At 41.2% G+C, this 243,793-nt stretch overlaps 2 protein-coding genes and 2 long non-coding RNA genes across 5 annotated transcripts; 3 read left to right on the top strand and 1 right to left on the bottom strand.

Annotated features, from left to right (window-relative positions):
- The first annotated feature begins 4,973 nt into the window (after nt 1-4,973).
- On the top strand, nt 4,974-30,715 carry QPCT (glutaminyl-peptide cyclotransferase). Its single transcript, XM_037526796.2, has 7 exons — nt 4,974-5,182; nt 13,408-13,554; nt 19,348-19,626; nt 23,794-23,970; nt 25,854-25,953; nt 28,391-28,507; nt 30,134-30,715. The coding sequence occupies exons 1-7, from the start codon at nt 5,075-5,077 to the stop codon at nt 30,277-30,279; spliced, it is 1,074 nt and encodes a 357-aa protein (XP_037382693.1). The 5' UTR covers nt 4,974-5,074; the 3' UTR covers nt 30,280-30,715.
- A 10,474-nt stretch (nt 30,716-41,189) lies between these two features.
- Nucleotides 41,190-130,539, top strand: LOC129146841 (uncharacterized). The gene is made up of 3 exons (XR_008554110.1): nt 41,190-41,536; nt 113,927-114,008; nt 130,430-130,539. It is a non-coding gene; the product is annotated as an uncharacterized LOC129146841 (long non-coding RNA).
- A 13,238-nt stretch (nt 130,540-143,777) lies between these two features.
- LOC129146840 (uncharacterized) lies at nt 143,778-199,228 on the top strand. The gene is made up of 4 exons (XR_008554109.1): nt 143,778-143,866; nt 147,562-147,644; nt 196,592-196,705; nt 198,747-199,228. It is a non-coding gene; the product is annotated as an uncharacterized LOC129146840 (long non-coding RNA).
- Nucleotides 199,229-200,319: 1,091 nt separating this feature from the next.
- Nucleotides 200,320-224,296, bottom strand: CDC42EP3 (CDC42 effector protein 3). Of its 2 annotated transcripts, none has more exons than XM_037528215.2 (2): nt 224,090-224,296; nt 200,320-206,033 (listed from the first exon to the last, which is right to left on the bottom strand). In XM_037528215.2, exon 2 carries the CDS (start codon nt 205,795-205,797, stop codon nt 205,033-205,035), a length of 765 nt encoding a protein of 254 aa, XP_037384112.1. In that variant the 5' UTR covers nt 205,798-206,033; nt 224,090-224,296; the 3' UTR covers nt 200,320-205,032. The 2 variants fall into 2 exon arrangements, with proteins under 2 accessions (XP_037384112.1, XP_037384113.1); XM_037528216.2 differs by lacking the exon at nt 224,090-224,296 and adding an exon at nt 222,784-222,960.
- Nucleotides 224,297-243,793: the final 19,497 nt, after the last annotated feature.

The following is a 243,793-nucleotide window of genomic DNA, read 5'->3' as shown; positions in this document are numbered from 1 at the left end:
GACCCCAAAGCCGCCTCCTTTTTTTTTTTTTTTTTTTTAACTAATTCTATAAGGACTGGAAAAGGCTCATTCTATTTGGGGAAATATGTTAAAAATTTGTTGATTCTGATGGAAAGATCTCAGGAAGAAAATTGAGGGTCAAAGGCAAATTGCACTGATTTGAGGAAATAAATGGAAGATAAGAAGAGGACACAGAAAGTATACTGACAGTTGTCAGATTTTCCTATTTCAAGGACCAGTACATTTACTAAAACGTGGATATTATTAGCTGAGTTTCCAATTTCTTATTTTACCAAGTAACAATGTTGAAACAAAGCAAGACTGCAAAAATAGCTAATAATTAATGATATAGAAACTATAATGAGATACTAGCCTTACACCCATCAGGATGGCACTATTAAAAAAAAAGATCAGAAAATGGCAGATATTGGCAAGGATATGGGGAAATTGAAACCTAATGCACTGTTGCTGAGAAGTAAAATGGCATATAGCTGCTATGGAAAACACTATGGAAATTCAAAAAGGTCTTAAGGAATCTCCAGGGAGCCATGCATCACACTTTGAACCTTCTGGCCATTACTGCTTTAGTCCAAAGATGTCACTTTATTTATTTATTTATTTTAAAAGATTTATTTATTTATTTTATACAAGAACTGGGGTACAGCTCAGAAGCGTGGGAGGGTGAGAGAATTCACCATAGCAGGGAGCAGAACAGGCAGACGGAGCAAAGACACTGTTGAGGGGAGCAGCAGGCGAGGCAGGGGAGGTCTTCTGCGCCATGTGGGGTTCTTCCTGGCCGGTGGGGAATCGAACTGGCGCTGCAGAGGCTGCAGACAGCTTCGCTGAGGCTCAACTGCTGCACCACCCGGGAGGCCCCCCCCCAGTGATGTCACTTTAAGGTGGAACTGGATGTATGAAACTCCCGGCATGGTCTTGATGTGGTAGATCTTTTTATTTTTTAGCAGGTAGTTAATGTAGATGATAACCACCCACTTGTGAACAGTGCTGTTCACTGCATAAACATCTAGTTCTCTTTTGATGATGAAAAACAGGGCCTAATGTTGTTTAATTCAATGGAATAGTCATGGGTTATCTTCCATGGGAAAAGTTTGAAGAGAGGAAAATTTGTGGTCAGTGAAAAAATAGCAGACATAAGCTATTTCCAAAAGTTTCCAGAATTAAGGACCAGGAAAAAGGATGGGACAAAAGAAAAATGAGTGAAAGAAAAGGGAAGAAGGATATTTACTATATAAGGCACCAAAAAAAAAAAAAAAAAAGATACACATAATGAAGGTAGCGATACATAGAGAATTATGTTGGATTTGTAGATCTATGGACAGTTGTCAGAAAAGTCCACCTATATAAAAAGCAACTTATTATAATCAGCTTCACTTCCTATGTAAAATGTTTTAGATTTATGTGAGCTACACCGTCCAGAGGCATCTGTGATGGATACTGCTCAGGCCTCTCTTCAGGGAAGAACTGCTCCAGCTGTTGTGCTGGTGCCAGACAGCCTCTAGCTGTCAGCTCCTTCAAGCTGCAGAAAGCTGCTTGCAGAAAGTCACTTCATCAAGGTGGGAGTAAAAAGCCCCAGCAATTTTGTTCCATTGTGAGACATTTCAGCTACAGGTCTCTACTGGAGATTGGGTGAGGCTGGGAGGGGGGAATCACATTTCACTGCTAACTTTTCTCTCTACCCAGTCCTTTCCTTTCTTCCCCTCCCTCAAGACTTGTCCCAAAGAAACTCCCTAATTCACATCCTGTAAGTGAAACTCTGTCCAAAAGTCTGCTTCCTGTAAATGCTAAACTGCAACAGCATCTTATAGACTTAAATGAACCAAAATTGGAGAACCCTAGAGAATCGAAAATAAACATCAAACTAAATGTTAACATTTGAACTCAAGCATTTCCTTATTTCTCATTTTGAATTGCTTATTTATAATTGCCATTATATTTCACATTTTTTAAACATATAGGCCTACTATCTTTACCTTCCCTTTCTTATAGGAATCATGTTGTGGATAGATAATAAGGTATTTGGGTAGGAAAAACAAATAGGATATTTCTTACCCACTCAGGAAATTCACAATTTCAAAATTGGCTAAGCAGCAAGAGAGGAAATATATTGGAGATATAATTTACTTTGAATGTTTTACCAATAAAAAGTTCTGAAGTTGTCTGACTTTTGGAAGAATTGTCCATGAAGCTATCTGATTTTGTTTAAGCTTGAAGATTTAATCCATTATTCCAAACTTTTTGACATGCCTAGAACTAGTAATTTTGAACATCAGGAAAGTAGGGCCTTCCATCCTGTCTTCCTCTGTAGCTCCATGGGAAGGCAGAATGTGTATTTTTAGGCTAGTCCTCTCTCTTTTAAAGCTCTTAAAGTCTAGCCTATGAAGATGGAACTGATGAAACTCTGGCTGACTCCATTACCTTCATGCCTCTGCTCTCTCTGGTCTGTTTTAGTGTCTATTCTGATTTTTCTGGGATCCTCAAAGTTACCAGGAGTTCTCCCAGGGCAATTTGCTTCCTGATATTGTTAGAGACATCTCCATAAAATGGGGAGGCATCACCATAAAATGAGGGTGGAACAGAGTGGCTAGGAGAAACGATATAACACAGGAAGCCTGTGGGCTCGGGGAGACATGGGAGGCATTTAGGGAAGAATTGCTCACTTGCTTGTCAGCTTTGGATTTGCACCAGGGACTTTGGGGACTTGGAGGAGACATGGAGGAGAGACACATGTAGAGATGATAGGATTCAAATGAGTGGGGTTCCTTCTAAGTTATTCCTTCTAGTTCCTTCTGTTAGGGGGAAAAGGATGTCCTAAGTTAATTTTATACAGGCTTTGTGGACCAAAAAGTGAAAGGGGGGAATTGTTAGGGGGAAAGGATGTCCTAAAGCTAATTCCATACAGGCTTTGTGGACTCCACCCCCACCCCAGGCCAAAGCCAAAGACACTGGGAACTCCAAATCCCATCACCACCGAAGGGAAGGTGGCTGGGACCTGAGGGTGGGGTTAAGCAGCCAGGTTGGTATAAATCCAGACACGTGGGCTTTGGAGGGGTCCCCCATTTTGGCTCTCCGCCAGCTCGCAGCGTCAGGACAGCGCTGAGAGTGCCTTTGGGTTTCCAGGTCAGCGGATCGGGTAGGACTCATTAAAGACTTTATTTCCCTATTTTCTCCCTGAGTTGTACATTTTCCTTATTTCCTCTTCCCTTGTAAATAAACCTTTTATTAACCTTTTGTGTGTGCCTGTAGTGGAGTATTCTTAAGTCCCTTTTAAGCGCTCGGGTGAGGACCCACAGCCAGGCAACCCATTCAATATTGGGGCTGCCCTATAACACTTCTAAGAAAGATTTCGGCAGTTCCCCATTCATTGGCACACAGAGTTTATTAAGGAAAAGGTATTTGCATAGACGCAAGCAACCAAAGGCTGCATTTAAATAAGGGCAGGTTTACTAGGAAAAAATAGGAAAAAAATAAAAGAGGTGATTACATAGACACAGGCCTGTAAAGAGCTGCATTTTGCCAGAGCAAAGGGTGCTCTTATCTGGTGTTCTTGGGGGAGGGTTGAGGTGGGGGGGATTCATTCCTTTGTGGAATTTTATTGCTTTGGGGTCTGTTTGTGTTGGTTTTCTGTAACTGATTAAACTTTCTACCTCTATCCCAGATTCCTGGAAACTTCCATAGCTGTTTTAATGACTAGTTATTCTTTCCTATCCCCACCTTGTCTTCTCTTGTGAGGTTCTTGTCTTTTGAGACTTTCCATCTAAATTTTTCTACTCTCAGCTTCCATTAGAGGCACTAGGAAGAGACTTACCGGTTGCTGACAATGGAGGTCATTATTTTGATTCATGCTTTGATTTTGCTCCTTTTGTCCCAGACTTGCCTGGCCCTTTCATCCCCTTTTCTATGGTTCCCCACCAGAAGGTGCCTTCCACGAGGTGTGGAAAGCTGTCAGGCCTCAGCAGCCCAACTTCTGGCTGACCCTTTTTGACTGAGCATTTACCCATCAGGGGATAGGTAACTTTGGGTGTTTTATAGGGAAACTATTATCCTTTCCTCACTTCTCTCTTATACATTAATTCTATTAAAGTTCTTTCACACTAAGAATCTGCTTTGTCTCTACACACAGATGACCAGACCCCATTAGAGAGTGCACATTTGGTGGTCCTGGAGTAACCTCTTGGTCGCCTGCTAATCTCACTTTGGAAGAAAAAGAGTATGGTGAAGTAATTGTCCTGACCACTTAGATCAGAACTTTATGGACAAAAATGAGATACTGTTTTTATTTTTTTTTCTAGGATTATATTGACAGTATGCATTGGAGAAACAACTTCCTGAAGAGTCACTGTGAACACTGGAGATCATTTATCTCAGATAATTAATGAAAGCATATGGTCCAGTTTGGGATTGTGAGAGTCTCTCTCTTATAAGACAAGGCTAGAGGAGAGAGGGGAGAGGAGGAGAGAGGAGGGCAGGGCCTGGGAAGTGGTGCAGGGAATGAGAGAGGTGGAGAGGGACAATTTGAGGATTCTAGTTCAGGCTTTGTGGGGTGTGTGTGTCTCAGTCTCCCCATCAACAGAATGGGATTAACATCTACCTTACGTAGTTATGAAAATTAAACAAGAAAACTTAGGGAAAGCATGTAGGGCAGTGGCTGTCACAGAAGTATTCAGAAAATGTCAATTTCCTGTGCATCCCTGCTGGGAAACACTCCATAGCTCCACAGGGTCTGATGACCCCTCCCTCCTCAGCCCATTCCTATCCCAGTTATGGCATTTGAGATCATAAAAATTCTCTCCCTTCTCCTCTCCAAGACAGGCTGTCTCAGTTGCCCAGATTTCGGAAACTTCCCTCCCAGGGCAGCGCAGGCCCCTGTTGCTAAGGTCAGGGGAGGAGGGCTCTGCGGCCTCGGCCTGCGCTGCGCAGCGGGGAGGTGACCGGGCAGCTGGCGGGGCGGGCGCAGTAAATCCAAGGGTGGAGAAAAGAGAAGACGAAGGACGCGCGTTCCCGGGCTCGTGACCGCTGGCTGCGCCGGGAATCCGCGCCCGGCAGCCTTGGAGAGATGGCCAGCGGCGGGGACCGGCGCGCGGTGGGCACCCTCCACCTGCTGCTGCTATTGGCCACCTTGTCCCCTGCGATCCTGGGCGCCGTAGCCTGGACCGAGGAGAAGGTGAGGGGCTGTTACTGCGTGATCGTACCTGGGCAGCTGCTGCAGGGTGCGGGGACCCCGGGCGGGGCGAGCCCCACCTAGGCGAGCCTGACGCGGGACAGCGCCGCGGCCCCTGGCCCTGGCAACTGTGCCTTTACCGGGCGTCCCAGGACTCGCGGCTCTGCGTCCTCGCCTGGGTGACTCGATGGCCGCGGGGCTGCTTTTGGAGACGCCACGGGGCTGGGTGATGTCACCGGCCTCCCCCCGCTTCGGCTCGGGTCTGATGCGGGTCCTGATGCGCGCAGAAGTGTGTTTCGCCCGCGGCTACCGAGCCGGGAGGTGAGGTCGCCTCTTCCAGTCTCTGCCCACTCGGGACCCCCAAGGCCAGCGGTCTGGGCGCTCCCCCGCCGCGATGGAGCCAGGCGAGCCTGGGGGTGTGCCAGCCGCTCCCCACCGCTGCATCCCAGGAAGCCCCAGGGACGTTGAAGTTTCCATGCAGCCGCTGGACAGACATATGCTAGTGATTGTCTGTTTTAGATTTTTAAGCAGAGAAGCTCTGAACGAAGGAGTTTTAACTAGAGACCCGCTTGATTTTAGAATATTTTTTTCCTAAAAGAGTAAAATGCAATGGTCAGTGAAAACGCACTTAGTTGTAGGTGGTGATTTGGTGCAAGGAACAGAGGATACAAGTGATTTGCAACGTCCCTTTGTGTGAAATAAATAGGTTCACAATTATTTTCCTTTCTTCTGTATCCTCGTGAAGAGGTGACATTGCTAGGGACTTATGCAAATGTTAAGATAGTGAAGTAAAATGGCATGCTTTTAAAGATGATAAGAAAAGCAGTAAAGGAATGGATGTGACTTTGAAAGTGCTAATCAACAGATCTCTTCAGGGCTTACAGCATGCCTGTATTCACTCACATATTTGAAATGCAGGGCACAGTGGTGAAGGCAAGAGTCTGGGGTGGCCCAAGCACCCTCTCTCACACAGCCACAAATGTATGTGCACCAATAATTGCCCACTTCAGCTCTCTGGGTTGCGATTAATAGCCTCACCTTTCAGGGCCCACAACATGCTCCCTCTTACACATGGAGACCACCAGCCACAGGGAACCTGGTTGAGATGAGGAAAGTCCACTCAAGAATGACTTCATTGTTTTTTAACTTTTCTTTTTTTAAATATTTATTTATTTATTTATACAAGCACTGGGCACAGTCAGAGGAAGGGTGAGAGAATTCACCAGAGCCAGAGCGGGGAGCAGAGCAGGCAGAAGGACCGAAGTACACTGCTGAGGGGAGCAGCGGGTGGCAGGAGAGGTCTGCGCGCCATGTGGGACCCTCCTCTGGTGGCCTGGGAGCAGCCGGGGATCGAACTGGCGCTGCAGAGGGTGCTGGCAGCTTCGCAACCCAGCGCTCAACTGCTGGGCCACCGGGGAGGCCCGAGAATGACTTCATTGTTAAATAAAAATGCTACTGCCCATAGGGCTTCAGTAGGAATAACATCCATTGAGGAACTCTGTTACTCTTTAGTTACATTGTCTCTGTCTTCACATCATGGTAGGTACCTTCTTGATCAGAAAATGGGAAGGAAACCTTAAGTACCTAAATATGCAGGCACAACAAATGTATCTTTATTCTACATCTAAATGGATGGGGCTGTTTGAAATGTCTTTTAAAGTAAAAGTCTCCTTTACATGTATTCTCAGAAGCTTCTAATCACTTCTCTTGGTAAAGCTAGATGCTTTCGAATGGTTTTTGTGAAGGAAGCAAAAGGCAAAATCAGCTATGACAATTCCTGATTTCTGGACACCTCCCCGCTTATTTTTCAGGTTTTCATATAAAGTCTCCTGGGTGGCCAGTACAGTTTGCAGCCTGGGAAATGAATTTGTTCACACTGAGAGACATGCCTCCCTGCTTTACATAGCATTTAACTATTTTAATCAGGTGAGGTGTGCCCTTGGTACACTGGTCTGCCCACAGGTGAGGTGTGGTAAAGAAAGCATTGATTTTGAAATCCGCTTTCTTTGCTTTGAAGTAAAGGTGTGTCTCTCCCAGAGGCATCTGATAGGCAAAAACAGTTCAACCCTCATTTATGTTTGAGCTGGAAAATTGCTTACTTGAAACCTCTAAACAATTTTCCCATAGAAGCAAAATTGCAAATTGTTGGACTCAAAGCTGGGCCCACAGGTGTATCTGCAAGGGCGTCTACCTAACAGGTATTTTATATGGAACCATGTCCCTTGATCTCACAGTGGCCTCTGGAGAAGGAAAGTTGGCCGCAGTTATACCAAGGAATTGAAGAGTCCTTTCCTTTCCACCTCCCCATCTTTTGAGGTGGATGAGTCCCACCTGACAGTTCAGGGCACAGTGCTTAGGAAGTGAACACTGTGGGGTGTGTGGGGAGAATTGGGGGCCAGAGATAGAGCTTACTTGCCCCTTTTTGGGTCGGGGTGGACCCTAAATGGAATTCCAAAATAAGTAGATAGCTTTTGGAAACTATTTTCCTTCCCCCACTCTTCCTTTCCCTGGCCTTCCTTATAACATAAAGGTCATTCTGGATTGATTCATGTTCCAAAGTTACTTCTCCTGACTCCTGCTCCCTCTCCTTGATCCCCAATTCCGTTCCTTTCGTAGAGACACATCTCTTCAGTACAACCTGGTCAGCTAACTGTTTCAAGGTATATTGCTAAATCAGTCCTTCTTCAGATATGAAAGACTGCTGCCCGTTAAAAGGGCTTCCTAGGGGGCCTCTCCGGTGGCGCAGCAGTTGAGCGCCAGGTTGCGAAGCTGCCCGCAGCCTCTGCAGCTCCGGTTCGATCCCCGCCTGCTCCCCGGCCACGGGAGGAGGGTCCCACATGGCGCGCAGACCTCTCCTGCCGCCCACTGCTCCCCTCAGCAGTGTACTTCGGTCCAGCCTGCTTTGCTCCCTGCTCTGGCTCTGGTGAATCCTCTCACCCTCCCGCGCTTCTGACTGTACCCAGTGCTTGTATAAATAAATAAATAAATCTTTTAAAAAAAAAAAGGGCTTCCTAGGTATTTTAAAAGGAGCACTACAGTTGAGCTCTAGTGCATGTGGGATCCTCCGCCGGTGGCCGGAAGAGCCGGGGACAGATTTTATTGAAGTCTCCCAATTATGCAGTTAACATGTGCTCATTTTAGAAAACCAGAAAAATACAGAGAAGTGTCCTCAAAAGACAAGTTTTTTCATTTATAATCCCACATTCAGAGATTATTGCTGTTAACCATTTTCATGTTTTTATTTCTAGTCTTGTTCTCTCTCTCTCTCTTTCCATATATACTACATATACATATAGACACATACATCCATCTTTTTTTTTTTGCAGAGATGATATTTATACCTGTGTCATGGGTTTTTATGTGAATTGCGTGAACTGTACATGTAAAGCACTTAGTGCAGTGGTTGGCATATAGTAAATGCCCAATAAAGTTAATTGTTTTTAAAATAAACAAGCACAAATATTTCATATAAATATTTCATATATGTGCTGCATACATATCTTGCTATGTCTCTTAATACTTTAGAATTAGTATTTCTCTGAGCCAATAAAACTTACTTAAAAATATCAGTTGATGATTATAAATCATCATCATCCCATAATTTAACTATTCTTTAATTTTCAGATATTTAGGTTATTTCTAATCTTTCTCTATCATAAAGCTGGAACCTAATATATTTTCATTGGTAGAGTTTTCCTTTATTATCACAAAGGTGAAAGAGAAAAATTCAAGTCATAGTGGAGGTGAAAGGGCAGATGCTTTGAACAGAGGAACCCCAAACCAGAGAGTTGGCCTTACCTAGGAGTCCTCCAAGGTCAGCTCTGGCAAACTGTTTTACCTCTTTCCAACATGTCACATTCTTCTGGTTCTGGAGTCACATGTATTCTAAAAGTCCTTAGTGTTTCCCTTCTCCATGGTTCTAAAAGTCCTTAGCTCTTCTTTTGGAAGCAGCAATGGAGATGCCACAAGGCAGGGCCAGGAAGGTCAGTGGAAGGTAGGCCAAATTTTGATAGGGAAAGAAAGACAAAATGTGCCATTTTGGAACTTCTACTATCTGGCAAGTAAATACTAGACCAATCATTTTTCAGACAAGGAAGCATTTCCATGTTACGGCTAAAAAGTAAGGGAGCAGGAATTGGGGCTTAACTTTTTGTGCTGAAGCACTGCACTATTTTGCTTTTTGGTAGAGGGCTGCTAGCATAGATAAAGTTAAAAAAACTTTATCTCATTAATTCCCAACCTTTCCACAATTGCAATAGTGCTATCAGTGGCATCCGACACACACAAGTTCCATCAATGCTGGCAACATTGAATTTGCAGGTAGACAGGTGTTAATTGAGCACTGTCTGGGAGGCACTCACATGGGGTGGGAACTGGAATGGAACTGGCTGTGCTTCTGTAATGATCTCCTTTTAAATCAATGGTCTGGGACCTCAAGTCTCCTGCAAGCTGGGCCGGCTCTACAAATTATGTAATTAAAACCCTCTTTGGCCTGGCACCCTGTGATTAGCCTAGAGGAGATGCTTCAGGATATCGGTTCACACTTTATAAAAAGAAAGATTCTTGTCACCCAAAGCAGACTTATTGTCCTTTCTGCCTGGTTGAAAAAGACAAGGCAGGGGCTGTAAAAGAGACTTGTTCTTCTGAGAATGTCTGTACCGATAGAAATTCATCTAAGTGCCTGTTAACTATTTTAAACCTAGAAAAATTGGGGGTTTGCGTTTAACAGTGGGCTCACTACAGTTTTGCCTCATTTACCATCCACACGCCCAGGTCATGCTTTCTTTCCAGGTGTCTCTTACTCCTTCCTCTCATCTCCACAGAGTTTTATATTTATTGAGTTCTGAGAGTAAGGCTCTATAAAAATCGAATGGATGCCATTTAGGTTGGAGAGGTCAAATGCTTTTCCATCCAGTGCTTTAATGAATAGAAAGGTATAAGTAATTAATTGAGTGTGGTTGTTTTTCTTTCTCTATCCTTTACTGACTAGAAAGCTTTTATCTCTGTGATTTCACTGGGGTTCTGTACCCCCAGGGAAACAGAGAGTTCATGGCTCCAGGAGCTTGAGAAACAACACATCTGAGTCTCTAGTCGGGACCATCAACTGGCCTAACTGCTGGACTTACCCTTCATTCATCCATCAAGCAATTTTTGGAGTTATTTGTCAGCTATATTTTTTCCACAATATTTGTTATAGCTGCAGATACTAGAGGCTTATTTATTTTGTTCCTGCTTTCTTTTTAATTTCTCAAGAATTCTTTCAAGCTTCCACAAGTCATCTGTTTAAACACAAGCTTAATTTCTTTTCAGAGTGGACGTGAAGTGAAATGTCCTTGGTGACTAAGTAGGCTCTGGGAAAGAATAATTAGCATTAAATGGAACAGTAAATAGAGCCACTGGTGAAATGCCTTTGGCACAACAGTTGATTATGGCAGTGACTATCCCAGTTAATCCACTTGTAAATCACATACAGGACAAAGCCCACGATGTGGAATCACTGAATTTCCTGGTTCTTTGTCCTGGTTCTTTGTGACGGTAGCTCCCTATCTCCCCCATCTTTATAATTGCTAGTGCCATCAACTGACTTGGTCTTTATGATGGCCAAAATGCCCACTTTACTTTATTGTTATGGAAACATAGTCTTAGTGCACGTAGCTGTAGAAAGATAGTACATCTGTCGATTCCTTACTAGATGAATTCACCCAGAGTTTATTGAGAGCTTAACATGAGTTGGGCACTGCGTGGCTCTGGGTAGAGTGGAAAATAAAAGAGAGAGAGGGCTTGTCCTCCTGGAGCTGACATGCTGTATGCAGGAATGAGAGCTTCCACATGCTAGCCAAGGAAGTGGCCTCAAATGCAAGGCAAAGAGTTGAAGACAAAGAGCCTGAAATGTGCAGGAGTTTGCCAGGGAAAGCTGAAGGGAAAAGCCTTCAGGTGGAAGGCACTGCAATGCTAAGGCCCCAAGTGGGTGGAGCCTCACTCTGCTTTAGGGCCCTGGAAGGGTGGGTGCGGGCAAAACTGAATCATGGGGAGCTGGGCTGGTGGCTCTTCATGGGGTTTGTTAGGCAGCAGGAGAGGCCAGGCAGGCTCCTGTTGACCAGGTTAGGTAACATTAACCCTGTAAGCCTTCTGACTTCTTGCCTCCATTTTCTGCTTTTCCCATCTCACACTTTTGTTCTGTCATTTAGTTTCTACATTCTTCTCAAAGTGCTGTTTGGGAGTTAACATAAGGACTTAGGTCCTGAAATTTAAAGTCTACAGTAATAAATTTGTTAAGGATATGTATTTTAAAATTTATCACGAGGGCCTCCCTGGTGGCGCAAGGGGTTGGGACACAGCCTATGAAGCTGTCCGCAGCCACTGCTGCATGAGTTCGATCCCCAGCCAGGGAGCTAACCCACATGGTGCAGCAGACCTCTCCTGACACGCCCGCTGCTTCCCTCAGCAGTGTATTTCAGTCGATCTGCCTGTTCTGTTCCCCACTGTGTCTCTGGTGGATCCTCTTACCCCCCGCAACTCTGGCCTGTACCCCAGTTCTTGTATGTATGGGTAAATGAATATTTAAAAAATAAAAAATAAATAAAATGTATCACCAGTAAACAAGTAAATCTTAAGATGTACAGGTACTGCATCAACATCCGGGAGCCCACTGCAAGCACATTGGTGACGCAGAAAGGAGTAGAACTAGCTAGCATCTGGAAATCCATGGAACTGGGATCTTTTTATGGGTTTATTGTAACTCTCCTATGACAGTGGGAAAATCAGCTCATTTCTGTGAACCTCAGTTTCCACTGACATAAAGCAAGGAGGTTGGACTAGGTAATTTCTTCTAGCGCTAAATTCTATCCCTCTTTAGAGTTTGACTGAAGGTAAGAGAACTAAAAATTATTGAGTGTTTACTATGACATTTTGCATATATTGCTCACCTTATTATAGTTACCTTAGGAATTAGGTGTTATCACCTTCATCTTACAGATGACGAAACTGACCTTTAATGAAGTTGAGTAACCTTGCCAGAGTTACGGTAAGTGGTAGGAAACTGAGTTGAGAGATTGCTGAGATCTGCCTGAATCTGTGGCCCATGCTCTTTGAGAGTGACACAGCGTATCAAAGTGCAGATAAGTAATTAGGCATAGAGCATCCCCTAATTCCACAGTTTCCTAGTAGCCACATGGAGTGTTTCACCGGAGTGAAAATAACTGTGATTTACTCAGACATACTCAACTAACACTGATCCTGAAAAGGGCTGTAAACAAAACAAACCTCCTCCAATTTCTGTTTTGCTTACCAAAGAAATTAATATCCTTATGTTACAGTCATCATTTCCCTTAGGGCGGAATCAGTGGGTGAACCACTCACTTCCCTATAGGGAGGAGTAACCTTTACTCTTCATTGCCTGATAAACATGTAAGAGTGAATAATCCATCATTACTTGTGTCATAAGAAAACACAGCATGGAGGAAGTAATATTCAAAATACAAATTTGAATGTTATGTTTATTAGCTGGTTAAATTACATAAGTGTACCTAAGAATGTGAACATTAGTAGAAAAAACAATTATGCTAAAAATAAAAACACATTGTTTTGTTGGCTATAGTTTTGGATTTTCTTAAGAACAGGAGATCAACAATTGATAATTTTAAATCTTAACTTTATAGAATTGTACCAGAAATCACTAAAAGTTACATAAGTAATAATGTTAAAGATTAATTCTCAGGGCCTCCCTTGGTGGCACAGCGGTTGTGGGCTGGGAAGCTGCCCACAGCCTCTGCAGTGCCGGTTCGATCCCCGGCCGCCAGTGAGGGTCCCACATGGGATGACAGACCTCTCCTGCCGTGCCCGCTGCTCCCCTCAGCAGTGTATTTCTTTGTCAGTCTGCCTGTTCTGTTCCCTGCTCTGGCTCTGGTGAATTCTCTCACCCTCCCGCGCCTCTGACTGTACCAGGTGCTTATATAAAATAAATCATTAAAAAAAAAGATTAATTCTCAAATTCAAAGCATTATGATAATTTTGTTTTTAAAATAAGCTGCTAAAACAATTAATTTAATTTTTTAGATGTTAAGGGGCCAATTCTAAAGTTTGAGTAGTTTTATTTGCTTTGCATGACACAAGAGCTGGCCCTTTATTTTGAGGTTCAATGCAAATATTTTCAATTGCAAATGTCTCAGGAAATGTTGTAACTGTATTATGAAATGATAGCCAGTTCAGTAATTTTATTTAATCCTCAGAATTATCACCAACCAGCCATTTTGAATTCGTCATCTCTTCGGCGAGTCGCAGAAGGCACCAGCATTTCTGAAATGTGGCAAAATGACTTAAGGCCCCTGCTGATAGAACGGTATCCTGGATCCCCTGGAAGCTTTGCTGCTCGCCAGGTGAGAGCACAGCACACAGACCTAAAGGTTATCAGATGTCTCTGTCTTCACACGGAGATAATGGTATGCCTGAAGTTCTGAGTTGTCTAAAAGTGAGATCTGTCATCTCATCTTCTTATTCACTCAAATAGGCAACTAAAAAAGTTATACAATTGTGAGTAAATGTCTATACTGGATTAAGAAATACACGTTAATCCAAATAAATGTAATCTCTGGCATTCACTATCAGACTGGACACTAAGTTCCCAACTCTTTTTTTTTTTAAAGATTTATTTATTTATACAAGAACTGGGGTATAGGCCAGAGGTGTGGAGGGTGAGAGGATTCACCAGAGACAGAGTGGGGAGCAGAACAGGCAACATGAATGAAATATCCTGCTGAGGGGAGTGATGGACCAGACAGGAGAGGTCTGTTACACCATGTGGGTTGCTCCCTGGCCTGCCAGGGATTGAATTCCTGCTGCAGTGCCTGCAGATAGCTTCGTAGTGCTGTACTTAATCCCTTGTGCCACCAGGGAGGCCCTCTAAAGAGATTTATTTATTTTTTAAATAAATAATTTTTTTTTTTATAGAGGCATGTTTTATTTATTTGTTTGTTTGTTTGTTTTGTTTATACAAGCACTGGGTACAGTCAGAAGCGCGGGAGGGTGAGAGAATCCACCAGAGCCAGAGCGGGGAGCAGAGCAGGCAGAAGGACCGAAGTACACTGCTGAGGGGAGCAGCGGCCGGCAGGGGAGGTCTGCGCGCCATGTGGGACCCTCCTCCGGTGGCCGGGGAGCAGCCGGGGATCGAACCGGCGCTGCAGAGGCCGCGGGCAGCTTCGCAACCCAGCGCTCAACCGCTGCACCACCGGGGAGGCCCAATAAATAAATTTTTTAAAAGATTTATTTATTTATACAAGAACCGGGGTACGGGCCAGATGTGTGGGAGGGCGAAAGGATCCACCAGAGACAGAGCGGGGAACAGAACAGGCAGAAGGACCGAAATACACTGCTGAGGGGAGCAGCGGCTGAGACAGGAGAGGTCTGCTGTGCCATGTGGGACCCTCGCCGGCCGGCCGGGATAGAACCCACACTGCAAAGGCTGTGGACAGCTTCACAGCGTGACGCTCAACCGCCTGAGCCACGAGGGGAGGCCCTACATAACTTTATAAAGTTATACACATAGTAGTGATGAGTCCAGAATGGAGACCAAGTCTGCAAGTCTGCAGACCAAGAATGCAAGTCTGGAGACCAAGAATGCAAGTTTGCCTTCTCCATCCTATCACTGGAGAGCAGTGGCTGCCTGGAACCTGTTCTGTATATTTGTTCTCAATGAGTCTCTAGGCTCATCTCCCAAGCGCATGCTTAAAAGAAACTCAGGGTACTTACTGGGGCTTTCCAAAATCCTCAGATTCTCATCACAAAACACCTAGGTCTATAATGCTCACTCAACTCAACTCAACCTTTTTCAGTTCCTCCTACCTTTTGCTCAGAAAGTCATATAGATCCAGAAAGATATATGTATACTTCAGACATGAGGTTCCTTGCCTGCAGGCTCTAGAAGTCCATAAACACATCAAATGTTACGATTGTGATCTTTATTTAGCTTCAACAGAATATATAACATAAATAATATGCATAGTATTGTGATTTTAAAAATATGTATTTATTTAAAAATGTTACTCATCCACAATAGCTTGCTCCATGTATGTATATGGGTTGGAGGCAATAGGAAATTTATTGATGGTATTGTGGAATGAGTCAGGGACGGCTGCTGGGCTACCTGGATGTGGTCTTGATGACATAGCAGGAATCCTGGTTCAGAATGGTTGTGTCAGAAATCTCACTTCAGAGATTAAATTTTATGATTTTTTTGAGATGAGAATCACCAATCATTTTTAGAGAGCTGTCACCTAAATGGTAGAAGGCAAAGGGGTTTAGCTTTTAAAGATGAGGTAGATGGCACTGAGTGATCATGAGGGGACTGCACTGATGGTCTTCATTTGACTGGGGCAAGTACTTTACACGCAGAACTAAATTCAAACAAGAATGGTGGGCAGGTTTTTTTTTTTTTTCTACCAAGGCCCCTTTGAGCACTTGATGTTTCATAGTTTACAAGTAATAAATTTTAAATATAGGGCCTCCCTGGTGGTGCAAGTGGTTGAGTACTGCACTATGAAGCGGTCTGTAGCCTCTGCAGCCAGGTTTGATCCCCAGCCAGCCAGAGAGCAACCCACATGGTGAGGCAGACCTCTCCTGTCTAGCCCGCTGCTGCTCCCCTCAGCAGTGTACTTTGGTCAATCTGCCTGTTCTGTTCCCTGCTCTGTCTCTGGTGAATCCTCTCAGCCCCTGCATCTCTGCCCTGTACCCCAGCTCTGTATGCATAAATAAATAAATCTTTTTAAAAAATTATAAATATAGATTATAGGTTATGAACTTTAAAGTTAGAAAAGACCCTCAAATTCCAAAATAATGAGGACTTGATATCAAATTGGTTAGTGAATTAACTTGCAGTTAACAATAAAGATGTGCATTTCTAGGACTCCCGTTCAAGGACTGATATTGGGAACAATATCTCATCACCTGCATTTTTGTTGTCTTTAATCCATGAGCTTAACATTGCCTGTTAGATTTTTACAATATTTTAATTTAAGGAGATATTTTAATTTCAGGAGAGATTTTATTTTTATTGTTTTTTTAAATATTTTATTTCATATAATTTTTACATCATTTTTCATTTTTGCTCAATGTATGCATTTTCATTTTGGTTATATTCCCCATACAATTGCACCCCCCCTTATTTTGACCCTAATCCTTTCAGGAGAGATTTTAATGTAAAATTTGGAGTTTGAAATTTTGGGGTATGACTATGATTTCTAGCTGAGGCAGAATGAAAATGAATTTAAAAATTAGGATGATAAGGTCTTACTAAGAAGCAATTAATGGGCCTCCCTGGTGGTGAAGGGGGTTGAGTACTGCACTATGAGGCAGTCTGCAGCCTCTGTAGCATGAGTTCAATCCCTGGCAGGCCAGGGAGCTACCCACGTGGTGTAGCAGACCTCTCCTGACTCTCCCGCTGCTCCCTTCAGCAGTATACTTTGGTCAATCTGCCTGTTCTGTTCCCCACTCTGCGTCTGGTGAAGCCTCTCACCCCCACATTTCTGGCCTGTGCCCCAGCTCTTGTATGCATGGATGAATAAATCTTTAAACAAACAAACAAAAAGCAATTATTCTCCATTTCTTTTGGTTTTTCTCCCTTTCCCATTTAAAAAAATGTATAGGGCCCCCCTGGTGGTGCAGGGAGTTTAGTGCTGTGCTGTGAATCTGTCCTCAGCCTCTTCGGCATGGGTTCGATCCCAGCCGACTGGCGAGAATCCCACATGGCTAGGCAGACCTCTCCTGTCTCACCCGCTGCTTCCCTCAGCAGTGTATTTCATCAGTCTGCCTGTTCTGTTCCCCGCTCTGTCTCTGGTGAATCCTCTCACCCTCCTGTGCATCTGGCCTATACCCCGGTTTTTGTATAAATAAATAAATCTTTTAAAAAAATGTATAGTAATCCAAAACACAGTGTGTTCTGGATTGCATTTTAGCATACCACCTGGGCCTCAGCCTTTTTTGCTACCCAGTGTTAGGGCAGCGCAGCTGCTTTAGATACCCCTCCAGAGTTAGCACTCCCTGCTTAAAGGCATTCTAGTGAGAAGAGCAGCGGTTTTTGGCACTTAGTCTAGAGCATTATACAGGGAAGTTGCAGACTGAGTCTTTAAGCCAAAAGCACAACAGCAACGAATATTGGTGACCTAATTAGATTGTGCAGCCAATTTGATTGTTTATAAAGAAATTAGTTGCTAAGATAAATAAAAATATTTATTCTGAAAAAAATCATTACCTCAAGGAGAACTTTCTTGGAGCATTTGTTGATGATTTTGTGGATTTTAGCATCAACAGAGATATCAGAAATTATGGCCAAGACCTGTTTAGTATTTAAGACACAAGTTTGTGTGTGAGACATCAACTGAGCCAAACTAACATATATAAATATATATATATTTAAACTCAATTCATGGGGTAAGCATTCAAGCTGTTATTGGTGTTGAAGACTTATGGAGTAGTTCATCATCTGGATACCAGATGTTCTGGAATATATGTGGTTTTTTTTTCAGATGACCCCTTTTATGAAGAAAATAAATTTCCCCAAAGTTTGGGGATAGCTTTTCTTCATATTCTGAGGAAAGCTTATTTTGGAAACATGGTGATATTGTCCCTTTGAAATTACAAATATTCTGTGTCATATATTAATATATTAATATTATGATAATGTCAAAAAAGTTAGAAACACTTCCTTTTATTATAGGAAAAGACAACTGGTAGATGTACTAAAAGGCAAGTTACTGGTATACTCGCTATTGTTTATTTGGGGACTGTTTATTTATTTGGCATTGCATTTGCAGGATTAACTGTAGAATGCTGTCCTTCTTGGATTTAGTTCTGTTCTTCCAAAGGCCTTTCCTAAGGTTTTTCTAAGGCCTTTGCCTACGTGCTGTGTCACATCAGCCAAAGCAGACCACACAAGTCTTGGCTGGGCTAGAATATTGTGTATTTCCTTGGGGGAAAAGATCTCCCAATCATTTCCAGTTATTATAAGTTATTTTTCACCTCAAGGTCCATTCCACTGGATATTAATTGTGGAGCAAATCACCAATTATATTGATGGTTAGTTTATTGTATGAATTAAAAAAAAACATTTTCAAGGTAACTTACAAAGATGTACATAATATTTCAAAACCAAGTAAGTGGAATATGGTCAGAAAAATGAGATAATGGAAGACTAAAAATAGGAGAGGGCATATGGGACAGAATGAACTCACCCATAACTTCTCACACCACAAATTCTAAATTTGAAAAGAAGATACCTCTAACCCTGGAAAGAGGTGTTTCTTTTCCATCTGCTGCATTTTTCCTATCAGATACTATGTTGCTCTTAAGTCCCACAATGATCAGGAGAGGTGGGAAAATAGATTCTTTCTTATTCTTACCAGCACTTGCATTGGGTCTGGGCCTAGCTTGAATGTAGAGTGAAAACTACTTGATTGTCATATAGTTCAAAGTTGCTTATTGACTTTTAGAATAGGCAGGACACCCAACTATCCTCCAACCACCTCCTTGTTAGGGATTTCTCCCTATGTTATCCTTAACAGACCAGCATGAGTATATTTTGTTAGACTTCATGATGTTAACAAAGTATTTGCTGGACTTGGGGCACATGCTAAATCCCGGGGACAAAAAGACCTACCATTTGCAGTTCTAGCCCCCCAAAATCTTAGAGTGCTAGTTGAGACATGTAGGATCCTAACATGCCTCAAACATGCCTCCTAGAAATATTAAAAATGAACTTTAGCACCTACTGAACTGGATCTCTATTGTCTGACATGTAGAATGTCAAATACATATTATTGAGTGAGACAAGCAAGGGGTAGAATAATCTGAAAAGTAGGATTCTAGTCCTATAAAAATATACACTGCTCTGCCAAACATATGTGTTCATGTGTAAGTGCATTGAGAAGTACAGGGAGAAGGGGAAATAATGTGTATTAGACTATTAATGTTGTTAATATTAACACTTGGTCAGGATTGATTGGCAAGGGGAAGCTTATAGGGGAGGCAGAGGATTCATATTTTCTTAAACATCCTTGCTATTAATATAATAACCATATGTTACATTTTTAACTTTAAAAACTATTGCATAAAAATTTTAAAAATTGTTAATAAATGAAAACTGTGTCTAGACCTGATGTGTTATATTTTGTTTTGATCAGCACATCATGCAGAGAATTCAGAGACTTCAAGCTGACTGGGTCTTGGAAGTAGACACCTTCTTGAGCTGGACACCCTATGGGTACCGGTCTTTCTCCAATATCATCAGTACCCTCAATCCCACTGCTAAGCGCCACCTGGTCCTCGCCTGTCATTATGACTCCAAGTATTTTCCCCATTGGGAAAACAGGGTGTTTGTGGGAGCCATAGACTCAGCTGTGCCATGTGCAATGATGTTGGAACTTGCCCGGGCCTTAGACAAGAAACTTCTCTCTTTGAAGGTATCTGTTTCCCTCTAATAGCTTCTTGAGATAAAACATGTTAGCAATAACTCAGAGGAACTCTAGAATCCTTGGGTGGTGGACAGTGAGGAGGTCATTTAGAAATGTAGGTTTTGGGTACATTTTGTTCTTTGTTGCAAAATAAGATGAGGTTGGATAAATATTAGTTGGAAGACTACATTCCTTAAAATATTAACTTTGAGAAATTAATGTGATAGTGAATTCATAGTTGGCACCTGGTTTCTCAATTGCAAATTCACATTAAATTACAGGCAGCATTTCTTCATGGAGAAATGAAAGGCGGAAGGATGGTACAGGCATACGTAGGAGAACTGTGTCTATTGCTTCCTGTTTATAGAGCCACAAAATAACACAACCTTCTAATCTGAGAGATGGTGGCTCCTGTGGTGGGGGAAGGGAGTTGCTGCAAAGTTGCTCTGAAGCAGAGAGTGGGTAATTCAAACACATCAAGATGAAAAGCATGAAGCAGAAATGCATTATTGTCATTATCTGTGAATCTCGGCTCAATTTTATGAAGCATAGCCATCTTTTGTTATGTTTTCAGCTCAAAATACTCTGGGACTCTCAGATGTTATTTCAGCCTCTGTGTTCTTAAGGGTATATTGGAAAAAAGTGCTAAGCTAGATGAAGACATTTTGTTCAGATATCACTCATAACCAAGTAAACACAATAAAGCCAAAACAAAAAACTTTGTTTGCAGGCAGCAAATGCCTTTTTTCTTCCCTCAAAGCTTTATGTAGGGGCCAGCCTTTGATACAATGGGGGTAAAGAAGTAAAAGTTTTATCTTGTAATGAAAGTAATAGAGATATTTGGTTCTATTTTTGTTGGATATGCTGAACTTGAAGAAAGCAAGAATTGTTTACAACCTCTCAGTATCCTTTCCACTGTTTTTTCATTATGTTTTGCTTTATGAACCTTCTATAAAGTCTTTGTCCCATGTTCTATCCTGCATTTTTTTTAAAGATTTATTTATCCATGCATACAGTAACTGAGGTACAGGCCAGAGGTGAGGGAAGTGAGAGGATTCACTAGAGACAGAGCAGGGAACAGAACAGGCAGACTGACTGAAATGCACTGCTGAGGGGAGCATCGGGCGAGTCAGGAGAGGTCTGCTGCATCCCGTGGGTTGCTCCTTGGCTGGCCAGGGATCGAACTTGTGCTGCAGTGGCTGTGGATAGCTTCATAGATTGTGTCTCAACCCTTTGCACCACCAGGGAGGCCCTGTTGTTTCCTGCTTTTAACTAGCATCCTTACCTACAAGTTCAGTCAGAGAGTTCAGAAGCTGATATAAAAGTTAAATTTTTCATATTTTCATTTCTTTTATAAGGACATGAAATGATATATGGCTTAAAGACATAGTCTGTGTGGAGGGTATGTTTTCTCTTGGTGAGATTCTTTATCTTTCTCCATGTAGCTCATACTTGCTTTGGGGGGAAGCAGAAATAGAAAGGGATGAAAAGGTTGTTAGGTGGAGATCCTCATTAAAAAAATAAAATAAGTACACATATGTCTTAAGTAGCTCTTCTAAGACAATTAGGGAAAAATACTGGTTCTGAATAAAACTTTTGAGAGAATAAGACGTATTCTTCCGTTAGATCTTTAAATTTGCATGAAGGATTTATTTTAAGTTCTTTGACTGTCATGGATTAGGAGAGTAGTGGTGGAAAAGACTAGATAGTAGAAGATGTAATTGTCCCAGCTCCTTGCATCCCTCCTAGCTCCAGCAGTAAGATTACATACACATTCACATCTTTTGTCTCTAGCTTTGTTGTGTTCTCTCACTGGAACAGGTTGTACTTCCTCATTCCTTGACTTTGGTCTTGGGTATTTGACTTATTTTGGCCAATGGGATGCTTCTAGATGTGACACAAGCAGAGGCTGGAAATGTGCTTGTGCAAGTGGGCTTGATCTCTCACCTTTGTCATTGCTAAAGGCAAGGCGATGGGACTTCTTCCTGGGACCAGGAAGAGGATAAAAGACAGGTCCCTAATCGGTATTTTTGTACCTTATTGTTTAATATGGATGAACCCAAAGGGTGACCAGATATTTGAGTCTCAAGCATGAAAGCAAGCAATCAAAACAAATGGAAAATGAATTCAGAAAAACTAGAGTACAAGGAAGTACTCAGAGTACTTAAAGTACAAGAAGGTGACTTAGAGTACACTATTAAATCTCTTCAGGGGGCCTCCCTCGGGGCACAGGCAGTTGAGTGCTGCACTGTGAAGCTGTCCACAGTCTCTGCAGTGTAGGTTTGATCGTGGGGAGAAACCCATATGGAGCAGCAGACCTCTCCTGTCTCACCTGCTGCTTCCCTCAGCAGTGTATTTCATCATTCTTCCTGTTCTGTTCCCCACTCTGTCTCTGGTGAATTCTCTCACTCTCCCGCACATCTGGCCTGTACCCCGGTTCTTGTATAAATAAATAAATATATCTTTAAAAAAAATCTCTTTAGAGGGCCCCCCTAGTGGCTCAAGGGATTAAGCAGAGCACTATGAATCTATCTGCAGCCACTGCAGCAGGAGTTCAATCCCCGGCCGGCCAGGGAGCAACCTACATAGTGCAGCACCCTCTCCTGTCTCACCTGCTCCTCCCCTGAGCAGGGTATTTCATTCAATTTGCCTGTTCTGCTCCCCACTCTGTCTCTGGTGAATCCTCTCACCCTCCGCACCTCTGGCCTGTACCCCAGTTCTTGTATGCATAAAAATAAATAAATCTTTAAAAAAAATCTCTTCAGAGAGAGGAGGACAGGTTACATCCATACATCCATAATAAAGAATGGAAGCATCTGATTAAGTTGGGCCCAATGGGAGCACATGCTCTGGGGACCCGAGAGAGGCTGAGAGAGTGAAGGATTGTGTGTTTTTCTGCAGTAGCTTCAGTGGCTTGAATTCAGGCACAAGACAGGCAGAGTTGGACTTCTGTTTCTGCCATGTCAGTTTGACCAAGGTAAAGGCAGGTGTGGAGTTGAGCATGCATGCAAGAGAGTGATGAGAATGACTGATCTGTCATTTAAGCTGAATATGGAGTGAAGTGAAGACCTGATGGGTTTGAAGGACTGTGAAAAAGTGAATGATTCAATAGACTAGGGATTCCTTCTGGGGTTAGAGTACCAGAAGGACTAATCTGAAATGTGAGAGTTGTAAGATGGTGGAAGGTATAAAGTGGATCACAATCCTACTTACCCTTCCAAGTGCTGCACTAATACTGTCACTTCCAAAACATCTTCCTCGCCACCCAAGCATTCTGTCTCTATTCTATCCAGTTTCTAAAGGAGTTTTACATTGCCTTTGTGATCCTTGGCACATTTTGTTGTGCTCATGTATTTATATTTCCCTAACCCAACTAAAATATAGGTTCTTTCAAGGGAATGGCTGTAATTATTATTCTTTTTGTCCCGGCTGCATTCCTAAGGCAGAATCTTGAACTTAGACCCAATAAAAATCTGCTGACTTAAATGAGTGGACATGCAAAAAAGACTTGCTTTTCTTTCAGGTTGGATTTCCTGGGAGACACACTCTGACTGGAGTTTAGCAACTAAGTCATTCCTTAGGGTGTGACTTTGGCTCAACACCTGTGCCAGGGAGGGGAGACATGGATTAATCAGAGGAAGAGCTGAACTGCACTACAGATTCAACATCAACCTCAGTGCACTCCTGGGGGGCTCTGGAGGTGGAATGGCCCTGTAGAGAGAGCCCTCAGGAGCTGCTTAGACCGATCTTTGGATATAGGACCTTACTCCCACTCATTGGCTGAGACAAATCCTAAAGGGACTAACAGCTGAAGGCTTTCAGCTGACAGGTTTCTCTCCTGAAGCCAAAACAGTACGTCCTCTGAGAACACACTGGGAGGTGTCTGCCAGAGCAGGCTAATCATTTCAGGGTTCTCTCTGGAGTTGGAAAAAAAAAATAAGACTTCTGTTTTCAGAAGCAGTGCAAGAAGATGAGGTTTATATGTGTGAACTATGGGAGGGGTGACAGTTTTTGGAGGAAGTGGTGCAAAATAAATGTTGGCATATTTTCCCTTGCTCTAGTAGCTTTCTGTTCTTAATGGTATCTCTACCTTTTTTCCCAGTGAGTAGGAAAGCCTGTTGTTTTTTTTTAATCCTTGCAGAATTTTAACTTTCTCTTTACTGTGTTTGTTACCAGAATATTTCAGACTCCAAGCCAGATCTCTCACTCCAGCTCATTTTCTTTGATGGGGAAGAGGCATTTCTTCACTGGTCTTATAGTGACTCTCTGTATGGGTCTAAGCACCTAGCTTCGAAGATGGCATCGACCCCACACCCACCTGGAGCGAGAGATACCACCCAGCTGCATGGCATGGTGAGTTCGTGTAATCTCTCTGGTGCTTTAACTTACAGGCTCTGCTGCTTCACCGGAAGCCACAGTTACACCAGTCACTGACCAAAAAATGCTATAGTATCCTTGGAGCAGAGTGTTTATAATAGAACATTCCTTGGCAGGCATTGGATTTTTGAGGAATCCCAGAGCTAAAAAGAATGATTCTGGGTTAGAAGTTATATTTGAGCTTAATTAAAATGATGTAAAAAAATGACATTAAGGAAACATCAGATTCGGTTCAGTCCAATAGGAGTATATTGCCTCAATACTGTCTAGAGGTCGAGAGAAAAATATCCCTTGTTTGAAGTCTCCATAAAATACAAGGATGCTGGGGTCTTGGAAGGTGTAGAAAGTGTGGGACATAGTGTAGGGAGGGTAGTGAAGAATTTCCTTGGGGGACTCTTAATTGTGTCTGTGATATTTTAATGTATCAGTTTTCAGGTGGTGTTTTTGACATGGGTTTGGAGATGCTTTGATGCTGCTTAAAACCCTGCTCTTCTTACCAATGAGTGCTACACAAGGTCTCATTTTCAGCCTTATTCCTGGCCCACAGCCCATGCCTAGTCTTTCACCCCACTCTTGAATTCCCTCCCTACTTTGACTCTCTTCTCATACTTGGCTTCTACTCAGCCCTCAAGTCCTTACTAGCCCCAGCTGGGAACCTCATACTACCTCTGTATCTCCACCCAGCCTGCATCTCACTCTCTGAATAGATAGCCTATTCCTAACCTCCTTCCCCCATCTCTGTCCTTTGCCCTATCAACGACCTTCACCTTATGAGTCCAATTTGCTGTATTAAATATCCTCTATGACTCTAACACATCTGATATGGACATTTTCTCCATCTTATTGTCCACTTGTAGCTCTTAATGGGGTCAGAGGAATATGGTTAGCACCTCAGTCAGCCTTTTTTTGTGTCCAAGTGGCTGTGAAACTTTTGAAGAGGAGAGACCTGTGGATCAGTAGGAGGGACACATTTATTAAACAGTCCAAATATATGAATCCATAGTGATAATTAAGGCTCTTAGTAGCTTATCCAACCTTTGAATATAATCCTATTTTAAACAAGCCTTTTTCTTCCAATGAATGTATTTAATCATTATTAATGAGTTAGTAGATACTATATACCTAAAATCTGCAAATATTTATTATGTGTCAAGGTCTATGCTAGATATTTACCCACACATTATCTCACTTGTATAAATGAGGAGTTTTTAATCTGGGGGATAGTCTTCAAGGAGTCCTCAGGCCTCCTGGTTATTTTACAGCTCAAACAATTAAGAAACACTGGTTTAATCATAGAGGCTTATAACCAGAAGAGACTTTTAGTGATTAGAAAGTTTGAATTCCTCATTTGATAGAAAATGAAGTGGAAATCCAGAGATATACGATTATGTATCTCCTAGTGAAAACATTTTTTCTTATTAACTGCTTTGAGGAATAAATAGTTACTATCCAAGTACTCACCTATATGCAGTTGAATCACTATTGACTAAGGAAAATGGTTAATTAGAATGGAATAAAAGATCAGATAGGCTTGGATTCCTGTCTGGAAAATATAGCAAATTTACGCTTTAAAAAAAACAACTATGAAATATTTGTCAAACTAGCTTCTTCCTATGTTATCCTTAATGATATCCATTTGGACCTATCATTTGTTATTTATCCACACTGTGTAAGCAAGTTTTAAAAAGTTCTCTAAAAATAGTTATCTTATCATGTTATTAAACTTGTTCATTTATACAACTGCTCATATTATTCTCAATTATTAAAATGCAGTTAATTTTGACTGATTTTTTTTTTCGTAGGTGAGTATGAAAGGTGTTTTGGTAACAGTGGTTAAAACGATATTCTTTCTCCTTTAGGATTTATTGGTTTTATTAGATTTAATTGGAGCTTCAAATCCAACATTTCCCAATTTTTTCCCAAACTCTGCCAGATGGTTTCAAAGACTTCAAGCAATTGGTAAGCACCACTATTAATAAACAGTCAAACCTGGCTTCTTCTTACTGACAAACACTGCATTGAAAACTTTAAATTTACTATTTCAGTGTATAATTTAATTATATGATATACTTTTATGGCTTTTTTCTTACTTTGTTGGTTAGTTTATATTCCTATTCATCTCTTTTACTAGGCTTACATTGTTTTTCTACATGAAATCACATTTTGAAATGGAAACATAAAATATTGCTTTTCATATTTGCATATCCTTAGAAATTATTTGAAAATATTTTCTCAGAGCCTTGTTTGAAGCATTTGGAATGCATCTCTGGGAAAAATTTGCTCAGTAAAACATACTAGCTGATGATGAATGTTATGTCCTTAAAATGATAACAAAAATATTCTTTAATTTTTCCTTTTCCAGCTCTGTTTTTGTCATCTATTTTCTGACTTATCCAGACATTATTTTTCTTTAAATCTAGTCCAATCTCTGTTTATCTTTAAGTGAGTAAGAGATTGGATATAAAATCTTCCAAGAGTCATTTAAGAGATGGTTTAGAGTCAAATAAGTGAGGGTAGACTAGGCCAGGCCGAGTCAGATTAGGCAAAGAAACAGGTATCTTTGACTTAAGAGAGAGACTTGGGCTTAGAGAAGGAAATGTGAATATTTTCTACTCTTTATGGTTCGATTCCCCTACACCTACACCTCCAGCACATACATGCACATACATACACACACACCCAGAAAAACCAGTGAACATCAGGGAGAGATAGATCTTTATTATAGAATCCAGGCTGGAAGAACTGTTTTTGAGGTAAGAACTTTAGACTAGGAATTCCTTATCGGCCACATAAATTTCTTGTACCAGGACAGAATTGTATTCTTTCTAAGTAGTAGGAAAAGTATTGCCCTCTCAACTCATGCTTTTGCCATGCATTCAGAATTTGCTAACATCCAGATCTAGAATATTATGAGAGATATTTTTACCTGGACCTCACATGCTTATTTTTGGCAAACTTCAATTCCTAGTTTGAAAGATTGCTATCATGACATTATTACCGTAAGGTTCTTGGGCTGCTTTCCTCTAGTATGTTTTCTTTCCTTTAATGGTGGTCTCAGGAAGTTGGGTTTGGCCTTCTTTCAAGGATTTTGTGCACTTTTCTTATTTCCTCCATCAGAATGAATTTATATTGGTAACTTGCACCTTAATGCAATTTTAGCCCTTTGTATGCACCTCCCGGTGGTATTTAGACTTCAAACTACATCTCTAATTGTACAAGGAAAAGTTATATCCTAAGGTAAATGTTCCTAATATCTTATTACTTGTGCATGCTTACCACTTTACATTTCCCCTTTAAATTTAGCAAAAAAACCCAAAAATCCTAAAACAAAAACAACTTTCCTGGGAAGCTTCAAATTTCTTACATTCTTCTTGTGTTCTCTTGTAACATCTTGTGTTTGCTCTCTTTCTCTTTTTTAAAGATTTATTTATTTATGCATACAAGTACTGGGGTGTAAGTCAGAGGTGTGTGTAGGAGATTCACCAGAGAGAAAGTGGGGAGCAGAACAGGCAGATGTACTGAAATACACTGCTGAGAGAAGCAGCAGGTGAGGCTGGAGAGGTCTGCTAAGCCATGTGGGTTGCTCCCTGCCCAGGGATTGAACTGGTACTGCAATGGCTAGCTATAGCTTGATAGCACTGTCTTTAACCCCTGCACCACCAGGGAGGCCCTCTTGTGTTCTCTTGAACATCCTGTATCTTGGAACCATGTAATATAGGACATCATATTTTATGGACCATGTAACTCTTGTGTTCTATGTTACAAGATGACAAAAATATGGACTATAGATCAAAGGTTCTTAAACTGGAGCACCATCAGAATCACATTAAGGAGTTGTTACAACACAGATTCCACCCCCAGAGTTTCTGCTTCAGTAGTCTGAGGAGGGGCCAGATATTTTGCATTTCTAACAAGTTGCACGTGATGCTGATGTTACTCCTTAGAGACCTCACCTTGGCAATAATGATATCCCTTTCCAGAGAATGACTGCTCAGGGTACTTTATTCTGTTGGAGTATTCGCCTTTCAAATTCTCATGTCTCTCCACGCATTCTTCATGCAGGATCCTAGGTGTATAAGCACACCTGTGCTTGTCCTCCATTTTCCTCTGACTTTCTCATTCTCCATCTCTTCATTAATGTATTCAGTTTTACCCCTAAGGAGGGTCTCACCTGTAAAGTAAGAGTCATGCATAATTCTATTCTCCTTAGAACTACTCCAAAATGTACACACCCAAGTTCAACTCAGGTATTTATTGTCATGGGTGTGACTGTGCTTCCTATTACATAATGCTTTAGAAATGATGGCCACATACATGTGCTAAGATTTCACTCTGGGTGTATTCTGAACATTGATCAGATAAAAATAAATATTCATCTGCTGTCTGTCACCTGCAGAATATGAACTCCATGAATTAGGTTTGCTCAAAAATCACTCTTGGGAGTCACAGTATTTCCAGAATCATGGTAATGGAGGTGTGATTCAGGATGACCATATTCCATTTTTACGAAAAGGTAATGTATGTGTGTGTGTGTGTGTGTGTGCATGAGCGCATGAGCTCATGGATATATGTATGCATGCCCATATACATTTTTTGCCTATTGTATTTATGTGCTGCATGTAGATTTGCAATAATCTAAAGCATGAAGAAATGTTATATTTAATTAATTGATTAATTAAATAGCCAACAATAATATCATGCCTTCTATTTTTTTGTGAAAGCCATTCCAAATTCTTGACAATGACTTTATTTTTTTTCTTACACTTTATATCCATAAAAAAGCTTATATTACCACTGACATTCCACTTTTCCTTTAATAAAGTTAGACTATCTCCCATCTAAGTACTAACCAGACCCAACCCTGCTTAGCTTCTGATATCAGGTGTGTTCAGGATGGTATGACCATAGATATATAGAATTAGATTGTGTTCTTATACTTTATGTATTATAGTGTTTTCTGGTTAATGAAGATGCAAGATATTTGATATTGAGATGGTGGAAATCTAAATCATCCCAAAGACTTTTGCAGTAGCCTCCTAATTGCTTTTAGGTTTTGCTTTTGCTTCTCTATTCCTTACCAGCCGTAAGAGTCCATTTTGAAAATGTAACTTAAATTATGTTTCTTCTCTGACTTAAAGCTCTGGTAGCTTGCCATCATGTAGAATAAGTTTTTATCTGATTTACAAAGGCCTCCATTTTTCCAGTCATTTTCTGACTCTGTTCCCCCTCTCCAAGATCACTCCCTACCCCTCATTCAGATTATTATTATTTTTTAAAGATTTATTTATTTATTTACACAAGCACTGGGTATAGTCAGAAGCGCGGGAGAGTGAGAGAATTCACCAGAGCCAGAGCGGGGAACAGAACAGGCAGTCCTACAAAATACACTGCTGAGGGGAGCAGCGGGTAGCAGGGGAGGTCTGCGTGCCATGTGGGACCCTTGCCAGCGGCCGGGGATGGAACAGATACTGCAGAGGCTGTGGGCAGCTTCGTAGCCCAGCGCTCAACCACTGTGCCACCAGGGGAGGCCCTCATTCAGATTATTGCTCTGATCCAGTCACATAGTCCTCATTCCTGTTACTCAATCAGGAACAGCACACTGTTGCTCATTTGCTAAATTGCTCATTTGCACTTGCTTATACTCCTGCCCAGAATGCTTATCTTCTGATTTCTGCACCATTTGCTTTTCCCTTTGTTGCATGTCTCTATATTTAATTGTTAGTTTCCAAATAGGCCATGCTGTCTTCCCTTCCATCTCTAGTCCCTTACCTTGTGTATTATTCTCTATAAACCTTATCATTTTCTGAACTTATTTTTTATATATTTGTTTTCTTGCCTCTTTCTCTACTGGAATGTAAGCTCCATGTCGACAGGGCTTTGATTTATTCTGATGAAATTTGCAGTCCTAGAATAGGGACTGGCACATGGTGGGCCCTTTGTAATTACTTAGTAAATTAATATTTGTTTAATGAATCAATGATTTTGGAGTACAAGGGAAGACACAAAGTAACATAATACACAAAGATGAATTATTGACTGGCTTTATATGGTACAGAACTCTCGCTCAGACTTTTGCTTGAAAAATGACAATTTTTCATGGGAAATATTCATTTTATTGCAAATTGGTTCTTTCTTATAGGTGTTCCAGTTTTACATCTGATATCATATCCTTTTCCTGAAGTCTGGCATACCATGGATGACAATGAAGAAAATTTGGATGAAGCAACCATTGACAACCTAAACAAAATCATACAAGTCTTTGTGTTAGAGTATCTTCATTTATAATATTCTGGTTTTGCTTACGGTACCTGCATCTAGTATTGCTTTCAGAAACCAAAGTGCCATTTCAAATAATCTGACTGCAGAAAAATGCTGTGTGGAAACATCTATCCTATAGAATCAATCTGCAGGTTCTAAACTGATCATTAATTTTTATCTAGAGATTAAAGAAAGGTAAATATTTAGGAAAACAGAAAATAAATATCTTTTCAAAAATTCTCTGGATAAGAAATTATGAAACCAAATCAGATTCAGATATTTAGTATTATGGTCTAAACAGTACTTAAATATGATGGTGATGTGCAATGTGTAGTTTTAGCTTTAATTTTTTTTGTACTTGGGAATCTATTGCATGTAACAAAGAAATGTAAGATGAAAACTCTTAAATTTCTTTGAGAAATAATTGTAGTGTTTATTTCATGGAAAATAAATCAGAATTGAATGCCAAAACATGAATTACTTTTTTATATGTAAATGAAGAATTGTACAGTTCATAGTTTAATTTTTGTAGCTTTATCAATGTAGCATTTTCATTGTAAAATAATAACAAAAATGGGAAATTGATTAAAAATGATAATCCCATTATATTAACAAAATCTTTCATAAAACTCCTTTTATTCTTTAGATTTTCCTCATATATTTTCAATGCAGATTAAAAAAAAAGTCGTTATAATCAAACTGTACCTATATATTTTCTGCCTTTTCGTGGCTAAATTATATAATTACCAGTCATTTATTTACTTTTTTGGTCTTGAGTTAAGATAAGGACAGTAAAAGATTGTTGAATGTGACTCCACAGTGTTAGAGTAACACAGCGGTAGCACAGTAGATATTTTTGCATAGGTAAGTGATCTCATGTTCAAGTTTGGTTGCTTTCTTATAGCATATTTATTTCAGGAGATTCATGGAAACAAAACTGTTTAGCTTGGGAACATAGGAACTCATGGAGTTTTCTTTAGCAAGAAAACTATGTACATATACAATCTTGATCAATTAATTAAGAAACCAGTCTTTTTTAAAAAAATCTTCTTTAAGATTTATTTATTTATGCATACAAGAATGGGGGTACAGGCCAGAGGTGCGGGGGGTGAGAGGATTCACGAGAGACAGAGTGGGGAATGGAACAGGCAGACTGAAAAACACTGCTGAGGGGAGCAGGGTGTAAGCCAGGAGAGGTCTGCTGCGCCATGTGGGTAGCTCCCTGGCTGGGGATCAAACTCATGTTGCAAAGTCTGTGGTTAGCTTCATCGGTTGTGTCTTAACCCCTTCTGCCACCAGGGAGGCCCAAGAAACCAGTCTTGCCATATAATTAATGGGTGCCACTGTTCTTCGTGTGCCCATGTCTGAGCAGACATTCAGTAAATGCACCCTGAATTAATGGGGAACCAGAAAGGGAGTGAGACAGATAAACCAAGTGGGGAAGTAATGGAAGTTTTAAGTTCAATGACAGTGGAAGTCATAGGGAAAGAAGTTTGCTTACTAAAAAGTGCTTTCCAAAAAAGAATTTTATCTATAGGGCAATATATATATATAATTATTTAAAAAAATAACTATAATTATATATAATCATACACACAAACTTACACATACACATATATATATATCATTATGGGCTATAATTCTATGTTGGTAAATTTTACCAAATGACATTTTTTCTAGGATTTCTTTTTATTTTACAAATCTGCTTCTAGAATTAGGTAAATGGATTTGCTTTTGAGAGTTAATATTAAGAGTTAATGCTTATTGAGGACTAACTGTGTCAGAAAATGTTATAAGTACTTTGTATGTTTTTTCCAACCATAGCCTCACAATAGTTCTAAGGGGTAGGTGTTAGTAACTCCATTTGATGAGACTTTGTGGTTTAAGTATCTTCTTTAAGATAAAGCAGTTATTAAGTGGCAAGGGTGGGATTTGAACCCAAAAAGTCTGGCTTTAAATGTCATGCTCTGAATCACTGTTGTATATTGTCTCTTTAAATGTGAAGAACTATACAGAACATTCCTAATACCAAACACAAAGCACCAATTTTTATAGGTCACTTGCTGCACCTGGGGCATGATTCTTAAACCACTGTTGTTGTAATTCACCCAACAAAGTTGGGCTTTAAAAGCACATCATTTGCCTGCAGAATTACTTCTCTGCCTGGTAAAGGCTATTTTTATATCCACATGGGTATAACAGAAATCAATGCAAGTGATTCCTGGGCTACACAATCTAAGCCACAAAGCAGGATTAAAGGAGACAATTTTCTGGATTAACTTTTAAATGAGAGAAAGCATTTGAAAAACATTTTTAAACAACTGAACAGAATTTAATTGATGATATTAAAGCAGATTGAAAAGAAGTTTTAATAAGGAACCTAAACATTAGTTGACATTCATACGTATATAGCTATAAGCCGAAACAATAAATTCCTTTTGAAGCAAAATGAAACTAACAGGAAATCTACTATAATCTGTTGAGTTGGCATTAGTTGAATTATTTTTAGAGGAGGAAGTTGGAGGGTATGTTGAAAAGAGATAAAAGAAATAAAAACATAAGCAGTTTAATGCTGCGAAGGTTTCCTTCCTTCCCAATGGCACATCCTAAAATCCAACTTACTGAGAGTTTGCACTAATATGGGGAAAGCAAACCTGAAGCTATGAAGGGAGCCATTTTAAGGTATTAATCTTGATATTTGTCTCTGAAATATGTTCTGTGTAATACATGCCAGTCAGAAATATTACTTTCTAAAAATTATAGCTGCAAAGGCAGAGCTCCATAGACATTATGTTGTATTTGGAATTTTTCTCCATGCATTTTGGAGCATTTTACTGCCCCTCAGAGAACAATTTTTATATTTTGTCTATTACTGTCAACCCTGCAATACATAGGGTTATTTTCTCCTTCAAGAGGATTGAGTTCAAAGGAAAATAATCATAAAAGAATATTCATAACCTTGGCATTTAAAAAACTCTTGAGTCTGTTATTGTAGCTGGAGGGTTGTGACTGGAAGAGAAAAGACAGATCCTTCAAAATGGAGACATGTTTTTGATGGTGAAGCATTTGTCATAAGAACAAAGCAGCCCATGTTCCCAACTTCAGCTCCAAATCCTTCAACTGTTTATTCCATGGACATTCTTTCTTCCATCAAAGAACTGCAGTCATTATGATGCTGTGGCAAAATCATGTGAAAACTGAACATTCGTGCAACCAGCGTGGACCAGCTGCAGGCAATTAATTCTTTTAAAGGAGGCACATGAGACAGGAGACATTTCCATCTCTCTAATGTACAGAGAGCCCCATATGGGGCTGAGGCATGATATAGTCTCCTGAAAATGGCCTCTTAATTTCTTTGCAAGACTTAAATCTGAGGAATGAAGGTATGGGGATAAAGGAAATAGAAGATGAAGGAGACTATTTACAGTAGCCACAGTAATTTAAAGCAAAGTTCATGTGGGACATTTGAGGAAATTACTTAAATTTGCTGTTCATGAAGGTGCTTTGCCAGCCAGCCTTCCCACCAACTTCTGACCTCAAAGATGAATGTACGAAAGACTGAGGTTTCTCTCTGAGTTTCAGGACCACTTTCTACTCAGTCTGAAATTCAAAAAGTAGTTTTGAAGTGGTTTAACTGCCTCCCCTTCTTTATCCCTTCTGTCTCACTTTTCTGACTTCTACGGTCCTCCTTTTTCAGCCTTCAAATAGCAAACTGCTTTGTTGCAAGCAGCAACACCACTGTGAGGAGTCCCCGCCATGTTTCACAGAAGGGTTGAGATGGGAGAAGAGGTTGTCAGCTAGTTGAACCAGCAGGATGGTATTGGATACATCCTTCAAATCTCCCGAAACATAAAAATTGGCCCCAGGATCCTGGCATTATACCCAGCAGCAACAATTTATGGCAGTTTTGAAGCGAGAGGAGATGAAAGGACTGTCTGTGTTGTGGCTGAAGTCCTCAGCCTGAATTTGGTCGGCGTGCTCACGCAATGTGAAGTCATATTATTGTGCTCATATTTCAAAGGCAACACATGGACTGTAGCCCACTCTCCTGATATATCCAAATTTGCCAGTGGAGAATTTGTTTGAGAATTAATATTAAGAGCACAAAATTGCCAAGAAGGGGAAAAAAACAAATATGGCTTAAAGCAAAACAAAAATCACAAAGATTATAAAGGTAACATAAACACTAGATTTTAAATCTGATAACCTTTCAACAACATGGAAAACTTTATCCTCTTACATCTATGGAGCACTGTGGGGTACAAGAGGTCATTGGCATTCAGAGATTTAACATTTGTGGTTTTGGCTAATGAAGAATGACATGTAGTAAATTATCTGAGCTAAGAGATTGGCACGGCTAAGTGAATGAGCTTAAAGGACTGACAGTCATCATTTTCACTGTTGTTTATTAGTCAAACTTGCAGTAATACTTGTGAAGTAATAAAACCCATTTGTCTATAAAGAAGTGATAGGTATCCCTGCCCCCTCCAGTCTGTCACTTTTGTGGCGATATAATTAAAAGGTCCAGAAAAATAATGGTGACACAGAATAGCTTTCTAAGTGACTTCAATCTTCTACTGAGAGAGGAAGTAAAGGTATGAAAAGATCACCTTAAAACTTCAGTTTTTTAAAATAGTATCTTGTTAGAGGGCAAATTATAAGCTATAGAGTAATTCAAAAGTGGGATATTTTCCTTGGGAAAATTATTTCATGAGAAATTTATTGCAATACCTCTTTGATAAGTTTACCCATGTAGCTATAGATTAGGGACTGTATTTTAAAAAATAAGTGAACACAGACACTAAGTTATTCTCAGTTGGTGTTAAAACTGGACTCCAGAGAATTTGATTTCTGCTGGGTGACATGAGTAATTTTTGCTTGGTGGGAGAGGCCTTACAGATTTTCTAGCTTACTTTTTCTCAAAGGGGGATAGTACATGCCTCTTAGGGGCCATTTGGAAAGTGTGGGTGTGTCTAATGAGACAGGTGAATGATTTTGGTTGTCATAATCAGGGATGTTTCTGTTATTTTGTGTGCAGAGGCAAAAACAAATGTTCAGTCAGCATAATCAAGAAGTGTCCTATCAAATGTCATTGATGCCTCAGCTGAGAAACGCTGAGCAGTTTTCTATTCCAGCAAGATCCAATGAGAATGTATCATTTAAGATTCTTTTGGTTATAAGTGACAGAAAACCCAATTCAAACCTACTTAAGCCAAAAAAAAGTTTATTTCATGTCTCCTGTTTCAGGCACAGCTAGATCCAGAACGCTCCTTTTCCTTTGTTCTGCTCTCCTGTGAGTGGGCTCCAAAACTTAGCTAAGCTTTTCACCTGTGGGCAAGATGGCTGCCAGTAGCTCCCAGGTTCATACTCCCAACTCCATTTTAGTGAAAGGAAAGTTTCCATTTCCTGTCCACCAAGTCTTAGGCATGGTTTTCATTAGCTAAAATGGGGTTCTGGGTCCATTCCTGACCAATCTCTGCACTTGGAGATGAAGCTGAAACACACAGATTAACTTTGGCCTGTGACTCATGCCCACCCTTATTACTGGGGAGAGGGTTAGCCCCACCAAACCTCAGGGCTGAAGGTGGGGCACATTTCCCCAAGAAAGGTCTAGAGAGAGGATGCTGTACAATCCAGAGAGACAAGCGTCCGCCACAGCAGGCAAATGCGTAGTTGACCTAGGGGCAGTCCTCAGGCCCAGCACACACCGCTTTTCTCTCTTTTGAGAGGGAGCTGGAGTGGAGGGGAGGGTTGTAGTCATTTCATTTTATTACTCTCCCCAGCTAAACCTCCTTAGCCTAGTTAGGAACTTCCTGCCCTTTTGCCTTTAAGCTCCACAATAATCCGACCATTTTTGGGTCAAGCTTTTCCTTTGTTTTATTCTCATAGGACATTTACATGTTCCAAATCACATCTTTCTTTTTCTTTTTTGATTGAGGACCAATCCTGTTTTAATTTTTCCCCTACCCACTTTTTTATTTGCTATTTGCTTGTGAAGCAAATCTTGGCTATCTTTTCTACTCACTCATAGGTGTTTCAGTAAGTTTCTGAGTCAGAAGTTGGCAAATTTTTGCCAGTGGATCAACCTCTTATTTTATAAAGGCTGTTTATTGCTCACAGCCACACCCTTTCACTTATTGGTTGTCTATTGGCTGCTTTCCCAGAGGGAGAACCTATGGTCCACAAAGTCTAAAATATTTGCTACTTGGCCCTGGAGGAAAAGTTGACTGACCCTTGCTCTTAAAAGACTTTCACAAGTGTAACTGCAATACCATTATCACGCTCCAAAATTAACACTACTTTACCACACAGTAGTTTAAAATTATGTAAGACTTCACACCTTTTAAAACTCTTCTTTTTTTTTGTTTGTTTTTACTCTTTAAAATTTTCTTATGTCTTGTACTTTTGTATTTCAAATAAGAAAGTCATTATCTTCTATAATTACTTCTTGCTAATCACAGAGAAACCTTCTTCTTAACTTTCTAAAACATTTAATCAGGTGTAAATTATACTTCAGTCCACCACATTCCTTACAAGGTAGATGCTAAGAGAGGAAACTTAATGGTTATTTTCTTTTTCTTCCCCCCAACACAGCACCTTCTCTTCTATGCCTTGACCCTTTCACTTTCCCCCCTCAGTCTTAACCTCAAAAATCTCACTTCCTTTATGAATGTCTACTAGTTTTTTATTTTTTTGCTTTATCCACATGATTCCTTGTTTTACTCATATATATGAACACACCAAATGTTTGTCTTTATCTTCCTGACTCACTTTACTACACATAAGTCCCTCAAAATCCTTCCATTTTATTGTAAATGATAACTTTATTTCTTATACCTCAATAGTATTCTATTGTACAAATATACTACATCTTCTTTATCCAATCTTTCAGAGAGCCTCTAGGTTGCTTCCAAGTCCTAGATATTAAACATAATGCTGCAATAAATATTGTGGAACATGTAATTTTTTTGAATTGATGGTTTTATATTCTTTAGACAGATGCCCCATGGTGGGATTGCATTGCTGGATGTAGGGTAAATGGAAGTTACCTGATTTTTTTCTGCTCTCCTGACATTAGCATCTATGGCTGGCACTATGGTCTTGCATATGTGCCTGACTGTGGACACCTGGAGCATGGTGTGGCATGGGTAGGTGTGCACACCACACTTCCTGGAGGCTGGGGATATAATGGTGGTGTCACACGAAAGAGTTATGGGGCCTCCCTGGTGGCGTCGGCAGTTGAGTGCCGCACTGTGAAGCTGTCGGCAGCCTCTGCAGCGCGAGTTCGATCCTGGCCGGCTGGCGAGGGTCCCACATGGCGCAGCAGACCTCTCCTGTCTCGCCGCGGCTCCCCTCAGCAGTGTATTTCACCAGTCTGCCTGTTCTACTCCGTACTCTGTCTCTGGTGAATCCTCTCACCCGCCCATCTGGTCTGTACCCCGGTTCTTGTATAAAAATAAATAAATCTTTAAAAAAAACAAGAGTTATAGTGGAACGGCTATGAGAGGACGAGTGACTACAGTGAGACAGGACCATGAGATGATGCCAGAGAGAGCTCACAGGGAAAGAGTAAAGATTTGGTGGGGGCTGGGAGGCTGCCAGCCTCTTGGCCTCCTTACCCACCCCATCCTCCCTTCCCCGCCTCCCCTTGCATGCCTCGCACCTGGTTGCCTCACTACACTGGGTCATACATGTGGAACCAAGCATAAGTATTCTTAGCCATTGCTTTGTCATTTTGTGTGTAACTGCCATCTTAGAATTTTAGGTTTTGCTGTCCCAGGAAAGACTGCATTCCACAGAAGGTTTTGACTCCCACCCCACTCTGGTCTTATCTCGGACGGCCAGCCACAGCGGAGCCGAGTAATGGGTCTAATTAGCCAAAAAATAGAGCCGAGCAATTCGGGCCACTAATGGGGTCAAACTAGCCGTAAAGTAGAGCTGCATCTCAATATGACCAATCAGCTCAAAAACTGAAACTGTGTACCCACCGTTGTTAAGAAGTGCACCTGTGTAACCAATGAATGATTGCCAACATGATTTAATTTTTAGAAATCTAATTGTAACCCTATATAAGATCCCCGTTCCCTTTGTTCAGGGCTCCCAACCTCCGCCGTTACATCGGTGCCTGTGCCTGTCGTGAGCCTGGACTCGAGCCTGTAATAAACTCCTTTTTGTTCTTGCATCAGCTGTCTGTGTGTCCTTGGGGGCTGCACTGATCAACAACATTACACTGTTTCCATTTTTAGTTTTTAGAGGTAGATCCTGATTGCTTTCCAAAATGACTGCACCAATTTATATTCCCACCAACAATGTAGTAAGGATCCTTTTTTTCCATACCCTGTCCAGCACAAAAAAGATTGCTGGCGATATTTATAATGTATGCCAATCTCACGGGTGTGAAATATTTCACCATGCTTTTTGATTTGCTTCTCTTGTCTTACATAGGAGATGGCATTATAATGTTCTCTTAGGATAAAGATATATTTGATCAAAGTTCTTAAAATATAGGAAGAATATCTTGGAAGAGGAGTAGAAGAATTACAAGAGCAGATTAAGGCTCAAATGTTCAAAATATGGATTTAAAATTTTGTAAATCCAACTCATGCTTCATTTCCTTAGATCCTGGTGTTGGAAATGAAAGCTTGTTGAAGGAAGCAAAGTTGCTTCCCCTAAACTCAGTTTTCTCCAAGATCATTATATTTCTCTAACAGACCTGCATGGCAAATTGATAGAATTTAGAAACTTAGAGCCACAGAAAGGGCATCCTTAGTTACCTAAACTTGTTAATGTTTCTGCTTAGCAGAAGACAGAGAAATTGCAGTATCTAGGAAACCAAGAAAATTTGAAGTTACTTAAAAACTGAGCTGGAAAGGCAGGCTGCTCTGCTGCTGTAGGCTGGCAGTCATGGGTGAGAACTTGCTCAGAAACTGTCTGAGGCCAGACACACTGCACTGCCAAGGAGTGCATTGCCAAGGTGTGTCAGGAAGAGCAGGAAGGCTTGGTTGATTCACTGAACAGTTCAGGACAGCAATTTTCTTTAAAATCGGAGTCTGAGGCAGTATTTTGACCCAATAAATATTTCTTATAACCCTCCTCAAAGGCTCATAAATATTATCAAATCCATGTATGAGGACAAACTAGGCCATATGTCTCCATCAACGTCATTTTCAGCCCATTGGGTGGAGTCTGAACTGAGATGATTGTTCAGCTGGGACTAAAAGAATAGAATCCAGGGGTTCAGAGTTGAAAGTCTCAGAAATCATCTACTCTGTGGTTTTTAACCTCTGCTTTGAATTTTTCGCTGGAGGGGTGCTTGAGGAGAGACCCTCTGCATTCCCAGTGGTAGAAAGTGCTACAGAAGTTTTCAGTTTTGTGTTGTAAGTAGAGGAATCCTTTCTTCAGAGGAAATTTCACATGGAACGCTAAACTGGAAGAGAAGAGCTGAAGCAGGAGGATGGTCTGGAAGCTTGTTGACTAAGTCTTACTTAACCTGGAGGCCCGAGTCCCACCTTAATCTGCCCCTCCCCAACCCTGCAGGCAGTACAGGAAATTCAGGGCTCTGCCAAATGTAGTTTGGGACTTGGATTTAATTCTCAGTCTCCTTTACTCAGTTTTCAGAGACTGAAGCAGTTAACTGTTATGCAATGGATTCCAGGTCCCTCTTTGTTTTGCTTCTCTCCTCTCTCCTTTGCTGCACCTCTTCTTCTCGATTCCTAAAAACTGGAATATTCTGGAGATTAGTTTTGAATCTCTTCTGCAGCTGTATTCTCTCCTCCTCCCCCTCATCTTATCCAGATGCATACAATACTTCTAATTCATATGCAGATGACTTTCAGATCTGTTTTTCCAGTCCCAATGGGCTCGTTAACCTCCAGGCATCTCCACTGCAATTTCCCATTTGGCACCTCAAATGAAGATACACAAGAATGAACTCAAGGTTCCACGCAATCCATTGAATCTTCTACTTCCTATCTCAGTTAATGGAAGATTTTTGGACCCAGCTGTGGACCCTATATCTTGGTTCAGGACATTGGTGAATCCTGTTCTTTTCCTTCATGTGTCCTGAATCTGTCCACCTTTGAGCATCTCTCTCACTTGGGTTTAAGTCACCATTATCTCTCACCTCTCTCCCCTATAGGGAAATAGTGTTTCCCTATAGGGGCCCGACCTATCCTTTAAAATTATAATTAGGTCATATCCTGCTCTGCTCAAACCCTCCAGTGCTGGCTTATTTCCTTTTTTTCAATTTTACTGAGGTATAATTGCCCAAAAAATGGTAAGAAATTTAAAGTGTGCATTGTGGTGATTTGATATTTGTTTATTTTATGAAAGGAATCCCACCATCTAAATAATTAACAAACCCGGGCCTTCCTGGTGGCACAGCAGATTGAGCACGGTGAAGCTATCTGCATCCTCTGCAGTGTGGGTTCAATTTCTGGCCTGCCAGGAAGAAACCCACATGGCGCAGCAGACCTTTCCTGTCTCGCCCTCTGCTCCCTCAGCAATGTCTTCCGTCTGTCTCCCTGTTCTACTTCCTGCTCTGTCTCTGGTGAATTCTCTCACCCTCTTGCGCCTCTGACTGTACCCCAGTTCTTGTATAAATAAATCTTTAAAAAAAAATAATTAACAAACCCATCACCTCACATATATACATTTTCTTGCGAGAACTTTTAAGTTGTATTCTTTTAGCACATTTCTATTATGTAATACAGCGTTTTCAACTGTAGTTGCCATGTTGTACAACTGATCCTTATGTAGCGGGGCTGATACCAAAGACTGTTACAGATGGCACCCCCTGGAGGGGGGATGCTGGTGAGGATTGATAGCCCCAGGCAAAATACGAACTAAGTAGGTGTGGGTGGAGCCGCTGATAAGAAATTTAAGGGACAGAAACAGCAGCCCCCAGAATTTTCAATGTTCAGGATTCAGATTTCGGGATTTTGGTGTTTCCGGACCTTTTGGTGTTTCTGGGGTCAGCAATTTCTGCCCCTACCATGCAGATGTTCCAGAAGGCTGCTGTGGGCCTCTGATGGTTGCAGAGAAGCTTTCAGCAGCCAACCTCAGAGAAGAAAAGTTCAGAGACTTTGCAGGTAGCTAAGCAACTGAAACTGTGCCCAACTTTGCTGCTGTTACAGCCTGGAAGGGAGGGCGAAGACCTGGAGCTGGCTGCCTCCTGAGCTGTGTGAGCGTGAGCTTGGGCCGCTTGTCGGGTCATTCTGCTGCTGCAGCTGCTGTTCTGAGTCCCGCTTGTCTGGTGCTGTGCTGGCACATCTCGGCAGCTCAGGTGAGCAGCTCCTGTTTTGTCTTCTGTCTTCATGAGTTGGATCCTGGCCTATAGTCTGGCTGCTACTGCTCTAGGTCCGTAGTGATGGGAAGATGCCATTTTTTGAGTGTTAGTGTTTAGGACTTAAACACTGGATATGGCTTCGGGTGAGGTAAATGGACATTTGTGGCCTCAGTAACTCTTTGTTTTCCCTGTTTTGTTAAATAAATCCCATTATTGTTGTTCTCAAACCTGAGGGGTCTTACAATTGTGTGCATGGGTGAAGAACTCAGACAGTGACCTGTGGAGTATTTGGGCACTGTCTTTGGTCAGTTTGAGTGCCACTTGCTGCCCTGTATCGGTTAAACTGTATTAATTTTTATAAAGATTTTTTAAAAAATTTATTTTTATACAAGAGTTGGGGTACAGGTCAGAGGCATGGGAGGGTGAGAGGATTCACCAGAGACAGGGCGGGGAGCAGAACAGGCAGACTGACTGAAGTACACTGCTGAGAGCAGCGTGCGAGACAGGAGAGGTCTGCTGCACCATGTGGGTTTCTCCCTGGCTGGCCGGGGATTGAACTCATGCTGCAAGGCTGCAGACAGCTTCATAGCGCTGTGCTTAACCCCTTGTGCCACTCTAAATTGTATTTAATTTTATAGCTGAAGGTTTATACCCTTTTATTAAGCTCTCCCTGTTTTTCCCACAAGCCAGCAGCTACTTGTCTACTCTGTTTCTATGAGTTTGGCTTATTTTTTTAGAATCCATATAGAAGTGATGCCATATAGTATTTGTTTTCCTCTGTCATATTTTACTTATCATGTTGTCAAGGTCTATACATGTTGTCACAAATGACAGAATTTCCTTCTTTCTTATGGTTGAATAATACTCCACTGTATATGTCTATCTATCTATCTATCTATCTATCTATCATTGATCATCATTTCCTTTTTTTTAATCCATTAGTGGACAGTTAAGTTGTTTCCACATCTTGGCCACTGAGAATAATGCTGCAACGAACTTGAGAGAGCAGATATTCAATATATTTTTCATTTCTTTGGCTATGTATCCAGAAATGGAATTGTTGGATTGAACGCAAGTCTACTTTGAAATTTTTGAGGAAATTCCATACTGTTTTCCAGTGGCTACATCAGTTTACATTCCCAGTAAATTGGGCACATAAGTACATGAGCATTCCCTTTCCTACCCCTCCTCACCGACACTTGCTCTCTCTTGTTGCTTTGATGATGCAGAAGCTTCTCCTTTCATTTGAAATAGATTCTAGTTCTTTCACCATTACTGGCCAGGTACCACATAAGCTGCTTCCTGTACGTTTTTTAAAAGATTTACTTATTTATGCATACAAGAGCTGGGGTACAGGCCAGAGGTGTGGAGGTGAGAGGATTCACCAGAGACAGAGTGGGGAACAGAACAGGCAGACTGACTGAAATACACTGCTGAGGGGAGCAGCGGGTGAGTCAGGAGAGGTCTGCTGCACCATGTGGGTAGCTCCCTGGCCCCCTGACCAGCCGAAGATCGAGCTCATGCTGCAGTGGCTATGGATAGCTTCATAGGTTGCAACTTAACCCCTTGCACCACCAGGGAGGGCCCTGTATATTTTCTGATCTCACCTCCTACCACTTTCTTCTTCACTTACTTCACCCTAGTCACATTGACCTCCTTGCTTTTCCCAAACAAGCTGCACATTGTTTTGAATCACCAGGGAAACAGATGCAGCAACAGATCAAGGTGCATGAATTAGGAACCTGTTGCCCTGTGAGCTGTCAGTGCCCAGTCTCCTTCCCCAGAGCAACCAAGGTGAGGCTCCGGGTTCCAAGCAGGGGATATGACCATTGGTTTCCAGCATGTTCAGAGAGTGCTGCCCTCAAAGAAGAGGTTACTTAGAACAGCAACCATTTTCAGTGGATCCAGAGAATGCCCTTGGGCCACCTCTTCCCTCCTCTCATCCATCTTCTTCAAAAGAGGGAGAATTTAAGAAAGCCCAGGGAAGAGAGATGAGAAATATGGGGTATCAAATAAAATGAAATAAGAATCACAGAATTCTGTATCTTTCAGCATTGGTTCAAGTTTTGGGGTGAGAAACAGACTTGCATAGGGAGCAGCAGGCAGAAGGAGTTGACTGACAAGGTAGGAGATGAAGGGGGAGTTGAGCCTTTTTCTGTCTTTGAGTGAGAAAACTGCCCTCAGACCCTCAGAGGCTCAGAAGAGTCACACTTGGCCTCCTTGAGGCTTTTGTGAATCAGCAAGGCCTTTGGGTTTAGGCTATTTCCTCTGTGGTAGCAAAGAAGGCCTAAGAAAATTTGCATGAGCAGCTCTAAAGCACCACCAAAAAGTTTCTGACTCACACTGGTGCCTCCCTCCTACATCTTTCAACAGGGGAAACTCCAGGTGGTGAGGTTCTGTTTCCTGCCTTCCTGTTCTGGACCATCTTCCTCCCTTGAAGTGGGGGACGGGGGTGGCCATGGTGGAGGGAGGGTCTTCATCCTCCCAATCTTATGCCTTCTTCCTTCTTCCTGTTCTTCTTTACCAGACTCTTTCTATTTTGACTTGAGAGTGGTGGATAGCAGGGTTTATTAAAAACATTTTTTTTAATGAAGACATTACACTGTGATAATGGTGGCATCTCAAACACAAGCCAGCATATAAGTCAGACTGCAGAGCTGATGCTTTGAGGATGTTTCCTTGTTCTCAAAATCTCAGAACTGAATTCCTAGATGTTGTTTCCTCCTTAGAGCAGCTTCAGTACATTGACCACAAGGCCAGAGGGCAGCGCTGCCAGTGTCAAGTATGAGGGTGCCCTGGGCCTCTGAGTTTATCGGTCTTCTTTCCAGGATTCGGTGTGTCATCTTCTACAAGCTGTGCTCCCATAGACTGTGTGACACCCCAAGAGTTTACCCCAGGCAGCTTGCTGGAGTGCTCTCTCCTTCTGTGTTTTGCTAGCATTGGGTAGGGCACCATCTGTAGGTTCTGTTTGAATTGGCACATTGCCCTCTGGACACAGGGAATATTGAAGCAGCAGACAAGCTGCCTGTCTGAGCTATTTTCCTGATATCAGAGATGCTGCTCTGACTGCTGCCAGCCGTACCCAGGTACGATAGGGAAAGGACTTGAAATAAGTGCCTTAAGTGCAAAGGGAAAACACCCAGGAGTGTGGTCACAGGGAGGCCAAGAACAAAGTCACTGGAGAGTAGAATATTCCTCACGCATGTTCTCATTGAAATTACAGCCTGTCTTACTGCTTGACCCTAACACCCTTCACCTCATTTGTACACTTTTGCAGGTTCTTTTATTGATACCCCTTTGTCTCCAGACTGGTTAATGTTAAAGGGTCTTAGGGTTCAGTCCTTGGTCATTTTCTTTTCCCCTGTCTCACTTAGTCCATTGTTGACCTAGTCCAATGTCAAGGATGTACGTACTTGGATCCCTGAGTGTTGATCCCCAGAATTCGCCACTGTCCTTCAATCTCTTATGTCCTACTACCAAATCAGCAGCTCCACTTGGAGGTCAGACTCAATATGTCCCACTGAGCTGATCTTTCCACACACATCGGCTCTGCCCATGCTCTTCTCCATCTCAGTGGAGGGTAGCTCCGTTATTCTTTGGCTCAGTCAAAAATCACTGGAGTCATTCTTCCATGTTCCACATTCAGTGAGTCAAGAAATAAGTCAAGTCTATCTCCGAGTACATGCAGAATCCAATTTTTTCAAACCACCTCTATTGCTGCCACACTCGTCCAAGCCCTCTGTATCCTTGCATCAATTATTCTAAGAGTCTTTCATCAAGTCTTCCTTCTTCTACCTATCAGCCTATTCTGAATGCAGGAGCAAGGGTGATCCTTTAAGAAAGTGGGTTAGATTGTGTCACTCTTCTCAAAACCCTATAATCTCCTTATTTCACTCTGAACAAATACCAATGACCCCCTATAAACTGTCCCCTAAAACACTCTGACCTCATTTATGACTATTCTTTCCCACTGCTCACTCTGCTGCAGCAACATTGGCCTCCCCGCTCTCAGACTTCATCCTACCTCAGGACGTTTACACAGGCTGTTCCGTCTGCTTAGAGTACTTTCCCTTCAAATACCTTCATGACTACTTTCTTTATCCTTTTCTTATCCTTGCCAAATCTTTTAAGTGGTATTTTCTTCGATCTTCTCTTTTAAAATTTTAATCTTGATCTCTTCCTATTTTCTATTTTTTCTTTTATTGCTCTCCATATGGGCCTCCCCGGTGGCGCAGCGGTTGAGCGCTGGGTTGCGAAGCTGCCCGCAGCCTCTGCAGCACCGATTCGATCCCCGGCTGCTCCCCGGCCACCGGAGGAGGGTCCCACATGGCGCGCAGACCTCTCCTGCCGCCCGCTGCTCCCCTCAGCAGTGTACTTCGGTCCTTCTGCCTGCTCTGCTCCCTGCTCTGGCTCTGGTGAATTCTCTCACCCTCCTGTGCTTCTGACTGTACCCAATGCTTGTATAAATAAATAATAAACAAACAAACAAACAAATAAATAAATAAAAGATTTATTGTTCTCCACATACTGTACAATTTACTTATTCAAATTTTTTTATTCCTCATTTGAAATAGAAGTTCCTAAAAGTGGAGATCTATTTTGTTTATTTGTATAGTGACTGACATGAAATATTTATTAAATAAGTGAATGTGAATGAGTGACTAGTTAATAGAATCAAAGATAGTCTTGGAAGGCAGTCACAGGACAGGTGGGTGTAGAGGCCACTGACATTTCAGGTTGTAATTGGAGCCAAAACTGTGGGCAGATGGGTCAATTCTAAAGCCCTCTGTAGTCTATTGCATGGTTATTGATAATAAGCAAATATGATTAAAAGAAAAATCAGTTATCCTGCTAGTTTGACCCCATATACAAGTGTGACTTCTAGATTAGTTTCTTTTTCCCCACCTTGGCTGTTGGAAGGCTACATCATACTTCATGATACAAAAGAATCTAGTATAGCTCATGATTAGGATATAGAAAAGGATACTTGATTATGGTTTTCCTCTTTCACACAGACATAAAATAGAAGTGAAAGTGAAAGTTTCAGGGGGAAATGCTACTTCATAGAATGGGATGTAGAGTGAGCTAAATGGGGAGATGTTTGTGTGGTGACTTCTATGCAGATTACACTCTTGGTGTGGAAGCTGATTTTACATTGTGATCTTTTCATATACTTGAGTCTTGTCTATCACTCCCTGTGGGCTAAGGCACAGCACCAAAGAAGTGACACTTATGTATGGATAAAGGGTGAATCATTGGACAGTCTCAGGACCACAGCCCAGGGGAATGCCCAAACTCAGCTTTGTCTTTCTGCCTCTGATCTCAGATCCTGTGACTTTGGTTCTGGCACATCTGCCCCTTGCTAGCTTCTTCTTCAACATGGTTCTTCTGACAATGACTTTGTCCTCTGGATACTGTGACTGTGATTATTAGTAATGTCCCCCTTTCACTATCAAGGGTCCTAGATAAGATGATATAATTTGGGCTGCATCTGACATCTAGGCCTCAGCTTGGCAGGTGATCTTATCCCCCTCTCACTGGTGGCTTCTCCGCCCCTGTTACTATGCTCCATCCCTTTGGCTTTGGCTGTGCTGAAAACTTGATCATGTGGAAGTTCATGTTCCCCTGAAGTTCAAAGTTTCACTCAGTTAAGAATATGTGTAATTTGATCACTGAGTAGCAGAGTAGATCCAAAAGTGTCTGTTCCCAGCAAAAGAGACATGGAGCTAACAGAACTGAAACCTCTGCCCACATCCTAGGCTCAAACCAGCAGGAGCCGTATGGGCCAGCAGACTCTGCAGAGGCTCTTTGTGTCTTGTGAGGTGAGTGTCTTGAGTTTGTGGCATTTGAGTTGGTTGTATGGGCAAGTCATATCCCATTGCTGTGCCTTGGCGTCCTCATTTACAAGCTATAAGGATTTAATCTAGTAACTCCTTGGGTCCCTGGGAGTGCTTAGATTCTATTCAATGGTAAAGCATAGCGTTTAAGAGCCTGACTTTTAAAGACAGAGCTGAGTTCAAATCCTGGCTCTGTAATGTAAAAGATGTTTGATTTAAAGTAGGTTATAAACTTAGTTTTTTCATGGGTGAAATAGGGTTTATATGCACACAGAGGCGTTTTATGAAGATTAAATGCAATAATGTGTAAGAAAGCTCTTTGTCAAGTGTCTGGTCTACATTCATGCAATCAAAGATGTTGACTGCTATGAACTTGAATGTATTTTGCTTTCAAACAACATTATCTGGGGCCTCCCTGGTGGCACAGGGGTTAAAGTCTCAGTGCTATCAAGCTATCGCTAGCTGCTGTGGCATGAGTTTGATCCCCAGCCAGGGAGCTGACCCACATGGTGCAGCAGATCTTTCCTGCCTCACCCACTGCTCCCCTCCACAGTGTATTTCAGTAGATCTGCCTGTTCTGCTTCCTTACTCTGTCTCTGGTGAATCATCTTATCCCCCACACCTATGGCTTACACCCCTGTTCTTGTATGCATAAATAAAAATAAAATCTTTTAAAAAAAAGACATCTCACACAAAGCTCGCAATTGTGGAGGGCAGTTGGGGGACTATTGTCATCTTCAACCAATGAGGAGAGTGAAGTTCAGAGAAGTCAGGAGATTGCAGAGCTCATGTGTAATGGATCCAGGGTCTTGCTGAACATGGGGGAGAAAGCCAGAGGCCATCCCAGCCATTTACCCAGGAGATGCAGCCTGCTCACCTACCCAGCAGAGCAGACCTTTTGTCAATCGTTGATGTAAGAAAATTCTCCATGATGCTGCAAATGGCAAAATCTCATCTATTCCTTTTTTTTTGATTTTGAACCTTTAAAGAGAAAAAACTTATATACTGATACAACACAGAGCTCAAGAACACTGTGTCTGGTGGGTCACTGGGTCAAGGGCAGGAGACACAACTTGATGGAACAAGTAAACACGATATTATAGTTGAGGGAAATGTTGGAAAGATATAGTGATCAACAGTAGGAATATCTGATGAAAACTTTTGCCTGTAAACCTTTGTGCACATAGCCTATTTACTGGCTATCAGCGGTTGCCATGGAAACGCGCTGCAGGATGAAGAGGCAGGATCCTTCTTCAGAAGCAGTTGAGCAGCAGCAACTCCTTTTGCAGGGAACTCCTGCCGCCAGTAGGTGTCAGCGCTGCTTCATGGTTTCTTAGTGCTTTTCCTCAGGATTGTTTCTGGAGGCCAGGAAAAGAAGACATTTGTGAGTCAATGAAGTTCCACTTTAGATATTCAAGTCTCCAAGAAGGGACACAAATCAATAGTACCTGAGGACTACAAGGCCTGGTTATTTTGCTTACTCTGTTGGGTTGATTTTGTCTGACTAAGTAGCATGTTTGAAATGATTCTGAGAAAAAGCCTTCAATCTGGATTGGTGGCCAAACACCATCTTTTCAGACTTTCTAGGAAAAACACACATAAACTGAAAAAATAAAACAAAACAAAACCCAAAAACCCTACTACTTAGTGAGCACATTCTCAAAGTACAGTGTCGTTAAAATTTCACAGCTTTAAAGAGCTAGGTATTGTTATTAACTCTCTTTTCTAGATAAGGAAAGGAAGATCAGATGGGCTTATTTGGCCAAAGGATCACAGTTAGCCTTCAGACCAGATATATTTGTCTCTGAAGCCTATAATTTTATTAGTTTCCCTAGAACACAGATTCTTAGACCCAACCCAGGCCTGTTTCAGCCAAATTAACTGGATACAGGACCCTAGAATTTTATTCAACAGACTTCTTGGGAGATTCATGTGTGCACAAAAGGGAAACACCCATTGTATCTGTTCTGTGACCAGCTGAACTGGCTAGAGGTCATGACTAGAGAGGCTGGGTTGGACTTGGGTGGTCTAAGTCTTGAGTCACTTGTTCAGTCCCAGTTTTATGTTAGGAGCAAAGGTCTTGAAATCCTCTAGGCTTGGCTTGGCAGAGAACGTATGGTTTGTTTTGAAATTGAGAGCTCTGTTGCCTGGGCAACCAGTCTCCTTACTTTTGCTGAAAAAAGCTTCTCTGAAACTCCTTTCATCCCCCAGCATCACAGAAGAGTGCTTTAAGGATGTGCTTCCAAGTCAGATTGAATTCTAGCTCTGGATTTGGATTCTAGCTCTGGATTTGGATTCTAGCTCTGCTGCTTCCAGTCTGTTGGATGCTGACCACATTTCTTTCTTTTTTATGGATGTAGTAGACACATATCTGAAAAGTAAAGCCCAATTGGATAGAATTATGATGATTTTTTTTCATCCAAACTTTAGCAATTATTCAGCTCTACTAAAAAAAAAAAATCATCCAGACAGACATCATTATTTCTGACTTACTGCAGTGGTTGCTAAATGATCTACCTGCTTTTACTCTTGCTCCTTACAATCTACTCCACAATCAGTTCCTGGAATGACTCCATTGACATGTAAATCATAGCAAGTCATGCCTCCAATCAAAGTATTCCATTGAATTCCTACATTGCTTTATATATTTCCCCACCACCACCTCTTATATTCCCTTGTCCTTTTCCCTCTCTCCTTCCTCCTAGCCTCAGAGTCCTTCCTTCTTCTAACTTTGGACATAACTTAGTCTCTTTCTAGTTTTTGAAGTATAAGTTAGATTTTTAATTTGAGTTATTTCTTTTTTTTCTTAATGTAGGAATTTATAAAGAAATTATCCTTTAGAGTGTCTTTAGCTGGATCCCAGATGTGGGATATAAAATGTAATATTGCTCAGTCATAAGAAGGATATCCTACCATTTATGACAACATGGATGGACCTTGAGGACATTATGCTGAGTGAAATAAACTAGACAGAGACAGATTCTCACTTATAGGCAACATTTGAAAGTGCTGAATTCATAGAAATAGAGTAGAATGGTGGTTTCCAGGGGCTGAGGAGTAGGGGAAATAAGAGATGTTGGTTAAAGGTGAGTATTCTTTAGTTATAAAGTGAATAAATTCTAAGGGGTTTAATTTATAGCATGATGAGTTTTTTAAAATAGATTTGATTTATTTATTATTGCATACAAGAGCTGGGGTACAGGCCAGAAATATGGGGGGGGTGAGAGGATTCACCAGAGACAGAGTAGGGAACAGAACAGGTAGATTGACTGAAATACACTGCTGAGGGGAGAAGTGGGTGAGGCAGGAGAGGTCTGCTGCACCATGTGGGTTGCTCCCTGGCTGGCCAGGGATCGAACTTGTGCTGCAGAGGCTGCGGATTGCTTCATAGTGTGGTGCTTAAACCCTTGCACCACCAGAGAGGCCCATGATAACTTATTGTATTATATACTTGAAAGTTGCCATGAGGGTACATTTTAAACATTCTTATCATATCAATAAGAACAAAACAGTTACTATGTATGATGAAGAATGTGTTAATTAATCATATTGTAAAATTTTTGTGGTATATGCACATGTGAAATCATCACATTATACTTTAACTTACATGATGTGTCAACTATATCTCATTAAAGATGGAAACAACAAAAATTATGATGACCAAAAATAAAAAAGAAAACACTAAAAAATAATGAAATATCGGGCCTCCCCGGGGTGGCGCAGCGGTTGAGCGCTGGGTTGTGAAGCTGCCCACGGCCTCTGCGGCGCCGGTTCGATCCCCGGCTGCTCTCCGGCCACCGGAGGAGGGTCCCACATGGCGCGCAGACCTCTCCTGCCGCCCGCTGCTCCCCTCAGCAGTGTACTTGGGTCCTTCTGCCTGCTCTGCTCCCTGCTATGGCTCTGGTGAATTCTCTCACCCTCCCGTGCTTCTGACTGTACCCAGTGCATGTATAAACAAAACAAACAAACAAATAAAATAAATAAATAAAACATGTCTCTATAAAAAAAAAAAAATAATGAAATATCTTGGTGTGTTATTCAGACCTCCCTAGAAGTCTGAATGACTCCAGTTTCTTCCTTAGATTCGAAGGATGTTTTCAGAGTTATTCTGGGGGATAACCACTAGGAGGCGCCCAAGATTCAAGGAAGTCAGAGCAGGCCTGGTGATTTTGTTCCTCTTTGTGCTTTGCAAGCTTCTTTTGTTCTAACTCCGTTGAGAATTGAAGATAAAAAGTCCGTCTCTCAGATCCCATGAGCTCCCCAAAGTGAAGACAGGATCGTTTGCCCTTCCTTTCAACTAGTGAAATAGACTGAGGAAAGTGGTAAAGTGGATCCCCTGTAGTGAGGGTAAAAACATGTGTAGCACTTGATTATTTTTAGGGAGAGAAAACACTTTCCATTATCCTCTCTTTCACAGAAGATGGCAAGATGACAATGCAAATGGTTAACATTTATTGTGTTCATACTTTGTACCATGCTGAGGGCTTGATTCTCTGTATCACCTTTAATTCCCTTGTACATTGTTTCAGTTCATTGACACAATACTGTCATGCTATTTTGTAGAAGAAACTAAAGCATAAAAGAGGTCAAAGAGTTTATCCAAAGATATCCAGGAGATTAAAAAATAAAACTGTTTGGTCCCAGAAGTGCACGCTTAACCCCCACAACTAGAAAGGGATTAAACCATAAACTATGCTTGTTATCCCAACTTGACAGATTGGAAACCAGCTAACAGAGGTCAGACTAGTTAACGGACTTTCCTGGGGTCCAGCTGGCTGGAGAATGAAGCTTAGACTAGGTGTTCCTTCCCTAGTCCGGAGCATCTCCCTTTAATCAGCATCTGCCCAAGATCTTGAGAAAGAAAGAGGAAGATGTGGGGCTCACTGGTGGAGACAGTGGAGGGATCTCAACACAGAAGAGGTAGTAGAAAGCTGCTAGGTGGCAGGTCCTCCTTCCACCAGGTCCTTGTGGTCTGTGACTACCTTAACTCTGGCTTGGGTCATTGGGCTGCTGGAGATTGCCTGTGTCTTGGGCTCTAGGTAGAACATGCTGGGGTAGATGAGACAGTTTAAAGATGAACACTATGCAACCCTCTTTGAGTCATCCTGGCTTTAGAACTACTTGATCGGTTTTCTCTAGCAGTGGCGGGGTGGGAGGCAGCAATCTCTTCCTGGAAGAGACAGGTACTTTTGGTATGTTACCCTTGCCTAGTTTTGCCCATGCAGTGTCAGAATACAAAGAGAAATGAGCTTACAATTTTATTTCTGTGCTTCTATGGATTCATTTTTCCTCTGTCCAGTTTTATCTTGGACACTTGTCTTCAAGGGAGTCTCATAGCTGTCACTCTGGCAACCTTTACATTTATTCACATCCCTGTCCACCCTTAGCAGCAGCAGCTGCCTTTGGATGGAAACTTTACCCTGACTGTGATCCAGGACTTCAAAGCTTGGCAGTGGGCAGTGGAGGCTTCTGCCTGCTGTGGGTTATGTCTCTGTCTGCGGGGTCTCTTTCTGTGGCACACAATGCTCAACCGCAGGGAGAGAGCACATTTATTTCTCCAGAAGAGGGTGAGCAGCCAGGCCTGCTGGTTGAAATACTCAGTTTGTGGATGAATGGATGTTCTCTGATAGAGAGGAGTGGATTCTGGCGGTATGAGGCAGAGGTCCCAGTATTTCTATCTAAAAGACATGCTATAAATAATGAATGAGAAAACCAGGTTCTAAGTCTTCCTTCCTTCCTTGCCTCTGTCCCTCTCTCCCTTCCGTTTTCTAATGGCCTTAGAGACACACAGTATGAATTTCAGTCACAGTCAACAGTTTTGGTGACCCCTAGACTTAAAAAAATTGGACTCTTTGTTGGTAACAATGCCAGAATTAGAAGAGAATTGTTCAATGGTATATGACCCAACTGGTCATAAGTTTCCTTTTCTGAAAATTGAAGATGTGGACAAGAAGAACTTTTGGAAATTTTGACTCATTAATTTTAACCCTTTATTTTGAGGGAAAAATGGGGATTTAAAACTAATGTTTTAAGACAATAATATAAATGTTTAAAAACATAATGTGGAGAAGGGTCAAAGAAGGGTCCTTAATCTCCTGTTTTGTCATAGATGTAAAGAAGGAGATGTTTATCAAGGCCACCTATGTGCTGTGAACCACCATCGAGGTTCTAAAGTGATTTTATGTAGAATTCTCTTCAGACTTGTGTGGTAATTGCACAAAGCTGACCATTTATAACCTGCTGGGGGCTGCTTCTGTGCCTTAAACACTCTTAAGACAAATAAATTGTCCCAGTGGTCTATATTTGGTGCCCCCCCACCTTTTTCCATCCCTGTGTACAGAGCTGAACTGACCTGGCTGCTGGCTCCTGATGCAAATATAATGGTGCAATTGTCCCCTCATGTCAGGAGGTGGGCCATGGAGCATGCCCAGAGACCCATGGGAGCCCATAGAAGGAAGGTGGCTATTTGGACATTTAGTCTGTAGTGGAGACAAGTTAATGATCCTGCCTGGGGCATTCCAGAGTTTATTTAATGATAAAATTGACCCAAATTCTCCACTGGGGCTTGTAAGTTCTGTGCAGTGCACGATGGGGTGAGAATGCAGTTAAGCACACATCCTAAAGGCATTTTAGCTTGTGAGGAAATGGCAAATCCCCTCTGAGATTTGAAAATACCATTTAAAAATTCTGCCAGAAGATTTTTTTTCTAATCCTCTTCTATATCGAGCAGAAAACCAAAATGGTAGCTTAATCTATGACTATACCTGTCAAAACAACTGATGAAAGAGTGAAAAATTCATCACTGGTGTCATGTGGATAAAGAAAATTCTGAAAATCTGATTGAATTATATACACATATATTGTACTGACTTCAGTCAAGCTGATTCATATTGATGGAGCCTAAATGTGCCATTGGTCTGAAATTCAGCCAGTAAATTGGATGTGAAAGTCTTTAATAAAGCACAATGCATTCCCCAAATATCAGCTTTCCAGCATTATGACTCTGGCAGGTATTGAGTTTCCAGTTTTGTTGGAGTTAGTAACAAACACCAGTCAAGGTGTTGCCAAGGGGCTGGGGCTGTTGCTAGGAGGATATATGCCAGTCTGAGGACAGACTCCTGGGATGTTGACAGGCATGAATGACAGGGACATTGAGAAGAGTGGGAATTTCACCTTCTGATGACAGCCCCCACTGACACCTTATATTGAAGGGCGTTTTGCAGATGTTTCCTCATTAACTGATTAGTTAAGATTATCAAGGAGGCTCTGGGAGGCAAGGAAGGGGGAGGGAGTCAGAACATCCTGGTTTTCATTTTCTGTTCTTTCTGGTCTGGTGAGGACAGGAGTGAGGGTGAGTAATTGGTCAGGGAGAGGACATCTTAGGGCAGGATGAGAAAAGCAGGCTTCTTTCCTCTGTTAGACTTGTTTATTATGCATATTGTATATTATATTATATACTATGTATTATTAGACTAGGTTGGAAGCAAGTGTCAGATGGCTGGCTCCAACATGGGGACAGAGGTCTCTTTTGGCAAGTGATGGAGTAGGGCAGGACCTTCAGATAAAAGGGGTACTAGGCCAAGAAGTAGGGAAACCCTTGGGTGGAATGAACATAAAGAGGTGAGGGCACCAAAAGGGAACCCTATTGTAAACTATGGCCTTTTGTTAATAATAGTGTATCAATATTAGCTTATTAGTTGTAGCAAATATAGCCCCACGAATGCAGAAACCTGCTAATAGGGGAAACTGGGAAATAGGTATATGGGAACTCTCTGTACTTCCCTCAGTTTTTTGTGCATCTAAAATTCCTCAAGATAAAATCAGGGAGAGATAAAAACAGAGATAAGAGAATGTTGTGGGAAAACTGAGCAAAGTATTAGAAATAACTAGTTAAACCTGGCTGTGTTGTAAGGCTGCTAGCTTAGGAGGGTAGGCAAACTTCTACTTCTTTCCAACTGTTAGCATTGAATCTGGGGAAACACATTCAGGAGCCCAAATAACACATCTGTACACTTTAGTATTATGGAATTAGAGAAAAGAAAGTTGAATTTATGAAGGGCTTGTCCTTCAGGGTATATCACCTTGTCCAAGTCTGTATTTGTGCACTGGAGATACATTCTCACTAACTGGCTATTAGAACCAGAGCTTCCTTTCTCTTAGACAGGACTGCTGAGAAATTACTTTACTTTATGCAGGCAGCTCCAGTTGCTACCAGATATAATGTTGGACAAATTGCAAGAACCAGTTTTAAGTGAAGTTTAGATTTCTTGGTGAAATTTGACAGCTAACTTTTTTTTTTTTTTTTTAATCGAGAATCACAGAAGACTCTAGATTCATCAGCTCATTTGCTAACTGTCTCTCACAGTAATGGGCAGGACTCATGATGGATGGGCAGGATTCATAGGTGAATGTCCAAATAGTATCAAAGTTAGTAGAGGAGACAAAAGTGATGTAAAAGCTCAGTGAAAGGGAAGATAACTAGAATGATTTGCAGGGTTCAGAAAAGACATGAGTTTTAAGTGGGACCTCATGAGTAGAGTTATTTTTCCACTGAAATTCAGCCAAAGATCTTGCTTAAACATCATTTCTTAGTGATCAACTCATTTTGAAAAACACATATTAGCAAGAAAATAAATAAGTAATTTTTGTTTGAACTCATTAGCTTATCCAGTTTGAAGAATCTTTAAGTAGAACATATTGGGATCACATTTCTAACAGAAGCCCTAAAAGTGTAAGCCATGAATTTCATTCTGACTTTCACTGTCTGAGAGTTTTAAAAAAGGGAAGAACTTCGCTTGATTTAGTGTTTTATATATTATAGTTCAGGACTAAAAAATGGGTTTTGAAATTTTTACTGATCTCTTTAGAATTCCTAGGGCAGAAGGACTTCATGAGGAATTTATTTCCCCAAATTTATAAATCTATTATATAACAAATGTATTTTGTGAAAGGGTCCTGAACCCAGTAAAACCATCAGCTGATAAGGCTGTGACAGTGACATTGTAGTCAAATATATCAACATGGTAGCAACACAAAGTAAATTTTGTCCTCTGTGGAGCTCATAGCTGATTTGTTTTGAATTTATTGAGGTTTCAAACATTCTGTTTAAATTGCCCTTAGTCACTTTTCTAAAAGTACACGTTTGAGTGTTTATCTTTGTGATTGTTATCAGCTGATCACTCAGTTCTGTTTTCAAGGCAAGCATCATAGCGAACTCACATTTGTGACATGTGAAATCCTTCAAAGCAAGAAAGAGATGGCATTATCAAAGAACTTAACTGGTAGTTCAATTAATTTATGAGTAAATGGATGAGTCAGTACATAGTCTTTAAACAGTAATTCTGTTTCATACTGTGAGTTCTGTGTTAATCTATTAAACAAATGAGTTACCATCTCTGTCAGCATTATAATAGGAATCTCAGCACTAATCAAAAACTCCAGAGTTCAAAAACCAGAAAATACATTGGTGATTATATAACCAGCTGACTTTTGTTATATTGGGGATAAAGGTTAAAGAGCCATGCACAAGGTTATTTGCAGAGAAATATTTCTAGATAGTTGTTAAAAATATTCTCTTAGTATGCCTTTAAAAAAAGCAAAAAAAAAAGTTCTTTAATGTTTTTAAATGTAAAATATAAGAATTAAAAATTATTTATTTTAAATATTGGTAATATTGCCAATATTACCTTCATCCATTGTGTTTCCTTCCCTCTTTATTCTTATCCCTCCCCCACCCCCTTCCCTCTGGATGCTACAGTTCATAGACAGCTTTCAAGGGTTAAAGCTTGTCTTCATCTGATTCTCACTTTTGGTTCTCTGTATTTCACATGTTAGTGACACCATCCAGTATTTATCTTTCTCCTTCTGACTTAATTTCACTCAGCATCATCCCTTCCAGCTCCATCCATGTTGCCACAAATGAGTATCTTTTTTGATCACTGAGTAATATTCCGTTGTGTATATATACCAAATCTTCTGGATCCACTCATCTGTAAGAATTCTAAATATTGAATTTTGGTGTTTTTAGTGCCAGAGCTCATAGTTAAATTTAGTCTAGAATTTAATAGGTATTGGGACAATAATTCAAATATGATGTAAGTCATTTTAAAGTGATTTGTTGAGAAATCATATTTTATGCTATATACTTAAATTAAGATTCTATGTTACTTGTTAAATGGTAAGAAGATGGATGTTTTTCTTGATTTATTATGAATAGTTTGGCAATAAAATCTATTTATACAAATTTGTTGAGTACTATTCTAAACAAAATGTGTGCAATAAGGAATTTGGTTGACTTTTGTCCCTGGTTCCTGGTAGATAATTTTTTAAACCCTTGGAATTTGCTTTTTTATTTATTATAGAATCCTTAAAAAGACCTCTGTTATTTTATGTTAATGCAATGACTCAGAATGGGGGCTGTTCACCCAGAAAGATGACCTGTGTGATTAGAAGGTTAGGACTTGGAGCCACCTAATACCAGTCTAAGCTTCAAAATTGGTTAAACCTCTGGGGAGAGGCGAGGGCTGGAGGTTGAGTTATAAGGCCAATGATTCAATTAACAATGTATGTAATGAGACCCCCAATAAAATCTCAACACTGAAGCTCCTGTGAGCTTCCTTGGTTGGTAACAGTCTTTGAGTGTTGTCACACTTCAATGCCAGGAGGGTAACACATCCCTGAGAATGACAAAAACTCCATGTCCAGAATCCTTCCACAGTAAACTGTATGCATCTCTTCCATTGTCTGGTTTTTATTTCTGTCCTTTTGCTGTAAAAAAAAAAACCCTGTAAGTACAGTGCTTTTCTGAGTCCTGTGATTCATTCTAATGAATTACCAAACCTGAGGGAATTCATGGGCTCTTCAAAATTTATAGCCAACTGGTTTGAAACAAGAGTGTCTTTTGGATCCCCAAACTTGTGACTGGTATCTTCGGTGAGGGCAGTCTTGTAGGGACCTGTGCCCTTGGGAAACTTTAGTTTGGGAAACTCATTGCAAATACTTGAATTTAAAATCTTTGTATAAAATCTCAAACATAAAATTATGTGACGGTTCCTAAGAGGTGTCTCCAAAATAATATCCCATTAGTAGATGACTAGGATGGCATGAATCTGAAGGCAAAACTGTATACAGAGAGCAAGTATAACCAACATCAGGGAAGAGCATTTTCTCAGTTCCGTAATCAAAATGTGCTGCTACTTCCCCTTGAATGACTTGGATTTTTTTTGGTAAATATTCATGTTATTTTATGACTGTGGTGTCTATGTGCTTGTTTGGCTTATTTCCTCCTGTTTGAAATAGAACCCTATTTCTGTTCAGGATTCACTTCTCTCGAATTTCCTAGTACCCATCTCTGTTTCTGGGAGAGATGACTCCCAACCAACTTCAAATCTAGAAGTGCCCCATTTTTGACTTAAACCAAATAAGCAAATTCCTTCCCTCTGATTACAATAATTGGCTCATGTAGTCCATTTTGGTCCAATGAACCATGGCGAGATATTTTCTAGGGGTCCACGGGAAAGACAATTTGTTCTTGAAATTTCAGAGTGTATCTGACAAGACACCCTCTTCCTGCTGGATATTAACAGGAATGTAAGTAGATCTAGAAGCCCTTAGGCTCCATCTTCTAACTACAGGATGAAACCTTAGTTTGAAGAAGACATTGAAAAGGGCAGTCTTTGGTATCAATGTTGGACTGCTAGATCAAGTTGCATCTGAATTTCATATACCTCCAAATTGTTGTTATGTGGGTTTATGTATTCCCTTTATTTTTCTAGTCAATTTGGATCAGCACTTTCTTTTTTTTTTAAATCTTTTTTATTTCTTTTTATTTATTTATTTATTTATTCATTCATTCATTTATTTATTTATTTATTTATTTATTTATTTATTTATTTATTTATTTATTTATACAAGCACTGGGTACAGTCAGAAGCGCGGGAGGGTGAGAGAATTCACCAGAGCCAGAGCGGGGAGCAGAGCAGGCAGAAGGACCGAAGTACACTGCTGAGGGGGGACTCTCCTCCAGTGGCCGGGGAGCATCCGGGGATCGAACCGGCGCTGCTTCACAACCCAGCGCTCACTTGCTGCGCCACCGGGGAGGCCCTGGATCAGCACTTTCTGATATTTATATACACACCTTTCTGAAACAATTGCTTTAATATGGAAGATGATGATTATTTTGATAGGAAGTAAAAGCCATATATAAAATAATATTCTTACAATAGAAAAAGGTATGGTATATTGGATTTAGGTATTGGCGTAGGCACACTCGGCCACCTCTGTCCTTATCCTAAAACTCTTGAAATGAAAGAAAAAAATACTCTTTTTAAACTATGAAGAAAAAACAATGAAGAAAAACAAGAAGGGGCAACACCAACATACACAAAATTACAAAGAATTTGCTGGAGGTGGAAAGTAATGGGATTGACTTGATAAGGGACAAGAGACAGCATCACACTAAACACAGAAAATAGCTAGGGAGATAAGAGCAGATCCTGGAAAATTTCAAAAGAACAAAAGATACTTGAGGGGCCATGAGGTGGATCATTATTATTATTATTTTTTTAACTTGTTCTTCTCTTTTTTTTTTTTTTTTTAAAGATTTATTTATTTATTTATGCAAGCACTGGGTACAGTCAGAAGCGCGGGAGGGTGAGAGAATTCACCAGAGCCAGAGCGGGGAGCAGAACAGGCAGAGTGAGGAAATACACTGCTGAGGGGAGCAGCGGGTGCGACAGGAGAGGTCTGCGCGCCATGTGGGACCCTCACAGGTGGCCGGGGATCGAACCGGCGCTGCAGAGGCTGCTGGCAGCTTCACAGCCCAGCGCTCAACCACTGCGCCACCAGGGGAGGCCCGAGGTGGATCATTGTTCTTGAGCAGGGCCAGTTGTGTCCATAATCCCTCTGACAAAGGGCTGCAGATTACAGGGGTGGAGATGGGTACATAGACTTCACTCCAGAGTAAAACACTGGAACCTTCACATAAGGGCAGATCCCCTTTGCTTGGGCAGGGCTCCTTCTTAGGATGGGAACCTTCCAGACAGCACAGAAGTCAACCCTCCCATTCAAGCAGTTTGGGAGAGGGGAGGGTGAGGAAAAATCTCTGCATCTGCAAAGCTACTGAAATAAAGCTTCCCAAGCTTTTATTTGTAGAGATGGATGGGAAATCCAGGAATATCCGATATACAGCAAGAAGAAGGATTAGGATGAATAAACATATTAGCGAAAACTAGGAGAGATAAAATTCAGAGACAAAAAACCATTCCATTCCTAAAAGGTATTATGTGGCTCTAAACCCCAACCCTCTAACCAGGCAGTTCATCTTTCTAGGTGAACAGCTTCATGCCTATATTCTATCTTCAGGAAAAAAAAACCCAACAAAAAAACAATCTAAGGGGAGGTTGTATTCCTAAACAGAAACAAGTGCTCTAAGAAGATAATTGTCAGAGAACGACAGGGTTTTTGAAAACTCATTGCCAAAAAAAAATAAAAAAAAAAAATCAACAGATGGAATAAATAATAGAATGACCTCAACTCAGGACTGAAATAGTGATCCAGAGATAAGGATAGGATTAACCAGGCAGGAAGGATTTTTCGTTTTCTTTTTTTGTATTTCTGTCTTAATTGAATTTTTAAAAAAAGTATTTGTTGAATAAAATAAAAAAGAAAAAAACCTTAAAAATGGAATCCTGACCTAATAATTCTACTTTTGTAATTACTTTCAAAAATTAAATTTAAAGTTAGATACAAATGCACAACAAGGTACTTCCTAGAACTTGTATTTATAATTGCAAAACACTGAAAATGACCTAGATATTGAACAATAGCAAAGTGGCTTAATAAATTGTTAGATATCCACATGGTGATATGTTATGCTGTCATTAAATATCATGCTTTTATAGATTATATCTAAATGTAGACAAAACATACAAGATATAGTGATACAAATTGAATAAAAACTATACTTGGTGTGTTTGAAATAGAAACTACAACAGATCTTCACTGTAAGTGTCTCTGAGTAATATTGGCTTTTCTGCATTCTTGAAACTTTCTATTTTTAAAATCTATAAGTAATATCCTTAGTAAATACTCCTAGAAAATAATAGGAAAAGATGTGGTACAAGGAGAATATGGATGGAATGCACACGGTCCTCTCTCTCTCTCTCTCTCTCTCTCTCTCTGAGATCCATGTTTCATTGTATTTATGGGTTGAGCTAGAGGGAAACCCTAAATGGAAGAAGATTCTCTTTCTCTCTGACATAAAATGTATGTTTGCTGTTTTGTAGCTTTTTTGTTTTGTTTCATTTTCATTTTAGGGCAGCATTGATAAACATTCATATAAATCATTTATCTCAACCAACTCATGTAGTAAGGACAAAATCTTTGCACAAGCATGTATGGGCCAACCCCCCCCCCCACCAAGTCTATTCCATTCAGCAGGTGTTGGGAAGTGTGAAGCTTTACTCCATTTTTATTAGTCTTAGTAATTTGAAAAGTACGTAGTGTTAGAGCATTTTGCAAAAATAAGATAATCTTTCTTAGACATAAATTATAAGATTTTAATGAATTGGTGCTTTCTTATATTCTAGTCATTTTTAGAAATTAAAGGAGACCATTCATTGATTTAAAAGTATTTTATTTTCTTTCTTTATGAGTTGCTATTTGATGTTTGTAATGTCCTTGCAGCACATAGGCATTGCACTCATTCTTACTGCAAAGTTACTTGATTAAATAATATTATTATTCCTTATACAAGCTTTCTGTATAATTGACAAGGAGGTCACAAAAATTTTGAGAAATATGTTGAAACAGAACATTGATTTATTTGGAACTGGATTTTCGTATGAGGAGTCAGGGCCACTCATCACATGTAGGGAGCTTTATTTTCTTTGCAAATCCTCTTGATAAATCACCACTTTGTGTTTAAATGTAAGAACTTTCATCTGCTCTATCTTCCCTGAGATCAGTTTAGTGTTGTACAAAAAACACACACTTGGGTCAGACTGACTTCAGTTGGAATTCTGGCTCCACTATGTCCAAACTGTATGATTCCAGGAGTTACTTTCCTGAGCCTTAATGAATTCATCTGTAAAAAGAAGGTAATATTAAAGACTAAGAGAATGACATTTCTCAATGAAAAACAAAAATAAGATCTAGTATAGAGTTTGGATTTGGGTTGATTAGCTGTCTCTTATTCTGTATATCATGCTATAACATGTCATTTTTTAGTATTAGGGACTTGATATTCCATTTCATGGAATTAGACATTGGGAGGCTTAGCAGCCAGTCTGTTTTACCACTAACCTGGCTGGAGCAACCCATGAGCCTTTTCTTTATCTGTGATCTGGGGAGTTTCCAGGAAATTACTGAGGTTTCTCTTAGTAATTCTGAGTAAATTAATAATTCTTTTCGTAATTCTGAGTAAAATGCATTTCACTTTGCATAGTCATCCACACAACGGGCATTATGACCATGTGAGAAGTAAGGCCATTCAGGTTGGCTGTGGAATTAACAAGACTACTCTCAAATGAACCTCTTTGTGTTTGGGGTTCATTAGTCTTAGAATCAACTTCAGACGTTGGGGACACTTATTAACAGTTCAACTGTCAAGAAAAATTAAGGGGATGAGTTTAATTACATTTTCTTGATTGCTTGGAGCCCATGAGTCTTGGGAATACATACCAGCTCTGCCCATTTTTGGAGCTTTGCTATGTATTGAAGTAGTTGAGGTACTATGGAGTCTAAAGGGAGCTCTAGTGAAGACAGACACAAAACCCTGCTTGCAAAAACTTACTTTGGGAGGGGTGTCCCTGGTGGCCAAGGGGTTAAGTCTCAGTGCTACCACTGTGAAGGCCCTCCCATGGCAAAGCAGCCTGAGTTTGACCCCCAGCCAGGGAGTTAACCCACATATGGTGCAGCAGGTCTCTCCCATATTGCTGCTGCTCCCCTAAACAGTGTATTTCAGTGGATCTGCCTGTTCTGACCCCCACTTTGTCTCAGGTGAATCCTCTCACCTCCTGCACCTTTGGCCTACACCCTGGTTTTTCTGTGCCAAAATAAATAAAATAAAAATCTTACAATAAAGGAATAATTCTTAAAAAAAACCCTACTTTTTGAGCGAAAGAGTTTGGCAGGTTGAGCTAAATTGAGCAACGAGGTCAAAATATGATAGTTCTGAGGTAATGTGGGGTTGTGCTTATCAGCCTAGCTAAGATATTTACTTCTCAAATGCACCCACGTCATCCCCAAGCGTCTCCCCAATCTGGTAGTATCTGTCTACCCTAAAGAGAATGAAACTGAGGTACAGAAGAGGAGCAGAGGGGCTCCACAGCCCTGTGGGGGATGCCTTTGGTAGGAGTTCTTTTGGGAAATGCATGTTTACCAACTGTCTGGAACAGGAGAAGAGCAGCCCACCTTGGTGGTTTAGAGAATACTGGTCAGCCTTGAGGGGTAGTGCCCTGTGGGTGACTGGCTGACCATGGTTAACAGGCCAGGCCAAAAAAGGACAGGTGAAGACCATTGTTACATCTGTGATACCCCACCTCTTTCTTTGTTATTCCTAGGGAATCAATCCAAGAACCTACTAATTGGTGGATATTTGGGTTACAACCCTGGACATTCTCTGGTCTGGTTGGGGAAAAGAGTACCAAAAAAGATAGAACTTCCAGTTACTGAATAGTGTGTGTGTGTGATGTGGTGTAGTGGTGGGACTTTGTATTGAGATCTCAATCTTATTTGTAACCTTGTACTTATTGGTTGGTTTAGATGGGGTATACTGTCTCTCCCCAATATTTGGAATGATGACTCCCTGCTGTCATCTCCCAGTCTGACTCGTCTACAGCAAATGCTTGCTGACCACTGTGTACAAGAGCTGTGGGGACGTTGTCCTCCCTTTGGATTCTCATTGTTGCTCTGTTGGGTCTCGTGATCCCTCTTCCCCATGACAGAAAGTGCTCCCTTCATCCTTGGCTCCTTCTTCACAGATAACAAGAGTGATAGATTAGAACATTTCTAAAATATCATTTTTTTAAGAAAAAGATTTATTTATTTATACAAGAACTGGGGTACAGGCCAGAGGTGCAGGAGGGTGAGAGAATTCACCAGGGACAGAATGTGGGAACGTAACAGGCAGATCTACTGAAATATACTGGTGAGGGGAGCAGCTGCTGAGACAGGAGAGGTCGGCCGCGTCATGTGGGTATCTCTCTGGCCGGCTGGGATTCGAACCCGAGCTACAGAGGCTGTGGACAGCTTCACGGCGCTGCACTCAGCCCACTGTGCCACTGGGGAGTCCCTCTTAAATATCACTTTAATATTAAAAGTATCATTTATTCAAGAAAAATTAGAATAAAGAGAAAAAAAAATTCCTCCACTAAGACCTGTCCAGTTGACTACTGTCAAAAACTCTTATAGTCTCCTTTTCATGGATATTCTTTTACCAAATGTTGAGTCTTTGGCATTTACAAAAATGAATTGCCGTGTGTGTGTATCATTTTTTAATTTGCTCTTTCATTCAACAATACATTGTGAACAATTTTCCATGGAGAAAGTTAGCATTGTTCCTCAGCTGGATCTTGCCGCTCACTGCCTGGGACTCTTTCTTGGGATGGTCTCTGTAATTAAATCTGAAGTTCCATGTAAGGCCACGTTGCTTCCGTCTCTGAATTTGCTTATTCCAAGAAGCCCATTTGTTAAAAATTATGAACAGAAGGATTGAAAGAAGAGAAGTCTTTTTTTTCCATTTAGGAACCGCATAAAAATGCACTGAATGTATATTTGACATTATCATCTGCTTCACAGATTTCTTTGGCTGGTATCCATTTTAATTGTTTTGCTCTCTGCCACGTGGACTGTACAAAACCATCAGCTTGCCTTCACTGGGGAGAGGTGTCAGAAGAAAGCTACGAGGTGGTGGAAGGTGGGAAAGGGTGCAAGGAGAAGAGCAGAGGGTGACACTTGTTCCTGATGCAGGGGATTGAGTCCATGTGAATGTCGGCATTACTCTGGCAAGGAACCATGTATTGAAAAGATTGACTTTGGAGGCAAATTTGCCTTTTTCTTCAAACCAAACTGAATCTAAACAGCCACATGCAGACTTCCCTCCTGGGGACCGGAGCAATACTTCTGCAGAATATTAATAGGTGTCTGCAACCAAGTACTTGCCTAAAATACAGGCAAGTACTGTTGCAGGGTAAGGAAAAATGTCAGGCTTTTCTGCCTTCCCGCCATCAGGACAGATGATGGATCCTTACGGTCCTGAATGCATGCTTGATGGCGGGCACCTGGATTAGGGTGTGGGCATAGGTAGATGGGATTTACCTGGGCTGAGACTGGGCTTTTAAGGGCGGCGTCATGGGGACACCAGCAGAAGCCTAGAGAAGAAGAGAAGCAGAGAGAAGGCCGGAGAGCCCAGATAGAGTGAGGATTTGCTGGGGGCTGGGAGGCCTGACAGCCTCCCGGCCCCCCAGCACCCTTGCCTGCTGTGTACCGGGTATATCCCAATAAAAGGCCTGCAAAACCACTGAGGACTCTGACTCCTCCTTTACCTGGTCTGCTGGATCATACCTGCTCTGTGGCCTGTCCTGCCCCTACAACTGTATTTTAGATAAACATTTCTTCAGTGCAGGACTTCTCAGAGCATTTAGCAGGCCAACATGCAGTGTGACTCATCTAATTTTCTTAAGTTCACATGCCCTCTCTCTCTTTTGATTTTAGGTGTACACATATCAACAGCTTTGGAAAATGCTTGTCTTAAAGGTACAGTTCTCTGATATTGAAGGCAGGAAAAAAACAAAAGCGGCTTCATTGTCCAACTTCGGATTAAGATGTTATCATGTAATTTGTCTTTCTAGTGGGTACTTCTGTCCAAAGCTACTTACTAATTGGGAGGTGGGTGTGACAGAAGTCGCTCTAGGGGATTTTAAGTGAGAAACTCAAAGCGAGGTGCTTTCCTGAGGAATCTTATGAGTGAAGTTGGTTCTTTCTTCATCCTACTTGACTGTCAATGTTTGCAAAATAACAGGTGCCAACTGAGAGATGAAATGTGTGCTCCTTGGTCTTGCTTTCTTCTCTCTTCTATTTCTCTAACTCTTCTCCTTTATGGGAGCTGTCATCCTGGAATGAGACCCAGGCAGCCTTCCTTCCAGAAACCCGCTTAAGGGCTGGCTCTGCAGCCGCTCTGCCCAACCCACTCTTCCTGGAGCTGGTGATTTATTGCTGAGGCTGAGTTGGGGAAAGTCCTTAATGAGCTTTAGGGCCTTGGGCTGTGCTTGGAGCTGCCTTTAACCACAACTATTCTTATCAAAAAAATTTACCAGAAAACTAAGACCCTAGAAGACTCTTCTGATGGAGGAGTGGTGGGTGTTTAAAATTGGGGTCCAAGCAGCATTCTTGGTCATCCATAAATTAAAACAAACAAAGGAAAATCACATCCAACTGTAGTCAATTGCTCCTGTAAGAGAAGGAGTGTAATTCAAAGAGGTTTATGTATTTTGGCGGAGGATGGGGTGTGTGTGGGAGTTTAAAAGCATAGAATAACATGACCAGGAACCAGCTCCAGCCGCTGGCCTGCTCCCACTTCCTCGCTCGTCCAGAGAATGTGCCTTGAGCCAATTTTTTTTTCTTCCTTCTTTATCCCTATTTGATCTCTCCCATGTCTGAGACACCAGGGGGTGTTGAAAGAATGGATGCAAGTGTTGATGATAACATCTTATATTTCATAGTTAGGAACTATTTCAAAGCACAGTCGTATACTGTATTCTGTCTTCTTACACCAAGCCTGTGAATGAGCATGGGATTTAATCCCCATTTTGTGGCTGAAGCATAGAGACGAGACTGAACCCCTAAAGCGGTTCATGACATAGCCAAGAGGGGCCTCTGGCTTCTAGTCAGGAGTCCAGGCCTGTCTAATTGAGGATCTCTCTGGGTTGCCTCACTGGCCACTGGACGTTGGCATCTCAAGTGAAAGGGATTAACTTTGGTCATAACAGCCCCCTAGAGCAGACTGAATCAAAATCACAAAGGGTGTTTATTAGAAAACTTTTGAATCACCACTTAGCACCAGGGATTGAGTTGGGATTGTTGAAATAAACAAAGACTACCCAAATGAAAACAGGCAAAGACCATTTATTTAGAGCCTGCACTCACAAAGGAGTCCGCTGCTACCATTTGCATTAAGCAGAGACTCAGAGGCAGGCAGAGTGGGAAAGCCTTCCAGTGGGAAAAGGGAATGTGTGAGTATGCTCTGATTGGAGGTTGTTGGTTGAGGAAGTTATAGGTGGGCTAACCAGAAGGGGGCACGCTATGTGATACATTAGGGGCCCATATGTGACTTTCTCTGGTTGGCCCTAAGTTGGAACGGGGGTAGCACACCAGAGAAACTGTCACTTAATAGTTAAGTCTTGGTCATTTGGGCAGGTGACTGACTACAGGGTTGATGTTTTGGTTTCTGGGCCTGCTTACTGCAGACATAGTTTGACTTCTTGGGTGTGTTCCTGTGGGTTGTGAGGCTCGGTTCTGTTTTTGTAGAGAGTCTGTTTGTATTTTTCAGCTTCTCAGGGTTGAGTGGCATCAGGGGGATCTGGAAAGTGTGTGGAAGTGAGGGCTGTGGCACCACCTGGGAAGTTTTAAAGCTCTGCCCTTGTCTTTTTTTTTTTTTTCAGGTAAATTCTTTAATGGAATAAAGATAATGGAAATTGTTCCAACTTTTTTTTTTTTAATTAATAAATTTTATTTTTATATTCCTCATACATTTGCAATCCCCCCATTCTGACCCCAATCCCTCCTCTCCCGCCCCCCCCACCTCCCAAAAAGTGTCTCTGGTTCATAGTTTTTGTTGATTTTGATTTTCACTTTCTTATAGTTATTCATTTTCCTGGTCCCTTATTTAAGTATTCTAGATTCCTGCTATGAGTGAGACCATCTGCCCTTGTCTTTTGGGCCAGGCACACTTCAGTGTTATTAGGAAACAGAAAGAAGCTGATACTTAATTTGTGATAAATTAATATCCCTTTGCTGGCCCAATTTTCTTACATTTGATATTTTAAATTTATGCTTTTTAGAATGACATTCATTCAGTGGAGTACTGCTGATTATTTCCAAGTTTGTGGACTTGAAGTTCTCCTGAATTGGGACACTTTGGTATTTTTTGATTCTGGTCCCATGGAAAGATATTACTTTGACTGGAGGGAATGGGAATGATTTTTTTAAAGGCGGCAACTTAAGAAACTTTGACAAGTGGACAGAGTTTAGGGCAAATTAAAGATGTACTTGCAAGTGGAAAGAGCAGGGTAACAGAGACAATGTGGGCGAATGCATAGTCTAGAACCAGATTGTGTCCACAGAATGGCAAATAGCCTGCTCTGGGGGAAAGATTGGAGGAGCTTCAAATGTTGTTCTTAGGAGCTTGGATTTTTTTTTTTTTGTTTGTTTAACATTTTGAAAGGACATATTTATTAGGAAAAGGAGAACTAGAGAGGCACCTGTATAGTGACCGGTGGGCAGGAGCTTAGGTGTGGGAAACTCTCATGTCTCTGAACAGAATCTGAAATGAGCAGTGTTGCATACTTAGCAGATTACTCTTCAGAAGGGTATATGTTGACTTTGAAAAATAAGGCCATGTTAAAAGTGGGGAAACTAGTCTTTTAATGTTTTCAACAAAGAAAGAAGCTTGAACAAAAGTCAATATGTTTCCTTGGAAGGCAGGTGTCAATATACTCCAAATACTTCAAGACATACAACTTGAATTGGTACACGAATCCTGAACCTGTCTCCGACCTCATTTGGAGGTTTTGAAGCTACTCCTCAGGATCAGCTGTAAGCCTGGGTAGAGCCATTAGTAGTCAATCCTAAAATGCAGCTGGTAACCACAGGTCAGGTTAAGAGGAGGTGTTGTACTGGAAGAAGGTAAGAAGAACCAATTTAGGGAGCAAAGAAAGAGAGTTTGCTCTGTTTTGCGAAGGGCAGCAGACAGAGTGGTTTGGCATACCAGCAACATGAGGAGTGAAACTGAAAATGATTGTATCAAATGATGTCCTTGAAAACCTTGGATAATTATTTGTTAAATATTTAAAATAATACAAAGATTTTGTTACATTTATTTGGCGATGAATGCCTAATATTAGGTTCTTTACTTGCAAAATGTTCCAAAGCCTTAAAATAAATGCATAATCTCTAATCCTCTCCATGAATTAATTTTACTGAAGCAATCTGATGAGTTTTCAAGGATGTGTGTAAGAGGATGTTTTTCACAACATCGTTTGTAATCATGAAAAACAGATACAACAGGAAAATTATTAAATACACTCTGATGCATTTAAGCTATGACATTATGCAGCCTTAAAGATAATGATGTTATATACTGACTTGGAAAGATATCCATGGTATGGTGTGGGTGTGAAGTTTTAAAGTAAGGAAATATCCAAACTGCGTACAGTGCATTCCCATTTTAGTAAGACTATATATGTTCAAACTACCCACCTAACTAATTATATACTAGATATTATGCATACTTAAGAACTATGTATATATCTATATCTATATATGTTTGTCTATCTCTGTCTATGTATCTGTGTATCTATCTATCTGGAAGTAGTCTGTATAGCAAAATCTAACTGGTTTTATCTAGACTATTTGATATGTCTTTTTTATTTTCTTCTTTAAATATTTCTGTATTTTCTCAAAAAATTTTTTTGCCACCGGAAAGAAAAACATTTAAAAAGTTTACTTCTGGGCCTCCCCCGTGGCGCAGCGGTTGAGCGCTGGGTTGTGAAGCTGCCCGCAGCTTCTGCAGCACCGGTTCGATCCCCGGCTGCTCCCCGGCCACCGGAGGAGGGTCCCACAAGGCACGCAGACCTCTCCTGCCTCCTGCTGCTCCCCTCAGCAGTGTACCTTGGTCCTTCTGCCTGTTCTGCTCCCCGCTCTGGCTCTGGAGAATTCTCTCACCCTCCCTCGCTTCTGACTGTACCCAGTGCTTGTATAAATAAATAAATCTTTAAAAAAACCTCAAAAACAGATCTATTTTATATATATATATATATATATATATATATATATATAAAGTTTACTTCTGTAAAAAGAATGGCTGTTTTGACCCATCTGGAATTACTTTGGCATAAAAATAAATGGTGTTTTTCCTTTTTTAAAATACACATATATACATCTTTATAAATATACAAATGTTCATAAATGACACAAACACACAAACACATATAGTGTGTTTTTGGGTTCAAATGCTAAACAAACCCATCTAATTATATAGAGGTTTTATATGCATGACTTAGAAAGTATACTTTCTGATGTAGCTAAATTCATTTTTGTAAGAAGAGTGGCTCTGCATAATGGTATGTTTTTTCTTAGAAATTAAAGTCCCTTCCAGGTGGGAAAAATCACCACCTTAGCCTTGGATCTTTCAATCTAAGCTTTGGAGGCTGGTTGCATAGCAACTGCTGGTGGTGTAAATGACTACTCTTAGTTCTGGGTGTGCGTGTGTGATATTGATTTATACAATAAAATGGTGCATTCAGATCCTTAGCTGATTATAAGAAGATAAAAGAGCTGCATGAACTGAGACCTTTCAGAAGCGCCTTGAAAAAAGACTCTCTAGGATGTCGGGCAGTTCATGTTTTTTCTGTTGGAGATGGTAGATTGAATACAGGGCAGCTGTAAACACTGAAATTCAAGCATGCAAATTCCTCAAGAAATGAATCATTTCCCTTCTTTCTATCAACTTTTACTGAGTTCTATTAGCTACCAGGCATTAGGGTAAAAGTACTGATAAGATATGGTCTCCACCATCTGTGGGTTACGTCCAGTGGAGGAGAAAAACTCAAAAATTAATAACGTCGATAACCAATGCTAAATGATGGAAGTACACACGGAGGTGTTTGTTGGGACACAAGAAAAGGGGGTCTAACACCATCTGGGGATTGCTCCATAATCTTTCTTTGAGCAGTAATTGTACCTTGGTGCTGGGGAAACAGATGGATGAGAAGTGGCTCCTGGCCTTAAGGATTTTGGCTGACAGGAGAAACAAAAAAACAACCTAATACAATGTGGTAAGTGCTTGAGGATTAAAGTCTGAGCACAGAGGAGGAGATTAATGAGTGGTTAATGCCAATTTCATACCCCACTGTTTGCAGAGCCCTTAAAACATACATTACCTCATTTGATTGTAATGAACAAGTAGGATTTACTTCTCTTTTATTGATGAGGAAACTGAGACCTGGAGACGTCGTGACTTGTCTAAAGTGGGTATGTTAGTAACAAAATACCATAGAGTGGGTAGCTTAAACAACAGACATTTGTTTCTTGCAGTTCTGGAAGTTAGAAGTCCTAGACTAAGGTCTGGCAGGGTTGGTTTCCAGCACGCAGACAGCTACCTTCTCCCAGTGTCTTCACAGGATAGAGAGAGCAAGGGTGTCTCATCTTCTAAGATGCCATTCACATTGGACCCACCCTATGACCTCATTTAACATTAATTACTTCTTTAGAGGGCCCTCCAAATATAGCCACACTGAGAGCTTCAACATATGTATTTTTAGGGAACACATTTCATCTATAACAGCTGGGCTGTGAACTTAGGACTTTAGCCTCCAAATCATTTGTGTGTGTGTGTGTGTGTGTGTGTGTGTGTCTATTTCTATTTCCTATACCACACGAGGTCTAAGAAGCATTTTCCCCAATGTGATGAATCAATGACACTTTCGTAACACAGAGGACATAGCATTTCGAATCTCTGGTTATGTTCCCCCCTCCAGCTTGCCTTTATGAGTTAATGAGCTATGGTCCTTTCTATAGCAACCTGGGCTTAGACACAGTCCATCAGTACTTATTCGGGGCTTGTTGTTTGGGTGTCCAGATTTAAGGAGGAGATAGGGATAGAGAGGAGGCAGTCTAGTGTTTGTGAGGCCTGATGCTGGGGTGGTTGGGTAGAAGTCAGGACCTGGTGCTCGTTCTCTCTTAAAAATCTGCCTGGGGCAGGTTCCCAGGCCCAGTTGAAAATGAGACTGTAGCATGCCCTGAACATGTGGAGGTAGGCCAAGGGCAGCAGGAGGACTGTAGGCCTGGGAAGGGGCTCTTTGGCTGCAACAATAGCTGCTACTCAATGTTGCATTTCCCATCCTCTAGCCTCCTTTTTTATGAGTGCCAGATGCTTCTCCCAGGTTGTAGAGTCTGATGTCCCCATTTCTTGGCCTTCTCCAGCCTCAAGATCTTCAATCTACATGTAACTAAATATTACCAGGGGGACATTTAGATAATATCCTATCCATGCTCTGTCCTCAGAGATTCTGACTTAACTGGGGTGAGACCTAGGGTTTCTATTTCTGAAAGCTTCTTAAATGATTTTAATATATGGCCGAGGATGACAATTGAATACTTCCTCTCTGTCCCATTTCTGATGGTATAGGGCATACACTGTGGCTCCAGAGCTTTTGACAGCTACATCCAGTTGATCCTCCCAAGATCCATGAGGCAGTCATGGGTCATGATCTAACCAATGAACACCTGCCTTTGATCTGTGAATTGGGAAGTTTTAGCTGGTAGGCAGGAGGCACAGATAGAAAAGCCAATGTTAAGTAGTAGGAAATCAAGGAGTAATTTTAAGCTCCTTTGCTGGGTGGAACAGACATGGTTTCATTCATGGATTCACTGAGTGGACATTACTAATCATCCTTTATGCACTATGTACTGTACCAGGTTCTGGGCTAAAAGCTAGCCCTTCCCATGTGGTAGAGACTGGTGGTGGTGGCCCAGGGAGCAGGACACCTACTCTGTGGTGCAGCCTTGGGTGGTGGCTCTTTGGAAGAATGTGCATTGTCAGAGCATTGTAGGACTAGAAAAGGTACTGCCAGGCACAGTTTTCTCTGCCCCCATGACTCACATGCTGGAAGAATGAAAATTAATTTGTTTTTCCATTTAAAATTAAGCCTAGTCAGAATCTATGTTCCTGTTGGGATGAAGGCTTACAAACTGTAGAAAAGGGTAATTATGACAGATTTAAACTGTGGCTTGGTGACCAGGAAGAGAAATACATAGCTTTAGACTCACGTCTTCCACACTGGCAAAACTGACCGCTCCAACACCCACAGATGTCCCCCCATCTCTGCGCAGGGACAGTCCACTAAACAGAGCCAGCTGATAGCTCACATTCTGAAGATTTTTTGAATATAATTACTAAGGCATTTTCCATTGTTTTGTTTTATTTTAAGTGGGTTTTTATTTAAGACACAGAGGTCATATGTTTTATATCTTCAGGCTTGATTTAAAACCTAGCCACGATGGGTAGTAAACAGTGGTCTCATTTTCTTGTAACAATAGTTCATGACACTGTGGTCAGAAACTAAACTTGGCAGCTAAACATAACAGAAAGTGTAGTTGTTGGAGTTGAACAGACTCAAATATGATGTCTGATTCTGTCATATACTCTGTTGGGATCTAGGACAAGTTACTCAACCATATCATACTCAACCATTTGAACCTCTGCTTCCTCATCTTTAAAATGAGGACAACAATGTGACAAAGTATGTCTGGAACAGTGCCTGGTATGTTGCTGACTCTTAATGAGTGTTTCTTTCTCTTTTTCTTTTCTTTAAAGATTTATTTATTTATGCATACAAGAGCTGGGGTACAGGCCAGAGATGCGGCAGGTGAGAGGATTCACCAGAGACAGAGTGGGGAACAGAACAGGCAGATGGACTGAAATACACTGCTGAGGGGAGCAGCGGGCGAGACAGGAGAGGTATGCTGTGCCATGGGGTAGCTCCTTGGCTGGCCAGGAATTGAACTCGTGCTGCAGAGGCTGCGGATTGCTTCATTAAACCCTTGCGCCACCAGGGAGACCCTTTCTTTCTCTTTTTTGTCATGACATGATTTATCCACCACAACCCCAGAGTTCAGGTTCGGGGAGATATGGAACACAGAAGATTTGGGTTGAAACTTTATCTTGGAAAAGGAGACCACACTCTTCCTACCACGAATTATAAACATCTGAGGACGACTCTCTTCCCATGTGTACATGTTTATTAGGAGTGTAAAGTATGTTTGATTTGGTGTTTTTGTGACTAGTTAAATGGCTGCCAGACAGCATGGTTTTATGAAGTAATAAGAAAAAACCAATAAAATCTGCCAATAGAGCCTTATCTGAGTGCCAGTTACTGTAAATATGTTATTTTATCCTGATGACTCTCAAAGAGAGGTGTTGTCTCTACTTGTAAATAAGGAAACTAAAGGACTGAATGAGTTAACTGTCCCAAAGTCACATAGCCATGGCAGAGTTGAATTCTAGAATAGGGATTGTCAGCTAATCACTGAAGATGAACAGAATTATATCAATTATATCTGTTATATCAAGAACATTATTTCTTGGGCCTCCCTGGTGGCACAGGGGTTAAAGATACAGTGTTATCGGGTCTCCCCAGTGGCGCAGTGGTTGAGCGCTGGGTTGCGAGGCTGCCCGTGGCCTCTGCAGTGCCGGTTCGATCCCCGGCTGCTCCCCGGCCACCGGAGGAGGGTCCCACATGGCGCGTGGACCTCTCCTGCCGCCGCTGCTCCCCTCACCAGTGTACTTCGGTCCTTCTGCCTGCTCTGCTCCCCGCTCTGGCTCTGGTGAATTCTCTCACCCTCCCGCGCTTCTGACTGTACCCAGTGCTTGTATAAATAAATAAATAAATCTTTAAAAAAAAAAAAAAGATACAGTGTGTTATCAAGCCACTACAGCATGAGTTAGATCCCTGGCTAGGGAGCAACCCACATGGCACAACAGACCTCTCCTGTCTTGCCTGCTGCTCCCCTCAGCAGTGTATGTCAATAGATCGTTCTGCTCCCCATGGTGGTGAATCCTCTCATCTCCTGCACCTCTGGCCTACACCCCAGTTCTTGTATGCATAAATAAATAAAGCTTTTTTAAAAAAGAATATTATTTCTTGGCTAACCTCAGCCATGAGTTTAGCATTCCAATACCAATATGCAGGAACTTGTTGAATAAATGAATATGTAGAATCACTGCCTGCTGGTAAGGAGTGCTAAGCTGTCTGGAAGGATTATTTTCTGAATGAGTGCCTAAATTGAGTGAATGGAGTAATGTCCCCTAGACAACCCAGAAACAATGACCTCTACAATACAGTAATTACACACTAATAACTGTAATGTTTGCCCGAAGTTTCACTGAATGATGGGCAATTATTTCCTTAATTGTTTTGTCTGTACTGTGTAGTTTGGTTGAGTTATTTTTTCCATATCATTGGTGGACTTTTTGGAATACTTTCTTGAATACTTATTTTGATTTTTTAACAGTCTTTGCAAGTGTATCTTTCGGGTGATACCTGCAGTGTTTTGACATTTCTGTTCCAATGACTCACAAAATCTTTAAGAATTAGAGGAAGGTTAGAATTCATCCAGCAAATGAATACGTTGAGCATTCACAGGTTATAGCCTTTGTAATGACAAAATTCTCAACAATTTTTCTGTAGTTAACCTCATGATTTCAACAACTGATCTTTAATAAATGTAAGTTTAATTCCCATTAAGAGCAGAAAAGTCTGGATTTCTTTCAGGTTTCCCTTCTTACTTATCTTCAAGAATTTAATCTTTTTCTGAGTATAGTTGGTTATGTTTTCCCCATTTATATGCATTTATCCAGGTCAAAATGTGGTTAGAGTGATGACATACAAAGGAAATTCAGGACTCTTGACCCAGAGCCAGAGGCCTGAATAAACATTCCCATGTCTGAGATTTCGGGGTTGGAGTAAGTCTCTGGACATGTCCCCTCGAAATGTCAGGGGCTTATTGCTTTAAAAAAAAGGGATGGTGCCTAATAAATGTAACCTTTTATGATGAAAATACATTTGTGACCATTACTTGGACATTTGAAACATATGGCTCTTTAAAAATTAGGCAGATGATGGTAAAAGTTGTTGGCAGTGTTGATGAAGGAGAATGGTTGGTGAGTAGGAGCTTAATCACTATCCTTTCTTCAGGCAATCACATAAAACCCAAAAAATAATGGATGGGCAAATACTTTTCAATGTACAACATGAAACTTATAGAGTTCTACAAGAATACAACCAGAACAAACTCCAGCCCTCCTGATATATATAATCCCAGAAAATACCCAATAAAGGAATTAATTGTCTGCTTAAGGTGCCCATGGCCAAAAGGAACTGACATGGTCAAATCTCTAGAATTTCTCATATTTTTGGTTTCCCATTAGATTTATCTCCTTTCTCAAGCTGTGGGATCTGGCAAGAAGGATACAGGAGACTCTGCAATTCAACTCTTAGAAGAGCTGGGGGAGTAAGGCTATGTCTCTGTTAATGACGCTCTGGGTTTAGACCATGCTGTGAGAATAGGAGGTGTGAGGGCAACAGGAGTCTGCATTTGGGATCTTGGCCTGGGATCAGTGGTAGGGAGCCATGTATAAAGGCATTTAATTTTGGAAGATAATATTAGCTCCCTTATTTCCTATGGAAACTGAAAAATAAATGCCCTCTTTAAAATAAACACATGCAGATACTTAATTTCTATTTGCACCCTTCTCTCGACTAGTGAATGTGAAAGGTGTGTGTGTGTGTGTGTGTGTGTGTTGTGTGTGTGTTTGTGTGTTTTGGGTTTGCTTCAACTGATTCATTCTCCTTGCCAAGTAGACAGGGATGGATGAGCGTAAAGGCAGTTTGCTTATTACTTGCCATGGTGGAACTTCTACCAGCAAGTCATCCTCTTTGAAGTTCACCTTGTCTATCAACATGATTGATGTGTTTTGAGGCAAAATTGTTTTTCAAAGTCCTGGTCTAATGCCATGTCTTACCTAACAATGAATATCATGAATCTTCACTGAGAAACAGACATGCATTTCTAAAGTGCTCCGTGACTTAGAGCAGTTGTGTTTGCCCATATACTTTCGGTAAAATTCTTTTTCCAGTAGCCTTAGAGTGATACCAGGGCACAGAAAAGGAGGAATGTGTTGTGCTGTGGGTTTAGCAGTTTATCTGTCACTGCTCTTGAACAAGAGCCAGGCTGTCTCACTGGTGATTAATTCAATGCCTCTATTCCAGGGCAACAGGCAGTCACTCAATGCATGTGTTCAGTCAGCTCTGAAGTTAAAGAAGAAAGTGTGCCTATTTCTACATGGGGCCAGTGACTCCCCTTCCTTTATCCTTCCCCAAGGAGATTATTTCTGGGCTTATTAAAAAGAATGGTAGTATTATACCTCCTCCTATCAATTTTGAGAGTGAATCAAGTGTGGCATTGCTGTGGGTGTTGCTCCAGTTATTTGCAAAGTGCATCAAATTACACCAGTTTCTGAGAAGGGCTATGATGGGTGGCTCTAGGGTGGGGGCATCTCTCAAAGTGTTGTAATCAGGTAGAGCCTAGAGCTGGTCTGGTGGGGCATCTTTCTCCCTTTCCACGAAGACCAGGGCCCCTCCTCCCAGTGTTCTCTCCACTTGGAATCATTTGGACTTCCTTACATCATGGTGGCCTTAAGGAGCTGGCCTGCTCACAAGGTCGCTAGGGTTCTAATGCTAGTGGTCCAGTAAACCAGGGGAAGTGACTCACTGTCTATTTAGCTGTGTGGGTTATGCAGTCTCACTTCTGCTGCATTTGTGTTGGTTCCAAGCAAGTCACCAAGGTACTCAGAAATAAGGGCAGGGCACACAGATCCTTCTTTTGATGGGAGAGTAGCCGAGGCATATAAAGGATCGCGATGAGGACAATTGAGTTGGAAACTTGTCTTTCAGAAAGTTCTGTGACTCCCAAATTCTGTATAACAGCTTGAATGGTAAAACACACATCGGTCATTCTGTGACATCTGATTCATTCTTTTACATTCAAAATAAGTTTTTTTGAACTATAATTTACATTCAATAAAATGCACACATTTTAAGTATATAGTTTGATACATTCTATATGACTATGTGAAACCACTTTGAGTAAGATACAGACTATTTCTCACCCTCTCCCCTAAAATTCCCTTGTGTTCTTGCATTAAATCTCCTCTAATTTTGTTCCAGGCAACTACTAAACCTGCTTTTCTGATTAGTTTGCCCTGTTCTAGATTTTCATGGAGTCTTATAGTCTGTATTCCTTTGCTTAAATACTATTTATAAGATTCATTTTGTTGTGTGTTTGAACATTATTGCTAGTTGCATTCCATTATAGGGATATACTACAGTTTATCCATTTTCCATTTGGGCTGTTCAACAGCTATTATGAATAAAGCTGCTATGGACATTCACACATGTGTTTTTGTGGGGACATATACTTTCACTTCTCTTGGGTAAGTATCTTTTTTTTTTATAGAGGCATGTTTTATTTATTTATTTGTTTGTTTGTTTGTTTTGTTTATACAAGCACTGGGTACAGTCAGAAGTGCGGGAGGGTGAGAGAATTCACCAGAGCCAGAGCGGGGAGCAGAGCAGGCAGAAGGACCGAAGTACACTGCTGAGGGGAGCAGCGGGCGGCAGGAGAGGTCTGCGCGCCATGTGGGACCCTCCTCCGGTGGCCGGGGAGCAGCCGGGGATCGAACCGGCGCCGCAGAGGCTGCGGGCAGCTTTGCAACCCAGCGCTCAACCGCTGTGCCACCGGGGAGGCCCTTGGGTAAGTATCTAGAAGTAGAATTATTGAGTCAGTGGTTTTCTTATCTTTGTTCTATATTAAAAGTGTCATTTCCCTCTCTGATTATTTTTACTATTTTCTATCTTTCTAATTTTCAACAATTTTAAGATGATAATGCATTTTTCAGTTTCAGAAGTTCTATATTTTTTCTCTATTTCTTTTGTTTATATTTTTACTATAATTTTTTTAAAGATTTATTTATTTATGCATACAAGAACTGGGGTACAGGCCAGAGGTGCAGGAGGTGAGAGGATTCACCAGAGACAGAGTGGGGAACAGAACAGGCAGATTGACTGAAATACATGGCTGAGGGGAGCAGCAGCCGAGACAGTAGAGGTTTGCTGCACCATGTGGGTCAGCTCCCCAGCCCACGATCAAACTCATGCTGCAGTGGCTGGTGATAACTTGATAGTAGTAAGACTTACCCCTTGCACCACCAGGGAGGCCCTATCTTTACTATAATTTTTGAACGAAGGTATATCCCATTTAAAATTGTGAATTCTTTCACTGTAATTTCTGTGTATGTTTATATTGATTGATTTTTCTTTTTGACTACAAAACTCAATTTCTTCTTAGCTGGCCAATTATTTTTGATAGGATACTGGACATTTGAATGTCACATTATTCAGTGGATCTTGGTATCCTCTTTTAAAGATTGTTGAATTTTATTTTGGCAGGTAGCTAAGTGTCTTGCACTTAGGTCTTGAGGTCTGTTTTTGGCAGTAGCCTCACTCTGCAGTAGCCTCAGTAGCAGTAGCCTCACTCCAGTAGAGTTAAGCACTTCTACTTCTGGAGTATCTTCTAAATACCCTGCTTGTTCATTGAGACTTCCCCACCACACTGTTTAGAACTTGGAAAACTCCCAGCCCTGCATGGGTTCTGGGAATTGTTCAGCTTATAGCTCCTTGTTAGTTGTTCTTTCACTCAGTTATTCTTTGCCTGGTTTTGTGGTGTCTTACCACACATATGTAGACCTAGATATTCTGCCAAAGACTCAGGGGCCACCTATGCAGACTTCTCAAGCTCTTTCTCTGTGTAGCTCTCTCCAATCTGGTACTTTGTCCTGCAAATTCAAGTTGCCTTAGCATCAGCAAATTCCAGTAGTCTCTCTACCATTCAGTGAGATCTTGTGAGCATCTTTGATTCCAATTTCATGCACTTGGGTAGAAAGCTAAAGCGGTGTTAGCGTTTATCCCATTGTTCCCTTTGTCTCAGTGGTCAAGTTCTGTGCGGTCTAAACTCCATATTTGAAAGAGCTTCGTATATTTTATCCTGAAAAAGAAGTAGTTTACAGTGGGAAGACAACTCTTTTTTCTAGTTACTGTGTCATATATTAGGAGTTAGGAAATTGAATTTTAAGGCAAATTGAAATAACATTTTCCTTTACTTCTTGTGGTCATATATAGTTTCATCTGATGACTGGTTAACTGAAAAAAATCCTCTTAGCTTAATTTTGAGAAATTAAGAATTTCCGATAGAAGAACTATGTTCTTAGAATTGGATTAATTGGATGTGTCCTTTGCCCACTGGACAGAACTCCAAAATGACTTAGGAGGAAGCTTAGCTTCAATCTCTTAATGGATATCAAAATAGCCTTCATTTTCTTGCTAACTCTGTTCTTGTCCACAGAAAATGAATTCAAAACAGCCAGAGGAGAGACACATCAGATCAGAAAGGACTGTGCAGCCCTAGACTGCCAGTTATAGTGTGCCAACATATGCCCTGTGCTTTATCCCAGAGCCACTAGTGTGGTGTAGAAAGAAAAGTCTCTTATTGCTGTCGTGGCTAGCACTGTGGGTACATGTTCCTGGCGTTCGGAAGCTATGACTTAGGAGAGCCATGGCACCTGGCTGACAGACTTTGACATAAATCTGCTAACCATACACTGGCAGGTGGCCTGGTCTAATAGCTGTCTACTACTGGCCTCTGAGAAATGATAAACACAAAGGCCTCACAGACAGATCACCACTACCTCCAGTCTCTGAAAATTCTGGAGTCAGTATCTGGAGCAAGCTCATTGCTCTGTATTTTCATTGGAAGTGGACCAAAGAAACTGCCAAAGGCTCTTTCTATATCTAACACCCATCACACAATGCAATGTTGTTTGTCAAGCTATTGGGTTCCTTTACTTGGGTGAGCCTAGGGAGGTAAATATACATCTATACATCTATCTGTCTATCTATCTATCTATCTATCTATCTATCTATCTATCTATCTATCTATCTATCTATCAATCATCTGTCATCCATCTGTCTAAAATATGTATGCTTTATAGTGTATATAATATTTTAACATGTAGATGAAGCTAGTGGAAGTTAGTTTCTCAGTTCCTCGTCTGTAATATATGATAACCTCGCTACTGTAAAGTATAAAAAGATGCAATGAATCAATACATGCAAGTTACTTAGTACATCATGTTCATATGGTTAATAACTAGTACATAGTGCCTTAAGTAAATATTTTGTTAATATCTACTACATGGTTATTAATGTTATTAATGTCATTACTATTATATATTATATTGTTATATATTATGGATCAAACTCGTGCTTCTTGATTAACTCAAAACTCATTCTATAGAATATTCTGGGAACTTGACTCTTCTTTTCCTTTGCTTTAATTTTTTTGTGGCATTTATCTGTGTACTCTGTTTAGCATATACTTTGGGAAACACATTTTGATGGTTGAGGTAAAAGATCTACCTGAGTATAATAATGACTACAAATACTATGGCAGCCTGTACTGGAGGAATGACTCAAAGAGATTGACAAGCTCGGGATTTTAAATTCTCAGCCTAAGCCTCAAAGAACCAGAGAATTTCTATCATTGCCTTATAAACGACCATTATATTTCTTATAGTTTTTGAACAAATATTATTGAAATCCAAATCACAAATTTAATTGTGTGTGTTGCAGAATTGCAATGTAAATTGAAATTACAGACTCACAAACTTTCTTACATGAAAGTTTGGGACTTGATTGGGAAGGAGTGGGATCCTGAGATTTGGAATGAACCATGCTGGGTGGACTCAGAAAAAACAGACATTTTTGAACCCCTCCCAAATGTCCCTGAACCTTCCTTGCTAGCAGAAGGAGCACTTTCTCTGAGTCTGCTTAATCTCACCTGTGCCTGTTGTCTTGTGAGAGCACTAATTCTCCCATTTCCCATCAAGACCCACTTTTCATTGCCTCTAGGCTTACAGTTAGTGTTCCATCCAATCATGTACAGAAGTACAATGTAAATCTGACTTTATGCTTATGCTCCAAGAGATTTCTGTAATCTAGTTAATTTATATCATCTGAAACCTGGGCAGTATGGCATGTGTGTGTGTGTGTGTGTGTGTGTGTAGGAATACATTCTATTGGACTAAGAAGAATATGGTATAAGGCCATCTATTGATGAGGTTACATTTCCCAGAGATTCTGGACTTAATGTGCTATCTTAATTAATTGGAAGTGGCTCTGACAGTGTCTTGATAGGTCAGCTGAAACTTGGTCTAAACAGTGACTTACATTCCACGAGACTGATGTGTCAGAGCTTCAATGACATAAGGTAGAATGGTGATCAAAAAGTTATGCTTCATGGGTCCAATCTGTGAGCTTACACTGGTTTTACATTTTAAAAAGCTATAAAAAGAAGAGGAAGAGAAGGTGAGGGGGAGACCATATGTAGCTTGCAAAATCTAAAATATATGCTATCTGGACTTATGTAGGAAAGTGGAGACTCTCAGAGAACAGGTAGCATAGGATTAAGGTGGTAGGAAAGTGACATAGTTCTATCATTTACTGCTTCTCTGCATCTTTCAGTGTGTCCACAGTTATGGAATAGGCTGAGGTGGAGCAGAACTGGGGACCAGATGATTTGCCTCACTCTTCAAGGTTTACACTGAAGGGAGAATAATGATATGCAATGACTCCTCCTTATTTGCACCCCTATTCTCTGGTTCCCCTTGCGAGATGGGGAACATGGGACATTAAAAACCTGTGGGCCTTTGGGTTAGGTTGTTTGTTGGGTCTTTATTTATTTTAAAGATTTTTTACTTATGCATATAAGAACTGGGATACAAACCAGAGGAGTGTGTGTGGGGTGAGAAGATTCACCAGAGACAGAATGGGGAACAGAACTGAAGTACACTGAAATACACTGCTGAGGGGAGCAGCAGGCAAGGCAGGAGAGGTCTGCTGCATCATGTGTGTAGCTCCCTACCAGGGGATCTAACTCGTGCTGCGGTAGCTGCAGATAGCTTCATAGGTTGCGTCTTATCCCATTGAGCCACCCGGGAGGCCCTGGGTCTTTTATTTTTATTCCTCTAGAAGGCATGGCTTCCTGGAAAGCTAAGTGAAAAGAAGACTTAGTCATTACTCTGACTCAAGCCTCAAAATACCTTGTTGAGCCTGAAGTAAAGTTTCCCAAGATAAGCACAGTTCCTCACACTTCCTTAATCAATACTGGGGCTGATAGAGTGATGGCTGATTGGGTGATTGGTTTCCATGGTTACTCTACATTCTTTTAGGGAAAAATTCTGTCCCTTTTCCAGCTTACCTTTTTCAACTCACACACTTAAAAAAAAAAACAAAACAATATTTGCAGTTCCTGCCACTCCAGTGTCAATGAGAGAATTTATTTTATATTGTGTATGCACTGGCAGCTTCTCAGAAAAAAAAAAGTATTGTCAGAATGAAGTCATCTGTTTGGAGAGTAAGCCTTGAGTATCATTCAAGGGGCGGGAACCCTGTGCCCTCTGCGTGTTCAGCACTTTGGCACACAGAGCCATCGTCAAAAGCTGTTTCCAGAGAAACTGAATTCTCCTCTGAATTACTTGGCAGCTCCTCTCCCTATGGGTCTGGAGTAACTCCTTTCAAGGGCCTTATTTTAAGGTCGCTGATGGAAATCAAGACCATTGCTAGCTCAAGAATTTAGCAATATGCTAAAGTGGGCTCACCTAATAAATTTTTATAGTCTACAGGCCAAGGTGTGTGTTTGGGGTTTGGATTCTATCTGATGTCCCTATCATCTCAGAACATGTAGACGGTCAAAGCAACATCTGGCCTTTGGGGTTGTTTTCAGGATGATGCAGAATCTAGATACATAATACTGAGAAGACAGCGTTTGAGAGTGTTGTCACAAATGTTGTCTCACCTTTACCCAAACTGAGAACAGAGTATTAAGGACTCTCTTTTCTGAGTGTGGCATAGTGGGGTCTGGAGAAAGAGAAGAGTAGGACCTCTTTTGAGTTTTTAAGTCTTAACTTAAAATAAAACTTAAAAAAACAATGAGTTTAATTTAAAAAACGGATGTTCAAGGATGAATTGCTGAGTCAAAACTAACAAAAGTGGAATTTAATACAAGTGTAAAAATCCTGTGATTAGGTTAAAAAAATTCAGTTTCCTAAATACTACCAGGTGGGGAAGCTCTTTACAGTCACAGTCTCTTGTTATTAGGGGAAACCAACTCTTACCAAGTTTTCTACCAACCCTCCAGAAAAGACTCTCTTGGGCCATGTGCAAACAGAATAATTTAAATCTCATTAAAAAGAAGAGATCAAATAGAATCCTTCCTTGTTAAATGGTATCCATTCATTAAAAGCAAAAGAGTCAGAGCATTTTAACTATACAGCTGAACTAACAACATTTGATATTGAGACCATAAAGCCTAAAATCGAGGTAAATCATTGAAAATAAAATTGGACACATACAGAAAGTAAAAACATAATGGAGAAAATGCAAGTGGCTACACAGAGCAAAGGAGATGGCATTGGGATCCCTGGCCATCTTCTATGAGTTTAGTATGTTGACTGACTAGCTCTCCTAATTAAGCCCAGGTAGGGGATGCAGGAGGGACATGGGCTGTGAGAGCTCAAGCCAAAGACAAGACCTCTTAGGGCTGTGCGTGGCTAGGCTAGGACAGGCCTTTCATGTACCATGGAGTCATAGAGTCTTAAAGCACTTTTGCTTTCCTCTCTCTCACACCTCCTGTCTAACAGAGACAGTCACTGAAGGACTGAGAAGAAATAGCTTCAAGTTCCCAGAGCCAGTTGCCTGCAGGGATAGGGCTGGTTTCTTTGGCCCCTGTATTTTTTTTATTTTGTATTTTTATATTAATGTACTTTTTATATATTTAGTATTTCTCTCTCCTAGAAGAGTTTACTTATCTGGGAAATAGTTCCCTCATTTCGCCCTTGAATTAAAATTGAGGAGTAGAAACTGGGGCTAAGTGCCTCCCTAGCTGGCTCCTTCCCTGGGAGTCTGCAGCCTGCACTAATTCTTATTTCTTTCAGCGGGATCTCTGGATAGATTGAGAGTTGGCAGCATCAGCTGGTGATTTGAGGTTGTTGAGGTTTTGAGTCAACAGAACCTGGGATATTCTTTCCAGGAAGGAGTGGCATCCACAGAAACGGTCCCTCTTGTGTTCAGGTACAAATGCCTAGTCTTTTTCAGAGAACAGAAATTCTGGGGGGCACCGAATTGGAGCAACCGCTGCCTTTTTAATTCCTCCATATTCTTTCCCCTCACATTTCCAACCTCCACCTCCTTCCTTGTCATTGCTCATATTTATGGTGAATTTGGCATATTCCCTCATCTTCACATACCTAGCAGCACTGGCTCATTAATGAATGCTTACACCCTGGCTTTTCAGATGGGTTTGGGGTTCTCAGCTTCATAACCTCACGTTGGTCTTGCTATGGATTCCCATGATGTCATCTTTGGCCCCTGTGGGGGCAAATCTCAACCTGTCAAACCAGTCTTACTGGTAGCAGGCTCATTTACCTAATTACTCTCTTTGCTCCCAACTCTCCCCATATGTGTCATCCCATATCTCTGTGCTTCAGAAACTAATTGCAAGATTGAAATTGCTTGGGTTTAGTTTATTCAATCATTACAATACTAAAAAGTATTTGTTAAATGCTTAATTGTGTATGGCCATGTATTTATAAAAAGGATTGACTTAATCATGTGAATATAATAATTCCTTACATTATAATAGTTAATGCTATCATATCCATTATGTCCATTAATGCATCAACTCCAGTCATTTATCTCCTATACATTTTTGTCTCAGGAGATTGGGGGGTACTCAAAAGATGGGGAGTTTTCTTTTGAGAAGGGTGACTTGTTTTTCTCCTGTAAAAGCATGCCTTCAATTTAGGGAGAAAATCAGAAGATTCTAGGGTCAGTCATGGTAGAGTTTGGGTCTTGGGCCAATGGATTGAAACCTTGATTTCTTTGTTACACGTGTGGCAGGTACTCAGTAGAAATTACATTGCTGACCCTTAACCTTTCTTTTAGGAATTCTTTTTTTTTTTTTAAAGATTTATTTATTTATACAAGCACTGGGTATAGTCAGAAGCACGGGAGGGTGAGAGAATTCACCAGAGCCAGAGGGGAGAGCAGAGCAGGCAGACTGACGAAGTACACTGCTGAGGGGAGCAGCGGGCGTCAGGAGAGGTCTGCGCGCCATGTGGGACCCTCGCCTGGCAGCCGGGGATCGAACCGGCGCTGCAGAGGCCGCGGGCAGCTTTGCAGCCCAGCGCTCAACCGCTGCGCCACCAGGGGAGGCCCTCTTTTAGGAATTCTTTCCCAGATTTTGTGTGGTTTTCCCTGAAGGAGGTTTGGGGTCAGGTTGCTGTCAACCTATGGGAGGACAAGCACCCATAACTGCTATTTTTGAAACTCTTGACCATATGAAAATACCTAAAATGTTTTTTACCTTGTCAAAATATAAGACATGGTCTTGGTGAGATTTTAATTATAAATTGATTTTGCTTGGAAAGGCCCCAATATTTGGTCTGTTTTTTAGGATGAACTTTGAGGTTCAGTTACAGGACTTTTGCACATGTGCTATAGAAAATAATTTGATGTATTTGAATGGTGCTCCTAAATTTCTGAAAAAGCACTAAAGGATGTTATTTTTTGGTGTGGCTGGGAATAAAAATACTCTGTTAAACTTTTGAACCATACACTCCTGTGACTAGTGAGCTGGGCAGATAGAGGGAATGTCTTCTCTCTCTTTTTAAGAAGCGGGTAGTACCAAGAGAAATTTTCTCCCAACAGTTTTGCTTTATTTGAAGAAGTTTATTAGACAAGACCAGTCTTTAGGCAATAATAGAGATTCTTCGGGGACCAAATATTTACTCTTTGAACTAGCTGTAGAAATATTTATTGATTTCTGGGGTTTCAACTCAGACCCTCTTACTCATTATATTTAAGTCATGCTTTTGCTCTTGGGAATGAAGTTTGAGGTAATATATGAAATGTATAAATAATGTTATGGGAGATATTTTTAAACTGTGGAAATTTTTCTGTTGAGAAAGGTTTAGGGAATGATTTCAAAGAAATTTGAGGCTGGTTTTAAACTTGAAAATAAATTTTTGAAGTAAGTAGGACAGTTTTTCTTTTTTTTAAGAAATACACTTGGAGTGAAATATCTCTGTGACTTTATACAAAGGGGGCTGACATGTGTCATAGCTAGGTCTATTTCGATTATCTTCGATTTGAATTCATTGCTTTTAATTTGCCTTTTTTTTTCTATCATTTGCACACAGGCAAATGATGGGTATTCTGGCCGTCAGTGTTTTGACATTTTTACTAGATAAATTTGAAATTCACTATTCATGCCAAGTCCATATCCTCTGGAGCTTCAAATGAAAGACTCTGCAGCATCTTAGTCATGTAGCAGCTCAAGAGAAACTTGCATTTATCCTTAAAAATGAACTTTATTTTGGTATACGATTGGCTGACATATAGCAATTCTAAAAACATGCAGACAAACATTTTGAAAAGATTATTCTACCAATTTCAAAGTGATTGTGTAACATTTATGAACTCAGTGCATGTTTCAAGAAAAATGCTATTGGCTTTGTCCTCATGTTCAAGCCATACATTAAACAATGAGACTAGCTGTTGCTATTGATTCTTCAACTGTCCTGTCCCTTTTTCATGTTTCAGAGTAGTAATTATCTTCCTTGCTAGTTCCTCCTATTTTTTCTGACTTCTTGCTGTTAGAGACCACAGGAGCTGGTCCAGCACACATTGTTCTTTCTGAGGTTATCATTTAGTCTCTTAACTTTAAATAGCATCTACATGCTAATGACTTTCAAATTTGTATCTCCAGCCCAGATGTCTCCATTAAAGTCAAGCCTCCAGCTCTCCACTCAATCTCATTACCTGGATGTCTAGTAGGCATTTCACACTTGCTGTGACCCTTCTCTAGAAGGTTTGCTCAGCCTGAAGGCTTTTTTAATCTCAGTTAGTGACACTCCATCTTTTTAGTTGCTCAGACTAACCCCCAGGCCAAGTTTTTGTGGTGATGTGGCTTGTGCTTATTCAGTTCTGCCCTAGAGGGGAAGGCTGGTTTGCCTCTGCAACACTGACTAGGGAGCCATGGGTGCAATTTTTTAAACATTTTGAAAAATATAAGAAATTGAAATTGTATTGAGTGCTTTTGGAAACTTTTTTTAACATTTTATTTTATATAATTCTTACATGATTTTTCATTTTTGCACAATGTATGCATTTTCATTTTGGTTATAGTCCCTGTACAATTGCACCCCCCTTATTTTGACCCTATTCCTTTCTCTCCCTGCACCCCCTTCCTGTAGTGTCTCTGGTTTATAGTTGCTTGTTGATTTTGATTTTTACTTTGTATTAGTCTTTTTTCCTGGTCCCTTATTTAGGTTTTCTAAATTCCTGCTATGAGTGAGACCACCTAGTATTTTTCTTTTTCTTTCTGACTTATTTCTCTGAGCATGATCTCTTCTAGCTCCATCCATGTTGCTGCAGACTGCATGTGTTTCTCTTTTTTGATTACTGAGTAATATTCTGTTGTGTCTATGTACCGTATCTTTTTTCTTTTTAATATATTCATACAAGCACTGGGTATAGACAGAAGTTTGGGAGGGTGAGAGAATTTACCAGAGCCAGAGCGGACAGCAGAACAGGCAGACTGATGAAACACACTGCTGAGGGGAGCAGCTGGCGCGGCAGGAGTGGTCTGCGCACCATGTGGGACCCTTGCCGGCCAGCTGGGGATCGAACTGGCACTGCAGAAGCTGTGGGCAGCTTCGCAGCCCAGTGCTCAACCACTGTGCTACTGGGGAGGCCCTGTACCACATCTTCTTGATCCAGTCATCTATTTTTGGGCATTTGGGTTGTTCTATAGCTTAGCTATGGTAAATAGTGCTGCTATAAACATAGGGGTGCAGGTGCCCTTTGGAATTAATGTTTCTTTGTCATTTGAGTAAATACGTAGGAGTGGAATTGCTGGATCATATTAAGCTCTATCTTTAGCAGGCTGAGGAATCTCCACACTCTTCTCCATAGTGGTTGGACCAGTTTGCACTCCCACCAGCAGTGCAGAAGAGTTCCTTTTTCTCCACAACCTCGCCAACAGACACACGGACCAATGGAACCAAATAGAAAATCCAGAAATAAACCCACAGATTTATGGTCAACTAATCTTTGACAAAGGAGCAAAGAATATGCACAGGAGCAAAGAAAGTTTGTTCAATAAATGGTGCTGGGAAAACTGGGTCGCTACATGCAAAAGAATGAAGCTTGACTACTACCTCATACCATGCACAAAAGCCAACTCAAAATGGACTAAAGAACTAGACATAAGACCTGAAACCATAAAATACATAGAAGGAAATATAGGTGAAACACTCCATGACATGCACCTCAAAGACATCTTTACAGACACATCACCCAAAGCAGTGATAGTGAAGGCAAAGATAAACAGCTGGAACTACATCAAATTAAAGAGCTTCTGCACAGCAAAAGACACAATAATCAAAACAAAGAGAAACCCCACCGACTGGGAGAACATTTTTGCACACAACACTAATGATAAAGGACTGATCACAAAAATCTACAAAGAGCTGATGAGACTCAACAAAAACAAAGAAAATAATCCAGTCAAAAAATGGGCAGAAGAGTTAAAAAGAAACTTCTCCAAAGAGGAAATGCAAATGGCCAACAGGCATATGAAAAAATGTTCAACATCACTTGTAATCAGGGAAATGCAAATCAAAACTACCATGAGATACCATCTTACACCAGTGAGAATGGCACATATTAAAAAAACTAGCAACAACAAATGTTGGCGAGGTTGTGGAGAAAAATGGAAACTCTTTAGAAATTAGTTTTCATGACTTTTTTCTTTCTGCCTAATGGAGCTAGAGGGGACCAGAAAAGAAATTTTTTTTTTTTTTTTTATAGAGGCATGTTTTATTTATTTATTTTATTTGTTTGTTTGTTTTGTTTATACATGCACTGGGTACAGTCAGAAGCGCGGGAGGGTGAGAGAATTCACCAGAGCCAGAGTGGGGAGCAGAGCAGGCAGAAGGACCGAAGTACACTGCTGAGGGGAGCAGCGGGCGGCAGGAGAGGTCTGCGCGCCATGTGGGATCCTCCTCCGGTGGCCGGGAAGCAGCCGGGGATCGAACAGGCGCCGCAGAGGCCGCGGGCAGCCTCGCAACCCAGCGCTCAACCGCTGCGCCACCGGGGAGGCCCAAAAGAAAAAAATTTTTAATAAACTAGTTTTACCATTAGACTATCATGCAATTGCTATGGTGGCTAGAGTTAAGGATAAAGTTTTGGGATTAATTTTTGATGTAAATATATTCTTTTTTATATTTTTATATTTTATTTTATATAATTCTTATATCATTTTTCATTTTTGCACAATGTATGCATTTTCATTTTGGTTATATTCCCCATACAATTCCCACCCCCCTTATTTTGACCTTAACTCCTCCTCTCCTCCCCAACCCCGTAGCGTGTCTCTGGTTTATAGTTGCTTTTTGCTTTTGTTTTTTTCTTTATTATAATTAGTCTTTTTCCTGGTCCCCTGTTAGGTTTTCTAAATTCCTGCTATAAGTGAGACCATCCAGTATTTTTCTTTTTCCTTCTGGCTTATTTTGCTGAGCATGATCCCTTCCAGCTCCATCCATGTTGCTGCAAATTGCATGAGTTTATCTTTTTTGATTTTTGAGTAATATTCCATGGTGTATATGTACCACATCTTCTTGATCCAGTCATCTATTTTTGGGCATTTGGGTTGTTTCCAAAGCTTAGCTATTGTAAATAGTGCTGCTATAAACATAGGAGTGCAGGTGCCCTTTTGAATGAATGTTTCTGTGTCCTCTGGGTAAATACCTAGGAGAGGAATTGCTGGATCATAAATATATTCTTATGAGCTCAGTTCTCTGTCTCTGGGATAGTAGAGCTGTGGCTGAGTGTATTATTTAAAGGGGCAGATTGACTTGTATTCAGTTTGAAATTTATTTTATTTATTTATTTATTTTGTAAAGATTTATTTTATTTTTATACAAGAGCTGGGGTACAGGCCAGAGGTGCGGGAGGATGAGAGGACTCACCAGAGACAGAGCAGGGAGCAGAACAGGCAGACTGACTGCAATACACTGCTGAGGGGAGCAGTGGGCACGACAGGAGAGGTCTGCCACAACATGTAGGATTCTCGCCGGCCGGCCGGGATCAAACATGCACTGCAGAGGCTGTGGACAGCTTCACAGCGCGGCTCCCAACCCGCTGCGCCACTGGGGAGGCCCCAGTTTGAATTTTAAAGGCAACTTCTTACTATCACTTCAGCTTAGGGACAAATACAGTGTTGGGTGACAGTCAGTTGATAAATGAAGTATTAGTTGATACTGAAATATGATTTTCAAATTTATTCAAAAGGAACCTAGGAAAAGCCCACAATTTGACAGGGGAGTGCATGTCACACATTCTAGTGGAGCTCCATAGAATCCTCATAAAAATGACATAGGGTACTAAATGTCCTTCCAGAATTTGAGATGGTCTTGTCATAAACTGCAGAGTGCTAAGAGCATTGCCTGATGATAGGGGTAGGAATGAATAAATGCACTCTTAGTAAAAGAGACTGCTCCTGCTGGAGAGGCAATAGAATCCTTTTCTACACTAAGCTAATTCTAGATAATAACACTAAGCTAATTCTAGATAATAACATAATAAGCAAGGCAGAGACAAGCAGGCCCCTGTCCCCCAAGTTCTCTCTCCCTCCTTCCAACTCTTTTGGTGAAAGCCACTAACATTAGCTTTCCCCCATTTCCTTCCATGATTATATACCAAATACTCTCTGGCATTTAATAGGGAAACGGAAAAGTTCAGAAGTCCTAGGTAGGGTTTTGGTGGAAAAGACTAACTCAAGCTTTAATCTCAGACACTGGGAGGTGTCTGGCCTCTGTAATTAGAAGCAGATTTGATATCATTTCTTTAATTAAAACCATCTGATACCTAAAACCCCTGAATAACTTATTTTCAACTCCTTCTCCAGTTTGTCTTCCAAAAAAGCATGTTATCATTTGTTCAGAAGACCGATAACCCAAGAATAGTGAATAATGGAAAAATGACAAGACTTGCTATACATAATCAGTTGGCAAAGGAAGGAAAAATAACAGCTGCTTGACTCTTGTAGTATGTATTTTTATACCGAGCTTACAAGTCAGTATGAATGCCAAGTCACAGATTTTCTTCAACAATCTCAAGATGGCTGCAGGCCATGCAGATAGGAGTTTGTTGGTGGCTTTCTTCTACTCCTGAGTCTTTCACTCTGGAAGGATATCAGACAAGGGAGAGAGTATTTTAGAGCACAGTTGCTCAGGGTCCCAGACCCTCTAAAGCAAATGCCAACTGGAACCAGACAGTGACGTTATTACAGACACATTTTTTTAAAACAGATTTTAAAAAAAATGTATTATTTTTATTGAGGTAATGGTTTACAACACTGTAAGTGATTTAGAAGTATAGGTCTATCCCTCTTCAGATGTCTGTTACCACACCACACTCATCACCAAGGTACCCACAATCTTCCACCCTCGTTCATTGGACGCCTTTCCTCTTTTGCTCCTGCCCCTAACCTCCCTCTCTGGTAGCCTTAATTCTATAGTCAGATTTCTAGAGTTTGTTTTGATTTAGTTTTGTGTATAGACACATTTTGTGTCTGTTGTACAGCTTCAACCTCCATGAATGCAGATTTATGCGGGGGAAAAAAATCAACGTTATTTATGGGCAAAAAACCGAAGTTTGGTCACCTGTTGGATTCTGGTAAATCAAAATAAATATTCATTGCAATAATGGAACTTGATATTTAGAGGACTCCTAGGACAATCATTTTGCTAGATGAAGAATTTTTGCAGATCCCCTCAGCAGTGTACTTTGACAGTCTGGCTGTTCTGTTCCCCGCTCTGGCTCTGGTGAATTCTCTCACCCTCCTGCGCTTCTGACTGTACCCAGTGCTTGTATAAATAAATAAATAAATCTTTAAAAAAAAAAGAATTTTTGGCAGAACATGTTAGTTAAGGTGACATAAGGTGCAGTCCTGCTCCTTCCAGGGTCTGTGATAGCTGGTAAAGGATTTAACCTTGAGGCACCTGTCTCTGCATCTATAAATTAACACCATCCAATCTTCTTCTTTTGAGACAACATTGGTTTAAAATGCTGTATATGATTCAGAGGTATAGGATCCTTCCCTTCAAGTCCACGCCATCACACCACACGCACCACTTTTATCCCTGTGCTTATAAAAATTCTTTCTCCCTGTTTCTTCTTTCAGTTCTAATATTCACTTTTAGGTTTCTAATCTATGAAGCAAGCTTTGACTTAGTTGTGCATTTTTCTTTTCTTTGTCTTTGGACAACCCTTCTTGCAGCAACACACACTGTAGCTTATCCTTCAGCGTTGACTTGTAATAACCCCTCATCTGTGTTTGTTTTCCCCCGAGTTTTCTATTTCCTTCGTCTATTTTCTTTCTTTGGACAAATACCATATTTCCTAAGGTTAATATAATTTTATTTGCTTTAATACAACACATCTTCTTAGTCTTCAAATAGTTATGACTATTCTTAGAACTTTTTTTCTCTATATGACTTTCATCAACTTGTAAAATTCTGCAAAACACTCTGGGGCAATCTGACAGGAATTACACTAAAATGTATAGATCAATATGGGGAGAAATAATACCTTAATGATATTGAGACCCCCACCCATTGGTATTACATATTTCTCTATCAATTTAGTTATGAAATGTCATTCAATAATGTGAAAATTTTCTACAAAAAGCTTGAACATTTTATGTTACATATAACCCCTGTTGCTTAATTTTTTTGTTGCTTCTGTGAATTTTCTCCTGGCTTGTTGTTTGCAAATAAGATTGTTAATAATTTTTATGTATTCATTTTTTAATGTAGCAACTTTGCTGAACTCACTTAAATTCCAATTGTTTGTGTATTTTCTTATATTTCTCTGTATAATAAAATGGTTGGAAAATAACCACAATTTAATTTTTCCTATCTAATCCTTAATTTCTTATTTATTTTCCTTATCTTATACTGACCAGAACCATCAATATTATGATTACCAGAAAGGGTGATAAAAGATGTCCTCATCGTCATGTGTCTTACTCGATCTGTCCACATCAAATGGCCCTTATAATCCCTTCCTTTTGAACTTGAAAACATGAAAAAATAAACTGGTTTTGATAACTGTCTAAAAAAAAAGTCCTCATCTTGCTTCTAATCTAAATTGATTCTAATAGCTCACCAATAAGTATGTTGTTCACAATAATAAAGCATGCTTATTAGGTTAAAGTTCCCCTTCTGTTCCTAGTTTGATAAAAGTATGACTTTTTTTTTTTTAAAGATTTATTTATTTATGCATACAAGAGCTGGGGTACAGGCCAGAGATGCTGCAGGTGAGAGGATTCACCAGAGAGAGTGGGGAACAGATCAGGCAGAGTGACCGAAGTACACTGCTGAGGGGAGCAGCTTGTGAGACAGGAGAGGTCTGCTGAGCCGTGTGGGCTGCTCCCTGGCCAGCGGGGGATCCAAGTCATGCTGCAGAGGCTGCGGGTTGCTTCACAGTGCGGTGCTTAACCCCTTGCACCACTCAGGAGACCCAAAAGTATGACTTTTTAAATCATGAATCAGTGTCACAAAATACTCAATATCTTTTTTTTTTTTTAGCATTATTGGAATGATTTTATAGTTTTTCATCTTCAATCTATTAGCAAGGATGTTACATTAATATATTAGCAGTAACTGAATCGCCATTGAACATCAAGTAGGTATAAACTCCATTAGCTCATAATTTAGACACATTTCATTGGATTTAGTTTGTTAGTATTAGTTGGTGGGGGGGATTTCTATATCTATATAATTAGTGACATTAGTCAGTGATTTTTTTTTTCCTTCACACAGTGCCTTGCAATACAGTACTAGGTTTAGTAGTAAGGTTATACTAGCTTCCTAAGCTAAATAGTGGAGCTTTCTCTCTTTTTCTAAATTTTATATTATTTGTATAAAATATGAATTATCTCCTATTTGAAGATTTGGTAAAGGTTGTTTGTAAAGCATTTGAAGATTTTTCGAAGGCTAAATTATTTTTGATCACTTTTAAATTTTATGTGGCATTATACTGGTTTTCCATTTATTCCTTTATCAATTTTGGTAATTTATATTTTTCTAGAACTTTCATTTAAGTTTTACTTTTATTGGTAGAAAGTTTAGTACAAAATATTTTTTTATGCTTAAATAATGCCATTTTATCTATAGCTATCTCCTTTGTTTCTAATTTTATTACTAAAATTTTTTCTTGATCATCTTCCAGAGATTTGTATTTCTTTTATGTAATCCCCAAAGAATCTATTTTTTTGTGTCTTTTTTTAACTGATCAATTTTAATACTTCTTTGTCTTCTCATCTATTAAGTCTATTTTTATGCTTAATCTTTCCTTTAGGCTTACTTTGTGTATTCTCCTTTCTTGAGTTGCTAGGCTTGAAACTGTTCTGTCTTTTTTCTTCCCTAACATATGCCTCTAAAGTTATATATTTCCTTGGAAATAATACTTTGGCTACTTTTTTTTACAGATTTTAAATTATGTTTTCATTGTTGTTCTGTTCCATGTATTAAAAATTTCCAGTACAATGTCTTCATTGATTATGAATAACTTTAAAGCATGCTTTTAAATTTCCAAATGCCTTTTTCACCTACCTAAATTTTAGTTTTTGGTTTCCAAGCATTCAATGCTGTTATTTTATGTCTCTTTCAGATTGTTCTCTCTGCTATGATCTTATCTAAGTTTCCCACTTGATCCCATTTGTGGGTTTTTCCTCATTACAAATAATTTTTGTTTTGGTTGTATTTTTCATCGTGATCTCATTTTCAGTGGGATATTTCTCACAGGCTTTTTGTGCCCTTGGTCATTTTCTTACAGGGTATTTCATATTTGTTTCTATTGTAAACTTCAGGGTTTCAGTGGCCCAGGACCTGTTTTTACGCTCATTTCCCAACTTGTGATTTCTATTTTTTCTTTATTGAATAACATTGATTTATAACACTGTCCATGATCCTCAGATATATGTCACTTCACACCCCCACCATCAAAGCACCCCTAGTCCTTTACCCCAGGCCATTGGGCCCCCTCCCCTCTCTACCTCCACCCTTCCCTTTGCTCCCTCTTGAGCAGACTCAATTCTAGTGTCATATCAGTTCTTTTGCTTTGTCCTCCATATCCCACAAGAAAGAAATCCAGTATTTGTCTTTTTCCTTCTGACTTATTTCATTTAGCATAATCCCCTCCAGTTGCATTTATGTTGTTGCAAATGGCAAAAGGCTAATATCTAAGAGCTACATATTAACTCTTAGTGATGCCTAAACAAAAAGAAAACAACGAACCCAGTTACAAAATGGGCAGAAGAGCTAAAGAGACATTTCTCCAAAGAAGCCATGCAGATGACAAATAGGCACAGGAAAACAATGTTCAACATCACTTATCAAGGAAAATGCAAATCAAAACCACATGAGATACCACCTCATACCAGTGAGAATGGCTATATTAAAAAAAATTCTAAAAAACTAGAAACAACAAATGTTGGTGAGGAAGGGATGGGAATGTGGACTGGTCTGGTCCCTGTGGAAATGCCTTATGTTTTTTTCAGGAGACATCGAAACTCCAGTCCCCGCCACAATACCCACTGAGTTACTGAGGCCCTCAGCTTACATGCTTACTTGTTCTAGCATTGAACAACTACATTTTTATAATTCCCTTCTGAGATATATTGCCATATTTGAAGATAATTTTTGTTATATTTTAAAATTTATAATTTTTAAAAAGATTTATTTTATTTATACGTACAAGAGCTGGGGTGTAGGCCAGAGGTGTAGAGGAGTGAAAGGATTCACCAAAGACAGATTGGGGAGCAGAACAGGCAGATTGACTGAAATACACTGCTGAGAGGAACAGTGGGCAAGACAGGAGAGGTCTGCCGTGCCGTGTGTGGTTAGCTCCCTGACTGGGGATCGAACTCCTGCTGCCGTGGCTATGGCTAGCCTTCATAGTTCTGAGACTTAACCCTCTTGCACCACCAGGGAGGCCCCCAAATTTGTAATTTTTTAAGAGTAGGAGGAATGTGTTGTCAGATTAGTTAAGCTTGTTATAGTCTCTGTAGAAGTTTATAAATGAAAAGATAGAGAAACTTCTTACCTTGTATTGAAAACTATCACTCAAATTTTTTTTTTTTTGCAAATAATTGTTTTTTATGTATTAGCTTTCTTAAAACAGGGTACACTTCATTATTTTAAATTAAGTCAGAAAGGGGAAATCTAAGTATGAATTGCAGTTCTGTTCTAAGGTTTTCATAGAGTCTTGGAAAAAAGAATGAGTCCTGGCTGCAGGGAGAAAACATAATTCCATTTACTGTTGATTTATAGGAATATTTACATTTATATCATTGTTACTTCTCTGGACAAAGATCAATCGGACCTTGCTGGGCTGCGTAAAGCCAAGAAGCTCAAAGTGATGTGTGCAGCTTTGCGTGTCTAAAATGATGGATTTTGGCATTTTGATAGATTGACAAGCTTTGCACACGTCTGCTTTTTCACTGAATTCTAAACATAGAAATGGGTTTCTTTCCCCACATGGAGAATAATAAGAATTTATTTCGCAAAGAACATTTTTCCTATTCTAAACTTGATTCCCTCTGACAGGATGAAGTTTTGGTCAGCAGTAGAGATTCCTGCTGGTTGTTCAGAGTGTCTCTACTAAAGCCCTGAAAAATTCACTGATTTGTTCAAATTAATATGGATTCCCTTCTTCTTTTTAAAATTTCCTTTTTTTTTAACATAATCCCCTCCGGTTCCATTTATGTTGTTGTAAATGGCAAAATTCTATTTCATGTCACTACAGGAACTCATTTTAAAAAACAGTCAACTCAGATAATTTTACTTGATAATGGTCTATTGTAAAAATGTCAATAAATGGACAGTTTAGGAAAAAGCAGTAACTTGATTCCATGAGCAGATACTTGAAGGTGTTACCTGAGTTTAGGAACCTGGCATCTATGAACACGTTTGAAAATTCATATATTTTAGTGCATTTAGAAGATAGAGCTCCTTTAAATACACATCATTTAAGTAATTGATAAAAAAACCTAGGTAGGATTCTACCTAAAACTATGTAATTATTTTTCCCAACTTTTGACATTGGCAAAGATTTAATTATTAAAATAGAGTGACCATTTGCCTTACTTTCTTTTTTTCTTTTTTTGGCTTAGAGGGAGACAGAATGGTTATTTTATTTATTTATATTTTCTTACATTGCTGTTTGTTTTTGTACAGCAGTTGATTTCTCCACTCATATGTAGTTGCCTTACCTTCTGTTACAACTTTTTTTGTCTGATTGAATCAAAGGACTGTAGAGAGGGAGAAGGTGAGGGAAGGCTAGCTTCCTCTCACAACAAGCTGTGTTTCCTTAAGTGGACCATATAAGACCAGCCCCCAAAAATCATCAGATCATTAAAAAATAAACTTTGGGGAATGTGAACAATTATTTCATTCAGGAGATGAACAGTTTTAACAACTGGTCTTACTGAGTCTTTTTGACACTTGTAGAGAGTAATACTCGCTGACTCTCTACTGCATGAACAGTGAGTAATTTTTGATACTCTACTTGCCAGTTAATGCAGGCAATTTCTATTCTTGCAGCTAGAAAGTACTACTTTCACTAGTGTGATATAGAAGCTGTATTTGTCTCAAATATACTAATCACAGTCGTTAAGAAAAGAATAAAACTGCCTGAGTTCAAATCGCAGCTCTGCTGCTACTATCTATTGATAAGTGGTTAATCTTGACGAAGTTGCTTTAAGTTTCGTTTTGTAAAGTGCAGATCATTACATAACAGTAGCATCCTCACTTCATACTTGAGTGGGTTAGAATAGACATAGAGACTGTACCTCCCAGAGGGAGTAAGATTCATCGTCAGCCATTGTAATTAAATATGTATATATTCTGCATGGAAACTACTCCAAGTACCTCAAAATACCTGAGGCATAGCTCTTACCCACACATTAATGGTTGAAATAGTATCTACCATTGTTTTGGAAAATAAAATTGTTTTTTCCTCCTGGGTAAGCAAGCAGTAGGTCTGGGTTAATAATTCTATGGGAAAAAAAATGCCTGTCTTTTTGGATACACCCTCCTTAGGGGTGAAATCTAGACAACTCAATTCAAACATTAGCTCTTGCTATGCTTTGTTGATAACTCATCTTTCTTACCCACAGTTATATGAGAGAAATCTGATTTTCACATCTGGGCAAGGGAAACTTAAATGTCAATTGTTCTCACTTCACACTGCCTGGTCCAATTCCTTTAATGGTCTTTGCGATGTCATTTTATTGCTGCTCTCTCTTTCTTTCGCTCTTTGGAATGGAGGCTTTTCCCATTGGAACTACCTACCCTGACTTTTGAAACGCTAGCTTTCCAGCTGGAAATGGAGTGTCTAAAGTGCAGAAAACCTGAGCTTATGCATTTCTGCTTTGCATTAGATCATCATGGCTTATTGTTTTGAAGGCACTTACAGGTTCAGAGCCTTGTACCACGCAGCCTCTCCAGGATGTCATTTTATAGAAATGGCTGTTCACTTGATTTCTTATGTTTAGAAATCACTTGGGTAAATCTTTAGATACAGTTCATCACTACTATGTATCAAAAGAGGATAATCTGAATCCCTTTAAGGCATGCATAAAATATGTAATTGCCCTTGAAAAGAAGCACAAATAATTTACTGGTAAATATTTATTTTATCAGACCACATCCCACTTCCCCAGGCTGCAGTCTGTACTCTGCAGATGCTGGTAAATTCCACATTTTTAAAAATTGACTTGCTGTGGTTCTAAATCAGTGGCTACTTCTAAAGCTTTTTGGTTTTTTTTTGAGTCAAAAGGTAATAAAAGACAGAGTACAGGACTTTTGATTGATTCCACCTTTGTCTACCTGACAGCAGTTTCCATTACTCTGTGGACTGATTTGTTGTTGCCCATTAGACCTTATTTAAACCCTTGGAAATCTAGACCCTCCACATGTGAATGTTTTATTCTTACTTCTCTGATCCTCCTAGCAATGTTTTTTTTTTTTTCTCCTTCCTTTGCAGTCAGTTATGTAAGGACCAGCCTGGTGTCGGATATCCTCATTTTTGACTTTCTGATTTATCTTTTTGTGGCCATGCTCTCTCTCTGCCCCTCCTGCCAATCCCGTACTCTCATCTCTAGTTTTTTTCTGATCACTTGGTCTAAAGTTTTCTTAGAGTTGGCTGGTCACCCTCCTTGCCCCAGCAATTGTCATATTCAGTTCCACTGCCCTGTACATTCTAGAGTTTAGAAATCAATCTGTATATACAATGAGGACTATTCTCATATGTTGCTTTGGCATTCTAGCATTCCCAGGTAATCACCGGTACCTCCCCCACCCGGTTCCAGCCCAGTTGGATTGTAAGAACAAAGATAGGTTTTTTAATTCTCTGGCATCTCATGTTGAACAAGGACCCACCATCCATGTCTGTACATGTATTTTTTCATCTGAGTCTGATGTGTCTTGTTTTCAAATGCTATTGTACACACTAAGTATTTTATTCTTGAAGGCAATGTCCAAAACAACTTTTCAGAAATACTTTTTCATATATAGTCTAAAAACAATATATTGTCTAGGCTTATTATCTTGCTCTTCCGTGATCCAAAATTCTACAGGAAAATCTGGGCAAAAGCAGCAGAAGAAAATGGAGTAACTGGAAAAGGTTTTCCTGAGAAGGTCAAGGTTAGACTGTGGAAATAAGTGGAAGACACCAAAAGGGCTAAAAAAGTGTTCCCAACCTATATAATGTTCATATTTGTTTGTCCATTTGTTTAGTTTTCTTTTTGTGGAGCTGGGTCCAGTGTACTTGACTAATGGTATTTGACAAGGTGGGGCTGTTTATACCCTTCACCTTCTCTGGGATTCTGGGGTGGAAACTGTGATGAAATCAGGAGGTTCTCAGTGGATAAGTTGGGGGAGGACTCCCCAGAAGCTCCTACTCCCTGGAGGTCACGATGACTATCAGGTCCACCACTCTGTTGTGGTAGCCAAATTCCTTGTCCTACCAGGAAATTAGCTTGACAAAGTGGTCATTGAGGGCAGTGCCAGCCAGCATCTAAGGTGGAGGAGAGGGTGTCACTGTTAAGATCACATGAGAAAACCTGACCCTCAGTGTAGCACAGGATACCCTTGAAGAGTCCCTTTGACACCTGCTTTACCACATTCTTGATGTCATCATATTTGGCAGCTTTCTGTAGGAGGCAGGTCAGATCCACAGCTGACGCTAAGGGAGTAAGGGCATGGAAGGCCAAGCTAGTCAACTTCCCTTTCAGCTTAGGGATGACCTTGCCCATACCTTGGCAGCACCAGAAGAAGTCGGGATGATGTTCTGGGAAGGCCCTCAGCATCACCCCATTTAGTGTTGGCAGGATCTCCTGGAAGATAGAGATGGACTTTCCATTGATGGCAAGCTTCCTGTTCCCAGACTTGATGGTGCCATTAAACTTGCTGTGGGTGGAATCATACTCAGCCATGTGCACCATGTAGCTCAGGTTAACGAAGCCCCTCAGTGCACCACACCAAAGCTTCTCGGAAGGGTTGTCCATGGTCTTCTGGGTGGTAGTGATGATATAGAATGTGGTCATGCAGCTCTCCATGGTGCCAAAGCACTTGGTGGCACAGCAGGCGTTGCTGACAATCTTGAGGGAGTTGGACTTGTCATGGTTCATGCCCATAGCAACATGGGGGCCTCAGCAGAAGGGGTAGAGATGGTGACTTCTTCAGTCCTACCCTTCAAAGACCCCAGCCTACTCCAAGGTGGTGAAGACACCAGTGGGTCCTTAACATGTTCAGCACCAGCATCACCCCATTTAGTGTTGGCAGGATCTCCTGGAAGATAGAGATGGACTTTCCATTGATGGCAAGCTTCCTGTTCCCAGCCTTGATGGTGCCATTAAACTTGCCGTGGGTGGAATCATACTGGACTATGCACATCCTGTACCTCAGGTTAATGATGTCAGTGTCATTGGTGGTGACACTGTCCACTTTGCCAGGCTCCCAATCTGACCAAATCCATTCACTCCAACCTGGACGATGGTATCTCAGGGATGGTATCTGTCAAACCCAGAGGAGCAGAGAGCCTGTTCATTTCTTTTTCATACTGTCTATACCTCACCAAACTCAATCATCACAAGAAAAAAAAGTTGGTATTTTGTTTAAAAAGATACCTTATTAAATGCTTTCATTTCTATTTATGGATATACTAATTCTGTTTTCCTGGATCTTAACCTATATGATCAGAGTTCTGAACAAGGCTAATGAATCAATTTGACTGTCATATGCCTGCTTAGTCTGCTAATATATAGTGATTTTTGAATATTGCAATTATTCATAGCTGTTTAAGAATGGAGAATATTCCAAGCATGCTTAACAAATCCATTATTGATGCAAAACTATATGTATTTGAATTATTCTTGGGATATTAGCATTCTTCATTCCACATGTTTGAAGATGTTTTCTTGAGAGCTTCAGTTACCAAATCTCTGCCTTGCAGACCCCAGCAATGTCTGCTCACTCTGGGAAGAAGTGTCTTTGTGCCTAAAGTGACCCTCCCAAAAATCCTTTACAATTCTTGATATTAGGGAAAAAATGAAAGCGAAAGCTAGACCATATTTACTTGTCAGGATGGGCACAATACTTTTTATTAAACTTCTAGAAAAAGATTTTACATGATGTGCCTGGTAGGATGTTGTGATTAAAGTTAGGAGCAAGTAAAACCATCTGCTAATACCTGTGGCTGTTTTAAACTTTAAAAGTAAATAAATGTGCTATGATTGCAAATCTCAATATCCATTTATAAAATTCCTTCATCAATTGATTCAATAAAAATGTATTAGTTCCTATGATATGTAGGCACTGGGCTTGATGCTAGGGGCAGGTGATGACGAAAACAGTCTAACTTCAAGGGAGTTGAAATTTCAGTAGGAGTACAGATGGTAGCAAAACCCACTTACACACATACACACACACACACACACACACACGTTAACCACTGGTTGCAGCAACTGCTAAGAAGGAAAGATACAGAATGTTCTAAGAGTGTCCATATAAGATTGAATAGGAGAAGTCTTCCTTACAGCATGAGGTTTGAGCTGAGATATGAGGGAGGTGACACTACTAAGTTTGATGGAGGTGTGAGGAGGGGGACAGTAAGAGAAAGTGTGATGGTTACATTTATGTGGCAACTTGGTTTGGCAATATTGGCCAGTTATTTGATTAAATACAGGTTTAGTTGATACCACGGAGGTGTTTTTTAAATGTGATTAACTTAAAATTTTTTCAATTGATTCAAAAAAGTGGTGAACTGCACATTCACTTTTAAATCAGTAGGCCTTGATTCGAGCAGATGACCCTCCATAACATAGGTGGGCCTCATCCAATATCTTGAAAACATTAAAAGCAAAGACAGAAGTTTCTTGAAAGGGAAGATATTAGAATTCTACTTCTAGACTATAACACAGAAATTCTGCCCAAGTGTTCAGTCTTTGGATTCAAGATGGATGGATGGATGGATGGAAGGATGGATGAATGGATGGATAGGTAGAGATATATATCTCCTTTTGTTCTGTTTCTCTGGAGAACCCTCACTAATAAAGGATACAGAGGTGCAAACCTTCTGAAGTGGGAGGAATTTGATGTTTGAGGGAATTAAAAAAGGGGCAGTATTGCTGAAGCATAAGGAGGTAGTGCTGGAGGGCATGAAGAGAGGTAGTGCTGGAGGGGTAGCCATATCAGAATTTTGTGTGGTGAAGAGCCAGTCTTTTAGAAGAAGCAGCAAATATTAATTCCTTGAATTTGTGTAGTATTCAATTCTTTAAAATCACTCAATCTTTAACATTTTAAGTTATAAAGAATTTAAATATTATATATTCTTATTTTTCCTTACCATCGTGTAAGATTTCCATGTATCACTTACATATACTCAAATTTTCATTCTTTTCCCTCTTTGTGTTTTTCCCTTTTCTATTTTATATAGTGTGTGACCTCCTAGACATTTCTTTTGACTTGTGCCCTTGAGTATTTCTGTTCTCTGAGTCTTTAGGTCCAACTTCATAATTTGGTTCCACAGTTTAACCACTTTCAATCAGTTTTGCTCCTGAAATACTTCTCTGTAATATTTAGTCCTGGGACCCTGACTTTCTTTTGAGAAATGATCCCTCTCTTATTTGCAACTTTCTTGAGGCTCTACCAGTAAAGGTGCCCTGTCTCCCCTAAGCTGATGTGGGCACTTGAATCTGGACTGGCAAAGGCAGTGGCTGGAGTGGATTCACCCTCATGCTTTCTCCCTAAAGAAACACTCCAGCTGTCCCTGCTGTGCTGGTCCTCAGTCTGTCTTGGTTTCAATCTTTTCTGAAACTTGATTTCCCCATTTTGCCTTTGATGCTGTAAGTCATCTCATATACCCCTAGTAAATCTTCTTTCTCTTCAAATTAGCCAGATACAGCTTCTGCGCTTTGCACTAAGCCTACTGCATCAGTGTGGAAGGACAGGCTGAAGGGTTTGGTGGTTGGAGAGAACTGTACATGTGGGTGTAGAAGGAGATAAGGTGATTTGGGGCTAGGCTTTAAATGGTTACAGGTAGACTTCAAAGAACCTGGAAATAAAACTGCTCTCTGAGAAGGCATAGATGAAATGTACTTGGTGATGGAGAGAGTGAAACAAGAGCCAGTTGGGCTCATCAGTAGAGTTTCAGAGTTTCTCCCCAAATCCCAAGTAACATGCAATCTGAATTCTGTATACCATTAATCCTGTTTTGTGCCCACAAAAAATGACTGGTCAGCCTGGATTTTTGAAAATAAAGGTTTAGGGCCTCCTCGGTGGCACAGCGGTTGAGCGCTGGGTTACAAAGCTGCCCGCAGCATCTGCAGCGCTGGTTCGATCCCACATGATGTGCAGACCTCTCCTGCCGCCCGCTGCTCCCCTTAGCAGTGTACTTCGTCAGTCTGCCTGTTCTGCTTCCTGCTCTGGCTCTGGTGAAGTCTCTCACCCTTCCGTGCTTCTGACTGTACCCAGTGCTTGTATAAATAAATAAATAAATCTTAAAAAAAAAGAAAATAAAGGTTTAGTAGTGTCATGGAAGAGAGTTTTCTGTGCCTGCAGTGAGATTCACCAGCCTGGTGGTCTTCTAGTATCCTCCTAAGATCCCCATGGCCAAATGACTCACTCTCCCAATGAACCCCATGGTCATAAAGAACCTTGTTAAAAAATAACTATTCATATAACTCTGCTTCTGGAGGAGGAGTATGCAGCTCTGGCCAAAATGAGGATTAGGCCTTGTCTAGAAGATATGCTTCAATGAAAATTAATGTGCTGACAATTTCAGTTCTTATAGGAATCTTGCAAGATTAGTTAATGCTGGTCCACTGCTGAGATACTAGTCAAATTTCTTAGCTTATGAATCTGAGGAAAAGCTTGAATTCACTGTGGTGAATTCATTCATTCAAGTATGATGAAGTCAGAACTTTTGCACTTTTATAAAACCACAATTTTTCCCTATTCTATCTTACAGGCACAGGGTAACTACACAAGAATGTTTTTTAGGAAGAAAGTGACATCCTCAGATTAGAAATAATCCTGTTGCATAGCAGAGAGATGTTGGCCCAAGGGAGACCAGGTTGGAGGTTACTGTGAGAACCAGGGGGAAAGCCGAAGAGACCAGGATTAATGCAACAGCAGTGGGGAGAGGGTGGGAAAGCCAGCTGCTGGGCTGCACCCGAGTCTTTAGGTCTCAATGACCTTCTGAGTAGAAAGGGTGCAAGATGGGCTGTGATCAAGGAGAGCTAAAAAATGCTTTATTTGTCATTTTCCTTTTATGAAATAACCTTATCTGAATTTCCACAAACAATGCTGTCGTAATTGTGACAGTATGAAAAACAGAATCTGAATTAAATTAGTGCAATGTCAGCTCATCGCACTAAACCACGAATTCCCTAAGAGGTTTAGCAACATATTGAATAAAGTGAAATTAATCCTTTCGAGCCACAAGTTGACATATGCATGTGCTCTGAATCCATAAACTAACTGTGAGCATTAGTAAAGGAAGCTGAAAAATGCACGCAAACACATCTGTATTCTGTCCTGCAAAAGAGTCTACTTTACAATGTCATTTTCTTTTGTAGTGTTGAACCTGGAGGAGGCTCTGAATGTTGACATTGCTGACCCTTACAAGCCAATGTGTTGTTGATTGCACCCCTGCACAAACCTGATGAAACTTTGTAATCAGGTCACTGTTTAATATGATTCACTCTCCTAAATTTAGAAAAGTCTGTGATTCTAACAGCCAGTGACAAAAACCAGAGAATTTCAAGTTCATGTTGGCTGCTCTGGCTTACATTCCCCTCCAGGCAAAGTCGGAGCTGCCAGTTGAATTAATGAAAATGAGAGCCTGTGAGGAGCAGAGCAACCAGGAGGGGCACAGATAAGAAGTTGCAGACGATTAACTCTCCTCAACTTTGGCTTGAGAGTTCAAATATTTCTTTTGTTTTAAAAATCTTTAAAAGATGGACCTGCAAGTTAATACTGTGACTTTTTGCTAGCTTGCATGAAAGAAAGGGCTGTGTGGTATGAGATATATTTGGGATCTTTACCACAACCAGTCTTGATGGAGGAGACTTGCTGCTTTACTTGGTGTGAAATGGCTGCAGATTTGCCATTAAGTTATAGACAACAGTAGGGCTTATGGGGCTTATGGAGCCCTAGCTCCAGATATTGAAAATCAGACCTCACTGGTGCATAAAAGAACCAGAAACCTATCTCATCTGACTCCTTTGGGTTTATCAGCACTTCACTTTCTGGGGCACAAAGAAGGCTTTGTGCTGCTGAGCTGATGGGCTCCACTGGAGGCAATGTGCATGGCAGGGGACATGCCAACAAAGTTAAGGAGAAAAGAAAATAGAAAGGCAGTGCAGACACTGTCAAAATGAAGTGCCATGTTTTTATTCACTCTATGGGGCCACATCTTTATGTGAGTAGATCCAGGGACATCAAAATGCTAGCTTGGCTTCTTAAGTAAACACCCCCTCCCTCTGTATTCTCTCTGACTAGCAATCCTGGGTTCAATACATTTCAAATGAAAAAATTGCTTACTTTTATTAGGATATAACACTGGCACCTCAATTGGGGATATTAAAAATTATATCTGTTCTACTATTTAAACATATATGGGCATAGATAGAGCTTATGAGGGCCCTGATTTCCTGGGTTCTAATTCCCAGATAGGATCTCTTAGGGTTTTTGCATTCAGTGCGGGTTTTCAAATATTGGAAATTTTGATGGCAAATCTCCAAGCATTAAATTAGACAGTAAAAACATCAATCTAACTACTCCTATTGTAAAACCATGTCTAAAACCATGTCTCTAAAACCATCTATAGTTATTGCAATAGTCACCATCACCCTTCAGCATGGTGTAGCTGTTTCAGTAGATTTACTGTGCTGCCCCACCCAAATTCTCTTATAACTCATGAGGATAGTTTATCATATTTCTAGTAAACACACTATCTTTCTTTGAGTACTTTTCTTGTTAACACTTGTTCTAAACTTGTATTCCCTGCTTTGTACCCAACTCTGCAAACCCATGAATCTTAACATTCCATCTGGTACACATTGCTGGAATAGTGAATTTTACTCTGTTGTAGCAAAAATAAATTTCATACAGAGATGAAAACTTGGCAGCTTACCTACATGGCTCTTGGGTATGCCCTGGCATACAATGCCTTCCCATAATATTGGTAACTTGGGTACTCTCAAACAAGTTATAGAAATTTTGTGCCTCAATTTCTCATTCTGCAAAATATGAGTGAATTTGGTTTCTATGGAAATGCCCATGAGACTATTGCGTGAACTCTCTAAAGGCAGTGGGCTATGCAAATTTGCTGGAGATTGAATTCCCTAGGAACTGACTCTAAGATAGAACAGAACACAGGGGCCTCCCTGGTGGTGCAAGGGGTTAAGACGTAACCTACGAAGCTATCTGCAGCCACTGCGGCACGAGTTCGTTCCCCGCACATGGAGCTACCCACATGGCACAGCAGACCTCTCCTGACTCATCCGCTGCTCCCCTCAGCAGTATATTTCATTAGATCTACCTGTTCTGTTCCCCACTCTATATCTGGTGAATCCTCTCACTCCCCCACACCTCTGGCCTGTACCCCAGTTCTTATATGCATAAATAAATAAATCTTTAAAAAAAAAGAAAGAAACCAGAACACAGGTAGAGTTCTAGGGGTTATTCTTGAGATCAAGAGGTGTGGAGGGAATAGGACAAGAAGGACTGCAGCGGGAGCGAGTGGATAGTGTTCCATCTATTAAGAGTTCAGCCATCCCTGTGGGGATCCTTGAGGCTGGCATGGTCCTTTAGAGTTGTGCCAAGTTGGAGTGAAGGGTCAAACTCTTCATCTAGGTTGACCTGTCACTGAACACAGGTTGCCCTAGGAAAGGGCAGTGACATTGGGTGAGGTGGCTGTCTTCTCTTGAGTCAATTACAAGGGAGGGGTCTCCATGGAGAACTGTCATCTGACAATGTTTGTGCATTTCATTGTATATAAGTTCATTATCAAAGGAAAAAATGATTAAAAAAAGATTGAATTCTACTTAATGATTTTCATACAACTTAAGGGTAACTGTGTTGGTTCATTTTACTTAGAAATATGTCAAAATTAAGATAAATTGGTGGGTAAAGAGAGCATATGGCTAAATGTAAAGACATGTGGTAAAATAAGTATAATAAAGACACTAGTGGCACCATCTGGGTGTGGGTGTATGACTGCACTACAAAATTCTTTCTACTGTATTCTTAGAAAATTGTCAAAATGAAATATAGGTGTAAAGACACTTGGGGGGCAATTAGGAAAAATTCAGTAAGGACAGAATGCTAGGTGACATTAAGGAGTTATTTTTGCTACTTTTCTTTGGTGTTTTAGGGGTATTGTGGTTATGGATGAGAAGTGTGCTAAAATATTTAGCAGTGAAGTGTCAAGATGTCTGCCACTCACTTGAAAAGGGTTCAACAAAGATTTAAATAGGGCAAATAGAGTCACATGTTAACAATTATAGAATCGGACCGTGATTATTTGGATATTTATTGTTCTTTTCTTTCATTATAAAATATTAAAAAAATTAAGCAGTAGAAATCATGATATAGTATGCCAAAGGGCTGAGAATACCAAGAATGCAAACTCTACCTGAGAGAGTTATAATTTCTAGTATTTCTTGCTAAATATCAACCTTAGGTTGGTAGCTGTAAGAGCCAGTTGTTGAACCTAGTTCAGAAGGCCAAGGTTCCAGTACTCTCTTCTGGCCTGCTGTGTTATTTTACTTCTTTGGAGCTTTCTTATTTCAGAGTTTGAATGAGAACATCTGTGCTTATGACCTTTGCTTTATGGTCCTGGTTCTGGCCTACATTATTAAGAAGCTGAAGCTATATATAGCTTTCTCAACATAGATTAAGATCTGGGTTAATCTGAGCTTGCTTCAGTAGACATCAATTAGATACTTAACAACACATTCACTAATAAAAGGAAATGCAAGTGGAAGAGGAGAGTAACACGGCAAGGTATCTGTCAACCTGCAGGGTTTGCTTCTGTTCTCTGACAGTACTGAGAAATGACACAGAAACCCAGACAGCGCACGATAGGGATCCAGATGTTCTCACAAATCCAAATAATCATGGCCACACTGCTGTGAATGTATCGGGAAGCAGCATTTGGCTATCTTCTTGGCTCATTTCATGTTTGTGTCTGTGTCTGGGTACACTTATGGCTGTGTGGGTTTGCTCCAGGAGCTGGAAGGCTTTCTTTGGAAAAATTATGCTTTGCTTCATTTCATTGAAAATTCCTAGGCTAACAAACTTTCCTATTATGGAAACTAGTTCTCGAAGGATTGTGTGGTTGAAAATTTCTTGATAAAAATGTAAATACAGTGAAGCGCAGAGGACCTCAGGCTCCCTTCATTTATATTTTCCATGGGACTTCTGGTGAAAACTTGGGTGCTCTCTATATTGCACATTCTAGATTAGTGGGCCCCCAACTTAACTGTCCCCAAGGATTTCATCAGGAGTTATTTTAAAATGTAGATTTCTGGGTTTACCCCAAAATCAGAATCTCTGGGGGATAGGCTCTTGGAATATTTTTTTTTTTTTTAGCTACTGAAGTTATTCAGATGGTAAGCAAGTTTCTAGAACTGTAGACCTGTGTGCCTGACACCTTCGTGTGCATAAGAATTACCAAGATATCTTAAAATGAAAATTCTTATTCAAGTAGTTTTAGGGGGTGCTCAAGATTTTTGTATTTTTAACAGAGCTTTTTGGCCCTGCTGTTGGTATGCAGGCCTCGCTATGAGTAGAGAGAAATTAGATCATGTCCTGAAATTTTTTTCTTAAAATTAGGGTCATATTTTCCTTTCCAGAGACCCTATTTGGCCAGCATTCAGCATGTGACAAACTTTCTTCTCACCTATTTGCTTGCTATCTTGTTGCTTTGAAATATTGCTTGAAATATACAGATTCAATGCTATTCCAATCAAAATTTCAATGTCATTCTTCAAAGAAATAGAACAATTATTGATGAAATTCATATGGAATCACAAAAAACCCCGAATAGCCAAAGCTCTCCTGAAAAAAAGAGAAGGGAATGGAGGCATCACACTCCCAGACTTCAAACTATACTACAAAGCCATAATCATCAAAACTGCATGGTATTGGAACAAGAACAGACATACAGACCAATGGAATCGAATAGAAAATCCAGAAATAAACCCACAGATCTATGGTCAACTAATCTTTGACAAAGGAGCAAAGACTATGCATTGGAGCAAAGAAAGTTTGTTCAATAAATGGTGCTGGGAAAACTGGGTCGCTACATGCAAAAGAATGAAGCTTGACCACTACCTCACACCATACACAAAAATCAACTCAAAATGGATTAAAGAACTAGACATAAGACCTGAAACCATAAAATATATAGAAGGAAATATAGGCGAAACACTACGGGATTTGCACATCTTTACAGACACATCACCCAAAGCAGTGATAGTGAAGGCGAAGATAAACAGCTGGGACTACATCAAATTAAAGAGCTTCTGCACAGCAAAAGAGACAATAACAAAAACAAAGAGAAACCCCACCAACTGGGAGAACATTTTTGCACCCAACACTAATGATAAAGGACTGATCACAAAAATCTGCAAAGAGCTGATGAGACTCAACAACAACAAAGAAAATAATACAGTTAAAAAATGGGCAGAAGAGCTAAAAAGAAACTTCTCTGAAGAGGAAATGCAAATGGCCAACAGGCATATGAAAAAATGTTCAACATCACTTGTAATCAGGGAAATGCAAATCAAAACTACCATGAGATACCATCTTACACCAATGAGAATGGCACATATTAAAAAAACTAGCAACAAAAAATGTTGGCGAGGGTGTGGAGAAAAAGGAACTCTTGTGCACTGTTGGTGGGAGTGCAAACTGGTCCAACCACTATGGAGAGCTGTGTGGAGATTTCTGGACCTACTAAACATAGAGCTTCCATATGATCCAGCAATTCCACTCCTAGGTATCTACCCAAAGGACACAGAAACATCCATTCCAAAGAACACCTGCACCCCTATGTTTATAGCAGCACTGTTTACAATAGCTAAGCTTTGGAAACAACCCAAATGCCCAAAAATAGATGACTGGATCAAGAAGATGTGGTACATATACACCTTGGAATATTACTCAGCATTCAAAAAAGATAAGCACATGCAATTTGCAGCAACATGGATGGCGCTGGAAGGGATCATGCTCAGCGAAATAAGCCAAAAAGAAAAAGAAAAATACCGGATGGTCTCACTCATAGCAGGAATCTAGAAAACTTAAATAAGGGACCAGGAAAATGAATAACTATAAGAAAGTGAAAATCAGAATCAACAAAAAACTATGAAACAGAGACACTTTTGGGGGGGTGGGGGGCGGGAGGGGAGGGATTGGGATCAGAAAGGGGGGGTTGCAACTGTATGGGGAATATAAAAATAAAATTTATTATTAAAAAAAAAGAAATATTGCTTGAACAATCTGAGTTAATAACTCAGATTAAGGTGACCATCTACCTCAATTTGCCCAGCAGAGTCCTACTTCACACCTCTTGTCCTGACATAATTATTAATAATCCCTCCACCACATTCACAATTAGAAGTGTCTCCATTTGGAAAATAAATTCAAAGGGACTCTTTCTAAGCCCACAAACATTGAAAAGTAACATGGTACGTTGTCCAGAACATAGGTTGTTCAGCCAAAATCCTGTGTGGGTTGAAATCTTGGCTTTATTATTCCATACTACCTCTATAAACGTGAGCAAGTCAAAACCCAATTATCTCATGTATAAAGCAGAAGCGATTTGTGATGAAGACTAATAGAAATGATAAAAGAATCTTCTAGCAGAGTGACTGCTAGTAAAATCCATTTATTGAGGATCCTGTCTTTTTCTTTTAGTGTTTTTGTAAAAGAACTGGGGTGTAGGTCAGAAGTGTAGGGGGGTGAGAAGATTCACCAGAGACAACATGGGGAACAGAACAGGTGGATTTACTGAGGTACACTGCTAGGGGGAACAGCAGGTAAGACAGGAAAGTTCTGCTGTGCTATGGGGTTAGCTCCCTGGCTGGGGATTAACTCCAGCTGTAATAGTGATAATGCTGAGACTTAACCCCTACGCCACCAGGGAGGCCCACGGACCCTGTCTTTTTATGGTCAGTGAAGTGGCCACACTTTGGAAAGATAAAGATAGAGTGCTGCTATCAAGTTATGGAAGAACTTGTACTGCAGAGGTGCATCTGCTGCCTGTATTTCAGTGCAACCCTTATAACACTCTTATAGTCTGTCTCAGAACCCAGTAGTTCATGTGATCTCCACAGGAACTCTAGTGCAATGTTGATAAACCTAAATCCTGAACTGGGGAGACAAAGGTATTCACATTGATTGAGTTCCAACTATGTACCAGATCACAAATACCTTCTTAGGACAAAGTGTAAAGAAGTTTAATTCATCCATAACCAGAAAGAATTTACGGATTTCCTGGATCAAGCTCTATATCCAGTATTTTCCATCTAAAATCTCAGAAAGCGACTTTGATATGACCATAGATATAAGCAAGGATAGAGAAAACCTAGTGTCTTGATTACCTCTTACTGCAATAAACCCCCCATGAAAACATACCAACCTGATAAACCACTTTGAACAAGATATAACTGATGATTGGTTTTAAGAATGTCCATCAACTAGCTATGCAGACTCAGCTGGATAATCTCATGTTACTCTATAGTATCATGGCAGTGAATTTTAAGAATTAGAAAATTTGAGATGCCATTTGAGAATTATGTTAGGTTTTAATTATTAAGAACCTGTCTGGAAAAAAAAAAAAAAAAAAAAAAAAAAAGAACCTGTCTGAGCCAGACAGGTGCTGTATAAGCATTGCCTCACTGAATATCCAAAATAACTTTATGGGGTGAATAGTGTTGTTTTCTGTTTTTACAGGCAAGGAAACGGAAATAAAAGAAATTTAGTTTCATCTGAGGCCATATCCCAAGTCTAAAATAGAACTGAGATTCAAACTCGGGTAAGTCTAACTCTGAGGTCCTTATTCTTAATCACCACGTATGTTTTCTGCATGTTAAATAATGCTTCCATTTTTCACACATTCAAAAGCTACATTTTGTTGCTCTCCAATCTAGTGTGCTCAAACTTGGAAGCTGACCTTAGAAGTACAGACTCTATAAAATATTTATCTAAATCTGGAGCAAAAATAGGCAACCAGTGTATTGACTTGGAGTTGGAACAATTAGGCAAAAGTACACATATTTCAAGTGTATATATTTTATCAGTCTTGACAATTGTGTATATCCATGAAACCATCACCACAATCAAGTTAACAATTATTTCTCTCTCTAAATTTTCCTTCAGCTCCTTTCTAATCTATCGCTCCTTTGCCAAGATCTACAGGCAACCACTGGTCTGCTTTCTGTCACTATAGGTTAGTTTACATTTTTTAGAACTTCATATAAACAGAATCATACAGTGCATACTTCTTTTCAGCATGCTTCTTTCACTTAGCATAATGATTTTGCGAATCATCTTGAAATCTCAATTTGTTCAACATGCCAAATATATTTTTTTTATTACTGAGTTGTTTTACAGTATATGGACATACCACAAGTTGTTTACCCACTTTCCTACTTATTTGCATTTGAGCGGTTTCTAGTTTTTGGTCACCTGCTCCTGGGAAGTAGCTGAACTCGCTGGGAACTGAGAAACAACAATCAAGAGGGCCTTGGCAGACAAACAGGACTGGCCCCTGCTAGGCCCCACCTGCCTGCTAGCAAGCTAGCTGCACAGTGAGATTTCACCCTCCACCAGTTACTTCTTCATATCTACTTACAAAGATCTTATAAAAATTAAATGAACAATATATGTGAAAGCTTTGACATATAGCAGGAATGAATAAGTATTAATTCCCTTATTTTTCATAGATCAGTATTTAAAATTGAAACTGCATTTTCTATTTTTTGATAATTACTACAAAAACCCAGACTTCTTAGACAGTTTTCCTTCAATTTGCGTACTTATGTAGGCAGTGCTTTTTTCTCTCTCTCTCTCTTTAGATGTAAGCTCCATGCAGCCAATCATGTCTACCTGGCCCACAGTTTTATTTTCATATACTAGCATAGAATTTGCTAGAGAGCTAGTGATAATATTTTTTTCCTAAATAAGTGAGTAAATGCTATCTGTAAGTCATTGCTATACAACTGTTGGTCTCTGGAAGCTTTATTTATTTATTTATTTATTTATTTATTTATTCATACAAGCACTGGGTACAGTCAGAAGCGCAGGAGGGTGAGAGAATTCACCAGAGCCAGAGCGGGGAGCAGAGCCCACAGAAGGACCGAAGTACACTGCTGAGGGGAGCAGCAGGCGGCAGGAGAGGTCTGCTCGCCATGTGGGACCCTCCTCTGGTGGCAGGGGAGCAGCCGGGGATCGAACCAGCTCTGCAAGGGCTGGGGGTAGCTTTGCAACCCAGCGCTCAACCGCTGTGCCACCAGGGAGGCCCTCTGGAAGCTTTTCAATTATGTTTTTCCCCAAGAGAGGACAAGTCAGAATTCATTCTAATCAGAAGGCTATAGATTAGGAAAATAACATGCACAGATGACCAAAGGCAGTTCAACTCGTTCTTCTTCATTCAAAAGATAATGACCAAACTAGAGTACCTTTTTGATAGGGATATTTTGTCTTGTGGGGCAGCTAACAATTAAGCCAAAAGTCTTGATTATTAATGCTGTGACTTTCAGATTTTATAAGTTTATTCTGAATGGACAGAGCATTTCTTTTTCTGTTGTAAATTTTGTCAGGTTTAGTGCCTGTTTAACTGTGTATAAGTACTTGATGGAGAATACAACCAAAGTTAAAGCCCTCTCTGTGAAGTTGAGGGCTTTTGAGAGTCTGCCTATTTTAAACATCCAAAAGAGAGTTTGAATGACCACATGCAAATCAGCTTCCTACAGGAGTATCATAGGTGTGACTGTTTACAGTGATTGAAATCCAAGAGAGTCTCTTCGAGAAGCACATAGGGATGGTGACAGCACATGGTGAACACAGCAACTTGGTTTCTTGGCGGTCCTGTAAAGCCAACTAATGATAAGGCACACCTTGCCATTGAAGTTTTTTCCTCCAAGAAAATGAATATTTAAGAAAGAAAAAGAGGAAGAAAAGGAAAAATAGTTTTTTTTTTTCCTGAGATTTGCTCTTAAGTTTCATAAGTGATTCTATTTCCAGTAGTATTTGAATCAGGTTTGAGTTAATATTAAGGTTCAATGACAACTCTGCAGCAGAAAGGCTAAAAACTCAAGCCCTCACTCCTCTCTGCAAGTGAAGTTTTTCTTTAAGCTTGTCAAATAAATATGTCTTGGGAAGATGGTGATTAAGTGTGAACAGATGGTCATTTTTAGCTGAGATATTAAGTCTAGATATTTTACAGAATCATTTGCCTGTTGGAATCAGTGGGTGTGATGTGGTGTACTACTTGGCAAGACACCAAGTTTGTCAAAGCTAATTGGCAACTATGAGAAAGATTCAAATTCCTTATATGGTGTTAGGATTGAGGAATTGTTACGATTGGGAGGAAGATAAATACGTGGTGCTACCCGATGCCAAAACCTTTTGCTGTGTCTCTGTAGGCTCAAGAATGCCCAAACAGAAATATACTATTTCCAACAAACAACACTGAGGAGGAGTGAAAAGCGACCAGATACTTGGTTCTGGTTATAGCTTTACCTTTTGCTGACTTTGTGACCTGGGGCAAGTTCCTGAACCCCCTCCACATCCCAGAGTCTTTATTTTTCAAATGGAGAAGAGTTGGAATTACAATGTAATTCAGTTCTTTTCCAAAGCATTGTCCAGCTAAGACTTTCTCATTAGATCAGAGGACATTTCAAAGCCTTTGTGTGGGGCTGGTGTACTGTGGACACTTTCCTGTCTTCTCCCAGAAGTGCAGATACTGCTTGAAAGTTCCAAGCCCCAGGATATCAGTCTGCATCCTTCTTTGTGTTCTTTATAGCTCAAGGATTTGAAGGTCTGGGGGTGTGTGAACCACAAATTTCAGAAAAATCTAGGAGCTGAGTTCATAGCTCAGAATATGTCAGGACTAGTCCAGCAACTCTGAGGGTTGTTAGTAAGTCCATTCAGGCAGTCTGGAGGCAGCAATCCAAACATTCTCCAATCCTCCAGCCCATGTGAGCAAGATGAAGGAAAGAGGGGAGATGGACATCTGGGTGGATCAGGGATTTTTCAGCTTTCATACACCATTTACTCAGGCTATATTTATATATTTAAATACATGGTTTCTCTGAAAAACTTGTAACCAAGTGTGATGAAAAGATTTGTAGTTAGACCAAGGGTTGAGAGCTGTTGTGAGAGGTACTTCATAGCAACAACAATATTTAATGAAACTGATAACTTGAGGGAACTCATAGAAGGAAGGGCATGACCCAGGTGCAATACAACTTAATGGCACTCAGAAAAGATATAGAAATAATTGCACTAAAGGAAAATGAGGGCCTCCCTGGTGGCACAAGGGGTTAAGTACTGCACTATGAAGCAATCTGCAGCCTCTGCAGCATGAGTTCGATCCCCGGGCGGCCAGGGAGCAACCCACATGGCGCAGCAGACCTCTCCTGACTCGCCTACTGCTCCCCTCAGCAGTGTGTTTCGGTCATTCTGCCTGTTCTGTTCCCCACACTGTGTCTGGTGAATCCTCTCACCCCCCATATCTCTGGCCTGTACCCCAGCTCTTGTATGCATAAATAAATAAATCTTTAAAAAAAATAAAGAAAAATGAAAGTCCTGTCTTCACAAGCCCATGTTTGCCAAGTCCATAATAAACCACCCAAGAAGATGCATAGGATCGTTATCATCCCCAGCATCCTAGACTTATGGTGAAGTACAGATGCCTGTGATCACTGCCAGGAGCTATGTCTGTTATTTGACTAATGGACTTGACTAGTGGATACTCATGGACTTAGAGGCAGATGACACCTCCCTTGAGGAGGTCAAGGGACTTGGGAGAGAGAATAATACTCCTGATAGACACAATCTCCCCTCTACCCCAATCCCCTCCTTTGGTAGAGGACAATCAGGGCACTAGGGGGCGGTTCCTACCCATCATGGCTGAATCGGGTTAGGCTCTCTAACCCAGAATTCTTGGATGCTCCTGTGTGAGCCTGAACAATGGGCCAAGTGGGTCATAGCACTGTATGGGGTGGGGGTGGAGGGAGGGAGATATCTCATATACCACCTGAATTGAATTAGACCTGAGTTTATCAATGCATGGAAGTGCCTAGAATCAGGTGAGGATGAGAGAGGTCTTTCCAGCAAGCATTTTCTACCCTCATAATCAACGTCAAAACCCTTCTTTCTCTGTATACAATCTAACTGACATAGGAGTAATTCTAAAACTGAGACGTTCCTCTCAATTTGCTTTCTAACAAGATTTCTTTGCTGTAGAATCTCTTAGCTTTTCCATGGAGCTAATGGAAACAGATTATGGAATGGATTGCAGAGTAAGAATGTAACAGGGTGGTCCCCAGGAAAGGGGGAGGTTCCCTGCCCCTCCCAAGGGAGGGTGGAGCTGAGCAGGAAGAGGAGAAGCTGCAGAAGAGACTGAGGAAGGAAGCAGCATGGAGCCAGGAGACCTGGAGGAGGCGCATGGAGCCTAGAGACACGTGAAGAAACTGCGCTTGTCTTTTGGTCGTGGACTAGGTGACACAGATGTGGGTGAGACCCGTGGGGAGGTGACAATGGCAGCTTTTATCTTGATGTTGATTTTGCTCTTTTCCTTCCGGGCTTGTCCAGTTGTTTGTGACCCTTTTCTGTGGGTCCCCACTGGAAGATGCTTTAGACTTGTAGCAGGCTTTGGGGCCTTGTTCTGGGCCAATCCCATATGGATGGACTTTTACCCACGAGGGGACGGGTAACTTTGGGTGCTTCATTTAGAAACTAGACTCTTTGCCTTACCTGTATTGTTTCCTAGTTTTATTAAAGTTCCTTCCCATTAAAGTCTCCTATGTTTTGTGTTGATGCGGCGGATGGCAGAACCCATTTAGAATAGGCAGGTTTGCGGGGCTTGGGCTGACCCTCTCCCTGTCCTATAACAAGAAGACCTTAGTAATTGCTGTTTGGGAAGCTGAACTTATTGGAAAAACAAATGGACATATCAGGCTTTCAGAACTTAGTTTCTGCCAAGCAGTCATCTATATAAATTCTTCACTGTGATGATGTGTCCAGTGTATCAAAAACATCCAGGTATGACTGTAAACAGGATTGAGAATCTTATCAATCAACATACATATATGTGCATATAAACATATACACACACATCACGTGCATAGATATGTGCTTTATTAATGAACCTGGCTGAAATAATCCCATATTAAACATTTTAAAAATTAAACATGAATTAAAACTTTGTTTGAAGCATGCAAGTGACATTTTAAGTTGGTTGCTGATTTCTAAACTCCCACATTTGTTACATCTGCTACTTTCTTCTCCTTTTGGGTTCATATCTTCCCTGACTACCTTATCTTTTAAAAACATCTAACCCCTCCCCTACCACCTTCTTGTGCCCAGGGTACCATATTAAAAGAATAGAACTCTCCAAGTTTTAGCTGGGCATCTGATTGCCTACATAGCTACTTCCTTTCCCAGATGTCCTTATAATTTGCTGTGACCACGTGACTAACTGGTTCAAAGGGAATTGAGAGGAATGAAAATATATCACTTGTGGGTCATCTCCCAATGACAAGCCATTGGCTCTGGGCATTCTTTGCTTCTTCTCCACAAGCTGACACAGATAAGGTATTGGTGAACTGCTCTAACCCTGTGTTAAAACATGTACTGCCATTGTTTTTGACCATTTTTTTTCTTATTTCTCTATTATTGAAATTCAGTTGTGTCCTTACAATATACCCTCTACCCCATTGCTCTGTTTCATTTTCTTCATTTTCTTTGTCTGTCAGTTGTTTTCTTTGTCTGTCAGTTGTCTGTCTCCCTTCTCTGGAATGGAATTCTCAAGAAAGCAGAAATCTTGTTTTAACTTCTGCAATCCCTCGTGGTCAGAAGAACATCTGGGAAATGGTAGATGATCAATAAGAATTTGTGAATAGTTGAATGAATGAATGCATGCATGTATGCATGCATTGTAGGTTGGTAAGTAGTAATCAGTGAGTCATGAGTGCATTTTAATGGGTTGTTAGAAGGCTCCCCCAAGGAATGGAAAACTGAATCTCTGGATGTATGTGGCTCTGTCTTGCCATTATCATTTTTTACAAAAGTCAAATTGTTCTACCTTGTGCCACATCTCAGCTTTACTGACAGAGGCCAAGGTGTAGGCCTAGTTTTAAAGCAGCAATTATTTAGTGCCTTACTTATTTGAAATGGGGTTGCTTGGTGGAATAGGACAATATTAGAAGAAAGCAGGGAAAGGGTGAGTGAAAAGTATTCTTATTCTATCTCAACCTTGAGGGTCGTGATAGGATGACTATAACTCAGTGGCCAGACTGCGCACTCTGTGAGCCCTGTGGGTAATTATACTGGACAACAAATGCTAACAGGGACTGTTTCAGGCAAAACTGAGTCACTGTCTAGTTAAGTATCAATTCACATAGAAAATTTACCTGCTTTGTTTTAAGATAAACACCCCACATTTGGGAAATGGCACTCTCAAGAATTTAATGAGTGGCACCAGAAAACACAGCAAAGGGCCTGACTTTTCTCCTGTGACTGGATGCTGTACTGAAACATGAGTAAGTCACTCAACGTATCAGCTCCCAGAATGTTTAATCTCCAGATTAATGCCATTTTAAGCCATTTAAGAACCAAAGCAAAGCTTGACCAGCAGGGCACGATACAAAAAAAATAATTAGAATTTCAAAAGCATTAGGGAAGCAGCGTTGTTTAAAAAGTTCACTTTCCGCCACACCCTGGAGACAAAATAACACAATTTAGGACATATATGAGGCTGAAAGAAAGGAGAAGCTGCAAATTCTCAGGAGAAATAAGCATTCTGAACAGAGGGTTATGGAAATGGGCAAGATGTGAGCACAATAAAAGGGTTGTGGGAGAAAGCAATACAAGGGAACAAATGTAAAAGGAAAGATATTTACAGGATGAGAAATACAGTAATGCATTTCAAGTGGGAATGTTAGAATGATTTCTGATATATTTGGAGAGACAATTGCACACTTTATTGAGGGCTCTTACCTGTCTGGTGATGAACTCATGGTGTGAAGGGATTATCTCTTTATCCTAGTGTCAGAATCAACGCCAATACATTAAATATACACTAAGAGTGGTCACATATTTTCACGCTTGGTAGAGCACTACAGAATCATACAAAAGAGGAACTTAGCCAAAAATGATGTTTACAACTAAAACTGTAATGAGGGGAAGCCACAGAAGATCACGATGCCATGGTAACACTTATTTACACATCACGCCTGTTCTGGGAGTTTTTTATATTATAAGGAGAGATGTATTCTCTCTCACAATGAATCAGGGATGCAGTGGTGAGATATTTCATATCTGGACTTTACTAACTTGTGAAAGTCAGCAGAATCCTTTGTCCTGAGTTTTACTGTTGTTCCTGGGGGAGCAATAAAGCAGAAGAGAGTTTACCTTGAATAAAGACCTATTATTGGGAAAAATTAGGACTGGTAGACTGAGATTTCTGGTTGAATAAAATCATGCTTGGTTTTAGGGGAAATGATTATTTTTTAATTTCTTTTTTATTTTAATTTTTTTATTGAGGTGATGTTGGTTTATAATAGTATACATTTTAGGGTTTTGGGTATAGGTTCTTTTTTTTAAAGATTTATTTTTTATTTATACAATAGCTGGGGTATAGGCCAGAGGCACAGGAGGGTGAGAGGATTCACCAGAGACAGAGTGGGAGACAGAACAGGCAGATTGACCGAAGTACACTGCTGAGGGGAGCAGCAGGTGAGCCAGGAGAGGTCTGCTGTGCCATGTGGGAATCTTCCTGGCCGGTTGGGAATAGAGCTTGCGCTGTAGAGGCTGTGGACAGCTTCACAGCACTGTGCTCAACCCGCTACGCCACCAGGGAGGCCCTTGGGTTTTGATTCTTTAATGCATGTTGCCACACCACCACAAAAATACTAACAGCTCTGCATCAGAGTCCAGTCAACCCACTCCACCCTCACTCCCATCCCCCTCGCCCTCCAGTAGCCTTGGTTTTGAAGTCAGAGTCTGCAGTCAAATGTTTTCCCACCCAGATTGCAAACTGGTCCAACCACTATGGAAAGCTGTGTGGAGATTCCTCAACCTGCTAAAGATGGTGCTTCCATTTGATCCAGCAATTCCACTCCTAGGTATTTACCCAAAGAAACATTAATTCCAAAGGGCACCTGCACCCCTATGTTTATAGCAGCACTATTCACAATAGCTGAGCTATGGAAACAACCCAAATGCCCAAAAACAGATGACTGGATCAAGAAGATGTGGTACATATACACCATGGAATATTACTCAGCAATCAAAAAAGATAAACTCATGCAATTTGCAGCAACATAGATGGAGCTGGAAGGGATCATACTCAGTGAAATAAGTCAGAAAGAAAAAGAAAAATACCAAATGGTCTCACTCATAGCAGGAATTTGGAAAACCTAAATAAGGAACCAGGAAAAAGTACTAATTATAATAAAGTGAAAATCAAGATCAACAAACAACTATAAACCAGAGACACACTATGGCGGGGAGGGGAGGAGGGAGTAGAATTAAAAGAAATGGAGTGGGAATTGTATGGGGACTATAGCCAAGATGAAAATGTATACATTGTGCAAAAATGAAAAATATGTAAAAAATATATAAAATAAAAAAATGCTCAAAAAAATAAAAGTAAGAGTTAAAAAAAAAACCAAACTATTAGCCTTCTTAAAAAAAATGTTCTCCCACCCAGTTCTACCTCCGCAGCAGTCATTTTCTATGTTTGGTTTGGTTTTATCCATTCCTTTGCTTTGTGACTTGATATTCCACACTTGCATGAAATCATCTAGTATTTGTCTTTTCCCTTCAACTTACTTCACTTAGGATAATCCCCTCCAGGACCATCCATGATGTCACAGATACTAAATCTCATTTTTCTTTCTTTTTTTTAAAGTAATTTTGTGAATTTTTAAAAAAGATTTATTTATTTATGCATACAAGAACTGGGGTACTGGCCAGAGGTATGGGGGGTAGTGAAAGGATTCACCAGAGACAGAGTGGGAAACAGAACAGGCAGACTGACTGAAATACACTGCTGAGGGGAGCAGCGGGTGAGACAGGAGAGGTCTGCTGCACCATGTGTGTAGCTCCCTGGCTGGCTGGGAATCGAACTCATGCTGCAGTGGCTGCGCCACTAGGGAGGCCCTCATTTTTCTTTCTTAATAGCTGAGTAGAAATCACTCATAGTGTACAGTGTATGTACTATACATCTTCTGAATCTATGCATCTGTTTTGGGGCACTTAGATTGTTTTTATTGCTTGGCTATTGATGGTACTGCAAATGATCATAGCGTGCTTGTGTCCTTTCAAATTAGTGTTTTGTCTTCACAGATAGATACCTAAGGATGGGTTGCTGGATCATGATGTAGACCTATTTTTAATATTTTGAGAAACAACCATGCTGTCCCATCAAGCCAGAACCAGTTTACAGTGCCACGGGCAGCAGATGAGGCCTCCTTTTTCTCCAAGCTCTTTCCAACACTTGTTGTTTCTGTTTTTTTTTGATGTGGGCCATTTTCACAAGTGTGAGGTGGTTTCTCATTGTGGTTTGATTTGCATTTTCCTGATGATAAGTGATGATGGCCTTTTTTTTTTGTTGTTGTTAGCCATCTGTGTGTCTTTGGAGAATTGTCTAGCACTTCTGTCCATTTTTGATTAGATTATTTGTTTTCTCTAATTGAGTTCTTTTTAGGTCTTGGATATAAGCCCCTTGTCAGATACAGATATACAAATATTTTCTTCTATTCAGTAGGATGTATTTTTGTTTTAATGATAGTTTCTTTTGCTGTGGAGAAGCTTTTTAGTTTGATATAGTTCCATTTGTTTATTTTTGCTTTTGTTACCCATGCTATTGTTGTCAAATCCCCAAAGACATCATTGAAGCCAATGTTGCGGGTTGCTTTACCTATGTTTTCTCCTATGTATTTTATGGTTTCAGGGAAATGATTCATTTTAGAGTAGGCTCCAGATTACACTGGTTTTCAAACTTTATCATGCATTAAAATATGCTTAAAATGCAGATATCTGGCCCAGTTCCCAGAGTTCAGATTCAATGAGTCCAGGGCTAGGCATATGCAACTGTATTTTAAATAAGCTTCCAGGTAATTTTGAGCAAGTCATTCTTGGACCACATCTTGAGAATCACTATCCTAGAAAAACTACCCCAATTACCTGGAAGCCCCTGATGGAGGCTAAGAGATTCTGCAGAGACCTGAGGCAGGTTTTTGGAATCAACCTGGCACAAGCTTCCAGAAGACAAGCTGCAGCTTCAGTTTTCCACCTCTAATTAATAGAATCTGGAGCCTACAGTAGCTGGCATACGATTTAGAACTATTTTAAACAAGACAAAACAAATGATGTGCAGCTGGAAACCGCTACCTTGAAATATAAATTCAGCTGCAATTTGGACTCAATTTCTTACAGATGTGGCACAGCAATCTGATAGCACTTTCGAAAGCCTGTAACGCTGGAGTTGTGGCCTGCAAGGATCTGACAAGGGCAACCTACACTGGGGCTCATGTGACCATTATTATTTCTGAAAGTTATGACCATGTAACTATGCAGCATTACCAAAGTTAAAGTGCTTCAGCATTTCTTTTCAACAGAGAACTTGTATTTCCCTGACTGTAGCACAAAGGCATCCATGAATGTACTGTCTTTGTGTTTCTATTTCTCTTCATGGCAACATTATAGCTAACGTTGTATTAATATTACATCACAATAGCCTTAACTTTCTTTTCTGACATTTGCTTGGTATTTAGTGAAACAGGCTAATGCAGGAATTTGAAGGGAGTGACCGTGACCGCGGCTGATTTGTAATACTTTTTGCCTTCACCTTAACTGGTGGAGCTGCCAAATATATCTGTAGGTATTTTAGTGGAGTGTCTTCTCAAACTTTAGTGTATATCACAAATCCTTGGGTGGTATTTGTTTAAAATGCAGGTCCCCATGTCTCATGCACACACATGCTGATTCAGGCCTGGAGTGGGGTTGAAGAACGAGCAGTTTTAACAAGGTCCATGAATGATTCTGATTCCACTTTGAGTAGACCATGATAAGCACAACAGGAAATTGCAAAGGAGTGGGAGTTGTTGCACATGAATAGAAGAGAGAAGGTAAAGACATTCACTGTATGCAAGTGATCAAGGAACCAACAAGTGCTCAATCTCCATTACTGAGCACTGTGTTCCAGGCATGTGTTCTTAACTCATTTAGTTCTGAGTTAGGTTCAGTAATTGTCTTCATTTACAATTAGAAAATTAAGTGTGAGAGTGGTCAAGTATCTTGCCTAGAATTATAAAGCAATTAAAGATTGAATTTGAGAAGACAGTTCTGCCCCTAAGGAACTTATTCTAATTCCAACACTATAGTGTGTACTTTACTTTTAGAATCCAAGTTGCCAAGTAAATAAGTTGACTTTTTAAAAAAGGTGTATGTATGTGAATATTTATGTGACTAAAATATGTTCTGAGTTTTCCTTTAAAAAATGAATTCTTGGGCCTCCCCGGTGGCGCAGCGGTTGAGCGCTGGGTTGCGAAGCTGCCCGCAGCCTCTGCAGCGCCGGTTCAATCCCCGGCTGCTCCCCGGCCACCAGAGGAGGGTCCCACATGGCGCGCAGACCTCTCCTGCCGCCCGCTGCTCCCCTCAGCAGTGTACTTCGGTCCTTCTGCCTGCTCTGCTCCCCACTCTGGCTCTGGTGAATTCTCTCACCCTCCCGTGCTTCTGACTGTACCCAGTGCTTGTATAAATAAATAAATAAATCTTAAAAAAAAAAAAGAAAAAAAAATAAAAAAAAAAAAGAAAGAAATTTCTTTAAAAAAAAATGAATTCTTATTTTTTAATCAAAATAATTTGTGATTGCTTTTGTCTTAGCTTTTGGTCAAAGCCCATGATAGTAACTTGGTGTGGTGGTTATGGTGTCTAATCATTGATTGGATCTAGATTAGACTGATTCAGGAAGCAAGGTCTAAGTAGATTTGAAGATTGTTCCATAGAGTCCATGAAAATCTAAGTGTCTGCCTAGTGCTCCATCTTCTTTTGAGGAAGCTATTGCCGTGGAGTTTTGCCATGCTTTATGTTACCTGACTCTGTTGCCCTGGTCATAACTGACTACATCAGGGACTGGTGCCCAACTCAGAGGCAATTATTTAGAAGGTGACAATCAGTCCATGTTTTGGGGGGAATATGGGTAGCAAATGAACCTAAGAAGCAAGGGACAACAGGATTTCAAGCAGTAACAGGATGTCAAGGACACTCTGCTCAAAGCGCGACCCATGAATCTGTCAGTACCTGAACTCTCTGTTACAAGCGTATGAAGAGACAATACTGAAATTGAGAGTAAAAGTCTTCATCATGACTGAGCTTTGCCAGATCATCCAAGCAGATGATCTACATGAGTTATGTATAAGTGCAAAACGAATGATCGTCAACTGTAGTGACTTTAAACAGCGGTAAATAGTTATTATTTTATCCATTTTCTGTACTTCAGGAAATCAGGATCTACTTAACTGGTTGTTTCTGGCCCCAGAGCTCTCAGGAGCTTGCTGTCAAGGCAAGCTGGAGCTGGAGTCACTGAGGGGTAGACTGGGTAAGGGAGTCACCTCCAAGGTGACCAGTTCCTGTGGCTGTTGGCGAGAGACCACAGTTCTTTTCCACATGGACCTTTTCTTAAAGCTGCCTCAACATCCTGCTGACATGACTGCTGGTTACGCCAGCATTAGTGATCCAAGAGACAGAGGCTGCCCTGCTTTTTACAACTAGTCTCAGAAGTCACATTTGGTAACTTTTGCCATGTTCTAGTCATTAGAATGCACTCAAGAGAAAGGAAGTTGGATTCCACCCTTTGAAGAAGGGAGATTCAAAAATCTTGTGTACATATTTTAAAACCACTCTAGTGTATGCACCATGTCAAACAGGGTGATGACAAGTTTGTGTATCATGGGACTTGCATAGCAAGTTGCAAATGGTGAGAGCTGTGAGGTAGTCATGTGCAGCTGGACCACTTACTCCACAAAAGTGTGGGTACTTAAAGGAGTGGTTCCTCCCCAGGGGTATGTTTGGAAGCACTAGTTGAGACCCTTGTATTCTAAAACTGTGTCTTTAAAGGTTTTTACACACAACCCTAAAAGAATGAAAATCGATGTAAAATCTATTACTACATTTTAAAATTAATGCCAAACATGTTTAATCATAAGTTAAAACATCTTCTGATACATTACAAATACTGGTATTTCAAAAGAAATAATTGTATATCTCTTAAATTTATCCAGTGGAATTTAAATAACACAATGATTGGACACTTGCCATGCTTACTTAAAAACACTTGGACAAGACTAATTTAACACTTGAAATTGTATGTCTTTTCTTTTTTCTTTTAACCCACTTTCTCGTTATTTTTCACCTACCATACATTTCCATTTCACTTTATCCAGAAAAAAAAATCTTAATAAAAATTAATCTTTATTGAAAACCTTTTATCTATCATCCTATCATAATTGTTTGCTAAGAAAATATGTATATACATTGAAATTAATTACAGAAAAGTAATTTCATTTTCTGTAATTTAAGACTTTAACTGTTAAAATTTTTTTCTGGGGCCTCCCTAGTGGCTCAAGGGGTTAAGTCTCAGCACTATGAAGCTGTCGACAGCCATTGCAGCACGAGTTCGATCCCTGGTCAGAGAGCTAACCCACTTGGTGCAAGAGACCTCTCCTGTCTTGCCTGCTTCTCCCCTCAGCAGTGTATTTCAGTGTATCTGTCTGTTCAGCTCCTCACTCTGTCTCTGGTGAATCCTCTCACTCCCCCGCACTTCTGGCCTGTACCCCAGTTCTTCTATGTGAAAATAAAATCTTAAAAATTTTTTTTTCAATCTGGGTTAACATACAGGTAGTGTTTGTATATAATTGATCAAAATATGATAAACATTAATATTGATAAATAGCTATTAGAATTAAATTTTCATTGGAATTACTTCTATAAATCAGAAGACAGAGTTTTTACCTTTTTAGTTCGTGATTCTGTAGGATAAAAGTGACTTATTGCCAATATGAGAGAGCTCAGTATTAATTTTATATCTAGTTGTCAGTTTTATAGATGTCTGTGTAAGAAATTTTGTCCTCACAAACAGATAAGTGTGAACAGATAAAGTTTTGTCAAAATAGTGTTACTTAATATTTTTGATACTTCAGACTTCTATACCAAAATTTACACTGACATCTCTCATAAGAATGATTTTTACTGATCTAGTTGCTGATAATTGGGTTTCACTTCACTTTTGCTTAAAGCAAAGAATTGAAAACAGCTCTGCCCTTCAAAGAAATCTGTTGTCATATGAGTGATTCATTTCTCAGCCAGGAAAATACCACCCCCCAAATGTTTATCCTTGAAAAATTTTCACCAAGTTTTAAGAAGTGATTATTAATTCCACCTGGTAGTCTTACACTTAGAGGTACCCTATTAACCCTACATGTTTAGAAAAGGCTCAGAAATAAAAATATTATTCATTTCAACACAATTTTACCATCATGGTATTTTCTTTCAAATGCTTTTAACTTCTCAGACACTTTAGAACTAGACAATGAAAGCCTTTAGCTCATTCAGTTTATGAAAAATTAGGTCTACCATCTGACCTAATCATCAAAGCCAGTCTGTTTTTCAAAGAAATTAGTCAAATCAGACATACTTTATGCTAAAAAGTGTAATTCCATTTTTATTAAAATAAACAGATTGCTATATTTATATTTCATGTATTTTTATAAAATTCACAAAAAATAAATTACAGGTCATATGATATAGATGACAATAATCATGCCAACATTTAATGTTATAAAAAAACTATATTGTTTCTTTAATCTTCTATAAACCAATATAAAATTAAGTCAAATTTATTACATTTTAAAGAAAACGGTGAATATAGTAAAAGTCAGGCCATTCCTTCTATGTGTGGATATGTATTGAAGCTTATTCTTTTTTGATAGTTTTAATTCTCCTTGTTTTTAAAAATATCAAAGACATTTATATTTTGTATTGTTCTAGCTAGTGAATTTGCCTATCTTATCCTGCTGTTTTATTTTCCTCAGACTCTTAACTCATGGTCTCTTGCTTTCATTTCTGTTTTATTATTTTTTTTTTAATTGCAGCAACATTTGTTTACAACATTGTATCTGATTTAGAGACAGAGGATCACACTGTTTTGTAATTTTTAATTGTGTACTCATATTGGTTATAATTCTACCAGTGGGATATTTTTAGGGGCTGAATTTGAGCATGTGTTTTCCTAGGGAAGATTTTTGTTGTTTCATTCAGTTATCTGTGGGCACTATAAATTAGGCATTAGAGTATGACCCATGTTAAATTGTAAGTTTCTATTTGCAATTTAACAAGGCAAGTATTGATCAACTTTTACAATATATGTGAAGACTATCCTGTGGTCCTGTGCTAAAAACAAACAAACAAACACCTTTCACCCTTTTAGGGTCCCAGAAAATATTCTTTGCTCTTGCTTACCCTTTCCAGAAGGCATATTTTTTGTATGAGGTAATCTTACCTCTGTCCCCTTCCTTCCTAATGCCACCCCCACTTTCACCCAGTCCAAGGCTGTTTCTCCAGCGCCCTCTACAGGCGAAAGCTCTAACCCTTCTGGATTCACGCAGGCATCCAACCTACTTAGCCATTTCAGTTCTCTGTTGGTCTCATGTTCTTGATTTCAGTAGATTTCCTTTTCATTCCTACAGATTTTTGTAACAATTTGAAACTAATTTAAAATAATAAAATTATTTTATAACAAATACAGACTATCTAACACATCTGTATGTCAGGCTACCTAATATGCCACATTATCAAAATGGCATCTTGGAATAGAGTAGAAATCTGGCTAATTTCAAGAATTGTATAGGAGAAAAATGATTATCTTGCAATAGTTTGAAAATAGTCCTAATCAGCCTTAGTATTTTCCTATATTGATCCCAATATTTGAAAGCAAAATGGGAAGATATGGCTTTATACCTCATTTATTGGCAGATTGTTCTCAGAAAGGTATAAATAGAGAATGGTTTTATTGTGTTCTGTCATGGACTTTACCCAGACCCCACTGAATCTCTTTTCCCATCACTTGATATCTTAAGTAGATTTTATAACTTTCTAGCTGTCTTTTTCAATTAAATGTTTCAATCTCAATTCTATCTAAATCTCTTTTTCTCCCTGGCCTTCCAGTGAGACTTCGCCTATGGGTCCAAGCACTGTGTGGGAAGGGGGCACAGCCTGCTCGTTCATCCCCCTCTGAATCCCAAAGAAGGGAGAAAAATGGAAAAAAGTAGAAAATGTCACTTTTCTTGGTGAGTGAGCACACCATCTTCTCTCTCTTAGTTTTGTCAGATATATGTGGAAGGTGTGAATGAGCTGATTTTCTCTGGAGATCATGTGAGTTCCTTAGAAAGACTGTGGGAAACCCCCAAATCACAGCTTCTTAATGAGGGAGACCCAGCTCTTGCTTGACCATTTCTTTCTCTCCCAGCCCATATGTTTGTGCTCTCCAAACACAGTCTCCTTGGTGTGTTTCCTGAGTGTGTGAAACAGTAATCTTGTTAACTTGAAGCCTCTTGTTTTCAAATCTGAGTTACCAACTTCAGTGCAGTAACAAAAAAATGTCCAATTTAATGTCTTTCACATTGTTTTATTTTAGCAGAACAGGAAGGACCTCTTCATTCAAGTGGGTCCTTGTGGTCAGTTCTGGTGCTGCATTTAAGGGAGATGCTGAAAATCAAATTTCCCCCATCACTTCTTTGCCCCATTCAAATTAGATAAATTAAGGTTGTCAGATAAACTAATGGTAAGAAAATCAGAAGTCTCTCCAGGGATGAGATATTCACTGGAGTATTGAACATGCTTAAACTGGAGAATAAAAGACTCAGTGATTATATGATAACTATCTTTAAATAGATGATGGATTTTCAAATAGCATAGTGATTTAAACTTCTGCACTGGGATGTTACAAGGAAATTAATTTATTCTAAGAATTTCTCAAAATTAGAACTTTCTAAAGGAGAAATTGACTATTCAGGAGGTGGTGAGATCCTTATTATTGAAAATATTTAACCATTATTTGAATACCATTTGGTACGGTTGGTAAGGGGCTTGAGCAATAATTGTAAATCATGAGTTGATTTTCAATATTTCTTTCAATCTTTTGGTTCTTATACTCAAGAAGATGACAGGATAGTCAACCATCTTAGCCTATATTTACAAGGAGTCAGAATATTTGCGAGATCAACACTGATCTAGATTTTGATTTTCAACTTTTTAGCTTTCTGTTGAAAAACACAATGTTTGAAATCCTCCTTTATAATGTTGTAAGAACGCACAACATTTTAATGTGTGTCTAGCATTTAGCTAGAATGTTGATGTATTTAAAGAGACAATATATGGTTTTTAGGAAGAACACATGTCTATTATTTAGGGTACCATTTCACCAATATCAAGAGCATTATTCACAGTCAAAAATTTTTATTGACTAAGACTCAAAATTCAGGTAATTTGACGGTTTGAAAAAGAACATTGAAAATTATTGCTCTTTCAATATATTCTATTCCTGGAATATTAGTGTTTCAATGCTGACTGCTATGAAGCAGATTGTAATTAAAATTCCACTGAGTTTTTTTTAACCTGAAAAAGTTGTTTCAAAGGTTAGTAAGTGTTAGAGAAAAATCATAGGCAAAATTTTTGAGAATGGAGAGCATATAATGTACACGTATGTTGTTGAAATGCTATAGTAATTAAAATAGTATAGTACGGATATAAAATAGATTAATAGATTGGTGGGTAGGAATAGCTGATCCCCAAAGTAGACTCTGGCATATAAGAGAATTGAATATATATTTTAAGGAAGCATCATAAATCAGAAAGGTTGCACATATTTAATTAGCCATGCAAGAAAGAAAAAACAGACTTAGAGCTACATTTCATGCTACATATTTCAAAATATATCCTGTTAAAATATTGTTAATAGAGCCACAACAAAACCTAGATTAAAATAGAATATTTAAAATTTAAGGATTAGGAAGACTTTTAAATTAAAATGTGGTTGAAGAAATAACAGAGAGAAGAAAAATATCTTGATTATGTAGAAATGTAAAACATCAAAAAATTTATACAATTAAAAAAACTGGTGAAAAGCAATTGGCAACACATGATAAAGTAGCATTTATGTTCTTTACCAAATAGAGCTCATTCAAATTCACAAGAAAAAGTATTACATGTACATGACAGGAGACAGCAACACACCATTCACAAAAGAGGAAAATCAAATGGCAAATAAACATATGGGAAAATGCTCAGCCTCATTAAAAATTGTGAATTAAAATGAGGTGTAATTTTACCTTCTTACATATCAAAGATTTAATTGTTTTGAATACTAATCATGCTGATGAGAAAGCAGAGGAAAGCAATTTAGTAATGTGTCAAGTGCTTTAAAATGTCAGTATTCTTTGGTCTTGTGATTTCCATTCCAGAATCTGTCAAGAAAATAAGACAAAGCAGAGCAAAAGTTTCATATTTTAGCAGAACATAAAAAAATCATAAAATTTTTAAATAAAGAAATTAGGCAATAGTTCAGTAAATTACAGCATCTCCATGTTAAGTAATATTGTGATACCAGAAAGGTCATATTTATGAGCAATTTTTAATAAGATGGAAAAATGCTTATATTATAATGATAAGCTAAAAGATGAAAGTATTTAATTCCCTACAATATGTTTCACAAAAAAGACTACAAAATAGGGCCATTGAAATATTAGCAAAAAAAGTGCCATCAGTATGAAGGATAAAACCACTATCCTTTGGACCATGTTAGATAAACACAGCCAAAATTCTTATTCTTTGGCTCTGTTTTTTCTCAACACCATGTGGCTTACCATCCTTCTGTTAACTCATAATTTCCTCAGTCAGATGATAACAAATTTAATTTGATAACTTCTTTCTTTTCATTAGTGGTATCAGCAGGTAACCTGGATTACCTTGGGACATTTTGGCCTCTTAATCAGATATGGGAATCTCTTTGGATTTTGAGAACACATTTGTAAACAGATCTAGATAAAGTTCTTCAGTTGATTGCTGTTGTTTTTTAAAAGTTGTAGGGGCCTCCCCTGGTGGCTCAGTGGTTGAGCGCTGGGCTGCGAGACTACCCGCAGCCTCTGCAGTGCCAGTTTGTTCCCTGGCCACCAGCGAGAGTCCCACAAAAAAAAAAAAAAAAAGGTGAGACTAAAGCCTCATTTGCACTAACTACACTATTCTCTTTCGTCGTTCTACTTAGTCACCTAAACTTTATTTCCCCTTTTGTTGTTATACTGCCATATTGAGCTATTTGAGGGACTGCACGTGTGAGAGGACATCTTCAAGCACTCTGACCCAGTTTAGAATCTTGGTCTTGTAAGCAGGAATCCATTGTTGGTAAGGAACCAGAGACCTAAATGTAAGATAACTTTGAAAGAAATCACCTAATCATGCTAAATATATTTCGGTTCTTATACCCAGATTAATTACATTTCAGTGGATTAAAGTAACATGCAGGTGTGATTTGTGATTACAATAATCTTTGTGAAATCATGAAGAATAAGACCTGTAAAATGAAAGTGGACATGAACAGATGTCCTGGCTAAGTATGATGCATATATCCCTGGCAAAATGTTAGGGGGGATTAGTAAACAAAAGTTTATTGCACTTGGAAAGGACATAGTGATTACCAGAAATCAGCATGAGTTTATTAAGAAAATGACACAGCAAAATAACCTCATGGTTCTTAGGATTAGGGAAATGGAAGCAGGTCATTGACAGGACAGGAAATGGTTCAAAAAAGATGCACAGAATGGAATGCTATTTAGCTATAAAAAAGATGAATTCTTACCATTTGTGACAACATAGATGGAATGGGAAAGGATTATGCTAAGTGAAATAAGTCAAAAGGAGAAAAACAAACACTGGATGATTTTACTTACCCCCCATGGAAACAAAGAAAAGGATTAGACAAATCCAAACCAAAACAAACCCTTCGAATCTAACTGACGAACTGAGGCTACCAGAGCTGGTGAAGGGATGGGGACAAATGGTGGAGAAGGCCATTGAATTGTGATGGAGAATTACTAGTGTTTTGGTGATGGGTGCTATGGTGACACATATTTAAAGAGATGTGAACTTATACTCCTAAAACCCAGGGTGTTGTAAACCAACATTACTTCATTGAAAAAGTACTTACATACACACACAGACATACAGACATGCTGACATAGACACAAAAGGCACTGTCCTAATTGCATGAGTAGAATTTCAGAATCTGGCAAGATTTGTATCGTGTTCCCTCTGAGATGGTACAGAGACTTGGTACCTAATTGCTTTTGTGTCTAGCCATGGATTTGCAGAGGTTACTCAACCTCAGCACTGTTGACATTTTGTGTTGGATAATTCCTTATTGTGTGAGGGTTGTGCATTGTAGGATGTTTACCAACATACCTGGCATCTACATAACTTATGACAGCAAAAGTATCTGCAGACATTACCAAATGTCCCCTAGGGGGCAAAATCACCCCAATTGTGAACCTCTTATTTAGGAGGATCTCTGACTGCATGATTCTTACTAGAAGGAATAGAATTCTGCCTAAGATATGTGCTCTACCGGAGGGAAGGTGTTGCACAGAGATGGAGATTCTAAAGTACAGACGTGACTTCCCTTAGATCATATGGTTAGTTTGTGCTTGCTGTGCTCTTCGAGGTTTGTCCAGTATGTCTCTCTGGAATAACTGGACCTGAGCCTTCTTTTCATTTTAGTAGTGAGATTGGTGTTACTAGCTAGCCCCGTCCATCAGAGACTTCTTTGGTGGCGTCTGTGATTTACCCATAAGACTCTAAGAGTCGTGACCAGGTTATCTTTGGTAAGTTCACAGAAGGTATCACTTAGATGAGTGATTTGCAGATATCCAAATAATCTATTACAGACCAGTGCCACTATGCTATAAAGAAGGCTCCATGGAAGGAGGGCTGGGCCTCCAAGAGTCCCACTCGGGGACTTGAGGTTGACTCAGTTCAGAGCTTCTCCTAAGTAAGTGGCTTATAATGGGGCAGAGAGGGGTGGTGGTGGGGATTTTGCCCTCTAGTACCAGCAGCTGTTGGAGACCAACGAGTATTCAGGTTACATTTAAAGTGACTGAGAGTTTGAGATGATTTGGAGTCTAAAGATTTATGGGCTTCTAATCACAAGACATCCTGGGGTCTGCCTCAATCTAAGATTACCCAATTCCACCCTGAATAGAGAAAGTGAATCAAACTATCCTGGGAAAACTATCATAACTATAGGACCTGGTGCATTAAGGTGGGACTGGGGTTAGGTTGCTGTAACAAAGAGACCCAAAAGTATAGTGACTAAATATATTTCTCCCCTGTATAACAAGGTTGGTAGGAAGTTCTGTCCCATGTAGTCATCCAGTGACTTGATTCCCTCTGCCTTGTTTTTCTACCAACTTTGCTGGAGACTCCAGTCTCTGTCAGTCAGGAAACAGTGATAATGTGGTTGCTGTTACCTGCATACTCAAAAATCTGGCTGTTTAAAGAATAAGCTCTCCATAGGAAAAGCAAATAAAGCACTCTGCGGGGGGTGGGTGGGTGGGGGAGGCTGGTTTTACTCTATAATCTTCTGCTGACATCTGGAAAAATCAACAAAGCTTCAGCACCCAAGACTGCGGAATGGTAAATGTGTTAAGAGGGTAGAGCTCATATTAAGTGTTCTTACTACAAGAAAAACAAACAAACAAACAAACAAAATGCAGAAGGGGTATCAACTATTAGAAAGAAAATTCCAGAGAAAAGAGTGGAATATTTAAAGGAAATGCTGCACTGCCAGTGCTCCGTGTGGTATGAGAAACACATGCCTGAAAATACACAAACTTGGAGGGCTCTGATTTGAAAAATGGATCATAGGGGTTTTGACTTTGAATGCGAATGCATAAAATTCCCTAATTTATTTAAGTAGCATATTCTTTTTTATGTCTGTGCTAGACTAATGTATGATTAAACTCTATTCTGAGTAAGTCCGGAAGCACTTTGAGTGATATGAACACATTGAGACTATCAAAAATATATGCAATACTGGGTTTGACTTTCTATGCAGTTGGCTATTTTACAACTCTGTAGGGACAGAAGTTTGTCAGTTAACATCTAGTAGCAAAGCAGATAATTTCTGTCCATTGGAACAGATAAGCCCATGATTAAGGATATAGCTTTATCTGACAATAATTTGTTAAAAAATTTAATCCAACAACCTATTCATTCACTCTGATATACCTCATTATTCAAAAGCTCTTTGAACTAGTCTTAACATCTTACTGGTAAATTCAATAACTAGTGAGTTAAATAAAATCTTTGACACGTGGTTGTTTGAAATTTGCCTCAGAGTGTTGTTCTTTAAACTCTTGAAAATGGTCCTTTAAGTGAGTCACAGTTCACTTGATGACATTTCACTAGTGGCACTGCAAGTAAAGGAATGGCTCCCTATAGGTGGCAGGCTGGACCACTGCAACATCTACTTGTCTCTCATCAGTGAGCCAGTTAAAGAACATTGGTGAGATGAAACCACAAGTGTTGTGGGCATGACTATCTCAAAACATTTTGATGGAGCTTTAATTTGGAAACCCCTGCAGTAGGTGTTTGTCATGCCTGTTTCTTCCCTTTGGGAAACTTCCTGTCTGTGATCTCTTATAGAATATCAAGCTGTTTTCTCACTAGAGCAGCTATACAGGGCAGCTACTTGCTTCCTCAATCTCCTTGGAAGCTGGGACACAGGTATGTGACATGCTGCTCTAGACTAAGTTGGGGTCTGGTGCTTCAAGGAAGCAGTACCTCAGGGATCTGATCTGAATTATAGAATTAAACCTAAAAACAAGAAAAAAGAAGGTACAGTCTTGGCAATTGGTGTGTGTATCAAGGGAAAGTAGCTGAATTTCAAACAGAGAAAACTAACTCTGGTGATAAAATGGACTTGGGCTTCTGCAGGCAATTTGCAGTTCACCCACAAACCACGAGGCTGGGGTCAGATGCCACCAGCATATTTTACTGAATTGAACAATGTGAGTCCTCTCTTTTATTGGACCACAGGCTAAGGTTCTGAGGTTTGGTCAAAGCCAGAAATGCTGCATTATTATGGAACAGGGATATGGGACAACATAAATAAATCCAGAATCTCCAGGATCTTTCTACTATAAACAAATAATCGAGCTTCATGCTGCCATCCCTGGAAAAATAATAACTAGCTTCTAAGAGGAAAATATTTCTAGGAAGAACAGGCATATTAGAAAATACAATTTGCAGAGAGAACAACAAACATACACTTCAGGGACCATAAAACCTTCTGTATAATAAATGCAGTTTAATAAAAAAAGGCAAATTAAATTATACTAACAGAATTAAGATAGTCACTTCTCTTGCTGCAGAAATGACAAAAGCCATATGTATAAATACACTGCTTATCTTTGCGTAATATTAATGTGTATGGTCCTGGGCAAAAGCACACATAAACTATTGCATTTTTTTGTTTTTAAATCATAACCATTAGCAACTATAGGTGTCTCTCATATTCAAATGTTTGTTCATCCAGTATCATTTTTTTTCAGAGCATCTATTTTTCTAGTCACAGGGAAAGCATGACAAAGGCTGGACAAATCATGTACAAATGTACAAATCATGATACATTTGAGCAACTGAAAGCAGTTTTTGAAGAGTGGAGATCATAAAGGGCTGCAGATAGGCAAGGGCCTGATGATACCGTTGTTTTAGATTGCGTTAGAGAAATTATACATTATAACATGTGCATTCAGGAGTCATTGACATACTTTGAGTAAGACATGAAGAACATGTTTTTGGATTTTAGGGAAGATCACAGTTGTCACATGAGGAAAGCATAGGAAGGGCCAAGTTGTGGGTACATCAATACCATGTAGGAGGTATTGCAGGAGCTCGAGGAAGGGAATGAAGCAATAGCAGGAAGTAGTCAAGGGAAATTTAGGCAGTGAACTTAACAGGAATTGGTTATGTAAGTGTGTATTTGGGGGAAAGGAGTCTTCCTTCAATTGACTTGAGCAACATGGTAACTGGGGTTTCAATCTCAATTATAAATTACACAGGAAAAATAGTATGGGGGTATATACACTAGTTATGTTGAGTTCCAGGTGCCCAAAGGGTGCTGGATGCATGAATCACAGAGCAGATGTCAGCTGAAGACAGGAGATTTGTGGTCATCGAGGCTGAAACCAAGGATTGATGTCTGGGAAAATCTTGAGGAACAGCAAGCATAAGGGCTGTGGACCCCACAAAGAAGACTGAGAATTAGGAGACAAATCAGGATTGTATATGTCTTGGAGAGGAAAGAATGATTCAGGAAGGGGGCATCCAGTCAACAGTGGGCAGAGATGCAGACAATGAATTGAGCAATTAGGTGCTTCCTGTTGTTTTTAGTTGTTTCTGGGAAAAAGAGTTATGTTACTTATTGTATAAGGCTGTTATCCTCTTCATTGTCTTCTTCCTCTAACCCTTTCTTTCAGAACTCCTTCATCTATTTTTTCTTTTTTTAGATTTATTATTATTTTTTAATTTATACAATAGCTGGGGTACAGGCTAGAGGCGCGGGAGGGTAAGAGGATTCACCAGCAACAGAGTGGGGAGCAGAATAGGCAGACATACTAAAGACACTGCTGAGGGGAGCAGCGGGCAAGACAGGAGAGGTCTGCCACACCATGTGGGTTTCTCCCTGGCTGGCCGGGAATCGAACCCACACTGCAGAGGCTGCAGACAGCTTCACAGCGCTGTGCCCAACCTGCTGCGCCACCGGGGAGGCCCTTTTTTTCTTTTTTTAATTATTTAAAATTTTTTTTACATCATTGTTCATTTTTAAACAATATTTGCTTCTCCCCCACCCCCTCAGGTGTAGTCCCCACAGAGTTTTCTTCCCCAATGCACCTGTGCACCATCACCTCAGTCCCCTGTGCTTCTCCCTCTCCCACCTCCTCCCCTGTGGTATGTCTCTGATTTATAATTGTCCGTTTTTGCTTTGTTGTGTTTTGTACTGTTATTATATTTTTACACTGATGTCTTATTTGGTTACACTATATTCCTGCTATAAGTGAAACCATCTGATATTTTTCTTTTTTCTTCTGGCTTATTTCACTGAGCATAATTCCTTCTAGTTCCATCCACGTTGCTGTGAATGGCATGACAAATAGGATAGTTAAAAATCCAACACCTTCTTCACTCGTGATTTCTTTTTGTGGAAGCATTTCTCTTAAGTATCCAAGACAGTCTTTCCCACCAAGATCAATCATCCCTACTTTCAGGAGGTGAGTGGTCCAGGATAGGTCTTGAGGGAATGCAGGAATGTGTGAATCACCGAAGAATTTGTAGAAAAAGGAAGAGCCCTATTGTACAATTCTAAATGGGAGGGATCAAGGGATTCAGGCATCAAGTTTTGGGGGAGAAAGAATATTTGAGTGATCACAGAGAAAAGAGATGAGATAAAATGGAAAGATGGGTGTGATTACAAGTCAGGCAACTGAATAGATGCAAAAAATAAAACAATCATTTAAGAAGTTTAGATTTGGGGGGAAAGTTAAGTTTTTGGTATGGTGGAAGCAGAAAAATCTTGAGCTTTAAAGGTGCTTGTATGATGGGGTTGGAGGGGTGACATACAACTGAAGAGATATGAGCCTATTCCCCTAAACCATTCATGGCATTGCAAGCCAGTGTTACCCCAATAAAGAAAAAAAAAAGAAAGAAAATAAAAGGAAATCTTGAGCCTTGAAGGTCACCCTGGTGTCCGTAGTTGGGTAGACCCGTGCACTTTCAGTCCCTTAGGACCCTGACTAAAACGTGTCCTCTCATCTGTTTGATCTTTTCTATCAGGACTATTCTCTGCCTTATTTTCAATTTATTTATTCAGCAGATATCTGTCGAACATTTCTAATGCATTAAGAGTAAATATGGAAAGACTATATTCCTAACTCCAAATTTTTAAAAGTAAAAATTGAGAGGCTCATGAACTTGCCTTCGGGTTTGTGGTGTCAACTGTTATAGAGGCGTTAGGTGCAGGTTCTGCTGAAGCTCTGAAGAGAGGACACTTGAATCTAACCAGGTCATTAGGGAGACTTGACAGAGGAACAAACTTCTGTTACTCTTTCTGTGACTCCTCCTTGAATCATCAGAGAGATTTTAAATGTGTAAAGGATCTTAAAATTCTTTTTTTCCTAAAATTCAGTGGAAGCAATATTGTGATAGACATTAAACACCCAAATCAGTGTGAGATACTGTCAGAAGCAAACTCTACAAAAGCAAAGCCCAAAAGCAGTTCCAGAACTATTGCAACTTGTAAGCACCCCAGTGGACTTTGAGAATACAAAAAATTAGAGAAAAGAAAGAGAAGGGAGGTTTTTATCAGCAGAACCCTCTCCTGGGGGAGAATTGTTGCTTTTTGTGAGTTGCCAGTCCTCTTCCTCACAGGGAGAAGGGAGCATGGAGGAGCCATGTTCTAATTCTGGGTCTCAGGAGAGGGCAATTTCGAAAAGTCATTTGGAGAGTGAGCTGTAACATACCTGAGGGGAACCACAGTTGGATGGGTCATAGGCTAATCCTGGCTCATACCTGGGAATGCTAAGGAGGCCAGTGAGGGCTGGATAAGGTGGTCACTTGATCCCAGCCAGTGCCTGGGTAGGAGAATATGAGTGTTTCTATATGTGGGTCAGGCAGAGAGAGAGAGGAGCTGAAACTATTTTAGGCCTGGGATAGGCAGCTTTCACAAATGGCCTTCAGTGATCCCCAGCTCCTGGGATTTATGTCCTTGTGTAATCTCCTGTTGCATGTGGGCTGGATCTAACGACTTTTTTTAATGAATGACAAATGTGATGGGATGCCTCTTCTGTGACTAGGTTACAGAAGAATGTGACTTCTGTCTTGCTGGGTTCTTTCTACTGCCTTCCCAGTTTTGCACATGTTCATGAAGCAAATTGCCATCTTGGAGAGGCCCACAAGACACAGAACTGAAGGCAACTGCCAGTCCAAAGCTCCTCCCCTGTTCAATAGTCCACAAGGAACTGAATTCTGACAATTTGTGAGTAAAGTAGGAGGCAGTTCCTTCCCAGAGGAGCCCTCAGATGACTGTGGCCTCAGCATCGCGAGGCCCCCTGAAGCAGAGGACACAGAGAAGCCAGATGGGGAGTCCTGACCTATAGAGACCAGGAGATAATAATTGTGTGTTGTTTTAAGTCATGTAATTTTGGGGTCATTTGTTATGCTGCAGTAGATAACTAATCACAAACTCCTACAGGATATCCTCCAAAGGATAACCTATGGAAAGAGCAGACTCCAACAGTAAGAGCCTATACAGGCTAGACCACAGGGCAGCCAGGGATAGAGAAGGAGCTGTAACCAGGACAGAAAGCATCATTCTCATCAAGGAGGCCAGGAAGAGGAGCCTCAGTGAGCTCTTAGAAATGTCCATGAGAGAAATGATGGACTGGGATACAGACAGGGTCCAGTGGGAGCAAAGCAGTCTGAGGAGGACACTGGTTCTCTTCCTTCCTTCACCCCTCATACTATCCCAGAAAAAAAATGAAGTTTCTTGAGAAAGAATGAGAGACAGAGAGCTCCCAGGAGAAGGCAAATAGGACATAACTAATCTGACCAAATAGAGAAAAAAGAGAAAACACTTGCACAGTTACAGACAGTATTTTTAATGTAGAAAATTAATAATAAGGAAATTCAGTTGCAACCACAAAATCACCTGCTAACCCATTTGCTAAAATAAAATTTCCTCAGAACACCAGTGCTAATTCAATCCTCAAATGAGTGCTGGGGTGACAAATGACCCTCTGTGTTGTGGAAGTTGGCAGATTCAGACCTTCTGGAAAAAGGAACGATAGCCAATCCCAAACCTGGGCCCTTTCCAAAAAGAAATCTGTGTCTTCTGGCAGAAGGCCAAATTATCCAACCTGGGATCTACATGCAGGATTTTGTCTTATTCACTTCTATGGCATATTGCCTAAGGTGAGGGCATGAGAAAATGTGTATTTGGTTAAAGTTTCAGATGAATGAAGGTTTACACCGACAGATCAAAACCTCTGCTTATTCTAACTTCATAAAGATTTAGCTGGTTAAGAGGTCATCTATTGCTAAAGGAATAAAATGTTTAATAATAGGAGAACCTATTTTCCCAAACAAGTTTGGATGGTGAGTGGACTGTCATCAATGTTCTCTCTCTTCTCCATCAGGATTGTACTTCCTGCCTCCCTGAGGTGAGACGCAGTCACATGGCTCACTTTATCCTATGAAATATGAAGGAAAGTGCCATGTGTCTCTACTGGGTGGAAACTTTGTTTTCTTCTACCCTGATCCTAGCAAGTTTCTTGACATTAGCTACCCCATTGATCTGGGCACCCAATGAGGACCAGCAGGAAGAGCCCCACCAACCCTAGGTGATGCCGTAGCACTAACTTTGTTGTTTTAAGCCACTAAAACTCTTTGGGGCTGCTTTGTCCTTTGACTAAAGCAAAAGTAGCAATTCCTGAAAACTCCATCATATAATATAAACAATACAGTTCCACTTTGGTGGTGGGCATGGTGTGATAACTTGTATTTGCAGAGGTGTAAACCTACAGACCCCTAGAAAATATAGTGTTTAAAATCAACATTACAAAAACAAACATTTTTAAAAAGCCAAGAGAAATATAGTCCCACAAAAACATTAAATGTGTTATATTATAATTAGAAGTTCCATGTGTAATCAAGGACTAAGCAACAAATAAATCTAACAACATACATAACTTAGTTGTTATGAAAGCAGACATCTTGCTTTAATGTTGGCAGCTTTGACCACTGAGGATCGCGCCAGACTCCGATGGATAACGGGAGGATAGTGTTTCCTCTTGGCTCTTCCCTTTGACCCATGGAGGGAGAGAGACGGCCAGATGAACGGGGTGACGCCCAGGCTGAGGAGCCGCTGGCCGTTTCCCGAGGGCAGCCCCACAGGTCCTGGAGGCCAGTCAAGATGGCTGCCGCCGCAAGGGCTGCTGGGTAGTCGGCCAGCCCTGGCGGAGTGTGGAAGCGCGGTCCTGGGGCCTCCATCACCAACCTGGCGGAGGTGGAGCCATGGCCCTTCAAACAGGGACCCCCAAACCGACAGGGGCTGTGACCTCAAACCCTTAACTGAGCTGAAGGAGGACAAGTATGGGCGGGAGCTCAGAGAGACTCAGCTCCTGAAAGCTGCTCCAGCGGCCTACGCGGCTCCGGCGTTAGAAGCGCCAGTGATGAGCAAACTCGCCTCCGTGATGATGGAAGGAGGAAACAAAGCACTGGCCCGCTCCCTCGTGACGGGCTCTGGAAGGTGTGAGAAAGGAGCGATGTGAGAAGTAGGCAGAGGTCCAGGCGCCGGCGGGCACAGCCCCGACCCCGTCTTCTCCCAAGCCCTCAAAAACTGTGCCGCCCTCCAGGGTGGCCGCTGCTGCCGGGTGCGCGTGCCCTGTCAGCCCGGCGCCGCCGCTTGCTGGCCGCCAAGTGGGGGATCACTGAGAGCTGACACCAGAGAAGCTGTCGCCGGAGCGGATGGAGGCTTTTCACAGCCAGGACCCGTGGGTAAGAGGAAGCACGGCCTGCACAGATGGCCAAGGCCAGCAGTGCCTCGGTCCACTGGCGCTGGTGGTAGAGTGGGGTAGTTGCTCCCCCAGGCCTCGGGCCCTCTGCAGCAGGGATACCCCGGGAGTTCTGCCACCTTGATGGGTCAAAGAAGCGGTTCCCTGTTAGGGGGGACTGTCTGCCCTGGAGCAACGTGTTTCTTGCTCATTAGTCTTTCTTTGGGGGCTAGCATTCGCTCTTCTTGCCCCATCTCCTTACAAAGAGGAACCTAGTGCCTTGGATTTCCACCAAGAATCCCAGGGAGGTGGGGGGCACCCTGTTTTTTCTTGCTTTGGCTTGGTGTATAGGCGCTAGGAGAGGTAGTAGTTTTAGTAACAGACAAGATTTATTAGAAGAATTTACCCTGAACTGGCATGGCACTAATGTGGTCTGCCATTCATTAAAACCTGCCTGAGGAAAATAAAAATAAAGTTGGCAGCTTTAATTGGAAAATACTGGCTTTGGAAAGACACTGACAAATGGACATAGTTTTTATCAACAGAGCGGTGGTGGTTCAGCCACAGCTCCTTTGACCAGATTACATAGTAACTCTGGCACAGACTGAGCCCAGGTAATATAAAGGGATTGAGGGTCTGCATATCTGTCCTGTGCCTCTCTCCCTCTGTGAATGCATGTATAGTATGTACATTTATATTTATTTATCCATGTAACTACTGATACAGCTTTTTTGGCTGCTTGGAGAGATCACTGGCTTTAGAGCCCTTAGAGAAGACACGTTAAAAGGGGATGAACTTGAGGGGTAGAAAAAAGGCGGAAGATAGACTAAATGTTCTATAAAAGGCTGGAGATGCAAAGGGGCTGTGGTTGAGTCACAAATCCGAAGGCCTTAAGGGCACTAGGCTTTGCGTTCTTCAGGGATGAGGGACATATTTTTCTGTATCTGCCTCCCATGCATCTGGTACTTTGTAGAAGGGTACCCACTATTATTTTTTTTTAATGAATGACTGACTCGGTGATTATGTGAAAGACAAGGCTTAAAATGAGAACTAGCATATGTTTTAGAAGAAAAAAAAGACAAAAGAACAACTGTGACTGAGGAAGGCTTTGGGAGGCCAGGCAGAAAAACAGGGAAGCCTTGAAGGGAAGGTGCTTGGAGGACTTGTCTCCTGACCCAAGCTAAACCCCAATCTTTTGTGCTCTCTGGGAAGGGCTCTGAGCTGAGCTGGTAGAAGTCTACTCAACATAGGTGAGTCTGGTGATACTGAACATGTGTCTGAACTTATCCTCAGATGGAGATGAGAAACAACTCCCTCTGCTCTACCTCCCTCACAGGGAGGTTGAGGCTAACAGGAAGTCTGTGTGAGAGAGCTCTGCAGACTCCCAACACTGGCCCCGGTGTAGGCAATCCCACCATCAGGTGATGTAGCCAAGGCAGGGTAGCCCTGCACCCACCGTCGGCATGTTGGGCCATGGCAGAAACTTCAGGCCAGATTCCTAGAGCCTCTTAGGACTGGAAGTGGTTTCCAAAAGATCAACAAACAATCTCGTAACAGAAAAACTCGGTTCTTTAGACCAGTTTCCGAGTCCCAGGACAGCAGCAGCACTGCTAGTTTTCTGGTGATTATTAGATTAAGAAAGGTGTTCGTGAAGGAAAGGTCAGTAGGGTTCTGCCCTCACCCAGGAGCCAAATCCAGCCTCAGGGTTGTTTTATTTGGACTGAGTTTGCTGATTGTAACAACCAGCGCCGGATGTCTTATAAACAGTTAGCCTGGCAGTTTGATGGACGAGCGTAACATTTGGGTATCATCGACTTTGCTGCTATGAAAGACAGGTGATGATTTTTGACAGAAACAGTCAGTGGCAGTGTGGAAAGAGAGGCGCCAGAGCGCTGAGGCTCACACTGTTGAGAGGTGTGGGGTCAGATCCAAGGGCATTTGCGATGAGGCCCAACAGCCTGGGTGACACATTCCTGATATGAACACTGGGTGAAACTTTAGGACACACCATGTATATTAGAAAATGTTTGAAGTGCCGAATCTGAGTGAAACAAAGAGAAAAGGGAGGCAAGTTCCGTTGTGACAATAATAAAATCAACAGGCCAGCCTTGAACTTGGGACTCACTTGGATGCACAATTTTTTTTTTTTTTATGTTTTGTGTCCTATTTTATTTCTTAAATTTTAAATTGATTTCTAATTCACATGCCATAAACTGCACCACCATTAAAATGTACAGGTCAGTGGTTTTTGGTATATTTGCAGTATGTGCAACCATCGCCACTTTCTAATTCCACAAATTTTCATCACCCCAAAAGGAAATCTGGTGCACATTAACAGTCACCCCCAGTCCCCTCCCTCTCTACCCCCCAAGCTTCTGGCATCCACTCATCTACTTTCTGCTTTCATGAATGTGCCTATTCTGGACATTTCATATAAATGGGATCACACAATATGTGGTCTTTTATGTTTGCATAGTATGAGATTTTTGAGGTTCATCCATGTAGGAGCTTTTTTCAATACTTCATTGTTTTTATAAGCAAATAATATTCCATTGTATGGCTATACCTCTCATTCATCAGTTGATGGACATTTGGGTTGTTTCTACTTTTTGGCTGTTGTGAATATCTGTGCACTGTCATGTGCTGTCATGTTTCATTTCTCTTGGGAGAGAAATTAGGGTGTATCTGCTAACCCTGTGTAACTTATGGAGGAACGTACCTTAGATTTTTAAATGAACCAGGTGAATGTCAGTGTATCACCTTGCCTCTGTAAAACACCCTGGATTCGTCGTTGGAAGGAGCTGGTGCCTACTAGTAGAGAATCATGTAGGCCAGGTGGTTTGAGTAATGGTGGAAGCGGCCTCTTCTGATGTCCGTGTCTCTGACAGCAGCAGAGATGCTGGTTTAGAAAGGAGGCAGACACATGCTGTGGCTGAGGACCGCTATTTCTGTTAACCAGGACTGCCTGTTGGTAGGAGCCAACGATTTGACAGCTGAAGTGACTGATTATCCTGTTTTTCCCCTTCGTATGAGGTTGTCCAGAGAAATACATACCCACTTACACTGTACCCACACACTGTGAGGTTGCTCTAAAGTACAAGGAATGTGCTCTGAAGTAACACCTGAGGGTGGTTTTCTAGAACTTGGTAGGTTAGACTAAGGAACAAGGCACACATGTCAAACAGACAATTTTGATCAAATGCCAAATTTGTGGTACAGATTATAGGGTTTCTAGCAAATAGAGCTTGCAGAATAGGCTGTGGCTCTTATGTGGGGATCCTACCTTCTCAGATGCTACAAGAGGAGAGACAGGAGGCTAAGTAAGTTCTGGTTGCACATAACGTAATTCATCTTGCCATGGAAGAGCATCTAGTGTGCCTCCTTTTCCTCCCCCACGCATTGTTTGGCACAAAAGTTGTAAGACAGATGAATCCTGTGGGGCAAGAGGGGATTTGTTGGGGTCACAGGGTAATCATGAGCAAAAGGGTCTGGAAGACATATGGGTCTTGTTCTAATGTTCTAGGGAGAGTGATGAGTCACCTGGGCAAATCACCCAACCTTCTAGATTCTGGCCATGACAAGATGGGTTTTCTGGACACCAGATGCCTCTGTGATTTGATTTCTTTCTGGTTTGAGATTCACGTGGAATGATTTAAAAAATTGCTGTGGGCTGAACAGTCTTTCTGTTCTTTCCTACAGCTGAATCTGGGTACATGGAGATGAAGCTGAATCAGTGTTTTTTCTACACTTAATTCAATTCAGCACAGCAGGATCTGGATGAGGTAAGAGATCAGGAAGCAAAGGAACCCAGGGTGAACGTGAGAAAGGAAAGTTCTGGTTCAGCTTAAAGTTAAACCAACACCAGAGGTAGACAAGGCCTTATTCAAATCAACATTTTGTTTCTGAATCAGAAGCGTAGACATTTTTGGTAACAGAAAGAGGAGGCATTTGAACTGCTTGAGGGAGTTTTGTTCTAAGGGTCATATTTTAATTTCCTAGAAATCCGAGTTCCTATCATTTCCCTAAAGTACACAGGGAGTCAGGGTTTGGACTTAATAGTCATCACTGATCAATTTAATACTATGTTAACAGTGGTACAGCAATTTTATAAACAAGGGGGGAAAATACCAGAGTTCTTTGAATTTAATAACACACAGTAGTGTAAAGCAGATGCACTCTATAGCAGTGTTCAAGGCCAGATTTATATGGCATAGAGAATATTTTTAAGTTGGTCAAAGCCAACACGTTTGAATATAAATGAATTTGGCATAAACCTTGAGAAGGGTAGAACTGTAGGGATGGACACCCAGCATGTTGGAGATTCTTTTTGGGGTGGCCACTAAGTCACTAGAATTTGAGGACCCCATTGAACGTCTGGAATAGTCTTTGAAAATCAAATGCAGGAGCTAATATTTTATGAGAGCTTATTCTGTGTGGCAGGCACTGTTTGGAGTGTTTCACATGTACCTCACATCCTGTAATCCTCAAGGCAATTTTATAGGCATGATGACTTCAAGTTACTAATGTGTGTGTGTGTGTGTGTGTGTGTGTGAGTGTGAGAAAGAGAGAGAGACAGAGAGAGAAAAAGAGGAGAGGGGAATAGAAGAGGAAGTGAAAAAAAGGTGATGAAGTAAATGGAGAAAAGAATACAAAGACCTAATCTGAATCAAAGTAAATAGGATTCTTTTTACTATTCCTGCAACTTTTCTACTGATTTGAAATTACACCAGAATTAACACTCCTATTAAGAAGATGATATTATTTCCATCCTAGAAATGAGAAAACTGAAAGTGGTTTAAATAACTTGCTTTTGGTGGAGCCAGGATTCCAGATAGATGTTCAGGTAGATTGACAGGGTGAGGGGGATATAGAGATAGAAACACTGTTAATTTGTTATTTTGTTCTTTGTTCCTCCAGAAGCATAGTTTTGATTTTGCCCCTAAACTCAGCCAAGCTTGGGCCTCTCAAGTGGAGGTGCAAAGCAGGAACTGGGAGGAACCTAAGAATATCATAGGACCCAGTGTTTCCCATAGTGTGGTCCATGGCCTGCTCTTGGCCCATGTATCATTACTTGTTCATAAAGAGATAAGTGAGGGTCATCATAGAAAACTCATAGCGAGGGCCTCCCTGGTGGCGCAAGGGTTTGGGACTCAACCTATGACACTATCCACAGCCACTGTGGCACAAGTTTGATCCCTGGCCAGGGAGATACCCACATGGTGCGGGAGACCTCTCCTGACTTGCCTGCTACTCCCCTAAGCAGTGTGTTTTGGTCATTCTCCCTGTTCTGTTCCCTACTCTGTCTCTGGTGAATCCTCTCACCCCCCACACCTCAGGCCTGTACCCCAGTTCTTGTATGCATGGATGAATAAATCTTTAAAAAAAAAAAAAGAAAATTCATAGTGATTTGACATTGCTACAACATCCAAACATTGTGAATTTTCCTGGCAATTCATTTTATTGTTTGTCATAAGGGACCAGTTCCCAACAGATTGAGGCACGGGGGACTGTAGAAGAAAGGGGAAAAAGTTTTGCTTTTTCACCATAGATAGTTTGAAAAGCACTGGCGTAGTCATACTGTCTTTCTTGACAGCTGAGAAAACCAAGACTCAGAGAAATGAAGAGCTGTTCAAAGGGCTTATGGTTAGTCAGTGAGAGGGCAGGAATTGGGGTCCTTTTTTGCGGGCTCTGGTGCACATCTCTGAGGGTGCCATTTCCTTTGTGCCTTCGTGCAATCAGGCAGTGCTAAGCACAGCCCAGGGCCCCTCTCTCTAGCTTCAAGGTGCCCCCTGGCACCAAAATAGGAGTCAGGACTCAGCTAAAAAACTGTCATATTGTGTCATTTTGGGGTATTCAGACTTTGGGCTGTAGGGGAGAGGAGACCTCTCTGGAAACATTACCTCCGAAATCTCATTGTTCTCTGCCTCCTCTACTCTCTTGCCTGTTACTATGTAGAAAAGATTGATCACTGGTAAGAATAAATTAGAATCCAGGTTATTAGGAATATTTCCCAAGGATATAGCACCTCTTTAATCCCAAAGAAGTTCATAAATTGTCCAGCTGTGCCAGAGGCATGTGGTTGCAGGGAGTGGAAGCCAACTGGCATTCTTAGTGGAACAAATGGAAAGTGTGGGCTATGGAGGCCAAAGGGAATTCTTCACCTTAATTAAAGAACTCTGCAAAAAGAAAATGTAGGTAGAGTAGGCAAGACCTGGCCTCTGACTTTATTAAATGAGCCCTGCTTAATTAGAACTTAGTTAACACAAATAGGAAAGAATCGAAGGTAAAGTCCACTGAACTTGGTCCAGTGTAGGAATTGAAACCCTAAAAGTCCTCTTCCTTTTTGGTTTCTACAAACAAACCTACTTGCTTCCTAAGCTATCGGCTTCTCTAAGGGAAATGGAGTCTTGTGTTTCTGAAATATTACATTTAAAGGGCAATTTTTATTTAAAATTTTCTCATTCAATAAATGGGGAGCTTCACATCAACCAAGAGCTTCTTAGAATCATTCTTGCTGTCTGGCTGCTTGCAAAATTTGTATCAGTAAACTATGCAGGACAAAATGTTACTCAGGTTGAATAACTTCATATTAATGAAATGAAAATAAAGCTAGAAAAAGGGAAATTTCAGAAATCCAAATAAACACCCTGCATGCGATTTGTCTTCCCAAACAGTCCCTTGGATTCACTTTTCCCTCTGTGGTTATGTCTCCAGGGCCTTTTAGTGATAACCCTGGACACTCCACATTTCAGCGAGATACAAACATTTCTCTCTCGTGTTCTTGTTTGCTATTTCTGTTAGAAACATGAAAGCCACATCAACTCGATGAAAATCCTGGAGGGATTTAGAAAGAAAGATCAATTGTTTGACAATAAACATGGTAAATCCCATGTGATTAAATAAATGCTTATAAATGAAATCAAGAATATTGCAGTCTGATTTGTTAACTGTAAAGCTAAGACTCAAAGTGATTAGGCAGGCGACCTGTTGGTGAGGGGAGTTGTATTTCAACACAAAATCTGAAAAGTCTTAGATGACAAAGCAGAGATCAAGAGACGTGTGTGAGCTGCCTTTTCCTATTACTGAAGTGGCTTTGTTCTTGGCTTAAGAAAATGGATCTGGGATAATCTCATTTTTATAAGCTCTGCAAATGAAGCAACTTCAGTTGTGTTGCTATTGTTGAAAGGGAATTACTCTTCTCCATAACCTTCACGTGCATTGTGAATCTGAGAAACGCAACTTAAGTTTGTCTTTCAGTACCAATGGGCTCGAGGCACTGTTAGCCGGGCCCATGTGTCTGTCAGAAAAATCAGTTCTTTCCTAGTAAAGCCCTCTCCATCTCAGGATCATGTGAGATTCACCACACAATGCTCAGAAAACATGAGATCATCTTTACATAATGAGAGAATGAGAGCTGGGGCTCGATTTCATATTTTTTCCCACAGATGTGGCTTTCCACTCTTGTCAGTCGTAGCTGAAAGGCCTGCAGTTACCAGGGGCGGTGGCCGAGCGTGAGGGGGAATGTGTCGTTGCTGGCTGTGTTGGCCATAGCAACATGTCTGCCTCAGAGCAGATCCAGCGTGGATGAACAAACAGAAAAACGAGCATGTAGGTTGGAGACTGAAAAAGACCAAAGATGAGCGCTGGGCCATCCATCTGAAACTTGCAGTGACCGAGAACAGAGTGTTCCCACGGTCACTTTAGTTTTCAATAAATTGTCAAGCTGACTAGGGAATAGTCGATGGTGGCTTATCACTAGTTGGCAACGTCTCAAAAGTGGACGGTGCAGAAGTCTCATTGCTTCTAACCCTGGCCAGTGCTCAACAAATACATCAAGTACTAGAGTGTTGTGTTAGCAGCAGCTGAGGCATCGCTTTTATGAAGACATATCTCTTATTCACAAGAGAAGCTCTGAGTCAGTGAGAAACTATGTTTTTTTTCCAATGCAATAAGGTGAGTGTGATAATTCAATGTTTGGAGAAGGAATTACAGGAACACAAATGGAGGGCGACTTGGTTCTTCTTGGGAAAGACTGAGGATGAAGGAGAATTACCAGAATGGAGGCTCGAAGTACATCAGGCAAGAAGCTAGGAAGTCAGGATGTGGTTGGGCTTTCCTGGTGTTAAGTGCAGGGCGGTTTCTTTGTCATTATCTCTGTGTGTCAAGAGGTCTGTTATCTCAATAAATCCCATTTTCAAGATGACTGTCTCCATTTGGACTCAAAAAACAAATATGAAATGTATTGGCTCCTTGGTTCCCGTTATCCCTGAATGTCCCAGAAATGACTCCGTGGTTCACGGTGGAGTTATTGCTGTGGAAGTAGCAAGCCTTCCAGGGAAGCTGCTCAGAGCACATGTCCAGCCTGGACGAGAGCTGAGAGAAGCCACGGCTCTGGTGTGGCATCACATGTAGGAGGAGACAGGGAGCGGCGGTGTTCCAGGTCAGCCAGGCCTTGGATCAGCACAAAGAAAGGGAACTTGTAGACTGGAGGCTCATGCAGAATCCATGATTCCAGCCACGGGGCCAGCACGAAAGACCAGGGGGATTTCATTCCAGTAGAGAGCAGAAAGGAGTCTCTCTCTCTGGGCCTCACATTCCTCTTTTGTACAATGAGCAAGTTTGATGAAATCAGTCATTGGCAAACTTTGTTTCTAGAACCCCAGGGTTCCATAAAGGTACCTCAGCGGTTGGAGATGAGAAAGAATAAGGTTAGTTGGAAAGACTAAATCTCCCTACCCTCACGCCAAGTATTTTGATTCCATTTATTTTCATATTGGCAGTCCACATGAGATCTATTTTACTTTTCAGAAAAAAAAAAAAAAAACCCAGAAAATCTTGGAATAGGCAGTCAAGTTCTGACTCTCTATGATTCTATGCCTCCCTTTTATATCCTCTGCAATCCCATAATACTTATTTATGCCTCCCTATGATATTGATTCTGTTTCACCTTATATTTCTTATATTTCAAAGATGTGTACTTTTCTTAGGAATGTTTTGCTCCATAAAGGCAAGTCCGGGCTGTTAAACTCTCCCTAGTTATGTGGCCTCTTCCTATTCCTTGTTTACCACATTCCCACCATAGGGCCTTCTCCAGACTTGCAGTTTCCTCTGTCTAGAATAGTTTGCCCCAAATTTCTATGAAATATAGTGCTGCCCTTTCTTTAGATCCCTTCTCAAATGTGACCTTATCTGATGAGCTTCCCTGAACACCTAATAAATAAAAGAACTATATGCCACTATGCACACACGCACGCACACATAGGGTCAAGTTCCTTGTTCTATTTTATTTCTTCCTAGCTCTTACAATTATGGCATATTTTCTATTTCTTTATTTGTTTCAATTCCATCTCATCCCTCTGACTGTAAATGCCAGGGACAGGGACTCCTCCGTTCTGGTCGCTCCTTTGTCCGGGGGCAGAGCCTGGTGTGGGGTGACCGCCTCTCCCTGGAGGCACTGGAGATGCAGCACCTGGCACCTGTCCAGCAGAGCCTCCTGGTGTAAAAGGTTCGAGCTGCCTGCAGCCACTTACATGTTAGCCAGGTTTTCTTTTTGTCTGTAACATCCAAACCAGTGAGCCAGTAACACCCAGCTCTCCAGTATCAAGAGCAAGTGGACAGAGCCGGAAAAAGCATGGAATGTGGAGTTAAGGATTTGGATTTGGGTCTCACTCTGACACACACCCTAGTGGGAGTGCTTTTACTTTAAAGACTTAACCTTTTAATCTGCAGATTCCTGATCTGAAAGATGTGGTAATTTGCCTCCTACACAGGTGGCTAGGAAGGTTCCGTCAAGTACTATGTGTGGAAAGTGCGTTTAGCCTGTAAAGGACCATGTTAGTGTGGCTTCCTGGGGCCAGGCAACAGAGCACCTGGGCTCCAAATTTCCCTTGAGTCAGTACTGGCAACCTGGTGCTCACCTTATTTCTCTAGAAATGGAAATAAGACATTTCTGAAGGGAGGGACGTGGATCATTATCTACTTGAGGCATCTTTCAACTTCTCTAATCCATTTTATGATTTTATTGTAGAAAATAATCAGCATAAACCCTATTTTTGTCGACATTGGACATTGTAAGGTTTTCAAATTAATAGTTCCTCTCCACAGTCCCTTTCAGTCCTGAGGGATCATCTGTTACCATTCGGAAAGGCCCTTTTACTTTGGAATGTTCATTTCTGACTCCCCACATTTATACTGTGTGCGTCAGCCATCTAGAGTCAGGAAAAAAAAAATCCAGGTATCTGTGGAATGCATTTGACATTTAGCTTGAATTCTCTCCTCCAAGAAAGTGTTTTATATTTATTACTATCGATATAAAAATGCTCGGCTGTTTGCAAGACAGTGTGTTACAAGATACTGAGAACCAAAGACCATGTTAAGAATTTTAGTTCTTGTCTTGGTTCTGTCACTGACTAGTTAAGTGACCTCAGGCAGGATGCGATTTCTCTCAGCCTCTTTCTCTGTGTGTGTGTGTGTGTGTGTGTTTTGTGGAAGTGTAACAGGGAGGGGAAATCACATGAAGTGGTCACTGCACTCAGGGAGAGCCCGCCTTTGCTTCGGAGCACACCTTATATGGGGATGTCTGGTGATGAGGATGAGCCCTGCTGGGCATAGCTTCACTGGCCTGGGGAGTGTAACAAAAATAATTATGTTTCCCTACATTATAGATGAAAAAGATACTGATGAGGTGAACCAGGAGGAGAGATGCTGGAAGAGAGGCCAAGAACAGGAGGAGGAGGCGGAGGGTGAGGGGAGACGCCTGGAGCACTGGTCAGAGGCTGGGAGTTAAATGAGAAATGGTCTCAGAGAAGCTCTGAGGGATGGGAAGGGCCAGTGGACTTTCAGCACAGAGACAACAGATGTCCAGGAAAGAGGCAGGACTCGGAAGCGGATCTACTGACCTCACATGCCCATCTGTTCGGGAGCTTTCCCTTTGGTGTGCTGACAGCCTCCCTTTGCTAGCCTGCTCTTTACTACATCTCTTCTTTATTGGTCTCATGACTGTGCTTGGGGCAGCCAATTGCCAGCCCACTATTTGCCATGGCCTTTTTAACAGCACCTCCTTCCAGGGGGCGTAATCGACAATTTTGGTGCTCCTTCCCAGACCTCCTACGACATTTTCCTCCTTGACCACTTTCATGCATACTTTTTCACTTCTTTGTTGTGCATTTGATTCTAATTCACAGCATCTGGAGCTCTTTGGAAAACAGTTTTAGTTCTACCAGAGCCTGGGTAGAAGCCTTCAACCTAAAGAGCCTGGAGTTTATCCTCCACAGCCCTGCCCAAGGTCCTTGATCAATGGTCTACAAATAAGGATGTTTGAAGGCTTAGTGCCCAGATGATGCTACTGGGAAGTATAAGCTACACCCTGGAGGGCCACAATGACCCTTTGTGAGAAACTGCAGCCTAGCTTGGCTGCCTCCCTCTGCTTTCTGCCTCTGTCTTGCCAGCCTCTTTTGAAGCATTTTCTTAATAAATCACTGCTCATAGGTCGAAAAATCCTCATCTCAGGGAGCCCAACCCCAAAACACACCCTATGTCTTCTAAAGCTTAGGTCCCTTTAAGAATCTGATGAAAGTTAGGGCATTTTTCCTAAAAGAAAATACACATATCCATGTAACCAGCTCACTTTTGCTATGTGATTTTGAAAGTGTAAGAAATGTCTCATCCTGAATTCTTCCAAATCGTATCTGACTCTGTCTTCCACCCACCAGGTAGTTGAGAATGCCAAGTTCATTTATTTGTGGGAGGATGTTTCTTTCTTCCTTGCTATTCACCTGAGATCATACAGCAAACAATCAGAAATATTTGGGGAGAAATTCAGGATTTCAGTCCAGTACTCTAGAGGTTTCTCCTTCATTCATGGGTACAAATGTGTGGTTTTGCTCTAGGATTTCTGCTGAAGTCTCACACTGTAGCACTGGTGTTCAGACTGACCAGGTGCCTCTGTAGGAAACATACACCCAGTCTTTCTCATATGAAGCCCTAAAACCCTGGACCACTCAGTGGGAGCTCCTTTACCAAAAGAACTTATGACCATGACCACAGCCCCTCCCCACAATCCCTGTCTGCAGTTCTGTTCTCAGGAACTACCACCACTAACCAATCTCCTCACTCCCCCCATTAACCTCCCCCCCCCCTCGCCCCACCACATTCCCCTTATCTTACCTCTTCTAGGGCAATTCCTATTTCTGGCTTCTGGCCTCAGCAAAGAAGTGGATGCAGGTGAACTTCAGGGCACAACTTTGTCCAAGAAGCACTGAAAAGGGAAGCTTGTCTTTCTCTGTAGGAGGGGGAAGGGAGAATTCCTACTACACAGGCATTAATAACAATATAATATGCCCCATATACACTATTGCATACAACTGTATGAAGTTCATAGTTCCCAGGACTCCAGGTTATAAATAAATGACCTAAAGTAAGAGGAGTATGAAAATAAGTTATCACACATCCTACCTCTACCAGGCGCTTCTAAAATGAAAAAGCCTCTCTTTGATCTAGCATCGCTTCATCACATGCCTGTAGCTTCTTGCTCATCAAATACCAAAACGGCTCGAGTTGAAAAGTAAAGTGAGGTAAGAATACTAGAAAATAGAACCTTACCTTTAATTTTACAAAGTTAGGACTTTGAAGTCATGTGTAATATGCTGGATTGGAGGGGTTTGAGGGACAGCGTTCCCCAAATCTCTGGGTTCAGTGGCAGGAAGAGGATGCTGGCACCGTCTTATTACCTTGTTTGACATCATATTACTATGATGACAAGCTACTTGTATTTTTGTCAAAACCAACGTCATTTAGAGGTTTAGCTCATGAGCTGGGGATGAGACTTGGGCAAAATATTTTAGCTAAGTGATGTCAATGGTAAACATTCCCAGTAGTTAGACAGGACTATCACCTTTTCAGGGATAGGGGCCATCTATTACTCATATCTATGAATACATGCAGGAGGAGAGAACCACTTAATTAAATGTAATAATGGGAAACTTTTAATATCACACAAATGAAATGCTACTGTAAAGCGAATTCCTGACATTTGTTTCATTTGCTAGTGTCATTTCTCTTGGAAAGATATGCTTCTTTGTACTCCACTTTTTCTAAAATGGATCAAGTGGTTCAAATAATTAAAAAACAACAAACTGTTAAGACACAGAAAATCAAACCCATATAAAGAAATGAGCAACAAATATGCTAATCATAAAGACTAAAGCAATTATTGTAATTAAAGATTAATTTTGACCCAAGATTTCTGGCACCTAGGAAAAAAAGGATAACCTGATAGATGGCATAATTCTTAATCTGCTTGAATCAAGCACGCTAAATGTTAAAAAGAATCTATGATTTAACCCAGGATATTTTAATTTCTGTTCAAGTCATAGAATGATGGTACCAATGAAGCTTTATTGGGTATTCTCATTTCAATGGAAACTCAGTGATCTGGCTTCCTTTCACCTTGCAGTTCTCTCAGGCAGCAGTTCTTGTTTGCCAGTGTACAGATAAGTGAGAGAGAGGAGGAAAGGGTAGAAGAGGACATGAGAAAATTTAGAGACAAGCACTGAAAAAGAGATATATTATTTTCACCCACAGCCCATTGGCCAGATACTGAGTCACATGCTCCTAAATTTATTTGCAAGAGCAGCTAGAATATGTGGTATTTCTCTCTTCTCAGTATGAACATCTGGCCAATTTCTGCCAAATTGAGTATTCATCTTAAGCTTTTCTTTCTCTCATCTCTAAGGCTGTTTCAAAACATTTATTCTCTGGGGTTCTCGGACACAAGGAAATATGTCCACCAATTATACAAATATAAAATAAAATTATTATTCTAATATAATTTGTAGTGAAAAATATATTTTTCTGTCTCAATTGCATACTAAACATTGGGACAATTTTCAAACCTGTTTCTACAAATGAAGCATTTAAATCAAGTCTATTCTTTATTATAGTCATTAGATAAATTAACTGTGTCCTCACCATCCAGAGCAGTTCTGATTTAAACTTACTATGTATTAAGGTTCCAAATAAGGTTCTTTCATATAAGAATTTCCTTTCTGTAAAAGACAGTATTAAGAAGTATTGAATTTGGACAGGTTGCTTCCTTGCCCCTGGCTACTAAGGATCAAAACCGTCTTTCATTAAGATCTAAGAACTGGAAAGGATCTTCTTCCAAAATACAAGGAAGGGGTCATCAGAGAGCCCTTAGCCAAAAGAGTTTTCATTATATTCTTGTTATTCTTGCCTTGAGCCCATAGTCAGCACTGGTTGGAACTTCAGCTGATCAGAAACACTGTGCTCAAGGAGTTTTGGAAAATTAATAATCAGTTTCCATTTGTGAGCACCAACATCTCCATGCTTTCATTTTATGAAGTTTCACACCCGTGCTTTTGGCTTTGAGGTTTGCTTCATTCAGATCCATATTGGAAAGGCCTGAATTCCTTTCACAGCCAGCCTTTTTCTTCAGCTCCAGGGATTTGTTTGGTTTTGTGCCATCTTATTCCACATTTTATTCCTTCGATCCCATTCAGATGTTTCATTACCAAATCATAGTTGTTCATAAGAAAACAGGGGGAAAAAAAAAAAAAGAAGCAGCAAAACTGCACCTCTCTTAAAACAGGAAAACATTCTGGTTTGCATTTCCTGTCAGATTTTGGGCAGGTTAGTTGGCAGTGGATGATTTGGAAACATTTCAGATTTCAGAGAAAATTTCACAGAGCTTTATTGCCTCCCTCTGGACCCCCTTTAGAGAACAGTGAGACGCTAGGCTTAGCTTAATGGCTATACTTTTCATTAGTCAGCCGCTCTTCGAACGCACATTGCAAGTGCTTCCTCTTCATCATCTTATGGTTTTCCTCTCTCTACGTGACTGGAAAGGAAATCTGAATCAGCAGCAGCAGCACTTTACAGTTGGGGGAGATAGGGCTCAAAAAGAGTCTGAGTTTACTGCAGTCTTCCCCATGCCCCCCACCCCCGCCTCCTCCTTAGACCTGTTCTTTTCTAATGTTGTTCTCTTAATAAGTTTTCCATTTTAAAATATTTCTAGAGGGCCTCCCCAGTGGCGCAGCGGTTGAGCGCTGGGTTGCGAAGCTGCCCGAAGCCTCTGCGACATCGGTTCTATCCCCGGCTGCTCCCCGGCCACCGGAGGAGGGTCCCGCATGGCGCGCAGACCTCTCCTGCCGCCCGCTGCTCCCCTCAGCAGTGTACTTCGGTCCTTCTGCCTGCTCTGCTCCCCGCTCTGGCTCTGGTGAATTCTCTCACCCTCCCGCGCTTCTGACTGTACCCAGTGCTTGTATAAATAAATAAATCTTTAAAAAAAAAAATATTTCTAGATATGCAGAAAAGTTGCAAAGGTAGTGCAGAGAGTGCCTACATACCCACACCCAGCTTCCTCTACTGTTAGTGTCTTACATTACTATGGTGCATTTTTCAACTTAATTGAACTAATGTCAATACATCATTGTGCTCTATGGTTCATGCTTTATTTAAATCTCCCTAGTCCTTGTTCTTTGCCAGGATCGGTCATCCTGGACCACACATTACATTTAGATGTTATGTCTTCTCTCTTTAGACTCCTTTCACTGTATAGTTGTGTACTAGGTTGTGATATGATATGTAGGTCATTGTCCCCCAAATTGAAAGCCATTGGCACAGAGTAAATTATAGATAGTCACTTGTTTAAGCTCCTGTCAATAACTGGAAAGAAAATATTAGGGAACATGCCAAGTATTAGAAATATTTCTAATGTTAGCTTGTTATGGCCAAAAAAGGTTGGGAGGAAATAGTTGTATATACAGAAAATTGAAGGTCTCTTAGAAATGGAGAGAATTCAGTCATAAATGCCAGCCAGATCTATTAGAACCTATGGAGTTCTCAAAGTGAGCACTCTGTGTTTCTGCTAGTGATGTTCGTTTCATTCAGGAATGCTGTTTGTCCTTAGTGACTCATAGCAGCCACTTGTACAGATTTTTTTTGAAGTGTCAGATGTGGTGAGTTGCCTGGGTCTAGAAAGAGTTTGGTACATAGGTTTGAACTGCACTGGCTGTTTCTCATGGGAAAGTCCTTTGATTAGATTAAAGATGAAAGGCTGCCCCAGTCAGCTGTTGTAGGCCATACACAGATGGAAGGAAGCAGGGAAGGCAGGGTGTACATTTGTCATAACCCTCAGTCCAGATAATTTAATATGGATTTCCCACTTTTTATTGGTAGAGGGTAGGAAGTAGTAAGGTCAAGGGTGATAAGTAATCCTCAAGTATTTGTTAGTGCTGATAGTGTAATGCCTAGCCAACAAATTACTGCCCTTAATATTTTCTTTTAACCTTTGGAAAGGTGGAGATAGACAGAGGTGGGGGAGGTGTATTGGGGGTGGCAGAATGATCAGTTTTGGGGGCTATCTGAGAATGAAATCTTAGGATATTTATACCCACAAATAGTTTTTGACTAGAGTAATTCATCTTCTGTGTTTTGAGGTGAAGTGAACAGAATCCATATAGTTAGTGATTATAAATAAATAAGATTTCTGTGTGTATTTTAATTTTTTAAAATCACTTTCTTTTTCCTAATCCCAGGAAGGCAGCTAACTCAGTCACAACCAGCTTTAACTGAGTAAGCAGTGATTTTTGCTTGATTCCCTGGGCCTTTTTCATTTTAGCAATTAAAATTAAGTGGGAAAACCATAGATAATTAGATAGATTACTTGGAAAAATTTAAATGGATAATGATTATTCTAAACTGTAGCAATGCTTGATTAAACATTGATTGACTGTTTTGTGGCTTATTCACCTTACTCATGTTTATTTCCTTTGGCTTCTCCCCACCACAACTTTTGACTCTTATGGAGTGGTGAAAATTGAGAGAGAAACAAAATTATACAGAGGAGGATCCATTCAACCATTTGCCAAATAATCTGGTAGTGTTGGGGTAGGCAAAGGAGTTGAAAATGTGATATATGCAGATATGCATCTGTATTAACTTTGTTCTCTATCCTTGAAATTATGAGGAGAAATTATTTGTATGTGTGATAAATTTACTACCTCTTCCAAGTGTGAATACACACATACACACACACACATACACACCACTCTCAAATCTCGAGTTGGAATAGACTTAGCTCTAACATCTCAGCACCTCCTTGGCTTTTCCTGTTTACATTCATTAAAGAAACTTTGCTGTTTCCAACCTACTTAAGCTTGGGTGGTGGGGGGGCAAGGGTTGAGGGAGAGTTTGGTTGGAAAGATAAAGCAGTGTGTAGGGGAGAGCTTAGAGAAGGTGTCAGGAAATAAAAGCTCTGCTCCCTCCCCATTGCCTCTAAGAATCAGATACTAAGATGGAATTAGTAGTGTGAGACCTTCATTGGGGGATAATGCTTGTGAAGCAGAGAGGAGAGGGAGCAGGAGGCAGTGGGATGAGCCTTAGGTCCTGAGGCCAGATTGATATCTACAAAGGGCGATCAGGAAGAGTTGGGAGGCCAGAGCTTCAGACTTAGGGCAGCTCTGAGAAAGTCTTTGCTAGGCTGACGGGGAGCCCTAAGGAATCTCTTCCCACTAGAGAAATCGCTCTCTTGGGCAGATTGCCTGACTCTGGTATACCCCTATCCCAAGATTGTTTATTGGCTGGAGGCAGCTCTGGAAAAACATAGCCTTGGTGTAAATACTGCAACGGATCGCAAAGCTTTGGAGACTGCAGACTAGCCTTCAGAGATTGCTGAACAGCACCTTTTCTTGGTTGCCACAACCCATCAATCGTTAGTATCAGAGTTCAAAAAAGGCAAGAATGGGTAAATTCTATTTCCCCCCATACCATAGACAATTATAAGAAGCACAAAATTGAGTTGGAATTTCTTTTTTTTTTTATGATTGATTTAGTTATTTATACATGCACTGGGTACAGTCAGAAGCGCGGGAGGGTGAGAGAATTCACCAGAGCCAGAGCGGGGAGCAGAGCAGGCAGAAGGACCGAAGTACACTGTTGAGGGGAGCAGTGGGCGGCAGGAGATGGGGAGCAGTGGGCGGCAGGAGAGGTCTGTGCGCCATGTGGGACCTTCCTCCGGTGGCCGGGGAGCAGCCGGGAATCAAACCGTTGCTGCAGAGGCTGCAGGCTGCTTCGCAACCCAGCGCTCAACCACTGCACCACCGGGGAGGCCCATTGGAATTTCTTTTATCTCCTAAAATCCTAAGGCATCTTGCAAAAGTTAGCTTGACCCAGCTCTGCTACCATAAGTGGTCCAAAATCAGCTCGAAACTTTGCAGCGCGCTGACTCAACTTGTCAGGACCGGAAGCCTCTTGGCAGAGATGAGAACTATCTCACCTCTCAGATCTATGCGGAAAGGGAAATTGATTCACCAGTGTTCTCATTCTTTCTTTTGTGGTGTTGCTTTTAAGTGCTGGAGGGTGTTGGCTTTTCTATGACTCAGAAGCACAAGTCCTCTCCTAAAGTATAGAATTAATATTCAGAAAGGAAGTAAGCTAATCTCTTCTTGTTTTACACTTTAAAAGTTCAAGAATTGGTTATACAAAAGCTGTTGATCCAAAATGTTACAATGGGGGAAGAAGGCAGGAGGAGCATAATTGGACTAAATATCAAAAGGTAGTTTCTGACCAACACTCTGTAGGTAAATCCAGCTCTGGAAGGAGCTCTTCAATGTCACAATGTCATGAAGTTCAGTCTAGCCCATCCTACAATAATCTGTTCTTTGATTTTAACCAACATTTTTACATCTTTGGGTCCAAAGACTGTATGGGACTTGGTTTGAAAGTAACTGTAAAGTGGAAAATTGTAAATAGGAGCAGAGATGGTACTAGCTTGAGTCCAGTTACGATTTCATTTTTTAACCTTCACTAAAAAACAACAACAGTGATAGCAATAACAGTAGTAATGTAGTGCTGTACAGATGCTTGTTATTAGAATTAGAAAGGTTTATTATTATAATTATATAATATAATATAATAATTATACAGATAGTTTATAGGGCATGCTCCACATACCAAGCACTGAAATAAATTATTTAAATGTTTTATTGTCTTTAAATGACAACAAACCCAAGAGGGATAGGTGAGGCACTAAGATTAGAGAAATTGAGTCATTTTCCCAAAGCTGTACAGCAAGTAATGGGCGGAGAAGGGACATAAACCCAAGTAGTCTGACTCCTGAGCCAGCCCTGTATGTGTGCAGCTTTATAGCTAATCCCTGAAGTGAAGGGGTTGGATTAAATGATCACTAAGGATGTTTTCGAAAAACTCTGTTATTTCCATGATAGTTGTTTGCTGAGCTTTTAGAACATAATTGCAACCTCTGCGTATTATGTTCCTCATCTAGTAGAATCACAGAATCTTTACAGAACGATGGCCTGCTGCATTCTCTAGTTAAAATTTACTATCCCTCCGAAACATTCCTTCTTTTCTTTATCTCCTCTGGCAGAGAGTTTGGCATTTCCAGGACTCTAACTGAAGAGTCAGTAGATCATTATTCATGTATTTTAGCTCAGTGTGAAGGCAGTGTGGTGCTGTGGTTATTTTCCTGGCTCTGTTTGCTGAGGGGCCCTAGAGGTAATGACACCCCTGTGCCATGAAGGCAAACGACAGCTAGATCTTGGTTTTGGAATGCCTTTCTTCTCCCGAAGGAGCAGATGGCAGTATCTGTGGCACTGATACACGCTGCCCACTCCAGTGTGTGTAGGGGAGACACTGAGAGCAAGTGGCCAGAGGGCATGAGGTATGGAGGTATGGAGTCATCAGACTGGTTGTGTGACTCACCAGGTCAGGAAACCTGAGAGGTCATAATATTTGTAAGTGTTTAGAATTTGTTATTGTGAAATAAGAGGGTTGGGCTTGCTTCTTGCAATCAATTCCAGTGACCTTTTTAAAATGTGAATTTGATTCCTCTCTCTTCTTTGTTTCCACTAGTTCCCTGGCTCCTTTTCTCCCAGGATAAAGCCCACTCTCTTTAACATGATGTCAAATGGCTCCCCTCAGTTTTATCAAGCAGCACTTCTGCTCTTGTCCTTCTTGTGCTGTGTGCACCTTACACTCTACAGTGCAAACTTACACCCAACCTGAGGTTCTTGGTGTTGTGCTCGCTCTGCTCTGTGTCTTTGCTCAAGCTCCTCCTAGTAATTGGAACAGTTTTTCCTCCTCTTCTTCTTGCCTACATACCTCTTTCATGTCTGAGCTACATGTCCCTTCCTTCAGAAAGCTCTCCTTGAGCCTAAATTGAATTAAATGCACCTCTTTAGCCTGTACACTCTGTGGTAATTATCTGTACCATATTGGCCCACTAGTCCTTAAGCAATTAGAAACTCTAACACATGAAAAGATGGTCATCATCTCTTATTATTAGGAAAATGCAAATCAAATGAACAAGGCCATCAAATGTAATAAAAATACAGTCAAAAAACAAGAGTGATCATCTCACAACTTTGAAAAGGGCCGTCATCAAAAAGACAAGAAGCAACAAGTGCTAGCGAGGATGTGGAGGAAAAGAGAGCCCGCATGCATGGCTGGTAGGACTGTAAATTGGTGGCATCATTACAGGAAACATTGTGGAGATGCCTCAAAAATTTAAGAACAGAATGGTCTGCTTTCCCACTTTGGATATTTATCCAAAGAGTATGAAAATACTGATTTGAAATATACTCCCATGTTCATTATAGCATTATGCACAATAGCTATGAGGTAGAAACAACCTGAGTTCCCACTAGTGGTTAAGTGGGTAAAGAAGCTATGGTATATACACAAAGAAGTGTGGTATACACACACACACACACACACACACACAGAGTGTTTGTAACAACATGGATGGACTTACAAGATACTATGCTTATGGAAGTAAATTGGACAGAGAAAGACAAAAAAATGTAAGGTTTTACTCATGTGGTAGATAAAAGAACAAAATACGTGAATGAACAAAAGCAATCTTTAGATTATAAGAACAGAATAATAGTTTCTAAAAGGGAAGGGAGAACGAGGGTTGGGAAATTAGGTAAAAGAGGTCAATTGTATGATGACAGATGTAAGCTAGACTTTTGGGAGTGAGCAAACATAGTATACACAGATGTTGATTTTTAAGGTTGTATACCTAGAACCCTAATAATGTTATAAATGGATATAAATTACTTCAATAGAAAAATGACTCTTTAGTCATTTCTTATTCAGGCCCAGCACCTGGTAATGGACTCAAATATTTGTTAAGTGAATCAACAATCATTCTATTCTCTGAACCTCTGTGTCCTCATCCATTATCTGTTAATAATAACACGCATCCCACAGATTGCAATGAGAATTGTCTGGGGTGGGCACTTTGCTAACAGGAATTGCTATACCTGTATCAGATGGGATGGGAAGTCTCGTCTTCTCTCTGGTATGTAGTTTCCTGACGGGGGTTGTCAAACTGTGACCCCCACACAGGCTAACTCTGGCCCATCTCTGATTTTTGTATCACTCATGAATTAAGAATGATTTTAAAAGTTTTAAGTGGTTAGCAAAATCAAAAGATGAATATGTCATGTTGCCTGAAGTGCAAACTTCAGGGTCTGTGAATAGCTTCATGGGGGCCCGGCCAGCTTGTCAGCATGTGCTGTGGCTGTGACCCTGCCTGTGACCCTGCCTGTGACCCTGCCGTGATCCTGCTGTGATGGTGGCATTGAGTAGTTGCGACAGAAACCTTATGGCCCCGCAGAGCCCAGAATATTCACCCTCTGGCCTTCAGTAGGAAATGTTTGGCATCCCCTACTCTAAATCCAAAACTTCTCTGTCCCCCCACTGCCCACCTCCTGCTTTGAGCTTGGATCTGCTTTGATGTCAGCCTATAGAGACAGTTGATATTTCCACAAGGAGCTAGAGAGAAAAAGTTATTTCTTATTTATCTCCAAACAGCCACATGAGTGTCTATGTAGAACACAGCAGGGTATTCCCCAAAGATACATCTTATTTGGGCACATATGATATGGTACATTGAGGAGCAGAATTACTGGGTTGCTCTACAAACTAGCTCATTATTCAGGTTATTTGTTAAAGGAAGGGCTCTTTCTAGTTTTCTCAGATTAATCATGAGTTTGAAATTTGTTCAGATGCATATGATTTTTTTTTCCTGTTCGGGCTTCCTTTTTATCTCATTTTAAAAAAGAAATGAATGGAGAGAAATGAAAAGCCAATGCAGTTATCACTCTAAAAGTGAGGGGCTGGCACATTAAAACTAGAGTAGATTCAGTTACATGGTTGGAAGAGAATGGAGAGAGCAGAGGTGGGGGTGAGTAGAGAGAAAAAAGCTAAAAAGTACAGTGGTCATCTAATGAGAAGACAAGCAGGCGAGCTAGAAATCCTGTTTAGGAAAGTAGGAGCCCAGGAGATAAAGGAGAATAGCTCAGGAGTCAGCCTGGCTCTGGGAGGAAGAGGCCCAAGGACATTTTTGTGGTAGCTAAATTACTTCCTGTGGAATCTCGGCAACTGCTTGGCATCCAAGTCTCCCCTACCCTGTCTCCCCTGTCTGTGTGGTATAGCTGTGGTTGTACGTGAAAGAGAAAACTTACAACACTCTTCTGCAGAGGAACACGGTGTACTACCTTCCAGAAAAGAGTCCAGTGATGGTCTGGACGCCAAACTGCATTCCTGAGTTCCTCCAAGGATGTAGTAAACAAGTTGTTGGGATCCAGAGACTCACCAAGAGAAGCTTTAACATTGTGAAATGCTTTTGACATCTTGGTTGCCCCATCTGGCATCATACCATGCTTTGTGAGAAAACAATTATTTTGACATTGTTAGAGGTTGGTCTAACTACCAAACCCACCAACTTCTTCCCTCACTGCCTTCTAAAACTGCTCCAACAAAATAAAAAACCCCAACTAACATATTCCAGGATGATGGCATTACTAAGGGTCCAGGGGATGATAGAGCTCTGTAAGGTTTTGGCTTGACCTGGTTCCTAACACAAGCTTTGTTGTGTAAATTCGTACTTTGAAGCTATAAAGATATGCGGCATTTTGAGTCAGGTTTGGGAAATTGCACAGACTTACATGAAAGCTTGTTACCATATATTTTTTTACTTAACACTTAAATTTATGAGTTTTTACTCAGTTTGAGGATTAGTGTAACCTACCTTTGATAGTTTTATCATTCCTGTCACTTCTTTTTGGCAATGCTTTTAAGGGAAATTTGAGTTATGTCAACTAGAAACAGGATAGTGGTTGGTATTTCTCTTCACACAGATGTGGCAAATTTTTGGCACTTATAAACATTTTCCTTTTCGGGGAAGGGCCTGGATTGATGGTGCAGAAGTCAGTTAACCTATATTGGGACAAAGTATCTGGGAGATGGTTATTAGATAGTATTCACTGGAAGATTTTTCTTATGTTTATACGCTCAGTTACAATGATGTTTATATAAAATGGTCTTCTTCCAGACATCAGTTTTCCAGATGCCATTTTTTCCTTCTTGCTAATGTAAGCAAAACAGATGTACTTGACTGATTATTAATCAGAGATTTGTAGAGGTTACTTCTTTTTCCTTCTAAATAGGAATGGGCATCAGTTTTGCTATCAAGAACCACAAAGCCTCAGAAAAGATATCAGATGCAACCTCAAAATAAGTAAATAAAAATCCTATAAAGTAGTATATCAATGTATTTTTAATGTTAAAAATGGAAATGTAAAAAAATCGCTGTAATTTATATTTTCACTTGCAGGTATTAAATAATTATCATCTTGGTTAATCTTACAGGTTAAAATAAATGTCATTTTTTGTAAGAAAAAGTGCTCACTGTAAATAATTAAAAATAGTGGAAAGTATAGAGAGGAAGGTGAAAACAAATTTACCCCAAATTCTACCAACTCCCCACAGTCTTTGTTAATATTATCATTTTAGACTAATTTAGTTAACATTTTAGAGTATGTCTTTGTATATGTGTGTATGTGTATACATACATAGATTACTAGAAATGCTTTTATTAAAATGAAGTCTTATCAAAAACATTTCAATAAAAGATTATATTTTTTTCTTAAATTATCTAACAGAAGAAAAACTGTAGTTCTTAAGAATTCAAATATATATTTCTTTTTTTTTTTTTTTTTTAATTTTCTAGAGGCATGTCTTATTTATTTATTTATTTATTGTTTGATACATGCACTGGGTACAGTCAGAAGCGTGGGAGGGTGAGAGAATTCACCAGAGCCAGAGCGGGGAGCAGAGCAGGCAGAGGGACCGAAGTACACTGCTGAGGGGAGCAGCGGGCGGCAGGAGAGGTCTGCGCGCCATGTGGGACCCTCCTCTGGTGGCCGGGGAGCAGCCGGGGATCGAACCGGCTGCAGAGGCTGCAGGCACTTCGCAACCCAGCGCTCAACCGCTGCGCCACCGGGGAGGCCCCTCAAATATATATTTCTTTAAAAATGGAATATTATTTCCTAGAAATTTCTTCTCAGATAAAAGAAAAGTAAAAATACCAATAATTACAATAAATATTCAACTATGAGAATCAGCATTCTTGGCCTTTTCCCCACTGCTTTGTAAATTTTGTCAGTATTTTTACATTCTCTATGAATAGATAATTTGTTTTTCTATAAACATTGCTTTCTTAGATAGTTTATAGTTCAATATGTAACTCAATATTTAAATGGATTTGAGGTTCATCAAAATCTTAAAATTCTGGACATTTAAATTTAAATACCCTTTATTTTGATTTGTATTTTAATATTTCTACCCCAAGAAATGCTTACGAATATTGTATTCCCTGAATTCTGTCCTGCTTGTATCCATTGCCCTTATAGTTAAACAGCATCTTGGCTGGGTACCATGTTCCTAGATCTCACCTTCTTAATTTCAGAATGTGGTGAACATTACTCCATTGTTTTTGGCATTGACTATGGTTATAAGAAGTCTGAGTTTTCCCCAGGGTATATGATTTATTTTTCTGGATGTTTATTTAAAGGATTATCTCTTTATCCTTTAATTTTAATGATGTACCTGATCTGTGCTCAGTGTAGAGTGTTCAGTGTCAAACTTTTCTAGAAAACAGAGACTCTTCAAAGCTACAGATTCAGGTTCTCCCCTCCCGCCCTGCCCTTTCCTGGTTTCATGGAAATTCTCTTGTATTATATGTTTGACTTAATTTTCTGGTTATTTGTTGGGTTTGCTGTTTCAAAGACATCGATTATCCTTATGTTGGATCATATCACTGTTTCTACTAGTTCATCTCCAAATGTTTTGATTTCTCTTTTTTAACTTTTTTCACCAGGAATAGCTCATCTTTCGTCTATCAGTAACTTGATTTATGGCAATGAGCTGCTGTGTTTCTTATTGTTTCTAAATTAATTATCAATCTCTTAATGATGTTGTTTGGGTTTATATTTATTTCCTTAGGTTTTCAATCTCTCTTTTTGTCTTGCTAAGTTGTTCTTGTCAGGCCTTTGAATCCTTGTTTTATCTAGACGATGTACTTATTGAGTTTTTATGTAGAGTGAAGCAATATTCCTTTTGATTCATGATGTTTTCTTATTATTTAGGGTTTTTTTGGGGGGTGGTTTACCTTTGCTTCTTTTTTTTTACCATGGGATATTTATATAATTCCCAATGCCTCTTCTTTTTATCTTGTTCATGGTTGGTCCATATTTTATTTGTTTAATACACAGACATTTTGTTTTAATACACTGATAATTACTTCTTATTTGTAACCAGTTTTAGGTTGATGGCCGAGTATCTTTGTGTTCTACACACTCTTCTTTAAAAGAGTGATAGAAAGAATGATAACAGGAGTCCAGCTGAGATATTTCCAGTCTCTGTTTAGTTAACTTAGACCCTGCTTATTGTTTGGGTATTTTGCCGAAGGTCCTTTGTCAAGTTCTACATGATGAGTGTGCTTCTCTCCTGTGGGAATGTCGCTTTATCTTTAGTCTGTACAGTCATAGAGACCTTTTTTCTTACAGCCAGTCCCTATTTCACTACCTTTCCCCCAGACCTTCCATTCCACCTTTAATTCCTTAGTTTGAAAAGGGAAAGATAATGGCTCATGTGATTTCTTTCCAGGTTTCATCAATTTAGTAGTACCATTTCTGGGCATTTGGGCAGGGGTAAAAGCAAAGCTGCACTTCCTTTCTGTTTCATTTCACAATCACCTGTGTCTTTCCTTACTTGCCAGTTTTCACGTTTATTACACTAACTCAAACCCCTTTCCTTGCTTTGTGGTTGTTAGTAGTTTCCCCCCTAGTTTAAATTTTTTTTGGGGGGGGTTTAAATGTCTCTCATTTTGTTAGATATTGGGGAGGGAAATAACATGACTCAATTTTAATCTGTAATCTTAAAGTTAAGATAGGATATAGTAAACAATTATATTAGAGAAATACAACAGATGATTTAGACTTAAATTCTGAACATATGCAGTTAAAATGAAGGGAGTTGGGGAAAGATATATGATGAAAATTTGAGAAATGATAGCAGAAAGCCCAAAAGAATAAAAGAAAGATAGGAAAAAGAAAGAATAAAGGAAGAGGGAAATTCAGTTGATTCTGATAACTGTAACTTAGTGATAAAATTGCTTTAGCAATGTTGTCTTTTTGGACTTAGGGCATTGGTGTTGGGAATGCATTATCTTACTGCTTTGAAATTTTGGTAGATTTTTCAGTTTTTGCAAACAGTCCTTCCTGTCCTGGGAAACAGCTTAGTTGTTTTTTATTCTCAAACTCTAAAGTTTATGTTTGAAATAAGGTCTTATTTCCAATGTAATTTTGAAATTAACAGATGTTTAAAACAATGACTTGGGTTTTAAATTTTATTTTGTAAACTGAGAATTGTTGATCAATGTGCCATCTACCCTGAAAGCTCCTGTTGTCCTGCATCAGACTGCAGCATTGGGGAACTTCTGGACACTGGGATGGAGAAAGTGACTAGGGTGAATTAGAATCATGGAGAGAAGAGAGGTGGGCCCAGACACTGGGTATAGGCAGGGTCCTTGCAAACATATACCAAAGGATGTTGTAGAAACTGCATACAGCAGAAAGCCAAGTGTTCAAGCAAAAGTCAACAACCAGGAAAGGTACAAAAAGCAGGAACAAAATGTACCCAAAAAAGCAGGAAATAAGTGCCTATTACTTCAGGAGGTAGATTGTTTTCTGTCATCTTTATTTTGATATGGGAAGAACCAAAAGGAGGAGAAATGATAACTCCAGTTGAGTGGAGAGATTGTATGTACCTTAAGAATGCACATCTTTGCCCTTTGACTGTCTATTTGACATGTTTCTCTTTGACATTGTAATTCGGCCTCAAGATTACATTCATTTAGGTCCAACCACTATGGCGAGCTGTGTGGAGATTCCTCAATGTGCTAAAGATGGAGCTTCCTTATGATCCAGCAATTCCACTCCTAGGTATTTACCCAAAGGACGCAGAAACATTCATTCAAAAGGGCACCTTCACCCCTGTGTTTATAGCAGCACTATTTACAATAGCTAAGCTATGGAAACAACCCAAATGCCCCAAAATAGATGGCTGGATCAGGAAGATGTGGTACATATACACAATGGAATATTACTCAGCAATCAAAAAAGGTAAACTCATGCAATTTGCAGCAACATGGATGGAGCTGGAAGGGAACATGCTCAGCAAAATAAGCCAGAAAGAAAAAGAAAAATACCAGATGGTTTCACTCAAAGCAGGAATTTAGAAAACCTAAATAAGGGACCAGGAAAAGTACTAATTATAATAAAGTAAAAATCAAAATTAACAAGCAACTATAAACCAGAGACACACTACAGGGGTTGGGGGAGAAGAGAGTAGGAGCAAAGCAAGACGGGGTGGGAATTGTGTGGGAACTATAACCAAGATGAAAATGCATACATTGTGCAAAAATGAAAAATGATGTAAAAAATATAAAATAAAAAAAATCCAGAGAAGCAAGAAAAAAATTACTACTAAACAAAGTCCAAATGCAATAAATTAATATATTAAAAAAGCAAACCACAGTTCATTTGTGTTGCAGAAATGAATAAAACATTTCAATGTATGCCTTTTTTGGCTCACACTTATTCTCTGTAGCATTTCAAATTATTTTCTCAAGTGTATGCCAATTAATAAAGTTTTTCCTTTCTTGTAAAAAAAGATTACATTCATTTAAAATCAGCATTTTGAAGTATTATATTTAAATAGTCTTTTCTATTTCAAATTCACTTTTAAAAATTGAATTAAAAACTTGCTTGAGGTGAAACTTACATGCAGTAAACTGTACTTACCTAAAATGTCCAATTTGATGAGTTTTGACAGGTGTTTTCACCCAGAAAACCCCCAACAGAGTCAAGATACTATACATTGCCATCGAGATAAGTAACATTTTCACTTCCTTGGCCATCCCTCTCTGCACATCCTTCTCAATTTATTTTATTCCACTTTACTGAGGTATAATTGACACAGTTGTTAAGATATTTAAAATGCACAATGTAACCATTGACATACATGTACATTGTGAAAGGATTCCCACCAATGAGTAAATTAGCACATCCATCACCTCATGTATTTCTTTTCTCTTTTCTCTTGATTTTTTTTTGTTGTTGTTATTGCTTTGGTGAGAGCAGTTCTACTCTCTTAGCGAATCTCAATTATACAACACAATATTATCAACTGTAGTCACCATGTTATACATTTGCTCCTCAGACTTTCATCATCTTAGCACTGAAAGTTCGTGCAATTTACCAATCTCTCCCTATTTCCTCCTCCCTTCCCCTAACCCTTCCTGGCAGCCACCTCTGAGTTCAACATTTTTTTTTAAGATTCCTCATGTAAGTCATACCATGCAGTATTTATTTCCCTACCTTACTTATTTCACTTACATGTCACAAATGGCAGAATTTTCTTCATTTTTAAAGACTGGATATATTTATGACACTTTACTTCATCCATTTTTCTATCAGTGGACACTTAGGTTGTACATACCTTGGTTATGCAACTGATGCTGAAATGAATATGGAAATACAGATATCTCTTTGAGATGATGTTTGTTTTCTTGGGCTATATATCCAGAAGTGAGATTGCTGGATCATATGTTCAAGATAGTTCAATTTAAAGTTTCTTGAGCAGCCCATACTGTTTTCCACAGTGGTGTGGTACAAGTTACACCAGCGGTGCACAAAGATTCCATTTTCTCCTCCTCCTAGCCAGCATTTGTTATCTGCTATCTTTTTGATAAGAGACTGTGAGGTAATATCATGTTGTGGTTTTGATTTACATTTCCTTGGTTGTCAGTGATGTTGAGCACCTTTTCTGTACCAGTGGGCCAATTTGTATGTCTTTGAAAAAAATGTCTACTTGGGTCCTTGGGCCATTTTTTAAATTAAATTTCTTTTGCTATTGAGTTGTATGAGGGTTTTTGTGTTTTTTTTTTTTTTTTTTTTTTTAGTGTAGTTTGGGTATTTTTTTTAGTGTAGTTTGGGTATTTGCCACATAAACCAGATATGTGGTTTGCAAATATTTTTTCCTCTAATTCCGTACGTTGCCTTTTCATTTTGTTGATAGTTTCCTTTGCTGTGAAAAAGCTTTTTGATTTGATGTAGTCCCACTTGTTTATTTTTGCATTTGTTGTCTTTGTTTTTATTGTCAATTGTAAAAAAATCATTGCCAAGACCAATGTCAAGTAGCTTACCCCATCTGTGTTCTCTGAAGAGTGTCGCAGTTTCAGGTCTCATGTTTAGGTCATAAAGTTAGGGTGCTAGTTTTGAGCAAGCTTCTTCCAGGCACATACTGGTTACTTGGTTTAATTGTTGGCGTGAACTGGGATGGGGGATGGTGGGCTGACTCAGTCTTGGACCAGGACACAGTCAACATCTAGATGCTAATCAGAAGCCAGACCTGCAGGCAACAACTTGTTAAATATGCAATCAGATCTCTTCCAGAGAAAGAATGAAAAATGAATGTTTTTCCCTGTCCTTTTACTTAGCTCTGGCAGTGGGGTGGGGTGGGAATAGCCTCAGTCAGTGCTCATGCTTCCTTAACAACTGCTTCTTTGCTATAGTCCTGTGGATTTCATGAACATAAGTCCAGCCAGATTTCAGAGCTTGGTGATTTGGAGTTCTGGTTCCCAGCTGATATCTTTAAAAGTTGGGGGTGCTAACTATGTGGTTTAACCCTTCATTCCTCAGGGAGAAATCGGGAGTTGGGGTTCCCTCCTTGTTTGTATGGTGCTCTATTAGGAGTGGAGTTTATGGCAAGAGTTTGTCTCAACCTTTCTCACCCATTTTGATGTGGGTATTTTCTCAGACACCTGATATGTGGGAGTCTCTCAAATAGTTTCTGGATTTCTCGCAGAGGAAGCTGGTCCATGTATAATTGCATACTCAGAGTGTCTGAGAAGAGAGAAATTCAATAGTTCCCTATGTTGCCATCTTGGTTCAGTTTCATTTTTTAAACTATCCCTATACTTAATGGTGATGAGATATGAGTTTTTTAGAAGTAGGGGAAATATTTGATAATTTATACATAATAATCACAGTTATTTTAAGTCTGTGCCTGATAATACTAATATCCAGGTTACTGTAGATCATAACTATTATATCTGTACCTCTGGTATCTTAGTCATTTAGTTTGATCTTACAGTTTATCTTGTAAGTTTTGAATGGTAGATATTGCATATGTGAAAAATTATAGTAACAATTTGCATCTCTCCATAATGTTTTCTTCCTTCAGAGAGGGTTTAGAATAGACATATCACTGTACTCTAGTCTTGATTGTTCTGATTTGAAGTTTTTGGTCGTAGTAAAACATGTCTATTTCCAGTTCACCTTTATTCCTCAGATATAGTCCTTCACTGATCTTATCTGAAGACCCGAGTTTATTGGTTTATCTGGGATTCTGTCTTGGTGAGCTCTGGGTTTCATTTTTGTCTCCCTGTCCCCTTGAAATGCTGAAAGCTCTGCTTAACTTCTCAGCTTCTCTCCACGTGCTTATCAATTGGCAAATGCCTTGGAGGAAAGCATCAATAATTGTCTGGCTCACTTCAGAGTTTATCTCTTCTCTCCAGAATCCTGGTCTTTAAGTCCTAGTTGCTTAGTAGTAGCTCTCTGATACATGCACGCGCACACACACACACACACACACACAATGACTGAAATAAGAAATGTATGTTTATATCTAGGTACATTTATAGAGATAGATATAAATAAATTTATTGTTAAACTGTTCCTGATATTGTATTATATTAGTTTATGACTTCATTATTTTATCATCAATCTAATGATGCAAACTGAGAACCTGGATGTAATCTTTAATTTTTTCTGCATTGCCAATAAATTACAGAATTCCATTTTATCTTGTAAATATTTCTCTAATCTCTCTCCCTTTCCATCTCCACAAGTAGATTATTATTTCAATTTGTTCAATTTGGGGCTCAAAATCCACTTTCTTTGAGGAATAATATTCTAAACAATGGGTAAGTTCTTAGGAAAGTGTAAAAAATCATGTTCTATTTGAAATGTCTTTATAGGCTGAGCCATGTGCTTCCTAACTCCAAGTTCTAAGACTCTTAATTCCTTAGTTCTAGGTCCTCTGTGAACCTAGAAACTTGTACTCCAGCCAACCTTAAAAAGCATGTTCCAATTGAGCCTCCCCTGGTGGTGCAGCGGTTGAGCTCTGTGCTGTGAGGCTGCCTGCAGCCTCTGCAGCGCTGGTTCGTTCCTGGCGCTGGTGAGGGTCCCACAAAAAAAAAAAAAAAAAAAAAGCATGTTCCAATTTAGGTGACTTGCAATGGAGAAAGAAAGGAATTAGGAGTTCAATATAGGGCCCAGCAACGGGAGGGTAAAAAAGAAGAAACAATAAAAACCCAGCCTAAATTTTTATCATATAGGGGGCTGGGCTAGGGTTACCAAATAAAAGGCACACAATATTTGTGCTGATATTTTTCATTGCTTATATAAAATTAAAAATAACTGGATATCCTGTATTTTATTTGCTAAACCTTTCAACTCTTTGCCTGGCTGAAAGGTTAAGGAACTAGATTGTATGGGATGTATGGAGAATATCTCCGTAGTTTTAAATATTGATGTAAATAAAGAGAGATACAAATAGATAGTTGGTAAGAGAAGAGTTTGTTATTCAGGAATTGCATTTATAGGCCAGTTTGGTGACTAGAGATGACTAATGCTGGGTCCTTGATTTTGAATTTATGTGGGCATCTTGCCATCCTTTTTAAGTGAAGTAATGCTATCTATTAGATGTCCCCCATCTTTTGCAGGTTTGTGCTAAGAAAGAATACCACTGTGGGTTCAAAAAACATGCAAGTAGATTGATGTCTACTACCATAATCTGATGAGTATAATTCATTTTATTGACTCAGCAGCCTTTCATGAGGAATGAACTTGGACTAGATTTTCCTTAGCAAAATAAACTATTACCAGAGTTGATCTTTAATTGTGTCCATGTCTGTTTGGGTAACAGAGGGCTGGGCAAATAACTGTGATTTCACAAGGTCTTAGCACTCACCACAGCTTTATAGACAGCATGTTAACAAAGGAACTTGGAAGGAAAGGAACGATGAGACCTTCAAGTGAGAATAAACTCATGTCTTGAGAGGTGCTTCTGTTGGGTGTCAGGCAGTGTATAACTGTCTTCACCACGAAGGGCCAGAACATAATTTATGAATTAGAGCAAATCAGAAATTATTTTTTAGCCCATTTTCAAGAAAAGTTGCCAGGAATTCCTTGGTGCAACAGACAATCCTTTTGTAATGCAAACCACTCCAAATTTGGGAAAATAAAATGAGAGCATATTTCAATAATCTGCCAGAATGAAGTTAGTATACTGAATAAGGAATAGTGTCGTTGGCCCTTTAGTGAAGGGACTGCCTTAGTAAAAAAGTAAAAGTAAATTGGTGCTCAAAGTAGAGACATTTACTAGAAGACAGCTTATGGTATTAGCAATTAATTTCCAGCCTGGGCTAACTTTGTCACACATTTTATGAAGACCAATGAGGGCCCCTGAGGACCTAGGCAATTGAACATCAGGAAATTGATGGCTTCTGTAAGTGCAAAGGATTTAGAGCAATGATTTTTCAAACTGTTGCTGCACATTGAAAACACTTGTAGAATCTTTAAAATATCAGAACTTCAGAGACTGCTCCCACTCCCACCCTAGGGAATTAGCCATTTTGAAAATTTCCCTTGTGATCCACTGTGCAACCAACCTTGAATCAGTGGTTTCCAGCAGGCAGAGATTTTCATCCCAGCTGTATGTTCATATCACCTGGAGAAAATTAAAAAAAAAAACAAAACAACAAAACACAAAAACCAAACACTGATGATCAGACACCAATTTAAGCAGTGTCCTGGTGATGATCCCAGAAGGTTTTCGACAGCCGACTTGGGCAGTGGTTCTCAAAACATGATTCCAGAACCAGCAACTGCATGATCTGGGGACTCGGTAGCAATGTAGATTCTCAGTCCACCAATCCAGACCTGCTGAAGCAGAACCTCTGGGGGTGGGGCCTAGTACTTAAATAAGCCCTCCAAGGGATTCTGCTACAAGGTCAAATTTGAGAAGTAGGTAAGAGCTAGTCCCTGGAAACAGGCTGCCTGCCAAATTTTGCCTCTGTCACAGAGTAATGGGGGCAAATTACTTTACTTTTCTGCATCTCAAACTCCTTTTCTGCCAAATGGAAGAAGTAATAGTGCTCCTCTCAGAGGGTTGTTACAAGGATCAGATGAGTGATATTTGAGCATTGCCAAACACATGGTAGGCACTACTAAGAGCTTGTTAAATAAGCACATACATACTTTTCTAGAGAGATCTGGGTCTGATCATATCCCCAGGCATTATTTAGGGTTGCAGCAGGAGTTGGAAGCAGCCTCTCTCCTGTGATTTCCTTGTTTGTACCTGGAAGTCCCCTTAAGCTATTGGCTCACCTACAAGCACAGGTTTCTTTCCAAAAGACTGGCCTTCCTACAGGCCAGTTTCTGGGAGGTTGGTCTTTCTTGGGGACAGATATTAAAAATTATAGGTCATTTCACAGTCTGTAGAGCTTGTTTCCTGTATGAAATTGATGTTTAATGAGAATTCAGGTGAAAAGGGGGAGGTGCTAATACAGGTCACAGGGAGAAGCTGATCAGCTTTCATTGCCCTCAGGGAAGTAGAGGGGAACGCTCCTTAGAGCCCCCAAATCTTGTTGAATTAGTAAATGGAGCCACTTTTCATGACAGAGTGTTCCTGAGGATTCCCTTGAAGAATGTAAGTAAGTGACCAGCTGGTGTGAAACTGGGTTTTTCTTGATTCCTGAGGGAAATGTAGAATCAACAGTTATTTTGGAGTTGATGCTTTTAAAGAAAGAATGCACTTGGCTATGATGCTATCTTTGTACTCTTAAAACCTGTTCCTTGAGAAGATAAAAATGGACCACAGGCATTCAACTGGCCCCCAAAGCCTTCCTGAGGATGGGCCTCTTCTTGGAGCCACTTGTTCATCTGTTGAAAGAAGGACTATTATGGCAAACCTTCCGCCCTTGCTCGGCAAACTGGATTTTTTTTTTTGTAATTTTTATTGTGAATTTTACATATGTTTCCCTATAAACCATGCTGTCTACTTCTGCATCACACACTGCTATCCCCTGTAGACCCTAACCTCCATTTATAGAAGCTAGATCTGGTGTGATCACGAAGCGGTACTTTTTCATGACACCTCTGGCAAACTCCATCTTGATTCCTTTCTCCTGTCTCCTGCCTTGGTATGAAATCTCATGTAGAAACCATCATCTTTTAAGTTATTCTTAGATAGTAATTACAAAGCCCTAAAATATATCTTATTTGTAATGAAAAGTGAGAGTGAAAGCAGCAGCTCTGCATCCCCTGCAGAGGTCTGCTTCAGTCTGCGTGAAGTGGGGAGGCGGGGGTACCTTCTTCTTCGTTCCCCCCTAACTCTCCTGAACACACTGGGTTGCTTCCAACCGCCCTGGTGAGGCAGGGGAAGAGCAAGAGGAGGGATTAGAAAGTTCTAGCTCAGTGGTCTTCATATGATTTGTCACTGTCTTGTTTGGGGGAGATTCTTAGGAGATTCTCCTGCATGGTCTCTAGCCATAGCTGCTAGCTTTTCCACCAGGGTCACCGTGCTCTTCCAGAAAGCACTCGTGGGTGTGATCATTTTTAAAATATGCCCAGTAGACATTCCTACAATGAGTTCCTATTTGCAGGCTAGCATTTTAATCCAAGAGAACTTCAGCTAACATCTCCTTACAAGGGGTAGCAGTGGTTTGGTGGCCTGGGTGTGAATGCCTAAGAGAGGAGCTGCCAGAGACTTGGAGGAGGAGCAGGCACAAACATGGGCCTTGCTCTCCCTAAGTCTGGGGTGACCTCTCGTTCCTGCTTGTCCTCTTACCACTGAGGCCTGCTCCTTTCCTTGGCTTCTCTTAGGCCTTTGCCTTGCCTTTTGTTTCACATCATCGGTTCCTTTCTGACTTCTTGGGCAGCACCAACCTTTCTGTAACTTATTTTTTTGGCTCAGCGATGTCGCCTGCTTCCATATGCTGTATTGAGATTTTTTGGGGGGTAACTTTGCAAAGCGAATTTAGTAAAGGTTCCTTGGGTACTCTTTGCATTCAGGGAAATTGGTTGGGACTCAGGAAGTTGACCTGAACTAACCGTACTTATGGGAAGGGTGTGCTGGGAGGCCTGGACAAGGGCAGGAGGACAGATGCCACCAAGCAGAGAGGGGGAGCTGCCCCAGAAATAGGCAGTTGGCCTGCCAAGAGTCTGCAGGGTCCAGCAAGCTGTCCAGTTGTCCTAAGATGAGAAAATTACACAAAGGGAGGACAAGGCCACTATTACACTCTAAAGCAAAACAAAAAGCACTGTGCATGTTTACTCAATAATCCCTTCTAGCCCCAGGATTCTGGGGAAACCCATTTCATCAACCCCCCTACAAAAAGTATAAAAAGACTCAGAAAGTGGTATTCACCTGAAAACATTCACTCTCCCCTTATCAGCAGACACGTGCTTCCAGTAAAGATAACTGTGCTGTCCTCTCAAGATGCGCAGGGTTATGGGCCATGGAACAGATGTTTGAGGTTTATGGCTACCCCTGCTCAAGCCTGATTTCTTTAAAAATAACATCTTTTAGGCGCCTTCTAATACGCACGGGCTGCATTTGCAGAGGGCTCGCTCTGTCCTTTGACATGGACTCTCACTCCTCTTCCCTGTGGTGGGTTAGGCCGTTCCAGGAATGCTTGGATTTTTGTAAAATCCGGCTCTTTGCTTACAGCTGAAACTGGGCCGATTGCCCTGACGGTACGTGGGGAGTTAAATCTCCCTGAACCCAGTCTTGATGTGTCTGCTCTCACAAACTCTTGTCATTTCTGGGAAAAAAAGGCGATGCATGCTCTTTCTTTCCTGGTTTGGATTCCTGGTGCTAAATCAGGTTTGCTGAAGTTAGCATTACCTCTTCTTCCCCGTGTAAAAGAAAAACAAGGACAGGTGGTTACATAAAGGCCTGGTGAGTAAATTTAAAGCACCTGTGAAAACTGAAAGTCAATATTTTCTTTAAAGTAAAGGAAAAGAGCACATATATACACTTGTAGGTCAGTTAGCTCAGCTGCCATAGAAGAGAGGCCCTGGATACGGTGGCTGGGGCTGCTGGAGATGCCCAGTGTCCTTAGGGCCATAGAGTTGGACAATGCATTCTGCTGACTCGTTACTAACAAGGCGTCCCAGCATTTTAGACAAAATCGTTCTATTTCCACCTCAAGGAAAATCATCACTTATATGTTTTATTTATTTATTTATTTATTTATTTTTAAAATAAATTTTATTTTTATATTCCCCATCCAATTGCAACCCCCTTATTTTGACCCCAATCCCTCCCCTCCCGCCCCCCACCCCCCATAGAGTGTCTCTGGTTCATAGTTTTTTTGTTGATTTTGATTTTCACTTTCTTATAGTTATTCATTTTCCTGGTTCCTTATTTAAGTGAAACGTGCTCCTGGTCTTGAATTCACTGTTTTATATGGATAATCTCATTTAATCCCTACAGCAGCCTTATTACGTTTCAACCTTTATTTTCATGTATAGAAGACAAAACAGAGACTGGGAGGGAAGAGTTAACTTTCCCCTGGTCATATAGTTGAGAACTGGTCCAGTCACTGGCTGTTCTGACTCCAAACTCTGTGTCATGCAGTCTTTATCCATTGAGTAAAACTCATCTTCTGAACGGGTTTTCTTTTTCCTTCTCAGGTATGTTACTTATTTATCAACAACAACATTTTCCACAAGTCTATGGGCAGTTCCTATGCCCTCAGTGGTGTTGCTGCATTTTCACGGGAGTTCAGTTGGGGCACTTCAGTTCTCTTCCACATGGCCTTTCTTTGCATGCGATGTCTCCTCTTCCAGGGCAACTCGTGTGGTCTCTTGCCAGCAGGAGAGCCTTCCCTGCCTCGTGATGTGGCAGCTAGGATCCCAGGAGGAGCTTTCTAAGAAAACAGCCCTCAGTGGTGTAAGCCTCTGCTTGTATCACACTGGCTCAACCCTCATTGGCAAAATCAAATCACATGATCAAGTTCAGCTTCAGTGTGGGAGGGGACTTCACCAGGAGCTGAATGCCAGGAGGAGTCATTCAAGGACACAGCAGGACAGTTGACCACCTAGCGAGTGTAACAGTAACAGTAATGATTTCTGTAGTTTATGGAGCGCTTACCAAATACTAGGCAACGTGATTTCCTTGATCATCATATTAATAGTAACACAACCTGTGAGCTTGGTGTCTTAGCCCATACTTTACTGGAGAGAAAATGGAGGTTCAGAGACTCAGAGTAACCTGATAGGAAAATGAGAGTGAATTCAAACACTGGTCCTTCTATTTCCAAGGTCCCAGTGCAGTAGATAGAAATGTGATATGTTGAAAATGGGGGTTGGGGGGTGGTGGGTGGGAAGAGGAAAAAGTTATATTAATAATATAACAATAGGCCTCAGAATTTTGAAGGAAGAAAGTAGTGGCCGCTGGTTAGTGGCCGTCTACACAGAGTGCTGTGATGTATTTATGACCTTCCGGTCCCAACATTGACCTTCTTTTACTTGCGGTCATCCTTTCTATTCTGGCATTTTTGAATAGAGAACACAGTAAACAAGATTGGTTATAATTAGACTAATCAAAATGTGAAATATAATGCACCTTTTCTTTTTATCAGCCTCTTGTTTTAATCCTTGGCAAGAAGAGCCCGCCAGTCTTTCTTCTGGCTAGGTTTTCAAAAAGTTCCCCCCAGAACCATTTGGGAAGTGGAGCGCTGGAGGAAAAAAACAGGAATGGAGCGAGCCTGTACCCTATAATAATGCAGATTTCCAAACATAGCTTAGATTTTTGGAAAATCCCCTCATGAGCATGAAAAGTGCAACGACTTATGTTCAGATGCCTCTGCCAGCTGAAAACCACCATGACACTTGAGCGTGGCTGCAAATGCTCTCCTTCCTCACCAGCTCCCAGGGCTGTGTTCCAGGCAATGAACACGGGGCTTGGCCTGTCTTGGGGCTGAGTGTGTATGAAGCGTGGGCATTGTTGGGTGAGCCTGGTTGGGAGGGCAGTACTTAAAAGCAAGGGAATCATGTGGAAAGATTAATGGAAACTTATATTAAAATATGATACCTCCAAAAATAATTTCTTGCAAGCAGTAAGAATTAACGCATTGTGAAACAAACAGAGCTTTCACTATTAACCTCGGGGAAGAAAAAAAGAAGGGGGGGTGGCTGGCTCAGTGGAAAATATCGACTGATTTTTTATTTTTTTGGGCCTTTTCCATGCTAGATGGCACTAATGGATGGAAGGGCTCGTTGTTTTGGGGAGAGGCAGGGTGCAGAGGGGAGGGGATAAAATTAGACCTTGTGATTTTTGATATATCATGGAGAGGATCTCTGTATTGTTTTCATCCCTGTGTCTGTCTCATTCATTATTGTTTTGGTCTTAGAGTCCTTTTTAATTTTAAGTAGATTGCTTGGTTTTTCTGAATGTAGACACATGGAGGAAAAACTGACTAATGGACCTGCAAAATCACTGGGTTTGGGGTGGGTGTTGACAGATCTGAGTGACATTTGCATGGCATTTCCCTGAGTCCTCTTCCCCCCACCGTGCACCCTAGTGGCAGCAGTTGAATGGTACAAAGATCCTGGAAAATAGCATTTCTTAACCAATTTCTTTCAAAGTGAAGCCCATAGAGAAAGGAGTCTTTTTATCTGAGCAAATAACAAATTCTTACAGAAGCTTGTAATCGCTGTCAGTACCCCTCCTCCATCCCCATAAATAGACCTTGTGGTGTGAAATGAGGACAGCAAATGATTCATATGTAAGTGGGTTTATAATTCATTTTAGAAATAAAGCTGAGCCCGTAAAGTTGAGTCCAGGAAAAATAAGGAAGAATGAATAGCCTTAAGGGCACATCAGACTACTTGGGCCAAAAAAATAATATTTGGTAAAACTTAAAATAAGTCTATGTTTATTTTTTGAAAGGTAATGTGCAATTAAAGTTTTCCCTGTCTGTTGAATAGTCATTTAAAAATAGTTTTGTAATGTTCACATGGTGACTTTCAATTTATGGAGGGACTGTATGTCTTGACCCTATCCATGGTTCTGTGAAGAAGGCTTTACATGTTGGGTTATTGACAGATGTCAAAACAAGCTGAGAGATTTTGTCACTTTCCTCAGGTTGCGTGAGTCCTAAGTGGTAGAACCAGGACTTGAAGTTGGATGTGATGGCTCTGAAGTTCATTCCCTTTCCAGTAAATTATTCCCTATCTTGCTCTGCAAGCCTTCGTAGCCATGGTAACCTGTCATCTGGGGGTGGAGTTAGGAGAGTGAGCTAAGTTAGAGTTTTAGCAGATGTTACTTAGCTGACTGACTTGAAGCACATCATTAAAACTCTCTAATCCTGAGTTTTATCATCTGTAAATATCATTCATATGCTTTCACATCATTCATATGCTATAGGCTTGTTATGAGAGCAAAGATCATGAATGTAGAAGTTCTCTGAAGATGATAAAGTGCTCTACAAAGGCACACTATTATTATTTATTAAGCACAGACTATACATCCAGCAATCTGCCAGGAGCTATGAGAAATTTGGAAGGCTATTTTATACTCTGTCCAGATAACTGTTCCTTACCACTTTCCCATTCATTCTAGAAGCACCATGCCCTAGAAGTTCACTTTGAACATTTTTCTTTTTTCCACGCATAACTTGCCATTTTCCTGACTTTGTGCTTTTACATTTTTTAGTCTTCCTTTCTAGGATGCCTTTCCTAGAGAAACTCTCACTCATCCTGCAGAGGCTTTTTCCAACTTTGCTGGGAGGAGTTCATCCTCTTCTTGGCTCTTCTACAGTGGGTTCACATCACTTTTATAGCACATCCTAAAGGGTAATGTAATGCATTTGTTTGTGTATAAGCTTTTGTCCCTCTCTAAGCCATGAACTCTTCAAGGGCAGGTTACTGCCATCTGTATTAAGTGTCCTGGCATGTAAGGAGACACCCGAAGCCTTGCTTTTTCAATGCAGGATTAGAGTGGGTAAGAATTATTTTCTTGATTTTCTGATTGGCTACAACCTAATTTTGGGGCAAGACAAAAATTCCTGAAACAGGGCCTCCCTGGTGGCACAAGGGGTTAAGACGCAACCTATGAAGCTCACCACAGCCACTATAGCACAAGTTCGATCCCCAGCCAGGGAGGTGACCCACATGGCGCAGCAGACCTCTCCTGACTCACCCGCTGCTCCCCTCAGCAGCATACTTTGGTCAGTCTGCCTGTTCTGTTCCCCGCTGTCTCTGGTGAAAGTTCTCACCCCCCTAAGCTCTGGCCTATACCCCGGTTCTTGTATGTATAAATAAATAAATATTAAAAAAAAAATTCCTGAAACACTAGCAAAATGCACAGGACACTGGATTATATGGTGTGGTATGTACAGACCATTACCAGGTCATAAATTCAGATGAGGAGGAGGCTATTAAAAGCTAAAGCAACCAGGGGAAGTTTCAGTGAGTATGTGGAATCAGTTAATGGTATATAGTGAGTGGGAAAAACATCAGATCCACTAGAATTTCTTCAGGGAGGGAGGGAATTCTATTGATTTGGAAGCCCCAATTAGTCATGCTAAATGCTCAAGGGATCTGCTTGGGGGATGAACTGCTCTGCAAGAGGAAAGGGATTTTATCTGAGGCCCTAGGAAGGTAAGGGATGAGGAAGGGGAGAATAGAGGTGGAAGCAAGGGATGGACTTGAACAGAGACATTCCATATGAATAGTGGAGTGGGGAGGCAAAGAGAGAAGCAAGGTGTAGGTTCTCCTAAAGAGTATGAGGAGAACTGCTGAGTGTCCAAAGACTTCGATTTAGGATTTAGACCAAGTTTAACCATTTCTCTAAGGATCGGAGCTGCAGGCAGGAGGAGGAGGAAGCTGACATCTGGAAATGGATTGTTCCTCCAAAGCAAAGAATTGGCTTTGAGTCTTAAAGAATTATTCATGTTCAAGCACAATGATACTTCAATTTTCTCTATAGACATAGGACCTATAGACCCACAGCATGAATATCGCTCCTCCAGGCTGTTGATGATATATGCAGTGTCCAGCTGTCTCAACTAAGTGAGGAAAAACAGTAGCCATATGAGTTGTGACACCAAATTCATTTAATTTAATAACTGGATTTTGAATCATGTTCTTGTTTAATTTTGGTTTTGAATGTGCTTCCTTTATAATTGATGGGTTCTTTCTGATATCCTTACATAGCAAATTAAAATGTCAACTTTATACCCATCTCCTAAATTTCTTAGAAATTTCACTGGTCTATGGAACCCAGAAGTCTAGGAACCCCCTCTCTTAATGTGATCCACAGTATAATTTAATTAAACTTGTTTATTCTGAATGAATTGGAAGAAAGGAGACATTTTTAGCTCCTAAATTCCCTGTTCCTGGCATGGTTGGTGTTGTTGAAGGCAATGCCTTCTGACTCACATCACCCTTAGCCTCTTTAAATTAAAATTTGTGAGTGGAGAAGTTGCCACAGGGCCTCACTAAAGACTCCCTCTGTAAGAGCAGAGTTTGGGTCTATAACCAACCTGCCATTCAACAAAGTAAATCCTGGACCTAGAAAAAACAATACCTTGCATTGTATTATTACAAAGCAGTGTTACGTAATGATTACATATTTTCACGTACATAATTATGCAGTGCACAATTGTTATTATGCTGCAGGATAATTGACCACAAGTGGCACACATTTCATGTAAATGGCTGCAGTTCCTGTGACTTTTCATATTAGGGCCAGCTTTACAGGCACATGGCCTGTGTAGTCCCCTGGGCCCCCTGCTCAGGAGGGGTCCTGCTTTAATGCTCTGGCGTAATGCTCTGTGGTTGGTCACTGTCTTGAAATTGCTAATAATTTTTGAACAAGGAATGCCACATTTTCCCTTTACACTGAGCCCTGCAAATGATACGGGCTTTTTAAATATACAATGGATCTTGCAAGGATTCAGATAGGACTGGGAGGTAGAAATAGCTGGACTGAGTAGAGAGGAAAGGAGGGACATTGTATTCCACACCCTAGATCTCTTTAGCCAGCTCAGCCTCTGTCTCCAGCCAGCCAGGCTTCTCCTATTACTTACAAGGGCCTGGCTCTTTTCTTACCCTGAGGAAAGAGGAAGAGTTAGCTTTTCAGGAAATAACTGATTTAATTTAGTAAAGGGAGGAAGCTGGGGATGTGTGTGTGTGGAAAGGAGGGAATTGCTGATGGAGAGGATGGAGAAACAGGAAAAATGCATTTGGAGGTTTGAAAACAGGAGGCAGTGCCAAGAATCAGTGGAAGCCCCTGGAGCTCTGGGCAGAGGGTATCAGGGGCCCTGGGGAAGGAAATACTCCAGAGGAAGTCTTTTTCAATACTTAATTGCCACGGGCCCTGGCCTCTGCCTTTTTCTAGAGATTGAGCTCAACTGGCTTCAGATCTTCCTGAGATTACCTAGTGAAGGGATGGGCTGGAGGTTCTGAGTGGTTTGATCTTTTGAAGAAAGATTAAGGCCCCAAATAGCTCCCCAGGACCTAAAATCCTGCTTAACAGAGATCATTTATGTTAATGAAGAGGAGTCACTCTTAAAGTGGGGCTCCTTGTAACCCCTTGGTGTTTGTGGGCACCTGTCTCAGGAGGTGCTCCCATGGGGGGAGGGCAGAGAGTAATACCTGGAGGTCAGGTGGCCAAGGAAGCACTCTCTGTAGAACTGTTATAGGACAGGGAGAGGGTCAGCCCAAACCTCACAAACCTGCCTATTCTACATGGGTTCTGCCATCCGCCGCATCAACACAAAACATGAGACTTTAATGGGAAGGAACTTTAATAAAACTAGGAAACAATACAGGTAAGGCAAAGAGTCTAGTTTCTAAATGAAGCACCCAAAGTTACCCGTCCCCTCGTGGGTAAAAGTCCATCCAAATGGGATTGGCCCAGAACAAGGCCCCAAAGCCTGCTACAAGTCTAAAGCATCTTCCAGTGGGGACCCACAAAAAAAGGGTCACAAACAACCGGACAAGCCCGGAAGGAAAAGAGCAAAATCAACATCAAGATAAAAGCTGCCATGGTCACCTCCCCACGGGTCTCACCCACATCTGTGTCACCCAGTCCACGACCAAAAGACAAGCACAGTTTCTTCACGTGTCTCTAGGCTCCATGCGCCTCCTCCAGGTCTCCTTCTGGCTCCATCCTGCTCCTTCCTCAGTCTCTTCTGCAGCTTCTCTTCTTCCTGCTCAGCTCCACCCTCCCTTGGGTGGGGCAGGGAACCTCCCCCTTTCCTGGGGACCACCCTGTTACAGAACCGACTTCATGGGTAAGTTGTTGCTGTGACACAGGCACTATAACTGACCTAGCCCTCCCTCGCTCTCCCATAACAACTTCAGTAAAGGTGATATTGCTCCTTGTGGCTTTGCATTAGTGGTTTTTTTTTAAACCTCAAAAAAGGGCTAAGTTCTGAATCCAAGTTGATTCAACATGAAAATAAACACTGTCCACATAAGCTCAAGAACCAGGGATGGAAGGACAACAGGCAACTGGCTCCTGGGTAATGTGGTGTCAACAAGAATGTCCACTCTTACCATGATCTTCCCAATGAGGTCCTGAGAATGTGTGTGGCTTGGTACAGTGATGGGCTGTGGTCATTTTCGTTCTTATAAGCAGAGTGAATGTGTGTAAGCTGTAAACATGTCTGCTTTGGGAATTTGATATCCTCACGCAGCCTCTTTATACAATTTTTGCTCTTGTTAGGGAGTATTTTGATTAACTCCTATAGTAGAGTGCAGGCCTCATTGGAAATAGCACTTTGTCAGTAGTTATTGAAGGGATTTCAGAACAGGCCTCCTGAAGGTGTGTACTTAGGCATGTGGATTATTTGTACCCTGCAGCTCAAGATAAACTTTTGTCTTTCCCTTAACTATCTAGAAGAATTTAGAAGAGTGGATTTGCCCCTATAAGTTATTACTAGACATAATATTTTATCACCTATCTATATGGCAAGTAGCAAACATTTCCTCTTCTTATCAGCATGTGAGTTTCCTTTTACCCCTTTGAAGCCCCAGGCCTTTATGCCATTCCTTGGTTCAGGATGGCATATAAACTTGCTTTTTTCTAGTTGTGCTCAGATCTCTCATGTCTATGAGGCTCCCTGCGTGTACAGAATTCAGTTTGTTTTTCTCCTGTTAATCTGTCTTATGTCAATTTAATTACTAGACCAGCCAAAAGAACTCTGAAGGGTAGAGGGAAATTTTCTCCCCAATATTATGTTGCTTTTTAAATTTTTGTTCAGTTTCTTGATCTTTCTTCTCTCTCTTTAACCTCCCACACTCCGTCCTCCTTCGCTTGCTTGCTCTCTCCTTCCTTCTTCCTTCTGTCTCTTTCTTCTTTTTACTCCTTCCTACTATACATAAGTGCACTTAAAGATTTACTGCTGTTAAGAGGTTAACTTAAGACAGAGGGTACATTACCAGCCACAGGTCAGAACACTGGGCAGGCACGCGACAAAGACATATTTTGGCAACGATATAGCTTAGGAAGCCAATATTTTTTTACTATAAGTTACAGTAAATATTTACAATTCAATCTCATATGGGTGTTCAGATTTTTAGTGAAAAGCAATCTCATGCCCTCATATTTACTTTGAATATGTTTTCCTCTTTTCAGTAACCATGAATAATTCCCCCTTTCACAGAGAGAAGAGAGTAAATTGGCTCAGGCTAGTAACACACACACACACACACACACACACACACACACACACAATTTACCATGCACATTTTCATTAGGCATACTGTTAGAATGCAGGAGTAAGAACAAGTGCAATTCCTAAAATCATAGTGCCAATTAATAAATGAACTAAACATTGTTGCTAAATGTCCTGAATCACTAGTCCTGATTCTTATTCTAGCTTTTATGAGGAAGGGAAAGAATCTGTAAACTCTGAGTGTGATATAGCAAATGAACTAAATCAAATGAAGGCATTTGTTGAGTATTACTTTTGATGCTGGGGAAGATGTGAGGATAATATGACAAGACTGTTGCCTTCCAGGAGCTTATACTTACAAAGAAAATATATCCGTAAGTAAGTAACCATAAAAGATATGGATGACACTTGAAGATAACGCTTGAAGAGAGGCAGGGATCTGTAATGTATGGCACAGTCTTATGTAGGACTGGCAGGAAAGGAAAATATCTCTGGAGAAGGTATATTTGAGTTGAAAATTGAAAAAGTGTATCCTGGGAGCAGAAGACAGTCACAGAATCACAGGTGATGAAAGATTCATGTGCTTGAGAGAGAGATAAATCAGCCAGTCTGGTTGGAATGAAGTTGCTGCTGCTGAGTAATTAGAGGTAGGCTGGAAATAGCCATGTGTTAGATGGAGGTCCTTGACTTCTAGGGAGAGGAGAGTCACTATGCACCATGACAGTCTTGCTCTGATGTAGTCACCATCTCTGACTCCATCTTTCCCAATGAGCCATCTTGGTCTTCTTTCCCTTGAAGTCAAGAATCCCTTCCCATGCCTCCGTGGTGATGCAGCGGGTTGAGCCTCTGCAGCGCTGGTTCGGTTCCCAGCCAGGGAGAAACCCACATGGTGTGGTAGACCTTTCCTGCCTCACCCACTGCTCCCCTCAGCAGTGTCTTACGTCCATCTGCCTGTTCTGCTTCCCACTCTGTCCCTGGTGAATTCTCTTACCCTCCCACGCCTCTGACCGTACCCCAGTTCTTGTATAAATAAATAAATCTTTAAAAAAAAATCCCTTCCCACTGGATAGGCCTGTCTTTCCTGGCTCCTTTGGTCTTTGACATAGTTCTGGGCATAGCGGGAGTGTACAGGCCATCACAGGAACACCTTTTTAAAGTTCATTATTACGCCAACCTGGACAGGACCAGTTTAGAAGATGGAGTGGTGAAGACATCTTGCCTTAGGAGGTGTGGAAACTCCTACATGCCCAGTGGGAGCAGAGAGGGCTTCTCCTATTCACTGCTCCCAGAACCCACTCACCTGGCCCCCAACACAAGAGCCGAGAATTAGGTATAAGATTGGGAATTTGTTCAAAGATTAAGTGTCGCATAAATGTGTATTTCCTTTTCATGAGCAAGGCTTCATGAAAACAGACCTAATAATGCATTATTATAAGAAAATGAAGTGCCCAGACTTTGTGGTGGTGCCTTCTGAATTAAGTAATTCTGGAGAGTAATTATGAAGCAGGGGAATAATTATACAGACTGCAGACTAAACATTTATGCCCTGAGTGTGGGGCCAGCTGACAAGTGGAGATAATTAATAGGCAGTTACAATGTGGAAGGTTGTGGAAAATAGTTTTGTCATCTGAAATTCACAGTCTGACAGAAAAATATTAGTAAGATGAATGTGGTTAGATGAGCAATCTTGAGAGGAAGGATATTCTCAAATCACTGGGGAAGACTTTCTGGTGGTGTTTGGTTCCCTCAGTCCTTTTGTGAAAGTGTGTTCACTTTGAGTGTTAGGGTTGGTGAGCATGTGGGTACAGGAGATGTCACCTGCAACCACTCCAGCTGTACAAGCAAGCACTGGGAGGATTAGACACTTGTTAGTTTTTGTGAAGTTAGGTGTCTGGTCTCTGTTTCTCTGCCTTTCAAAGGCACTTCCTGGCAGAGCCTTACAGTAGTGCCTCACAGAAAGCCCCAGGTGGGCGGCATCTGCTCCGTATCTGGGCAGACTGAGCCAGGCTTGCTAAGTTTATGGGTCTGATACAGTTTTAGAGGTGACTGGCCTCAGACAAATAGGATCCTCGAATCTCTTCTCCCCTCTTTCTGCCCAGGAAGGGCTTTTTTTTCCCTTTTTTTTTTTTTTTTTGAGAGTTAGGAGCCTACTCCCTAGGGCTGGTTTACAGAAAACCAAGAAGTTTTGCTTTGGGGATCTTTACTTCTTTTTCTCCTATAATCTTTTGGGACCTTTTATTCAACACTACTTTTACCCTCACCATCCACAGATCCCTTTGTTCTACTCCCTGAGTGTCCAATTTAATCTTCTTCTAGAAGACCATCAAAGTCTCCTTTTATTATGTGCTCCCCACCTTCCAGAATCATCCCTAGGCCCATCCCTTCAGACTGCTCATTCTTTGGGCCTAATCCCAGAAGAAGCAAACAGACTAATTCATTTAACGTGAATGATTGGTGTGTGTGTGTTTGGGGGGGGGGGTTCGAAAATTAAGGTGGTTATTCACTACAGCAGATCTTTAAAGCCAAGTGGTTAAGAACATTTTGTATCTGTTCTTTCACATATATTATTTTGTTCATTCCTGTGAAGAAGATAATCTTATTAACTCATTTTATCCAGAAAAGGAAAATGAAACTCAAAAGCAGCAGCTTTTAATATGTGCCATTCTCACTGGTGTAAGATGGTATCTCATGGTAGTTTTGATTTGCATTTCCCTGATTACAAGTGATGTTGAACATTTTTTCATATGCCTGTTGGCCATTTGCATTTCCTCTTCAGAGAAGTTTCTTTTTAGCTCTTCTGCCCATTTTTTGACAGGATTATTTTCTTTGTTGTTGGTGAGTCTCATCAGCTCTTTGCAGATTTTTGTGATCAGTCCTTTATCATTGGTGTTGTGTGCAAAAATGTTCTCCCAGTTGGTGGGTGGGACGAGGATGTGGAGAAAAAGGAACTCTCCTGCACTGTTGGTGGGAGTACAAACTGGTCCAACCACTATGGAGAGCTGTGTGGAGATTTCCTGGCCTACTAAACATAGAGCTTCCATATGATCCAGCAATTCCACTCCTAGGTCTTTACCCAAAGGACACAGAAACATCAATTCCAAAGAGCACCTGCACCCCTATGTTTATAGCAGCACTGTTTACAATAACTAAGCTTTGGAAACAACCCAAATGCCCAAAAATAGATGACTGGATCAAGAAGATGTGGTCCATATATACCATGGAATATTACTCAGCATTCAAAAAAGATAAACACATGCAATTTGCAACAACATGGATGGCGCTGGAAGGGATCATGCTCAGCGAAATAAGCCAGAAAGAAAAAGAAAAGTACCGGATGGTCTCACTCATAGCAGGAATCTAGAAAACTTAAATAAGGGACCAGGAAAATGAATAACTATAAGAAAGTGAAAATCAAAATCAACAAAAAACTATAAACCAGAGACACTCTATGGGGGGTGGGAGGCGGGGAGGGGAGGGATTGGGGTCAAAATAAGGGGGTTGCAATTGTATGGGGAATATAAAAATAAAATTTATTTAAAAAAAAAAAGCAGCAGCTTTTGAGTCCATGAGCAGCTAAAACATGCTTAGGCAAAGGAGGAATTCATTTTCTCTCATAGCCAAAACACGAGAGGACAAGGGTGCTACTCAACTTAAGGTTTAAGTCACCTACTCAAATAGCCTATGCAGTTCTCTGACTCTAAAGGGCCTTCCTAACTCTGTCATACTTTGCTGTATGAACAATAGATGAAAATATAATTGATTAACTAATAGGTTAATCTCTAAAAATCAGCATCTGCTAAGGGGATACAAAAGACTGAATTTTGTCTTGCCCAAATTCATTGGATAAAGCTTTAATGGGAAGGTATTTGGAAGTGGGGTTTAATGAGGTCATAAGAGTGGGGTCCTTATAATGGGATTAGTGCCCTTATACAACTAGACACCAGAAGCTGCTGTCTTTCTCTGCCATGTAAGAACACAGCAAGAAGGCAAGCCAGGAGGAGAGTACTCACTAGAACCGTGCCATGCTGGCACCCTGATCTCAGACTTCCAGACTCCAGAACTGTGAGAAAATAACTTTCAGTTGTTCAATATCAGTCTGTTTTTTTTTTTTTTTTTTTTTTTTTTTTTTTTTTTTGGCAGCCCATGCTGCTGAATACAAGAAAATTGAGAGAACTGGAACCATTATGCCAAATGTGTAGCCATATCTGCTGTGTTTTCACCAAATGCCCAAATGATAATCCCAAGAAATGAGGGGAGAACTAGGACAATAACAAAATGTTAAATGGAAGAACAAACAGGGGGCTTCTGGTGCTCCCCCCCTTTTTTGTTTTAAACAAAGTTTTTCCTAAAACTATATTTTCCTCAAAACTGTGATTGAAAGCTGCTGGCTACAAGATAATCCGTGGTTTCCCTTAGCCTAGTCCTATCAGCTTGGGGCTTTCTTTTTCCTCACTCTAATGGGCACAATGTTTCCAGTTTTATTAGTTATATAAAATAAATGTAAAATCCATGTCCATGCATTGGAAGTCATTCTCTTCTTGACCTAGTTAGTTCTATCTGCTCTTCCAGATTAAAGAAGTGCCCTTGAATCATGAGCCTTATTCTCTGGACATTTTTTTCTCTGATGCCAAAGTTACACATTTGGTGAATGGCCTACGGGAAGATTTCTCTTGGGATGAGCCAAGTTGGGATGATTCACATCACACAGGGGTGATATCATAGTCCATGAGCAGCTAAAACATGCTTAAGCAAAGGAGGAATTCATTTTCTCTCATAGCCAAAACACGAGAGGACAAGGGTGCTACTCAACTTTAGGAGAGATTGGGACGAGGATTTAATCATCATAGGTTTATGTCCCTTCCTATCCCTGGTTTCTGCTGTTTTCTACTTGCTCATTATCTTCTGTTAAATATCATCCCACTAGTTAAAAATAAGACCAGCAGAAGTAACTGACACTCAGAGTTCACAGTTTGGGTTCAGTGCTCACCCCCAAGACCAATGTACATTGATGGTCACTGTCTTACACAACAGAACAGAATGGAGAACAGGGTCATGGACCAAATAAATGTTATTCATTTATTGTAGCACTATTTATAATAGCCAAGTTATAGAAACAACCTATATGCCCAAAGACACATGAGCGCATTAGGAAAATGTCATACATACACACACATACACACAGATGAAATACTACTCAGCTATAAAAACAGATAAACTCTTGACATTTGCTTGAACATGGATGGAATGGAAGGGATTATGCTAAGCTAATTAAGTTAGGAGAAAGACAAATACGGGATGTGTCATTTACATATAAAATAGAGAAACAAAACAAAAGGTCAGATTAAACTAAAGCAATAAAGCATAGAAGTCTGACTGTAGAACTGATGCCACCAGAGAAGGAGGAAGAGAGCAGATTGGGGAGAGAGGGCATGAAGAGTTATGTGAAGGAGTGTGGACACTGGTGGTGGGTGTGGTGTGGTGACATACATCTGAGAAGGTGTGATCCTATACCTCTAAGTCATATACAGCATTGCAAACCAATGTTGTTTCAATAAAAAATTAATTAAAAAATAAAATTCATTAATCAAATAACACATCAAAGATATTTTATATATTATAATAGAAGGAGAGAACTAGGAATGGGAAATAGTGTGAAATAAAAGATGACAGGACCGTGAAAAAAGAGAAATGCTGTTTATAAAAGAGGTGCAGAAAGAGACTGTAGATATGCGTAATAAGTACTTATGGGAATAATATGCATGATTGTGAGCTCTTAAAATGTAGGTTTCAAAGAAAAAAATTTATTTGCAGCAGCTAAAGTTCCCACTGTTTCATATTACTGCAATAGAAGTATGAATTAACAGAAAACTTTCATATGCATAATAAAGTCACACTTAAGAGATACCAGCTCCTTTTGACCAACATAGATAGTCATGGTTTTCATATGGAGAGTGACTCTAAAAACTTTTGAAAAATCAAGTAATGAGGAAGAATTCAAGCGATGAATTATTTGTTCACCTACTATGTTCCCTTAAATGTGCACTGTTAGCTATAAAATGTGAGGCCAAAAAACATGGCAGGCATATGAGAACCTTAAACTAGTAGGTTTAAAATGTAGTCATTTTGTTGGTAAAATTAAAACAGCTAATATTTATTAAATGTTTATTAAGTGTGGGTAGCTATTATAAAACTTTTATCAGCATTATCTGAATTAATTCTCCAAATAAATGTTTGAGAAACTAAGACCTGTGGGCAAAATTCAGCCGACAGTCTCCTTTTATAGAATTTGGTATAGAATAGAATTTTATTGAAACACAGCAACATTCATTCAATTTGCACATTGTCTATGACAACTTTCATGCTACAGAATTGAGTAGTTGCAACAGAGACTGTATGGGCTGCTGAAAATTTATCATCTGGTCCTCTATAGAAAAGTTATCTGATCACTGCAAATTACTATGACGTAGACACCGTTATCCCCAGTGACCCATCGTCATACACTGGCATTGTCTGAGTGGTGAGTCAATCCCAAGTCTGTCTGACCATAAAGTCTATCGTCTTTTTAAGTATTTTAACGTCAGAGAGCACAAGTCCCAGTGTCAGAATGGGTTTATCACTCCTTAACTCTTCTAGTCGGTAACAGATGTTGCTATTCACCTTTGACATCGGAGCAGCCCTTGGATCCTGGAGTGTCCATTCTAGACCCTGCACCTCAGGGCCTCCCACACTTTGGCGTGCCCTCCTCAACATTTTTTTCAAGTTCCCCTAGGCATCTTGGAATGACTGGGGTGGCAGTGTTAACTGGGAAGGTCCTAGCACCAATATCCTTGTGGACCCTGGTCCTCATTTCCCACTTTGGTGTGTTTTTGGGTCTCTGCTCCCATCTACCATGTGATAGGAGTTAATCAGATGCCCAAACAGCTTTCACTATGAAAATCTGGCACCCATGTCTTGGCCCTGACCCCACGAGGGTGACCGGACAAGCAGCTCCATCTCAGAGTAACAGTCTTTCTTTGATGAGACTGCATGAGATTGAGCCACTATTTAGGTACAGACACGCTGACTTTGACAACGTTCACATAGGAGATATGAGACCAGGGCTCAAGCGTACCCATAGCATGCTGGTGGCCATGTGATGGGTCCATGTGTTGGCTCTCACCCTCCATGTTTGGATATCTGGTCAAAGCACCCAGAGCTCTAAAGGTGGCCTCATACAACCCCCAAAAGTGGCAGGCATATGAGGGGCATCTGATTAACTCCTATCACATGGTAGGTTTAATAATAAATATGTTGGTCAAAGGACCTGTGTTCCTCCCATCACTGGCATCAAATTGAATAACCCCTCCCTGAACAGGCCTCCAGACGTGACAATATCATTTTCCTAGAGAGCTTTCAAGCTTTTGCTCAGCTGTGCCAGAGACCCTTCTAAACGATCCCCTCTGTGGGCTCCTGTCAACGTGCTGATGTTGAACTTACCATGCTTACTTCAGCTGTGTTGGAGAGAGTCAGACATTCTTACACAAATGGGACCACACTTATTTTTCTACTCACCTCTCCCCGTCATTCCCCATATAGACACACATTGGCAGTGGTTTGTGGAAGGCGGAGCTGCTGTCAACATGGAAAGAAATCACATTCTAGGAATTCAGCGATTACCTGAAGGTTTCCAGAAACCTTCAAGACCCGAAGGTCAGAAAATATGCTGTTCTGTTTATTCTATACCATTTCTAACAGTAAATTTATCATGCTGAGAAAGTGAATTAACATTCACATGTTCCTTCATGCCCGGGTAAGACTTGCCTTTGTGGGCACAATTAGGAACAACCCCTGAGCCAGTGGAAGCTGGGACTCGTGACTGACCGCATGGGGGCTGAGGATTTGTGAGAGATGATTAACCACCATTAAATCAATGGTGTTAGGGGACTGCAGAGGCAAGAAGATCATTGTTGTTTTAATAGAACCATGCTCTGAAGGGTAAGGGATTTTCACTCTTTTCTTCCAAGGAGAGAGGTAAAATTAGCACAGTTAACAATAAAAAACACCGAGAGATGGTTGTGACCTCTGAACAGTGATGGTCCCTGATGCCATGAAGAGTCTTCACTTACACTGACTGGACAATAAGCACAAAATACCCCTTCTCTACCCATTGTTCTAAATTCCCAGTGATACATCATTGTGCCTCATGTAGGCCCATGAATTTTGTAAAACATTAAACAGATCAAATTGTTTATAGGGACCCTGCAAAAAGTTTTTGTCCAGTGGCATACACTCTGAGGACAGTCCTGTGCGGGGTCACCTTATTTCTTTTCTGTGAAGTCATTCTTGCTTTCATTTGTCCTTTCTTCTCACTCTTTTCAAGTCTGTGTTTTCCTGTAGGATTTCTGCTCCTTTAGGTTGCTTCTTGTCTCCGTTTCAAAAATCAGCTTCTGCTTTGTCATATTGTGTACCCCTCAAATTCTTTCCAAGCAGATACTTCTTCTATCCATTTTCTCTCTTTAGTCATCTGCCTGGCTTATGCAGTTTGCCAGTCATTTTCCTTCTCTTTCTGACACACACACAGTCACACACTCATACACGACACATACACACCACACATGTGTAGATACAACTGAGGGACGTAATGCTTTAGTGAATAGGCACATGTTTACAAAGAATTTGTTCCTTGCTTTAGGAACTAGGAAACTCATTGAAATAAAGGGCTTTGCATTTGAAACAGGAAAGTCCAGGATTACTTACCCTCATTCTCAGAACTGGCATCTGGACAGTCAGGGCACAGTATGCCAAGAATGCCAAGATACCCAGGATGACACAAGTGGAAATTCTTTTAGTTGCCCTGTTGTGTGCTTTTGAGTGTCCATGGTTAGAACTTGGCTCTTTAAATCTTCACTTGCCTGTGGATCAAGTGTCCTGCGACTTGTGACAGCTGCAGTGCTGGGTGAGCCAGTTGGGGGCCATGTGTGAATTACGGCTATGTGTCTCTTTCACTACAGAAAGTTATTGAACTAAAACCACGTTTTATATCATTTAAAAATATTTGGAGAGCCAAAGGTCCAATTTTGTTTTGCCCCAAGGACTAACACTGTTGGCTCTTTCTTGTTGTTTCTCTTTGTAATTATCGATCATTTGTCATTTTTCCTGAAACTCTTTGGTTGTCCTGGAAATAGTGCCACCAATTAGGACTTCAACTCAGTTGCTGCTGATTTCCTGTCTTCTTATGTTGCTCACGCGGCAGTGGGGCAGGGTCTTAGAAATGCACTGCTTTACCACATTTAGATAATGTGTGGTAGAGGTGACAGTTTTTTTCTTTTTTCTTTTTTTGCCAGCTTGTGCATTAGTGTCTCTTAAATTGCAGATTAAAATTTTTTTAAAGCACTAACACTGATTAAAAATGTTTGTTTAGGCTTGTTCAAGACTCTAAGTGCTTACAGGCTCCAAATCACATTCTTGTTCTACTTTAAACTAACAATTTTAAAAGCTTGCTATAGTGGCTCTATCTTATTATAGCAAACAATAATAAATTTCTATAGGGCTATATTATTTTATAAAGTAAATAATGAAAATGTGTAAATATGGAAAAGCAATTCAGATTCCAAGGAAACATGAGAATTTTTTTAAAGAATTGTTTTAGTCCTTTAAATCTCTACATCCTTTTAATATTTTGGAGACATGCTTTGTACCTTGTTTTCTTTTCCTCAAAATTTCTTTAAGAATTTTTATTTCTTACATCCAGCTAAAGACTTCTAAGAAGACTTAGTGGCTGGTTTTTGAAGCTGTGTGACCAAACAGAGGGACCTGAAACCAACAAAGATAGCCCCACAGTGCACAACAGAGGAAGAGAAGCAAGAACAAGCAGTGTCCGGTCGGTAGAGTCAAGTGCTGCAGAGAAGGAAGTGAGGTGGGCGAGGAAGTCCTGTGACTCAAGGACCAGAGTTCATTGGTGACTTTGTTGCTTGCAGCCTCAGTGGGGCAGCGCTAGAAGCCAGGGGTGGTGGAGATGTGAGTCTCAGGATTTGAGACAGGCAATTTTGTTTTTGTGGGTGATTTTTTTTTTTTAAAGATTTATTTATTCATACATACAAGAATCGGGATACAGGTCAGATGTGTGGGAGGGTGAGAGGATTCACCAGAGACAGAGTGGGAAATAGAACAGGCAGACTGACTGAAATACACTGCTGAGGGGAGCAGCAGGCGAGACAGGAGAGGTCTGCCATGCCATGTGGGTAGCTCCCTGGCCGGCCGGGATCGAACCTGTGCTGCACAGGCTGCAGACAGCCTCACAGCGCTGTCCTTAACCGCCTGTGCCAGCAGGGGAGGCCCTGTGGGTGAGATTTGAGAGTGTTCTCTCTCATGGGACAGAATCAAGTGCAAACTAGAAGCGCAAGGGTGAAAAAATTCACCAGAGACAGAGTGGGGAACAGAAAAGGTGGCTTTATTGAAATGCACTGCTAAGGGAAGCAGCGGACAAGGCAGGAGAGGTCTGCTGCCCTGTGTGAGGGTCCCGAGGACCTATTTATATTCATGGATTTGGCTAGGGTGGCTAGTCTCAGGTGGGTCCCAACTGTTGATCCAAATTTGCATAAGGGATCATCAGATTAGGTATCATCAGCTTAATGGTCCAACTTTCCTGGGGGCGGTCCCATTCACTCCCTTTATCTATTTAAGCCTCCCAACCCTGCCTGTCGGGAGAGGAATGTCAGCTTCTTGTTAAATTTAGCGATGATACCATGACATTCTCCACACCATATTCCCCATCAGTCAGTGACATTGATAGACAGTTGGAGCCACGCTGTTGGCAGGCAGTCTCAGGTGGGGGGAGGGGTGTGTGTGGAGGGAACTGCTTTCAAAGCACTTTAACACAGGACAAGACTTTGCTTCTGCACATCTTCTACCTGGCATGTCCTCCCCTTCCTCACTCCCAGCCAGGGTGCTGCTGAATCAATGAAAACTCCTCTCCTTACAATGGCCACTGAGGCCCCAGCAAGGTGGTGTCAAACTGGTCTCCTGGCCTTAATGGACCCAACTCCTAGAGACCTACCCTGTTAACACTGCATGACTCTGCTTGGGCTGCTGTAACAAAATACCATCATCTGGGCCTCTCCTGTCTCACCCGCTGCTTCCCTCAGCAGTGTATTTCAGCCAGTCTGCCTGTTCTGTTCCCTGCTCTGTCTCTGGTGAGTCCTCTCACTCCATGCCCCCACACCCCGCCCCGCACCTCTGGCCTGTACCCCAGTTCTTGTATGCATATACAAATAAATCTTTAAAAAAAAAAAAAAAACCAAAAAACAAAATACCATCATCTGGGTAGCTTTACATAACAGAAATTTATTTTCTTACAGTTTCCAGAGACTGTATGCTCAGGTTCAGGGAGCCAGCAGGGTTGTCTTCTCCTGAGGCCTCTCTCCTTAGCTTGCAGATAGCAACTTCTTGGGGTGTTTTCACATGGCTTTTCCCCTGTGTGCATGTGATGGAGAACTTTTTTTTTGACCGCCAATCATTCATTCAAGGCTACCCTTATGACCTCATTTGACCTTTTAAAGAGTTACCTCTTTAAAAGCCTTACCTCTAAGGAGAGAGATATTGGGTATTAAGGCTTTAGGGGAATTTTCAGGGAACACAATTCAGTTTATAACATTCTTTGTTCTTAACATACCCCATTTTTCTGCATTGTCTCCAGTGCTTGGTTATTACATTAGTTTCCTATAACTGCTTCGACAAAACATTACTCACTTGGTTAAAACCACAGAAATGCATCCCCTCCCACTCTAAAGGACAGAAGTCTGAAATCAGTATATCAGGATCACACTCCCCGCAGAGACTCTAAGGGAGACTGTTCCTTTCCTTCTCTGACTTTTGGTACCTGCCCACACCCCTTGACTTGCGATCACATCACACCAGTCTTGTATCAACTTTTCTTCTGCCTCTCTCTTATAAGGACAACTGTGATTGTATTTAGGGACAATCTGGATACTTTAATATAACTCCATCTCAAGATCCTTATCTTGATCATATTCATTAAGATCCTTTTCTCAAATAAGGTGACATTTTCAGGTTCCAGAAATTAGGGCCTGGTGTCTTAGGGATATTATACAGCCTACCCACAGGTATATTGTTCATATAATACTACTATTTGTTATTTTCATAGTGGAATCAATCTGCAAGTGTAGACCTTGTTGGAAGGGCAAAGATACTGAAAGATGTCTTTCCTGGGTACATCTATGCAGATTTGGAACCATTCTTGACAGCTGGTTTCATACTCTCCTGTGGCCTTGTCTTAGCACCTGAAGAAAGGGACTGGGGGCTGGGAAGCTGAGGAGTCTCCAAGGAGAGGGAAAATTCTGATGATCAGGGGTAGGAAAAGGTGAGTGACCTTGATATAGTTCTATTTTTCGAGAGATTAGACAGGAGGGCAGTTTGTTCCTCAGACACTTCACTTGCAATCCTCTGTTCTGGTTATAGCAATCTGCAGGCATGTGGGCTCTTATAGGAAGACCCTGCTGCCTCTTTTCTTACTGTAGGGTCTGTCCCTCTTCTGTGTTCTACAAGGCACAGCTTTTTTCTCTGTTACTTAAAGCTTCTGATTACAATGTACCCACGGATCCAGTGTTGACTGTGCTAAAAATTAGTAATTTATATCAACAGTGAACCCACAGCTTTATCTTTAAAAAAAAAAAAGAAGGGTGTTACTACAGAGTGAATCTTCACAGAGCTTTATTTGGTCATAGAAGCCATGGTCTGTATCTAGGAGGGCAGGACTTTATTGGATGCTAATCTAATATCTAAGATTGTTTATCTATTCTTCCTCCTTGCCATTTATGGTGAAAAATCCGAGGCCAGAGCATAAATGTTTTGCTTCTTGTTTTTAGTCCCATCGCAATTTAATTTTTATACAATGAGTAGGGTTAGAAGATAATTAGCAATTTTCTTCACCCACTTTTAATAGCACCTCTGCTTACTTTAGTCATGTCTGAACATTACTGCTTACTCTGAAAGATTCAATATATACTTTTAATGTTGTTGTAGCCTTTTCAAAATTTCTTGTGTTTCTGGGGAATTGCTAATGATTTACTTTAAAATAAACATTATTATAAAGGAGTCTACATAAATTTTTTGACTCTGGGAACCACCTCTTCATTGGTCTCAGATGACAAGTCTTTTCTTCCTCTATTGGTGGGGACTCCCTAGGTATGGACCCAATTCTTTCCAGCCTGGAACTAAGCATTTTCTACTCCATCCCTTTGCCTGGACTGTTTTGAGTAGAAACCCTACTAGGGTGTAGTGTATCTTTATGTTTGATAATCCGCTTCCTCATGAGTTTACATTCTCTACCCCTAAAAAAATCTTGCCAGTCCTTCAAGGCCCTATTGGACTCCGCCTCTTGCATGAAGCCATCCCAGCTGTCCCTCCCCAGAATTCAAAGCTCTTTTTTGCCATCTTTTGGCAATGACTCATGAACATGCCCTATGAGCTACTCCATTAATAATTTCATGGTTGCATGACACTTGTTTTACATATTCGGTCTTGCTAATTCTGACGTATGGCAGCCATCTCTGCATTTGTCATCTTTGGATTATTAACTCCACTCTGCTAGTGGTGGATTTGGGCAATTTTTTTTTTTAAAATCTATCTCCCATGTCAGTCTGCTTCCCATGAAAGAAATTGGGCTGCTTTTCAAAGATGAAGATTATTGACCTCCCTTGGAAGACAATGGAAGTAAATTCACTATTGGATTTTTTTAAGTAAAAGTGGAAGATAATTAAATGCAGCTCAGTATTTGCAAAACAGACTCCACTGCATTATACATCACTTCAGAAAAATAAACATAGTTCCCACTCCTTCACGGGGGGCTTTCTTTGTAGCATTTTATTGCAGAATAATGACGCCCTGACAATTCAAGAATTATTTAGGTCTACTTTTAGTAAGCTTTTAATAAGCATAAAATGAAACTGAAAAATCTGAGGTGGAAGACTGGCTGGATGAAATGGTGAGCAACCGGGATAAAGCATTTCTAAGTCAGAACCTATGGGCATGTGAGTGTTGTGTATTGTGATGTTCTTGAGTCCTGTACAAACTAACTAGAGGGTTACCCATCTTAGTCAGGGGGAACTTATCATTTGGCATTAGGAAACTTCTCTTATTTTGCTGGATCTGCCCTTAATGTATAGGTGGAGACACAGGGATGTACCCAATAACCCAATTTATATGGCTTATTGACTTGTCTAAGAAAATAAGTCCATCATTTGTATTAGACTGGCTGACTAATACTAAAATCTGAGAATTTTGTTGATGAGAACTGCTAAATTGAGGATTAGGTTAGTAACAATTTCCAAAGGAGAAACTCATTTTGGAGAGAAATATGTTCATTCATTCCATTGTGGGTCACAGGTGGCTTGCCATTCTGAGTTTGAAAATCAAGTCCATCTTGGGCTTCCTTATATTTAAACAAGTGAAGATAAATTAGGTTAAAAGTGGGAGAATGTTCACAGGCTGAGAACACCAATTCAGCACTTAGTAGGGACAAATCAAATACACCACACTTTTTGCAGGTACTAGTTTGGTGCCTGCTCCCTGGAGAAGGATCCAGGCATTTGAAGGCCAGCTAAGTGAGAAATGACTCAACAAAATGATTCTTAAGCTAGGTGTGGCTTTGTTACCTCTCTAAGAGGGGCATAAGTGCTGCCATCTCATTGCTACCTAACTGAAAGGGGGAGAATGCAGGTGAAGGGCTTGGACAAAGTATAATGGATAAAAACATGCAAGGATGCTTTACTACTGAGATTCTTCAAACAAACCCATCACTGGCAGAGCTGTCTCTATATCTGTCACAGAGGAAGCAGGAGGAACTTTCATTTTTCTTAAAATTGAGGAGCCCTGTATCTGGAATCTCAAACCTTTGGGAAGTTAAAAATATAGACAGGCTAGAAATCACCTCTTACCTTATCTTAATGACTCATGTATACTTTTAGAGAAGTAATTTTTCTAGCCCTGGACTTAAAGAAAATATTATCTTTGATTGTTTTGCTTATTACTATAAATGAGCAAGTTCATTTTAACATTTACTCTTTATTGTGTTGTATGAAGTACCTATGTAATGCAAGTATGTACTGTACTAAAATACCCATATTTCCAAATAACATTATGTGGGGAGCCCACAGTCTCTGCAGAAGCATCATGAGTGACCTGTGCCTTTATACTTTACAATCCATTGTTGACTGCTGTGAGAAGTATGATAACAGATGAAGGAAAAAAACAAGGCTAAGTATGAATACAGTTTTCCAAACACACGCATAACACAGCTTACAATGGAACCCCAACGGAAACAAGTCAAATGACAACATTTGATGTGATATCTATAAAATGTAGACTCTGCAATAAAAAGCCAAAGGCACATAAAAATATATTTTAACTTTAAAAATAACTTAGTTACAGTAATACTTTGCTTGTATCTTACCAACATGTAGCTGACAGTCAAAAATTTGCAAATAGATATAATATATAAGGATATATAAGAGCTGCGAGAAAATTTCCAAAAAACCCATACAATTGTTCAAATGTGAAAACAGAGAAAAATCTTTAACACTGAGAATTTGCTATGGTGAGCCCAAACAGTATAATGTAGAAAAGAGTCTAGAAAAAAGGCTTAGGTGTTAAATATATTTTGACTTCCTCTTGCTCAGAAAATGTCGGAGTACTTCCAAGTTCCTTCACTCGAATCCCACAGCCCTTCATAGCTCGTGCCAATCCTGGCCAGGCCAGAAAATGTGAACTAAACATCAGCAGTGCCCGCCGAAAATGGATTCTGACTGACTCACTTCCTCTTTTTGCCAGGACAAGTTTTTTTTTTTTTCCCCCCTAAACTGTTTTTGCAAACAAAGCATAACAGGTAAAAAAAAAAAAATCTCATAGGAACATTATTTTCGAAAACCCATCACAACTGCAGTGTAGTCAGTGAGGTTCTTCTTGCCCATGGTTAGTTTTGTGGCTACCTTTGCCCCTGAAAGCCAAGAGCTGGCACCCCGTTACTTATTTTTATCCATGACATTCAGCACCTCATCCAAAAACGAGGGCCCTAGGTCGAGCTGCAGGGAAAGGAGAGAGCCGGTGAGATCAGAGAGGGAATCCTCAGATTTAGTCTTGTCCTTGACCAGCTCGCAGTGGACAGGATGGTCGAACATGTCCTCGGCCGGCCACTCGGCGTACTGTTCAGAGAGGCTGGAGGAGTGGCTGTCCCTGCCCTGGCTGGACTGCGACGCGGAGCCACTGGAGCCCCATGAGACGTCCCCCTGGTGGACCGTCCCGTTGGCCAACAGGCTGCTTTTCTCCGGAGCCTTCTCTTCCACAACAGGCTCACAGCTAAGCCTGGGCAGCTTTGCTGGCCCAAAGGCCTCCTGCTTGGAATTAAATGTCACCGGTGACAACAGGGGCAACATGAGTGCTTGGGACCCTCCAATGGTCGGGAGGGAGATGGCGTTTTTGAGCACTGGTGAGGGCGTTTCTATGAACATGGAGTCAGAGGTGCTGTTGGCCCGAAAGAACTCGTTATGCCCAGGGAACTGGCCCAGGTGCGCTTTCTCCTGGTTTCCAGGCAAAAGCTCATAGTTCCCTTGAAGGAAGGAGATGTCTCCAAAGACGTCGTGCTGGCCCTCTTTGCCGATGTGAATGGTGTGGCGGAAGTCTCCCAGGGGAGGACTGATCATATCAGGGGACAGAATGTCCCTCAGTTTAAATTTCTTTCCTTTCTTGTTATTGGCAGCTTTCAGGTAAATTGGGGTCTTGGCTGGCATTTTGGAATTTGAGAATGTCTGTTTGGCCAAAGGGAAAAAAAAGGCCACGTCCTGGAAAGATGTTATAGGTTTCCAAAAATCCTCTTGATAGAAACTGTCACATCATTTTTCTCAAGCGGCTTCAGAAGTGACTTGAAACAAAATGGGGTTTGAAGAGGCCTTCCTGGGGCTATAGCCAAGGGGGGCTTCCTGGAGAGCCGGTCTCATCACTTAGCCCCTCCGCTGCATGGGCAGACCTGGAGAAGAAAGCAGAGAGCTGTGATTAGCCAGTGCTCCAGGTTTGCTCCGGCCCGCCTTCTGAGCGCCTGTGCTCGACGGCAGGACCCTTCCCGTTAGAAGCTGAGCTTTATTTTGTTCTTCCATTCAGCAGGATAGAAACTTTTATCTAACAAGGGCCCATGAATTTTAGTCTTATGGCAGGGGGGAAAACGGAAAACGGGCGAGAAAGTGTGTGTGCGTGTGTGCGCGCGCGCATGTGCGTCCTGGGCACTGTGCTGAGGCTGCCGCCAGTGGGGCAGAGCCCAGGAGCAGCTACCACTGGAGCGGAGTCCTTCCTGGCACGCAGGCCCAGAGGCAGCTGCCATGGAAAGATACAGTGTGTCCACCACCACTGCAGGGCAAGCCAGCAGCACCGCTGTGGTCAGCTGGTGCAGTCAGGGTTATGCAAGGCCAGACCTGAGGGTGTTTAAAATCTTTTAGAAAAATAAAAATGCCATGAAGATATATCCACAGAGCTGTTCTCGGGCCCTCTGACTGGACCACTCATACTTGTCCTTTACTTGAACAGCAGCTGGGGACAGAGGGTAGGCAGAAGGGTGGGGGGGAGACAAGGGAGAGGAAAGGCTTCTTCTGAAGATGCAGGGAGGAACGCCTGGTCCTCGGTCCCACTGACCCCAGCCACGGCCATGGGCACTGCAAGCCCCCGGCACCAGCTGGCTCAGCCTGGTAGAAGTGGGGTTTATGTCACTGCGGCGCACACAAAGGGCGAGGGAAACCACCAAATTTAGAGAAAAAGGTAAGAAAAAGACTGGTGAGTAGAGGCCAGAAAATCTTAGGCGAGATTTGGTAAGTGGGAGAAGAAAGAAAACACCTTAAAAGGTGTGTTTCTTTCTACAGATAGTTACATAGTATTTACTGTATGGCAGGGATGCAAGCTGCTAGGGTTTTTAGATTGAATTTCTACTAGGTGCCAGTGCTAGCAGCTACCAAACAGAGTGGAAGTCAAAAAAAAAAAAAAAAATTAAAACTGGGCAAAAATGTCAGAAGAGTGACAGCTCCGACCTTATCCCTGCCTTATCTGTCCGCTGTGCTCCTCCAGCTCAGGAGCAGTGCTGCTTGCTTCTGGAGAGACAGCCTAACCCCAGTGATTTCTTACACTGACCAGGTTCTCTTCTTTCTGAATAATCTGGGCTCCCTGACTGAGCAATAACGGGGACATCCACCGCCTTGCCCTTCCTAGGCTGACTGCCCTTTCACCCTTTCTGCTGGGGCTGATGCAGAAACCCAGTGGGCTGGTCCTGGAGAGGGTGTGTGTGCGTCTCCTGGGAGCCTCCAACACTTTATATGACAATAAAAATTTATTGAGAGCATCTCTGTGCTGGACACAGTTCCAACCTGGCATGTCATAGCTCACACACAAGAACCCATGAAGCTGCTACTGTTAACACCCCAGTTTAGAAATGACGCACTGAGGCACACACATTGAGTCTCTGCCGAGGCTTCGCGGCTACCAGCAATGAAGCCAAGTGGCCAGGCTCCAGACTTGAGGTCCTGACTCCTAGTGAACAGCCTCCCTGGGAGTTTAGTCACCTCCTAAATGATCGAGGTGGTGCATTCCAAAGCCAGTGTCAGACACAAATACGTGATGACACACTGGACAGATTGGGCGGGCACAGGCCTCCTACACTGATGCTGGAGGCACTAACAGGCCCAGCCTCACATATGAAATAATCCACATAAAAGGTTGTTAATGCAGCAGAGTTTTTAAGTGCCTAGAGACCCAAACAACCTAATTGTCCACTGACAAGACTGATTAAGTGCATCCTCACAAATGAGCATCACCCCCAATCTAAAAAGGAGGAAGCAGTTCTTTATATGCTGGTCTAGAAAGAGCGCGCAGATACAAAGGATAGTGCAAAAGTGTGTGCTGGACATTGATATTGTCTTATATGTCTATGAAATGTCTCTGGAAGCATATACAAAAAGTAACGGCAACTGCCCATCGGGAGAAGAAGTAGATGGCAGGGGACGAGGGTAGAGGAAATATTCACTGTAAACCACTGATGATTTTGGAGTTTTCTACCATGAGAATTAGTTAACTATTTAAAATAAACAAACAAATGGGTTGCTTAGGGCTGGGAAGGTACCTTCTTGCAGAGTTGATTGTCCCTTGTCAGGACCCACGGATAGATAGGTCCTGAACAGCTGATGCAACATGAGTTACTGGTGATGATAGAAACATTTGTATGTGAAATGGTTCAAATGCCAAAGTCTGGGGCGGCAGCAGGGCAGAGGTACTTGTGCTTCTTCCTTCAGTGATCAGGCCTTCACCCACGAGGCCAACTACTGTGTACTTTTCAGAATGTAAAAGATCTCAGAAGGGTTTTTAGTCAAGGAGGAAATGAGAGAAAGCAAGAGACACAAGGAGGCAAAGGCAGAGGTGCCACCTGGGCTGGGGTGTACAGCTCCTTGTTAGGGAGGTGCTAGTGATGCAGGTCGATAGCCTTTTATGGTGGAATGGTCCTAAATAGCACAGGGCGGCGGGGCGGGGAGAGTGAGCTCCAGGGGAACCCGGATATTCTTGGAGCATGGAGGTGGGAAAAGAAAGGAACAGCTGAATCTGATGGGCTTATAGGCTAGATGGGAATTAGTTAACTAGAACGGGTGAGCAAACCCTCCAGGTGTTCTGCAAGCCAAATGAAAGGAATTTTTAGCCTCTGTGCGTCAGTAGAAGCTACCAACATCAGTCACTCCCCAGTGCTGAACCCTCTGAGGGTCCTGTCTGTCTACACTTGGGCCTTCCCTGGGTCCCAGCTATTTTGAATTGCTACTCCCTCTACCTTCCTCAAAGGGGGGAAGGGGAGAGAGAGAGAGAAAGAATGAATATGAATGAGAACCTTCCTGTGTATTATATGTAGTCCATTCTCAAAAGGCTTGACCCTGAAATCTGAACTGTCCACAGTTGCTAATCCCTTTCTCCTCTGAGGTCCCAGATCACTGTTTGCTCCTTATTGTGCCGCCCCCGCACCCCCCACCACCTTACCCAGATAACACCAGAGATAATATTCATCTGGGAAATTAGACTCCTTGGAAAACAAAGGTTCCAGTTCCTGGCAATGGAAGGCAGAGCAACCAGCAAAGGGCTGAGCATCGTCAGCTGCGCATTACCCCCCATCAAGGCTAGAGAATATCCGGCAGATGTGGGTCCAGCTGAAAATGCACAGGCCTCCACTTACAGGAATCTGAGAAATCCAAGGGTTACAAGACACAAAAGAACTGCCCAGGCAGTTCAAGCCACGGTTTTGATAAGAAAGGCAGTCGTTCTGGCAGGGGCTAAATAATTCGAGGTTCTAGTTTGTACTTGTGACTGACTTAAGCTTTAAGACATTGTTAATAAGAGAAACAATCACAGTTGTTCATAGAAGGCAAAATGGAAGAGGCCCTCTATTGTATTTCCCTGCCATCCTTTTGTTAAATAGAATGTTGCTGAAAAGACCAAAATAGGGTGGTGCGCAGGGGGTGGGGAAAAACAAGGCATGATTAAAACCTGACATACTAAAATATCAGTTCCTGAATTACTTAGAGCTGACTGTACTGGCAACTCACAGGACTTTGAAAAAACAAAGAGGTGGAGGTTTGTTAAAATTCCATTTATTTTAAGAAAGGAATGCTTGGTTTGTCTACTAATTGTTTTTAGATTGATTCTTAATGGAAAAGGGATAAAAAATTTCTTGCATCCTGCAAAATAGATTGTAATGTTAATTCAAAACACATATGTATAAAACAGGCGAGTGGGGGTGGAACTGTCCTGAGGGACCTGGGGGCCTTTTCCTTTCTTCTGCTTGTGGGAAGTGAGTATGCACTGGACTTCCCCTTTCTTGCTCAGTTATCACATCCTTCAAGGACATCCTACCCTCCATCAGCCCACTTTGCCTGGGAGTGCTCTTCTCAAGCACCCAGCCACAGCACCACTGCCCCATTTGGGCCCCATGCAAAAATATGAAAATGTCCTCCTTTGAGTCTGAATCAATAGCCCCAGAAAAGGACGGTGACTTAGCCAAGCACCCTCCACTACTTCCTGACCCCAGCCATCATGGGGGGCATTTCTCGCTCAGCTGCCCAAATGGAGTTAATTCTACTGCGACAAAGCCTCAAGACTGTATTTGACCCTGAGCTACACTCTTTAAAGGGGTAAGGCTAGCTGAAACATGTTCCTGCATGTTCTGAGATGTCCAACTGGAACCATAGGAATTTGTTCAGGTGCATGGCTAGCTGAAGGAGTGGAGCAGCTTAAAGAAACCCCAACACAGAGGGAAAATGAATCTTTAGGGATCTGAAGGATTCATCTAACTGCAGTGGCAAAGGGATTAACTTGTTTGTGAATCCCTAGGGCTACTAAGCAGAAGCTACAGGAAGAAGATTTGGCTCCTCCAAGAGAAAACCTAGATTTCTAGAAAGATGGAATGAGTTGCTATGGGGAGGGGCAGTGAGCGTGGCACGGGATGCTGGCAGCAGCTGCCACCTGGCTCAGGGCCGGTGTCTCACAGCCCAGTACATTCTGAGGGTCCTATAACACAGCATGATCTATGGCCCCTGTCACCTTCACCTATGAAATCGCTCAAACTTTCCCTTAAAAGGACTTCCAGTTTGTCAGATTTATACTAGGATAGGGATGGCCAGACAACTTGTGATATCATAAACACTGAGATATTACCGCAGTTTGGACCCTCATGCCAATTCTTCTGCAAATATCTGGAGGAGGGGGTCTCTGAATCAGACAAAGAATTTTAAAACTCAAGGGGAAAAAAATCATAACATTAGAAATTCAACATTGAACTTAAAACTAAGACATCTAACCAGAAAACATCTCATAAACAGCGTCCTAAAATGTTGCTTTTCATAGTTTTAGTCTGTTTTACTCCACCCATGAAAAGATAAGAAGCCCTTTCTAATACTTTTAGATACTTATCCTCTCCCCATATGGTCTCAAGACTGTAAAACCCCATTAGCTTAGTTCCCAGCCGCCTGTTGTCATGCAAATGAACAGAGAGCCAGGCTGAGGGCACTCTTAATTTACAGACACACTCAGAAAGTCAATGGTACATCTCACCTTCCAAATGGATTTCTCCTTACTTATAAATGGACTTCTCCTTTATGATTCAGCTACAGCTTGTATTTATTTTTCTTTTACAACCTAATTCTATGGAGACCTAAAAATACCATATGGAAGATTCATAGCTAGTCTGTGTACACTGCTCACAGTTATTGGGTCTAATTGTACTGTCTGAGAGATTTTTTAGAAGCAAAATTGGAAGACAGAACATCCACTTCACAAAGTACCAAGTCTGCACTTTTGGAGAGAGGCATCACCCCTTTCCTTGCTATTAAAATGAGTTATTGGGGAGGACTCAATATATACATTGATCCCTGACAGTTGGAGGGCGAAGCAGGAAAAGGGCAGGCTTTCTCAGAATGCTTGGCTCACTTATCATGACTAGTTTTACGCTGATAGAGTCTCAGAGCTGATTAGAGGGCAAGACAGACACCTCAGTTTGGTGCCTATAAATCAAACCATGATCTTTACTGTGAATTGCTCAAGTGCTTCCAAAACGAATGGATCTGACTTGCTTGGTGAGGGTATAAGGACAGTAGCAACAGAGGAAGAGAACCCGGCCCTCAAGTTTTCAGCAACATTCAACCAGGATATTCATTCCAAATTCTGCTCAAAACCAAGTAACTTAACTTGTAAAGGTGTCCTTACAAAAAACTACTAATATTTAAGTTGGCGGTGATTCTACAAAAACTCCAGCTCTGGTGATAGTAGGATCAAATGATCCAAAATAACAGGTTTGATTAAGTGTCCAGAATTTAGACTTTGGCCTCTTACTCCACACCACCCAGAGAGCCAGGCTTACAGCACACCCTCAATGTAGTCCCATGAGTACTCTATTTCCTACAGGCTGAAGAGACACACATGAGGGGACAGAATTCCATGTTACAGTCACCAGGCTCGCTGGAGGGGCTGAATCATGACTTCTCTGTATCCCACCAGCACTCGGTGCAATTATAACCTAGAGGTGGTTATTCCGTTCTCAACTCACTCTACAAGTCTTTGTCTCTAGGAAGCCTCCCCTACAAAACAACAAATTTGAAATGCCTGGTGTGTTGATGAGTAAGGGCTACTATTTGCATGTTTCCCTGGGTTAGCAGGTAAACAGAGGAAATAGGCTTCAATTAAGCCGGGTCTCAGGTTAATCAGCCAGAAACACGGAGGCACTAGGACTTCAGCTGGATCCCATGATCCGGAATCCCACTATCCACGCTGATCTGATGATGTGAAGACTCCCATGGCGGGGGCGCGGAGATGCAATGGCTATTTCATGCTGTCTTTAAAGTTCAATAGCACCGAGAGGAAATGACACACTATGATCTCAATATCAACGAGAGGCAGGTGAAAACCTTTCATGAACCAAGAATAAGTCATCTGATCCTCCAAATCTAACTCACCGGGACTTTTCAATACCTTTGTTCTTGCCAAGCAGAATTGCAGAATTGAAAGATGAAAAGTTTGAAATAATAACCCATCCCCTCCCCACCAGCATCAAGGCGAAAAACAAACATCCTGTTCTTAGAAAATAGGGTTAAGTGCTATGAATTCTGTTCCCAGAGGAAGCACGTGCATGAGGGCCGTGTATAACCACACGCTTCCACGGTGGACAATGGCCGCTTCCCTTGCTATTGACACTTCACTTCCCTCACTTTCTGAAACTAAGGAACCCTGTGTTCCTTACATGGAATGTCCTCCTACCTCCTTACCGTCAACCACTATTCATAACATCCTGAGACCTGCTTCAGTCAATTCCTTCCTGGAGGAATTCTAACTCACCTCACGCAATCCAAGGCTAGCACTGCCTTGCTTGGAGCTTTTCTTAGGCCTCCTGTAGAGTTTATATTTTTGTCATTTTCCTGTTGTCTGGTTTTAGTGATCGTATGTCCAATCTCTCTAGGTAGGTGATAAGCTTCATAAGAATAAGACAGGTAAAGGTGCTATAAATAAAAACTATGGTGGATAAATATCTTTCTATTTGCTGAATCACTTACAGAGCCTCCTCTTGACTTACAAACACAAAAGGCCCTCAAATCTTATTCAGTAAACCCTTAAGTTGTCCCTCCACCCAATTCTTAGATCAAAGTGCACAAATTACTGTCGGCGGACCAAATCTAGCCCCTCTCTGCTTTTGTATGACGTTTAGTAATGTCTGGAGACATTGCTCATTCTTATGATAAGGGGTCCCGCTACTGGTAACTAGTGGCTGGGGGTCAGGATGCTGCTAAAGACTCTGCAATGCATAGAACAGCACTCCAGGACCAAGAATTGTCTGGCCCCAGTCTCAGTAGTGCTGAGGAAACCCTGGTAGAGAGGCTTTCAAATCCCAGTCAGAGTTGAGCAGTTGCAGCACATTGTATGTGGCCATCAAAGCCTAAATTGCTAACTGACCTTCCAGAAGAAGTGACCCACCGCCTTAGATGCTGGCATTTTCACAGGGTTAGCTGGTTGTTATCTACCCGCCCCCCGCCCCAAACCCTCAGTATCACCCCACAGCTACACTCAGGCACATGACTTCAACTATCCCCACTGACGATAACTTCCAAATCAGTGCCTTCAGCCCACACTTACACTTACCTAAGTCTAGACCAGAGTTACTCAAGGTGTGTCTGTGAATCGGGTCAAGTCCACGAGCAGGTAATAAGCAAAGATACAGAGTCTGCCTCCAGAGCATTCTGACAGTGCTGTGACAATGAATGTGTGCTCTGTGGGCCAATTTCCAGACTATGCTAAGGCTGGGAACTGTGCGTCATGGGGTTTGCACAGGGCCTGGCAGGCCAGGTGGTGTTCACCCCACACAGGAGCGGCAGTATAAAGCAGATAGGAAGTTGAAACAAACAAAACAGTGAAAAACACTGTTCCTTCTCAGGCAGTCTGAGGAGCACTGGGCTTTTCTCCGCTGGTATTTTAGACTTCTCTACTTTGCTCCCCCCAGACATTTAATATTCAACTTCTCTAGATGAATCTTCCATCATCCCTGCTCCTATCTTCCCGAGGCATATGCTGGCTGTACTTTCCTCTCTTGGTCCGTGGCCGGACGTCACCCAAATCCAAAGCCCAGTTATCATCCCTAGCAACTCCCTTTCCTCATTTAGTCTCCTTTAGTCCACCCCACTGTCTCAGCCTTACCTCTGGCCCTCACCTCTGGCCTGCACAATGGCATTTGCCTCTTACCTCATCCCCCTCCACTTTATCTTCCAATCTCAATCAGAGCTGCCATCAAGAATGCTCTGTAAACTTGTCACTCTCAATCTGCAGTGGCAGACTTGGCCTGACAGCTTGGAGATAAGAACTTGTGAGGCCCAAGAGGGCACCCTGGATCCCGCCTACCCCTGCAGCAGTAGCTCCAGGGAGCTCCCCAAGGCCTCTTAAACCCAGGGCTCACAGTACCTGGTTTATACGTCAAACCTACCAACTGTCATACCATACTGCCATCCTATTTGTCACCACCCAGGCTGCCTTCTGGGGAGAGACACTGTATCTAACTCATAGTAGGTACAAAGTTTTGCTGAATGAAGGAACAAATGAGAAATTTTGAAAGTTTGACTTCCTCTTTAACCCTGTCTGCCCCACTGAAAATGCAAGACGGAATCTTTTTTTGATGCTTACAGGGAAGATAAATAAGACCATGTAACAAAAAGTTGTAGCCTGATTTTAAGACTTACTTTCATTTTCCCATCTGTAAGATACCTTAACCCCTCCCTATCCAGGCATGGGAGGAATGGACTAGCCTGTCAATGCAAGCCACAGTAGTTTTACAGGTTCTTACAAATCTTTGGAATTAAGGCAAAGAGTCTTTGATGGCATGTTATTTGAAAGGGAAATAATTTCTGTCTATGGCTGCAATGTACAAACAGTCTTAGAGAGACTGGCAACCCACAGGAAAATTTTGACAATACATTCCCCTGCAGGCAGACTCACTAGGTGTATTTAAGTCAATCTTTAACAATGAGGCCCTGGAGTAACAATGAGTTTGTTCTCCTGACCTTTCAAAAGGAAATGGGTTGAGGGGGAACTTGGCTCATTGGGCCCACCATATACAAAGGAATCCCAAGACACTAACATAGAGGGAGTACAGAAGAGAGGTGTTTTGAATATCAATATGTAGCTAGCACATATCAGGTACTTAAAAAAACACACCAATCAAAGGAATGAACACATGAGCACACAAAACAGAACTGGGTCAAAACTGAGCCAGCCCTGTAGGTTCCATGTTGAGCGCCAGACATTTTGTGCCAGTTACCTCCTTACAAATGGAGAGAATTACTGCAACTCTGTCTACATCTCAGGTCATTATAAAAGCAGAGTGAATCATAGCAGGAATCTAGAAAACCTAAATAAGGGACCAGGAAAAAGAATAACTATAAGAAAGAAAAAATCAAAATCAACAAACAGGTATGAACCAGAGACACTCTATGAGGGTTGGGGGGTGGGGAAAGGAGGGATTGGGGTCAAAATAAGGGGGTTGCAATTGTATGGGGACTATAAAAATAAAATTAAAAAAAAAAAAAAAACCCTGAGTGAAAATCTTAATGATAAAGCACTGTGTAAACACAAAGCATCCTTTCTATCCCAAACGAAAAGCCAGAAAAACACCTACTGAAATACAGCATGAAGGAAGGAATCCTTCTAATGGCCAAAATAACCGCTTGCATTTTCTCCTTAAACATCTGACGTGGTCACCAAAAAAATTGTTGCAGATGGTGCAAAACTGGGTTGGGTCTGCCCTGTGAGCAGTCTCCAAACTTGGACAGGATTCCTACTGCCAGCTGATCAGAGGATACTTGCTTTTGTCACCAGCCCATGGGGCTGACTTCTATAGTGTGCATGTATCCCTTATCTGCGGGGTAATACTGCCAGCCTTGAAAAGTACTGGGACTTCCTTGAGTTGGGAACATTGTAATCAGCTTTTACAATTACAATGTCTCTGATGAAGAAAATTTAAGGTCACACAGTTTTCTTCAAATATTTGGTAAATTGTCAGGTGACAGGGAACCTGTATGGGTCCCAGGGAAGAACTAAGTACCTGATTAAGTCTGACCTGGAGGACAGGTAGGACACTGGTGAGGAGGAAGTCTGAAGCAAATTGAGCTAATCAGCTTTCAGAATGGAGAGGTCCATTTGGAAATTTTCCAGCAGAGTCTGAGATTGCTATAGGGATTCCAGAGGGGAGAGTGGAAGTGAGGGAAAGAGCAAGAATTCCTGCATGGGGAGGGACTCAGGGTAGACATCCTCTATTCCATGTTCCTCATTTAAAGTAGCAGCCCTGGTATGTGGTGTCTGTAAGCTACTGCACGGACAGAGATGATATAATAAATTCTGTGTTTAGCATTTATCTATGTTTAATATTACAAAGTATTTTAGGACTATGGTTCTTCACATCATGTTCCCTGGAACGCCCAGAGCAAGGCAGGCACCTCTGGGAAAATGATAACAGGGGAGCTGAGAAAAGTAGGGCCAGCCTCCCCACCCTTTCTCTCCCTCTTTAACCAAGGAAACTTTATTATCTGCTAATATATTAGGCATATGTTAAGATTTTCTTTGTTTTCCTTGCTAAAAAATTTGAAAGAGAACTGTATCAAGGATTCATGCTCTGTCAAATTCTTAGGGTGTCAGTTTTATCATGTCAGAATGAGAGAGTGGGCCTGAGATAAGGACCCTTCTGTTGTGCCCAACAGGTCTACACATTTGAAAGAACACCTAGCTTCTACGGAACTTTAAGAAAAAAAAATTTATAATATAAAAATTAATTTTTAATGAAATTGAGTCTGTCCTTAGAATCAAAATATTCTCAGCCAGTTTATAAAACTTCAGTTATCTTTTCTTACCCATCTCAACATCAAATTGAGGGCACAAAGCAATGGCAGCGACCCTCTGGAAACCTCAATTCCCTTTTTTGTAGTGGAGCTAGTCAAGGTGTCTGCTTAGGAGGAGATGTCACCTATAAGGTGCTGGACAAAGTCTGCCAGTCACTGAGCTTCCAACCAATGGGAAGGGGTCAGGATTATTTAATGACTCCAAAAAAACAAGAGCTTCCCAGAGAACAAGCTGAGCTAGAAGCTTTCCCTGGGGATTTCTCTTTCTTCTTTCATTTAGACTCTGGGACCTGGCCACCTAAACTGAATATTTTAAACAGTGTTTGCTTCGGCAGCACATATACTAAAACTGAATATTTTAAACATAGTTCAAAAAACTCCCAAATGTTATGGATTCAAGTCTAATTCCCTATTCTGAGAAAAAAACCCTGGAATTGGAAAGTCACTTTTATTTCACATACCACCAGTGTGAAGCACTGCCTGTCCCTCAGGTAACCAGCCCAAGGCTGAAGGGCTTCTTTGCCCATGAGCACAAACTTATGCTGAACTTGTAAGACCAAAATCAGTGTTACTTTGGAAAACACTCTGAAGTCATCCGAGAGCAAGAAAAGGGCTTCTAGTTCAGTGCTATGACAAGCAAACAGTGGGGCATTTGGCTCACACTGAGGCACTCAATGAGAAGCAGGCTATGGAGATCCTTACCCAGGCTCTCCATACTCAACCGTCTACTGAGGGACTAAGTACCAGGCACTATTCTAGGAACTGAGGCTACAGCAGTGAGGCGCTCAATGAGGAGCTGACATCCTAGTAAGGAGACAAAAGCAACTAAGTCCACCAATAGATACAGTCATGGTGGGAGAGGTCCATGTGGAAACGAGACGACCCTTATTCCTCTGCACCCAGGCTGCTTGGCCTGTGCTCTGGGCAGACATGGTGCCCAGCCACCATACTTGAACCTTGACATAAGAAAGCTTCAGTGGAGGCTGCAACTGCCCAGCCCAAAAGACTGAGGGGAAGTGCTGGCTGGCAGTGGCTGGATAGTCACAGGGCCTTGGATGATCATGATCATCAGAACCAAAGAACAGGAGTTCGTTTTTGAGTGTTTTGGAGCCTGTGAAGAAGTCACTCTACTTAAATTAGCTAGGTAAGGGCCTCCTGGTGGCACAGTGGGTTGAGTACAGCACTGTGAAGCTGTCCACAGCCTCTGCAGCGTGGGTTCAATTCCCAGATGGCCAGGGAGTTCCAAACATGGCATGGCAGACCTCTCCTGTCTCGCCTGCTGCTCCCCTCAACAGTGCTTTCGGTCTGTCTGCCTGTTCTGCTCCCCATTCTGTCTCTGGTGAATCCTCTCGCCCTCCCATGCCTCTAGCCTGTACCCCAGCTATTTTATTAAAAAAATAAATAAATAAATCTTTAAAAAATATATATATGTTTAAAAAAAGAATTAGCTAGGTAAATGATAATGATTTCTGGCTTGACAAGACCAAAAGACAATCGTATATGTAGAATCAGGTAATATGGCAGAGACAAGCTGGTGTGTTTTTTCATTAAGTTCTACTTTAAGAAAAGATGAATGTCAAACCTACTCTCAATGCCAGCAATCTAATCAGGCAGCCACAAGGGTGAGTACCAAAAGCAAGAGTAGGAGAAGCTACAAGACACTATGGATAAACACTTCAGAGTACCAGACCTAGAGCAGTTTAGAGCCAGGAGAGTGGAGAGAATCCATCCATTCCTACTGTGCCCCCACTGTCCCCTGCCTCCCACCTCCACTTTTTCCCTCATGAGGGTTTAGTCCAACCCAAGGAAGGGATTTGCCTTGTGATAGCTTGGCTAGTCAAGGGCTTACAACTCTGTCTCTAGCTGTGTTAAAACCGGTGTTGGAAGTCTGAACTGACCCCTGGTAAAAAAAAGTCTAAATAAATAAATAAATAGGGAAAGAAATACAAGCCATTCTGAAATGGCAAAGTCATGTTTCACCAAAAAAAACCCCAAAAAAACAAAAACCTTTGCTTGTTTTAAAAGTATGTGTAGCCTAAATGATTATAATGGATTTGAACAGGCCTTTTTCAACTAAATCCACAGTGATCTATCATTGGCATAATGTATCTACAAATATGACCTTCAAGTGGTTACCAGAACATGACAGAGTCCCCAAAATATAAGCTGTCTAAATAGAGGCCTGACTTTGAAGCTCCCTGCCTTCTACACTGGCTCAGGCTGCTCTGTCTTTCAGTCCAATGTTTTACACATTAGTAGCAAGAGAGCTGTGCTAACAGGTGCTGTTGATCCTAGAATCTAAGATTCTGGAGCACTGGAGTCTCTCTGGCTCTTGTGGCTCTCCACCTGTACACACTGTGGTTCCTTAAAATGTCCTTGGGTTCCTTCCTATCTGCAGGAGGATGCAGTGTGTGGCTTCTGTCCCTGGCTGGGCATATCCTAGAGGGCTTCCTGCCACACTTGCCTTGTCTTTGCCGGCTGCTCTGTGGACAGAATGATTCAAGGAACTCTGGACCCTCTCTCTCTGTGGATTCAGTATACACAGTGGTATGTTAAATGCTCTGAAAGTCCTGAAGAATGGAACTTTTACTCACACTGGTTTCCCCAAGAACCCTTTTCTCATGCTATTCATGTCTCAGGATATACTTCTGGTGGTGCCAGAGTAGCTAACTGCAGGTATGTGATCGTAGCAACACAGTCCAAAAAAGAAACAAAGGTTAATAATGACTTTCTCAAATATGCTAATGAAAATCCTTTATTTTAAATTTGGGATTTGAGGATTCTATTAATTTATAACTTGGACAAGCATTAAGGATGAAGCAAATATGAATCTGGACATCATCAGCTTTCAAAAATGCCACTCTACTTAGCAATTCAGAGACAGTAAACTTTCTATTATCAGTATCACAGTTCATATTAAGACTGTATAGTTAAAAACCACTGTTTAAAGAAAGTAACTGCCTAACTCAGTCCATCATGAGACTCTGGTGAGACCTGGCATTTAAAAACATCAAGTCCAAGCACGATATATATAATTTTTTTAAAGGAAAGAAACATACCTGACTGTTACTGCAGAACTGTTTGACTACTTACTCTGTTTTGTGGGAAGTCATTTTGTTTTGTAGCCTTTGAAAGGTGGGGGGCAGGAAAAGGAAAGATTCCAAATGAGGTTGATAGCTCTAAGGCTATTTCCCTTGGTTTGGAGGCCACCTGGGTTGTTTGGAGCCTCCTTTCCTGACTCCTGCTTCAGGGTGGCTCCCTCTCGTGAGCAGCCGCCTCCCACAGCTCATCTCAGACCCACAGTATCAAAGGCAGTGGAGGCCAGAACCCAGAGCGCCCTTCTAGTTTCACAGGCCTCCTTGCTCTATCTCTCCCTGCAGAAGCTTATCAGGCAGGGCCAGGACATATGCAGAACTGTGCCTTCCGCCTCGGCCACAGCCTTCCCGCTCAGCTTACTTTGGGCTCCTGCCTGCTTTAGCTCATCTTGGAGCAACCATTGCCAAACATGTATTAAATGTCCATGGAGCGCCAGGGACTCAAGGACCAGGCACTGTAGATATGGCTGATGTACCCCAACAACCCCTGACTCTAGCGAGGATTTGGCCCATATTAAACTCCACTTCATCCCTGACTCCCTGGTTCCTGGTGGAGGCAGGCCTTCTTTCTCATTCTAGAGGCCTAAATTTTAACCCAACAAATCTCTTCATTTATAGTATAAATTACACAGCTTGTGTTAATGCTAACAGTTTATACCATATCCACTGCAGAAGACTGTTGGCAAACTTGTGGGATTGAACTAGCTTTAAGAATAAAATAATTCATATTGTATTCCCTCAGGCAGGCAATTGCTATCCTTTCCCTTTAGACAGTGGGACTCAGATACCGACTACCTCAAAGGCTGTAAGTCCTAGGTAGAATCAGGTTAGCAGGTCCCTGGCCCCTCCTCCCAGGTGTATGATATTTAATACAAGGTGACACGGACCTGAGTTCAAACCTGATTCTACTAATTACTTAGCTGTGTGATGTTGGCCAACTTAGTTAACCTTTCCGAGTCATGATCTCATCTAGAAAATAAGAACAAAACTATCTACCTCTAAGAACGGTCATGAATATTAAATGAGAGAAAACCAATATTTAGCATCTAGAGAGTCAACAAAAGCATCAATCTTTTCGGTGCCTACTCTGCAACAGGCACTGTTCTAAGTGCACTGTAACTCATTTAATTCTCAGAATAATTTTATGCCCATTAATAAAATGAAGTACACCGGCTAGGTAATTTGCTCAGAGACGTCATAATCTTGGGGCTTTTCCCACCTTTCTTACTCCACACAGGTGCTGACTTTCACACAGGACTGGCCATTCAGCCATGTGCATCTTGGTGGTTGAATTGCATTTGCCTGTTTAGATGTGTTCCTGACTGTGTAACTTTGGATAAGTCATCATAACTGATCTGTCCTCAGTTTTCACACCTGTAAAATGGAGATATTACCCGTTCCTTCTTCATAAGAGTGATTATTAAAACAAAAGAGTTAATTAAGGAAAAGGGCTGAGAACAGTGCTTAGTACTTAAGATAGGTTCCACGCAGGAAATACCTTTACCCCCCAAAATCAAAGAGTGTGACAAAGTAGGAGCATTCCTGGGCTGCAGTAAAGATTGTGGGGCTGAGTGACTTCAGTAGTTTCAAATGACGATACTTACTCACTAGCAAACTTAGTACATTTAAAGTTTTCAATTCTTATTCAATCAATGAAAAAACAGGTTGACAGGATTCTGGCTAGACAGACATTAGGCCAGTCCTAAGTAAAATCAGATTGAAAGCAAGAATTTTAACAATAAAAAGCCCAAAAAAACCCATTAGAGCAGTCTCCCTTCTTCTTGGATGTTTTTCGGGTTATGAATTATACCCACTGGATAAATGCTAAAGCGAAGAGCTTATGAAAAATTTATGACCTGGTAAAAATCTTTGGGCAGTATAGGTTAAAACAACTTAAGTCCCAATGCTATTGAATACCATGAATTTTAGAAATGAAAAAGGGCAGCTTTTGTGAACATGTTGGACACATAAAACACATTAAAGAAAGGGCTGGAAAGCAGCGAGGATAGACGAGCTCATGCGAGCACTTCTGCAATAAATTTTATGGCTTTGTATTTACTCATCTTGCACCACATTTAAATTTACAATAAAAAGCAAAAGAAAAATGTGCAACACTCATTACTCTAGCCATCTTTACATGTTCCATTGAGATACAAAACAGAATTCACTGCTCAGATTTTGAGGGAAGGAGGAGCTCATCTTATTTCATGTCTGTAGCTGCTGCCACAGCCACAGCACCATGTTCCAATCATGGAATTCATAATGTAAATCTCTTGCAGATGATACCACTGGAAAACAGAAACTGACGTGGATTCAGAAATGCTCCCAAATTTCTCCCCTAAAATTCTTATCGGGAAGCCCAAAGGTTAGTACTAAGCATTTTATTCAGTGTGTGAAGCCTACTGGGAAACCTACGTTTAGATTAATGAAGAACTTTCAACCTGGTTCTTCGACTATTAGTCTTTATTACCTATTTCATGTGACAAAACTAAACACTTCATAATTGCTCCAGCTCAAGTGTGTTTTAATCCACTCTGAAAGGGGTTTGTCTCACACACACACACACACACACACACACACACACACACACACACACACAGCTTATTCTTAACTGCCAATAAGAGCTCGTAGAAATGTCTGATGGTATCAAAGAGAAGATTTCTGGAACTGTCCAGACAAGAGAAGCTGCATTTTCGGTTGTTAGATGAAAAATCTTTTCTCAGAATAGTTTATGAGTCTTTTAAATTACCTTAGGAATATCCCAGGGGCATCATCAGAATTTCTTGGTGAGTCTTTTGTCCTCTTGTGATGACGGGGAAGCCCTGAGACTGCCTTTGCTATGAAAATACAGACATCTGCTGGGCCTCCTAATTTTTGTTCTTTTTTCAAGGCAGCACCCCCAAGAAACTCTTGGATATTGTGGAGCCTAAGGGGGGGGCGGGGAGGAAATCTTTGTCTTCTAGTTCATTCATCAATTTTCTCCCCCTTCCCAGTACCTTCCTCCCCCAAAACCCCCTCATCCTCAGCACACATCAGCAGTGACTTCCCCAAATACACTAGGACTGCAAAGATTCATGTACAATAATACCCTCCTGACATTCCTATTCCTGCCCTCAGTTTAATCCACTCACTTTTTTTTTTTTAAACAAAATGTAATTACTTGACTGTCAGCCTGGGCTGCACTCTGGGGCTTTTATTCCTTTCAACACAGCTGCGCTCCCAGCTTTGATGCCGCTGTCCACACAGCTTGTCCCAGCCACAGCCTGGCTCTCGGTACTGTAACATTCAAGTGCATATTTATTTTTAAACTGACCTCTCCTAGACTGTACAGTTTAAAGGAGGTCCTGCCAAAAAACATGCTACTTTCTATTTATAAGATGAAACACATGCCTCCCGGAGTCGAGAGGGGGATGGAGTACAATAATTCATAACGAAAAAAAATGACTAGACGGATCCGTGCGTCCTCCAATGTCTGATGCTCGTCTTGTAGCAAGACACCCAGGCTCGAGGAGAAAGAACAGCAGCAAAAAATCTTGAAAATGCTTCAGCTGCTCAGAAACCACCGTGAAAAACAAGAACAACAAAAAACCCCCGCCAACCGCCCGATCTGCAGGTTGGCACCTCAACCACCCCGCGCCCCGTCTCCGCAGCTCCGCGCGGGGCACCCAGCGCGGCCCGGGTGCCAGCCCAGGCGGGAGGGGCGCGCGGCCGCGCGCGGCTGTTCTCGGTTCTCGGCTGGAAAAACGCAGCGCGCGCCCAGAGCGGCTGTCATTAGCTCGGGGGGGGCCGCGACTCCGCGCAGCCCCACCCTGAAAAGTGTGGGCACAAATGATGGAGCCCTGCGTCCCGGCCAGGCCGCCCGAACCCCTCCCGTTTGCTCAGCGCCCCTCTTTGCTCCTCTAGACACCAGTGGGGAAGACGATGCCTCGACAGCCCCGCTCCCCGCGCGTCCCCCAGCCTGGCGCCCCCCACACGCCTGCTGCCCCCCACGACCGCCGGCCGACAGACTCGCGGGCAGGCCGAAGGGAAGGCGCCGCGAGCGGGCAGCAACTCACCGGCACCTTCCAGGGAGTCCAGCAGCTGCCCGGGGCCGGGCGCCCCGCACGACACCTCCCGGGGGCGCACGCCGTCCCCGCGCAGATCTGGCTGGCGCCTCCTCACGGCTTCACCCGCTGCCAAACGGCCGGAAGGTCCTCGAGGCCGCCGGTTTGCAGGCGCAACCCCAAGCAGAGCCCAGCGGCCGCCGCGAGGGAAGGTGCGAACAAGACTGAGCGCGCGGCGGCCGGACGCGGGGACTGAACCTGTGAAGGGCGGGGCCGGCGGGCGGGGCGGGGCCGGCGGGCGGGCGGGCGGGGCGGGGGCACCCGCCGTCCTGCCCACCCACCCGCGCGTACCTGCCGGCCCGGGGCGCCCGCGGGGGTCACCCGCTGCGGGGCCTCCCGGCCCTTGGAGGACAATGGGCGTCCATTGTTACCTCCCCAGCGCCGCCCTCAGGGGGACGGCTGCTCTCGGAGAAGCTCCTTCTCTCGCTCCTTTGGCACAAAGGAAGGTCGCGAGACGCTCGGTTCCCAGAGGGATCCGGGGGTGCAAGCGCCTGTGGGTGCCCGAGGACAAAGGGACTCCACCCGCACCCCAGACACTAACCAGCGCGCGCCCGCCTCTCCAAGCCCACCCAGCCAGCGAGGCCCTGGCGCACGGGCGGGGGCCTTGGAACCGGCCGCTGGACCACCCCGCCCGGGCCCAGCTGCGCGCCCCCTGGCCGCGAGCGGCCGAGGTGCGCGGGCGGGGGTGCAGGTCGGTTTCCAGCTCGCGCCCCTGGGAGCTGCCGCCCAAACCCGGAGAGTGGATTTGGCGCTTCCGAGACGCGGGGGCTCCCGGCCGAGCGCGTGGGCACGCGAACAGCCGACGCTGCAGGTTTTTCCAGTTCAGGGGGAGGCGGTTTCCACTGCTGCGGGGTCCCCAAGAGAGACTCGCCCAAAGCTGGAGCCAGCGGGCGGCGGCTGCCCAGACGCCCGGGAGGCGCGAGGGGCGCAGCTGGCGGCCTGCGAGCGGCACATTCCGCGCTCCGCGGCACCTGCGCCCGCCGGTCATGCCCGCGGCTGCGCCCCACCCTGCGCGGGGGCCGCGCGCGCACCCGGTTAATTAATTTTCTCCCTGCATCGACCTCTCTTCCTCCGCCAGCCGTCTGCCTGGGGAAGGAGTAGGCGACAGGAAAGGGCGGCGTTTTCCGGCGGCGAGGTCCCAGCCGCCAGGTCGACCTGGGGAAGGGGCTGGAACCAGGGCGCGTCAGGCGCTGGGCCCGGAGGCCTCAGGTCGGGTGGAAATCCTGGCACAATACGGCGACTTCCAGGGAACCTTGACTTTTCAGAGCCCTGTCAGCCTGGGTCAGCAGCGCAGAGCGCCTGAGTCTGAATCAGACCTTCCAGAATGAATGCACGTTAAGCCGAAGTTGTGAACCAAGGCCACATGAAGGTGAAATGTAAAGGAAACGGACACTCTGCTCTGGAAGCGAAGTGTTTGGGTGGAGTGTTAAAGCCTCAAAGAAAATAATAGCTGGCAGGTCAAATGGCCATGAGGCTGGAAGTCGAAGTCAAAACTCTGCTGAAGTGCTGTTTTGAGCTCTGACAAGCAAAACAGTCCATGAAGATAAGAGACTGGGCATTATTTCCTTTCTTTAAATGACAAGTGCTCCCAAATTTCCTTTGGCAGATACCTGGATCTTACTCCAGATTCCAGGGAGTTTTACTTGGGGTTCAGATTTCAAAATATATGTTCCATTTGGCACGAATGTATATATTTTATGTATGAATTTATTGAAAAACGTTAAATAGTATTGACCTACCTAGATAAAAGTATTTTTTATAAATATTTATGCATAGCTTTCAGTGCAAATGGTATTTTTACAACACAAGTAGTATGTGTATGTTTATTAAATACCATATGAAAAATTCCTTTTGCATACACAAAGACATTCCTTACACATATGTCTTGTGTGTTAAGTTTTTTTCATTTGCCCTATTGTTAGCTGCTGTTAAAACATTTTATTTCCACATGAGTAGGCAAGTAACTTTTTACAGCTTTGTGTAAATATAGAGTGACAGGTAGTTTGAGGTAGCAACTTTATTTCAAAACCTCATTTTCACATTTTTACAACCTCTCTGACTTTCCAGAGATTTTCCCTCTCTGCCCTTTCTTTATGAGACTGCACTCTGGCCTCTAAACAATTTATCCAGTACCTACCCCTTCAGGGTTCTAGTGATGCTGATTTGATTTTATCCTGGCTTCTTTGAGGCTCCCTGCTATTTATTTTACTTAATATCTTGGTACTGAACAGTGAGTGAAGAAGTGAAGGAGACTGCCCCTATTAAGTGACTTATCCTCCCAAACTGTTAGGGGGAAATGATGTCCTGAGCTAATTTCATACAGGCTTTGTGGACCCCACCCCCACTCCAGACCAAAGTCATCAAGACATTGGGAAAAACAAATCCAGTCACCACCAAAGGGAAGGTGGCTGGGACCTGAGGGTGGAGTTAAGCAGCCAGGTTGGGTATAAAAACCAAACACGTGGGCCTTGGGGTCTCAATTGCTCTGTCGCTGGCCTCCTGGCTTCATGGCTCCTGGCTTGAGGCCAGCTCTCAAAGTGACATTTGGGATTGCAGATCGGCGGATCGGGTAGGATGCATTTAAAACTTTGTCTCCCATTTTTCTCCCTGAGCTGTACATTTCCTCATTTGCCCTTCCCTTGTAAATAAACCTTTTATTAACCTTTCGTGTGTGCCTGCAGTAGAGCATTGATAAGTCCTTTTAAGCGCACGGGTGACACAGTCAGACACTCTGTTTTGTATCGGGGCTGCCCTATAACAAAACGAGTGCATTTCCTATGATGGCTTTTAGGGTTGATAGAGTTTAATTTCAATATGGAAGAGGGAGAAATGCCTTGCTTTAGGGAGATTTTAGAGGTTCTGAGATTCTGCTTTGAATTACAGAAAGGTTTAGCCTTGAAAAATTGCTGGTAACTTTAGAAGCGTCAGTGAAACTAAGAAAGTGGGCATAAGAGAACAGATATTTAATCAGGTTCAATTCAGGCACTAATATCTGCAGAGCAAGCTCCTGTCAGGCCTAAGGGTGGGCTATGTTTTTATTAGTCTCAACTGTGGGAGAAGAGCCAACAAGTGTCAGCAGTACCCTGGCTGACCAGAAACCTGCAATCCACTTTTGGGACAGAGGGCAACATGCCAGTGTATATAAGCAAGTGCTAACTAGAAACATTCTGAGCCTCTTGCCACCAAATATGGTCCTGGAACCAGCAGCACCAAGCCTTGCTCCAGAACTAGTGTATCAGAATCTTCATTTTAATGAAATATGGATGGGTCCTGAGCACATAGGATGTTTGAGAAACATTAATCATGAGTACTGGTTTTCAAACTTTTAAGTCACAGACATTTTAAAATCTAATGGAAGTTACAAACACACTTACTGGGAAAACACAACTTGAATTACACACAAATCCTTTCATACACAATTTCAGGGTTCTCCGGAACACCAATCTGTGGACAGCAGGGAGTCCTAGGTAATAGCCTCCAGTCACAGAGCCAGAAAAGCTACTTAGTGTCAGGACAAGATGCTTACAGGAGGCAGAGCTTAAATTAAGCAGTAAAATATGGGAGAAATTATGGGATAGGAGTAAAGAAGTAAAGTCAGGAGAAATTCTTAGGTAAATGGGCCTAGGAGATAAAACTACAAATACCCATTTTTACATGGTGTTGATGAAACTTGGTGAGATTGTAGTTTGATAGCAAGCTCTCCTTGCAATTCATTATCATTATTAGAACATCCAAAAAATGAAACCGGACTGTGGATTCAGTGGTCCTTCCAAGTGCTGGCCACCAGGAAGCCTGTGACATATGGTTTTATGTAAGACCTCATTTCCCATGATTAGCTCCCCCTCTCACTCACTCTGCCCAGGCCACATGGCCTTCAGGCTTTTCCAGGAACCCAACAGTGCCTAGGGCACTCCATCTGCCTGGGGTCTTCTTCCCCAGATAACAAAGGAATCCTTTAAGGTCTTTATTCAAGTAAGACTTCCTGGGAGAGGTTTTCCTTCTGAAATAGTAGCTCTACCCATATCCCCTATTCCTGTTTAAGCGAGAAAAATTTCATTACCTGATATTCTATCATATTTATTTATGGATTCATTTGTGGTGTGTTTCCTGTAAGGCATGGACTTTGTTTGCTCTCTATCTCTTATACCTCCAGCAGACACATAGTAGGTACTTGATAAATAGTGAAAAAAATGACCCTTTGTCTACAACCAGTAATATGTATAAAAGTCATGTTCACAAACACCAGCTACAGAAATAATAATATATTAAACATTCCTGAAATATACCACACGTATGCCGAGACTGAATTTTCAACCATTTTCCTTTAGTTTAATTGAACAAGAAATACTAAACACATGGAACATTTTAAGTTCTAAAATTCAAACATTTTAAAGTAAGACTTACAAGAAATGTCTTTATAGTCCATGTATAATGCATAACTATTCTCTTCTGGCAAAGCTGAACACACTCATGTGTACTCAGCTGGGGTTTTCCTTCAAAATGCCACATTCAGGCTAAATTCGTGTGGGTATGTTCTCTATTATCCCCCTAAGTTAGATTCAAGGAAAAATGTTAGAGAAACTGGAAGGTTAGAATATTTTGAATGAGAATGTTCTTACAGCTTGAGGATTCCCCTCCTTATTCCCCAATTAGAATTTTACCAGTCCTGGAAATAAAGGTCATCTGTATTTATGAATTTGGTTGAACAAGTGCCAAATACTAAGGAATTTTCCAACCAGCGATTTCCTTGTAAATAATTAAATTCAGGTCACACCTTGGTTAGGGGACTTCAGTTTTGCCCAATGAAATGAGCATTAATTTGTGCACTATGAGGCTGGGTTAGCAGCGAACTCCAGGACTAGCATATAATTCTGAACAGGTTAGATGGTTGTCCATAGTAGCTGCCAAATCCAAAGACTTTCTTGGTGTTTGAATTAACCTTTAAACTCAGCAGCACTAAATTTACTTGTGGCTAAGGCCTTCAGGCATTGATGCATATTTGATCCTGATTGCTGACGGCACCAATGACGAATAAATAGCTTTAATATTTATATGGTCTTCTGTGCTTTAAAAAAATCCTTTTACAGTCATCTATTTCTTTCTCATCTTAAGTTGTTTGTCACTGTTGGATATATGAGACCCTTATGACTGATTTACACTTGACCTCCTTCCAGAAGAGATTTGAGGCAACTTAAAAGACTTGAGTGATAATGAGTCGTTTCTGTTATACTCTTTGTGATGTGTTCTTTCTTCAGATACTTGTTATCTCACTCCTTAGCTTTTTTTTTTTTAGGCCTCTTCTTAAATGTTAGCTCCCCAGAGGTCTTCGTAGACATCCCATACGAACTATCACCTCTAACCCTTTTTATCTCTTTATTCCCTTTAGTCCTCATAGCACTTATCACCCCACTTAGTATATATTTAATGTCTGTTGTCTCCACCCCACACTACTAGAACATAAACTCCTTAGATCACAAACTTTGCCTATTTTATTCACTGCTGTATCCCGACAACTTGATCTCAGTTTGGCGCCTCATAGAGACTTAACAAATATTTGTTAAATGAACAAATGAACAAATCCTGAGACCTGGCACATGATAAATACTTGTTGAATAAAGCAACACTTTAATGAATGAACTAGAGGAAGGTCTGTGATTCATTCAGGGTTGTGCAGATAGTGATTACTTGCTTGATAAAGATTTCAGTAATGCCAAAGTTTCTTTGTTTTTCCAATTGGGTACCTGTCAAAATGAACATGCCAGGGCTATGACATGATTATAAGATGACCTGGAGATACAGTTATTTCAATTAATGATCTGATTAGTGAGAAACAAGGTGACAAAGAGAGGGGAAGAAAGAGATCGGTAATGATATACTCCTACCCCCATTTCTCCAACTTCCCTCCATGCTTTGTTGGAAGGACTCACATCCATGTAATTCCCCCTGAGACATGCACAAAACATATTCATACCCCCCAGGTACAAGATGTCCTTGCTGTCTCTTTCTTTCCTGTATTACTTTTTGGGGTTATTACAGATTTGGATTCCCACAAAGAAAGCCTGGAAATGTGCAATAGGGGACACCCTGGAATGCCATGGCCATTATTTCAAAGAGAACATTCCATAGGTATGTCTGAAAATCATTTCTGACAACAGTCTCCTACTCTTAGGGACCCAAGGTCACTTGGACTCAGGACCAGGATCCTTTGCTGCAGCTCTTCCTGCTGATGCACTGGACCTGCGAGCACCTCCCTCCCACCTGGTGTAATGGGAGCTCTGAAGCCCATTTGTTAGTCATTGTCCCTGTCAGTTCTCTAGAAACAGGTAATGGTATTTTCCTTAAGAAGGATAATACATTGGTAGATGTGTGGCCTTGGGCGTGCTGTGAGCTGCACTCCCAGACAGGTGGGGGCAGGAGGGGAGGGGAGCCATTTCACACATTCAACACATATTTATTGGGTGCCCACTCTGTGCCAAGGAATTGGGCCAGTAATGTTGGCACTCCTCTTAGGCTGACCTATATATCGCTCATCTTTCCAAACCTGCTTGACTGAATGTGGAAACTGTGTTCCAAAGGCCTTCATCTTAATGCTCCAGGGACTTCAAGGCACCCGGGAATATAGACAGGTCTTTGTCTGAGCTGAAGGACATGTTATGCAAACTAAGCACCCACCTAAGAGTCAATACTTCATAGCTTTATGCTTTGCGCCTTAGCTCAGAAAATGCTGTGAGATTTGCACATATGAACACTGAATGCTGAGCTGCTTCAAAGGTAGTTGCTTTCTTTTGGGCCCTATGTTAAAACTTCTGTTCTTAGAGTGGTTTAGGACTTCCTTTGTGGTTGTGAAGCCCTGTCTTTAAATTGTTTCTAATCGTGATAAGCAAAGATAAGAATTTTTCAAACCCCTTCCATTATGTTGTAAGTCTTTGGACCTCTTGCATAAATCTGTTTGCTAGTGTATATGACCTAACATACTTATGTGGCTATTCAACTTCTATTTGTTCAAACTCAGATTCTGAACAACTCTGGGTTGCTCCTTAGGATGTGACAGGTGCTCTATAGGATGTAAAGGTGAATACTCTTCTCACACTTAAGCAATTTAAAATTTGTAGAGACAAGAAAATAAGCAAGCAAATACCTGTAATACAAGGGAATATCTGGTAAATGTCATCACCTCTGTACTTTCCAAAAGCCAAATAGAGACACGTGTTTGATATGTTATCTGACAATGGGACAATATGTATCTAAATTGAGACCATCTGGATTATCTAGGATGGGTGGGCCTTTAATACTGAAAATTCACTCTGCATTAGTGGCATTGAAGTTTTTTCCTTTTAAAGTGGAATTGTAAGAAGGATGCTGATGTGTGTGTATATATATATATATATATATATATATATATATATATATATGGCAGGCAAGTGGGCAGCTTTCTGGTTGAGCTCTTCCTTTCTTAGGCCTTCATGTTTCCACTAAGGAGTTTCTTGAAACTCTTTCCTGACTCTTAGGAGCTCAAGAAACATAGTTGAAACCATGTGAAATGATCAGAAAGTGGAGACATTGATTCTGGCTGGGTGATCAGTGTGATCTGGTGGAGGAAGCATCACTTAAAGGATAGGGTTGGGCCATATCACAAGGGTGATCATTGTGCTCTCTCTGGTATAGGGCTAGGAGATGTGGTCTGAGTGTAGCTATGTATAGCACAGATCTTCACAACCCACAGAGGGTCTCAGTAGGAATCTAACACGTGATTAGTGAGTTTCATGGTGGTGAAATCTGAGATTCATCTTTAGCCTCCTCTGACTTCTTTGCTTCTCCTCCTCTCTTTTCTACTAATGATTTTCTGCTATTCCTTTCTCACCCAGGACCCAAAGCTCATCAAAGGACATTTGTCCTTTGCCAGGAGCAGCACTTACAGTAGATCCTAACATATATTTCTTTAGCAATGGATTCCAGAAGCACATCCCTGGGTCACCACAATGGGTGAACACTGCCATCCTCAGGAAATGTGGTTTTCTTCCAATGAGGGCAGACTTGGGAGGGAGGATACATTCAACCATGAATGGGAACCCTAGTCCTTTACCATAGCATTCTGGCTAATCAAAGTCTCTTATCACCTTGGAGTATGGCTACTAAGCTTCACACATTGTTGGGAGGTAGACTTTGTGTTCTGAAGTTCATGCTGTCCTGAAATTTTCAAATATTAGCATTAAGATGGAGAGTAACCAAGTCTCACACACCACTCTTTTCCTTAATTGTCTTGTTATCCTTTGTCAGCATAATAACCTAGTTAGCTATACAGGAAAGCAAGGTCTATGGAAAACTCAGAGGTGGGAGTCATATCCAGATTTACAAATGTATGAGCTGAGCAGAACACTTAATTTAAAAAATGTCCTTTTTTGCTATATTTTTTAGAGTAGAAAGCACAGACTTCCCATATGCCCCCTGTCTTCTCTGCCCCCTAGCCTCTTCCACTCTCAACCTCTTGCATCAGAGTGGTAAGTTGGGTAAAATCAATGAACCTACATTAACACATCATCATCGATGTCTAGGGTTTGTTTTAGGGCTCGCTGTTGCTATTGTAGCTTCTTTGTGGGGTTTGTAAAAAGCATCGTGACACATATCTGCCATTACATGATCTTACAGAAGAGTTCCACTGTCCTAAAAATGTGCTTCATCTATGCGTCCCTCATCTCCCCCTAGCACCTGGGAACCAGTGATGGATTTTGCTGTCTTTCTAGTCTTGCCTTTCCCAAAATGCCTTGTAGCTGGAGTCACACAGTATGTAGGCTTTTCACATTTTGTTCTCCCACTTAGTAATATACATTCACAATTCCTCCTTGTCATTTCATGACTTGATAGTTCCTTCTTTTTAGTACTGAATACTATCCCTTTGTCTGGATGCACCAGTTTATTTTTCCATTCTCTTACTGAATATTTACCGAGTTTTTACTCCAAAGTAAGCACTAAGCTACATGTTATCAGGGCATATAATAAGGAATATAATAATATAAGACAAAATTTATAAGATAAAAACTTTGTTCACTTGTTCAAGGACTGACACTCTGGGATGGCCTTTTGTTAAGAGTGACCTGGAGCGGAAGTGTTCAAAGAAGGGGCTACTCCAACTGGTTAATTTCCAGAAATCTTAGAAAACAGATGAGGAGGGATTAGGAGGTTGGGCAGGAATGCAAAGTTGGCCTGGACTGAACCGTGTCCCCACAAAATCCATATGTTGAAGTGCAAACCCCAGTACCTCAGAATGTGACTGGATTTGGAGATAAAGCCCACTCACATGACCTCATTTTAACCTTAATGACCTCTGTAAAGGTGCTAATACAATATGACTGGTGTCCTTATAAGAAAAGGAAAAGACATCAGCACACATTGGAAAAACCCTCTGAAGACACAGCAAGAGGCAGCCATCTGAAAAACAAGGAGAGAGTTCTCTGGAGAAATCACCCCTGCACGAGTCTTGGTCTTGGACTTCCAATCTCCAGAATTGTGGGAAAATTAATTTCTGTTTTCTAAACCACCCAGTCTGTGGTATTTTCTTAGGGCAGTCTGAGCAAACTTATACAAACATGAAGACTGGAAAGAGGGTAATTCAACAGTGAGAACAGCATGAGGAATGGGCAGAGGCTGGAAAACATGGCTTTTGTTCAAGAACAAGATGCAGCTCGGGTTAGCTCGAGGTTGGGGGCCGTTTCGTGGGACTGTGGCTGGTCTCAGAGTGGCCAGTAGAGGGAAGTCCCTGAGGATGCCAACGTGGAAAGGGCACTTCCCCTGGGAGTTCTGCCAGCTTGGAGATGGTGCCTTGCTCATTGCAGGTGTTTGCATTCCACATGTTTTTCAAGTTAATGAAAGTTAGTCATTAAAATTCTTTGGCTTCTGTTTTTTTTTTTTAAAAGATTTATTTATTTATGCATACAAGAACTGGGGTGTAAACCAGAGGTAAGGGGATATGAGAGGATGCACCAGAGACAGTGTGGATCAGAACAGGCAGATCGACTGAAATACACTGCTAAGGGGAGCAGTGGGCAAGGCAGGAGTGGTCTACTGTGCCATGTAGGTTGCTCCCTGGCTGGCTGGGGATGGAACTGATACTGTAGTGGCTGGCGATGGCTTGATAGTGCTGTTTTTAACCCCTGCGCCACCAGGGAGGCCTCTGGCTTCTGTTTTACCCCTGCTATCAGCACACAATGGTTTCAATACATTGGATTTGCAACACTAAAGGACATATTTTGTCGGAGAAACACCAGTCAAGAAGATTTGGGGGTATTTCTTGTCACCAGGTGAGCTCATTGCCTTCCCTGGCATTCCTCCTAACGCAGGTCTCAACTCCAGCATGGGGGTCTTCAAAATGGTGCTTCAGGCATGCCTGGTTGATCCAAAGAAGCTCAGAGCTTCACAAGACCGTTTACCCTCCTATTTTACAGACTAAGCAAAAAGTCCTTATGAATGTGACCGGTACTTTAGTAGACCTAAAAAATTAAGTTCAGATCTCTTTTTCCTGCCCTGCAGGGATAATTTATTTGTCTGTGTGTCCCTGGTAACTGGCACAACTCCTGTCACCAGGTCTGTGTGCAACAAATGTGTGTTGAATGAATAAAGCACTGGGATGACCAAATGAGATACAATAGCACATAATTTATAAAGGTGGGGAAAGAAAAAGAGAAACAGAAGGTGGTACATGGATCAGGGAGATAAGTAAATATTAATTTCTCAGGCAAGCAGAAAAATTTGAGAAATGTTCAATGGCTGTCAAAGGGAAAGAGGAATTCCCCACCTCCAGGGTGTCACAAGGAGCCACACAACAGGTGCACTTGACATGCTTTGCAGAGCATGAAGTACAGAACAGGTGTGCGGGAGCCATCAATACCAGAGACAGCCTCATCTTACTAGGATTTGAAGAAGGAAAGGTTACCCTAAGCATTCAAGGAGGCTTACGCTGCTCAGATCTTGGAAACCAGGAAGGTCAAGGGGGAAGAGACTGAAGACCATCTCACGCCCCATGCAAGGTGGAGTGGATTAAGCATGTCCTTTCATTCTGATGCTTTGACATCTTGGGGCTTTTCCTTTGCTGATGCTGCAAGGGACTGCCCCTCCCAGGGTTAGCTAATTCCTGGAGAGAGCAAACAACTTGCCTGGGAGCATGCCTTTTGTATGCAAACCAACCAATCACCAGCCACCTTCTTGCCAGCTCTCACAGGGGAGTCTACTATCCTGCCCCAGGCAGCTGAAGGCCAGATAGCAGATAAAACAGGACCTTCGTGTATTGCAGAGCCTGCTGAAACAAATAGAACAAGTAAACCTAAATCTCTTTACCCGGCCTTTTCTCTCCCATGGAAACCACAATACAGTCTCTGGCCTATGTTTTCCCTTTGTTCTTTCTTCCTTCTGGACCCCGGTGCTTTCCCTGCCATTCTTCCTGCGACTAGTGTTATACACGACACTATACAAACTGCTCATTCCTCTTGTATGGTATCTTGGAAAAGGAAAACCTCTTGTAGAGATGGTGAAGTGGTTAGTGGTTGCCAGGGATTGGGGGTGAAAGGGAGAGTCGAATAGATAAACCACTGAGGATTTTTTTAGGTGGTTAAACCATTTTTACGATGCTGTAAAAATACTAGCTACCTGACACTATACACATAGAATTTAACAGTACAGAGGGTGAACCTTAGTGATGCCAATTTCAAAAATCACTTAGGAAGTTGTAGGGCCCCACAATGGAATGCAGAATGTAACAAAAGAATCAAACTGTATTGTAAATGCTTGAAACAATCTCACTGAAGGGAAGTGAGTGGGGGATGTCCTGACCTAAGTAAATTTGGAAATGATGGAATCTCAAATTTAAGGCAAATTGTACACGAACATTCTTGTTTATCAAGTTATCTTCCACGAGGCTCTGGGTTAACAATTATGTACATAATCCCAATCAAGTAATTTAGTAATGTAGAGCTGATGGTAGAAGCCATCTACATCCTCTCCCCAGATGTAAAGTCACCAAGTCAAACAGATTAGACCACCTCATGGAGCTTCTCACAGCTGTCAGGATAAAATAGAAAGCATTTAATTGGCCACAATATTTTTTGTCATATCCTGGTCCTTGCCTGCTTCTCCAGCCTCATCTTCTAAATCATCCTCATGTTCCAAACATACTGAGCTGCTTGTGGTACTCAGCACTGCCATGCTCCCTGACCTCTGTGTGCAGTGCTGCCTCCTGTTTCTAGAATGCACTTCCACTCTAAAGTGCTCTGGTCCTGTCTGCTGGGCTACCCCTGTCCCTCCTCTGTGGTGGTCCAGCTTCTTGCTCATGGTGTATCCTGTTTCTTACCTCCTGGAGTCTACTCCTCTAACCCCACTTTCTTCCCAGGCTCTTACTCATCCTTCGAGATTCCACTTTGGTGGCCCTCCTCCCTTTAGTCAGTTTGTCTTCCTGTGCCTTGGTGCGTCATTAAGACTTTTCCCCTGCTATAGGAATACTGAGGGGCATCTGGCTTGTGTTCACTCCTGGCACATTTTGTCTGACTTTTTCACCTGATTGCTAACAATTTTAGAAGAGGCATCTTATCTTCATCTTTTCTTTTAGCACAATGCCTGGTGTAACACCTGCTGATTAAGTTAATTGCCCTTTCTGTGGTTACTTGTGCCTCTAGGCAACCAAACATCTCAAGGAAGAGGCAGAAGCTGCCCTAGTTGGCTTCATTTCAAGAAGTTCTAACTATGCCAGTCTTCATAAGACTGAACAAGCCTCCGACAACTAGGAAGAGGAACATACGGCATGTTTACCTCTCCTTTCAAGATACCTGGTCTGCAATCCTGACCAGACAGAAGGATTAAATCTGGACCAGAATCTAAAATGGAAAAAGGCCACTTGTCAACCACACCATTGTTTTCTGCTGGTGCTGAGAGGCTTCAGCTGCACATTCCTGGGACATGAATAATATCAGTTGTGATTATGCTTCAGCATATCATCCATCACCAGCCTGTGAACATTGAATATAACCTAATTAGGAATTGCAAAGGTCCCTTTGCTGGGGATGAGCCCTGGGAAGCACAGGTCCGCATCCCTCTCCCCAAGATGGGCAGTCCCGCAGGTTTGCAACCTACAGGGTTCAAGGGCAAGGCTTTCCCAGCCTTCGCCCACTCCTCACATAATCACCAGGAAGCTGAGAATGAGAGGCCTTGGCTTCTACCTGATGTCACACTCCTCCTGAACACCCATTACAAAGGAAATATTTTAGGACTGATAAATCAGTCATTTTCAAATGGATATTAAAATGAACTAATTGGCTCATTGCCTGACATTTGAGTTTATTACTTTTGACTGATCTCAAATAGGACCTCTGAATCTGTGGCCAACTGGCTTCTCATCTTTTGTTGGATTCTCCCTGGTTTCCTTGTCTTTTCCTACACAGTTCCTAAAAAGTACGCCCCGAGTTGCTTTCTGTCTTTCAGGGTGCAGTGAGCAGAGGATTAAGGACATCTCCAGGCTTAGTGAGGAAGGATGAGACATTGTCTTTAATGTTCCTTTGCATGAGAGAAAAAGCACAGGCACATCTTTGTGTAAAAAACTCCTGCATCTGAGTCCCCACTTGTCATGCGGGGACTTTACTCTGTTGCACTCATTTATCCTGTCCTTGTCCAGGCACTCATCAGAAACTTGTTGAGCACCTGCTGTGCTGCCCACCCCCTCAAGTCCCTGCTGCCTGGGGAACTCAGCTGGCGGGAGGACTCAGCAGTGCTGGGAGGCATGCCTGCCAAGCACACGGGTCCCAGTGGGCTGAGCTAACTGGATTAGTCAAACTTCATTCAACTGGAAAGAGAGGTTTTTGTCAAGCCACCCGCTCTGCCGACTCAGTGTTCATTCCTATAGGCTACACCTCTTCCTGATGAAGTGTGAGCTTCAATGTCACACTCCAGGTTTCTTTTGCTGATGGGCAAAGGGTCTCGGGAATGAGTACTGGCATCCTTTCTCTTGAATCATGGGTAAGCCCACCTAGTAGTGTCATTGTTGTTTGCTTCCCATTTCTAAGGGTTGGCTGTCCCCCTCATTTCAGTGAGACTTACCTTGGATTCCCATTCTGGTGTCGCTTCTATCTCCCTGTAAGTTTTATTGTTGGGTTCTCTCCCCAGAGGATGGAATCTGGCTGTGTTATAAACCTCCATGAAAAGGTGGGAGGGTGAATGCCACCCACTCCATTGTGTTTGTGAGGCCCTCACCCTGAGTAAGGACATCCTGTTACTTCTGCCTTGCAATCTGGTGTTTGCCTGAACTAGGTTTGGACATTGCTTAATTCCCTTGGTTGCCATGCCTCACTAGGTTGTTTGAATTCCTGTGGTCACCCTAGTCCCCACCTACACCAGCAACTCCACCCCACTCACCAGCTTGTCTGGCTGCCATGCCTTACTGAAGAATCTTGAAATCTGATAAGGAGGATGTTGTTGTTGTTGTTGTTGTTGTTGTTACTACGATTGCTCTGCTGTTAGGGAAATTGAGGCGCCCAAGAAAGAGATGACTTGGCCAAGGAGATGTCTAATGAGCAGTAGGGCCAAACCCAGGACCTTGCCTCTAACTAGTGGGCTCTTTGCACACATCCATGATCTTTGTTTTGAAAAATCTTAAGGATGGTTTTGAAAATTAGATTGTGACAAAAGGTAAAAACAGAGAGAAATAAACATCTTATTGTCGCTGATTATCAGCACGTGGGATTCCTTCAGTTTCCAGCAGTACCTTTCTTCTGCATGTATGCAGGTGTTTGAAATAGAACAGCTGTTCTTTTCTGCTTCAGAGAGAGCTTGCATGTGGGCAGGACATTATGACAGTGTCTACAGATGCCAGGTGTGAACCAGTCATGTTCCAGAAGTTTATCTGTGGTTATTTAGAATGAAGCCTCATTTTCCCAAACAGATGTTGTAAATGGTGGTTAGAGTCTAGATCCCACAAAGGCTATTTCACTAACTAACAATGCAGCTGGAGTGCATTTCTAGTTTAGAACGTAGCTAAAGTAAGACACCTATTATGCTGTTGCAACATAATCATCAAGGCACTGATCAAATTAAGTAATATATATTTTGAGTCCTACAGGACTATCTCTTAATAGCTGTAGCAATTCTGTCCCTTGGCTCTAGAGTATGTGGGGGTAGTTGGGAAATTTCCCGAATTTAACAACTGAGAGAGCTGGTTTGTCAGATAAGAAGTGAGGTCATTTTCCAGAGAGAAGTCAGGTGGCTTGAGAATCATGCAGATGAATAGAAAATTGGGCAGGAAAAGAGAAATACTAAGAACCAAAATAAAAAAAAAGGTATGAGCAGAGGAACTGGGAGAAACTAGATTAAAAATGATAGGATCAGAATTATCTCAAGATGAGGTAGAATCAGACAAGGAAATGGGAACTAATAATAATAAAAAAGGGACTTAGAGACTGTGAATTTAGGTTAGGAATTTGTAATATGAGAGACAGGATGATTTTGGCAGAAGATGATGTTGAATGGCTTTGGACAGGATAAGCTCAGTCTTTGAAAACTATATTAAAGAAAAAGTTATACTAATGAAACTTAAGGAACATACACAGTGTAATCAGTGGGCTGTCAGATTAGCAATGGATTCTCACTGGTGGGGTACCAAGGAAGGATATGGGGTCTGAGGACTGATGGAAAAGAGCCTTGCAGAAAATAATGTTACTTCATCCCAGTAAAGTAGGGAAAAAGCAGTCCTACCGAGAAGATACAGATGGTGTTGGTGCATCTCTCTGTCATCTTTGCCCTATTTCCAATATTAGAATGGGAGGAAATCTTGAACAGAACAGGATTTGGTCCAAGGCAAAGAAAAAACTAGAGTAACAATTAAGGGCGGATCTCACCCTTGTTCTCAAAGATGCTGTAATGGTCTCCTATGTTGGCTGGTTTGTTTACACAGGGAAAGGCCTGGACAAGGTCTGGAAACAGAAGAATAGGAAAAGGGGATTGATATCTCTCTTTAATTGTGTAAAAATGTTATCCCCTCTGTGACCTGGGCCATGCTCTGCAGATTACGCTGCCTTTAGGGAAATGTTTCTCTTCTTTGAAAGGGATTTTGACTGTGCCTGTTTTGGGAGGGACGGGGGTGTGTGTGTGTTGTTTGGCTGAAAGTCCAGAGTGTGGGTCCAGATTGAAAACTCGGCCTTTGCGTGGAGATGATGCTGTGAGCTGTTCTAGCTCTGATGGGGAAATGGAGGGTTATATTTTAAAATAAGACCAAACTCCTGATGTACAAGGGTAAAGCTTCCTAAAGGAAGGTAGTGATTTGGAGCATGACTGATTTCAGAATGTATTTTATTTCTGAGGAGTGACGAGAGCAAGGGTAGGACTTACGAGACCACGTGAGAGGATCTATGTGAAGAACTTAATTTTGCCTTTTAATTTTTATCTATCTATCTATCTATCTATCTATCCATTCATTCATTCATTCATTCATTCATTCATTCATTCATTCATTCATTCATTTATACCAGCTCTGGGTACAGTCAGAAGCACGGGAGGGTGAGAGAATTCACCAGAGCCAGAGCGGGGAGCAGAACATTGCCTTTTAATTTTTTCATAGTATCTTGATATAGTAATGTCTAGGGTCATTTTTAATATTAAAAATTTTAACTGCCTCTATTTCCAAAACCCTGGTCAAGTCCAGCAACCTTGTGTTGTTGATGAAATGGGATAAATGAAGGAATGTGATAGCAGGGTGAAAGGTAAGCTTTGCTGAGGTCAGCGTGGCAGTGCAGATTCTGTGAAGGAAACAGTACCCCTGAAGATCTAAGTGGTGACCTAGCAGTGAGAAATTAAAGCCTCAAGCTGGAACTGTATGAGGTCAGCTATGGACCATTTCAAGAGCAGACAAGACCAGGAGTGACCTGTGGTGGGAGAAGAGTCCATTGGAATTACACAGAGAATGGAGGCTTTTTGATCTGCCCTACCATTAAGGGTTTAGAAGGGTAGATTTTTCAGGATCTTGGGTAGCTGAGGCTTTTCAGAAATTCTATATGTGTATTTAAGGATTGAAGAACGGAGAGGTGGAAGCTAGGAGGGATCCAGTACTGACCCTTCCCAGAAGTCAGTGCAGAAGCCAAGTCAGGAAGTCTTTTTTTTTAATTAATTTATTTATTTGTTTGTTTGTTTGTTCTGTTAACACATGCACTGGGTACAGTCAGAAGCACGGGAGGGTGAGAGAATTCACCAGAGTCAGAGCGGGGAGCAGAGCAGGCAGAAGGACCGAAGTACACTGCTGAGGGGAGCAGCGGGTGGCAGGAGAGGTCTGCGCACCATGTGGGACCCTCCTCCGGTGGCCGGGGAGCAGCCGGGGATCGAACCGGCGCCGCAGAGGCCGCGGGCAGCTTCGCAACCCAGCGCTCAACCGCTGCGCCACCGGGGAGGCCCTAAGTCAGGAAGTCTTTCCACCTTGTCGGTCACGACTGCAGTGAATCAGAAAAAATGTACCTTATCAAGATGTAAGATTTTGGGAGGATGAAGAATTGCCCTTTCCATTTGCTGTTTGCTGTGTGTTGTTTCTTATTAATTAAATTTGTATTAAAATAATCTTGTGGTGGAAGTGTTGGCAAAAGAAACACCTTTTTTTCATTACTAGGCAAGCTAGGGCTGTTGGCAGAATGTTTCAGCAAAGACAGTGTTCTGTGAAACTAATTATCTAGAGAAATTGTGGAAGGATTCACTGTGGTGGGTGTTAAACACTTCAGATGAGGAATTTTTCAGTAGCTGTAGTAGAGGGCTCAAAGAATTTATTTTTGAAGTGGGATAGCTAAGAAATAAAATTTAACTGTTTGGATATGGGAGGAAAAAGCAGCCTGAGATAGTGCTGTCACTGCAAAATTAGAACAAGGGTTTGGCAATGCTTCTAACCATATCCCGTAATTTGACAGGAAACTTGGTGAAGGGAAAGATTGGAAATTTGGTCTTAATTGTATTGCACTATGACATTGATTTTAATTTATTTGGATTTTAGTCCATCCATTCCTCTAGACTTTGAAAATGGGGTGATTATATCTTTATTCACAAGTTTAGTTCATTAAAATCTCTCATTGGGGAGAAGCACTGGACCCTTATCCAGTTCCACAGATCCCATATCTGGGATGATGGTCCATTGTTTTGGGGAGCTTGTTCTTAACTCTAGCACCCATCCATGCTGCTGTGTAAGTGGCTTCTATCTCACACCCTCCTCTAATCCTGCATCTCTTGTCTGCAGGACAATGCTATTTGGCTGTTTTTATATACATTTAATTTTTTAAAAAATTTTATTTATTTATGCATACAAGAATTGGGGTACAGGCCAGAGGTGTGAGGATGAGAGGATTCACCAGAGACAAAGTGGGGAACAGACAGGCAGATCAACTGAGACACACTGCTGAGGGGAACAGTGGGTGAGTCAGGAGAAGTCTGCTCCGCCATGTGGGTAGATCCCTGGCTGGGGATCAAACTCGTGCTTCAGTGGCTGCGGAATAGCTTCATAGGTTGCATCTTATATATGCATTTAATTTATTAAATGAACTCATATTGTTCTCTCCTAACAGTTATTTTTATAGTTATTTTCATTTCTGTCCGGAGAACCACTTGATGTCTCCTGATTCCCTAAATAAAAATGTAGGGTCTTTTTGACATCTAACATCCAATTCCTTATCAATTTTGCTAACTCCCTTTTATATAATGTCCTGCAGATTTATTACCATTCAGATCTTCATTACCCCAATAAGATTTTAACAAAAATCTAGATCTTTTTTTATGCTGCCCATGTCAACATTATGTATCATATCTTACAGTCAGCAGCTAGCTGAATCTTGTTCAAGCTTGGTTTTCCAATTTCATCTGCATGTTAACTTTGGCTTCAGTTTATTCATTCAATCTTTTATTTTTTATATTAATTGTTTGCCCACATTTGCCAGCATAATAACTTACAAATAAAGAAATATAGTTTCTTGTAGCAATTTCTTTATGTAATGCAAGTTAGCCTATGTATGACTGGTAAATAAGAGAATATCGTATAATTCAGAAGTCAGGTTGGTTTATGTATATTTCACATCTTAGCATTCCGTGACACTAAATAACAGTATTAAACACATGGAAACCTAGGACACCATTGCAACTTAATGTAACAAACTAATATGGCACACAATGCCCAGTTACTGTTTGTTTTGCTTTTCCTCCAGTTTGGCTACAAGATCTGACTTGGAAGGATTTATCTTGCATGAATTACTAATGGAAGGGTCCTTAATCTTTGTATAATTTTTTAAAAAATAAGTCTCTTCTACTCTGTGATAATTGTAGATTTGTATCCAGTTGTACAGAATAATACAGAGAAATTCCTGTGATAATTACCCAGTTTGTCCAAGAGCTTGCAAAACTATAATACAGTCATCACAGTCAGGGTATTGTTGTTGATATAGTGAAGACACAGAACATTTCATTCATCACAAGGATTCCTCACGTTGCCTTTTTATTGTCACATCTATTTCCCTCTCTACTCTGCCCCTTTAGTCCCTGTAAACACTAATCTTCTATTTCTATAATTTTTTTCATTATAAAAATGTCATATAAATGGAAGCACAGAGTTTGCAACATTTTGGGATTGATCTTTTTCATGCAGCATCATTCTCTGGAGATTCATCCAAG

This window comes from Talpa occidentalis, unplaced genomic scaffold (assembly GCF_014898055.3).
Source record: "Talpa occidentalis isolate TD23 unplaced genomic scaffold, MPIMG_talOcc4v2.1 talOcc4.5, whole genome shotgun sequence".
Classification (NCBI taxonomy): Eukaryota; Metazoa; Chordata; class Mammalia; order Eulipotyphla; family Talpidae; genus Talpa; species Talpa occidentalis.
Note: the sequence above shows the minus strand (reverse complement) of the source record. Positions and strands in the feature narration are given on the sequence as shown.

What these genes read in the sequence shown, in the direction of transcription:
- QPCT (XM_037526796.2), top strand. Translation starts at nt 5,075, where the DNA reads ATGGCCAGCGGCGGGGACCGGCGCGCGGTGGGCACCCTCCACCTGCTG. An exon ending in GAAGCTTTGCTGCTCGCCAG is followed by an intron (nt 13,555 to 19,347) that starts GTGAGAGCACAG and finishes TGTTTTGATCAG; the next exon opens with CACATCATGCAGAGAATTCA. An exon ending in TATTCCATTTTTACGAAAAG is followed by an intron (nt 28,508 to 30,133) that starts GTAATGTATGTG and finishes TCTTTCTTATAG; the next exon opens with GTGTTCCAGTTTTACATCTG.
- CDC42EP3 (XM_037528215.2), bottom strand. Translation starts at nt 205,797, where the DNA reads ATGCCAGCCAAGACCCCAATTTACCTGAAAGCTGCCAATAACAAGAAA.